At 40.5% G+C, this 257,708-nt stretch overlaps 5 protein-coding genes across 15 annotated transcripts; 2 read left to right on the top strand and 3 right to left on the bottom strand.

Annotated features, from left to right (window-relative positions):
• The first annotated feature begins 6,035 nt into the window (after positions 1-6,035).
• Positions 6,036-156,386, top strand: mprip (myosin phosphatase Rho interacting protein). 7 transcript variants are annotated; one of them, XM_062964154.1, is made up of 26 exons: positions 6,037-7,782; positions 38,124-38,201; positions 41,886-41,951; positions 74,369-74,520; positions 78,180-78,264; positions 83,094-83,289; positions 88,504-88,663; positions 101,979-102,105; positions 103,987-104,100; positions 112,134-112,190; positions 117,229-117,297; positions 117,545-117,634; positions 121,353-121,462; positions 124,761-124,799; positions 130,871-131,453; positions 133,256-133,372; positions 137,467-141,258; positions 143,491-143,638; positions 143,745-143,862; positions 146,724-146,883; positions 148,781-148,900; positions 149,048-149,134; positions 150,532-150,694; positions 150,806-150,891; positions 151,107-151,162; positions 151,971-156,386. In XM_062964154.1, the coding sequence occupies exons 1-25, from the start codon at positions 7,663-7,665 to the stop codon at positions 151,137-151,139; spliced, it is 6,870 nt and encodes a 2,289-aa protein (XP_062820224.1). In that variant the 5' UTR covers positions 6,037-7,662; the 3' UTR covers positions 151,140-151,162; positions 151,971-156,386. The 7 variants fall into 7 exon arrangements, with proteins under 7 accessions (XP_062820222.1, XP_062820224.1, XP_062820223.1 ...); XM_062964153.1 differs by lacking the exon at positions 151,107-151,162; XM_062964155.1 differs by lacking the exons at positions 6,037-7,782; positions 151,107-151,162 and adding an exon at positions 31,814-32,029.
• A 613-nt stretch (positions 156,387-156,999) lies between these two features.
• Positions 157,000-165,310, bottom strand: pld6 (phospholipase D family member 6). Its single transcript, XM_062964163.1, has 2 exons — positions 163,786-165,310; positions 157,000-157,628 (listed from the first exon to the last, which is right to left on the bottom strand). The coding sequence occupies exons 1-2, from the start codon at positions 164,192-164,194 to the stop codon at positions 157,381-157,383; spliced, it is 657 nt and encodes a 218-aa protein (XP_062820233.1). The 5' UTR covers positions 164,195-165,310; the 3' UTR covers positions 157,000-157,380.
• Positions 165,311-166,855: 1,545 nt separating this feature from the next.
• flcn (folliculin) lies at positions 166,856-183,763 on the bottom strand. Of its 3 annotated transcripts, none has more exons than XM_062964160.1 (12): positions 183,617-183,763; positions 180,424-180,683; positions 178,802-178,948; positions 177,491-177,712; positions 175,953-176,113; positions 173,680-173,771; positions 173,218-173,411; positions 172,528-172,641; positions 172,298-172,421; positions 170,900-171,031; positions 169,470-169,575; positions 166,856-167,466 (listed from the first exon to the last, which is right to left on the bottom strand). In XM_062964160.1, exons 1-12 carry the CDS (start codon positions 183,705-183,707, stop codon positions 167,265-167,267), a joined length of 1,845 nt encoding a protein of 614 aa, XP_062820230.1. In that variant the 5' UTR covers positions 183,708-183,763; the 3' UTR covers positions 166,856-167,264. The 3 variants fall into 3 exon arrangements, with proteins under 3 accessions (XP_062820230.1, XP_062820229.1, XP_062820231.1); XM_062964159.1 differs by lacking the exon at positions 183,617-183,763 and adding an exon at positions 182,328-182,477; XM_062964161.1 differs by lacking the exon at positions 183,617-183,763 and adding an exon at positions 182,317-182,437.
• Positions 183,764-186,717: 2,954 nt separating this feature from the next.
• Positions 186,718-200,516, bottom strand: cops3 (COP9 signalosome subunit 3). The gene is made up of 12 exons (XM_062964162.1): positions 200,359-200,516; positions 197,027-197,156; positions 196,636-196,748; positions 196,498-196,547; positions 195,211-195,303; positions 192,897-193,076; positions 192,252-192,392; positions 190,840-191,013; positions 190,452-190,538; positions 189,736-189,849; positions 188,773-188,853; positions 186,718-187,058 (listed from the first exon to the last, which is right to left on the bottom strand). Exons 1-12 carry the CDS (start codon positions 200,411-200,413, stop codon positions 187,005-187,007), a joined length of 1,272 nt encoding a protein of 423 aa, XP_062820232.1. The 5' UTR covers positions 200,414-200,516; the 3' UTR covers positions 186,718-187,004.
• Positions 200,517-203,451: 2,935 nt separating this feature from the next.
• nt5m (5',3'-nucleotidase, mitochondrial) lies at positions 203,452-209,472 on the top strand. 3 transcript variants are annotated; one of them, XM_008120817.2, is made up of 6 exons: positions 203,465-203,681; positions 205,337-205,514; positions 205,750-205,850; positions 206,370-206,430; positions 206,727-206,841; positions 208,657-209,472. In XM_008120817.2, the coding sequence occupies exons 1-6, from the start codon at positions 203,656-203,658 to the stop codon at positions 208,797-208,799; spliced, it is 624 nt and encodes a 207-aa protein (XP_008119024.1). In that variant the 5' UTR covers positions 203,465-203,655; the 3' UTR covers positions 208,800-209,472. The 3 variants fall into 3 exon arrangements, with proteins under 3 accessions (XP_008119025.2, XP_003227631.2, XP_008119024.1); XM_003227583.3 differs by having other exon boundaries at positions 203,463-205,514; XM_008120818.2 differs by lacking the exon at positions 206,727-206,841 and having other exon boundaries at positions 203,452-205,514.
• Positions 209,473-257,708: the final 48,236 nt, after the last annotated feature.

The following is a 257,708-nucleotide window of genomic DNA, read 5'->3' on the forward strand; positions in this document are numbered from 1 at the left end:
TCTTGAATAGTTTTCAATCTAGGATCATCTATATGTGTTTAACTGCAATCTCATAGTTGTTCTATTCAAACAGATCGAGGGTCAATGTGTTGTCGAAGGCTTCCATGGCCGGAATCACTGGGTTGTTGTGAGTTTTCCAGGCTGTATGGATACGTCCCAGAAGCATTCTCTCCTGACATTTCACCCACATTTATGGCAGCCATCCGCAGAGGTTGCCTGCCATAGTTGTGGGCGAAACGTCAGGCACAATGGTTATCCAACTTTGCTAAAATCCCATCACCTTCCAAATCTGTCTTGCCAAACTGCAGATCTCACAACAGTTAAGTGGGACTGAAATGACACAACAATGCAGTCTAGACTGTTTCTCGATCACCTTCAAAACATGGCCCAGCTTGTCATGCAGGGTTTTTAGTGTCCCAAAAAATATTTTTGGGTGAAGATGACAATGAGAGAAAATGAAAATATGTCACCACCCCAAATTGCTAAGGAATCCCAGGTGCTATAGGCTCTATTTCAGAGGAATAATAATAATAACAACAACAACAGCCGGCATTTGGAAACAATAGTCATTGACAAAATCACAATCTGCCAACTGCAAAAGGCCACCCTACTGGGATCTGCGCGCATCATCCAAAAATACATCACACAGTCCTAGATACTTGGGAAGTGTTCGACTTGTGATTTTGAGATATGAAATCCAGCATGTCTATCTTGTTTGCTGTGTCATAATAAAATAATAATAATAATAATAATAATAATAATAATAATAATAATAATAATAAGTTTATTTATATACCGCCACCATCTCCTCCGGAGGGGACTCGGGGTGGCTCCCAGAAATATCAAATACAAAACAAAACAATGTACAATACATCAATAAACAATAACATGCACCAAATACTTGAATATAAGCTGACCCGAATATAAGCCGAGGCATCTAATTTTACCACAAAAAAACTGGGAAATCATTGACTCAAGCATAAGCCGAAGGTGGGAAATTTCAGAAATAAAAATAGATACCAAAAAATTACATTAAATGAGGCATCAGTAGGTTAAATGTTTTTGAATATTTACATCAAGCTCAAATTTAAGATAAGACTGTCCAACTCTGATTAAATCATTATTCTCATCTTCTTCAATGTAAATGTGCTTATGTATCCTTTTAATAGAGTAAAATAATACATGTTATTATAATAATACAGGAAAATAATACATGTAATAATAAATAGAGTAGAATAATAAATGTAACAATAATAAGATCAGAGTGAAATAATAAATGTATTAATAATAAAAATAGAATAAAATAAATGTAATACAGTAGAGTCTCACTTATCCAAGCTAAATGGGCCAGCAGAAGTTTGGATAAGCGAATATCTTGGATAATAAGGAGAGATTAAGAAATAGCCTATTAAACATCAAAATAGGTTATGATTTTACAAATTAAGCACCAAAACATCATGTTATACAACAAATTTGACAGAAAAAGTAGTTCATTACACATTAATGCTATGTAGTAATTACTGTATTTACGAATTTAGCACCAAAATATCACGATGTATTGAAAACATCGACTACAAAAATGCGTTGGATAATCGAGGATGTTGGATAAGTGAGTGTTGGATAAGTGAGATTCTACTGTACTTGTATTCTCATTCACTACATTAGTATAGTTCTTAACATAAAGGAATACACTTGGCAACACTTACAAAGGTATTACGGGAAAACTATTCCTATTTCTAGTTTAAGTGCCAGTTATGTCAAATAGAAATAAAAACCAGACAGAGTCTTATTGTCAACTTAATACCAATCAAAATTGCTGTTGCAGCATTGAATCAAGTTAAATAAACCGTTCTTAACATTCAGATGTACAATTAGGCAACCCTTCACATAAGCCTTAATGTAAAACTGTTGTAGTCTCTAGTTTGATTTCAATCTTGCCAAATTGAATAAATGAAAAACAAGCAGAATCTACTCCCCTCTTGATAGTGTTGCTGGAGCATGAAAAAAGTCAGTTCAGTAATTAACATAACATCTGTATAAGTTCTTCTTAGAGTAGCTCTAAGTATAGGTATATATGCCTGCCATAGGTGTGGGTGAAGCGTCAGGAGAGAATGCTTCTGGAACATGGCCATACAGCCCGGAAAACTCACAGCCACGAAAGCTTTCGACAACAAACCATCACATAGTCGTGGGGTGGGATCAAAGTGTGATGGAATACAGACAGATGCCAACTCAACCCTGGCCATGCAACCTTTGTGCTTTTTTGCATGGTTTTTTCCCTAAAAGTATTAACTCCAGGATGGATTTCACGAGGAGCGTTCCTATTTCGGGGTTGATAACGGCCTGGTGTGTAGGAGGAGGGAAGCCAAATGGACTCCTGGCTTCTAAACATACAACTTTGGCTCACTTTCTGGATGCAGCTGCTTTGGGTGAATCACCCGCTTGGGGTGGCCATGACTCATCTGAACTGAACCGAACTGGAGCGGGGCCATGTCTAGAGATAGACCAGGAGCCCGACTGGTACATCTCTGGATGATTTGCAACTTCCATGACTTTCGCAGGAGCTGTAACCCAAACCCTCCCTGTTCTGTGCCTTCAAGACAATGGCAAGTTATGGCAACCCTACACCAGACCTATGACTTGGCCAGATTTATTCTCCAGACTTGTCCAAGGGGATTGTACCTGGGATGGGATTTTCAAACCTGCTCCTTCTTTGCCCTTTGGAGGATTTGTCTTTTCCCCCAGCGTGTGGAGGTGATCAAAGCCGCCTTTGATGCAGCAGAGCTCCTTCTCAGCTGTAAACAAACTGCAATTCTATTCCTATTTATTTATCAGCATTATGACAGCACAGAGGCGGCTTGGCTGGCCAGCTGGCCAAAGCAGAGCTGGGCCTTACAAAGAGGGGAGGGCAAAGGCTTCTCTTTGACTTTAAGTCTAGTCGTGTCCGACTCTGCAGGTGGGTGCTCATCTTCATTTCTAAGCCGAAGAACTGGTATTGTCTGTAGACACCTCCAAGGTCATGTAGCCGGCATGATGACATGGAGCACTTTTAGCTTCCCGCCGGAGCAGTACCTATTGATCGACTCACATTTGCATGTTTTCGAACTACTAGGTTGGTAGAAGCTGGGGCTAACAATGAGAACTCACCATGCTCCCTGGATTTGAACTGCTGGTCTTTTGGTCAGCAATTTCAGCAGCTCAGTGGTTTAACCCACTGCGCCACCTGGGGCTTCTATATCCATAAATATGGGAAAACCAATAAAGGATCTGAAAACTAATGTCCATAAATATGCACACCATAGCAGTAATAATAGAGCAAAGATACAAAATAATAATAGAGCAAGGATACAAAATAATGATAATAGAGCAAAGATACAAAATAATGATAGAGCAAAGATACAATATAATGATAATAAAGCAAAGATACAAAATAATGATAGAGCAAAGATACAAAAATAATGATAGAGCAAAGATACAATATAATAATAGAGCAAAGATACAAAATAATAATAGAGGAAAGAGAAAAATAATGATAATAGAGCAAAGATACAAAATAATGATAGAGCAAGGATACAAAATATATAAGATAATAGAGCAACGATACAAAATAATGATAGAGCAAAGATACAAAATAATGATAGAGCAAAGATACAATATAATGATAATAGAGCAAAGATACAAAATAATGATAGAGTAAAGATACAATATAATGATAATAGAGCAAAGATACAAAAGTGTATGGGAAATGCAATCCGACTCTAGGGGTTGGTGCTCATCTCCATTTCTAAGCCGAAGAGCCAGCGTTGTCCATAGACACTTCCAAGGGCATGTGGCCATTGGCATGACTGCATAGAGCGCTGTTACCTTCCCGCCGAAGCGGTACCTATTGATCTACTCGCATTTGCATGTTTTCGAGCTGCTAGGTTGGCAGAAGCTGGGGCTAACAGCAGGTGCTCATTCCGCTCCCAGGATTCGAACCTGCGACCTTTTGGTCCACAACTTCAGCAGCTCAGCGCTTTAACACACTGTGCCACTGGGGCACCCATTATTATTATTATTATTATTATTATTATTATTATTATTATTATTATTATTATTGCTATAAGAAGGTCCTCCATTGTGCACAGAAGAGGTAAAGAGTATTTACAGAAATATCTAGCTATTCTAAATGTGGGAAATAAACCTTTTACCAAAGTAAAGCCCTTCAATTTCTTTACCTGAAAAATATAAAAGCTAAAATGCCTATATAAACATTCCAAATAATAACAACATAGTGATAGCAATGTCCCTGGGAGGCTGCAATGCCTCTGAATCTCTCTACCAGTATTGCAAATAACAACATAGTGACAGTAATGTACCAATATTATATATACTGTAATAACATAGTGATAGCAATGTTCCTGGGAGGCTGCAATGCCTCTGAATCTCTCTACCAGTATTGCAAATAACAACATAGTGACAGTAATGTACCAATATTATATATACTGTAATAACATAGTGATAGCAATGTTCCTGGGAGGCTGCAATGCCTTTGAATCTCTCCAAATATTGCAAATAATAATATAGTAATAGTATTGTTCCTAGGAGGCTGCAATGCCTCTGAATCTCTGTACAAATATTGCAAATAATAACATAGTAATAGTAATGTTCCTAGGAGGCTGCAATGCCTCTGAATCTCTCTATCAATATTGCAAATAATAATAATATAGTAATAGTAATGTTCCTAGGATGCTGAAATGCCTTTGAATATCTCTACCAATATTGCAAATAATAACAACATAGGGATAACAATGTACCAATATTATATATACTGTAATAACATAGTGATAGCAATGTCCCTGGGAGGCTGCAATGCCTTTGAATTTATCTACCAATATTGCAAATAATAACATAGTAATAGTAATGCCCCTGGGAGGCTGCAATGCCTCTGAATCTCTGTACAAATATTGCAAATAATAACATAGCAATAGTAATGTTCCTAGGAGGCTGCAATGCCTCTGAATCTCTGTACAAATATTGCAAATAATAATATAGTAATAGTAATGTTCCTAGGAGGCAGCAATGCTTTTGAATCTTTCTACCAATATTGCAAATAATAACATAGTAATAGTAATGTCCATAGGAGGTTGCAATGGCTTTGAACTCTCTACCAATATTGCAAATAATAACAAAATAGGGATAGCAATGTCCCTGGGAGGCTGCAATGCCTTTGAATCTCTCTACCAATATTGCAAATAATAATAATATAGTAACAGTAATGTTCCTAGGAGGCTGCAATGCCTTTGAACCTCTCTCCAAATATTGCAAATAATAACATAGTGATAGCAAAATATTACAAATAATAGCATAATAATAGTAATGTCCCTGGGAGGCTGTAATGCCTCTTAATCGCTCTACCAATATTGCAAATAATAATATAGTAACAGTAATGTCCCTGGGAGGCTGCAATGCCTCTGAATCTCTCTACCAATATTGCAAAGAATAACATAGTAATAGTAATGTTCCTAGGAGGCTGAAATGCCTCTGAATCTCTCTCCAAATATTGCAAATAATAATATAGTAATAGTAATGTTCCTAGGAGGCTGCAATGCCTTTGAATCTCTCTACCAGTATTGCAAATAATAATATAGTAATAGTAATGCTCCTAGGAGGCTGCAATGCCTTTGAATCTCTCTACCAGTATTGCAAATAATAATATAGTAATAGTAATGTTCCTAGGAGGCTGCAATGCCTTTGAATCTCTCTACCAGTATTGCAAATAATAACAACATAGGGATTGCAATGTCCCAGGGAGGCTGCAATGCCTCTGAATCTCTACCAAACCTGAACAATTGCAAAAAAAAAAAAAAATCCCTTCCAAGCCACACACATAAGAAAATCTCCTCCAATCCCTGAGTCTTTGCAGATGACGTGCAAGAGACGCCCCTTCTCCCCCCAAGACACAACCTCTTTCCTTGGCTCCTGATTGGGCAGCCTGTTCTTTTGTTAGCCATCCAAGGCGTTGACTATTGGCTCTCAGGGCTGCCAATCACTCCCAACGAGGGCTGGCTAAACCCTGGGAAGCGCGTGAGGACCCCCTCCCTCTTCCACGCCCCCCCTTTGAGCTCTTTCTGCCTCTCTCTATTTTATTTTATTTTTTGCATTTGCAAAACCTTGCAAAAAGAAGGCGCAGCTTTTGCATGCAGGCCATTGAAGGCTGTTTTTTTTTTATTTTTGCATGCAATCAAGGCAAAGGAAAGGAAGGAAGGAAAAGGGGGGGAAGTGGGCCTGGAAATCAAGGCGTTTCCCTTTCTTTTTTCCTTTTTCTGCCTGTGTTTAAAATGCAAACTCAGGCCTAAGCAGAAGAAGAAGCAGCAGCAGAAGAAAGCTTGATTCCTCCCTTTGGATTATTGTCTTTTTCTTCTCCTTTTGCAAAGGTTGGAGCGACTTCTGAAGAGGAAGGGACTTCGGAGGCTTGGATCCTGATTTATCGCGGGACTAAACCGCCATGGCTGGTGCGGACAGGCCTGGCCCCTTTGGAACTGGGAGAAGAGGACCTTTGGGACAACCTTTCCACTTTGCATTGGGATATTAAGGCTTTATTTGGCACCTATAGAGAGATATTCTTCCTCTATTCCTTAGTTTTGCATTTGGCACCTAAAATATATATATTTTCTTCCTCCATTTCTTTGCAAAACAGCACTGGGATATTAAGACTGTTTTGCATTTGGCACCAATATATATATATATATATAGTCTTCATCCCTTGGAAAAACTCATTAAGGATTTATTTTGGAGCTCTTCCTTAGCAAGGATCTGTTTTGCATTTGGCACCTAAATATATGTATTTTCTTTCTCCATTTCTTTGCAAAACAGCACTGGGATATTAAGGCTCTGTTTTGCATTTGGCACCTAAATATATGTATTTTCTTCCTCTATTTCTTTGCAAAACAGCACTGGGATATTAAGGCTCTGTTTTGCATTTGGCACCTAAATATATATATTTTCTTCCTGTATTTCTTTGCAAAGCAGCACTGGGATATTAAGACTGTTTTGCATTTGGCACCAATATAAATATATAGTCTTAATCCCTTGGAAAACCTCATCAAGAATTTATTTTGGAGCTCTTCCTTAGTAAGGATCTGTTTTGCATTTGGCACCTATATATATATAGTCTTCATCCCTTGGAAAAACTCATCCAGGATTTATTTTGGAGCTCTTCCTTAGTAAGGATCTGTTTTGCATTCGACACCTAAATATATATATTTTCTTTATTTCTTTGCAAAACAGCACCGGGATATTAAGACTGTTTTTCATTTGGCACCAATATATATATATATAGTCTTCATCCCTTGGAAAACCTCATTAAGGATTTATTTTGGAGCTCTTCCTTAGTAAGGCTCTGTTTTGCATTTGGCACCTAAATATATATATATTTTCTTCCTCCATTTCTTTGCAAAACAGTACTGGGATATTAAGACTTGTTTTGCATTTGGAACCAATATATATATACAGTCTTCATCCCTTGGAAAAACTCATCAAGGATTTATTTTTGGAGCTCACCATTCAAAATCCCACTTTGGATCGAGATTTTGGAACCCACCATTCAAAAATCCCAGCTTGGATCCAGATTTGGACCGGTTCGGACCCGCTTTGACAGACATCCAGACGGACAAGACAGCCATGTCTGCCAAAGAGAACCCTTGCAGGAAATTCCAGGCCAACATTTTCAACAAAAGCAAGTGCCAGAACTGCTTCAAACCCCGGGAGTCGCATCTGCTCAACGATGAAGACTTGAACCAGGTAAAAAGTTACAGTAAAAGTGTTTTGGACTACAACTCCCACCATTCCTGACAGTCTCAGGCCCCTTTCCTTTTGCCCATCAGCTGCTTAAGCTGAGAGGGAAAAGGAAGGCAAGTGTGTAAGGTATGATTTCATGGCTTCTTGGTCAGGCTATTATATACATTTGTATTTTGGACTGCAACTCCCACCATTCCTAACAGCTGGTTTTGGGTTCTCCACCAAACTACAACTCCCAAGAGTTTCATCACATTGAGCCAAGTGGTATCAAACTGTATTCATTCTACAGTATAGAAATGCCCAAAGAGTTTTGGCCTAGGTTGTATGTATTATTATCTTCGTTTGTGTGTGTGTACGAATGTGAAAATGTATGTTTGTGTAAATATATATATAAACACACACACATTTATACCCCGCTTATACTCAAAGCAGCTAACAATGTTAAACAATAAAATTATATAAACACACACACACAAATGCTTATACCCAAAGCAGCTAACAATGTTAGAAAATAAATAAATACATACACACACACACACACATATATACAGTTTAGAACGGAAGACCCATAAACATTAAATTAGAATTTAAACCTAGAAGCACTAAAAGTCTCATTGTGGAGAGAAAAAGGAGGGTAGAAATAAATCTAATAATTATAAAATAATTAGAAACATTAAAATAGTTGAAAATCTATCAAAATGCATATACGCAGTGTGTGGGTCTCTTTTAGGAAAGGAAAAGCAGGATATAAACCATAAGCTATATATATATATATATATATATATATATATATATATGCACAGTATATATACACTACATTTATGTAAATGTGGAGATATATATATATAGCATGTATAGTATATGTATACACACACAGATAGTATATATACATGTATGTGTAAATATATACATACACATATACTGTGCGTGTGTGCGTGTATATGCATACACACAAACATACTGTATGTGTATCTGACCTAGGTCAAAACTTTTTTTCTGGGGATATAAATAAGATATATATATATATATATATATATATATATATATTCACACACACATACATATATAGAGTATATAGAGAGAGCAGGTATAGTATATGTATACACACACAGTATATATACATGTATAAATACATACACATATTCTGATTCTGTGTGTGTGTATATATACAGTATGTGTATGTATACTATATATGCATACACACAAACATATACAGTATATGCATGTGACCTAGGTCAAAACTTTTTTTTGTGGATATAAATAATAAGTAACACACACACACACACATATATATACACACACACATACAGAGTATATATACATGTATGTAAATATACACATTCTGATTCTGTGTATGCGTATATAAACGGTATGTGTGTATGTATGTATACTGTATATACATACACACAAACATATACAGTACGTGCATGTGATCTAGGTCAAAACATTTTTTCTGTGGATATAAATAATAAGTAACATATATATATATATATACACACACACACAGAGAGAGAGAGAGAGAGTATATATACGTATATGAAAATATACATATACATATTCTGATTCTCTCTGTGTGTGTATATTATATATATATATATATATATAGTACAGTAGAGTCTCACTTATCCAACACTCACTTATCCTATGTTCTGTAAGCCCGTTTAGCTTGGATAAGTGAGACTCTACTGTATATGCATGTGACCTAGGTCAAAACTTTTTCTGTGAATATAAATAATAAGTAACATACATCTATATATACACAGAGAGAGAAAGTTATACATGTATGAAACTATACATACACATATTCTGATTCTGTGTTTGTGTGTGTGTGTGTATATATATGTGGTACATGTGTATATATGCATAGACACAAACAAACAGTATGTGTGTGTCACCTAGGTCAAAACTTTTTCTTGTCGGGATCCCGCTGGTGCATCTATACAGTAGATAGTTAGTGTAGTAGATATTTAATGTGAGATATATATCTATATTTATATATATAGACTAGCTGTGCCCGGCCATACGTTGCTGTGGCAAAGTATGGTGGTATGGGAAATAAAAGTATTGAGGAATTGGTGGTAGTTAAGGTAAAGGTTTTACCCTACATTAAGTCCATTATAAATGGGTTATATAGCTGTGTTGAAGGGCCTTGAGTCTACACTGCCATATAATCCAGTTAAAATCAGATAATCTGTATTTTATAGGCAGTGTCGAAATGGCCTAAGTGAGGCCTAACTGTGCCTGTCCCCTGGGCTGAGTGGGTTGCTAGGAGACCAAGTGGGCGGAGCTTAGCCTTCTAACTGGCAGCAATTGGATAAAAGCAATTATTCCTCTCTCTCTAATTAGGACTTTATTTTTCTTTTCTTTTTGTTGTATCAACCGAGAGGCATGGATGATGGGTTGTGTTGTCAAATTTCGAGGTTGGAGGGCCTGTAGTTTTGTTGTTTTGTGGGTCGCCATGATGCCATCACTCTTTTATATATATAGATTATCAATATACAGTATATACAGTATGTGCTTGTGACCTAGGTCAAAACTTTTTCTTGTTGGGATCCCGCTGGTGCATCTACACAGTAGATATTTAGTGCAGTAGATACTTAATATGATATATATATATATATATATATATATATATATATATATACACTAGCTGTGCCCGGCCACGCGTTGCTGTGGCAAAGTGGTGGTGGTATTGGTTAAAAATTGTTGTGTAATTTTTATTTGACGTTATTTGCATTTTTAATTAATTTTATTGTAAGTTATATTTTTATTTATTATATTTTATTATTTTCTTGTATTATTTTTAGTTATTTTCTGTTATTATAGTATTTTATTGTATTAATTTTTTAGTGTTTTTTTATTATTTTTATTGGGTTGCTAGGAGACCAAGTTGGAGGAGCTTAGCCTTCTAACTGGCAGCAATTGGATAAAAGCAATTATTCCTCTCTCTCTAATTAGGACTTTATTTTTCTTTTCTTTTTGTTGTATGAAAGTAGAGGCGTGGATGATGGGTTGTGTTGTCTAATTTCGAGGTTGGAGGGCCTGCAGTTTTGTTATTTTGTGGGTCGCCATGATGCCATCACTCTTTTATATATATAGATTATCAATATACAGTATATACAGTATGTGCTTGTGACCTAGGTCAAAACTTTTTCTTGTCGGGATCCCGCTGGTGCATCTACACAGTAGATATTTAGTGCAGTAGATACTTAATATGAGATATATATCTATATTTATATATATAGATGTCTTTCGTAATCCAGACCTGGGGAAATGCAAGTGTCCTTGCGAGAAGGATTTTCGTCGCCCAAGAGAAGCTACAAAGGGAATAATTAGGGGGCATGCATTGGAAGGCCTCCCTGAGCAAATGATTTACACTTGGATTTTTTCCCCCCTTCCTTTTCTCCTTCCCCCCCCCCTCCTTTTGCACTACTTCTGACAGCCATGGTTACAATCCTATTATGGAAATGAGATCAGTCATATTGCGGAGCCAGGAGGCCGAAGGGGGTTGGAGGGCGGAGTGGGCTGGACACAGAAAGAAAGAAAAGAAGAGGGAGAGAATGCAGGGGAAAAATGCATGGGAGTGATACAGATCTTGGGGCAAAGCAAAATAAAACATGCATTGTTGTTGGAAGATAAAGTATGTAAACACTGCAGTTATTGCCATTGTTGCACCAGGACAAAATGAATGCAATGCAGGTTTGGGTTGGTGGATGCATGAGCAAAATTTGGGCATCGAGGAGTTTTGGGACTGCAACTCCCACCATTCCTAACAGCCTCAGGCCCTTTCCTTTTGCCCCTCAGCCGCTTAAGCGGCTGAGGGGCAAAAGGAAGGGGCCTGAGGCTGTTAGGAATGGTGGGAGTTGCAGTCCCAAAACTCCTCGATGCCCAAATTTTGTCCATTCCTGGGCTACAGGATGGGAAGGTTTCCTAACAACCTTTTGCAAAAGTATATGGGCATCAAACGCTTGACCTAGAAAGCTAAACAGATCCTCGTTGGGCCAAAAATATAAATTTAATTTTTTCAGTATGTGAATAAATTTGGGGGGAAAAATTAAATACACATATGCTTTGGACCTAAAGGAAAATTGGCTAAAAAGTTTTCACAGGTGTTATATGACACCGAAGAAGTTGGGAGCCATGTCCAAAAAGTTACCCGAATCATTGTTGGAAATGCAAATCCCAAGAAGGGACGTTTTTACCATCTTTGGTGGACTTGTACAAGAATACAAAAAAAATTCACGAAGAAACCCAAAAAATTTTGAATAAAAAATTTCCCATGTCCAAAAAGTACCCGAATCATTGTTGGAAATGCAAATCCCAAGAAGGGACATTTTTACCATCTTTGGTGGACTTGTCCCAGAATACAAAAAAATTCATGAAGAAACCCAAAAAATTTTGAATAAAAAATTTCCCATGTCCAAAAAGTACCCGAATCATTGTTGGAAATGCAAATCCCAAGAAGGGACGTTTTACCATCTTTGGTGGACTTGTCCAAGAATACAAAAAATTTGAAAAAAAAATTCACGAAGAAACCCAAAAAATTTTGAATAAAAAATTTCCCATGTCCAAAAAGTTACCCGAATCATTGTTGGAAATGCAAATCCCAAGAAGGGACGTTTTACCATCTTTGGTGGACTTGTCCAAGAATACAAAAAATTTGGGGGGAAAATTCACGAAGAAACCCAAAAAATTTTGAATAAAAAATTTCCCATGTCCAAAAAGTACCCGAATCATTGTTGGAAATGCAAATCCCAAGAAGGGACATTTTACCATCTTTGGTGGACTTGTCCAAGAATACAAAAAATTTGGGGGAAAAATTCACAAAAAAATTTTGAATAAAAAATTTCCCATGAAACCTGAATTTTATTTACTAGGAAGGATAGACTCATCACTAAATTGAGAAATAAATGAAGATAAATTATTTACTTATAGAACAACGGCGGCTAGGATAACCTTGGCCAAAAAAAATGGAAATTAAAACAGATTCCCGAATTAGAACTCTGGTTAGAGAAGTTGGAAGAAATAAGAGACATGGACCAATTAACTTTTTACATGAAAGAAACAAGAGGTAAACCCATTAAGAAGACTAATTGGGAAAAAGTGGATGTATATTTAAAAAAGACAAAAAAAAGGTAAAATAAAAGAAGAACCAGGACATTAACCCTCATGTAAACCCCCCCCCCCCCGTTTTTAAGTTTGTACGTCAGCATCACTTAAATAAAATAATAATAATAATAATAATAATAATAATAAGCTAAATAGATCCTCCATGGATAGGGATAGCATTCCTGTAAAGTCCTGGACTTCTGTGTTTTGCTTCTGTGTGTTTTGCAGCAAAAGTGTGGCCTTGCAATTTGAAACTAAGGCAAACCGTGGAGCTATTTATGTTGTTGTTGTTTATCATGTTGCTTTATGGCCTTCAAGAAAATCAGGGCAGTTGTTGTGCGGATGCATCCAAACTAGGAAGGCCTCTGGGTTGTTGTGTGTTTTTCTGGGCTGTCTGGCCACGTTCCAGAAGCATTCTCTCCTGACGTTTCGGCATCCTCAGAGGAAGGCCTCTCTTTATATGTTGTTGTTGTTTATCATGTTGCTTTATGGCCTTCGAGAAAATAAGTGCAGCTGTTGTGCGGATGCATCCGAACTAGGAAGGCCTCTGGGTTGTTGTGTGTTTTTCTGGGCTGTCTGACCACGTTCCAGAAGCATTCTCTCCTGACGTTTTGCCCTCATCTATGGCAGGCATCCTGACTCTAGAGTCATTTTGACTCTAGTGAGACTTTAGGACTGACTTGTTCCTTAATTTGCCTTTTGCCAAACCTTCGTACTTTAGTCATTCTGACTTTAGTGAGACTTTAGGACTGATTTGTTCATTAATTTGCCTTTTGGCAAAGCTTCGTATCTGCAGAACTCTCCACCAGAACGGCACCATCTTCCATTCTTTCTTTTTGACTGTACTCTTATTTTTCATTAATGATTGAGCCACAGAGTAGAGAATATTTAACTAGTTTGAATTGCCTGTAAAAGTCAGTATGGTACAGTAGTTTGAGGCGAGTAAGAAATAAAAATCTATTATTATTGTGTCGTCGAAGGCTTTCACGGGCGGAACCAATGGGTTGCTGTGAGTTTTCCGGGCTGTATGGCCATGTTCCAGAAATGTTCTCTCTTGACATTTGCCTGCCATAGATGTGGTGAAACATCAGGAGAGAACACATGGCCATACAGTCTGGAAACTCACATCAATCCATTATTATTATTATTATTATTATTATTATTATTATTATTATTATTATTACTACTACTACTACTACTACTACTACTACTACTATGCAAGCCTCAGTATGGTACAGTAATTTGAGGCAAGTAAGAAATAAAACTCCATTATTATTGTGTTGTCGAAGACTTTCATGGCCGGAACCAATAGGTTGCTGTGAGTTTTCCGGGCTGTATGGCCATGTTCCAGAAATGTTCTCTCCTGACATTTGCCTGCCATAGATGTGGTGAAACATCAGGATAGAACATATGGCCATACAGCCTGGAAAAATCACATCAATCCATTATTATTATTATTATTATTATTATTATTACTACTAATACTAGTAGTACGACTACTACTATGCAAGCCTCAGTATGGTACAGTAGTTTGAGGCGAGTAAGAAATAAAAATCCATTATTATTGTGTTGTCGAAGACTTTCATGGCCGGAACCAATGGGTTGCTGTGAGTTTTCCGGGCTGTATGGCCATGTTGCAGAAGTGTTCTCTCCTGACATTTGCCTGCCATAGATGTGGTGAAACATCAGGAGAGAACACATGGCCATACAGCCGGGAAAACTCACATCAATCCGTTATTATTATTATTATTACAACTAGTAGTATCAGTATCCACAATTTATTACTGTCTATGACCAGCATATATGAAAATGGGCACAGGTGCCCGAAAAGGGGAATCGCAGTTCCCGTAAAAGTCAAATAGAAGGACAAGTTAAAAACACGTTATAATAAAAACAGATTAAAAGCAGACTATTAGCAGGGTCGGCTAATAGTAAATATCGACCCACTAAGAGGCTCTGGAGGGGTATAGAGGGAGCATTTGCAGCATTTCAGTTATAACACGTAGTAATATTAATAATAATAATAATAATAATAATGGTGGTGCAACGTGTTACCTTCCTGCCAGAGCAGTACCTATTGATCTACTCACATTGGCATGTTTTCGAACAGCTAGGTTGGCAGAAGCTGGGGCTAACAGCGGGTGCTCACTCCGCTCCCCGAATTCGAACCTTCAACTTTCAGCAGCTCAGCAGTCTTAACATGCTGTGCCACCATGGGCCCTGTACAGCCACAGAAACACATCGTAAAAGTCACACTCTCTCAGCCCTGGAAGGAAGGCAATGTTGGCAATCCCTTTCTGAACAAAGCATTGCTGTACGTCAGAATTGATAGAAAGAAAGGCATAGGGATAGCAGTAACAACCAGGCCCTTTTGAACCCAGTACAGCTTTCAGGGATGAACATAACAGGACTTAATTCCAAGTTAAGAGTTGTGGGAACAATCTTGGGCCATAAATCAGAACAAAGAGGATCCTCAGACGTGAAGATGGCACAACCGAAGTGTCAGAATACTTTCCACCAGCTTGCCTCTCTTTGGGCAGGTGCCTCCCGTTTTATTGCTTTAAAGCACCCTAAACTCTCTCCGTTCCTGGCCCAGTTTGTAAACATAAGATCAGCTGTTTGCTGATGGTCTCTGGATTACTTTGAGAGTCCAATAAACATAAAACTTAAAGGCATCTCCACAGCCATTGACAAGAGTCACACCGATGCAATAAACTATTCTTATCCCATCTCCAAAGTGACCATTCTAAACTTGTTATGCCTAGTTTTCTCCTTGTTTGGTTGGGTTTTTGCTTCTTGTGCTTGTGCATTTTGTGATTTTAGCCTTGGGAGGATTGGGTTGAAAGGCGGCACACGAATGGCATGAAATAAATAAGGATAATAATAATAATAATTGGATAATAATAATAATAATAATAATAATAATAATAATTGGAACTTATGCATCAAGTACCACCTGCCAGCAGCAAAGAACTGGTGGGATCACAAACCAGCAAAGGTCGTGGAAAATGAGCACGCAAAGATCCTGTGGGACTTCCGAATCCAGACTGACAAAGTTCTGGAACACAACACACCAGGCATCACAGTTGTGGAAAAGAAAAAGGTTTGGATCATTGATGTCGCCATCCCAGTTGACAGTCGCATTGATGAAAAACAACAGGAAAAACTCAGCCGCTATCAGGACCTCAAGATTGAACTTCAAAGACTCTGGCAGAAACCAGTGCAGGTGGTCCCGGTGGTGATGGGCAAACTGGGTTCCGTGCCAAAATATCTCAGCCGGCATTTGGAAACAATAGACATTGACAAAATTACGATCTGCCAACTGCAAAAGGCCACCCTGCTGGGATCTGCACGCATCATCCGAAAATACATCGCACAGTCCTAGACACTTGGGAAGTGTTCGACTTGTGGTTTTGTGAAACGAAATCCAGCATATCTATCTTGTTTGCTGTGTCATACAACATCGTTGTGTCAATAATAATAATAAAACTTTATTTATACCCTGCCACCATCTCCCCGTGGGGACTCGGGGCGGCTTACATGGGGCAGAGGCCCAAACAACATAGAACAAAACATAGGCAACATAATACAAATCACACTATAAAAAGATAAAACAGTAATACAATATATCATTTAAAATAAAAATACAGGATAAAATATTGCATTTAAAACACATAAATGGTAAAATCGTAATAAAAACGGGATAAAAAAACTGGAGAACAGAGTGCAAATCCCTTGGTATGTTCCTGCCGGGCCAGGTGTGCCCAGGGGCAAGGTGAATAAGCAACTTTACTGGGAAACTGGGGCCAACTGGGAGAGAACAACAGGGGATGCATCAAAGAAGATGCCAGGCGACTGAAAACTCTTATCAACGGAAATAGGAGAAGTCGTCTTGCCGTTCCAGTAAATCCATCCGGAAATGCTAGCATCTGGTTGGGATCACTCTCTCCAAAGTCTCTTTCGGAGTTTCTGCTCTTGCTGTAGGATCTTTCTGGCAAACTCTGTCCCCCTTGTTTCTTTGTTTTCTATGCTGAGTGTTTTGCAAAGAGGATAAGCGTTCCTAATAGCTGTGGGTTTGGCAGGCTTTTTCTACCACCGCAGCATTTGCAAACAATTAAAAAATTAACAGCTTCAGATGCAGTTCAAAGAATTACGGAGGCAGGTCAGATTTAACCCGTAGTGAGGTATTACTGAAGCCACAGGTGATCATATAGATGTGTTGTGTCTCAGTCAACTGGAATGATGATGGCGATACGCTTTTTTTCTTTTCCTTTATTATAATAAAAAATACAGGATTTTATTTTGGAATTGCTCTAAAGCATCTGACCTAATATTCATCGTCAGCCATTCTTAGAGTTGTGTTCCCAACAAACCCAGTTAAGGAAAGGCAAAACAGAACGCTAAGTTTATGACTGCCAGAGAATATACCGTATATACTCGACTATAAGCCGACCTGAATATAAGCCGAGGCACCTAATTTTACCACAAAAAAACTGGGAAAACATTCACTCCAGTATAAGCCAAGATACAGTAGAGTCTCACTTATCCATTTTTGTAGTCAATGTTTTTAATATATCGTGATATTTTGGTGCTAAATTCGTAAATACAGTAATTACTACATAGCATTACTGCATATTGAACTACTTTTTCTGTCAAATTTGTTGTTTAACATGATGTTTTGGTGCTTAATTTGTAAAATCATAACTTAATTTGATGTTTAATAGGCTTCTCCTTAATCTCTCCTTGTTATCCAACATATTCGCTTATCCAACGTTCTGCCGGCCCGTTTATGTTGGATAAGTGAGACTCTACTGTACATGTAAAAGTAACAACAATAATAGAGTAAAATAATGAATGTAACAATACCTATAATAATAGAGAAAAATAATAAATATACCATATATATTGAGTATAAGCCGATCTGAATATAAGCCCACCAGGACCCTCATCCGAGTATAAGCCGAGGAAGGTTTTTTTTTTTTCAGTCCTAAAAAAGGGCTGAAAAACTAGGCTTATACTCAAGTATATACAGTATACATTCAGGGGAATTCCAGACAAGAAACAATCAGGGCCAGTTAACACCTTCCAACAAAGGATTCCCTCGGGAAGCAGTCAGGCTTTGAAGCTGCAAGGCTATTCAATGCTGGCCAATTGCAACATTCACACTTGCCTCAGGCAGACAAGAGTCCTTTCTACCACCCTGGATATTATTCCACAGATATGTAAACTCCACTTGCCTAGTTCCCAACAGACTTCACAATCTCTGAGGTTTTTCAACAGGGGCTGGATGCCCATCTGCTAGGAGGGTTCAGATTGTGTTTTTCTGCATGGCAAACGAGGTCCGACTGGATGACCTCTGAGGATCCTGTCCAACTTTATGATTCTCGACTGGTCTTGAATGTGATTTTATGATTGGTTTTTATTGGTTTTTTTATTGCTTTGTTTTTATTGTGGACTGGGCTTGGGCCCATGTAAGCCGCTCCGAGTCCCTTCGGGGAGATGGGGCGGGGTATAAAAATAAAATTATCATTATTATTATTATTATTATTATTATTATTATTATTATTAACTGAATTGTACAGTGTCTGTGACTGGAGATCAGGGTTCGAAACCTCGCTCAGCCATTGAAACGTACTGGGTGATTTTGGGTTAGTCACACATTCAGCCTTTGGGGATGGAGAAGGCAAGCCTCTTTGGAGCAAACCTTGCCAAGAAAACCATGTGCTGGCCTTGCCTTAGCATCGCCGGAGGTCAGAAATGAACCCAAACAACAACAGTGTTATTATTATTACTTAGATCTCTGGAATCACGAGAATTGATTCTATCATAATTGTAGAGAGACTTGCAATAAATGGTGGAATGTTGGTTTGGGGACATTTTTAAAACGTCGGATGGTGCAGATTAATTCACACTTTGCTTTTTTCTCATTTCAAAGGGCGCCTAAACAAGTTTGTTTTAATTATCTCTCAAAGGGCTTTGCTTTAAGCCAGAGTCAGGAGTATTGATGCAAGGTTATTATGAGAATCACTCCTACCCCGATGGCTTGTTTGGAAACACACAAAGGAGACGTAGTTGGAGATTATATGCACCATTTGGGTGTATTTTTTTCAACAAATGTGGGAAGCAAGTGACAACTTTGCTTGAAATGCGTCTCCGTTGGCCTCTTCTGAGAGCAAACACATCCTTTGTTTGGAAGGATAACGGAGCCATAATGAATCAGAGGCTAAATAGACTCCCATCTATTTATTGAAGAGAGGTAGGCAAATAAATGTTGACCGCGCTGTGTATGTAGGATTATTCTGCGCGTCTGTAGAGAGTCCACACAAAGATGTTGCAGCATAATAGAGAGGCAATGTGTCTCGAACAAAAGAGGATGAAATGTAGCCAGAGAAAGAGGGAGATAAGTGTGGTTTTGGGTTGGAGATTTCATTGGAGAAGTGAACCCAACTTCAGCTTCGACTTTCATTGATGCTGAAAAGGTTTTGAGAGGCTCGGCATCCTTGGAAAGGGTTTTCGGCTCAGTGGCAGGGCCCATGCTTTGCTTGTTCCAAGTCATTTTTAGACAATGAGCAGCTGTTGGTAAGTGTAGATCAGGGGTTCTCAACCTGGGGTCTCCAGATGTTTTTGGCCTCTAACTTCCAGAAATCCCAGCCAGTTTTACTAGCTGTTAGGATTTCTGGGAGTTGAAGGCCAAAAACATTTGGGGACCCCAGGTTGAGAACCACTGCTGTAGCTGGATGTGGGTTGTATTAGGATCCCAAAACTGTTTTGTGAGTTTCAATCCTTCTGGAATCCCCAGATTGCTTTTTGCTTTGTTGAGAAAATGATAAATTGTGTCTCCTAGGAGTCTTCTTTTCAAATTGGTTGCCTCCCCTTTGCATGTCTTCCAGTTAGATGTGTAAAAAGTTCTAGAAATGTTGAAGCTTAGTGGGAGATAATAATAATAATAATAATAATAATAATAATAATAATAATAATAATACAGTAGAGTCTCACTTATCCAACATAAACGGGCCGGCAGAATGTTGGATAAACGAATATGTTGGATAATAAGGAGGCATTAAGGAAAGCCTATTAAACATCAAATTAGGTTATGATTTTACAAATTAAGCACCAAAACATCATGTTATACAAAAAATTTGACAGAAAAAGTAGTTCAGTACGCAGTAATGTTGTGTTGCAATTACTGTATTTACAAATTTAGCACCAAAATATCATGATATATTGAAAACATTGACTACAAAAATGGCTTGGATAATCCAGAAGCTTGGATAAGCGAGGCTTGGATAAGTGAGACTCTACTGTATTTATATTAAAAAGTAGTTCAGTACGCAGTAATGTTGTGTTGCAATTACTGTATTTACAAATTTAGCACCAAAAAGTTTGACAGAAAAAGTAGTTCAATATGCAGTAATGCTATGTAGTAATTACTGTATTTACAAATTTAGCACCAAAATATCACGATGTATTGAAAACATCGACTACAAAAATGTGTTGGATAATCCAGAACGTTGGATAAGTGAGTGTTGGATAAGTGAGACTCTACTGTAATAATAATAATAATAATAATAATAATAATAATAATAATAACAACAACTTTATTTTTATACCCTGCCTCTATCTCCCCAAAGGGGACTCAGGGCGGCTTACATGGGGCCAAGCCCAAATAAAAACAATAGCAATATAAAACACAACAATAGACAAGAGAAATGCACAATTATAAAAATTTTAACATGGTTTCACCCCGGCACGTTTGGAAAAAATATAACACAATCCTTGTCTCGTGACTTGGTTAGATAGGTAAAATTTCCAAACGTTTTGAATCCTTGGTAAATTCAAATTTAGGTCTTCTTAGAGTTAATGAGCCTGACATCAGAATAGAGATGTATTGGTATTCTGCAATTCACATATAAATGCTTGTGGCACAGTGTGTTAAAGCGCTGAGCTGCTGAACTTGCTGACCAAATGGTTGGTGGTTCGAATCCGGGGAGGAGAGTGAGCTCCCACTGTTAGCCCCAGCTTCTGCCAAGCTAGCAGTTCAAAAACATGCAAATGTGAGCAAATAGGTACCGCTCCAGCGGGAAGGTAACGGCACATGACCTAGGAGGAGTCTACGGACAATGCCGGCTCTTCGGCTTAGAAATGGAGATGAGCACCAACTGCCAGAGTTGGACACAACTAGACTTAACGTCAATGGAAAACCTTTACCTTGTGTTATCAGGGGAAGCAGTTTCCTGTCAGGACGCTTTTGGAAACTGAGATGAAAATAGCGATAGGAGATCTTTTTAAAAGGGAAATCTTTGAACATTCAGTTCTTGCACTGTCAGGAACAGATGATGACCCTTGTTCCCTTCTTTGAATGAAGCAGAAGATGAGGGCAGAAGATGAGTCCCTCCTCTGAACGAGACTTTGCTTGTCTTCCTTAGTTCTGGGTTAAAAACATCTTGGAAGATGGCTAGAGGCGACCACATGCTAGCTTTGCTCAGTCACCTTCTCTTCCTTTAAAAACAGTTCCTGAAAAGCCATCGGTGAGCTCCAAATGACAGTCCTTGGTTGCTGTTGGCATTGCGTAGAAGTCGAAATCCAGATGTGCTTGGCTGATGTGGGGGATTGCACGGGAAATGCTTACTTTGGGGAAGGAAACCTCAGACTCCTCCAGCAATTGTTTTCCTTTCTTCTCCATTCACTTCCTGTGTCTCCTGAACTTCAACACGTGCATGACATTGATGACGTTCCTGGGCACGATTTCGTTAGCAGAGAAATGGACACACAAGGCAGAAATATCTTGGAAATATGGTTTATCTCACTGAAGTATTGGACTGAAATTTAAAGACTAGCATCTTGTTTGTGATATATATGTGGTGTGATTCCACAGAGTGATTTTTCCATCAACGCACAACTGGTAGTTTAGGTGGACTTGTGTATGTTGCACTCACAGCCTCGGAGGGCAGTATTAAACCATCCTCGGTTAAAATTCAGCCAAGAAAACCCCATGATCGGTCGCCTTAGAGTTGCCCTGAGTCAGAAACTCCGGTGTCATTAAAAAGAAGCTGGTTTCTGTCCCCAGGTCTCCCCGCACAGAACTGCACTTATGTCCAGACACACACTCAGAGTCACCAACCAGGACACGTGAACTGGGACTTTGTACTGGAGACAACAAGTTTTGGGAAGGCAGGACTGCAGAGAAGAGATGTTGGATGTTTATTTAATTATATTATTATATTATAACCACTGCCACCAGTGTAAAGATGTTTATAATGCGGCCACCAGATGTAAAGGGGATTATCCACGCTTGCCACCACTATGGGAAGATATAGCCACTAGCTACTTAGAGAGAAGACCTTTTAAATCTTGTTTTTCTTCTTTCTTCTTATTTGTTTTTGATTGTAATATATATGACAGAAGCTGAGATGTTTAAAAGAACAATAACATGTTTATTCTGGCACAAAGCTTAATGGTTACAGTAACTTTCTCTTTAGAGGCACTTTGGTTAACAGTTGCAAGGCTAGAATGAGGTGTTTCAAACTTCTTAAAATGTCACTTCTTTCTTTACTGCTCTAAACTGCAGTCACCCTATGAATTATAATCACAGATGATCTGTTCCTCATCAGGAGACAGACTACCTTAAAATAAGTCACCAAACTTATTTTAAATTGACTCAAAAATAAGCATTTGAGTCTCCCTGATCCCTTCAACTGAGGGTCAGTCTTCACTGTACCTCATCAGGGCACAGACTCACTGCTTCTTTTTTAAACCTGGACTTCTCCACCAAACCGGCAGTTGGCTCCGCCCACTTCTCCATGGCAACCAACTCATGAGTGCAGAGTAACTGAAATATTGATCCTTTTAAAATGCAATTAAACATGACATCTGTAAACCAAAAAATTCACACTTCGTTACAAGGAACAATGAGAGATCAATTTTAATTCCTGTTCACACGTCTGCTTCCCCACAATACCACACAATACCCTCAAGGTTCTCCAACAGCAAAACACAAGATCAGTGGTTCTCAATCTGTGGGTCCCCAGGTGTTTTGGTCTACAATTCCCAGCTTTTAGGATTTCCAGGAGTTGAAGACCAAAACATCTGGGGACCCACAAGTTGAGAACCACTGCATGAGATGAAGAAATTGGTAGGTTTGGATCAGGTTTCATCCATGACGTCTGGTTTACTGTGATCATTCTTGCTGTTGAGGATCAAGGAAAGAAAATCTAACCTTTCATCCATTTCAGGAAGATGATTTAGGAAGCTGAGAGTAACTGTGGACAGTAATCCACAGTTACTATCCATCCATCTATCCATATCAGGAAGATGGATTAGGGTTGGACAAGCAACCTGAAGCTATCGTTTTTCCATCCAGCCGTCCTAGTAAGATGATTTAGGAAGTTGCAACTGTCTTTCCTTCCTTCCTTCCTTCCTTCCTTCCTTCCTTCCTTCCTTCCTTCCTTCCTTGCCTCCCAGGAAGACAGTTTCAGAAGCTGACCATCAAAGAAACCCACATATATCCTTCATTCTTTCCTTCTGGCCATCCATCCATCTCAGGAAGATAGTTTAGGAAGCTGATCATCACCACAGCTATCCCTTCCTTGCTTTCTTGCGTCCTTCCTTCCTTGCTTCCTTCCTCCCTTCCATCCATCCTTCCTTCCTTCCTTGCTTCCTTCCATCCATCCTTCCTTGCTTCCTTCCTTGCTTCCTTCCATCCATCCTTCCTTGCTTCCATCCTTCCTTCCATCCATCCTTCCTTGCTTCCTTCCATCCTTCCTTCCTTGCTTCCTTCCATCCTTCTTTCTTTCTTTCCTTCCTTCCTTCCTTCCTTCCTTCCTTCCTTCCTTCCTTCCTTCCTTCCTTCCTTCCTTGCTTCCTTCCTTCCTTGCTTCCTTCCACCCTTCCTTCCTTGCTTCTTTCCATCCTTCCTTCCTTGCTTCCTTCCTTCCATCCTTCCTTCCTTGCTTCCTTCCATCCTTCCTTCCTTGCTTCCTTCCATCCTTCCTTCCTTGCTTCCTTCCTTCCATCCATCCTTCCTTCCTTCCTTCCTTCCTTCCTTCCTTCCTTCCTTCCTTCCTTCCTTCCTTCCTTCTGGAAGCTGATGGACAAAATCACCCGCAGCTGTCTTTCCATCCATCCATCTCATAGTTTAGGAAGCTGATCATCACCACAGCTATCCCTTCCTTCCTTCCTTCCTTCCTTCCTTCCTTCCTTCCTTCCTTCCTTCCTTCCTTCTGGAAGCTGATGGACAAAATCACCCGTAGCTGTCTTTCCATCCATCCATCTCATAGTTTAGGAAGCTGATCATCACCACAGCTATCCCTTCCTTCCTTCCTTCCTTGCTTCCTTCCTTCCTTCCTTCCTTCCTTCCTTCCTTCCTTCCTTCCTTCCTTCCTTCTGGAAGCTGATGGACAAAATCACCCGCAGCTGTCTTTCCATCCATCCATCTCATAGTTTAGGAAGCTGATCATCACCACAGCTATCCCTTCCTTCCTTCCTTCCTTGCTTCCTTCCTTCCTTCCTTCCTTCCTTCCTTCCTTCCTTCCTTCCTTCTGGAAGCTGATGGACAAAATCACCCGCAGCTGTCTTTCCATCCATCCATCTCATAGTTTAGGAAGCTGATCATCACCACAGCTATCCCTTCCTTCCTTCCTTCCTTCCTTCCTTCCTTCCTTCCTTCCTTCCTTCCTTCCTTCCTTCTGGAAGCTGATGGACAAAATCACCCGCAGCTGTCTTTCCATCCATCCATCTCATAGTTTAGGAAGCTGATCATCACCACAGCTATCCCTTCCTTCCTTCCTTCCTTCCTTCCTTCCTTCCTTCCTTCCTTCCTTCCTTCCTTCCTTCTGGAAGCTGATGGACAAAATCACCCGCAGCTGTCTTTCCATCCATCCATCTCATAGTTTAGGAAGCTGATCATCACCACAGCTATCCCTTCCTTCCTTCCTTCCTTCCTTCCTTCCTTCCTTCCTTCCTTCCTTCCTTCCTTCTGGAAGCTGATGGACAAAATCACCCGCAGCTGTCTTTCCATCCATCCATCTCATAGTTTAGGAAGCTGATCATCACCACAGCTATCCCTTCCTTCCTTCCTTCCTTCCTTCCTTCCTTCCTTCCTTCCTTCCTTCCTTCCTTCCTTCCTTCTGGAAGCTGATGGACAAAATCACCCGCAGCTGTCTTTCCATCCATCCATCTCATAGTTTAGGAAGCTGATCATCACCACAGCTATCCCTTCCTTCCTTCCTTCCTTCCTTCCTTCCTTCCTTCCTTCCTTCCTTCCTTCCTTCTGGAAGCTGATGGACAAAATCACCCGCAGCTGTCTTTCCATCCATCCATCTCATAGTTTAGGAAGCTGATCATCACCACAGCTATCCCTTCCTTCCTTCCTTCCTTCCTTCCTTCCTTCCTTCCTTCCTTCCTTCCTTCCTTCTGGAAGCTGATGGACAAAATCACCCGCAGCTGTCTTTCCATCCATCCATCTCATAGTTTAGGAAGCTGATCATCACCACAGCTATCCCTTCCTTCCTTCCTTCCTTCCTTCCTTCCTTCCTTCCTTCCTTCCTTCCTTCCTTCCTTCTGGAAGCTGATGGACAAAATCACCCGCAGCTGTCTTTCCATCCATCCATCTCATAGTTTAGGAAGCTGATCATCGCCACAGCTATCCCTTCCTTCCATCCATCCATCCTTCTTTCCTTCTTTCCTTCCTTCCTTCCTTCCTTCCTTTAGGAAGCTGATGGACAAAATCACCAGCAGCTGTCTTTCCATCCATCCATCCATCTCAGGAAGATGATTTAGGAAGCCGATTATCAGTGACACCCACTGCTGTTGTTGCATCCATCCATCCATCCATCCATCTCAGGAAAATGTCTTAGGAAGCTGATTGTCAAAGGAACTTGTCATTATCCCCATCTATCCTTCCTTTCCTCCATCTCAGAAGAAAGTTTCGGAAGTTTCCGAGTTGGAGGATGGAAACAAGGGCTTCTCATTCACCCAAAACACTCTCCCCTCCCCCTTTTTATTCTGCCCTCAGCCAGAAGTTTTTCCTGGTGACTAATGTGAACTTCTGGAGCATGTTTTGACAGGCCAGTCATGCAGCTCCCGGGGAATTCTTCCTCCCTTCCCAGATTTCCACACGCTTTCTCATGATACCCTTGTGTCCTCGTCCCTTTGGGCCTGAGATTAGCGTCCGCACCAGGTGTTTGGTCATTTCTGCTCTCGGCATACGGTCGAGACGGGGCTTACATTGGATCAGCGACAAGATCTAAAAGCGGGATGGGACCATGGCGATCCATCACTTTTATGTTTCGCGATGAGCTGTTTGTATAAATAAGCGTTGACGTTCTGGTTCATCTGTCGGGATGATGGCGCCGTTCCTGGAAGGCCTGACGTTACCTCTTCCAGTCCTGCTTTTTAAATGTCTGCTCTCCCGGGCTGAGTTTGATCAGACTTTTAAAAAAGGAAATGGATATGTTTGTGTGTCTTTTTCTCCCTGGTGTTAATGGTTTTGCCAGAGCAGTACCTATTGAGCTACTCACATTTGCATGTTTTATTTATTTATTTTATTTACAGTATTTATATTCCGCCCTTCTTTCTCACCCCGAAGGGGACTCAGGGAGGATTACAATGAACACATATATGGCAAACATTCAGTGCCAACAGACAAACAACATACAGTATAGTATAGACAGACACAGAGGCATTTAACATTTTTTTCCAGCTTCACAATTCCGGCCACAGGGGGAGCTGTTGCTTCACTGTCCACTAGTGGCTGTACTTCCTCATTCCATTCCTCGCGTTTTGCTGGCAGTTTTATGATGTTGTAAATTACAGTAGAGTCTCACTTATCCAAGCCTCGCTTATCCAAGTTTCTGGATTATCCAAGCCATTTTTTGCAGTCAGTGTTTTCAATATATCGTGATATTTTGGTGCTAAATTCGTAAATACAGTAATTACAACATAACATTACTGCGTATTGAACTACGTTTTCTGTCAAATTTGTTGTATAACATGATGTTTTGGTGCTTAATTTGTAAAATCATAACCTAATTTGATGTTTAATAGGCGTTTCCTTAATCTCTCCTTATTATCCAAGATATTCGCTTATCCAAGCTTCTGCCGGCCCATTTAACTTGGATAAGTGAGACTCTACTGTAGTTAAATTAGCCTCCCGCATAAAGCGTACCTAAATTTCCCTACTTGACAGATGCAACTGTCTTTCAGGGCTGCATAGGTCAACAGCAAGCTGGGCTATTTAATGGTCGGGGACCCAGGCTTTGAACTCATGACCTCTCGGTCAGTAGTGATTTATTGCAGCTGGTTACTAGCCAGCTGCGCCACAGCCCGGCCCTACTTGTTTTCGAACTACTAGGTTGGCAGGAGCTGGGGCTAACAATGGGAGCTCATCCCACTCTCCAGATCCCAACTTATTCCAAGCTCTATAGCTCAGTGGTTTAACCCGTTGTGTCACCATGTTAACCACCTACAAATACTAGGAGTTTTAAACTCTATTTTAGAGGTTGGAACTAGCCAAACCATCCCTGGCTATTTCCTTCCCAAATAAAACCCTCTAAAATTCATGTAGTTGCCATAATACAGCTGGCAAGTTGAAGAAGGTGTGCGCATGAATGCGTGCGCGCACACACAAATATTACGATTAAACCTTAAGAAGAACCTCCTGACAACGAAAGCGGTTTAGACTAGATTAGCTCAGGATTTGGAATGCCTGCCTGTCAAGAGATGTCTTAGCCCTGGATTCTTCCGTTGACAGAAGGCTGGACTAGATGGCCTTTGGGGTTCCCTTCTGTTTCTAAATCACGTGATAAAGTTTTCTGCTGGGCATTTTGTCTTATTAAGTATGTTTTTAAAATTTGAATACTCGGAGCATTGGCACAGATTGGTGCAAAGCGACTTCCTCATCCGAGCTGTTTAATAAATACAAGCTTCCCATTTCAGTGGCCAGTTCAAGCCAGGCAAGACTGGGAAATCTCCGGAACTTTTCTTCTGGCGGATGCGGCACTTTGGTTGTTGTTGTTGGCGCCTGGGATTTGTCAAGACGGCTGTCCCTAAAAACTCTTGTAAACCGTCCCAGACCTGTTTCAATAGTCTCTGCCGTTTCCAAAGGCGCCCAGATCCCCAAACAGAATTAGGAGATGATTTGGGTGACGAGGATTATTTATTTTTATTTTATTACAATACAGTAGAGTCTCACTTATCCAAGCTAAACAGGCTGGCAGAAGCTTGGATAAGCAAATATCTTGGATAATAAGGAGAGATTAAGGAAAAACCTATTAAACATCAAATTAGGTTATGATTTTACAAATTAAGCACAAAACATCATGTTATACAACAAATTTGACAGAAAAAGTAATTCAGTACGCAGTAATGTTATGTTGCAATTACTGTATTTACAAATTTAGCACCAAAATATCACGATATATTGAAAACATTGACTACAAAAATGGTTTGGATAATCCAGAAGCTTGGATAAGCGAGGCTTGGATAAGTGAGACTCTACTGTATTTATATCCCGCCCTTCTCACTCATAGGGGACTCAATATAAACCCAATATAAAAATATTACAGACAATTCAATCAGTTAAAATTAAATACATTAAACATTGATAAAATATAAATATAAATGCACAATTGACTTCCTTGCCATACTATTCTCACAGCAGATTTGGCCGAGAGATAGCAACAAGGTCAAAGTCATTGAGTGAATTTCATAGCTGAAAAAAATATTGAACCTTGGCTTCTATGGGCTTCATCCAATGTTCACTTTCTCAGTGCCAACACAGTCTTAGATAATAGTATAGGTAAAGGTTTTCCCCTAAAATTAAGTCTAGTCGTGTCCGACGCTGGAAGTTAGTGCTCATTTCCATTTCTAAACCGAAGAGCCGGATTCGTCCGTAGACATCACCTAGGTCATGTGGCCGGCTTGACTGCATGGAACGTTGTTACCTTCCTGTTGGAGCGGTACCTATTGATCTACTCACATTTGCATGTTTTCGAACTGCTAGATTGGCAGAAGCTGGGCTAACAGTGGGAGCTCACCCCGCTCCCCAGATTCAATCCACTGACGGTCCAGTCAGCAAGTTCAGCAGCTCAGCGGTTTAACCTAGATAATAATATAGTATATCAGAGTCTCACTTATCCAACCTACACTTATCCAACGTTCTGGATTATCCAACGCAGTTTGCCTCCCGCCCCTATCCACAGCTGTTTCTCTAGGCAGCAAGGATTGAACGTTTTATGGATTTAATTCTGACAATGTGGCTACTGTAAGTTCATTTTATGCAATTATATCCTTATTTGTCGTCAATTTGTTAGTAGCCAATTTTTTTTAGTCAGTGTTCTCAATATATTACAATGTTTTGGTGCTAAATTCATAAATACAATAATTACTACATAACGTTATCAGGTTTTGAACTGCTTTTTCTGGCGATTTGTTGTAAAACATGATATTTTTGGGGCTTAATTTGTAAAATCATAACTTAATTTGACATTGAATAGGCTTTTCCTTAATCCCTCCTTATTATCCAGCATTTTTGCTTATCCAACGTTCTGCCGGCCCGTTTATGTTGGATAAGTGAGACTCTACTGTAGTTCATTACACATTAATGCTATGTAGTAATTACTGTATTTACGAATTTAGCACCAAAATAGGCATTGTAGGCATTGAAAACATTGACTACAAAAATGCGTTGGACAATCCAGAACATTGGATAAGTGAGACTCTACTGTAGTAGGTATTTGTTTAACCTCATTGTAGTAGTAGTAGTTAGCACTTACTTAGGATCTATATAATCCGAAAATTTGTAATCTGTATAATCATTTTTTTTTTAAATTTGTGATCTGTATAATTCTCATGATGATGGGAATGCTGTCTTGGTTTTACTGAAGTCCCATTTGGAATATTTTTTGATTGGCACCTTTCAGTGCGGATGAGAGACTTGTTTTATTGTTTCTTGCGTTACAAGGATCCCTGCTTCATCCCTTGTCTTTCGCAGGTAGAATTACACTCTGGGAAGAAGCATCAATTAGGAAAAGTGGTTAAAATAAACCAAAAAAGAGCCCATCTCTGCCCCAGAAACGCCACCAGTCAAACACCAGTCAAAGTCCATCACAAGGCAACCTTTCTCTGCTTGGGAAGCAACGCCTATAAAATACACAGTGCAAAAAAGAAAAGAATAAACCCAACCCTAGCCTTGATTTTTTTTTTCCAGCCAGCTTTAAACACATACACGAGAGTGTATTGTGCACGATGGGTTCGAATCCATCCTCTTGCACCAAACTCACCAGGCATGCAATACCTGTCTGCAAAATGAGGATAATCCTAATAGTAGCTTTACAGAGTTGTTGCAAGGATGTCCGAGATCATCTTGCACAAAGTCCTGGAAGCACCTCATCCCTGCTATTATTGCGGTTGTTATTCATATGCCACCCGGAGTCAGCCAAGGCTTGAAAAGTATGGCTAAAATTAGATTTTCATCCGGAATATCAATGTCACTAGGCCTTTCCTCAGCTGATAACACAGAAAGAAGTATCTATAGTTACCCTACCTTTGCTGGGCATGACTAAATTTATTTCCTCACTCCTTCTCTACCTGTCTTCTGAAAAAAGGAGTGAAGCAAATGACTGATCAAAGGCCGAGAAGTTTTGTCTTCTATTACTTCTATTTAATACATTTAATAGATGCTGCTCATTTCTCTCAAATGGGACTTTGGTCTTAGTTGTTTTGGAGAGTCTGTTCGGCAAACTGATACACTAGCTACTATATGCAGTATAGTCTCACTTATCCAACACTTGCTTATCCAATGTTCTGGATTATCCAACGCATTTTTGTAGTCAATGTTTTCAATATATCATGATATTTTGGTGCTAAATTCATAAATACAGTAATTACTGCAAATAAGGCAGAAGGGAGTTGGGCTTAATGGCCCAAGGGGTCTCTTCCAACCCTTATTATTATTATTATTATTATTATTATTATTATTATTATTATTATTATTAACATTGAGGCTGGGTGGCCATCTGTCAGGGGTGCTTTGCTAGTGCTTTTGGTGCACAAAGGCAGAAGGGAGTTGGGCTTAATGGCCCAAGGGGTCTCTTCCAACCCTCATTATTATTATTATTATTATTATTATTATTATTATTAACATTGAGGCTGGGTGGCCATCTGTCAGGGGTGCCTTGCTAGTGCTTTTGGTGCACAAAGGCAAAAGGGGATTGGACTTAATGGCCCAAGGGGTCTCTTCCAACCCTCTTTATTAATAATAATAATTAATAATAATAATAAACATTGAGACTGGGTGGCCATCTGTCAGGGGTGCTTTGCTTGTGCTTTCGGTGCACAAAGGCAGAAGGGGATTGGACTCAATGGCCCAAGGGGTCTCTTCCAACACTCTTTGTTGTTGTTGTTGTTGTTGTTTATTATTATTATTGCTCGGTGGCCAACTATAGTCTGGCCCTCCAATGGTCCGAAGGATCGTGAACCGGTCCCCTGTTTAAAAGGTTTGGGGACCCCTGGTCTACGCTGTCGTCGGCATATTGAACTCGGTTAGCATTGACATGGATTGGATTCAGGCTTTTGCACAAGGTCTGATTGATGATTGGTATGTATATTTGGTGCTGCATTGTCTTACATTTTTATATATTGTATTTTACTATGTTATTTAATTATTTTAACTGTTTTATTCTTATTTTATTGTATTATAATGTACTGGTAGTGATCCTACCAGTTGTATAAGCCGCCCGGAGTCCCCTCGGGGAGACGGGCGGGGTAGAAATATTGGAAATAAATCAATATTGGAATTTAAGCAGCAGCGGGATGCCCATCTGTGGAGGGGGCTTGGCTTGTTTTCCTTCTCCCTGGTAGAAGGGGGTTGGATTGGGTGGCCCTTGGAGGTCTCTTCTAACTCTGGGCCTCTGGGTGATGTGGCCGTGAGCCGTGGAGGGAGTGGAGGCAAGCGATTGCCCAACCGAGGCTGCGTGGGTTGTGGGGCGGGTGCGAATCCGCAGGTGTGCCGACAGAAAGGAGCCGCACCGAGAGATGTAGGAGCCAAGGAGCGAGAGAAGCAGCCATGAGCCGAGGAGGAGGAAAAGGGGGTCGTGCCAGGAGCTGCTGGAGGGCGATGGAGGAGGCAGGTGCAGAGACCCAGGTGTGTCAGAGTCGGATGGAGACAGCCAGCCGTGGCCTGGAATCGAGTCACGCGCATCGTGGAAGCCGGGCATTTGGTTAGATCAGGGTCCTCAAACTTTTTAAGCCGAGGGCCGGTCCACAATCCTTTTGACTGTTGAGGGGCCAGATTATCATTTGAAAGAGAATACAAACAAATTCTGATGCACACTGCATATGTCTTATTTACAGTGCAAAAACAACAACAACAACAAGAACAATGAAATAACAATACAATATTTAAAAATAAAAACAAATTTAACCAACAGGATTTCAATGGGAAGTGTAGTCCTGCTTCTGGCCATTGAGATAGTCAAGTTAATTAGGGTTGTTGTTGTTGTTGTGTGCCTTCAAGTCATTTCAGAGTTTGGGTGAGCCTAAGTCTAAAATTTATTTATTTACAGTAGAGTCTCACTTATCCAACACTCGCTTATCCAACGTTCTGGATTATCCAACGCATTTTTGTAGTCACTGTTTTCAATATATCATGATATTTTGGTGCTAAATTCATAAATACAGTAATTACTGCATAGCATTACTGCGTATTGAACTACTTTTTCTGTCAAATTTGTTGTATAACATGATGTTTTGGGGCTTCATTTGTAAAATCATAACCTAATTTGATGTTTAATAGGCTTTTCCTTAATGCCTCCTTATTATCCAACATATTGGCTTATCCAACATTCTGCCGGCCCGTTTATGTTGGATAAGTGAGACTCTACTGTATTTATTTATTATTTACTACATTTGTATCACACCCTTCTCACCCCAAAGGGGAGTGGCTTACAAATTATATGTACATACAATATATTATATTATTAGCATAGCAGAATATCAGCATTATATATTACTATATTGAACTATACCCCTATACTGTAATATTATTAGGAATATTATGTGTAATATAGAATATATAATTAATATTATTATATGGTATTATTATTAGTGTTATATTGTATTACATTATAATATTATTTTCAATATTATATGTATATACAATATATTATATTATAAAACTGAGGGCGGGGGCCAGGTAAATGACCTCGGAGGGCCGCATAGTTTGGGGACCCCTGGGTTAGGAAATGTTTGAGGAAGTAGTTGCTTTTTTAAAAAAATCCAGCTAATTACCCAAAATCCCCATTGGCACCCTTCTCTCCTTCGAGGAACCACGAATGGGACTTCTATGGGAAAGGAAGGCAACGCCTCTCCCTTTCCCCAGAACCACGGCTCTGGGGTTTATTTCATTTTTGTGGCCTAGGGCAGGGGTCCCCAAACTTTTAAAACAGTGGGCCAGTTCACGATTCTTCAGACCGTTGGAGGGCCGGACTAGTTGGCCACTGAGAAATAATAATAATAATAATAATAATAATAATAATAATAATAACAACAACAACAACAACAACAACAACAATAATAATAAAGAGGGTTGGAAGAGACCCCTTGGGCCATTGAGTCCAATCCCCTTCTGCCTTTGTGCACCAAAAGCACAAGCAAAGCACCCCTGACAGATGGCCACCCAGCCTCAATGTCAATAATAATAATAATAATAATAATAATAATAATAATAATAATAATAGACCCTTGGGCCATTGAGTCCAATCCCCTTCTGCCTTTGTGCACCAAAAGCACAAGCAAAGCACCCCTGACAGATGGCCACCCAGCCTCAATGTCAATAATAATAATAATAATAATAATAATAATAATAATAATAATAATAATAGACCCTTGGGCCATTGAGTCCAATCCCCTTCTGCCTTTGTGCACCAAAAGCACAAGCAAAGCACCCCTGACAGATGGCCACCCAGCCTCAATATTAATAATAATAATAATAATAATAACAACAACAACAACAATAATAAAAAAGAGGGTTGGAAGAGACCCCTTGGGCCATTGAGTCCAATCCCCTTCTGCCTTTGTGCACCAAAAGCACAAGCAAAGCACCCCTGACAGATGGCCACCCAGCCTCAATATTAATAATAATAATAATAATAATAACAACAACAACAACAATAATAAAAAAGAGGGTTGGAAGAGACCCCTTGGGCCATTGAGTCCAATCCCCTTCTGCCTTTGTGCACCAAAAGCACAAGCAAAGCACCCCTGACAGATGGCCACCCAGCATCAATATTAATAATAATAATAATAATAATAACAACAACAACAACAATAATAAAAAAGAGGGTTGGAAGAGACCCCTTGGGCCATTGAGTCCAATCCCCTTCTGCCTTTGTGCACCAAAAGCACAAGCAAAGCACCCCTGACAGATGGCCACCCAGCATCAATGTTAATAATAATAATAATAATAATAATAATAATAATAATAATAATAATAATGGTTGTAAGAGAAGAAGAGACCTCTTGGGTTATTTAGGCCAACCCCCTTCTGCCCTTGTGCCGTGGGGGCCGGATAAATGGCTTCGATGGGCCGCATCCGGCCCCCGGGCCTTAGTTTGGGGACCCCTGGCCTAGGGGATAAAAGCCTCGTGACTTGAAGGTTGGGTTGCTGACCTGAAGGCTGCCAGGTTCGAATCCCACCTGGGGAGAGCGCGGATGAGCTCCCTCTGTCAGCTCCAGCTCCATGCGGGGACATGAGAGAAGCCTCTCACAAGGATGGTAAAACATCAAAAACATCCGGGCGTCCCCTGGGCAATGTCCTTGCAGACGGCCAATTCTCTCACTCCAGAAGCAACTCTGGTTGCTCTTGACACGGAAAAAAAAAATCGTTCCCACAAAAGCCGGACCAATTTGAGCTAAGGCCGTCCAAACAGATTGGTGCTAGTTAATCAACGTATTTCATTCATTAAAGGGAAATCTAAACCAGCTGCACTTATTGACGTTGGTTTTATTCCCTTGGTTTCCAATAGAAATCGGATATATAGGATAGAATCCTGTTCTCCTCTGTGTACGGGATTATATGGGTTTATTGGATTTTGTTATAGTTTCAAGGCCTGTTTGAGCAAAGGTAGTTTTATTTTTCTTCGTCTCGGGAACGATTTGAGAAACTGCAAGTTGCTTTTGGCATACGAGAGAAGCCTCCCATAAGGATGGTAAAACAGCAAAGGTGGTTCGGTTAGATCAGTGCGAGTCTTATTTTATTAAGTACATTCTGTTTCCACGGATTCTTCATCCACAGATTGAACCGTCCACAACTTGAAAATGCTTTTAAATATTTTGCAATTTTATATATTATTTTATAAATGTTTTCAAGCTGTGGACAGTTCAATCTGTGAATGCAAAATCCATGGAAATGCCGTATTTATAATCTCAGAATTTTACAGGATGCATTAATGAGGGAAGTATTAGAATTTCGTCTAAATATAAGACAGAATTGCAAAAATGAATGCAGATTTTTTTTATCGTGTTAGAAGCAACTTGAGAACATACTACAAGTCGCTTCTGGTGTGAGAGAATTGGCCTTCTACAGAGACGTTGCCCAGGAAACGCCTAGATGTGTTGCTGGGACGCTTCTCTCATGTCCTTGCAAGCTGTAGCTGACAGACGGGAGCTCACCCCATCTCACGGATTCGAACCGCCGACCTTTAAGTCAGCAGTTCAGCTGGCACAAGGGTTTAACCCATTTCAGTGCAGATTGAAGGGGGAAATTAATTTGCATCTTTGTTATTGTGCTATGTATGAACAGTGTGATAATGTCCTGATTTATAACAACATTGAATGTTTGCCGATATTTGTTGTTAAACCACCCTCAGTCCCCTTTGGGAGATAGGGCGGGACATAAATAAAGATTATTTATTTATTATTATTATTATTATTATTATTATTATTATTATTGACACACTATGACATGGCAAATGAGATGTATATGCTGGATTTCGTATCACAAAATCACAAGTCGAACACTTCTCAAGCGTTTAGGACTACATAATGTATTTTCAAATCCAAGTAAGGTGGCCTTTTGCAGTTGACAAGTCGTCACTTTGTCGATGATGATAATAATAATAATAATAATAATAATAATAATAATAATAATAATAATAATAATAATAATAATGATGGTGGTCCCGGTGATGATGGGCACATTGGGTGTCGTGCCAAAAGATCTCAGCCGGCATTTGGAAACAATAGACATTGACAAATGTCTGCCAACTGCAAAAGGCCACCCTACTGGGATCTGCACTCATCATCCGAAAATACATCACACATTTCCTAGACACTTGGGAAGTGTTCGACTTGTGATTTTGTCATACAAAATCCAGCATATCTATCTTGCTTGCTGTGTCATAATAAAATAATAATAATAATAAATTTATAAGAAAAGGCAAGATTTGAATAAAAGACACTTTTATACCATTGTTTTATTCTCCCTCCTATTAATTGCCTGTCGATTGGGGAGGAGCATTAGGTGAAAGGGTTTGGTTTTGCAACGTTACGTTTTATAATTCAGTTTAAAAGTTGACGAATGTCATAAGCTTTTTCAATCGGTTTTAATCTCTGAGGATTATGTCTTGACAAGGCTTCCTCTCTGTTACATAATTATCCAACAGATACAGGTGTCTTTTTTATTTTTCCCATTTTGTGTCGAAGGCGAAAAAGGATGACATCTGTTTAGTAAAAACCCGTCAAGCAAGTTGAACATGGATATACTATATATACTTGAGTATAAGCCTAGTTTTTCAGCCCTTTTTTTTAGGACTATAAAAGCCCCCCTCGGCTTATACTCGGGTGAGGATCCTGGTTGGCTTATATTTGGGTCAGTTTATACTCGAGAATATATGGTACATTTATTATTTTTCTCTATCATTTTTGGTATTATTACATTTATTATTTTACTCTATTATTGTTGCTACTATTACATTTATTTTACTCTATTACTATTATTATTATTATTATTTTATTAATACATTTATTATTTCACTCTGATATTATTATTATTATTGCATTTATTATTTTACTCTATTTATTATTACATGTATTATTTTCCTGTATTTATTATTATTATTATTATTAAATGTATTATTTTACTCTGTTATTATTGAAAGGCTACATAAGCACATTTACATTAATGATTTGATCAGAGTTGGACAGTCTTATCTTAAATTAGAGCTTGATGTAAATATTCAAAAACATTTAATTAATGTAATTTTGTTGATATCTATTTTTATTTCTGAAATTTACCACTCTCGGCTTATACTTGAGTCAACGATTTCCCAATGTCATAAGCTTTTTAAATCGGTTATTATTTATTTATTAAATAATAAATAAATTTATTATTTCACTCTGATCTTATTATTATTACATTTATTATTCTACTCTATTATTACATGTATTATTTTACTCTATTATTATTAAAAGGCTACATAAGCACATTTACATTGAAGAAGATGAGAATCATGATTTGATCAGAGTTGGACAGTCTTATCTTAAATTACAGCTTGATGTAAATATTCAAAAACATTTAATTAATGTAATTTTATTGATATCTATTTTTATTTCTGAAATTTCCCACCCTCAGCTTATACTGGAGTCAATGTTTTCCCAGTTTTTTTGTGGTAAAATTAGGTGCCTCGGCTTATATTCGGGTCGGCTTATACTCGAGCTTATACGGTATATGAACACTCTCGGTTCCTTGGCCCTTCTTAATTTTAATTATTTTTTTACTTATCTCTTTTTCGGGTTCTACTTACTTCTTTCACCCTTCTTTACTATAAATATATTTGTTCTCACTCTTTCACTGTTTAGACTATTTGCAAATTCTAATTAAAAAATTATTTTAAAATAAAAATTAATTTTAATTAATTCATTAAAATCCTGTGGTTTTTTTTAATTGTTTTTATAAGGTGTGAGGCGTTGACAGATGTCTCTTGATAGATCACTCTGATCCAATTTGTTGGCGCATATTTTAATACCTTGCGAAATGGTTTTGCTTGTCGCTGAGCCGGTTTGGGGAGCTGTCATTCAATGGCTTCTGAATGTTTATTGGAAAGGAACCAGATTTCATTTTGATGCTTTGGTGTTCGGTTCCCAACTCATTCCCTTAAGGAGAACAGGTGCTGCTTACAGCTCCAGTTTTGGTTTCTTTTGTGATGTTTTAACCAATTTTTTAAATCTCTCTTTTGCAGGCCAAACCGATTTACGGCGGGTGGCTTTTGCTGGCTCCGGAAGGCACCGATTTTGATAATCCTGTGCATCGTTCGCGGGTAAGAAAGAGGAGATACAAGTCGCGGGAAACAACAGAAACTTTCTGAAGTTTCACCGACTTTCTTGGTCTTGCAGAAATGGCTCTCGTCGTGGGTTTATTGGTGCCAAACGGGTGGAACAACAGTGCCGTGGCTCGTGAAATCCGGAATAAATTATGCAAAGAGGATGCAAAAATAGATGTCACTGCTGAGTTCGGCGTAAATTGAGCAGAGCTTGGAATTCGTTCAGATCTTCGTGGGGTGCATCTATACAAGGCATGGGAAAACTCAGAGGTTTCCAGGTGTTTTGGACTACAACTCCCAGCCTTCCGAACAGCCTCAGGCCCCTTCCTTTTCACCCCCAGCCGCTTAAGCGGCTGGGGGTGAAAAGGAAAGGGCCTGAGGCTGTTCGGAAGGCTGGGAGTTGTAGTCCAAAACACCTAGAGACCCCAAAGTTTGCAATGCCTGATCTAATTGACTTCGTTCCGAATCCTAACTCTGCCATAAATGGCCAAAATGAGGAGGCTAACATCGCCAAATTCATATTTGGCACATGAATCATCAGGCTACTTAGAATATAAAACGTATGTCAGAACTTTCCTGAGTCCCCATGGAAGTAAATAGGCAACCAGATACATTTCTAAAAGGTCAAAAATAAGCACGAAATCCTTGACCACTCCCAACAGCGATCATGTCAGACTACACAGAGAAGCTCTTGAAATTCACAACCCCAACAGAAAGGAGGAAACCATTAAAATGAACAAAATCTGGCAACCAGTATTAAAAAAAAAACAGTAAATAAGAAGCAACACTCCAGACATGGGAACCAGGGGCAGCTAACGACTCTGAACAAAGGATGCCCCCAGGCAGGAAGAAGCCAGGAGATGAAGCTATTCAATGCTAATCAAGGTGATTAACTACAACATTCACACTGGCCTCCAACTGACAAAGAGTTCTTCTCTCACCCTGGACTTTCCACAGGCATAAATAAACCTTCCTTGCTTAGTTTCTCCATATCTCACAACCTCTGAAGATGCCTGCCATAGATGTGGGCGAAACGTCAGGAGAGCATGCTTCTGGAACATGGCCAGACAGCCCGGAAAACATACAACAACCCCAAGCATGAAATCATCTATTTGCCAGTTTGAATGGGTAGATCCCTGGGAGAGAAATGTCTTTTTTTCTCTACTCTCAGTGACTTAGAAGTTTTGGGACAAACTGTGGATTGAGGAGCTCCGGGTGGCACTGAGCTGCTAAACCTATGGACCGAAAGGTCGGTGGTTCGAATCCGGGGAGCGGAGTGAGCGCTCGCTGTTAGCCCCAGCTTCTGCCAACCTAGCAGTTTGAAAGCATGCAAATGTGAGTAGATCAATAGGTACCTCTCCGGCGGGAAGGTACAGTGCTCCTTGCAGTCATGCCAGCCACATGACCCTGGAGACGTCTATGGACAACGCTGGCTTTACGGCTTAGAAATGGAGATGAGCACCAGTCCCCAGAATTAAACACAACTGGACTTAATGTTACCGTGGATTGAGAACGGAGAGAGATTGTTAATATTTTCTTTCAAATTAATCCATCACGTTAATTGAAGAGAGTTTTTATTTTTCCATCTGTGAGTCTGAAACCTGATCGCTCAAACACCCAGCCGCACTACTTGGCTGTTTCCTCATTGCAATCATTTGCCGAAGTTTTAGGCGATTAGCTCATTGCATTGATTAATTAACGAGGAAATTAAAAGCCTGAGCTCTGTGCGGTCAGCAAATTAGATTAGGATTCTTGCATTAGTGCGATCGCATTCCCAAGCTCTGCTCAGTCTGGTGTGCGCATCTGTTTTCTGCACCTGCTTTTCTCCAAGCGGAACAATGCAAGAGAATTGCGGGAGTTGTAGTTGAGAAAGACAAGGATAAAGACCTTGCCAGACTCCAACTCCTAGGATTCCATTGCATTAGGCCGGAGAGGTTCAGAATGGTCTGAAGAACGACCATTCTTCAGTGTAGATCAGTGTTTTCCAACCTTTTTTTGACCAGGGCCCACTCTCCAACATTAGTACCAAAAGGGTTTTGAATCAGTTTTTGGTCAACTTTAGATTCAGTTTGGTTATTTGGGGTACTGATTCAGAAAATTGCATTGGATAGACCACAACAGCTCTGTTTTCTGATACAGAACATATGCCAGTCAGTATCTAATGCAGTTTTCTGAATCAGCACCCCAAATAACCCCAGGAACAGGCCTAAAAACAAAGACACCACTTCCAGGCTCCACATGGAACGGAAGAGAGGAGGAGAAGCAGCAGTCAGGAGGCTTGTTGTCGTGCCTTTCGTTGATAGTCAGCATCTCCCCTCCCGATCTTCCTGTTGCCTCGGCATTATAAGAAGGTTCTGTGAGTCCAGTTTCTCTTGTTGCAACGGTGTAGTAACGGTGAGGCCACAGACCATATTTTAGCTCTTGTGGACCACTGGTAGTCCACGGAGCACAGGTTGGGAACCAGTGGTGTAGATGGACCCATAGACAGAGCAAATGGGAGAGAACAGAAAACATACCGTGTTTCCCCGAAAATAAGACTGTGTCTTATATTAATTTTTGCTCCCAAAGATGCACTAGGTCTTATTTTCAGGGGATGTCTTATTTTTCCATGAAGAAGAATTCACATTTATTGTTGAACAAAAAAATGAACATTTATTATATACTAGCTTTGCCCGGCCACGCGTTGCTGTGGCTTATGGGAATCCTTTGTTGGCCAGGTGGAATAGCAGTGAATAGCCTTGCAGTCTCAAAGCCTGGCCGTTTTCTGGAGTAGCTGGAGCTGTTTATTGTATGACGTAGAGGCATGGATGAGGGGTTGTGCTGCCAAGTTTAGTGTTTCTGGGATGTGTAGTTTTGTTGTTTTGTCCTAGGCTGAAATTTCATTACCCTTTTATATATATAGACTGTACAGTAGTTGTCATCACAAACCAACATAACCAAACAAACTGTGAATCTTAACAAGAATTTCTTGTTACTACCATTATTTCCATGTACAACAATCTATGGTACGTACATTTGCCGATCCTGCATGCTCTGGTGTTCTGTTCGTTGGGCATGCTTCCAAACAAAAACTTTGCTAGGCCTTACTTTCAGGGGAGGCCTTATATTTAGCAATTCAGCAAAACCTCTACTAGGTCTTATTTTCTGGGGATGTCTTATTTTAGGGGAAACAGGGTAGTTGAGGGCCCGTTCAGATATACCATGTTTCCCCGAAAATAAGACAGTGTCTTATATTAATTTTTGCTCCCAAAGATGCTTTAGGTCTTATTTTCAGGGGATGTCTTATTTTTCCATGAAGAAGAATTCACATTTATTATTGAACAAAAAATGAACATTTACTATATACTGTACAGTAGTTGTCATCACAAACCAGCATAACCAGACAAACTGTGAATCCTATCAAGAACTTCTTGTGACTGCCAATATTTCCATGTTATGTACATTTGTGTACATGTTATGTACATCTATGGTATGTACATTTACCGATCCTACATGCTCTGGTGTTCTGTTTGGCGGGCATGCTTCCAAACAAAACCTTTGCTAGGTCTTACTTTCGGGGGAGGCCTTATATTTAGCAATTTAGCAAAACCTCTACTAGGTCTTATTTTCTGGGGATGTCTTATTTTAGGGGAAACAGGGTATATATCCTCACTTTGAAATCTGCTTTTCTCTCCTTCCCAGAAATGGCAGCGTCGGTTCTTCATCCTCTACGAACACGGCCTCCTCCGCTACGCTTTGGATGAGATGGTGAGTTGAGGACACCTTTCCTCTGGATCGCAAGCTCTGTTTCAATTGTCTCTAGAAGGGAGTTGAAATGTTTTGAATCTTTGGGATTCATTCGGTTAGTTGCGGGTACGGCTAGCATGTTTGGAAGTCTTTGCGCCTGCCTCCCCATTGTAACACCTGGAGGATTGTGCCACAGAGCCAATGTCGTGTGGTGCTTTGAGTGTTGGACTACCACTTTGAGGACCTGGGTTCAAATCCCTGTTCATAAGGCAGGCATGGAGAAGAGAACATAGTAAGAGAACAGAATTTCCTCTCAAGGTGTTTTCAGGTGTTTTAACCTGGATTATTTCTCGCTGGGGAAAAAATATTAAGGCCATTTTAGGTGCTCCAGTGCTTTGAAGCATCATTTCTCCCCCAAAAGAGATGGTACAGTAGAGTCTCACTTATCCAACATAAACAGGCCGGCAGAATGTTGGATAAGCGAATATGTTGGATAATAAGGAGGGATTAAGGAAAAGCCTATTAAACATCAAATTAGGTTATGATTTTACAAATTAAGCACCAAAACATCATGTTATACAACACATTTGACAGAAAAAGTAGTTCAATACGCAGTAATGCTATGTAGTAATTACTGTACTTACGAATTTAGCACCAAAATATCATGATGTATTGAAAACATTGACTACAAAAATGCGTTGGATAATCCAGAATGTTGGATAAGCGAGTGTTGGATAAGTGAGACTCTACTGTAGTTAGTTTTGGTTCTTGGGAAAGTGGTCGTCTCTTGCTGTTCCCTGCTAAATGGGCGTTTCTGTCATAATGCCTGAAGCGTGCGACACGCAAAATTAGGTCAGTGTGGATGGGAGACCTCGCAACCCTGTGGCCTCTCTCTTCTTTCCTCATTTTGCACAACTTCACTCCATTTCTGGCAGGGAGGGATCTGTCAAATGTGTCATTTTGCCTTGGAATAAAGTTGCTTTTGTGGGGGCAGCAGACCTGTGAAAGCTGTCGCTCTGTGCGTTGGAGGGAATCCATGCACATTTTCTGGGCGGTGTGGAAAAAAGACAATTTATCCTGAAGCAGCCCCATCTGGCCTCCTATGAGCGATTGGGGCAGGACTGGGTGTTGTATTATTGTTGTTAACATCTTCTGGATTCAACGGTTGTACTGCTACGATTCTGCTTTTCCAGCCATGGCTGGATCTTGCGGATTCCTGGTATTTGCAGTTTGGGGAGATCATGCTTAGAGAGCTCTATGAACTACAAAGCCCCGGATCCCACAGTATGTTGTCGTGGCAGATAAACTGGAACCTCATTATGCTGTGTGAAAGCGCCCCAGGTGTTGATTGTTAATCAGAGTTTTACTAACACACAAAGTGCTTCATGTATATAAATCAATGTTAAAGGAGACCTAGATACATACACTCTGCACATTACATAGTGCAAACAACACTATATTCTCCAGGGAGGGATAATGCGACTTCCTATTTCTTAACCAGAGATTGTAACTGGGGTATATACAGTAGAGTCTCACTTATCCAACACTCGTTTATCCAACGTTCTGGATTATCCAACACATTTTTGTAGTCAATGTTTTCAATAAAACGTGATATTTTGGTGCTAAATTCGTAAATACAGTAATTACTACATAGCATTACTGCGTATTGAACTACTTTTTCTGCCAAATTTGTTGTCTAACATGATGTTTTGGTGCATAATTTGTAAAATCATAACCTAATTTGATGTTTAATAGGCGTTTCCTTAATCCCTCCTTATTATCCAAGCTATTCGCTTATCCAACATTCTGCCGGCCCGTTTATTTTGGATAAGTGAGACTCTACTGTACCTGCATTGAAAGGCCCCAGGTATTATTAACTGGAAAACTCCAAGTGTCCATGAGTCTAGGAATTGGTGAGATATAGTGTAACATGTCTCAAGCAGGGTTGAGTTTTTTTTTTTACATTTTTTTATTGTAAATAGTGCTACATAAAATTATACAAATGTTCAGAACATTTTCCATCGGTAACACATGTTTACACATGTGTAATATGGGGGGAAAGATGCGTGGAATAATTACAGAATTATATAAAGAAAACCAAGCGGAGGTTATAATAAATGGATCTAATTCAAGAACCATTAAAATCAAAAGCGGAACCAAACCACTACTCTTCGCCTTAGCGATAGAACCTTTAGCCAATCTAATTAGGTCAGACAAAAATATAATAGGATATAAGTTGGATAGAGAAGAAATAAAAATTAATTTATATGCGGATGACGCAGTAGTCCTTATAGGCGGAATAAAGGAATCTGTAAAGGCAGTAACAAAAATAATTTAAAAATTTGAAAAGGGTTGAGTTTTGTGATGGTTCCTGCCATTTTGAGAAATGTAGAGTAAAATGGAGATATATGGGCTTGGTTAAAAATGGTTGTGATCCTATCTACAGTGGTTTCATTTTGTGCTTTGTCAATCCATGGCTCTAGAGCAACACCAAACATTGGTTGCTTCCTGCTACCATTTTGAGAAGGACCATAGAGGAAAATGGAGCCATTTGGGCATGATGTGATAGCCTTATTGATGCGACATTGTTTTATTGTCGATCTTTGTTTTATTGTTTTATTGCTGCTATTGTATTGTTGTCGGGCATGGCCCCATGTAAGCCGCTCCGAGTCCCTCTGGGGAGATGGGGCGGGATATAAAAATAAAGTTATTATTATTATTATTGACACAACGACGTTGTATGACACAGCAAACAAGATAGACATGCTGGATTTCGTTTCGCAAAACCACAAGTCGAACACTTCCCAAGTGTCTAGGACTGTGTGATGTCTTTTCGGATGATGCGTGCAGATCCCAGCAGGGTGGCCTTTTGCAGTTGGCAGATTGTAATTTTGTCAATGTCTTTTTTTTCCAAATGCCTGCTGAGATCTTTTGGCACGGCTCCCAGTGTGCCCATCACCACCGGGACCACCTGCACTGGTTTCTGCCAGAGTCTTTGAAGTTCAATCTTGAGGTCCTGATAGCGGCTGAGTTTTTCCTGTTGTTTTTCGTCAATGCGACTGTCACCTGGGATGGCAACATCAATTATCCAAATTATCAATTATCCAAATAATAATAATAATTATTATTATTATTATTATTATTATTATTATTATTATTATATGGGCTTCGGACATGGCACAGAACCAGCAAAAGACAGTTTATATTTTCTTACTGTTTCCTTCTTCTTCCGAAAACACATTTTTATGTTGCTGCTTCATGAGAAAGCAAGCTAGTAAACGAAAACCTATTTACAAGGCTGCTGTAAATAAGAAGCAATGGCACATTGGGAGAGAATGGGAGGCTGGGAGAGAATGAGAGGCTGCCTTTTCTGCTCCTCCTGAAGACAAGCCCTTGAATTTGCAAGAGGAGACGCTTTGTGGTGCTGCTGGAACTTCATCCAAATCCTCTTAATCATCCAGGCTGGAGCGCCGTAAATTTCCCAGTCCCCGTTTCCTGGCAACCTGGCAGCTTTTTTGCCAGGATAATATTTCCCGACATGACAATAGGAAGACAGCTTGCAAAGGGTTGGGGAAGCGGGGAGTGGAGCCAGGGGCAGGAAATGGGTTGCGTCCTGAGGGAAATGGGTCGGTGGCCGAATGGTGTTGAAGCCGGATTGGGAGCCAGTGGTTCCCAAATGTGGATCCTCCAGATGTTTTGGATTTCAACTCCCAGAATTGCTGGCCATTGGAAAGGCTTGCTCCTGGGATTTGGAAGTCCGAAAGAACTGGAGAGAAGAGTTTGGGAATCACTAGTCAAGGCCAAGTTGAGTACAATGGGATCATAAGCTCTGGATTGCTGCTATTATTATTATTATTATTACTACTACTACTACTACTATTGTATGACACAGCAAACAAGATAGATATGCTGGACTTTGTATCATAAAATCACAAGTCGAACACTTCCCTATTATTATTATTATTATTATTATTATTATTATTATTATTATGTTGTATGGCACAGCAAACAAGATAGATATGCTGGATTTCGTATCACAAAATCACAAGTCAAACACTTCCCAAGTGTCTAGGACTGTGTGATGTATTTTCGTATGATGCGAGCAGATCCCAGTCGGGTGGCCTTTTGCAGTTGGCAGGTCGTAATTTTGTCAATGCCTATTGTTTCCAAATGCCGGCTGAGATCTTTTGACACAGCACCCAGTGTGCCCATCACCACGGGACCACCTGCACTGGTTTCTGCCAGAGTCTTTGAAGTTCGATCTTGAGGTCCTGATAGCGGCTGAGTTTTTCCTGTTGTTTTTCTGCAATGCGACTGTCACCTGGGATGGCAACATCAATGATCCAAACCTTTTTCTTTTCCAAAACTGTGATGTCTGGTGTGTTGTGTTCCAGAACTTTGTCAGTCTGGATTCGGAAGTCCCACAGTATCTTTGCGTGCTCATTTTCCAATACTTTTGCAGGTTTGTGATCCCACCAGTTCTTTGCTGCTGGGAGGTGGTACTTGAGGCATAAGTTCCAATGAATCATTTGGGCCACAGAATTGTGCCTCTGTTTGTAGTCTGTCTGTGCGATTTTCTTACAGCAGCTGAGGATATGATTATTATTATTATTATTATTATTATTATTATTATTATTATTATTATTATTATTATTTACGGAATAGGGACTGGGATGTGAAGACTGAGGTTCAAGTCCCTACTCAGCCATGAAATCCACCTCGGGCCCGCTTTCGGCTTGAACTACTTCACAGAGTGATTGAGGATAGGATAAAATATAAGGGAGAGGACAGGATGAAATGGAAGGGAGAGTAACAATGAGATGCAAACATTAAAGCGGAATTAAAGAAACCTCTATAGTTACATGCCATGGATTGCTGGGATATGTAGTTTTGATGACGCTCAAGAGGTGTTAGTTGAGCCTCTTTTGCAAACAGAAAATGACAAAATGGGAATCTCTTTTCCCCACCAATATTAAACAGGATGCAGGGATGTGTGCGTCAAAACGTCAAAAAACAGAAAGAAGAACGGGAACACTAAAAACCCAGCAACAGATTTTCTCAATATTTAAAAGATATATCTACACACCAAACAGGACTGCCTTTCATCCAAACAGGAGACCCTGAGAGCGCCGAGCAGGCAGCTGACATACAGCTGTGCCGTGTCTCCGAAATGGATGTGTTTGTGGGGGTTGCAATCTGCAAAAGCAGCCGGCAAAGCGAGTGGGAAGCAGGAGCCGTACATTTTCAGAAGTGGTTGTATTTATTTTACTTAAGGAGGAAAAAGAAAACCCGAGATCTGCATTGGATCTATGCTGCGAACTGTACAACTTGCTTTAACCCTTGTGCCGCTCTGTGACTAGAAAACCTTTTCTACAAGGAGCTGCTTTGGAAGGGAACTGGTTTGTCCCCAGGGCCCCATGACACCGCCCAGTTGGACCAGAGGCCAGAAACTGGCAGGATGAGAACATCTGGGAAGAGCTGGGTGGCCAATGGGTTTCATGAGCGGCGGCTGACCACGTTTGGAGCAGATGTGACCTCTGCCCCGGACCACGACCCAGAGACCTGGGCCCACCAAGAACTTCGCTGCAACCAAGGCTTTCGGACAAAGAGCAACAACCAGGCAAGCCCTCTTGCAGGCTTTTTCTTTCCCAAGACCATGGCGTAGTCCTGACACAAAGAAGAGGAAAGGTTGCATTTCCCAAAACAAAGGAAGACGTCGAAACAAAATTACCCATTTAGTAGTTAACCAGTATCAAAGTGAAAATGACTTTTAAGGCACACTGTTTCGAGTTGTATCAGAAAATACACAACCTCAAGGCAAACCCAAAAAACAAACAGATTGGGAATTACAGTAGAGTCTCACTTATCCAAGCTAAACGGGCCGGCAGAAGCTTGGATAAGCAAATATCTTGGATAATAAGGAGGGATTAAGGAAAAGCCTATTAAACATCAAATTAGGTTATGATTTTACAAATGAAGCACCAAAACATCATGTTATACAACAAATTTGGCAGAAAAAGTAGTTCAATACGCAGTAATGTTGTGTTGTAATTACTGTATTTATGAATTTAGCACCGAAATATCATGATACAGTAGAGTCTCACTTATCCAAGCTAAACGGGCCGGCAGAAGCTTGGATAAGCGAATATCTTGGATAATAAGGAGGGATTAAGGAAAAGCCTATTGAACATCAAATTACATTATGATTTTACAAATTAAGCACCAAAACATCATGTTATACAACAAATTTGACAGAAAAAGTAGTTCAATACGCAGTAATGTTATGTTGTAATTACTGTATTTACGAATTTAGCACCAAAATATCATGATACAGTAGAGTCTCACTTATCCAAGCTAAACGGGCCAGCAGAAGCTTGGATAAGCGAATATCTTGGATAATAAGGAGGGATTAAGGAAAAGCCTATTAAACATCAAATTAGGTTATGATTTTACAAATTAAGCACCAAAACATCATGTTATACCACAAATTTGGCAGAAAAAGTAGTTCAATACGCAGTAATGTTGTGTTGTAATTACTGTATGTACGAATTTAGCACCAAAATATCATGATATATTGAAAACATTGACTACAAAAATGGCTTGGATAATCAAGAAGCTTGGATAAGCGAGTCTCGGATAAGTGAGACTCTACTGTAGTTACAAACTATTTAAGAACGGAGAACAGTAAAGTGATAATATAAGGATACAATAGCCAATGATAAAAGACTACACAACTGCCCCGGAATAAACACTAAAAGAGAGAAAAATAATACAACAAACAAATAGAAGTGGAAATATAAGGGTATAGTTTATACCAAATGAATATGATACATAACAATACACATCTGATGGAAGTCAATTTTAATTATATGTGATAACTGTTAGTATCTAAGTGATGTTCTGATTTTTTGTTTTTTGCTTTCTGTTTTCTGCTTCTGTCCTCTTTTTCTTTTTCCTTTTGTTTCCTGATATAGGGTTTCGATTAATAGATTTCCCCTAACCTCTTGTATATTTTTTTTCTTACCCCCATGTTATCCCTCATGTGATCCCCTTTCACGGTGTGTAATGGTCGATGTGATTCACATAATAATAATAATAATAATAATAATAATAATAATAATATATATATATATATATATATATATATATATATATATATATATATAAAAGAAAATACGCAACCTTGTTTCATTAAACTCCACCTCTCTCTGCACAAAATCTAAAAAAAAAATTTTTGTTACAGTATGGCTTCCGAATTATGACATCCTGAAGGCAAACCTGAAATGAGCTTTCCTACTCCCGGTGGCGAAATGTGTTAAAGCGCTGAGCTGCTGAACTTGCAAGGTCCCAAAAAACGTGCAAATATAAATCAAAAAGACATAGAATAAAATCACAATCTATATATATAAAAGAGTGATGGCATCATGGCGACTCACAAAACAACAAAACTACAGGCCCCCCAACCTCGAAATTTGACAACACAACCCATCATCCATGCCTCTAGGTTCATACAACAAAAAGAAAAGAAAAAGAAAGTCCTCATTAGAGAGAGAGGAATAATTGCTTTTATCCAATTGCTGCCAGTTAGAAAGATAAGCTACTCCCACTTGGTCTCCTAGCAACCCAATAAAAAATAATAAAAAACACTAAAAATTAATACAATAAAATACTATAAAAACAGAAAATAACTAAAAATAATACAAGAAAATAATAAAATATAATAAATTTTTTTTTCGTGTCAGGAGCAACCGGAGTTGCTTCTGGAGTGAGAGAATTGGCCGTCTGCAAGGACGTTGCCCAGGGGACGCCCGGATGTTTTTGATGTTTTTACCATCCTTGTGGGAGGCTTCTCTCATGTCCCCGCATGGAGCTGGAGCTGATAGAGGGAGCTCATCCGCACTCTCCCCGGGTGGGATTCGAACCTGGCAGCTTTCAGGTCAGCAACCCAACCTTCAAGTCACGTAGTCCACTACGCCATCTGGGGGCTCCAATATAATAAATAAAAATATAACTTACAATAAAATTAATAAAAAATGCAAATAAAGTCAAATAAAAATTACACAACAATTTTTAACCAATACCACCACCACTTTGCCACAGCAACGCGTGGCCGGGCACAGCTAGTCATTAATAAAACACAGGTTAAAATACAGCAATAAAATCATAAAATGAACTGGGCAAAAGTGCACTAAATAAGGCTTGTAAATATGAAGTTAAAGTGCTATAAGATCATGGGGGAGATAAACATTCACATAAAGGGACGGAGCCATCCTTTTATCCTTGTTTTCCGCATCTTTTCTGTCTCTCTTTGGCTCACTTTGCTTTAAAAACGTAAAATCCAATCTATTCCACAAACGTTTGCCAGGAGCTTCTGGCACAAGCCTCAGGTGCGAAGAGCTTATTTGGATGGGCGCAGCTTGCTTTTTGATCTTGCTGCTGAACAAATCTGAAATCAGAAGCAAGAAGCACCAAAACTTTGTCTCTCCCTTTCCAGTTTTCTGCAGCTGTGCTTCAAGGGAAAGACGGCAGTGGCATCGCTGTATGGCTGCCCAGAATTGTGTTTTTCCCATGGTGCGAAGCCAGGGCCTCACTGGTAGCTCATGTTTTGTTGAAACAGTGTGAAAGCGGCGGATGATGTAAAGGAGGTTCTGTTGGTGAAGTTGTTTTTTCCACATGTGGATGGAGGAACAGCTGGGAATTGGCCACTTTGGATAAATTGCTGGGAGAAGAAGAGAGAAAAGATGAGCGAGCGATGATTCCTCTTTGTATAGGGAAAACTATACTTTTCTTGGCAGCAGCCTCCTGTCAAAATGTATGGCTCTGTGCTGCTTTTTCCTCCCGATTTTCCTCGCTCCACGGTACATTTTTATTTTTACCGTCTCCGTGTTCAGCTGCTGCCTCTGCCTTCACGCCCTCTTCTCGCCCGCCTCCAGGATGGTATATTTATGTCCTCCCAGGCACCTTCTGGCAACGTTTGCTTCGAAATCGTAGAACTGTGGAACCGGTGGGGACCACAAAGACCATCTAGTCCACCCCCATGTTGCAAGAATGCTGAGATGCAGCTGTTCCCTGTCCCATTGACAAAAACAACCTCATTTCCCACCTTATCAGATAACAAGAAGCATGTATGTGGTCCAGTATTAATGCACTGAATGTAGAACAGGGCCCGGGCTGTGGCACAGGCTGGAGAGCAAGCCAGTTGCAACCAGCTGCAATGAATCACTCTGACCAGGAGGTCATGAGTTCGAGGCCCGCTCGGAGCCTATGTTTGTGTTGTCTTTGTTCTATGTTAAAAGGCATTGAATGTTTGCCTTATATGTGTAATGTGATCCGCCCTGAGTCCCCTTCGGGGTGAGAAAGAAGGGCGGGATAGAAATGCTGTAAATAAATAAATAAACAGTTACAGAAATGCTGAATTTGTTCGCCAGAAGATAATCTTAGAGCCCCCATTGGCGCAGCGGGTTCAGCCGCTGAGCTGCTGAACTTGCTGACCGAAAGGTCGGCGGTTCGAATCCAGGGAGCGGAGTGAGTTCCCGCTGTTAGCCCCAACTTCTGCCAACCTAGTAGTTCGAAACCATGCAAATGTGAGTAGATCAATAGGTACCACTTCTGTGGGAAGGTAACGGCGCTCCATGCAGTCATGCCAGTGGCCACATGACTTTGGAGGTGTCTACGGACAACGCCGGCTCTTCGGCTTAGAAATGGAGATGAGCACCAACCCCCAGAGTCCCACATTATTAATACAATAGGGACAAAATTGAATTCAAGACCAGAGTCATTACACCAATTAAAGTTCTTCTTTCTTCTGAATTAACATAAATATGGAAACCTCGGTGGTGCAGCATAATAACGGGCTGAGCTGCTCAACTTATGGACCAAAAGGTCAGTGGTTCGAATCCAGGGACCGGAGTGAGCTCCTGCTGTTAGCCCCAGCTCCTGCCAACCTAGCAGTTCGAAAACATGCCAATGTGAGTAGATCAATAGGTACTGCTCTGGCGGGAAGGTAACGGTGCACCATGCAGTCATGCCAGCCACGTGACCCTGGAGACATCTATGGACAATGCCGGCTCTTTGGCTTCGAAATGGAGATGAGCACCAACTACCTAAGTCGGACACGACTAGACTTAATGTCAAAACACTTGGAGGGCCCAAGTTTTCCCATACCTGATATAGAACAATACTTCTGTTGCTGACCCTCCTATAGATCTAATAGACATTTTCCATTGTATGTCAGTTGAAGTTTGCCATCCCTTGCTGTTTGCGGGCCACAATATCTGTTTAATGATTTCCTAGGGATCCTTTACCTTCAGGTAGAGAAAAAGGACTAGTAAGTTTTTCCTTTTTAATGCCATTGATACGTAAGTCAGCTGCTTTTTCACACCTGGTTCCCTTCCTTAGACTTTCTCTCTCTGTTGACCCAGAAATGCTGCTATTTAAATCAGTGTGTTTGCCGGCTGCATTCATTGTGCTTTTTACACTCCTGACAAACTTGGCAGGATTTTCCTCGTGACCCAGAACTGGAAGGGCAGGTTGGAAGGCAGCAGACCCACGTGGAAATGGAAGCAAAGGGACTCGGTTTCCTCTCTGGCAAGAGCCGAGATAGCAAAGGCGACCTTTGGGTGGAAACGGAGGAAAACGGGGCCCAAATTGGGGACCTTCAAGGAGAAGAAAGATCTGTCGGGCCCACATCTGGATGCCAGCTGCGGTTTTGGAAAAAGACCTGGAAAGAAAGACCTGGCGATTGGGAAGTGCAAGTTGGAGCCAGCTTGTTTGCTACTGGTCCAAGGACTCAAGTTACAAGAAATGAGATTCCACTTCAAAGTTTTTGACTGTAAAAGCAATTTGAAAGTGCCTGAGATGGTGATGGATTCTCCATCTTAGGAGGTCTTTAAACAGAAGCTGGATGGACATCTTTCAGGAGTGCTTCTGTTGGGGTTTTGGGATTCCTTCTTAAGATTCAGTTTGGTTTCTATAGGTAAAGATAAAAGTTTTCCCCTGACATTAAGTCCAGATGTGTCCGACTATGTAGGTTGGTGCTCATCTCCATTTCTTTTATATATATATATATATATATATATATATGTATATGTATATGTATATGTATATGTATATATGTATATATGTATATATGTATATATGTATAATTATTTATTTTCATTCATTCAAATATACATACATTGCAAGTGTTTGTTGCATACAGTGCAATACTTTCATCTATTGCTCATCTCCATTTCTAAGCCGAAGAGCCGGCGTTGTCCATAGACGTCTCCAGGGTCATGTGGCCGGCATGACTGCATGGAGCGCCGTTACCTTCCTATTAATATATTCACATTTGCATGTTTTCAAACTACTAGGTTGGCAGAAGCTGGGGCTAACAACGGGTGCTCACTCCGTTCCTTGATTCGAACCTGCAACCTTTCAGTCCGCAAGTTCAGCAGCTCAGCACTTTAACACGCTGTGCCATCGGGCTTTCCATATTTATATTAATTCAACAGAAAGAACTTTAATTGGTATAATGACTCTGGTCTTGAATTCAATTTTGTCCCTGTTGTATTAATAACTTAATTAACTTACTTAACTCAGTCATTTTGTGATCTTACAACTGAAGATTGATAAAGAACTGTATTGACAGGAGAAAAAAAAGTGCAAGCACCCTGTCAGGCCATGGTTTGTGTTTCTTTCCCCTTTTAAAAGCCCTTCTCTCTTCTTTTTTCCCCCTTTCTCTCTATTTATTTATTGTGCGAGTGCTGCTTTTTATGTCGAAACTAGTTACTGCAGCCCAGAGCCAAAAAAGGAATTATTTGGCAGGGCTTCGATGAGCAGCGTTTTAACCCTTTTGAATCTCCTGCCTGAGTTTGGAGCTTTCATTTCTCCATCTTAACATTCCCAGATTGTTTTTTGGTTCTCTTTTATGCTCCCAAAAATGTTTCTGCAAGCAATTGAATGATTGCAAATTTGAATTCCAGATTTTTCATACTTTTGACATATGTACGTCGGTCGTACAACGTTGCCTTGTACCCACAGTTTTGAACCAAACAGATCCACTTTGGTGGACTTTCTGAACTTTTTGATTTCTTTGTGAGATCTTTCCCATGAAAATATTTTTAAAGAAACCTCACCCCACTTCTGTATTCTGGAGGAATACTATCCTTTTTCCATAGAAAGGCCGATTCTTTCACCAAGCTATGAAAAGAGCCGACTTTGCATTTCCAAAACAACTTCTTTGAAAAAGTCCACACATAACGTACCAGGCCGGATTTGGTTGAGTCCCTGCAGACGAGAGGAGAATGCAGAAAATAGTACATTGAAGTTATTCCCAAGTTACTAAGCACTTTTTGGATCACTGCTATATAGAGGTTTGGCTATCTTTATCCCCAAATAAGTCTTTATCACCCAATTAAGAATTTCTAGTATTACAATAACGTAAAGTTTCAGTGTGTTGTCGAAGGCTTTCATGGCCAGGATCACAGGATTGTTGTATGTTTTCTGGGCTGTCTGGCTATGTTGCAGAAGCATTCTCTCCTGACGTTTCGCCCACATCTATGGCTGGCATCCTCAGAGGTTGTGAGGTGTGTTGTCAAAGGCTTTCATGGCCAGGATCACAGGGTTGTTGTATGTTTTCGGGGCTGTCTGGCTATGTTCCAGAAGCATTCTCTCCTGACGTTTCGCCCACATCTATGGCTGGCATCCTCAGAGGTTGTGAGGTGTGTTGTCAAAGGCTTTCATGGCCAGGATCACAGGGTTGTTGTATGTTTTCGGGGCTGTCTGGCTATGTTGCAGAAGCATTCTCTCCTGACGTTTCGCCCACATCTATGGCTGGCATCCTCAGAGGTTGTGAGGTGTGTTGTCAAAGGCTTTCATGGCCAGGATCACAGGGTTGTTGTATGTTTTCGGGGCTGTCTGGCTATGTTCCAGAAGCATTCTCTCCTGACGTTTCGCCCATATCTATGGCAGGCATCCTCAGAGGTTGTGAGGTGTGTTGTCGAAGGCTTTCATGGCCAGGATCACAGGGTTGTTGTATGTTTTCTGGGCTGTATGGCCATGTTCCAGAAGCATTCTCTCCTGACGTTTCGCCCACATCTACGGCAGGCATCCTCAGAGGTTGTGAGGTATGGAGAAACTAAGGAAGGTTTATATATCTGCGGAAGTTCCTGGGTGGAGGGAAAAACTCTTGTCTGTTGGAGGCCAGTGTGAATGTTGTAATGTTAGCATTAAATGGCCTTCCCAGCCTTACATCGTGGCCTGGGGGAATCCTTTGTTCAGAGTCGTTAGCTGCCCCTGATTGATTCCTGTCTGGAATTCTTCTGTTTTCAGAGTGCTGCTCCTTATTTACTGTTCTGATTTTTGAGTTTTTTTTAATACTGGTAGGCAGATTTTGTTCATTTTCTTTTTTGTATATATATATTTTATTATGAGGTTTATAAGCAACTTGCACGTTTCTTGTTACAATAATAATTCTCTTTTTCTCCATATAATAAAATACATACATGAAGTCAGGGTATTGGGGCGGGGGGAGAGAGGGTAGGTAACATCGACATAAAGGGTAACATTGACATAAATGGTGAATGACAATATTGAAGCAACAGGAAAAAAAAGCCGCCCCCCCCCCAAAAAAAACACCCACAACAACAACTTGGGATATACATGTATACAGTTGTTTTAATGTCCTTGTTACTTCCAGAGCTCTGGATACGGTCCTTTTGTTTTATTTTTCCTGTCTTTTGGTTTTGTAGTTACACCTATTTAACTACCTTTACTTTATGTTGTTATCCCCTGGAATTTCCTTAATCCAACTTTATACAAAAGTTAATTTTCTCTTTTTGCAAGTATTCGATCATAGGTTGTCACTTGTACAAATGGAGGGTGAACGCATAGGTTTGTTATCGTTCCTTGCCATCAAGTTGACTTCTCTTGGCTCATGTTCACCTTGGGGTCCGCGAAGACTCCAAGGTCTGGGTTGTTGTATGTTTTCTGGGCTGTCTGGCCATGTTCTAGAAGCATTCTCTCCTGACGTTTCGCCCACATCTATGGCAGGCATCCTCAGAGGTTGAGAGGTATGGAGAAACCAAGCAAAGAAGGTTTATATATCTGTGGAAATTCCTGGGTGGGGGGAAGAACTCTTGTCTGTTGGAGGCCAGTGTGAGTGTTGTAATTAATCACCTTTGTTAGCATTAAATGGCCTTCCTAGCCTCACATCCTGGCCTGGGGGAATCCTTTGTTCAGAGTTGTTAGCTGCCCCTGATTGATTCCTGTCTGGAATTCTTCTGTTTTCAGAGTGCTGCTCCTTATTTACTGTTCTGATTGCGGAGTTTTTTTTAATACTGTTCATTTTCATGGTTTCCTCCTTTCTGTTGAAGTTGCCCACATGCTTGTGGATTTCAATGGCTTCTCTGTGTAGTCTGACATGATAGTTGTTGGAGTGGTCAAGCATTATTGTGTTCTCCTATAATATACTATGTCCAGGTTGGTTCATCAAGTGCTCTGCTATGGCTACGGAACATGGCCATATAGCCTGGAAAACATACAACAACATGATAAAGCTTCAGTTGGACACTTAGAAATAAAAGCAGAGCAACCTAATGAATGAATGCATGGATAGCATATAAAAGGCTTTGTAACACTACAATTCTCAGGATTCTGTAGTATAGAGTTATGACGGTTCAAGTGGTATCAAGATGCAGCCAGGGCCTTCTGAATGGTGGCTTCCAGGCTTCAGAATTTGACTGGCGTCTTCCTTGTTTCCTTGGATTATACAGGTGAAGACCTTTCGATTTCGGCAGGTCTTTGTGAGTTGGCAAAGGACCTTGGATGTCCCCACTGTGGACATCCCACAGATATATAAAACCTCACTGACTTAGTTTCCAGCAGACCCCTCAACCTCTGAGGATGCCTGCCAAAGATGTGGGTGAAACGTCAGGAGGGAATGCTTCTGGAACATGGCCTGACAGCCTGAAAAACTCAGAACCACCCCTGTACCACATGTGGTGGACGTGTAAAAAAGCAAAAAAAAACTATTGGGGAAAAATCAGAAGGAAACTACAGGAAATGCTAGAAATATATACGAATATAAATCGTACAGTAGAGTCTCACTTATCCAAGCTAAATGGGCCGGCAGAAGCTTGGATAAGCGAATATCTTGGATAATAAGGAGGGATTAAGGAAAAGCTTATTAAACATCAAATTAGGTTATGATTTTACAAATTAAGCACCAAAACTTCATGTTATACAACAAATTTGACAGAAAAAGTAGTTCAGTACGCAGTAATGTTGTGTTGTAATTACTGTATTTATGAATTTAGCACCAAAATATTATGATATATTGAAAATATTGACTACAAAAATGGCTTGGATTATCCAGAGGCTTGGATCAGCGAGGCTTGGATAAGTGAGACTCTACTGTACTTGCTATTGCAACTTGGAGAGAAACTTTCCAAGCATCCCAATCCCACCTTAGTTGCCTAATGATTGTTCTTTCCTTACGACAGGTGACTAAGCAAAGTTATTAAAATACTATGAAATGATCCTTTTGTTCCAAACTCGGAGCCTCATTCGGGGCCTCTGTCTTTACTGCTGCTATTTTTACTGCCGTTCCCAAAACGAATGGTCTCTTAGCAACTTCCTTTCCTGTCTCTTGCCTGTCCCGAAATTATTGTTTTTTCCAACACACGTTTTGTGCATTTTCGATCGGAAGTGGGTTGTATATGTGGGGGTTTTGTGGGATGATAGAGAGAAAACCAAGCCTCTCTTTTTGAAACGCGGGGTGCCGGAACGTGGTGAGGTTCGGTTTGGCCAAAAAGTGGGGCGAGAAGCAGAGCTTGGCTGGAAAATGCAGAAGCCGAGTCTCAATTAGGCAGCCGTCCAGCTCTTCCAAACGGTGATTCGAAACAGTCGAGGGAAGAAAATGGAAAACAGCGTCGCCCGAAGGCAGGATCCGAGGTTGTGGGCTTCCCACAGGCTTGGGAAACCTCTGAGGACCCGGAGAGGCCAAAAGGCCTCCGGGAAGAGTTTGATTCCCACATTGAACGGGAAAAGAAGTCGGCAATGGCTCTCCCAGGAGAGAGAAGAGGAAAGAAAGGGCTTCCCAAGGCCAGACCCCCCAAAAAAGGGGAAAGCGAGATGTGTTCCTCTCCCCGGAAAGGACTTTATAGTCTTCATTGTTCCACTGAAAAATCTTCAAATGTCCTCCTTGCTTTTGCTTTTTTCCCATTGCATTTTTGCAGCTGAGGTTTGCCATTCTCTCAACTTTACTGTATATACTCGAGTATAAGCCTAGTTTTTCAGCCCTTTTTTTTAAAGACTGAAAAAGCCCCCCTCGGCTTATACTCGGGTGAGGGTCCTGGTTGGCTTATATTTGGGTCAGCTTACACTCGAGAATATATGGTACATTCATTATTTTTCTCTATTATTGTTGCTACTATTACATTTATTTTACTCTATTTTTATTATTATTATTAATACATTTATTATTTCACTCTGATATTATTATATTTATTATTTTACTCTATTACTACATGTATTATTTTCCTGTATTATTTATTATTATTATTATTATTATTATTATTATTATTATTATTATTATTATTATGACAGCAAACAAGATAGATATGCTGGATTTCGTTTCACAAAATCACAAGTCGAACACTTCCCAAGTGTCTAGGACTGTGTGATGTATTTTCGGATGATGCGCGCAGATCCCAGTAGGGTGGCCTTTTGCAGTTGGCAGATCGTAATTAATAATAATAATAATTATAATAATAATAATTATTATTTGATACACAACAAGATTAGTATACAGCAAACAAGATCACTATGCTGGCTGTTGTACTGGATCTCACTTCGAACACTTCCCAAGTGTCTAGGACGATGTGGTTTTATTATTATTATTATTATTATTACCCTTTTTCTCCCTACAAAGGAGACTCAAAGCAGCTTACATTAAAAGCATTTCAATACAACAAGATTAGTATACAGCAAACAAGATCACTATGCTGGCTATTGTACTGGATCTCACTTCGAACACTTCCCAAGTATCTAGGAATATGTGGTTTTATTATTATTATTATTATTATTATTATTATTATTACCCTTTTTCTCTCCACGAAGGAGACTCAAAGCAGCTTACATTAAAAGCATTTCAATACAATTGAAAATCCACCAATATACAAACATTAAAACAGGATTAAGTATCAGTGGTGTTACAAAATCCACAGTTAAAATCCATAAGAGGCCCACATATGCAGATATAAGCAATGGATTTAGCACATATGTGCCATTTAGACTGGAAATGTCCCAGAACTGTATTGGAGCGAGAGAGGCCAGGTTGTCCATTCCTTTTAGGAAGTATGTTTAATATAATGAAATAAACCTATTTCACATAGATGGCAAGCTTGTGCGGGCAGTGGTTCATCCTCGTAATTATACTTTTTTTTCCTTTAAGGTGCTGTGCTTTCTTGAAAAAAAAGTATAATTAAAGCAATTCCTTTTCCCAGCATGATTTTATTGACTAGTGAAATAAACAAACATCTCCACGCCAGGTTGCCTGTGATATTCTCCGTACTTTCTTCCGTTGTGTGTGTTTACTACATGTTGAGTCTGGCACAAGCTTGCGCAGATGAATGGAGTGCCAATTTGCTCATCTTCATTCTTCTTGCTTGGCCCGTTGCCTTGTTTGTCCAGGGGTTTGTTTGGAATTTGGCAGCTCTAGATTTAACTGGGAGCCCCCGGTGGCGCAGCGTGTTAAAGCTCTGAGCTGCTGAACTTGCACACCAAAAGGTCGCAGGTTCCAATCCGGGAAGCAAGGTGAGCTCCTGCTGTTAGCCCCAGCTTCTGGCAACCTAGCAGTTTGAAAACATGCAAATGTGAGTAAATCAATAGGCTACTTTTAAATGTATTTGTGTGTTTTTGTATTTGATATTATTGTATGTTGGTTTTATATCTGTAAGCCGCCCCGAGTCCCTCTAGGGAGATAGTGGTGGGGTACAAAAATAAAATTATTATTATTATTATTATTATTATTATTATTATTACTGCTCCGGCGGGAAGATAACGGCACTCCATGCAGTCATGCCAGTGGCCACATGACTTTGGAGGTGTCTACGGACAACACCGGCTCTTCGGCTTAGAAATGGAGATGAGCACCAACCCCCAGAGTCCCACATTATTAATACAATGGGGACAAAATTGAATTCAAGACCAGAGTCATTATACTAATTTTTTTTCATGTCGGAAGCAACCGGAGTTGCTTCTGGAGTGAGAGAATTGGCCGTCTGCAAGGACATTGCCCAGGGGACGCCCGGATGTTTTGATGTTTTTACCATCCTTGTGGGAGGCTTCTCTCATGTCCGGACTATGGCGCAGGCGGGAGAGCAAGCCAGCTGCAACCAGCTGCAATGAATCACTCTGACCAGGAGGTCATGAGTTCGAGCCCCGCTCGGAGCCTATATTTGTTTGTCTTTGTTCTATGTTAAAAGGCATTGAATATTTGCCTATATGCATAATGTGATACGCCCTGAGTCGCCTTTTGGGTGAGAAGGGCGGAATATAAATGCTGTAAATAAATAAATAATAATAAATAAATGTCTCCGGATGGAGCTGGAGCTGATAGAGGGAGCTCATCCACGCTCTCCCTGGGTGGGATTCGAACCTGGCAGCTTTCAGGTCAGGAACCCAACCTCCAAGTCACGAGGCTTTTATCCCCAAGGCCACCGGAGGCTTCTATTATACCAATTAAAGTTCTTTTTTCTTCTGAATTAATATAAATATAGAAACCTCGTTGGTGCAGCATATTAACGTGCTGAGCTGGACTGAAAGGTCAGTGGTTCGAATCCAGGGAGCGGAGTGAGCTCCTGCTGTTAGCCCCAGATTATGCCAACCTAGCAGTTCGAAAACATGCAAATGTGAGTAGATGAATAGGAAAGGTAACGGCGCTCCATGCAGTCATGCCGGCCACATGACCCTGGAGACGTCTATGGACAACGCTGGCTCTTTGGCTTAGAAATGGAGATGAGCACCAACCCCCAGAGTGTGAGTAGATCAATAGGTACCGCTCCAGCGGGAAGGTAACGGTGCTCCATGCAGTCATGCCGGCCACATGACCCTGGAGACGTCTATGGACAATGCTGGCTCCTTGGCTTAGAAATGGAGATGAGCACCAACCACCAGAGTGTGAGTAGATCAATAGGTACCGCTCCAGCGGGAAGGTAACGGTGCTCCACGCAGTCAGGCCGGCCACGTGACCCTGGAGACGTCTATGGACAACGCTGGCTCCTTGGCTTAGAAATGGAGATGAGCACCAACGCCCAGAGTGTGAGTAGATCAATAGGTACCGCTCCAGCGGAAAGGTAACGGTGCTCCATGCAGTCATGCCGGCCACATGACCCTGGAGACGTCTATGGACAACGCTGGCCCTTGGCTTAGAAATGGAGATGAGCACCAACGCCCAGAGTGTGAGTAGATCAATAGGTACCGCTCCAGCGGGAAGGTAATGGTGCTCCATGCAGTCATGCCGGCCACATGACCCTGGAGACGTCTATGGACAACGCTGGCTCCTTGGCTTAGAAATGGAGATGAGCACCAAGGCCCAGAGTTGGACACGACTGGACTTAATATCAGGGGAAAACCTTTATCTTAGATTGAACTACTGCTCCTAAATGGCAAAAGTCAGTGCTTTTGTCTCACCCATACCTGCCTCTTTGGCACAATATCCGGTGTAAATCATACCTAAAGGCCCAGGAGACAAACTTTCCTCTTTCCAGGCCGCTAATCCCATTTACAAACACCCGCTTGGGACATCACAGAGGGGACTGCTCTTCCTTTCTAGAAGATCCAGCCTTTTAATCCTCTTTGTGTCCACTTTGGGCCACTCCCTTCTTTTCCTGGCAAGGCCTTTCTTCCCGGTCCTTTTTGGTGACCTGGCGGAGCCTCAAGAGCTTCCGAACTGGGCTGGAAATAAGGCCTGAAACCATTGGGAAGAGACCGGCCGGGCCTCGTCCTTTGTCCTCTTCCTGCCTAGAAAGACAAGGGCCCTTGTGTTGAGTCCGCAGCCCCTCCGCTCTCTCCGGTTCCAGCTGGACGGAGGTTGGGAAACATCCTGCGCACGATTGTCTGCCTGCGGATCCCAAGCCAAGCCGGAAACGCTGGATTTCTCATAAGGAGGCGGAGTGTCGGGATTAATGAGCTTTCCAGCCCGATTTTGGCAGCTTGGTCCCGCTCTTCACTTCGTGCTGCAAGCTGCTGAGGAATCATCTTGAAACCTTGGACAATCCATAAAATGCAGGCCGTCTTCTAAGTCCTGGTGCATCTTGTCTCGGTGGGGGAGGTTTGGCCTTTGGAAATTTTCCAGATATTTTCAAGCCATGGTTGCTTTGGGTTGTTTTGCGTTTTCCAGGCTGTATGGTCATGTTCCAGGATTCGATCCTGTGACCTTTTGGTCCACAGGTTCAGCAGCTCAGCGCTTTAACACGCTGCGCCACCGGGAGCTCCTCAATCCACAGTTTGTCCCAAAACTTCTAAGAAAAAAGACACTTTTCTGGGAGAAATATTCTCTCCAAGGGATCTACCCATTCAATGTGTTGTTGAAAGCTTTCATGGCCGGGATCACAGGGTGGTTTTGCGTTTTCCTGGCTGGATTGTCATATTCCAGAAGTATTCTCTCCTGATGTTTCGCCCACATCTATGGCAGGCATCCTCAGAGGTTGTGAGGTATGCTTTAATCCAGTGATGGCCAACCTATGACACACGTGTCAGCACTGACACGTCTAGCCAATTTTGCTGACACACGGTGGTCACCTCTTGGGTTGTTAAGTGTTTTGTGGCCAGTTTTGTTTACTCCGTCCTACAAATGAACAGTACATTTATATATATAGACTAGCTGTGCCTGGCCACGTGTTGCTGTGGCGAAGTCTGGTGGTATGGGAAATAAAGTATTGAGGAATTGGTGGTAGTTAAGGTAAAGGGTAAAGGTTTTATCTTACATTAGGTCCATTATAAATGGGTTATAGAGCTGTGTGGAAGGGCCTTGAGTCTACACTGCCATATAATCCAGTTAAAATCAGACAATCTGTATTTTATAGGCAGTGTGGAAGAGGCCTAAGTAAGGCCTAACTCTGCCTGTCCCCTGGGCTGAGTGGGTTTCTAGGAGACCAAATGGGAGGAGCTTAGCCTTCTAACTGGCAGCAATTGGATAAAAACGATTATTCCTCTCCCTCTAATTAGGACTTTATTTTTCTTTTCTTTTTGTTGTATGAACATAGAGGCATGGATGAGGGGTTGTGCTGCCAAGTTTAGTGTTTCTGGAATGTGTAGTTTTGTTGTTTTGTCCTAGGCCGAAATTTCATTACTCTTTTATATAGATAGATATTTTATATATATAGATATAGATATAGATTATTATTACAGTAGAGTCTCGCTTATCCAACGTTCTGGATTATCCAACGCATTTTTGTAGACAATGTTTTCAATACATCATGATGTTTTGGTACTAAATTCGTAAATACAGTAGAGTCTTGCTTATCCAACATAAACGGGCCAGCAGAATGTTGGAAAAGTGAATATGTTGGATAATAAGGAGGCATTAAGGAAAAGCCTATTGAACATCAAATTAGGTTATGTTTTTACAAATTAAGCACCAAAACATCATGTTAGACAATAAATTTGGCAGAAAAAGTAGTTCAATACGCAGTAATGCTATGTAGTAATTACTGTATTTACAAATTTAGCACCAAAATATCATGATGTATTGAAAACATTGACTACAAAAATGTGTTGGATAATCCAGAACATTGGATAAGCAAGTGTTGGATAAGTGAGACTCTACTGTAATATAATAGCAATAATATGATAATATACTACAGTAATAGAATAATAATAGAATGATTATATAATATAATATATATGTGTGTGTGTGTGTAATGTGCATAATTCCCATGGAGTAAACAACAAAACCACTTGACGAAATCACATCAAATTTGGCCACAAAAGACATAGTCATCCAATCAATCTGCATGCGGCAGTGTGCACTACCGGGGGCTCTTCAAACACTCTTAGTGTGACATTTTCCCCCTGGTTTTTAAGGTTTTCAAATAGTATCAGACTTGGATAACTTTTGTGTTAGAGTTTGTCAGGACCCAGGCTGCGGAGCACCAATAACCATGCGCAGAGACCAGAATCTATCTAATATCTTTATTAAGGAAATATATAAAGTCAATAAAAACAAGTGAAGAATATAGTTCAGAAGTAGACCTTTCAGGAAAGGTCAAATATAGTCCAGGAAAACAATGTCCAATATGAGATATTAGAGTCCAAAGTTATAATCCAATAACCGAAACACACACTTTGCCAAGCAAAGTGTGGGGAGATGACAAGGTCTTTAGTCCATGGAGGCTTGACAACAAGGCTGGAAAACAACTTGATACTTGGCTAAGCAAGACTTGATACGAGGCAACAAGAACAAGAACTAGGTCCGTGGCAAGGTCCGTGAAACAAGGCGGCTTGAAACTTGGTCCGGGAAACAGGGAACTGGAGTACGAAGTCTACACACGATCTCACTCCTCAAGCTGACGAATTGACTCCGCAAGGTTTCCTTTGCGGGAAAACACCTAAATAGGGTCTCGCTTCCCGCCAGAATAACATTTTCCCTGGAGAACTAGAAATGAAACTCAACTCTGTCCAGATGCATGACTCCTTAGAATTTCCCAAGGGAAGCAGACCTAATCAGCTAATTGTTTGGCTGCGATCCTGGCGCTTCGGCGATTCGCCTCCCTAGCGCCTCTATCTTTATTATAATTGTCTTTTCGAGAAAACGGGGGAGAATTCTGCCCAAGGCTTGTTTGACTAACTTCTTGAGGGCAAACATCCTGCAGGTGCAGGGGCTCCGTTTCTGGCTGAAACGGTGTAAAACCCATGTTTTCCTCTTCGTCTGCCACAATGGTACTAGGAACGGGACTACAAGGCCCATGAGACATCACAGAGTTGTTGCTCCTTTTCATTTTGTCTGGTACTACCAAACTGAGCTTTGTACGGGGAACTTTAGTAATACTATATGCTATTTGGACATATTTTGTTTTGTACATAGACCATCTTATGTTTGTGTAGATACTGGGATTTTGTATAGTCAATATCAAATAGATCTTGCTTCTACACTTGGGATGACTAACATTAATCTGAACTAGTCTTCCGCGATTCCCTTTTTGCTTGCAAACAGAGAGAACCTGGTTAAGTGTTGGCAACGTGAGAAGAGGAATGGAAGGCAGGAAGTTTAGGAAAACATTAGATTGAGGGTAATAGATGCTCATTGTGTGGATCCGTATTTGGCTGTTAAAGCACAGAAGTGTGAGGCAGAAGATGACAAACTGGAAAACCTTGGAGCTCAAACTCCGGAAGGTTGAAGATGAGGATAACTTTCTGAGGGCCTTTTTGCTTCTTGCAGTTAGAAGAAATTGTACAGCAAAACTTGTGCTGATCTCTTGTTGCAAAGTTGTTGTGCAGTCCTGTAAACAAAAAGCACTTTTGCCAAAATACGGTCATGAATTGAGACAGTTTGTTGTCCTTTTAAATGCTGAACCAACTCAAAGTTGCAACCATTCCTTTTTTTCCATGAGCTCTAGAAACATTTTTGAAACTGTAAATGTTCAGGAACAAAATCTTTTCATAACAAAACTTCTTCCAATACTAGTTAATAGTTATCTCTATACTTGATATATTGTTGTCGATTGGGTCGAGGAGGACTCCGGTTTGAATCCCATCCAGCCATGGAAAATTGTTATGAAAACAAAACTTCTTCCAATACTAGTTAATAGTTACAGTAGAGTCTCACTTATCCAACATAAATGGGCCGGCAGAACGTTGGATAAGCGAATATGTTGGATAATAAGGAGAGATTAAGGAGAAGCTTATTAAACACCAAATTAGGTTATGATTTTACAAATTAAGCACCAAAACATCATGTTACACAACAAATTTGAGAGAAAAAGTAGTTCAATATGCAGTAATGCTACGTAGTAATTACTGTATTTACGAATTTAGCACCAAAATATCACAATGTATTGAAAACATTGAATACAAAAATGTGTTGGATAATCCAGAACGTTGGATAAGCGAATGTTGGATAAATGAGACTCTACTGTATCTCTATTCTTGCGATATTGTTAATAGTTACATAAATGGGCCAGCAGAACGTTGGATAAGCGAATATGTTGGATAATAAGGAGAGATTAAGGAGATTAAGGTGAAGTCTTGGACTAGATCTCTTCCACTGGGTGACCTTTGGGCATGTCACACTTTCTCAGCCTCATTAATAAATCTTTCCGAGAAAACTGGAACGGAGTAGTCACATGTTGGACCGACTCAGGGAGTCAAATCAAAGAGCTACCAAAAAAAAAAAAAAAAAAACATTTCCAGGTTGAGTTGCCTTTTTCTGAAATGCTTGGGAGCAATAGTCTTTGTATTTCAGATTTTGGAATACAGTGAATATTACATCATCTTGGAGCGAGGACCCACGTTTAAACATGAAATTTAATTACGTTTCATGTATTCCTTCCACATGTAGCCTGAAGGTAATTTTATATGCAGTGGTTTTAATTGGCGACTACATTGAGGACACGAGAACGGAAAGGTGTCACCGTCTCGTACACCCACACGGACACCTTTGGAATGTTTCAGATTTCGGAATTTGAGATAAGGAACGCTCGATCTGTAACTGGCTTCCCTTTTAATGCCTTTGAAAATATACGAAAGCGGGACTAACAAACACAGAGCTGGCTTAGTGTTGCGTATTCTCCCAGCGCTGGATGCTTCTGGAGTTCTCTTTGTGCGGACGGAGTTGCCCAGCATCTAATTATACAGGGCTCTCCATGCCTGCCTGCCTTTGCCAGTGTGTGTTTGTGTGCGTTGTCGAACCCGCCTCCCCTTTATTGCTGTTTGTCATAATGAATAGTTTCATTTGGAGCTTGCTGGAATGAAATAATAGTGTCGTTTTCTCCGCTCCACTTGACTTGCAAGCCTGCCCTTGGAGGCAATATAAATTCATTTTGCCTCTGGGTTTTTGTGAAATGAAATTCCCTCCCTGTCTCGGATTTTTAGGGCGAAGGGCATGGTATATAAGGCAGTGACAAAAGTTGTACTTCAGAATCATTTTTTTAAACAGCAATAGATAGATATACACTAGTAAAGGTAAAGATTTCCCCTGACATTAAGTCCAGTTGTGTCCAACTCTGGGGGTTGGTGCTCATCTCTATTTCTAAGCCAAAGAGCCGGCGTTGTCCGTAGACACCTCCAAGGCCATGTGGACGGCATGACTGCATGGAGCGCCATTACCTTCCTGCCGGAGCAGTACCTATTGATCTACTCACATTTGCATGTCTATAGACACCTCCAAGGTCGTGTGGCCACTGGCATGACTGCATGGAGCGCCATTTACCTTCCCGCCAAGGCAGTACCTATCGATCTACTCACATTTGCATGTTTTCGAACTGCTAGGTTGGCAGAAGCTGGGGCTAACAGCAATTCCACTCACTGGATTTGAACCTGTTACCTTTTGGTCCACAAGTTCAGCAGCTCAGCGCTTTAACACACTGCACCATCGGGCATATATAGTGTATATATAGATATACAGTAGAGTCTCACTTATCCAAGCCTCGCTTATCCAACGTTCTGGATTATCCAGTGCATTTTTGTAGTCAGTGTTTTCAATATATCATGATATTTTGGTGCTAAATTTGTAAATACAGTAATTACTACATAGCATTACTGTGTATTGAACTACTTTTTCTGACAAATTTGTTGTATAACATGATGTTTTGGTGCTTCATTTGTCAAACCATAACCTAATTTAATGTTTAATAGGCTTTTCCTTAATCTCTCCTTATTATCCAAGATATTCGCTTATCCAACATTCTGCCGGACTGTTTACATTGGATAAGCGAGACTCTACTGTATAGCTCACAACCTCTGAGGATGCCTGCCATAGATGTGGGCGAAATGTCAGGAGAGAATGCTTCTGGAACATGGCCATACAGCCTGGAAAACACACAACAACCCAGTCATTTATATCGATAGATATATACACAATATGCAAGGAAACAACGACTGCATCCCAGAGGGACCATAAGAAGAATTTCCTATTAGGCCTCTTTATAAAATTGTACTACAAGGAAGATAATAATAATAATAATAATAATAATAATAATACTAATAATAATTTTATTCTTATATCCCGCCCCATCTCCCTGGAGGGACTCGGGGCGGCTTACATGGGGCCATGCCCAGACACGACAGCACAAATCAGATAAAACATTAAACCGAGCAGTAAAACTTCAACATGATTAAAAACAGTCATAAAAGTCAATATACACAATAATATTAAAATCCCAATTTGGGTCAAAAGATCCAGGCCAAGGTACAAAGCAAGATGTTATTAATGTTAGTGATTAAATAAAGGCTGCGCTATTCAGTTCCTATTAAGTTTGCTAGATAAAACTAGTTGAAAAGTTCTTCCAGAAATCCCAATTTAAATAGCGCAGATGGTAATAGAAAGTCAGCATGGCATGGTGGTTTGAATATTGGAATCTGACTCTGGAGTCCAGGATTCGAATTCTCCACTTGGCCATGGAAACCCATTGGGTGAACTTGGGTAAGATGCACTCTCTCGGCCTCCGAATAAAGCAGTGCCCGTCTCCTTGGGAACAAATCGGGCCGAGAAATCACCGCAATTGGTTATAAGTCGAAAATAGCTCGAAGATAAACAACGACAGTAGTACAGAGTCTTCGGAAAGTACTTTTGTAAGCACATTTTGGGAAGAAGAAGCCTTCCGCCTTCGCTCGCTGTGCCTGATAAAAGATGGATCAGGGGGCTTGTTGCTCCGCGCTACGAAACAGATCACAGCCGCATGTGAGAATGCCCATATAAGGTCAAAACGGCTTCTGGGAGCAAAAAGGAGCGTGTTGGATTCCATGGAGTCTCAAGACGGAGAAGGGGGAAAGAGAGGAAGAGACAGACCTTTGTGGATACGTTCCTTCCCCCCTTCCAGCAAGCCATGCGTTTCCTGGCTGATCCCACTCCCATGCCTCCTTTAGATCTTGCTCCCTTTATAAAATCGGTGTGCATCCCTGCTCACTCCAAGGTGTTAACATAAGACTATACTACCAGATTTCTCAACCAGGCTTCCTTGGAATTGTGAGGTTCTGCGAGAGGTAAATTGAGATTCCTTGGTTGTCTAAGAGGTGGAAAAACTAGTGTTTTACATCAATATGTTAGTTACTTGCTTATGCTTGACTCGGTGATGTCTTCCGGCCCGATTCTTCTTCCCAAGTCCACCTGGATGGCCAGCGGTACCTATTGATCTACTCACATTGGCATGTTTTCGAATTGCTAGGTTGGCAGAGGCTGGAGCTAACAGTGGGCGCTCACTCCACTCCCGGGATTTGAACCTGGGACCTTTCGGTCTGCAAGTTCAGCATCTCAGCGCTTTAACACACTGCGCCACCGGGACTCCAATGAGTTATACATTGCGTATACTCAAGATTTTCCCACTCATCGTTCCTCTTCAAGAGGTTGCTTGACTTGAAGCCTCATGACTTGAAGGTTGGGTTGCTGACCTGAAGGCTGCCAGGTTCGAATCCCACCCGGGGAGAGCGCGGATGAGCTCCCTCTATCAGCTCCAGCTCCATGTGGGGACATGAGAGAAGCCTTCCATAAGGATGGTAAAAACATCAAAACATCCTGGCAATGTCCCCTGGGCAACGTCCTTGCAGACGGCCAATTCTCTCACTCCAGAAGCAACTTCGATTGCTCCTGACACGAAAAAAAAATATGAGAAATTATGCATTTGGGAAGGTCTTGAATGCAAAGACTGCCGAGGGATCCTGAAAATTCAATACTTCCTCCCCTAGAAAAGAACTTTTCCAAAGCAAGATGGTTTTAGCAATGGAATTTTATCTCTTGGTGTGGAAGAGGAAAGGATTTTTATTTGGAAAATCTGGACCTGTTGAGAAGGCCAGACTCTCGGAGATGGACATTATCACCATTCTTGTTGTTTATACCCCATTTCCTCCCAATATTGGACCCAAATTAAAATGAATACATTGTGGTTACAAAACATACACATAGTCAACATTACAACAGAATAGCAAGACGATTTTGATCCTGGATACAAAGTACCGTATATACTCGAGTATAGGCCTAGTTTTTCGGCCCTCTTTTTAAGACTGAAAAAGCCCCCTCGGCTTATACTTGGATGAGGGTCCTGGTTGGCTTATATTTGGGTCAGCTTATACTCGAGAATATATGGTACATTTATTATTTTTCTCTATTATTATTGGTATTATTACATTTATTATTTTTCTCTATTATTGTTGCTACTACTACATTTATTTTACTCTATTATTATTATTATTATTAATACATGTATTATTTCACTCTGATCTTATTATTATTATTGCATTTATTATTTTACTCTATTTATTATTACAGTAGAGTCTCACTTATCCAAGCTAAACAGGCCGGCAGAAGCTTGGATAAGCGAATATCTTGAATAATAAGGAGGGATTAAGGAAAAGCCTATTAAACATCAAATGAGGTTATGATTTTACAAATTAAGCTCCAAAACATCATGTTATACAACAAATTTGACAGAAAAGTAGTTCAATACGCAGTAATGTTGTGTTGTAATTACTGTATTTACGAATTTAGCACCAAAATATCATGATATATTGAAAACATTGACTACAAAAATGGCTTGGATAATCCAGAAGCTTCGATAAGTGAGACTCTACTGTACTTGTATTATTTTCCTGTATTTTTTATTATTATTATTACATGTATTATTTTACTCTATTATTATTAAAAGGATACATAAGCACATTCACCTTGAAGAAGATGAGAATCATGATTTGATCAGAGTTGGACAATCTTATCTTAAATTTGAGCTTGATGTAAATATTCAAAAACATTTAACCTGCTGAGGCCTCGATTAATGTAATTTTATTGGTATCCATTTTTATTTCTGAAATTTACCACCCTCGGCTTATACTGGAGTCAATGTTTTCCCAGTTTTTTGTGTGGTAAAATTAGGTGCCTCGGCTTATATTTGGGTTGGCTTATACTCAAGTATGTTTGGTAGTTAAAATAGTCGAATTGGATGGTGATGGTTTCCGTGCATGGTATTGGACACTGGCTAGAGATGTGTTTTCATAACCTGACATCCTGACTACAGCGTCCATTATCCTTATGGCAAAAAATGAGAAGAATAGAGCATTGTAAACACCACCTTGGTCAGGCTGGCTGGACACTAAGGATAGCAGTATAATAACACTGGGTCTGATATACAGTAGAGTCTCACTTATCCAACACTCGCTTATCCAACGTTCTGGATTATCCAACGCATTTTTGTAGTCAATGTTTTCAATATATCGTGATATTTTGGTGCTAAATTCATAAATACAGTAATTACTACATAGCATTACTACGTATTGAACTACTTTTCCTGCCAAATTTGTTGTCTAACATGATGTTTTGGTGCTTCATTTGTAAAATCATAACCTCATTTGATGTTTAATAGGCTTTTCCTTAATGCCTCCTTATTATCCAAGATATTCGCTTATCCAACTTCTACCGGCCCGTTTATGTTGGATAAGTAAGACTCTACTGTATAAGTAAGTTGCTTTTTCTTATTGGGATCCATTGAATTTCACAGGGCAGGGAGCCATTTGGGCCCTGTTGTGCCTTGCGTCTCCGCGATTCCCTCTTGGTTGGCTGTTTAGACTTGCTGTCTGCCTTGAGTAAGCTTTAAGCCTCTTTGAAAATGTCCTCTGGCTGAACTTGCCTTTGCTGTGTTTGAAACGCAAGGGACAAGGCCCGCCGTTGTCGTCATCTCCCTTGCTCCTGTTTGGGTTGCTTTTGTAAAAAAGCAAGTCCTACTATTCCTCCAAGCCCTCCCATAGTGAGAATTCGGACAATGGCTCCATCCAGCCCCACTTTTGACCATGGCGTGGGTCTTCAGGATCTTCATCGGATCCTTTGGACCAGAAAAGGAGGGTGTCAAAGATGCGGAAAGCCAAGCAAGGATTGCGCCTTCTGCTTGTGATTATTTCTCCCTCCAAACAGTCTAGCGTGGGAGAACTTGGTCCTTCTGGGCCCCGTGGAATTGCATTTTGTATTTATGTATTTTATATTCTTTCACAGATTGTGCAGTTGGTCGGTGGGTGGCTTGGAAACGTCACATGTGCATAAGGGCTGCTCTTAAAATATACCGAGGCAGCAACTGCCTATCCTATCACATGCAGCAAGGAGAGGTTTTGTTGGCAAATGTGTAGAGACTTCTCGCACATCAGGTTAGCTTCACCTTGCTGTATACATCAAAGTGCACACAGGTTGAAGTCTTTTTTAGTTTATTAAAAAATAGAAGATACTTGCTTGCACAAGCATGGAAAACAAAGGAAGTACCTAGCATGGAGAAATGGCTCAATAAAGTAATGGACGTGATGAATATGGATTTATTAACACAAAAACTAGCCCAGGAAAGAACATCAAATAAAACGGATTGGAAACCCATGAAGGAATTTTTACAAAAAGAAAAAAATAAATTTTCATATAAGGATGGACTAAAGAAAGTCCCTCGGATAATAGTATAAAGTAAAGATAGTTAAACTTGTTTAACTTCAAAAATAAAAATAAATGACTAAAAGAAAATCAAAACGACCACCCCCGGAGCTCTGGAAGTAAAAGGAAATATATAGCAACTGTTTACATGTAAGCTTTTTTTTTTTCCCCTGTGGTTGTTTTTGCGTTGTGGTTGTTGGTTTTTGGTTTTTTTATCCCCCTTTCTTTTTTCAACTTGTGTATTGTTACCTCATTTTCTTCCTCACCCCTCTCCCTCAGTTACCCTTTTTGTCTTATATGTGTTTTATTGTATTGAGAAATGAGAATCTTTGTTGTAATAAGAAATGTATGGAGTTGCTTGGAAACCTATCAATAAAAATTATTTAAAAAAATAGAAGATAAAAAGTTCTTTAAAAACAAAAGTAAAGTTCCAGAAGTTCATTACAAAATAAAGCCTTAGAGTATAATTCAAGAAATCACCAGGAATAAACAAAGTCCAGTTAGAGCATGACAAAGTCCCAAGAACATGAACACAAGAGTTACAAGATAATCCAGGAAAACGAGAGCTTGCTTCTTGGTAGAACGAAAAGTTGCTTTGACAAAGGTTTGTCTCCAAACACATTGCTTTAATGCCCTTTGCAAAGCATGAAAGCATTTCTCTGGCCTCTAACCTCCCTCTTGTTTGCGATTCTCACACTCCTCCGAACCCTGAATTCCAAACGGTCAGCTCGATCTAGGGAACCTGTTTTGTCAAGATCAGCCTGCTCGTTAGTTTGCTGAGCCTCATTATCAGACTGAGAACTGTCCTCCTTTTCCAAGCCAATTTGCACCTGGCGAGTTTCAGTATCATCAACATCATTCCTTGCTGTGGGAAAATGAACTTGCACTCTCTGTTCCTCATCTTCTACAACAGGGACATATTGAACCTGATTTTGAACCTGAATCCCATCATCCTCATCAGAGTCAATCTAAGGTTCCAGCTGAATCACAAAAGACCAGTTGTTGGCCCTGGGACCAATCAGTATATGCAGTGCAAGGGCTCTGGAAAATGTCGACAATGCAAATATTTTCCTTTATCAGTTTACATGAGATATTATTTCTCTTTTAATCGAGGTGAATCACAGTTTTGGGGCTTGCAAAATCCATATCAAGGGCTATATATTGCTCACTTCTCCATCGTGGTCTCTGTGAAATCATACATGTGGTATTTCTTGCGCCTGCGCAGCTTGTATTCGGAATCATCTAGAGCTCTTAAGATACCCAAGATATCTAAGATAAGAAAAAAGATAAGCTTTTGTCTAACACACAGCTGGGAGGAACTCTTACCTCCCTATAATCTTACAGGAGGGAGCCTTGAGGATTGGTATACAAGTTTTAACATCATCAATACAAGTCGTATTCATTTCAGTTAAAACTACAGGTCTACTTCTTCCTCGTCTTGACTGATATCTCCTTTTTGGCAAAGGAGGATGGGGATGCTTTAGATGTGGGTTCATGAGCTGGCATGGAATGAGATTAGAGGACCTTTGAGTTTCCTTCCACTTATTTATCAATATGAAATGGTTGTCTTAGGAGAAAGGCAACAAAACATACATTTAAACAATAAAGTTGCGTCTGTGATTGTGCAGCTTCATCTTCTGGCTCTAAAGGACTAGTGAGCCACACTGGACTTCGTTGGGCAGTAGCTCCCGTTTGTCCTAGCTAGACTAGCCACTGCTGAGGGATGATGGGAGTTGCAATTGATCCATATCTGAAAGGCAACGGGATTACAACGGATTATATGCCCCCAAATGCATTGTTTTTCTTCTGTTTTCTGCTTCTCACCTCTGCTTTCCTCTCTCTCCAGCCCACCACCCTCCCGCAGGGCACCATCAACATGAACCAGTGCACGGATGTGGTTGATGGTGAAAGCCGGACCGGGCAAAAGTTCTCCCTCTGCATCTTGACGCCAGAGAAGGAGCACTTCATCCGAGCCGAGAACAAGGAGATCATCAGTGGGTGAGTGGCCGGGAGGCAGCACAAAAGGAAAGCAAAGTTTGAGATTATCAGTGGGTGAGTGGCCGGGAGGCAGCACAAAAGGAAGGCAAAGTTTGAGATTATCCGTGGGTGAGTGGCCGGGAGGCAGCACAAAAGGAAAGCAAAGTTTGAGATTATCGGTGGGTGAGTGGCCGGGAGGCAGCACAAAAGGAAAGCAAAGTTTGAGATTATCGGTGGGTGAGTGGCCGGGAGGCAGCACAAAAGGAAAGCAAAGTTTGAGATTATCAGTGGGTGAGTGGCCGGGAGGCAGCACAAAAGGAAGGCAAAGTTTGAGATTATCCGTGGGTGAGTGGCCGGGAGGCAGCACAAAAGGAAAGCAAAGTTTGAGATTATCGGTGGGTGAGTGGCCGGGAGGCAGCACAAAAGGAAAGCAAAGTTTGAGATTATCGGTGGGTGAGTGGCCGGGAGGCAGCACAAAAGGAAAGCAAAGTTTGAGATTATCAGTGGGTGAGTGGCCGGGAGGAAGCACAAAAGGAAAGCAAAGTTTGAGATTATCAGTGGGTGAGTGGCCGGGAGGCAGCACAAAAGGAAAGCAAAGTTTGAGATTATCAGTGGGTGAGTGGCCGGGAGGAAGCACAAAAGGAAAGCAAAGTTTTCTTTTTCTTTGCAAGTCACAATCACATTTACATAGTCCTTCCCCTTTGTTGCTGTCGACCTGTGAGGCGGGCACTGAGATCTGAGATCAAATCCATCCTTTGGTCCCTTTGCTTTGGATGCCTAACACGCAGTTCTCAAAGTTCAGCTACAGTGCTAGACATCAGAGAGCAGAAGTAACATTTCATAGATGTGTGTGTCAGAAATTTTATTGAGAGGGCAATATTCTAACTTTGCCTGTACCCGGATCAGAAAGTAATCAAATTGAGCCACATTCCCAGAGTCAGCAGGGTTTGGGTTTTAAGAAAAGGTAGTTAGAAGCAGATTGATCAGATTTGGATACGAAATAAAGACCTCCATACCCGTGTTGGGCTTTAACCATAGCAGGGTAACATTAACTCTCTTCCAGTTTCATTGCCCGTCCTTTGTTGCTTTTGCCTTTTTTAAGAACCTGTAGAACTTGAAATATTGAGGTGTCAAACACTGGAGAAATAAAAAGCGAACGGAGGGAGAGGTGGGGAGGCGAGCTAGAATCGGCTCCGACCTGTTCATCCGGATTCCCTTGCGCCTCCGCCTCCCTCTCACGGCTCTCCTGCCCAGTTGTGAGCATGGCCTGCAGGGAAATCCGGATTTCTACCTTTCTGGCCTCAACCTCCATTTCATTGACTTTCGTGCCATTTTCCTCCTTGCTGTGGTGGCTTTTTAGAATTTGTGTAGAGTGAAGAATCCTGAGGGCTCACTGTGTCAAAACCAATATCTGAAAATGTCTTTGCTCTAGCCCTGAAAATGTCCCATTGAGAGCTGTTCTTGCATGGAAGACTTCAGGGTGGTAGTCATAGTGGTTCAATAATTATCGTATATACTCGAGTATAAGCCGACCCGAATATAAGCCGAGGCACCTAATTTTTAACACAAAAACTTGGAAAACGTATTGACTCTTTTTTTTAAAATAAATTTTTATTTTTTAAAACACAAAAAATACATACCGTAGACATACAAAACATTTACAATTCCCACCACCAACACGAAGATTGTTTTCTTTTTACATATTCATTTCTTTATGAGACAATTTTTATATCTTTATCTTAATCCATTTCCAACCTATATACTATATAACATTTGTATCTTATTTCTTATGGCTTGATCTCCAGATTGATTCATGATATAGTTCTTTACCATTGTCCATCTTTCTTCCATTTCTCTTGTTCTATTTTCAATAGTTTTTACAACATTTAGTTTCACATTCATAATTTCAAATTCTATTTGCTCCACCATATATTGGTACCATTTATTTACTGTCCATTTTGAGAAAACGTATTGACTCGTGTATAAGATGAGGGTGGGAAACGCAGCAGCTATGAGTAAATTTCAAAAATAAAAATTAATAATAAATAAATAAAATTACATTACAGTAGAGTCTCACTTATCCAACATAAACGGGCCGGCAGAATGTTGGATAAGTGAATACCTTGGATAATAAGGAGGGATTAAGGAAAAGCCTATTAAACATCAAATTAAGTTATGATTTTACAAATTAAGCACCAAAACATCATGTTATACAACCAATTTGACAGAAAAGGTAGTTCAATACACAGTAATGCTATGTAGTAATTACTGTATTTATGAATTTAGCACCAAAATATCACGATGTATTGAAAACATTGACTACAAAAATGTGTTGGATAATCCAGAACGTTGGATAAGTGAGACTACTGTATTTGAGGCATCAGTAGGTTAAATGTTTTTGAATATTTATATAAACCTGTAATTTAAGATAATAATAAGACTTTAATAAGATGAGACTGTCCAACTCTGATTACCCATCTACTCGAGTATAAGCTGACCCAAATATAAGCTGGCCAGGGCCCTCACTCGAATATAAGCTGAGGGGAGCTTTTTCAGCCCTGAAAAAGGGCTGAAAAACTAGCTTATACTCGAGTATATACAGTATGTTATTTTAATAGTGTGGTAAAGAGGTGTCAAGGTATCTAGGATCCACCGGTGGCACAGCGGGTTAAACTGCTGAGCTGCTGACCGAAAGGTTGGTAGTTTGAATCTGGTAGTTTTGAATTCTGGAACCTAGCAGTTCAAAAACATGCAAATGTGAGTATTTATTTATTTACAGCATTTATATTCCGCCCTTCTCACCCTGAAGGGGACTCAGGGCGGATCACATTACACATATAGGCAAACATTCAATGCCTTTTAACATAGAACAAAGACAAACAAACATAGGCTCTGAGCGGGCCTCGAACTCATGACCTCCTGGTCAGAGTGATTCATTGCAGTTAATTGCAGCTGGCTTGCTCTCCCGCCTGCGCCACAGCCCGGGCCCGCTCCATAGGTACCGCTCTGGTGAGAAGGTAACAGCATTCCATGCAGTCATGCCAGCCACATGACCGTGGAGGTGTCTACGGACAACGCTGGCTCTTCGGATTAGAAATGGAGATGAGCATCAACCCACAGAGTCGAAGACGACTGGACTTAACGTCAGGAGGAAACCTTTACCTTAGGTATCTGCTAAGTGTAACACATATATAAATGGAGAGAATTAGAAGCTGGTGTTGTGATCAAAGGAAAACATGGCAAGCGAGATTCCCAACCTGAGGTGCTCTCTTCCAAAAAGCATTTTGTTTCCTACTTTAATGCCTAAGCACTGAAAACACTTTGTGACACATGGATGCGGTGTATAATTTGACAACCAAGTCTTGTCTGTCTCATTGTCACTACGTCTATGTTTCACAATGTTTCATATGTTTCACCATGGTAGAAAAGCACTAGTAAAGACACTTAAAAAAATATAATTTGACAACCAAATCTTGGTGGTGCATTTCTCAATGTTGTTTCTCAAATTCGCACCCTTCCTGTTGAAATCTGTGAATTTAGCATCCAGTCCTCCCTTGGAAAGAGCCATTCTTCCTCTGCTTAAGCTTCTGATTTTGTTTCTTGTTGCGTCCGCACTTCTTTCCATTGCCTTTCCTTGGAATACACCTGACTTTCCCCTCACTTCTCTCTCTCGCTTTCAGGTGGCTGGAGATGTTAGTTGTCTATCCCAGAACCAACAAGCAGAATCAGAAGAAGAAGAGGAAAGTGGAGCCGCCAACCCCACAGGTGAGTTATCCATTCATGGCACAATATTTCCCTTTCCTTGGCAACTTCTCTCCAAAACAAGAAGGTTTCTTTTGCTCTTAAGCTTGCAGCTGCATTGCCCACATTCTTTTGTGTCTGGCTTTAGCTGGTGCCTTGTTTGTTTGTTTGCTTAAGGAAAACAGGAAGCAAGCAAGCAAATAAAACCTCTCTTTTTCTTACCATTTTTTCATTACACGTCCTAGAACTATAGAATACAAAAGGCTACATAAAAGAGCTTTGTAATCCATATGAGTAGATTTTCTGGGCTTCATCTACAATGCAAATAAGGACATGTGTTGCACACACAAGCGCACCTTTTCCGTTGGTGGTTGTGGCTCTTTGCTCCCTTTTTTCATCGTTTCAGAAATAGGGAAAATATTCCTGTGTGTTATGATGCTTTTCCAACAGTTACCATCTTTTGGATCGTCTTTACTCAATGGCTGGAGATAACGTAAATAAGAGGCCACAGAAGCGGAACTGGTTCAGAGATCCGCTAGGATTGTTCCTCACAGATCCAATAATAACCTCTAGTTCCATTTTGTGACTATAAATGGCAAGTGTGTTTGTGTATATGTGTGAAATTGGTGTAGGTCTGTGAGTCATTCTTTCCTGTTAAAGTCGTACCAGGTGGAACATTATAGGAAAGTATTCCTTAGGTCGAAACTCAGTCCCTTCGGCTTCCCAAATCTCCTTTATGCCAGATCCTGATCTTTGGCAAATCCATCTCATTATTGTGCACAGCAGGTATAAAAATAAACCTGTACATGGCAGTGTTAGAGCCGGGAAAGGATCCTGAGGAGAGAGAGAAAAGAGCCAGGATTTCATTGGAATGCCCATGTTGTTACGGATTGTTTATGATAAATGGAAGCTCTGTCGTGTGCCGGAGTCACCCGCAGTACAATGACGTACCACTCATGTTTGCAGAACAAAGAATAAAATACAGGAACTTTACTAATTCCAAGAAATCAAAAGAACGGTGGTATTCACAATGGTCCCTCTGATTGCTTACAGAAGTCATAAACAGTCCTTTCTCAGTCCACAAATCTGCTTCCGAGAAGGATACGGTCCTGGTTCTTCGCCCTCCTTTCTCAGCAGCAAACAGGCCTCAAGAATAGCAAGGCCTCTCTGAGTACACAGCTCTTTTCTCCAGCAGTATTCAGTCAGCACTGAAATAAAATAATAATAATAATAATAATAATAATAATAATAATAATAATTTTATTTTTATACCCCGCCCCATCTCCCCAGAGGGACTTGGGACGACTTACATGGGGCCAAGCCCAGTCATTAACAATATAAAAGCAAAGCAATAAAACAGATCAAACAACAATAAAAACAAGTCATAAAAAATCACATACAAAAATATAATGATAAAATCTTGGATTAGATCCATAGGAATAAAATAAATAAAACTTGTTCAGACTGGTTCTACAGCAGCAGAACAGAAACAGTGTCAAATCAGTTCCCAGGTCTTTGCAGGCTCAGCCAATCGGCTTCATGCATTTCATTTTCCAGTTGACACACATATAGCACAGTGTCTTTGCAAACCATGACACATGTTTTGTAAATACTGAAAAAGAGGCAGCTCTTTTGGGCACTGCCCAAACAACAACAACAACAACAATGTGATGGTGCTGTCTGCAGCATCTCTGAGTTGAAAGGGAGACGGCAGGTGAAAGAACAAAAGAGTCTTGTTCTTTACTTGTTATTTTTTCCCTTGTTGTCCAGGCTTAGTTTTTCAAATACAGAGGACTTGAAGAACAGGTCAAGGACAAAGGGAAAAAATGTCTTTTTGAAATTGGTTATTCCATTTATATCCAACTTTTTTCTAAAAAAAAAAACAGGGACTCAAGGCGGCTTGGAAAACATTGGAACAGATCACAGATTAAAACCTGTCCGATGAAATATTGTTAAAAGTGAATTTGCTCAGGAAAAAGGGGTGCGGGTGGGGATAATGCTTGCAAGATAATAATCTATTTTAATTTTTTTTTAGAATAATAATTAGTTGCTGCGGCAACCTCTTGGAAACCTGACAGGATTGGAGCTCCTGAGCACCAAATAAGGCAAATAGGGTTTTTGGAGATGGAAAGGCAAGGCGAGGAGGAGCCAAAGTGGAGGGGTTAGAAAAGGCATGTCATTTGCTTAGAAATAACATTTGTGATTCAGGTATCCATGGCTCCTTGTGCTACCTTACATGGCTGCTCCCACGAGATTTTTCACGTTAAAAATAAAACTTCTCGTCCTCATGGTTCGCCGGGAAAAGTGTTAGTTTTGTTGCTGACGCAAAGAGGTTGCTACCGAAACAAGATCTTGGAAGGACACGGCATTGAAGGTGGAAGGTAGATGTACAAATTTGATGGACATGGAAGGCTGCCTCTATAAAAATAGACCCTCGTTTTTATAGAATTCATTCCTGGACACGGACCAGGTTCCTGTGTTTATACACATCCCTGGGTCAGATGTCTAAATTTGCCTTTTGTGCTCTGCTCTGACTCAAGCCTATTAAAAGCTCCTCTTTTGTAAGCTCAACTCCTTGGCTCCCTTTTCATCTCCGGGAAGTCTTTCGTTAGCCGTTCCCTGGTGGCACAGCCTTTGTATTTGGCAGCCTAACAAAATCTATAAATAAGATCTTAGTATATATATATATATATATATTCTGAAATAAAAATTCAGAAATAAAAATAGATACCAATAAAATTACATTAATTGAGGCATCAGTAGGTTAAATGTTTTTGAGTATTTACATCAAGCTCAAATTTAAGATAAGACTGTCCAGCTCTGATCAAATCATTATTCTCATCTTCTTCAATGTCAATGTGCTTATGTAGCCTTTTAATAATAATAGAGTAAAATAATACATGTAATAATAAATAGAGTAAAATAATAAATGCAATAATAGCAATAATAATAATAAGTTCAGAGTGAAATAATAAATGTATTAATAATAATAATAAAAATAGAGTAAAATAAATGTAATAGTAGCAACAATAATAGAGAAAAATAATAAATGTAATAATCTATATACAGTAGAGTCTCACTTATCCAAGCTAAACGGGCCAGCAGAAGCTTGGATAAGCGAATATCTTGGATAATGAGGAGGGATTAAAGAAAAGCCTATTAAGCATCAAATTAGGTTATGATTTTACAAATTAAGCACCAAAACATCATGTTATACAACAAATTTGGCAGAAAAAGTAGTTCAATACGCAGTAATGTTATATTATATTATATTATAATATTATATATTATTATATTGTAATTATATTGGATTATATTGGACTACCGCCGATTTCTGAGCCTGAATATATTGCATAAGATTTCCCTAGCCTAAAATGATACATTTTAATATATTGGGTTTATGGTTCCAGTCCCCTTGATCTGGTCATGTAAGTGTGATTTATTGTTATAATTGTATTATTTTACTTTGTTTAATAATGTGTATTATATTGTTATGTAATGTTTGTGTTGCTTTTATGACTGTAAACCGCCCTGAGTCCCATCCGGGAGATAGAGCGGTATATAAATAAAGTTTTATTATTGTTATTATAATGTTATGTTGTAATTACTGTATTTACGAATTTAGCACCAAAATATCAGGATATATTCAAAACATTGACTACAAAAATGCCTCGGATAATCCAGAAGCTTGGATAAGCGAGTGTTGGATAAGTGAGACTCTACTGTGCCATAATTCCATTTGTTTTACTAGAAACCATGAAAGACTAGCCAGCGTCAAATACCAGGCTGGGATATATATACTCTTTGTGGCCTTGTTATTACTGAAATTGGCATCTAGATGTTTTCTCCATTAAATTAGGCCCAACATCTGATGATTTGTATTCAGCCTATACAGTTACCTGGGGGGAAGGTGTGGATTTAACAACCGTGTTGTTGTGGAGGCCAGGTTTCTACAAAGAGCTGTTGAATGGTGTCCTCATCATCCAAGTCGTTGTTTAGGCTGTTGACTTTGTACGCCAGGTCTTTAACTCTTTTCCTCTTGTCCAGATCTTTCATAAACAGCAGGTGTATATTAGCTAGTAATCACAAATTTACTGTAGTAAAATGGTAGCAAAGGTACCATATATACTCGAGTATAAACCGACCCGAATATAAACCGAGGCACCTAATTTTACCACAAAAAAACTGGGAAAACGTTGACTCCAGTATAAGCCGAGGGTGGGAAATTTCAGAAATAAAAATAGATACCAATAAAATTACATTAATTGAGGCATCAGTAGTTTAAATGTTTTTTAATATTTACGTCAAGCTCAGATTTAAAATAAGACTGTCCAACTCTGATCCAATCATTATTCTCATCTTCTTCAATGTAAATGTGCTTATGCATCCTTTTAATAATAATAGAGTAAAATAATACATGTAATAATTAATAATAATAATAAAATAATAATAATAATAATAATAATAATACAGGTAAATAATAAATGCAATAATAATAAGAAGAAGAAGAAGATCAGAGTGAAATAATAAACGTATTAATAATAATAATAAAAATAGTAGCAATAATAATACAGAAAAATAATAAATGTACCATATATTCTCGAGTATAAGCTGACCCAAATATAAGCCAATCACCCTCACCCGAGTATAAGCTGAGGGGGGCTTTTTCAGATTTAAAAAAGGGCTCAAACACTAGGCTTATACTCGAGTATATACAGTATTTCTTCACCAAGTGAACCATGGATCTCTTTGGCTCCATGGATCCCATATTGGAGATTGGTGTCAGTCCTTTCTCTGAAGGACGTTGGTTTCTCCTCTATAATGGGATTGAAACGCTCCGTTTTGCCTTCCAGGAACCTGGCCCGGCCAAAATGGCAGTCACCAGCAGCAACATCCCTGGCGCGGAGAAGGTCCCGACCACCAAGTCCACGCTTTGGCAGGAGGAGATGCGGGGCAAGGACCAGCCGGACGGCAACGGGGGGCTCAGCCCCGTCCCCAGCCCCATCCAAGGCCAAGGCCCACCTTCCTGTTTGCTGGACGGTAAAGAAGGTGAGAGACCCAAAACATAGCCAGGAGAGAGGGAAGTGCCATCATCAGACTCTGATGTGGAGTAGGAGACTGCTTGCCTGCCTTTGTCTCAAGAGTATGGACCGGGACCATATGTGGTGCTCAGGACCATTTTTGTGGCTCATGGGACTAAACATTTTACCCCAAAATAGCTCTAGAAGATTGGGGTGGGACATTTTAGCGACACTTTTAGCTCTCAGGTGTAGAAAAAAACATTGTGAAACAGCTCCCCACAAACCGTAGAAAGTGGGATCCTTTGGGAATCATAGAATAGTAGAGTTGGAAGAGACCTCGCGGGCCATCCAGTCCAACCCCCTGCAAGAAGCAGGAAATCGCATTCAAAGCACCCCCGACAGATGGCCATCCAGCCTCTGCTTAAAAGCCTTCAAAGAAGGAGCTACAACACACTCCAGGGCAGAGAGTTCCACTGCTGAACAGCCCTTTTCACAGTGAGGAAGTTCTTCCTGATGTTCAGGTGGAATCTCCTTTCCTGTAGTTTGAAGCCATTGTTCCATTGCGTCCTAGTCTGCAGGGCAGCAGAAAACAAGCTTGCTCCCTCCTCCCTATGACTTCCCTTCACGTATTTGTACATGGCTATCATGTCTCCTCTCAGCCTTCTCTTCTGCAGGCTAAACATGCCCAGCTCTTTAAGCCGCTCCTCATAGGGCTTGTTCTCCAGACCTTTGATCATTTTAGTCGCCCTCCTCTGGACGCTTTCCAGCTTGTCAACATCTCCCTTCAGCTGCGGTGCCCAGAATTGGACACAGTATTCCAGGTGTGGTCTGACCAAGGCAGAAAAGAGGGGGAGCATGACTTCCCTGGATCTAGACGCTATTCCCCTCTTGATGCAGGACAGAATCCCGTTGGCTTTTTTCGCCGCCGCATCACATTGTAGGCTCATGTTTAACTTGTTGTCCTCAAGGCCTCCAAGGTCTTTTTCGCACACACTGCTGTCAAGCCAGGCCTCGTCCCCCATTCTGTATCTTTGATTTCCATTTTTTCTGCCGAAGTGAAATATCTTGCATTTGTCCCTGTTGAACTTCATTTTGTGAGTTTCGGCCCATCTCTCTAGTCTGTCAAGATCGTTTTGGATTCTGCTCCTGTCTTCTGGAGTGTTGGCTCTCCCTCCCAGTTTGGTGTCATCTGCAAACTTGATGATCGTGCCTTCAGATGATGGCAAAGGAGCAAAACTGAACAGCCCCATAGCCTTCCATCATTTCTCACCCCTATTTTAACTCTTCTGTTTGGATCGCGGCCCCTTTTAGGGACCTTTGGCAAGCCGAGAGGAGGAACCTTCTCCCCAAATTGTTTGGCTTCTGCAAAGGATTGGGTCCCATCCAGAGACAAGAAGGCAAAGCCGTTCCTGTTTCGGAGAAGCAGATACGTACTTCCCAGTGACCCTGTCCCAAGATGTTATGGCTGGGACTGAATCAGAGAAACAAGTGATAAAACGAGCACACGGGAAGGCCAGCGTCCTCGCAGGAGGCTAATCCGGGTCACTTCAGGTGCATCCGGAGAAGAGAACGTTCTCGGCAACTGCGCCAGATTCCACGGCGGGGAGTGTGCTCTGTAGGTTGCTGAGCATTCAGGAGGAAGGGACCTGGTTGAGCAATATTCTCCCCCTCACACACACACACATACACACACTTTCCTCTTTTCCCTTTCCTGCCTCATCCCTCTGCACAACCTGATGAGCATTCCTTTGTTGTCGCCCAAGGCTCTCGGAGACGAAAAAATCCTATTTATCTCCATCGCTGGCTTCAGCCAAACTTCCAAACTGTGGTTCTTTTTTCTGATCGATTCCAACAACTAGAATAGGTTACATTCTCGAGTTGACTCCAGCCGTCAAGCAGCAATCAGTTAATTTTTGAAATAACACAAAAAGAAGTTAGTTGTGTACATAGCAAGGAAATGCCTGCAGGAATAACATCACATTCCGATCGATCGATAGATAGATAGATAGATAGATAGATAGATAGATAGATAGATAGATAGATAGATAGATAGATAGATGTATATATTAACAAATAGATAGAGAGATAGATAGGTGTATATATTAACAGATAGAGAGAGAGATTGAGAGATAGATGTATATATTAACAGATAGATAGAGAGATAGATAGGTGTATATATTAACAGATAGAGAGAGAGATAGAGAGAGAGATGTATATATTAACAAATAGAGAGATAGATAGGTGTATATATTAACAGAGAGATAGATAGAGATAGATGTATATATTAACAAATAGAGAGATAGATAGGTGTATATATTAACAGATAGAGAGAGAGATAGAGAGATAGATGTATATATTAACAAATAGATAGAGAGATAGATAGGTGTATATATTAACAGATAGAGAGAGAGAGAGATAGATGTATATATTAACAGATAGATAGATACAGAGATAGGTGTATATATTAACAAATAGAGAGATAGATAGATAGATAGATAGATAGATAGATAGATAGATAGATAGATAGATAGTTGTATATATTAACAGATAGAGAGAGAGAGAGAGGTGTATATATTAACAGGAGCCTCCGGTGGCGCAGTGTGTTAAAGCGCTGAGCTGCTGAACTTAATAATAATAATAATAATAATTATTATTATTATTATTATTATTATTATTAAGTTCACCCAGTAGGGTGGCAAAAGGCCACCCGACTGGGATCTGCACGCATCATCCGAAAGTACATCACACAGTCCTAGACACTTGGGAAGTGTTCGACTTGTGATTTTGTGATACGAAATCCAGCATGCCTGTCTTGTTTGCTGTGTCATAATAAAATAATAATAATAGTAAAACTTTATTTATATACTGCTCTATCTCCCGGATGGGACTCAGGACGGTTTCCAATCATAAAAACAACACATACATTACATAGCAACATAATAACACATTATTAAACAAGGTAAAACAATACCATTATATAGCAATAAATAACACTTACACAACCTGATCAAGAGGACGGGACTGAACTTGCGGAATGAAAAGTCATAGGTTTGAATCCAGGGAGCGGAGTGAGCACCCGCTGTTAGCCCCAGCTTTGGTCAACCTAGCACTTCAAAAACATGCAAATGTGAGTAAATCAATAGGTGCTGCTCTGGTGGGAAGGTAATGACGCTCCATGCAGTCATGCCAATGGCCACATGACCTTGGAGGTGTCTACGGACAACGCCGGCTCTTCGGCTTAGAAATGGAGATGAGCACCAACCCCCAGAGTCAGACACGAATAGACTTAATGTCGGGAAAACTTTAACCCTTTACCTTATATTTTAACTTTTGGGCTCAAGCCAGTGTGGAGTGGGGAGACCCCACAGGAGTGAAACAGTATTATTATTATTATTATTATTATTATTATTATTATTATTATTATTTACTTCATTTCTACCCCACCTTTCTCAACCCCGGAGGAGACTCAAGGCGGCTTACAAATCCGGCAAAAATTCAATGCCGCACAGGTAAACAATAAAACACATCTCATCAAAATATAAACAATCTAAATATATAAGCAATTAAAACACATATCATTTGAACAGATAAAAACCATATAAAATGCTAAGTCATGATCTCATGTCGAAATCAATGAGATGATGAAGATGAGAATGCCAAAGTCCTACTATTTATTTATCTGAATCATCTCACTTTAGACTGAAAAGTCAAAAAGATATTGTATGATGCAGACCTTAGCAATGTTAACTGTAGACCCAGGCAGGTTGACATTAATTTTAAAAAACGAACATACTATTCAAAACCAGTAAATGACATTAAGAAATTTTAATTCCCTGAAAAACCATTTTAAATGACTCAGTACCTTTGAGTACTTGAGGGATTGCTCAATTAATTAACAAATGGTTGACGTCAAGCAGGCACTTTTGGAGGTCTGAGAACATCTCCACAGGGCTGATTTATGGCATTTGAGAAGCCTTGGTCCATTAGCCACCCTAAAGAGTCAGGTTTAATTGGTCACTTCCTTTTGTTTAAAAAGATACTCTTCTGGACCTAAAATACCCGAGGGGAACCAAAAATCCAGGGCTGTCAAAGCATCCCAAGAGTAATCAACAATAACAACAATCTACCCCCAATGGACTATTAGCTTCACCTTGCAATACACCAAACTGCACACAGGTTGAAGTCTTTTAGTTTATTAGAAAACATAAGATAAAAAGGTTCTTTCAAAGCGAAAGTAAAGTTCCAAAAGAACGTTAGAGAATAGTTCCCTAAATCACAAGGAATAAACAGGGTCCCAATAGAGCGTGACAAAGTCCCAAAAACATGAATACATGAGCTGCAAGGTAATCCAGGGAAACAAGAGCTTGCTTCTTGGTAGAACGAAAAGTTGCTTTGACAAAGGTTTGTCTCCAAACAAATTGCTTTAATACCCTTTGCGAAGCATGAAAGCATTTCTTTGGCCTCTGACCCCCTTCTTGTTCGCTATTCTCACACTCCTTCGAACCCTGAATTCCAAACGGTCAGCCCGATCTAAAGATTCCGTTTCATCAAGACCAGACTGCTCATTAGCGTCAGCCTGCTTGCTATCAGACTGAGAACTGTCCTCCTTTTCTGAGTCAATTTGCACCTGGCTAGTTTCAGTATCAGCAACATCATTCCTTGCTGTCGGAAAATGAACTTGCACTCTTTGTTCCTCATCTTCTACGGGACATTTTGAACCTGATTTTGAACCTGAATCCCATAATCCCCATCAGAGTCCGTCTGAGGTTGCAGAATCCCATAATCCCCATCAGAATCCATCTGAGGTTCCAGCACAACACAGTGCTCCAAAAATGCTCCTCACACACACACATTCTCACACTCCTTCGAACCCTGAATTCCAAATGGTCAGCTCGATCTAAAGACTCCGTTTCATCAAGGTCAGACTTAGTGTCAGCCCGTTTGCTATCAGACTGAGAACTGTCCTCCTTTTCTGAGTCCATTTGCACCTGGCTAGTTTCAGTATCAGCAACATCATTCCTTGCTGTGGGAAAATGAACTTGCACTCTTTGTTCCTCATCTTCTACAACAGGGACATTTTGGTCCTGATTTTGAACCTGAATCCCATAATCCCCATCAGAGTCCATCTGAGGTTCCAGAATCCCATAATCCCCATCAGAATCCATCTGAGGTTCCAGCTGAGTCACAACACAGTGCTCCAAAAATGCTGTTGCATAAACTCGAGTATCCCGTTGTCTTCTAGATGAGAGTGCCATGAACGGCGACCGCAACGATTGTGGGCGGAAGACGCGCGTCGAGAGCGGCTACTTCTCCCTGGAGAAGACCAAGCAGGAGGTCAAGCTGGAAGAGCAGCCGCTGCTGACCCCGCCGTCCCCGCCCAGCCCCAGCACCCCCGGCAACAGGTACGGTGACCCCAGATCGCCCTCCCAGGAGCAGAGCCGCCCCTTTCCTTCCCCAGGTAGCCGGATGGTGTGCAGCTTCTCCCTCAACGCCCTGGACGCCCGGTGCAACGACGGCGGGTTCCCCTTCATGGGCAACGGCTCCAAGGGCCGGTCCGTGGCCTTTAAAGCCAGCCGGCAGTATGCCACCCTGGCCGACGTCCCCAGAGCCGTCCGGATCAGTAACCGGGAGGCCTTCCAAATGGAGCAGAAGCGGCTTGAGCGGAGGTGCCGAGCCCGCAGCCCCGGAAGGGAGGAAGTGGCTCGCCTCTTCGGCAACGAAAGGAGGTAAGGAACAACCTGTCACTTCTCAGGCTCCCTTGTAATTGCAAGGGATTTCGGGATGCTGCTTAGCCTTAGAAAGTACTTGGAAGATTGGCCAGTGGTGACCAATGTCCGCAGTGGTAATAGGGGAGTTAATAATAATAATAATAATAATAATAATAATAATAATAATAATAATAATAATAATGGCTTGCACTTGAACACAATCGGCACTGACAAAATTACCACCTGCCAGCTGCATGGATTATTCGCCGATACATCACACAGTCCTAGACACTTGGGAAGTGTCCGATGTGTGATCCAGTACAACAGCCAGCAGAATGTCTGCTGTGGACTCATCTTGTTGTGTTTCAAATAATAATAATTATTATTATTATTATTATAATTATTATTATTATAGTTGGCACTATATGAGGATTTAAAGATCGAATTGCAAAGACTCTGGCACAAGCCAGTCAAGGTGGTCCCAGTGGTGATCGGCACACTGGGTGCAGTGTTTAAAGGCCTTGGCCTGCATTTAAACACAGTTGGCGCTGACAAAATTACCACCTGCCGACTGCAGAAAGCCACCTTGCTGGGATCTGCACACACTATTTGCCGATACATCACACAGCCCTAGACACTTGGGAAGTGTCCCGCGGGTGATTGGCACACTGGATGGAGTGCCTAAAAACCTTGGCCAGCACTTGAAAGCAATCGGTGCTGACAAAATTACCACCTGTCAGCTGCAAAAGGCCAACCTACTTGGATCTGTACGCATTATTTGCCAATACATCACACAGCCCTAGACACTTGGGAAATGATACAGTACAACAGCCAGCAGGGTGTCTGCTGTGGACTCATCTTGTTGTGTTTCAAATAATAATAAGATAGATATGCTGGATTTCGTGTCACAAAATCACAAGTCGAACACTTCCCAAGTGTCTATACATCACACAGTCCTAGACACTTGGGAAGTGTTGGACTTGTGATTTTGTGATATGAAATCCAGCATACCTATCTTGTTTGCTGTGTCTTACTTATATAATAATAATAATAATAATAATAATAATAATAATAATAATAATAATAATAATAATAATACTCAAAGCACAGCAGACAAAAATCAGTACAAGAAAACTGCACTACAAACTAGAGCTGGCAGCTGACACAACAAAATCACAAGTTAAACACTTCCCGAGTGTCTATACATCACACAGTCCTAGACACTTGGGAAGTGTTCGACTTGTGATTTTGTGATACGAAATCCAGCATATCTATCTTGTTTGCTGTGTCATACTTATATAATAATAATAATAATACTCCTCAAAGCACAGCAGACAAAAATCAGTACAAGAAAACTGCACTACAAACTAGAGCTGGCAGCTGACACAACAAAACATTGCATGGAAAGTTCCTTGACAAAATAATAATAATAAGTTTATTTTTGCATGCCGCCTCCATCTCCCCGAGGGGACTTGGAGCAGCTTTAGTCCTGGTGCAGGATCCTATAGTTTAATATCTTGGACACACCTGCTTTAAGGTTTGGATTGAAATCCAGAGGCAAGCCAAGGCCATGGTGACATGGAAGCCGCCAGCTGCTGCTTCTGTATTTTTGAGATCCAGATATATTTGCCAGTCCAATTCCGCCTATGTGAGGGCTCTGTCATATCAGCTGTAAATGGGTCTTTCTAGCTTGAGCTCCAGTTGCAGCTAACAAGCATCCAGTCCTCTGTTGGTTGTCTGCATCTTGGAATGACATTCCAGAAGCTTCACCAATGATCGTTAGAACTTGCCTTTCCGGAATCCTTCTGCTTTCCTCTCTACTGGCGTGATGAGGCCTGTATGGAGAAGGAGAGGGGCACGGGATGCAAGCGGGGGAAATGTCAACTCTCATTGCTCACCTTTGAGTCCTGAGAGACATGCTCACTCTGGCCTGCAAGAGCTGGGTGACTCTATATTATTTACTTTTCCTTGCTTCTGGGACTCCCAGAGGAACATCCTACAAATCCCTTGATGCAGTCCCTGAGTAATCCCAGGAAAAAGCCTCCGGTGCAATTGTTCTGGGTCATGGATAATGATGGGGCAAGAAATAAGAATTTCAGCTGAAGGTCATGTAGCCAGTAGGCATGTCCGATCGATGAAAAAAATGTTTCAATTCTCGTTTCTAAAGTAGGGGGCGCTGGCGCTTCGATATATAAAGTATTTCCGATTTTTTTCACCCAGAAATTTCGGATATTTCCGAAAATTCGTAATGATTCTAAATGTTTCTAAAATGGCGGACGCGCATGCGCAATCGCCAAAAAAAAAGGAACCCAAGGGGGGGGGGACTTTTACAGGGCTCTCCCGCCCTCATTTCTTGAGCTATCCTCATCAAATTTGCAATGCCCTTGCAAGTTGTGCAAAGATAGTTTGAAAACTAGAAATCCCCTTGCTATATTTGTAAGCAAGAAGGACACTGGAAATCAATGGTGTCTCTGGCTGTGTAATTCCATAAGCCTCAACCCAATGCCTTCAATTAGAAATGGACCTGTGACCACCACGCAAAGCAATGCCCTGGCAAGGAATGCAAAGATACTTTGAAAACTAGAAATTCGCTTGCTAAGAGAAAGAACCATGTTAAGCTCCCATTCAAGGTAGGTTGCAGAAACAAAATTTTTAAAATATATATATTTAAAAATATGTAAAAAAAAATGGGGGGGGATAACGAAACATTAAGAGACAATTAGAGAATGGGCCAACAATGGTTCGAATTACATTGCTTGTTACGCTGTGAGACAATGTCTCGGAATGCATATCAAAAAGCGAGAACAATCCGAAATAATTCCGATATACGATTCAAAACAATTTTTTGGGCATGTCTAGTAGCCAGACATGGTGGAGATAGTTGTGGGTGTCCTGTAGTTTCCCGGAAGCCTTTATACATCATTGGGAGGAGTAAAATAAATGGGTGGAGTTTCTAGAGCCAAGGAGCTCTTGAGCCCTCAAACCTCAGGACTCCAATGGCAGAGAAAGATGGGGTCCTTCATACCTGGGTATCAGATGATGGTCAATATCATGTCAGCAGATGTGATGCTGAGCCTTCAAATCCTGCTTAGTTGTCGAACTGCAGGTGTCTAGGTATCATGGTGCCCTGTATTTTGGGCACCATGAAATCTAGACACCTGCTTTGAAGAGGAATTAAAAATAGATTTTTCAAGATGATCAGTGTTGTGTCATGAGCCAAGTTCTTTATACAACAGGGAAGCCCACTCAGTGGAGAGACCTCTGGTATTTCTTTCCAGCTCTTTCAGGAAAGCATGGAGAAGGTGCATGTTTTAACGGAGAGGCACACAGAAAGTGAAACTTTACTTTTCCTTCTTTCCCTTGAATGAAGTCCAAGCACGAAGGACCCAATTACGTGTTACGTGTGCCATAGAGCGCGTTCAGAAATACTGCTTCCTGCTTATCTTAGCCTCCTAACAATTGAGGACGTCCACCTTGCAATGTGATGGCATCACGTTGTACCTTTTGCCTGCCCTCTTACCATCAACTTGGTATATTTATGAAAAGAAACACGCAAAGAAGGGTGGAGGCCATTCCTATGGTACAGGGATGGGTATACAGGAGCCCCTGGGTTATAGGTGTCCATTTGGTCTTTTACTATCCTCTCTCCCCAATGAGTTTGGAGAGACTCCCCCTTGAAACCTTGTTAAGTTTGCACCAGTGAATCTCCCAGCCTTCTTGTGATCCCTCCACATCTTTGCTTGGCTTTGGCTGCTTGTTTGATGCTTCTCTTTTTTCTCACTGAGCTTTGCTGGTTGCTTTATGTTAACTTTCTTTCCCCACCTGTGAGTCTCCTGTCGTTTTTTGGATCCCAATGAATGTATAACCGGCGTCTGCTGTCTGTGTCCGCACCTGGATGAGTTGCGTCCACTGTGTCACCTTGCTCTTCCTCTTGTCTCTGATCTCCAGATGTGTGTGGAAACCCAACCCTATCCTCAGTTCACACCAGGTCTCTACACTAGCCACTCAGCTATCTTAGGTGATGAAGAAGGTCTTCATTTGGCCAGCAAAATCCAACTCATCTTCTATCTGCCATGGTCCCCATGTTGCTGTTCCCTTCCCATTTAGATTCCCTACATTGAGATGAGCCATGATGCTGGACCTTCAGCGTCCATGCAGCGCCCAATAACCATCAAACCCAGAGAAGGGAGGCAACTCAGATGAGTAAGAAATAGTCGGCCTCAGTGGTGGAGAAAAATAATAATAATAATAATAATAATAATAATAATAATAATAATAATAATAATAATAATAAGCCATCAGAACAAATGCAATTAAGGCCAAGATCGAAAAATCAGCTGATGACCCAAAATGCAGACTGTGCAAGGAAACCGACGAAACCATTGATCATATCCTCAGCTGCTGTAAGAAAATTGCACAGACAGACTACAAACAGAGGCACAACTACGTGGCCCAAACGATTCATGGGAACTTATGCCTCAAGTACCACCTCCCAGCAGTAAAGAACTGGTGGGATCACAAACCTGCAAAAGTATTGGAAAATGAGCACGCAAAGATACTGTGGGACTTCCGAATCCAGACTGACAGAGTTCTGGAACACAACACACCAGACATCACAGTTGTGGAAAAGAACAAGGTTTGGATCATTGATGTCGCCATTCCAGGTGACAGTCGCATTGACGAAAAACAACAGGAAAAACTCAGCCGCTATCAGGACCTCAAGATTGAACTGCAAAGACTCTGGCAGAAACCAGTGCTGGTGGTCGCAGTGGTGATGGGCACACTGGGTGCCGTGCCAAAAGATCTCAGCCGGCATTTGGAAACAATAGACATTGACAAAATTACGATCTGCCAACTGCAAAAGGCCACCCTACCGGGATCTGCAGCATCATCCGAAAATACATCACACAGTCCTAGATACTTGGGAAGTGTTCGACTTGTGATTTTGTGATATAAAATCCAGCATATCTATCTTGTTTGCTGTGTCATAATAAAATAATAATAATAGTCTTACAAGTAAAACAAGAAGTCAAAGAAGAAGAACATGCCCTGGCAGAATATGTAAAGCAAAGTGAAGAACCTTCTCTGATTGAAGTCAAAAATCAGAAACTCCTCAAAGCACAGCAGACAAAAAAACCAGTACAAGAAAACCGCACTACAAACTAGAGCTGACAGCTGGCACAACAAAACATTGCATGGAAAGTTCCTTGACAAAATTGAAAAGCTGATAAGGAGAAGACCTGGCTATGGCGCACTGAGCTGCTGAACTTGCAGACCGAAAGGTCCCAGGTTCAAATCCGGGGAGCAGGGTGAGCGCCCACTGTTAGCCCCAGCTCCTGCCAACCTAGCAGTTCGAAAACATCTAAATGTGAGTAGATCAATAGGTACCGCTCCGGCGGGAAGGTAAGGACGCTCCATGCAGTCATGCCTGTGGCCACATGACCTTGGAGGTGTCTATGGACAACGCCGGCTCTTTGGCTTAGAAATGGAGATGAGCACCAACCCCCAGAGTTGGTCACGACTGGACTTAACGTTAGGCGAAACCTTTACCTTTATACCTTGCTTAGTGTTTGAGCTCCCTCTCCTGGTCACCAAGACAAGCTGTTGGTAGCCATTGCCGACTCCGGGAACGATGCACAATTCAGAAAGGACTTTGGTGCAAAAAGCTGGATCAAAGCAATGACAGGATCATCACAGCACAGGACGATTTGTTATGTTATACATTTGTGGCACGATTTCTCTAGCACCTCAGTATGGAAGCGTAAGTCATTTATCTGGAGAATTTGCTCTCAGTTATGAGTGTGTATATGTGTATGTACACACACATCTTTAACCTCTGCAGATGAAAGTGGGTAGCTAAAACATGTTCGAAATTCAAAAACCGGAATCCAATCCAGCCATTTGGAGTAACATTTCAGTGACCTTCATGCAGCTCCTCCTTATATTTATTATTTTTATTATTTACAGTATTTCTATTCTGCCCTTCAGGGCGGATTACAATGCACATAGACATGGCAAACATTCAATGCCATCAGACAAATAAAATACAGTATAGACAGACACAGAGGCAATTTTAACATTTCCAGCTTCATGAGGGTGTGCTCAATTCCGGCCACAGGGGGAGCTGTTGCTTCATCATCCATGAGTGACACCGAGTGCTGTACTTCCTCATTCCTTTCCACGTGATGCTGGCAGTTTTATGCTGTTGTAAATTAGTTCAATTAGCCTCCTGCATAAAGCGTACCTAACTTTCCTAGTTGACAGATGCAACTGTCTTTCGGGCTGCTATGCACATATATATGGCAAACATTCAATGCCATCAGACAAACAACATACAGTATAGACACACACTGAGGCAATTTTAACATTTCCAGCTTCATGAGGGCATGCCCAGTTCCGGCCACAGGGGGAGCTGTTGCTTCATCATCCATGAGTGACACCGAGTGGTAGTACTTCCTCATTCCTTTTCACGTGATGCTGGCAGTTTTATGGTGTTGTAAATTAGTTAAATTAGCCTGCATAAAGCGTACTTAACTTTCCTAGTTGACAGATGCAACTGTCTTTCGGGCTGCTATGCACATATATATGGCAAACATTCAATGCCATCAGACAAACAACATACAGTATAGACACACACTGAGGCAATTTTAACATTTCCAGCTTCATGAGGGCATGCTCGATTCCGGCCACAGGGGGAGCTGTTGCTTCATCATCCATGAGTGACACCGAGTGGTGTACTTCCTCATTCCTTTCAACATGATGCTGGCAGTTTTATGGTGTTGTAAATTTAAATTAGCCTCCCGCATAAAGCGTACCTAACTTTCCTAGTTGACAGATGCAACTGTCTTTCAGGCTGCTTAGGTAAACAGCAAGCTAGGCTATTTAATGTTCGGGGGCTTAACCCGACCTGGGCTTCGAACTCATGACCTCATGGTCAGTTGTGATTTATTGCAGCTGGTTACCAGATTGAGCCAGATTGGGTTTGCAGACATGATGTATGTTTGACTCAAGGTTGCAGAAAGGTTTTACATTCCCAAAGTTGGTCTTCAGAAAATGACTTATCACAGGAGAAGAATCTCATGCAACCTTGGATCATAGACCCTGAGCCCTGCGGCTGGTAAACAACAGAACTGACACGGATGATTGACCACTGCCTCTTTTTTCCCTTTTAGAGGAATGAGTCTTTCCGCATCAGAGTGAGCTTTTGAAATGCCTTTTGAGAGACTTCCGTCGTGTCTCCTCCCTACCATAATCCTCACTGTTGTCCTTCCATGTCGTCTTGTCTCCTGTTTGTGACTTTTGTGGACACCTATTCTCACTAAGCCGATGAAACTGCGTATGCTCAGAAGTCAATCGTTCATAGCAGCACCTTGTTTCCTTGCTCTTCCTCGTCAATTCTGCACAGAAATGCTCTAACACCAGAATGCATGGTCGGATACCCCAATTTAACATGCATGAAAGTCCTGCCAACTCTCTTCTGCCTCCTATCCTTTTGCCCATTAGAGAGCATGGCATTGGCACCCAAAAACCTCCTCTTCCCACCTTTTTCTGGCCATCATGTCTTTGGGAAACCATGGTTGCCTTCCTACAGGTAGAAACTTGGAGCGAAAGGATGTGAGTTTTGCAAGGAAAACGTGGCAAGCTGCTCAGCCATGGAAGTAGCCATAGGCAAACCACACTCTCAGCCTCCAATGAAGGCAAATCTCCTCTGACTAAATGCTGCCAAAGAAATAATAATAATAATAATAATAATAATAATAATAATAATAATAATAATAACTTCAAAGAGTCTGGCAGAAACCAGTGCAGGTGGTCCCGGTGGTGATGGGCACACTGGGTGCCGTGGCAAAAGATCTCATCCGGCATTTGGAAACAATAGACATTGACAAAATTACGATCTGCCAACTGAAAAAGGCCACCCGACTGGGATCTGCGCACATCATCCAAAAATACATCACACAGTCCTAGACACTTGGAACGTGTTCGACTTGTGATTCTGTGATACGAAATCCAGCATGTCTATCTTGTTTGCTGTGTCATAAAATAATAATAATAATAATAATAATAATAATAATAATTAATTAATAAATCACAGTCCTAGACACTTGGGAAGTGTTCAACTTGTGATTTTCTGATACGAAATCCAGCATGTCTATCTTGTTTGCTGTGTCATAATATAATAATAATAATAATAATAGTAATAATAATAATAATAATAATAATAATAATAATAAAAATAAATCACACAGTCCTAGACACTTGGAAAGTGTTCGACTTGTGATTTTGTGATATGAAATCCAGTATATCTATCTTGTATGCTGTCTCATAATAAAATAATATAATAATAGGTAAAGGTTTCCCCCTGACATTAAGTCCAGTCGTGTCCGACTCCAGGGGGTGCTCATTTCCATTTCTAAGCCAAAGAGCCAGTGTTGTCCTTAGACACCTCCAAAGTCATGTGGCCACTGGCATGTTCCAAAAGATCCAGCCGGCATTGTAATAATAGATAAAGGTTTTCCCGACATTATGTCCAGTTGTGACCGACTCTGAGCATTGGTGGTCATCTCCATTTCTAAACCAAAGAGCCGGAGTTGTCCATAGACACCTCCAAGATCATGTGGCCAATGGCATGACTGCATGGAGCACTGTTACCTTCCTGCCTGAGCGTTACCTATTGATCTACTCACATTTGCATGTTTTCGAACTGCTAGGTTGGTAGAAGCTGGAGCTAACAGCGGGTGCTCACTCTGCTCTCTGGATTACAACCTACGACCTTTCAGTCCGCAAGTTCAGCAGCTCAGCGCTTTAACACACTTCGCCACCGGGGTTCCTTAATAATAATAATAATAAATACAGGAAAATAATACATGTAATAATAAATAGAGTAGAATAAGTGTAATAATAATAATAAGATCAGAGTGAAATAATAAATGTAATAATAATAATAGAGTAAAATAATTAATACAGTAGAGTCTCACTTATTTATTATTTATTTATTTACAGTATTTATATTCCGCCCTTCTCACCCCGAAGGGGACTCAGGGCGGATCACATTATAACACACATAGGGCAAACATTCAATGCCCATAAACACATCAAACAGAGACAGAGAGAGACTTATCCAACATTCGCTTATCCAACGTTCTGGGTTATCCAAGCCATTTTTGTAGTCAATGTTTTCAATATATCGTGATATTTTGGTGCTAAATTCGTAAATACAGTAATTACAACATAACATTACTGTGTATTGAACTACTTTTTCTGTCAAATATGTCATATAACATGTTTTGGTGCTTAATTTGTAAAATCATAACCTAATTTGATGTTCAATAGGCTTTTCCTTAATTCCTCCTTATTGTCCAAGATATTCGCTTATCCAAGCTTCTGCCGGCCCATTTATGTTGGATAAGTGAGACTCTACTGTACTAATAATAATAAAAAGGGTAGAGTAATAAATGTAATAATAATAATAAGATCAGAGTGAAATAAATGTAATAGTAGCAACAATAATAGAGTAAAATAATAAATGTAATAATACCAATAATAATAGAGTAAAATAATAAATGTACCATATATTCTCGAGTATACACTGATCCAAATATAAGCCACCCGACTATAAGCCGAGGGGAGCTTTTTTGGTCCTAAAAAAAGGGCTGAAAAACTAGGCTTATACTCGAGTTACTTTATTTTTGTACCAACCTTCATCTCCCTGAAGGGTCTCGGAGCGGCTAACTCTATGATAGGATTACTATTATTGCCACAAATCTGAGTTGATGTGAAAGCACACAACTACAACCACTGGAAAAAATAAAACAACGGTGCTGCCACTTTTCCATTGCAAGCCACACTCTTTCTCCTTACCATTTTGAAGCTCTTTAGCTGCATTTGGGTCTCTAATGAAGATTTAATTCTGCTTCCCTCCTGGCCAACATTTCAGAGGTTCCTTGCATGCCATCCCAGCAAAGTTTTGGGTGAAATCTATCCGAATGCGCAATGATGATTAGAAGTAACCATGCAATGCGGGGATGTGATTCTGGAGTTTTTGCAATGATTACATTTTATTTTGCTGTGATGATTTTGTCTTTTTGTTTTGTTTCCTTTTATAAAATCTTGGAACGATTTGTTTTTGTTTTTTTAATTTTCGTTTATTTACGGGTCGGGACGAGGGGAAATTACGATTTTCCTGTTCATTCATATCCCAGCTTTCTTTTCTTTCAGGTCTTGTTGCTCTCCGCCTTCTCCTGCTGCGTGACGTGTCCGCCTTTATACTCCGCCTGCTTCGCTACCATCTCATCTCAAAATAAAAAGCCCCCACCAAAAAAAAAATCGAACTCAATGGTGCAATTCCCTTTCACGAGAATCTGGTTGCGCTCTCCGTTTTTATTCTGAACCCAAGTAGATGGGTTTTTCTTCGGCATTGGAAAATGTTAACTTTGTGGATTGATCTCCTTTTTTTTGTCAGAATTGAGATGAGGTGTAGGAATTGATATTATTAAAAAACCAAGTACAGAGCTGCTGCCAGTTTAATATGTGTTGCCAAGGTTCAAATCGCAGGTGCCTCGGTGTGGGTGCGCTTGGTTTGCTCTTTCTCTCTGCATGTGCCATGCTGTGGTCCTGATCCGAAACCCAATCTGGATGCAATGTTGTGTGGGAAAATACCTGCCTTGTCACTGGGATTTTGTGAGCCTGCAATCCCATCCATTCATTGCTTAGAAATTAGTATTGAAGGTGACCATTCATCCAATATGATGCAAATTGTACCGACACAGTGTTGACATCAAATTCTGATCTTCAAGAGAAAAAAAAATCCCTTCTTTTGCAATCTTAAAAAATAAACAAGGCTTATTATGCCGTCACACCCAGGCACCTTTTAAAGCTTTAAGATGTGCTTCTTCCTTTGCCCAGGTGAACTGCAGGGACCTTACTTAGAAGCTCTGGAAATCCCAGTAACCAAAGGCACTTCAAGTTGAACAATCAAACAAAATTTTTATTTTGGCACACGTAATTAAGGCTGCAAATATAAACAGTCAACTTATAAAACCTTGCAGATGTTCCTTTCTTGCTTTTCCCCTTTAGTTGCTGGGTTAACTTCCACCAAAGGCGAAGAGATCCTGAGATCCTCTTTACCCTAGCCCTGAGCTGCTATCAAAAGGGTCTATAGCTATCTAAACTCAAAGCTAGTTTTTGAGGCGAAGTTGGTAGGGCTTCTTCCAGTGGCAAAGAAATCCGTAGATGTTCTCTGCCCCAGTGCTAAGCTACTATTTTTAGAAAGAACAGGTCTTTCCCTATCTATGCTCGGCACTGGTTTTAAAGGCAGGTCAGTACTTACGATGGCTTTGTCAGAGTTGGCCTGCCTTGGCCACTCAAGCACATCTAAGTTATTTCTTCTTCAGTCTAGAAGGCAAGAGGGTTCTCAAAATGGAGCCTTCTTTCCCCAGGAAAAGGGGCGGTCTCCAGAACAAATAGATACATTTGCAGGCTCCAAGCAGCAACGCTTGGCAAACAGGCTACAAACTCTAATAATGGCTAAACTATCAGGTTGCTGCAGAATCTGCAACAGCCCTGGAAGAAATGCAAACAGGTGCTATTCCTGCAACTATGGGCAACTTGTAAAATCAAAACCCTGGGAGACAGAACACTTATTTTCATTAATCATTGTATGTATTCCGGGGCTGTATGAACATGTTCCAGAAGTATTCCCTCCTGACGTTTCGCCCACATCTGTGGCAAGCATTCTCAGAGGTTGTGAGGCATGGAGCAACAAAGCAAGGAAGGTTAATATATATCTGTGGAAATCTGTGGGCTATCTAATAGCCCTTCTTACCTTTTGTGCGTGTTGAAATAACAATAGCGGAGGCTCAAAATCAACTTGAGTCTGTGCTGAAATTTATTTGCTGAAATAGAAAAGCACAGAGAGAAGAATGTCGTCTGAATTTCCCCCCAGAAATGTCAGCATTGAATTCTGCTGGATCAGTTTTCCAAATAAATTGTGTTGTCTGAAATGGACTCAATAGGACCAGCATGCGTTCTATCTTCCCTATTCCACAAGGCAGGATTTTCCGTGCAATTTGCAGATTTTTTTCCTTCTTTGCACTCCAAATTAACCAATACCTTCCAAACTGCAGTGTGCTTCAAATGAGAGGGCAGGAGCAAACCTCAAATGCGGAGATATCCAGGGTTGTAAGTTTCAAAGTGTGAAAGTTGACGTATTAAAACTGGATAACAATAAAGGTGAATTATGTTACCAAGTACTAAAGTGACCACAGAAAAGGGGAATTATAAAGGGGAATTAGTCCTAATCTAGCAGAAAACAGAAAAAGTCATCACGAGGAATTCAAGAGAAAAGATAAATAGAAGGAAACTGTGGATGTCTGGGGGATACAATGATGTTGACAAGGGGTTCTACTTTCAGATTTGTGTTTCTTAACACATATACAGTAGAGTCTCACTTATCCAACACTCGCTTATCCAACGTTCTGGATTATCCAACACATTTTTGTAGTCAATGTTTTCAATATATCGTGATATTTTGGTGCTAAATTCGTAAATACAGTAATTACTACATAGCATTACTGCATATATTGAACTACTTTTTCTGTCAAATTTGTTGTTAAACGTGATGTTTTGGCGCTTAATTTATAAAATCATAACCTAATTTGATGTGTAATAGGCTTTTCCTTAATCCCTCCTTATTATCCAACATATTTGCTTATCCAACATTCTGCTGGCCCATTTATGTTGGATAAGTGAGACTCTACTGTAGTTGAATATGCAGTAATGTTATGTTGTAATTACTGTATTTACAAATTTAGCACCAAAATATCATGATATATTGAAAACATTGACTACAAAAATGGCTTGGATAAGCGAGGCTTGGATAAGTGAGACTCTACTGTATTTTAAATGTGTTCTCACCATAGAGGAGAGGTGGAATTGTTGACAGTTTTTTTTAAAGATGGTAGTTTCTGTTGGTTGAGAAGTCTATTTTCCCCTCTTGTCTATTTTCCAGGAGGTCCCAGGTAATTGAAAAATTTGAGGCGTTGGATATTGAGAATGCCGAACATATGGAGACCAACACTTCCACCAGCGAGACTCGACAGGGCCGGAGCGAGAAGAGAGTTTTCCCCAGGAAACGGGTGAGGCTGCAAACTTATTTCCTCCGTTTTAATGAGGTCTTTTTATCTGGTGATATGTCCAAACACCATCACTGAATACAATTGCCATATGCCCCTCCCTTCCTGTGAGCTGGTGCCTTTCTAAGGGGCTGTTCCAAAGAGAGAAGAAAGCTCAGAGTAATCATTTATGCCAAGTAGATGTGGAAGGTGAGGAAGACCCTCAGCCATTGGTCAGTTTTAGATAAGCCAAAGGTATATATTCTTTGTTTTCTACGCACATGTTGCGACAGCCATTTGCATGGTACGGATCCACTATTTGGCTTATCATCAGCTGTGATAACAATAAAAGGCTTGTTTTATTGCTCTCCTGGAATTCTCTCCTTTTACTTCCCCTCCGGGCTAGTCTCCAACACTGCCACATCTATTATTTGCAAAATGTACCAAAGCAAGCAAAATAATTGCGTCTACCAACACTCTTCTACTTGCAAATGTATGGAGCTTCCAGAATGCATCTGATGCTTAGGAAGCTTTTTCCTGCAAAATAATTGAAGTGGTGTCTTTAGACTCTGTAACGAAGTGTGAATTTTTTTAGTTTACAAATGTCATGTTTAATTGCGTTTTAAAAGGGTCAATATTTCGGTTACTCTGCACTCATGAGTTGGTTGCCATGGAGAAGTGGGCGGAGCCAAGTGCCGATTCAGTGGAGAAGTGCAGGTTTGAAAAAGAAGCAGTTAGTCTGTGCCCTGATGAGGTACAGTGAAGACTGACCCTCAGTTGAAGGGATCAGCGAGACTCAAATGCTTATTTTTGAGTCAATTTAAAACAAGTTTGGTGACTTATTTTAAAGTAGTCTGTGCCCTGATGAGGTACAGTGAAGACTGGCCCTCAGTTGAAGGGATCAGGGAGACTCAAATGCTTAATTTTGAGTCAATTTAAAATAAGTTTGGTGACTTATTTTAAGGTAGTCTGTCTCCTGATGAGGTACAGTGAAGATTGACCCTCAGTTGAAGGGATCAGGGAGACTCAAATGCTTATTTTTGAGTCAATTTAAAATAAGTTTGGTAACTTATTTTAAGATAGTCTGTGCCCTGATGAGGTACAGTGAAGACTGACCCTCAGTTGAAAGGATCAGGGAGACTCAAATGCTTATTTTTGAGTCAATTTAAAATAAGTTTGGTGACTTATTTTAAGGTTGTCTGTGCCCTGATGAGGTACAGTGAAGACTGATTCTCAGTTGAAGGGATCAGGGAGACTCAAATGCTTATTTTTGAGTCAATTTAAAATAAGTTTGGTAACTTATTTTAAGATAGTCTGTGCCCTGATGAGGTACGGTGAAGACTGATTCTCAGTTGAAGGGATCAGGGAGACTCAAATGCTTATTTTTGAGTCAATTTAAAATAAGTTTGGTGACTTATTTTAAAGTAGTCTGTCTCCTGATGAGGAACAGATAATCTGTGATTGTAATTCATAGGGTGACTGCAGTTTAGAGTAGTAAAGAAAGAAGTGACATTTTAAGAAGTTTGAAACACCTCATTCTAGCTTTGCAATTGTTAACGAAAGTGCCTCTAAAGAGAAAGTTACTGTAACCATTAAGCTTTGTGCCAGAATAAGCATGTTATTGTTCTTTTAAACACCTCAGCTTCTGTCACATATATATTACCATCAAAAACAAACAAGAAGAAAGAAGAAAAACAAAAATTAAAAGGGTCTCCTCTCTAAGTAGCTAGTGGCTATATCTTCCCATAGTGGTGGCAAGCGTGGATAAACATCTTTACAAGTGGTGGCAGCAGTTATAATATAATAATATAAATTAAATAAACATTCCGACATCTCTTCACCGCAGACTCAAATCTAAATCCAGAGCAGTTTTGGGCTTTTGAGTGACCTCTGTGCTTGTTGCAGGACTTTGTGGCCGAAACAGCAACCAGCTCCATTCTGGATATGACGGCTTCTCCTTTGTCCCCACATCGCAGAGCAAAATCACTGGACAGAAGGTCTACGGAGTCTTCCATGACCGTAAGTCTCTGTGTAAAGGATGCAAACTGGTGTAGGAGGAATGGGTAAATTGCTTCTTTAGTCTGAAAGTGCTCCACTTTGGATCAGGGTGCAAGTTAGTTGATGAGGCAGCATTTGAGAACTGATACTGTGATTGTATTCTTTTTGCTTTTTTGTGATTGTATACTCTTTGCTTTTTTGTGATTGTGTACTATTTGCTTTTGACCTTGTTGGGAATTTCAGCCTAATATTATAGTAGGCATTAAAACAGAATAGGGATCTCATGATGTGCAGTGCAGGTAGAAATGCCCTGTGTTATAAAAGTCTCTCTTGAGCCTGAAAGGCACCTTGTTACCTGGGGGTTTTTTTTCCGGTCAAGGTAGATTGAGGCCAAGATCTCTGCGTGGATGTTGTGAGTCCCACTAATACCAGAGGCTCAGCCCTGTTTAGAAAACTAGTTTATCTGGTCTTTGTGGAACAAACCTTCCCCATTTCCAGACCTAAGAACTAATAATAATAATAATAATAATAATAATAATAATAATAATAATATTGCATCATCTGAAAATACATCACACAGTCCTAGACACTTAGGAAGTGTTCGACTTGTGATTTTGTGATACGAAATCCAGCATAATAATAATAATAATAATAATAATAATAATAATAATAATAATAATAAAAAAACAACTTTATTTATACCCCGCCACCATCTCCCCGTGGGGACTCGGGGCGGCTCACAATGTTACAAAAGTAACAGCACAAATACATTAACAATATACACAATTTAAAACACAAGAAGATGACAAAACAAGTTAAAACAAAGATTTAAACAACAATAATAATATCAATAGTAATAATATCAAACAACCACCAATGCGATTCAGTCAGCATGTCTATCTTGTTTGCTGTGTCATAATAAAATAATAATAATAATAATAATAATAATAATAATAATAATAACAACAACAACCTCCCAGCAGTAAAGAACTGGTGGGATCACAAACCTGCAAAGGTTTTGGGAAATGAGCACACAAAGATACTTTGGGACTTCCGAATCCAGACTGACAAAGTTCTGGAACACAACACACCAGACATCACAGTTGTGGAAAAGAAAAAGGTTTGGATCATTGATGTCGCCATCCCAGGTGACAGTCGCATTGATGAAAAACAACAGGAAAAACTCAGCCGCTGTCAGGACCTCAAGATGGAACTTCAAAGACTCTGGCAGAAACCAGTGCACGTGGTCCCGGTGGTGATGGGCACACTGGGTGCCGTGCCAAAAGATCTCAGCCGGCATTTGGAAACAATAGACATTGACAAAATTACGATCTGCCAACCGCAAAAGGCCACCCTACTGGGATCTGTGTGCATCATCCGAAAATACATCACACAGTCCTAGACACTTGGGAAGTGTCCGACTTGTGACTTTGGGATACGAAATCCAGCATGTCTATCTTGTTTGCTGTGTCATACTTATATAATAATAATAATACTCCTCAAAGAACAGCAGACAAAAATCAGTACAAGAAAACTGCACTACAAACTAGAGCTGGCAGCTGACACAACAAAATCCAGCGTATCTATCTTGTTTGATATGCCATACAATAATAATAATAATAATAATAATAATAATAATAATAATAATACTTTATTTTTATATCCCTCTCCCATCTCCCCCGGGGGACTCATGGCCGCTCACATGGGGAACAAGCCCAATGTCACATATAATAAACAGTCATACAATAAAACCAATATAAACAATAAAACCATATAACAGCATTTCATCCCCATCCAAGCTGGTTCACGCTGCTACAATTTATTTTATTTTATTTATTTATTTTGCCAAAGCTGCAGATGAGTGCTGGTTGTGTGCCTCTTCTGAGTTGTTCTTGGTTTGAAAACAAGGCAATGCCTTGGCCTTTCCACTTCAGCAGGAAATGTTTAACCAAGACTATATAAAGGGGAAAGGGTTTCGTATTGTTTCCCAGTTGCTTCGGTGTCACGAACGTTTTTTTTTTTGGCCTTTCTGTCCATCTCTCTGCGTTTTTCTCTCCCGTCTCAAGATTGCTCTGAAGACTGGGTTGGCTTTGTCAGAGTGGGACCTTAACCAGCAGGCGAGTCTTTCCCTGCCAGTTGCACAAGTTTGCACTTTTGGCATCTCACGATGCATGTGGCCTTTTCACATGGGTGTCTGACACACAGAATGGACTGGGAAAAGTTCACAGCTTGCCTCCCACACTGTTCTCTTCCTCATCTGTCCTGCATCTGTTTTGTCCGAAAAGCACTCCACAAGTGAGTCTACGAACACGGCGGGTCATTTTAGTAACCAAATTATTTAATAGTAAAAGAAGAGGAGATTATCTAGCTCAGTTGCAGATCTCATGCTTTGCATGTGAAAGACCCGAGGTTCAATCCCCAGCATTTAGAATCAATCTGTCAAAGACAGAACGCCACAAGATAAAAGATAACAGAGTTTATTGGAGTTACAGAATTCAAAATGCCCGTAAAAGACAAGGGCTAGGCAAACACTGGCCTTAAAAGTAAAAAGAGACAAGAAAAACATTCAAAAGATAAACCGGATTAAACCGGAGTTTAATCCGGGTAAAATCAAAACAGCTTGCTTCAGCCTGGGAATAAACAAAACAGAAGCTGGTGAACAAAGAGTTCAAAGGAATGCAACTAATTGGCAGCAGATGCTTCTCTGCTGCCAAAAGCTATGTTTGAGTAACTTTAAAGGTTACTCCTCCACACAGCAGGCAGATTCCCGATACAAACACAGCAGACGAGGGCAGAAGCAGTCAGCGAAGTCCCAATCCGTTCCGAAGGTCGTAAGGTAGATGCAGACGTTTGTAGTTCACCAGTTCCAACACAGGTAGGAGAATCCGAGGCCGTAGTCAGTCAATCCGTATGTCCAGTACAAGCAGATGGCGTCCGTCAAGAAGACGACGGAAGGTCAAAGCTATTAAGATTAAGCAGAGGTTGCACAACAAAACCCCACACAATTCCTCCCGCCGTCTGAGCCCAATGTCCAGGATAACTTACGTAGTCAGCAAACGAATCACACCCATCTTCAGAAAAACTTCCCACACAGATCCCAAGCGTTCGTCCAGATTACCTTGCCCAACGCAATTTGCTATTGCTCCCAAACCCCATTTTATGCCAGTTACAAATCCTCATCACTATCAGCTGTCCTCCTTAGCCCGGGCGTTTCCTCATCACTTTCCTCATCAGAACTGGAACACCTTTGACTACGCCCCACAGCATCCCCAGCTGTGGATCCCGTCCCATCCCTCCAGCTTGCCCATGGGTCTAATCCTGAAGGTCCCCAATCGCCTTCCATACTATCATTGCCAGTGGCACCCAAATCCTCCCTTACCCGAGTCCAATCCATCTCATCCTCTTGCGAGCTAACCATCTCTTCCTCCATCCTCTCAGTAAACCCTTCAAAAGAATCCTCGTCAGATGGTTCTGCAAAGATATCTCGCAGCCGCTTTCTTTCTCGCTCCTCGAGAGTATCTGACTCTCGAGGAGTCTTACGCCCACGTCTCCCAGTAGCAGAGCCATGAGGCTCAACCATAACACAATCAGTCAATTTATTAATGCTCCGACCAATTGTCATATGCATTTACAGAAACAACATCAAACAAACATCTATACAAAATGTAAAATCCAACAGTTAAAAGTAGGATGCAAGCAGGATAAAACAGAGCATGCAGAATATACATTCTGAGGTGAAGAGCACAAGTGCAACATGTGCCAAAAACTGCAAATTACTGGTAAAATGCCAATACAGTAGAGTCTCACTTATCCAAGCTAAACGGGTCGGCAGAACCTTGGATAAGCGAATATCTTGGATAATAAGGAGGGATTAAGGAAAAGCCTATTAAACATCAAATAATAATAATAATAATAATAATAATAATAATAATAATAATAATAATAATAAACTTTATTTATATACCACCCTATCTCCCGGATGGGACTCAGGGCAGTTTCCAATCATAAAAGCAACACAAACATTACATAGCAACATAATAACACATTATTAAGCAAAGTAAAATAATACAATTATAGCAATAAATAACACTTATATGATTAAGTTATGATTTTACAAATTAAGCACCAAAACATCATGTTATACAACAAATTTGACAGAAAAAAGTAGTTCAATACACAGTAATGTTATGTTGTAATTACTGTATTTACGAATTTAGCACCAAAATATCACGATATATTGAAAACATTGACTACAAAAACGGCTTGGATAATCCAGAAGCTTGGATAAGTGAGGCTTGGATAAGTGAGACTCTACTGTATATAAGATCAGTCATTTAAAAAACATAAGTAACAATATCAACCAGTATATTACGCAGTAATGTTATGTTATGTTGTAATTACTGTATTTACGAATTTAGCACCAAAATATCACAATATATTGAAAACATTGACTACAGAAATGCCTTGGATAATCCAGAAACTTGGATAAGTGGGACTCTACTGTATATAAGATCAGTCATTTAAAAAACATAAGTAACAATATCAACCAAGCATCTATAGAAACACTGTAAAATTCCATAGTTAAAAGCAGGATGCATGGAGTATAAAACAGAGCTTGTAAAATATAACTGGTAAAAAGCCAGTATAAAATATCCGTCATGTTAAAAACTAGATAAAAGCATCCCCAGCGCAGTCGACTGCAATTTCCGCAACAAGTCTTGCCCTGATTTTATTTGCTGCCAAGGTAAAGAGAGAGACCTTATATGTGTTTGTGGAGTTGGTATCAGATAAAAGGTAGAAGATCTTTTCTGCAACCGTGTTCGATTGTAGGTACCATAGAATAGGCCCTAAGAATTTATTTCTTGGTGCAGAGTGCAGGCAAACAAATAGTGGCAGCATTTAGAATAGAATAGCCTTGTTTATCATTGTGCTATTGCACAACAAAACATGCCTTCCTCACTTAGCACTAGCATCTGGGTCTCTCTTTGCCTATTATTTATTTACTTACAGTATTGATATTCCGCCCTTTTTTCTCACTCAGGGCGGATCACAATGCACACATATACATGGCAAACATTCAATGCCATTAGACATACGACATATATAGACAGACACAGAGGCTATTCACCATTTTTCCAGCTTCCGGCTTCATGAGGGTATGCTCGATTCCGGCCACAGGGGGAGCTGCTGCTTCATCATCCACTGTGTCACCCGAGTCCTTGATGGAGTACTTCCTCATTCTTCCGCACGCTGCTGGAAGGTTTTATGGTGTTGCAAACTGGTGGCACAGTGTGTTAAAGCACTGAGCTGCTGAACTTGCGGACCAAAATGTCCCAGGTTCAAATCCCGGGAGCGGAATGAGCGCCCTCTTGTTAGCCCCACCTCCTGCCAACCTAGCAGTTCGAAAACATGCCAATGTGAGTAGATCCATAGGTACCGCTCCGGCGGGAAGGTAACGGCGCTCCATGCAGTTATGTCAGTGGCCACATGACCTTGGAGGTGTCTATGGACAACGCCGGCTCTTCGGTTTATAAATGGAGATAAGCACCAACCCCCAGAGTGTGAGTAGAGTAATAGGTACTGATCTGGGGGGGAAAGTAACGGCGCTCCACACAGTCATGCCAGTGGCCACATGACCTTGGAGGTGTCTACGGACAACGCCGGCTTTTCGGCTTAGAAATGGAGATGAGCACCAACCCCCAGAGTTGGTCATGACTGGACTTAACTTCAGGGGAAACTTTTACCTTAAATTCATTAAATTAGCTTCCCCGCATAAAGCGTTACCTAAATTTCCTACTTGACAGATGCAACTGTCTTTCGGGTTGTTTAGCTCAACAGCAAGCAAGACTATTAATGGTCGGGAGCTTATTCCGACCCAGGTTGGCTTCTAACTCGTGGCCTAGGAATGGTGGAATTGGTACTGCCAAGTAGGTTGCACACACATGGATGTCGCTTCAGTTGTCGTGACGTGGCCACCCCGGCACACAACTTGAATTCCCAACCAAACGTGTTGTGCTGAAGTGAAACGTGAATGAATGGGTGTGTGATGATGCCCAGCGGAACACATTTATTTGGCAGGAGCATCTATCTGGAGATGTATGGCTTCTTGTTATTTTCTGTGTGTGTTGTGTTTGTACTGTCTGTTCTCGACAAGGCCAACTGGCTAATCACAACATTGTTGTCGTTGTTGTTATTTTCTGTAGTCCTCTAGTGATGCCGGAACCGATTCATAGCGAAAGGAAAGCTTTGTATCTGTGTAAGGGATTTATCCTCATTGCATGGAGAGGAAAGAGCAGCTTTAACTATATTTATGAGCCATGAGATGCCAAGGTTTATACTGTTTGAGCTGCAGAGTCACTTTTTCCTTCCAAATCTTCAGGCAACTTTTCTTGCATAGTGATGGCCTCTTTGCATCCGGTGGATCTATCCCACATGATCATATTACTGGATCTCAGGGGTCGGAGGCTTTCTATTTGTGGCTGTTAGGTATCGGTAACATTTTAAGGTGAAGTTGGTGTTGAAAAGCAGAAGTAGCTCCTCCACTTGCTCCGGTATCAAGAACATCAGGGCTCCTTTGTCCCAAATCAGCCACTCGCTCTGAGATCCAGAACAAGAAATAGAAAATTTTACGGCAGCAAATTGTCACCTGTCCAATGATGGTAGGAAGGATATTGTTGATTCTCAAGAGGGACTTTTTAAAAGTCACAATAATAATAATAATAATAATAATAATAATAATAATAATAATAATATAATAATAAAACTTTATTTATACCCCGCCACCATCTCCCCAACGGGGACTCGGGGTGGCTTACATGGGGCCATGCCCAAAACCATACAATATGACAAAATATAAAACAACATATCATAACACAATTTAACAGTACAATAAATAATAACATACATTACAATCAGAACTCGCCCTGCTTCCAAAGAAACTTGACTATCCAAAGCCTGTTAGATGCCATGCTCTCTCTCACACACACACTCGCATAGCGTATTTTCGAGACTCATAAATAGCTTTTTTAATAGCTCGAATCCCACTGTCCACGTGACTTCCACCTGCCAGCTATGTCCAGCAAGCAGAGTTTATAAATAAAAGCAAGAGAATTGAGGCACAAGACTTTGAAGACTTTATGAATCAGCAGATGGACAGGGCGCTGCATGGATAAGGTAGGCCTGCATTGAGATCTTTGCAGACCAACTAAACAGAAGAGACAACATCAGATACAAAACATAGGGCTGATTCCAACACCTTCTTTGTCCTGTATGATTTTTTTCTGATGAAGAAGCCTCTGCAATTTCAAAAGCTTGGTTGATATACTTTGTGCATTTCATTTGGCTAATAAAGGGTGTTGCTGCTTTGGAAAAGTTTTCAAAAACATTGAGATACTTAATACGTAGCTTATTGCATCCTTCCCTGTCACTATTTTGTTTAGTAATGTTGCGTTTTGACTGTGAAGTTCTCATTGAGATGTTAGTGACAGATATTGTCTCACTAAGAAGGACGGCTTTAGCCACGTTTCCCCTCTTCAAAGGCTAGAACTTGATTTGGAACAAATAGCTCCTGTCAACCTAGCAGTTCGAAAACATGCAAATGTGAGTAGAGCAATAGGTACTGCTCCAGCAGAAAGGTAACAATGCTCCATGCAGTCATGCCAGTGGCCACATGACCTTGGAGGTGTCTACAGACAATGCTGGCTCTTTGGCTTAGAAATGGAGATGAGCACCAACCCCAGAGTGTGAGTAGATCAATAGGTACTGCTCCGGCAGGAAGGTAACGGTGGGCTATGTAATCATGCCAGTGGCCACATGGCCTTGGAGGTGTCTACGGACAATGCTGGCTCTTTGGCTTAGAAATGGAGATGAGCACCAACCCCCAGAGTGTGAGTAGATCAATAGGTACAGCTCCGGCAGGAAGGTAACGGTGGGCTATGTAATCATGCCATTGGAGGTGTCTACAGATGTTTCCCCTTCATTGCATGGTGCATCGTAGTCCAGTCTTGAGTTTTGAGGAGAACTTTAGATTTTTTTTTCTTCTCTTTCCTTTGCAGCCTGACTTGCTGAACTTCAAGAAAGGGTGGCTGACCAAGCAGTATGAAGATGGACAGGTGAGTCTTGCGTGAGAGCCTTCTTTCATTTGCTTTCATGGAGATAATATCCATTTGAAATAATTACAGCTTCTTGTCAGAGAGGTAGAGCAACTGCCTGCCTGTGTTTTGTTATTTTATATTTAGGCTTCATTTACCTTTGTGCCGATTACTGCTTTGTTTGACCCAGTAATTCTTGCAATTCACATGTAGTAAGTGATAATATCAGGCACTCTATATAAAAGACTGGGGCCCCTGGTGGTTCAGTGTGTTAAAGCGCTGAGCTGCTGAACTTGTGGACCAAAAGGTCCCAGGTTCAGATCCTGCTGTTAACTCCAGCTCCTGCCAACCTAGCAGTTCAAAAACATGCCAATGTGAGTAGATCAATAGGTACCGCTAGGTCACCCCGAAGGGGACTCAGGGCGGATCACAATGCTCATATACATGGCAAACATTCAGTGTCATTAGACATACGACATATATAGACAGACACAGAGGCTATTTAACATTTTTCCAGTTTCCGGCTTCATGAGGCTATGCTTGATTCCGGCCAGCTGCCACTTCGTCATCCACTGTGTCACCGAGTCCTTGATGGAGTACTTCCTCATTCTTCCACGCGCTGCTGGAAGGTTTTATGGTGTTGTTAACTGGTGGCAAAGTGTGTTAAAGCGCTGAGCTGCTGAACTTGCGGACCAAAAGGTCCCAGGCTCGAATTCCGGGAGTGGGATTTTGTTGTTATCCCCAGCTCCTGCCAACGTAGCAGTTCGAAAACATGCAAATGTGAGTAGATGAATAGGTACTGCTCCGGCGGGAAGGTAACGGCGTTCCATGCAGTCATGCCAGTGGCCACATGATCTTGGAGGTGTCTACGGACAACGCCGGCTCTGTGGCTTAGAAATGGAGATGAGCCCCAACCCCCAGAGTCGGTCACGACTGGACTTAACGTCAGGGGAAACCTTTACCTTTTATAGTAAGTGAAAGCAACTAAATGTCTCCGAGACTTTTCAACAGAGGATTATCTTGTGCCTATATTGCCTAAATGTCAAGGCCTTGGTCTGTAAACAAAAGCAGGGGCAGTTTCGACCACGATCTTCTTTGGCCACAGCATCGGGCAAAGGCGGTGCCAGGCATCGTGCCATGCAGTCAGGGGAAGCTATGGGACGAAACGGCGATGCCTTGGGGCCAGCTCTTAATGGAAGGACCGGCTGTCTGCCGTGCTCCTCCCCACTCTTCCAGGCAACGTGGTTGAATGTTCCCTTCCCAGAGCGGGCAGAGTTGCCAGGCATTATTGACGCGAGAGGGTGGCCTCGGTCCAGTTAAGCAGCCGGTTCCCCTTTTGCCCTGGCTCAATGCCCGAGTCTTTCCTGCTTAGGAAAGAACATGCAGACACGGCTGGTGTAGACCTCATCACTTTGGGACTTAAGAACTTTTTTACATACTGTATATACTTACGTATAAGCCTAATTTTTCAGCCCTTTTTTGAAGACTGAAAAAGCCCCCGGGTGAGGGTCCTGGTTGGCTTATATTTGGGTCAGCTTATACTCAAGAATATATGGTATATTTATTATTTTTCTCTATTATTATTGGTATTATGACATTTATTATTTTTCTCTATTATTGTTGCTACTACAGTAGAGTCTCACTTATCCAACACTCGCTTATCCAACGTTCTGGATTATCCAACACATTTTTGTAGTCAATGTTTTCAATATATCGTGATATTTTGGTGCTAAATTCATAAATACAGTAATTACTACATAGCATTACTGCGTATTGAACTACTTTTTCTGCCAAATTTGTTGTCTAACATGATGTTTTGGTGCTTCATTTGTAAAATCATAACCTAATTTGATGTTTAATAGACTTTTCCTTAATTCCTCCTTATTATCCAAGATATTCACTTATCCAACATTCTGCCGGCCCGTTTATGTTGGATAAGTGAGACTCTACTGTATTACATTTATTTTACTCTATTTTTATTATTATTATTAATACGTGTATTATTTCACTCTGATCTTATTATTATTATTGCATTTATCATTTTACTCTATTTATTATTACATGTATTATTTTCCACCTTGGGACTTAAGACCTTTTTTTACATACTGTATATACTTAAGTATAAGCCTAATTTTTCAGCCCTTTTTTGAAGACTGAAAAAGCCCCCCTCGGCTTATACTTGGGTGAGGGTCCTGGTTGGCTTATATTTAGGTCAGCTTATACTTGAGAATATATGGTACATTTATTATTTTTCTCTATTATTATTGGTATTATTACATTTATTATTTTTTCTCTATTATTGCTGCTACTATTACATTTATTTTACTCTATTATTATTATTATTATTATTATTATTGTTGTTGTTAATACGTGTATTATTTCACTCTGATCTTATTATTATTATTGCATTTATTATTTTACTCTATTATTGTTGCTACTATTACATTTATTTTACTCTATTTTTATTATTATTAATACATTTATTATTTTACTCTGTTTATTATTACATGTATTATTTTCCTGTATTTATTATTACAGTAGAGTCTCACTTATCCAACATAAACGGGCCGGCAGAACGTTGGATAAGCAAATATGTTGGATAATAAGGAGAGATTAAGGAGAAGCCGATTAAACATCAAATTAGGTTATGATTTTACAAATGAAGCACCAAAATATCATGTTATACAACAAATTTGACAGAAGAAGTAGTTCAATACGCAGGAATGCTAAGTAGTAATTACTGTACGAATTTAGCACCAAAATATCACGATGTATTGAAAACATTGACTACAAAAATGCGTTGGATAACCCAGAATGTTGGATAAGCGAGTGTTGGATAAGTGAGACTCTACTGTATTACATTTATTTTACTCTATTATTATTATTATTATTATTAATACAGTAGAGTCTCACTTATCCAAGCTAAACGGGCTGGCAGAAGCTTGGATAAGCGAATATCTTGGATAATAAGGAGGGATTAAGGAAAAGCCTATTAAACATCAAATTAGGTTATGATTTTACAAATTAAGCACCAAAACATCATGTTATACAACAAATTTAACAGAAAAAGTAGTTCAATATGCAGTAATGTTATGTTGTAATTACTGTATTTACGAATTTAGCACCAAAATATCACGATATATTGAAAACATTGACTACAAAAATGGCTTGGATAATCCAGAGGCTTGGATAAGCGAGGCTTGAATAAGTGAGACTCTACTGTACATTTATTATTTCATTTTGATCTCATTATTATTATTGCATTTATTATTTTACTCTATTTATTATTACATGTATTATTTTCCTGTATTTATTATTATTATTATTATTACATGTATTATTTTACTCTATTATTATTAAAAGGATACATAAGCACATTTACATTGAAGAAGATGAGAATCATGATTTGATCAGAGTTGGACCGTCTTATCTTAAATTAGAGCTTGATGTAAATATTCAAAAACATTTAACCTACTGATGCCTCGATTAATGCAATTTTATTGGTGTCTATTTTTATTTCTGAAATTTACCACCCTCACTGGAGTCAGTGTTTTCCCAGTTTTTTTGTGATAAAATTAGGTGCCTCGGCTTATATGCAGGTCGGCTTATACTCGAGTATATACGGTAATTTTATTGGTATCTCAGCTTATACTGGAGTCAATGTTTTCCCAGTTTTTTTGTGGTAAAATCAGGTGCCTCGGCTTATATGCGGGTCAGCTTATACTCGAGTATATACGGCAATTTTATTGGTATCTCAGCTTATACTGGAGTCAATGTTTTCCCAGTTTTTTTGTGATAAAATTAGGTGCCTCGGCTTATATGCGGGTCGGCTTATACTCGAGTATATACGGTAATTTTATTGGTATCTCAGCTTATACTGGAGTCAATGTTTTCCCAGTTTTTTTGTGGTAAAATCAGGTGCCTCGGCTTATATGCGGGTCAGCTTATACTCGAGTATATACGGCAATTTTATTGGTATCTCAGCTTATACTGGAGTCAATGTTTTCCCAGTTTTTTGTGGTAAAATCAGGTGCCTCGGCTTATATTTGGGTCGGCTTATACTCGAGTATATACGGCAATTTTATTGGTATCTCAGCTTATACTGGAGTCAATGTTTTCCCAGTTTTTTTGTGGTAAAATCAGGTGCCTCGGCTTATATGCGGGTCAGCTTATACTCGAGTATATACGGCAATTTTATTGGTATCTCAGCTTATACTGGAGTCAATGTTTTCCCAGTTTTTTTGTGATAAAATTAGGTGCCTCGGCTTATATGCGGGTCGGCTTATACTCGAGTATATACGGTAATTTTATTGGTATCTCAGCTTATACTGGAGTCAATGTTTTCCCAGTTTTTTTGTGGTAAAATCAGGTGCCTCGGCTTATATGCGGGTCAGCTTATACTCGAGTATATACGGCAATTTTATTGGTATCTCAGCTTATACTGGAGTCAATGTTTTCCCAGTTTTTTGTGGTAAAATCAGGTGCCTCGGCTTATATTTGGGTCGGCTTATACTCGAGTATATACGGCAATTTTATTGGTATCTCAGCTTATACTGGAGTCAATGTTTTCCCAGTTTTTTTGTGATAAAATTAGGTGCCTCGGCTTATATGCGAGTCGGCTTATACTCGAGTATATATGGTAATTTTATTGGTATTTCGGCTTATACTGGAGTCAATGTTTTCCCAGTTTTTTGTGGTAAAATCAGGTGCCTCGGCTTATATTTGGGTCGGCTTATACTCGAGTATATACAATAGTCCCTCCAGAAAGTGCAGAAGTTGAGCATGAACACATTCAACAATCCCAGTCCCTTCTTTTTTCTCCGCACTTGAGATTCTGGAAATGAGCTTTTGAGGCATTTGCAAAAACAACAGATGTCTTGAGTTGTCTCCATGTTCGGATGCATTAGTCAGCGTTGTTTTCAGAATCTTGAGAACATGAATTAATCCAGTACGAAGGGAAAGATAGCAAGGTCCCTTACATACGTATGCACAAGTACATGTATGTTTCAGACTGAAGATGATAACAGCTTATAAGCAGGTTGTCTTTTTTGTTTGATAGTGGAAGAAACATTGGTTTGTCCTGACGGATCAAAGCCTGAGATACTACCGGGATTCTGTGGCAGAGGAGGTACGTGGCTCTTGAGTCTGTGAGTTTATTTTTTACGCTTCGGCTGGGCATTTCCATTTGAATTTTAGATGGCAAGTCTTTCGGGGCTTAATCTGTTGGTTCCTGAATTGTCTCAGGCACATTAATGTTTGATAGATGAGCTAAGAAATAAGTAAATAACCATGTTTAGCTTGGTGGAGATAGGAAAGCTACCTTTCAACGTTTGCTATTGTTTGCCCATTATTAAACCTTTCTTCTTTTGTTCCAGGCTGCTGATTTGGATGGGGAAATCGACTTGTCAACTTGTTTTGATGTCACGGAATATCCTGTCCAGCGGAACTATGGCTTCCAGATTCATGTAAGAGAAGCTTGGAGAACATTTAGTGGGAAAAGTGGTAGAAATTCAGTTCTGGGTGAAATCATGCTTCTTTTATTGATTTGTTTTGCAACTTGGGAAAACAGAATCTGCTCTAGAAGCAGCTCTGCTTTTCCGGAAAACAAAACAATTGCTTCCACAACTTCGGTTGGGATACCGTCTGTATCTCATCCTTGAAACTGGTGATTTGGGTTCAGCTGCAAATGGTTTGATAACATCTACATTAGACCCCGGTGGCGCAGCGTGTTAAAGCGCTGAGCTGCTGAACTTGCGGACTGAAAGGTTGCAGGTTCGAATCCGGGGAGCGGAGTGAGCTCCCGCTGTTAGCCCCAGCTTCTGCCAACCTAGCAGTTCGAAAACATTTTATTCTAATCGGCATAAATCATGGTCTAGATTAGACATGATTTGGACATCCAAAAGCTTAGTAACTAAAATAGATGAAATAAAAATACAGTAGAGTCTCACTTATCCAACATAAACGGGCCGGCAGAATGTTGGATAAGCGAATATGTTGGATAATAAGGAGGCATTAAGGAAAAGCCTATTAAACATCAAATTAGGTTATGATTTTACAAATGAAGCACCAAAACATCGTGTTAGACAACAAATTTGGCAGAAAAAGTAGTTCAATACGCAGTAATGCTATGTTGTAATTACTGTATTTATGAATTTAGCACCAAAATATCATGATATATTGAAAACATTGACTACAAAAATGCGTTGGATAATCCAGAATGTTGGATAAGTGAGACTCTACTGTATTCTAATCGGCATAAATCAAGGTCTAGATTAGACATGATTTGGACATCCAAAAGCTTAGTAACTAAAATAGATGAAATAAAAATATAATAATAATAATATTTTTATTTCATCTATTATTATTATTATTATTATTTTATTTTTATACCCCGTCCCATCTCCCTGAAGGGACTCGGGAGTGGCTTACATGGGGCCAAGCCCAGTCCACAATAAAAACAAAGCAATAAAGACAAATAATAACAATAAAAACCAGTCATAAAATCACATTCAAGAACAAAAGGTAAAATCTTGGATAAAATCTAGAAAAGATTAGTAAGAGAATTTTCAGATCACTGCCCACTGATTATGAATATTAATTTAAAAAAAATAAGAAAACCGTAAATTGGAAACTTGATAATAATTTGATTAAAAAGGAGACCGATATAAAAAAGATTAAACTAATGACTAAGGAATACTTCCAATGGAACGATAATCAGGAAACGAGCCCACAAATAATCTGGGATGCTTATAAAGCAGTAGCCAGGGGATTCTTTATACAGCAAAAAGGCTCTGAAAAACAAATTAAAAAACCAGAAATTACCAGATCTACAAAAGGGAATTAATCTCACAGAAATGCAATTTTTTTAAAAAAGACCGGGAGATATGAAAATTTTGAAAAACTTAAAAATATTACATACCTCAAAAAAACGCCTAGAATTAGAGAAGCTAGCTAATCAATTAAAATGGGCCAAACAAAATTCATTTGAAAATGTGAATAGGAAAAACCTGTAAAAGAAACAATGGAATTTTGGAAATAAATATTGTAATTGGCTGGTCTGGGTAGAAGGGTAACAAAAGGTAAATAATATGAGTATGTAATATAGTTAGAGAGTGAACATACCATAGGAGCTATGATATACATAACTCTGTATTGCAAATATGTTTAAGAATGTATAAGTTTTAATTTAAAAAAATGAACTGGAAAATGCGAATAAGCCTGGAAAATGGCTTGCAAGAACAATAAGGGGAAAAAAATAAACAACAAATTACGAAAACATGCAAATGTGAGTAAATCAATAGGTACTGCTCTGTTAGGAAGGTAATGGAGCTCCATGTAGTCATGCCAATGGCCACATGACCTTGGAGATGTCTAAGGACAATGCCGACTCTTTGTCTTAGAAATGGAGATGAGTACCAACCTCTAGAGTTGGATGCAACTGGACTTAATGACTGCATGGAGCGCCGTTACCTTCCCTCCGGAGCAGTACCTATTCATGTACTCACATTGGCATGTTTTCGAATTTCTGGGTTGGCAGAAGCTGGGGCTAACAGTGGGGGCTCTCTCCGCTCCCCCAATTCAAACCTGCGGCCTTTCGGTCCAGAAGTTCAGCAGCTCAGCGCTTTAACACACTGTGCCATCAGGGGATATTATTTCCTAAAGGTTGTGAATATACAATATTTCTGATTGGTTGTTTTTTTTGTCTGTTGGAGGCAAGTATGAATGCTGCAATTAGGGAAAATGATTAGCATGTAATGGACTTGCAGCTTTAAAGCCTGGCTGTTTCCTCCCTGAGTGAATTTTTTGTTGAGAGGTGTTTGGTGGTCCGGATTGTTTCCTGGACGGAATTCGTGTGTTTTCAGTGCGATGCTGTTTATGTACTGTCCTGAGATGAGAGAGTGATGAGCACGGAATGGCCTTGCACCTTCAAAGCCTGGGTGCTTCCCTGTCTGAGGAGGGGGGGGAATCCTTTGGTGGGAGGTGTTAGCTGGTTCTGATTGTTTCCTGGTTGGAATTCGTGTGTTTTCAGAGGGTTGTTCTTTATTTAGTGTCCTGAGATGAGAGAGTGATGAGTACGGAAGGCTGTTGGAGGGAGGGGTGTGGATTGTTCTGTGTGCGCGCCTATTGGGCATGCGTAGATTGTGCGTTCCAGTTGTGGGGGTTTTTTTGGCCCCATGGAGGTTGGGGATGTGTAGTTTGTTTCTAAGAACGGAGAGACGTGGATGAGGGGTTGTGTTGTCAATTTTCTAGGTTGGGGGGCCTTTAGATTTGTTGTTTTGCCCGGTGGAGCGATGCCATTATCCTTTTATTTTTTTTATATATATATATTATATTATATTATATTATATTATATTATATTATATTATATTATATTATATTATATATATTACTAGCTGTGCCTGGCCACGCATTGCTGTGGCAAAGTGGTGGTGGTATTGGTTAAAAATTGTTGTGTAATTTTTATTTGACGTTATTTGCATTTTTTAAAATTAATTTTATTGTAAGTTATATTTTTATTTATTATATTTTATTATTTTATTGTATTATTTTTAGTTATTTTGTGTTATTATAGTATTTTATTGTATTAATTTTTTAGTGTTTTTTATTATTTTTTTATTGGGTTGCTAGGAGACCAAGTTGGAAGAGCTTAGCCTTCTAACTGGCAGCAATTGGATAAAAGCAATTATTCCTCTCTCTCTAATTAGGACTTTATTTTTCTTTTCTTTTTGTTGTATCAACCTAGAGTTGTGGATGATGGGTTGTGTTGTCAAATCTTGAGGTTGGGGGGCCTGTAGTTTTGTTGTTTTGTGAGTCGCCATGATGCCATCACTCTTTTATATATATAGATTGTGATTTTATTCTATGTCTTTTTGATTTATATTTGCACGTTTTTTGGGACCTTTTGGTCTGCAAGTTCAGCAGCTCAGCGCTTTAACACATTTCGCCACCGGGAGTAGGAAAGCTCATTTCAGGTTGTTGTTTTGTGGGTCGCCGTGATGCCATCACTCTTTTATATAGATAGATAGATAGATAGATAGATAGATAGATAGATAGATAGATAGATAGATAGATAGATAGTACAAAGAGGCAGCATGAAACTGACTTCCCTCCCCGCAGGGACTCCTTTGGAGAGGCTGCTCAATGTGATCCATTTCCCTCATGATGCCTTTCTCTTTTGTTTAGACTAAAGAAGGAAAGTTCACTCTCTCTGCCATGACGTCGGGCATTCGCCGCAACTGGATCCAGACCATCATGAAGCATGTGCGGCCCACCACGGCACCCGATGTGACCAGGTAAGACCAGTCAGGACAGTGGCCTCTTTCACATGTTCCACACACACACATGTTCTTTTTAAACTGACTCATTTTCAGTCTCTGTTCCTCCCCATCTATTTTGAAAATCCAAAACTAACTCAGACAAGTGTTGGATTTCCCCAGTTCTCTTAGCAGTTTGTATCTAAACCCAATTTCATGCTGTTTTCAAACACAACTACTGCCACACAATATCTGTAGGTATTATCTATCCTTAGGTTCCTGAAACAAAGTTAACTATGTCATTATTGTCACTATATCCCAACATTCCCATATCCTTCATTGAGGAAAGGCATATTTTAAAATTTACATCAGAAGCAATAATAATAATAATAATAATAATAATAATAATAATAATAATAATAATAATAATTGAACTTATTGAAGTTCAAAGCCTCTGGCAGAAACCAGTGCAGGTGATGGGCACATTGGGTGCCGTGCCAAAAGATCTCAGCCGGCATTTGGAAACAATAGACATTGACAAAATTACGATCTGCCAACTGCAAAAGGCCACCCAACTGGGATCTGCGCGCATCATCCGAAAATACATCACACAGTCCTAGACACTTGGGAAGTGTTCGACTTGTGATTTTGTGATATGAAATCCAGCATGACTATCTTGTTTGCTGTGTCATACAATAATAATAATAATAATAATAATAATAATAATAATAATCATAGTCCTAGACACTTGGGAAGTGTTCGACTTGTGATTTTGTGATACGAAATCCAGTATATCTATCTTGTTTGCTGTGTCATACAATAATAATAATAATAATAATAATAATAATCATAGTCCTAGACACTTGGGAAGTGTTCAACTTGTGGTTTTGTGATACGAAATCCAGTATATCTATCTTGTTTGCTGTGTCATACAATAATAATAATAATAATAATAATAATAATAATAATAATAATAATAATAATAATAATAATAATAATCATAGTCCTAGACATTTGGGAAGTGTTCAACTTGTGGTTTTGTGATACGAAATCCAGTATATCTATCTTGTTTGCTGTGTCATACAATAATAATAATAATAATAATCATAGTCCTAGACACTTGGGAAGTGTTCGACTTGTGATTTTGTGAAATGAAATCCAGCATATCTATCTTGTTTGCTGTGTCATACAATAATAATAATTTATTATTATTATTATTATTATCATTATTTCCATTATTTCTATCCCGCTCTTCTCACCCGAAGGGACTCAGGGCAGCTTACAAAACTGGCAGAATGCCAATACACAACAATACAAAATAATAAAACATAAGCAATTAAATACAGATTTAAAATAATACAAAATACTTGAGCCATTCATCCACAAAACATTGTACATAAACCTTAGTCAAGACTGAGTCAAAGCCAACAAAACTTATTCTTTGAATGCTTGCTCGCATAGCCAGGTCTTAACTTTCTTTCTTTATTATTATTATTATTATTAATAATAATAATAATAATAATAATAATAATAATAATAATAATTTATTTATATACCGCTCTATCTCCTGGATGGGACTCAGGGCAGTTTCCAATCATAAAAACAACACATACATCACATAGCAACATAATAACACATTATTAAGCAAGTATACAATTATATAGCAATAAATAACACTTACACAACCTGATCAAGGGGACGGGAACCATAAACCCAATATATTAAAGTGTATCATTTTAGGCTAGATAAATCTTGTGCAATATATTCAGGCCCAACAGAATTAAAATCACAGGGAATCCACTTTTATTTATTATCTCTTGAAAACCTTTTGCTTCTTTAGAATCCATAACAGATTTCATCACGGATATTGCGCTCCGGGAGATTTGCCTCTAAACAATTGTATTAAATTATACAAAGATGCTTCGGTGCTGCTTTTCTGAAAGACTGAGGCAACCACCACCATGTTCTATTATTATTATTATTATTATTATTATTATTATTATTATTATTATTTCTACCAGCAATTTTCAGAAACAATACATAGCATCAACAATTGAAGCGCCGTGCCTACTTTCAGGACAGGTTCTGTCTCTCTACCCATTTCTCAATCTTCTATCATTTTTATCTTTTCGTTCTCAACTCCATTTGCTCTTTCCTTAAGAGAATTGTGAGAATTGAGACCCTGTTCATACGTCATTTTGAGCCAGAAACCCTGACTAGATAAACAATAGTATTGGCAAGCAAATGCATGCAACCCATTTCCTCTTCTTTTTGCACGAACGGGTAAGTGGATCAAGTAGGTATCTCTGCATGACACCCAAACCTGTAATTATGACTAATTCCTGCCAGGAAAAATGGAAATCATAAGACAGCAATAAACCTTGGTGCAATGAGCTATAAACCTGGGTTTGAATGTCATGTAAATCAACACTTTCCACTTAATTTAACTATGCCAAGGGAAGAGTAAATGAGCTTGTAATGAATTAAAAACCACTGCCACCAATTTTAATGATGCAACCACCAAAAGGGAGGAGACTTTTTAAACATTTTTTTCCTTTCTTCTTCTTATTTACTTTAGGTGATAACACAACTTAGTTTATAATGCATGCGACAGAGGCTTAGATGTTGGAGGAACAATAACAAGTTTATTCAGGCACAGAGCTTAGTGGTTACAATATTGTTTCTCACTTAGAGGCACTTTTACTAACAGTTACAATGCTAGAATGAGGTAAGACAAACTCCCTAAAGTGTCATTTCTTTTAATTAAAGTAGTTAGAACTTCTTCCTTCGACTACTTTTAAACCGCAGTCACCCTGTGGTATACGATCACAGATTCTCTGTTCCTTACCACGACACAGACTACATTAAATAAGTCATCAAACTTATTTTTAAACCGACTCAAAATCGAACAATTGAGTCCCCTTGATCCCCTCAGCTTAGGATCAATCTTCCCTGTGCCTCATCAGAGCACAGACTGAATCCCTTTTTTAAACTCTGCACTTCTTCAACAAAACGGCAGTTGGCTCTGCCTACTTCTCCATGGCAACCAGCCTCTGAGTGCTGAGATGCAATAACTGTAATACTTACCCTTTTAAAACACAAACACGCAATTAAACATAACATCTGTAAACCAAAAATTATACTTCATTACAAGCTGTATGTTCAGCCAGTTTTCGGCTTACAGAGATGACCAGACAGTGCCCCAAAAAGCAGCACCCGCAACTCAAAAAGAGCCTTTTCCCATCCTTTGTGCCTCACCCACTGCTGCCCGGGGGCTTCCGTGCCCTCTTCTTTTTCTCCTCACTCCTTCATATGTTTGATTTCCATGCACTCCCAGGAAAAGCTTCTCTTTGAAACTATCGGTGCTGAAGCCCAGGTTGGAAAACTGTGTTCTCTCCTGTATTAACGTTTTGTGGTTTGTATATATCTTGTGATTCAGTGCATGCTCCCTTCTTTGCGGCAGTTTGGAATGGGTTACAAGTCTTGCTTCTCCGCTTTGAAAATGTGCCGGCGAGGGGGGAGAAAGAAGAGAGCACCCGGGGCCTGGCTTTGGCCACCAAAGTGCCTCTTTTTGGTATAGCAATGCTCTCTGAGTTGTGTCACGACGAAGCCAGTATTTGATCATATAAAGTGGGAAGGATAACTACAACCTCCGACTTTTGTGAAATATAGAAGCAATGCAAATTACATGAGATTGCCTGGAAGGTTAGTCTTTACCAATGTTACGTTTTCGCATGGTCCCTGTAAAGGTGTTATTACGTCTAAGGCTCTTTCAGGCAGGGAGGAATCTTTTTATCCCACCGCTGCCACCAAATTGTAAAGATGCTTAATTACGAGGAGCTGCCACCAATTTGTAATGGAGCTAATTATGACTGCCACCAATTTGGAAAGATGGAACCACCAATTGAGATGATCTAGCCACCAAAGACTCAGAGAGGAGACCTGTTACTTTTACTTCTTTCTTCTTCTTATTCACTTTAGATGGCAGCGTAACTTGGTTTATAATATATATATGACAGAGGCTTCGATGTTGGAAAAACAAGAACAAGTTTATTCAGGCACAAAGCTTAATGGTTACAATGATGTTTCTCACGAAGAGGTATTCTTATTAACAGTTACACTAGAATAAGATGAATCAACTCTCACAAATATTACTTCTTTTACTTAAGGAAACTCTATTCCTCAGCCACTTTTATACCAGTCACCCCTGTGATCTGCTATCACAGATTCTCTGTTCCTTACTAGGACACAGATTATATCAAATAAGTCACCAAACTTATTTTAAACTGACTCCAAATGACCAACTGAGTCTACCTGATCACCTTAACCTAGGATCAGTCTTCCCTGTGCCTCATCAGAGCACAGACTGGCTCTCTTGTTTAAACTCTGCACTTCTTCAGCACAACGGCAGTTGGCTCCGCCCACTTCTCCATGGCAGCCAGCCTCTGAGTGCTGAGAGGCAGCAACTGCAATACTTACCCTTTTAAAACACAAACACACAATTAAACACAACACCTGTAAACCAAAAATTTGTACTTCATTACAGTCCCATATGTGGTTTTCCGTACCGAAAGCACGTAAAGGTAGAAGAGACACACAATCTCATCAGCAGGAAGTCACAGATGAAAGGTACATTCAATCTACATGATAGGAGATTCCACCTGAACATTAGGAAGAACCTCCTCACTGTGAGAGCTGTTCAGCAGTGGAACTCTCTGCTGCGGAGTGTAGTGGAGGCTCCTTTTTTGGAAGCTTTTACGCAGAGGCTGGATGGCCATCTGTCAGGGGTGCTTAGAATGTGATTTGCCTACTTCTTGGCAGGGGGTTGGACTGGATGGCCCGTGAGGTCTCTTCCAACTCTGTGATTCTATGATTCATGAATCCACAACACAGTTGGGTTGGTGTTGAATCCGTAAGAGACTACGATGTCTCTTGCAGCTACTCTTTGTTCAGTAACTATTCCGTAACGAAATATCCTGCCAGCATGGTAAAGAAATAGGCCTCGACGCCTCTGAACTGCAGTATCAAGTGCTCAGGAGTGACAGGTAAGCATATAAAGAGCCAAGCATTTCGCTAAGCAGCTGAAGCCCAAATGCCATCACAGCGTACCATCTTCTCGACACAAATGGAGTCTCATCCAAGGGAATCGGGCCGGCAGAACCATGGAATACAATATTATACTACTAATCTATATATATAAAAGGGTAGTGATATTTCGGCCTAGGACAAAACAACAAAACTACACATCCCAGAAACACTAAACTTGGCAGCACAACCCCTCATCCATGCCTCTACGTTCATACAACAAACAGCTCCAGCTACTCCAGAAAACAGCCAGGCTTTGAGACTGCAAGGCTATTCACTACTATTCCACCTGGCCAACAAAGGATTCCCATAAGCCACAGCAACGCGTGGCCGGGCAAAGCTAGTAATACAATATAATAATATTAATTATATATTATATATTAAATGTAATATTACTAATAATATTACCATATAATGATATATTACAATATAGTAATTTAATTGCTTATATTGTGCTATGCTAATAATATATTGTATGTTCATTTGATTTGTAAGCTGCTCTGAGAAGAGCCGGATATAAATGTAGCAAATAAATAAATAAGTGTTAATGTACAGGGTTGCAACAAATGTTGTTGGTTGCATCTTCATTTAGTTCTGAATAGAGTCCTGAACTGGTATGGATGGTCAAATGTATTTTTTTATTATTGGGGTTTAGTTTCCTGCTACTGGACTGAATGTTTGTGGAATCATTGGAGTTAGTTCTTTGCTGTCCAATTTTTAAACCCAGTCTGCAAATGTGCATGCTGAAGGCTGGCATGTGTTATGTTTTGTGGAAAGGCCTTGTCTGACGGTTCCTTTTAGGCTCTCCTCGGATGTCTGAATCTCCTTTCCTTGCCTGTCTGCTGCCTGTGTGTTTCGCTCTTTTCTTTTCTCAGTATCGACCTCGAGAGCTGCAGCTTTCCTTGTCAGTGATAGCTTGCATTAGGCCTTGTGCTGATAAAGAAAAAAAAAACCAACGTAGCATCTTGACATTTAGGCCTGTGATGTTTTCTTCATACTTCGCAGGACGTACAAAATCTGTTACAAAATGTGCTTCAGAACATGACTGTGTCCTGCTAGTAATGCTTTGGTATATCTTTTGTTGGGAACTGTTTCCTTAAGAAGTTTTATGATTCTGAATTATGATTCTGCAAAGCTTTGAAAACATTGCACTGGTTCTGGCTGAAACAATTCACTATCCTGGATGTTAAATGCTAAACATAGATCAGGATCCACGGCGAGAAGTTTCAGAGGTGCTGGAATAGGTGAAATTTTTAACAGCTTTGAGTTCTGGGTTGTTGTGTGTTTTCCGAGCTGAAGTGTACAGCCCAGAGAACGTGGCCATACAGCCCAGAAAACACGCACAACCCTGTGATTCTGGCCACTAAAGCCGTCGACAACATGAATGATTCTGGGTCACAGCAATGCTGACATTGTTGTTGTTGTGTGCCTCCAAATTATTTCCGACTCAAGGCAAGCCTGCAATGGGTTGTTCTTGGCAAGATTTGTTCAAAAGAGGTGTCATTGCCTTCCTTGGATCCAAAGCGTGACCATGGCTAAGCAGGGATTTAAACCTTGGTCTCCCAGATTCATAGCTGGACACCCCAACTGCTACACCATGCTGGCTCAGTGTTGTCCCTGGGATAAATTTTAAGAGAATATATGTTGGACAATGTTAAATTGGAGCCTAACGCTCTTGCTTTCCTAATAATAATAGCTCTTGGACTCTTACAAGTAAAACAAACAGTCAAAGAAGAAGAACCTGCCCTGGCAGAATATGTAAAGCAAAGTGAAGAACCTGCTTTGATTGAAGTCAAAAATCAGAAACTCCTCAAAGCACAGCAGACAAAAAACCAGTACAAGAAAACCGCACTACAAACTAGAGGTGACAGCTGGCACAACAAAACATTGCATGGAAAGTTCCTTGACAAAATTGAAGGAAAAGCTGATAAGGAGAAGACCTGGCTCTGGCTCACGAATGGGACCCTGAAGAAGGAAGGAGACAGAAGGCCTGATCCTTGCAGCCCAGGAGCAAGACATCAGGACAAAGGCCATTCAGGCCAAGATCGAAAAATCAGCTGATGACCCAAAATGCAGACTGTGCAAGGAAACCGACGAAACCATTGATCACATCCTCAGCTGCTGTAAGAAAATTGCACAGACAGACTACAAACAGAGGCACAACTATGTGGCCCAAATGATTCATTGGAACTTATGCCTCAAGTACCACCTTCCAGCAGCAAAGAACTGGTGGGATCACAAAGCTGCAAAAGTATTGGGAAATGAGCACGCAAAGATACTGTGAGACTTCCGAATCTAGACTGACAAAGTTCTGGAACACAACACACCAGACATCACAGTTGTGGAAAAGAAAAAGGTTTGGATCATTGATGTTGCCATCCCAGGTGACAGTCGCATTGAGGAAAAACAACAGGAAAAACTCAGCCGCTCTCAGGACCTCAAGATTGAACTTCAAAGACTCTGGCAGAAACCAGTGCAGGTGGTCCCGGTGGTGATGGGCACATTGGGTGCCGTGCCAAAAGATCTCAGCTGGCATTTGGAAACAATAGACATTGACAAAATCAACGATCTGTCACCTGACTGGGATCTGTGCGCATCATCTGATAATACATCACACAGTCCTAGACACTTGGGAAGTGTTCGACTTGTGATTTTGTGATATGAAATCCAGCATATCTATCTTGTTTGCTGTATAATAATAATAATAATAATAATAATAATAATAATAATAATAATAATAATAATAATAATAATAATATACATCACACAGTCCTAGACACTTGGGAAGCGTTCGACTTGTGATTTTGTGATACGAAATCCAGCATATCTATCTTGTTTGCTGTATAATAATAATAATAATAATAATAATAATAATAATAATAATAATAATAATATACATCACACAGTCCTAGACACTTGGGAAGCGTTCGACTTGTGATTTTGTGATACGAAATCCAGCATATTTATCTTGTTTGCTGTATAATAATAATAATAATAATAATAATAATAATAATAATAATAATAATAATATACATCACACAGTCCTAGACACTTGGGAAGCGTTCGACTTGTGATTTTGTGATACGAAATCCAGCATATCTGTCTTGTTTGCTGTGTCAGACTACTGTGTTTCCCCGAAAATAAGACAGTGTCTTATATTATTTTTTGCTCCCAAAGATGTGCTAGGTCTTATTTTCAGGGGATGTCTTATTTTTCCATGAAGAAGAATTCACATTTATTATTGAACAAAAAAATGAACATTTATTATATACTGTACAGTAGTTGTCATCACAAACCAGCATAACCAAACAAACTGTGAATCTTATCAAGAATTTCTTGTTACTACCATTATTTACATGTACAACAATCTATGGTACGTACATTTACCGATCCTTCAAGCTCTGGTGTTCTGTTTGGTGGACATGCTTCCATACAAAAACTTTGCTAGGTCTTATTTTCAGGGGAGGCCTTATATTTAGCAATTCAGCAAAAACTCTACTAGGTCTTATTTTCTGGGGATGTCTTATTTTAGGGGAAACAGGGTATGTCGTTGTGTCAATAATAATAATAATAATAACAACTGATCCTTGCAGCCCAGGAGCAAGCCATCAGAACAAATGCAATTAAGGCCAAGATTGAAAAATCAGCTGATGACCCAAAATGCAGACTGTGCAAGGAAACCGATGAAACCATTGATCATATCCTCAGCTGCTGTAAGAAAATCGCACAGACAGACTACAAACAGAGGCACAACTATGTGGCCCAAATGATTCATTGGAACTTATGCCTCAAGTACCACCTCCCAGCAGCAAAGAACTGGTGGGATCACAAACCTGCAAAAGTATTGGAAAATGAGCATGCAAAGATACTGTGGGACTTCCGAATCCAGACTGACAAAGTTCTGGAACACAACACACCAGACATCACAGTTGTGGAAAAGAACAAGGTTTGGATCATTGATGTTGCCATCCCAGGTGACAGTCGCATAGATGAAAAACAACAGGAAAAACTCAGCCGCTATCAGGACCTCAAGATTGAACTTCAAAGACTCTGGCAGAAACCAGTACAGGTGGTCCCGGTGGTGATGGGCACACTGGGTGCTGTGCCAAAAGATCTCAGCCGGCATTTGGAAACAATAGACATTGACAAAATCACGATCTGCCAACTGCAAAAGGCCACCCTACTGGGATCTGCACACATCATCAGAAAATACATCACACAGTCCTAGACACTTGGGAAGTGTTCGACTTGTGGTTTTGCGAAACGAAATCCAGCATGTCTATCTTGTTTGCTGTGCCATACAACGTTGTTGTGTCAATAATAATAATAATAATAATATCTCCTTTGGTTCATTTTTCCTAGCTCTTTGCCAGAAGAGAGGAGCAAAACTAGCTCCTCCCTGGACTCCTGTCCCAAGCCGAGCGAGAAGCAGGATGCGGAGCAAGCAGAGCTCGACCCCGAACACAAGCGGAGCCGTGCCCGGGAACGCAGGCGGGAGGGCCGCTCCAAGACCTTCGACTGGGCCGAGTTCCGTCCCATCCAGCAAGCCCTGGCACAGGAACGGGCCAACGTGGCGGAGAATTCGAAGGACGGCGGCACCACGTTCCCCAAAGAACCCGGAGAGGCGGATTCTGGGGAACTCGAGAGAGAGCGCGCTCGGCGGAGGGAGGAGAGACGCAAGCGATTCGAAAGCCTGGATGCTCCGGATGCGGGAAGCCCCGAAGACTTCTCCAGGATGGAGGTGGACAGGCTTCCGGGGTTGCCCACGCCTTCCGAAACCAAGTCGCACGTTCACGTGGAGATAGAGCAGCGCTGGCACCAAGTCGAGACGACGCCGCTGCGCGAGGAGAAGCAAGTCCCCATCGCCCCTTTGCACCTCTCGCACGCGGAGGACGGCAACGAATCGCTCAACAAGCAGCACCTCACCACGCTCCTGGAAAAGGAGGTAAGTGGGAAGCAGGCGCAAATATAAAATCTGGGCTTTGCATGACTGGCGCATGCTATAATGGCATAATGTCTGCCGTGGATGAAACCGGAAGAGGCTGATTTGGAAGTGCAAAGAACCGTTGCTTTCTTAGTTGTTCTTCTGCTCTTCCTTCCCTGTGAATATCTTTCTCGCTGTCACTTTGTCTTAGAAACTCCTTGAGACAATTACTAATGAGAAGGATCTGAAATTAATTTAATCTTAGGGGAAGAACATAACGTATATACTCTAATATAAGCAAAGGCACCTAATTTTACCACGAAATAAACTGCGAAATCATTGACTCAAGTATAAGCCGAGGGTGGTAAATATCAGAAATAAAAATAGATACCAAAAAATTACATTAATTGAGGCATCAGTAGGTTAAATGTTTTTGAATCTTTACATAAAGCTCAAATTTAAGAAAGATGCAAAGAAAGAAAAACAAATGGTTATGCTTATGTAAGGCCCGATTTCCCCTTTTAAGATGCCGTGCGTCAAGTGGGTTTCGTGGAGAGCTTTTTGGAGTTCAACCGGGATCGAGGAGAGATCGCAGGAGGATACTAGCTTTATTATTACCATATATACTCAAGTATAAGTCGACCCGAATATAAACCGAGGCACCTAATTTTACCACAAAAAACCTGAGAAAATATTGACTCCAGTATAAGCCAAGGGTGGTAAATTTCAGAAATAAAAATAGATACCAATAAAATTACATTAATTAATGGAGGCATCAGTAGGTTAAATGTTTTTGAATATTTACATCAAGCTCAAATTTAAGATGAGACTCTCCGACTCTGATTAAATCATTATTCTCATCTTCTTCAATGTAAATGTGCGTATGTATCTATTAATAATAATAGAGTAAAATAATACATGTAATAATAATAATAAATACAGGAAAATATTTATTTGCGACATTTATATACCGCCCTTCTCACCCCGAAGGACATGGAATAATAAATAGAGTAGATTAATAAATGTAATACAGTAGAGTCTCACTTATCCAACATAAACGGGTCGGCAGAAGCTTGGATAAGCAAATATCTTGGATAATAAGGAGGGATTAAGAAGAAGCCTATTAAACATCAAATTAGGTTATGATTTTACAAATTAAGCACCAAAACATCATGTTATACAACAAATTTGGCAGAAAAAGTAGTTCAATACGCAGTAATGTTACGTAGTAATTACTGTAATTACGAATTTCGCACCAAAATATTATGATATATTGAAAACATTGACTACCAAAATGCATTGGATAATCCAGACCGTTGGATAAGCGAGTCTTGGATAAATGAGACTCTACTGTAATAATAAGATCAGATTGAAATAATAAATGTAATAATAATAATAATAATAATAATGTAAAATAAATGTAATAGTAGCAACAATAATATAGTAAAATAATAAATGTAATAATGCCAATAATTATAGAGAAAAATAAATGTACCATATATTCTTGAGTATAAGCTGACCCAAATATAAGCCAACCAGGACCCTCACCCGAGCCGAAGGGGAATTTTTTAGCCCTAAAAAAAGGGCTGAAAAACTAGGCTTATACTTGAGTATATACAGTATTTGTAAATATCAGTTCAGTGGTAGTGTTGAAACTGGAATTTTATTCCTATATGTATTTTTTATCCTCTTCCACTTTACTCATCTGGTTTCTAATTGACTCTGTTGAGTTTAACGGAAAATTTTGATTGGATGTCCCATGGAATGTGTATCTTTGGTTTTTTTTTTCCCCCATTCTCACCTGCTTTGTGTCTTGATTTCAGCTGGAGCAGAGCCAGAAAACAGCTTCGGACCTTCTGGAGCAGAATCGTGTCCTGCAGGACCAGCTGAAAGTAGCCCTGGGCCGCGAACAGAGTGCCAGGGAAGGTTATGTTCTTCAGGTAGGAGAGTGCAAGGAAGGTCCCTTCCTGTGATTGTGGTTCTTATCTGCGGGGCTTCAGTCCAAGGTGCTTGTGTGTATGTCAGGAGAGTTCGGTGCTCCGAGTCATCGGATGGAAAAGGAGGTTTCGGTGGCATTCATCCTCTTTTTACAGGTACAGGTATAGAACAAGTGCCCCTTGTGTTCAGAGTTCTAGATATCCTGCCCAAGAATATTCTTTAACCACATCAAGAAGGAACCTCAAACTGTTTCTTTTGTGGGTACCGGTTTCTGTGGTTGGATGAGGATGGAGATACACGATGAGTTAAAAAAGCAGGAGGAAAACAACTGTGAGAGGCATTGAGTTTTTAAATTTTCTTTTCCATTTACTCAAAATGAGTTATCAAGGATACTTGAAAATCAAATACATTTGGAAAGTAGGTTTTAAGAGGTTAATTAAATACGTCTTAATACAGAGGCGTTATCAATTAACCAGACAAGTGAAAACTGCAGATAAGTGCAATAGAACCATTATATCTATATATATAAAAGGGTAATGGAATCACGGCACCGGACAAAACAACTAAACTAAACGCCCCACAACCTCGAAAACTGACAGCAAAACCTGTTATCCATGCCTCTACGTTCATACAACAAAAAGAAAAGAAAAATCAAGTCCTAGCCACAGCAACCCGTGGCCGGGCACAGCTAGTCTCTATATATAAAAGGGTAATGGAATCACGGCACCAGACAAAACAACTAAACTAAACGCCCCACAACCTTGAAAATTGACAGCACAACCTCTCATCCACGCCTCTATGTTCATACAACAAAAAGAAAAGAAAAATAAAGTCCTAGCCACAGCAACGCGTGGCCGGGCACAGCTAGTCTCTATATATAAAAGGGTAATGGAATCACGGCACCAGACAAAACAACTAAACTAAACGCCCCACAACCTTGAAAATTGACAGCACAACCTCTCATCCACGCCTCTATGTTCATACAACAAAAAGAAAAGAAAAATAAAGTCCTAGCCACAGCAACGCGTGGCCAGGCACAGCTAGTCTCTATATATAAAAGGGTAATGGAATCACGGCACCAGACAAAACAACTAAACTAAACGCCCCACAACCTTGAAAATTGACAGCACAACCTCTCATCCACGCCTCTATGTTCATACAACAAAAAGAAAAGAAAAATAAAGTCCTAGCCACAGCAACGCGTGGCCGGGCACAGCTAGTCTCTATATATAAAAGGGTAATGGAATCATGGCACCAGACAAAACAACTAAACTAAATGCCCCACAACCTTGAAAATTGACAGCACAACCTCTCATCCACGCCTCTATGTTCATACAACAAAAAGAAAAGAAAAATAAAGTCCTAGCCATAGCAACGCGTGGCCAGGCACAGCTAGTGTTTTCTATATTGATTCCTATTGTGACGTCTATATATGAAAAACAAGGAAAGATGCTTTGTGCTTCACTCTTATACATATAGGCAGATTGAATCATTTTATTTAATTAGACGGCAGCCTCCACTATTTTATTTCCATCATTTCTATCCCGCCCTTCTCACCGGAAGAGACTCAGGGCGGCTCACAGTCTGGCAAAATTCAATGGCAATATACAATACAAGAAGATAAAACATAAGCACTAATAAAATTAAGTACAGTAGAGTCTCACTTATCCAAGCTAAACGGGCTGGCAGAAGCTTGGATAAGCGAATATCTTGGATAATAAGGAGGGATTGAGGAAAAGCCTATTAAACATCAAATTAGGTTATGATTTTACAAATTAAGCACCAAAACATCATGTTAGACAACAAATTTGACAGAAAACGTAGTTCAATGCACAGTAATGCTATGTAGTAATTATTGTATTTACGAATTTAGCACCAAAATATCACGATATATTGAAAACATTGACTACAAAAATGGCTTAGATCATCCAGAAGCTTGGATAAGCGAGGCTTGGATAAGTGAGACTCTACTGTACTCAAATTTCTTCATCATATTGTCTTATTATTATACAGATGTATTTTTTTCTTTCTGGTACCTTTGAAAAAGAGTTGTATGTTCAGAACACATTGAGTTACAAGATTTTTCCTGCATCACCTATTTTTTCTCTCCCCAGCTTAGCAATGAAAATGCCTTGTCTTGTGTGCCATTAAGCTGTTTTGTAGGAATAGTGGATTCTTCTATTCATAAGTTCTGTTGTAGTAGCTCCTAAAGATGCCAATCACAGCTGTGATTCTTTAAATTTGATAAAAAGATACACAGAAAAGCAGTCCTTTCCACCCACCGCCAGACTGCCATGTCTTTAGAACCGTGAAGTAAGAGATCACAAAAAAAACACAGACATGTCCATGTTGTTTACCTGTTTCTATCTTTTCTTCCTTTTTTCTCCTAATACCTGATTGGTTTTGGTTTGTTTTTGTGAGTAAACAAGCAATACTTGTGAAAAGCTGGCAGATGCAGCTTCTTACGAGCACTCAGCTCAGCAATTTATTACGGTCTATGACCAGAATATATAGAAATGGGCACAGGTGCCCGAAAAGGGGAATCGCAGTTCCCATAAAAGTCAGATAAAAGAACAAGTTAAAAACATGGTATAATAAAAACAAATTAAAAGCAGACTATTAGCAGGGTCAGCTAATAGTAAATATTGATCCACTAAGTAGCTCTGGAGGGGGATAGAGCATTTTTTCTGCCCAAAAACCGGAGGTCGTAATTATTTGCTTTTCTCCCGTTCTTAATTCACACGTCAAGCGATACAGGTTTTCCTCTCCGTCAAGGTTTTGCGTATTTTCAGGGCTTGGTCGCATGCATGTTGAACTGAAGCCCCTCGTTGATCTCTTGTAATGTCTCCTTTCCTGCGTATCTCCTGCCTTGAGCTTGGTTGCAAGTTGAGCTCCTGAAGTCCGCTGGATGCAAAAACTAAAGTTCAGCATGACTATTGTTCTTCCTTTTTCCAAGACACCGATCGTGTCTTCTGGTTCTTCTGTCGGGAGCGGGGAAAGTCACTCTACTAATCTCTCTCGAGTTTGGATAATATTGCATGGGTATTTATTTCCTTGTGGAAGCATGTTATCTGACTTAATGTACCTGAGTGTCACATCTGTGGGCTGTCCCTGCCAGAAGTCACTGTACAGCAAGGCAGGCCAAATTATTAGGCTCAATGCTGTGCTTCTTTTTCCTCTTACTGTTTGTGTATTCTCTGAACCACCTTGTTTCTTGTCCAGCTCTCGCATGATTCTTTGTAAGTTTTTCTCTGTGCATGCATCATGGCTTTGGTTCAAATCTCTCCAGCGATCCTTGTTCTGATTTTTTTTTGTTCTCATCATATCCTTTCTTTCCTTCTCGCTTATTGTTGTTTAAAGAGTAAACAAACACAGCAGACACATCCAGAGGCTCCATATTTTACACGTAACTTACAATCGTGATGGTTTTATTTACTCATCATTACAAGATGCAGAAAACATCCATTTCAAATTTGTGACATTGACCTTACCATTTGCTGTTTCTTAAGAGTGGAGAGAGCAATCATGTTGCTTCTTGATTTCATCTCTATCAGGACAAGACACTTGCACACACAATATGTTCATACTTAGATCACCCCATTCCATATATCGTGATGAACAACAGAAACAAAACAAATCTTAACAGAATAGGCTTCCTAATTTATCCCTGAGCCTGAAAATTACGTCTTCCAGGTCTTACAAAAGATCGTCTTAAATTCTTCTGGCCATATCTCTTCCCGCAGTTTTCACTCCTTTCCAAATCTTTCTTCTTCTCGTCCTTCGTCATTTACGTTTCCTGTGGTGTCCCATCATTTTTATTTTTATTTTGTTTGATTCAGTTTGTTTCTCTTAGGCTGTCTTGCATTAAAGCTGTTTTGATGTTTACCATCCATGTTGTTTGTTTACCGGGAAGAAGCTGCCCCATTTCTCAAAGCAATTTTAAAAACAAAATAAAACTGGCAACATCCAAAATTGGAACAGATGTTTTGCGTGGTCAAACCACTTGCGAGGAGTAGTTCTGTGACCAGAGGTGTGACACTCAGAACTTGGAGCCAAGAGTGTTACTAATCTCCTATTTAATCGATTTTTTTTAAAGACTGAGGTGGCCACTTCCTCATCGGGGGCCTGGCAGAGACTTCATAAAGTCAATCGAGACCTCCAGAATGAGCTGGAAGCCCAATGTCAGCGCCAGGAGCTGATCAACCAGCAGATCCAGTCCCTCAAGCGTAGCTACGGGGAGGCAAAGGATGTCATTCGGCACCACGAGGCAGAGATCCAGAGCCTGCAAGCAAGGCTGAGCAATGCGGCCGCAGAGCTCTCCATCAAGGAGCAGACCCTGGCCAAGCTCAAAAATGACCTGAAGGCCGAAAAGAAGAAAGCCCAAGAGCAGATGGAAGAGTGGCAGCACAGCGAGACGGCACTGAGCTCCCAGTTGAAAGCCAGCGAGCAGAAGCTCAAGAAGGCTGAAGCTCTCCTGTTGGAAAAGACCCAAGAGCTGAGGGACCTGGAGACCCAACAGGCCTTGCAAAGAGATTACCAAAAAGAAGTGCAGCGGCTCCAGGATCGCATTGCTGACCTGAGCCGGCAGCTGAGCGCCAGTGAGCAGTCGCGAGTGTTGATGGAAGAGAAACTCCAGAGGAATTATGAGGCTTTGTTAGAAAGCTGCGAAAAGGAAAAGCAGGTTCTGATCCAGAGCTTGAAGGAGGTGGAGGATAAAGCCAGCGAGTACGAGAACCAGCTACAGAACAGTGAACAGCAGATGGAAATTTTGCAGAAAGAGAAACTGACTGCCAAATTTGAGAGCAGTGAAATTGTCCACCAACTCGAGGAGCAGCTGGAAATGAAGGAAGCAAGCATCCAGAAGCTTGTGGATCACATAAAGAGTCTTGAGGAGGAAAGGGATCAGATTAAATTCCGGTTCCAAGAGCTGATGAACCAGGTTGCCGAGTCGGATAATGAGGTGGCCAAGCTACAAGCCAAGCTGCAGCTGGAAGAGAGCAACTACCACACACTGGAGCGCTCCTATGAGGTGGTCTCGGGGCAATTTCAGAACTTGCAGAAGGTCCTGAAAGAGAAGGAGGAAGAGCTGAGAGTAGTGAGGGAAACCCACTTGAGGGTGGTTGAGAAAAGGGATCCAGATTTCAGTGAACCTTTATTCAAAAAGGCTGCCATGAGTGGCAGCATAGAAGAAAATCCACAAGATGAGGATGAGGATTTAACAACAGATATGGCTGATCCTGGCCAAATTGTTGAGAAAGTACAACATCCACAAGTGGAAGGAAAACTTCCAGTTTCAGATGTTATGATCATTCGTGGTACCAATGACGATGGCGGCCTTAATACCAACCAGAGGCAGATAGTTGAGCATACAGTGATGAACACAGAAGAAAGCAAATTTCCATCAAAGTCTACAGACTTTAATGAAAGGGAGGTTTTTCAGAAGGACTTATCAAAACCTGACGTCGAAATGCAAGGAGCCAAAAGGCAAAGGATTCGTTTCTCCAGCATCCAGTGCCAAAAGTATGTTCATCCCGATGGATCGGAGAAGACCTGGACAAGCAGCACCTCTTCAGACACCAGTCAGGATAGGTCACTCTCGGAAGACAGCATGTCATCGGAACCGGCTCCCTGTTACCCAGCCTCAGGTGACTCTGAGACTTATCTGTCTATAATCCACTCCTTGGAAACAAAGCTTTATATCACAGAAGAAAAGCTCAAAGACGTAACCATGAAACTTGAAAGCCAGCAGGGCCATAATCAAGACACTCTCATTGCACTCCATCAGCAGTGGGCCAATGCAGAAGCACAGCTGAGAGAACAGCTCCAGGAGAGTTTGGTTCAAGTGAGCATGTTGGCTTCACAGTTGGAAAGTGAGAAGCAGTCCAAACTTAAGCTGATTGAAAACCACGTCAATGAATTGAGTGGACTCCATGGAAGAAACAACCAAGCCTTGGTTTGCTTGAACCAGTGCAGAGAACAGCTAAGAATGTTGCCTACATCTGACAAGGAAAAAGAAATAGAGGTGTATCTAGATGCACTATCCAGTATGGAAAGTACTCTGTCCAGTGCAATCCAGGTCTTAAAACTGACGTTTTCTTTGCCCGACTGCCAAGCAGCAGTGTGTCCTACAGCCCAATCTTTGCAAGTAGAAGGCAGCCTTGTTGAACAAGAGAAACCTTCTTCTCTCCAGCAGCAACTGGAATTTTCTGGACGGAACCAGTTGAGGTTGCTTTCCAGGAGGCTGGCTTTTGAATCGTCTTTGATCAACCAGATAGCAGAGTCCTTGAGAGATGCATCTTCAAAGATTTCCTTGACCCTTAGAGAGATCCATGGTACAGTGGATGCCGTTCTGTTAGAGCCTTCAAACCTTTCACATACTGCAGTTGCCTTGGCGGATACTTTATCCAAAAAACTAGTATTGGAAGATCAGTTCTGGAGTCAGGTCGAGGAGCTAAGAAAGCACCTGGGTGCTGTGGATGAAGAAGAGAAGATGATGGAGGGTCCAGGTTCAAATGTCCCAGAATGTCTCATTCAGTCGGTTGCAGACAGCACACTGATCAAAGCAGAGCTTGGGTTTGTTGCCCAGAAAATGAGAGAATCCTTTCATCAGAGGTTGAAAACCATTGAAGAAGACCTGCACAACACTAAAACGGCTCTTCGGCAACATAAGTACATGTTGGAGGAAATCATGAAAGCTTACAGGACACCTGATTTTGAGGGAGTTATGCATCAAATTTCTAAAGCACTTGAAATACAAGAAGATGTTTCAGTCCATACAACATGGGACGTAAGCCTTCATGAATCCATGGCAGGAGCCCACCGTTTGCAGGATCTGAGCAGTCAAGCTCTGGCCGCCATTCAGGATGATCTTGCTCAGCAGCTCAAAGACAGGGCACGTCTTCTCCAAGAAATATCTGCTGCTCTTCTGTCTCTGTCTCCGGATGATGCCCTGAAAGACTGCCACAAGCTCCTCAAGATTTCTTGCAGCCCTCCTTATGATACTTGCATGGGGGGCCTTGAGCGTTACTCTTCTTTACTCGTGCAGGATGCGATTGTCCAGGCCCAGGTTTGTTACGGGGCTTATCGAGCAAGGCTGGAGTACGCCAAGGAGGCCAAGCTGTACAAGGACTCTCTTCAAAACGTGGACGCCTTGTGTCAGGAACGCATTCAGGCGGTTGCTGTTCTCCGAGAAGAGTATGAGGAGCTGCTCCGAAAGCAGCAGAACGAATACGCCGAAATGATCGCTGTGCTCGAAAGAGAGAACGCAGAACTCAAGACCAAAGTCGAGCAGCTCAACAATCAACGGAAGCTCCTGGAGGAGGAAGCTTACAAGCAGAGCAAAAAAATATCAGAGCTCCAAGGTAAATACGAAGAGGAAATCCACAACGTGGTTGAGCAGCTAAACCGAACGAAGGACTTGCTAAAGACGGAACAAGCGGAGGGCCTCCTTCGACTAGATGTCCTTCGGCAAGACAAGCAGAACTTAGAAAGGCACCACTTTGAGCAGATGCAAGCTCTGGAGGATGAGTTCCAGACCAAGATGAAAGAACTGCAAGTCCTCCACAATGAGGAGCTGCAGGCCTTGCAGGAACGTTACGACCAGAATCTGCAACATTTGCAGGAGTCCCTGGACGAGTACCAGAAGCAGCACCCAGAAACGTCGCTCTCAGTAGCAAGTGGTTCAGAAGAAACGTGGGCTGCAAATCAGGCCAACGGTGGAACGCAAGTCTCAGACAGCGAACGGAACGCCATGCACGGGTTACGAGAACGCATTCAAGAACTGGAAGCCCAAATGAACGTCATGAGAGACGAGCTGGAGAATAAGCACCTAGAAGGGAATGCATCCACCCTGCGGGAGAAATACCAGAAAGATTTTGAGAATCTTAAGGTGTATTTTTAATGCATTTAATCTTAATATGTCATTTGTGTGAGTCCCCTTCATGTCATTGCTCCTCCCTCCCTCCCACCCCTTTTAATAATAATAATAATAATAATAATAATAATAATAATAATAATAATAATAATAATAATAATAACAACTTTATTTTTATACCCCGCCTCTATCTCCCCAAAGGGGACTCAGGGCGGCTTACATGGGGCCAAGCCCGAATAAAAACAATAGCAGTATAAAACACAGCAATAGACAAAAACATGCACAATTAAAAAAATTAAACATCAGCCAATAAAAAACAAGAACTAATAAAAACATGGATTAAAACGGAGAGATTGTAAAAGTAGACTGGGTAAGGTGCACCATATAAATATTGTAAACAAGAGGTGACTGATAAAGTGCTGCGAATTCTTGGAAGTGCAAATTGGGATGGGAATAGACCCTGCTGTGTCTATATCAAGTTGATAAAGGTAAAAAGTACAAACTGGTATAAGAATGGTCACAGATACAGATTGCTATGGGGATTAGCAATCTTTATCTAAAGGCCTGAGTAAAGAGCCAGGTTTTCTCTTAAGGCAAAAGAGCTGGAGAGAAAAATCTGATTTTCCATGCGTAAGGGTCAGAAGTGTGAATCACAACCACAACACTTTTGCATGCGGGAAATTTTAAATAAATATTGAACATACTTCTATCTGGCCCTTGAAACATAAACAGATATTTTACCTTGCAAACTTTTGCAGGCTTAACGTTAATTGCTTGAGATAGTTCAAAGAGAGTCCTAGATTATTTTCCAATAATAATAATAATAATAATAATAATGATAATAAAACTTTATTTATACCCCGCCACCATCTCCCCAACGGGGACTCGGGGCGGCTTACATGGGGCCATGCCCAAAGCAATACAAAATAAACAGCATATAAAAACAACAAATCACAACACAATAAGCAATACAATAAATAATAATATCCAGTTACAGTACAAATCAAGAGGACAATAAGAACAATCTACATTTCATCTGTCTTTCAAACTTGAATAATAGTGTAATAGGCACACAAGTCTTCTAGAAATGGCTCCATTTATTTCTTCTTCTTTATTGACGCTGGTAATTTTGCAAAAATATACATTTTTGGTTTTGGCATTTCCCAGCTTAAAATACTTGTGCACAACCAACTTTGTTGCTGGGTTGTTGTATGTCTTTCAGGCTGTGTGGCCATGTTCCAGAAGTATTCTCTCCTGACGTTTCGCCCACATCTATGGCAGGCATCCTCAGAGGTTGTGAGGCATCTGAGGATGCCTGCCATAGATGTGGGCGAAACGTCAGGAGAGAATACTTCTGGAACATGGCCACACAGCCTGAAAAACATACAACAACCCTGCGATCCTGGCCATGAAAGCCTTCGACAACACAACTTTGTTGCTGATTTTGCAGTTACAGCTTGACATGTTAACACTGGAAAAAGCCAGGCTGATATTACTAACTCTTTACTCAAGCAAAGATCAGATGTTTTGGAATTCCTTAACAAGGAATAACACTGAGAAAATGAAATATGTCCCAAGTTTCAGATGTGATCTAGAAGGGTTGGGTAGACTTGCAGTGAGCCAGATGATTGAAAGTGTGCCTTTTCACTTCAAGGCTGGTTTATGAATAGAAACTTACAAATTCTATCCACAGTCTTGTGTCTGTCAAAAATATTTGGTAAACATCCCGTATTTCTCAAATACAAAACCTATATGAGAAGCAGCTTATACTTGGTTCAGGTCATTTTCATCGATTTTTGTGGTTTATTTAGTTCAGTTTGCTATTGCTACACAAAAACTATACTATATCACAGTAGAGCTGGGCTGACTGAACTGCCCACTTAGTCTTAACAAAATAATCTGAGTTTAGGATTCTTGAAATTCAAAATCTCTAATTCTTCCAGAAGCTTCCGTTTCAGAGGGTTCTGAAAGAACGCTGTCCTTAACCAACCATCTCGCAGGTGATTTTTTTTCATTAAATTACAATAGAAGAATGATGACTCTCCTCTTTTAAGTGTTCCAAACAAATCAGTAGACCACGATCCTCCCTTCCATGCATGCTTATGCCATCAGTGTTGTGCCTCAAATCATATTCATCTCGTTCTGGCGATCCATACTTTCATCCAGGTACATAATCACGTGTCTGTGTTTAGGTCGGACTGACAAAATATGTAAATAAAATGTAACGGCACTCCCTTTTTTTTCCAGGCAACATGTGAACGAGGGTTTGCGGCCATGGAAGAGACGCATCAGAAAAAGATAGAAGATCTGCAAAGGCAGCATCAGCGGGAACTGGAGAAACTACGGGAGGAGAAAGACCGCTTGCTAGCCGAGGAGACGGCAGCTACTATCTCAGGTAGAGCAAGAAGAAGGGCAACGTATTTGTAAACAAAGGGATTAACATGATGTTATTGTGGCCAAACCAGAGCTACACAAGTTGCAACCTTTCTTCCCTGTCACAGCCATCGAAGCCATGAAGAATGCCCACCGGGAGGAGCTTGAGCGGGAGCTGGAGAAGACTCAGCGCTCCCAAATCAGCAGCATCAACTCGGACATCGAAGCTCTCCAGAGACAATACCTGTATGTATTTCAGCATTTTGTAGGGAAATGGGAAAATACCCTGGGAAATAGTGGCACGTGATAGAACAAGTGACCATTTTGTATGTGTGTATGTCCGAGGGCTATCCAGAAAGTAGATTCGGCAAAGAAACACCATTCTGGCATCGCCTTATTGTTCTTCTATTACACTGCCGTGCACAAATGTACAACGCAGCCTCAAAATGGAATATTGTGTACCGAGCTGCATGTCTTGGCAGGAAAAAAGATATATTAAATCTGCAGGAAAGGGCAACCGAAATGAACAAAGGTCTGATACGACTCCATGAAGTCTCCAAGGTTTGGGGCATTTCTTTCTTCATTGAAATGAAGGATTTGCAGTTCGAGAATACCTAGAAAAGGCCTCGAAGGTATAAATGAAAAGGCAGATATTGGAGTCATATGATACTCAAGTTGTCAACAGAGAAATTTTCCTTTTCCCCTTTTGCATAATATTATAACCCCGTGACATTAACAGTCATAATATTAGAATATTTACATCCAAACAATGGAAATTCACGAGGCTGCATGGCTAGTTGTTTACTCTAGATGGGAAATACCTTAGGGTAAAGGCAAAGGGTAATGTCCCTTGAAATTAAGTTTTGTCCGACTCTGGGGGTTGGTGCTCATCGCCATTTCTAAGTTGAAGAGCCGGCGTTTTCCGCAGACACTTCCAAGGTCATGTGGCCACTGGCATGACTGCATGGATAGCCATTACCTTCCCGCTGGAGCGGTACCTATTGATCTACTCACATTTGCCTATCTTTTGAATTGCTAGGTTGGCAGGAGCTGGATCTAACAGCGGGTACTCACTCCGCTCCTCGGATTCGAACCTTCGATCTTTCGGTCTGCAAGTTCAGCCGCTCAGCGCTTTAACACGCTGTGCCATCAAGGGCACATACTGTATATACTCGAGTATAGGCCTAGTTTTTCAGCCCTTTTTTGGGACTAAAAAAAAATCCTCGGCTTATACTGAGGTGAGGGTCCTGGTGGGCTTATATTCAGGTCGGCTTATATTCAAGTATACATGGTATATTTATTATTATTATTGGTATTGTTACATTTATTATTTTACTCTATTATTATTATTACATTTATTATTTTACTCTGTTATTGTTGTTACTTTTACCCTTATTTTACTCTATTTTTATTATTATTATTAATACATTTATTATTTTACTCTATTATTACATTTATTATTTTACTGCATTTATTATTATTACATTTATTATTTCACTCTATTATTATTAAAAGGATACATAAGCACATTTACATTGAAGAAGATGAAAATAATGGTTTAATGAGAGTTGAACTGTCATATCCTAAATTACAGTTTTATGTAAAGATTCAAAAACATTTAAACTACTGATGCCTCAATTAATGTAATTTTATTGGTACCTTGGCTTATACTGGAGTCAACGTTTTCCCAGTTTTTTTGTGGTAAAATTAGGTGCCTCGGCTTATACTCAAGTATATATGGTATTTTGGAATATAATTGGTTAAAAAATTACCTTGTGGTTATAAATGTTTCTAAGAGATTGTAATCCTGTCCTGTAGAGCAGGCTTTAAGCAAAGTTCTGATCACCTGAAAAGGTTCATTTCAGAACTTCTATACAAAACTTCAACTTGGGTAGCTAATTGCTTTGCGGGAATAAACTATAGGCTGTTTGCAGAATATTACACTTTTTTAAAAATAGTTTTTTATTGGTTTTGCAGTTAAAATTTACAGTGAAAGTGTGTGAACAATAAATTCCAAGAAAGAAGGTGGGAGAAATAGGATGAAAGGAGGGGAAAGGGGGGAAAAAAACCAAACATAATCTTGGAGAGGAAAGGGAAGTAATAATAATAATAATAAAAAGACAAAACACAGAAAGTTACATAACATATAAACAAAAACAGAACAAAGACAGGTATAGTAATAAAATCCAAAAGAGTGATTCCCATCTCTTCCACTGCTACTTTAAGAAGTTTGTTTTTTACTTCTTTTCTTTTCTTTTTCCTTCCTTCTCTCTATTTGGTGACAGCATCTTCATATTGCTTTCAGTTGATATACCAACCTTCTATACAAATTATATTAGCACCTTCATTTGCATTTCTACCAAGTATTTTTTAATCGGATCCCAATTTGTTTGCTTTTTTGGAATACCATAATTATTTTTTAGTAAGTACGTCAATTTATCCATATTCATTATTTCCATAACCTTAATTAACCAACAGCCTAATTCGGGAATTTCTTTCCTTTTCCAATATTTGGCATATGTAATTCTAGCCGCCGTCGTGAGATAATTGAAAAGCGTCTCTTTGTTTTTATTATTTTCAATGTTGAGCATCCCCAGGAGAAAGTGTTTTGGGTCTAAAGTCTAGTTTAATTTGCAACATCTTTTGTATTGCCTGATGGATTTCTTTCCAGTATTTCTTCGCTTTTTTGCAAGTCCACCAACAATGGAAAAACGTTCCTACTTGGTCTTCGCATTTCCAACATTTGTTTGAGGTTTTTTTTTGTAATATTTTGATACTTTTTGGGGGGTCAAATACCAGCGGTAAAACATTTTAATCCAATTCTCTTTCAGTTCTGTTGCATATGTGATTTTTAATCTGGAGTTCCAGGCCCTCTCCCATTCTTCTAAATAAACTTTTTTACCAAGATTTTTTGCCCATTTGATCATACTGTCTTTTACTGTAAAAGACAGAATATTACACTTGAACGCTCCTTCCTTCCCATCATTGGCAGACTCTGCAAATGACTAGCCACCTCCTCCTCCTGTCCTGTATTAAGGGTGGGTTTAGTTGCTTTGAGACTCAAATCGCCTCGTGATCTTGCTTTCCCCCTCTGCCTCTCTCCTTAGGGAGGAGCTGCAGTCTGTCCAGCGTGAACTTGAAGTCCTCTCCGAGCAGTACTCTCAGAAGTGTTTGGAAAACGCTCACCTGGCCCAGGCCCTGGAGGCCGAGAGGCAGGCCCTCCGCCAGTGCCAGAGGGAGAACCAGGAGCTCAATGCACACAATCAGGTGAAGTCGCACGTGTCTGATGATAAAACTCTACTGGGGAAGAAAGGCTTTCCTGTGGCTTTACCCTGGAATCCACTTTTTCCAGTGACACTCTAGCTTTGGAAAGTAACAGCAAGGACTAGAGCAGGGGTCCCCAAACTTTTTAAGTGGAGGGCCGATTTACAGTCCCTCAGACTGTTAGGGGGCCGGACTAGGATGAAATAGTCCAAAATTAAGATTGTTGTTGTTGTGTGCCTTCAAGTCATTTCAGACTTAGGTCAACCCTAAGTCTAAAGTTTAGGACAGAGGCCAGTTCAATCACCTTGGAAGCCCATGGGCCTTAGTTTGGGGACCCCTGATCTAGATGATCATAAGACCATAGGTAAGGAAAGGGTCCCCCAAAGGCCATCTAGATAATCTCATAAAACCATAGGTAAGGAATAGGACCCTCAAAGGCCATCTAGATAATCTCATAAAACCATAGGTAAGGAAAAGGACCCTCAAAGGCCATCTAGATAATCTCATAAAACCATAGGTAAGGAAAAGGACCCTCAAAGGCCATCTAGATAATCTCATAAAACCATAGGTAAGGAAAAGGACCCTCAAAGGCCATCTAGATAATCTCATAAAACCATAGGTAAGGAAAGGGACCCTCAAAGGCCATCTAGATGGTCTCATAGGACCATAGGTAAGGAAAGTGACCTCTAAAAGTCATCTAGATGGTTTCATAAGGCCATAGCTAAGCAAAGAGACCTTTAAAGACCATCTAGACGATCTCATAAGACCATAGGTAAGCGAAAAGACCTCCAAAGACCAGGTAGACTTAGGTCAACTCTAAGTCTAAGGTTTAGGGCAGGGGCCAGGTCAATGACCTTGGAGGGCCGCATCCGGCCCCCGGGCCTTAGTTTGGGGGCCCCTGGACTAGAGGAACCACAATATTGGCTTTGTATGATTACAAGCATGAATTTCCTAGCAGAAAGAGTAAGGTGGGCATACCCTATTTCCCCTAAAATAAGACATCCCAAGAAAATAAGACCTAGTAGAGGTTTTGCTGAATTGCTAAATATAAGGCCTCCCCCGAAAGTAAGACCTAGCAAAGTTTTTGTTTGGAAGCATGCCTGCCAAACAAAACACCAGAGCTTCAAGGATCGGTAAATGTATGTACAGTAGAGTCTCACTTATCCACGCCCCGCTTATCCAAGCTTCTGGATAATCCAAGCCATTTTTGTAGTCAATGTTTTCATTGACTACAAAAATGCCTTGGATAAGCCTTTCACACGGGCGATTGGGTCAAAAATATCATGATACAGTAGAGTCTCACTTATCCAAGTTTCTGGATTATTCAAGCCATTTTTGTAGTCAATGTTTTCAATATATTGTGATATTTTGGTGCTAAATTCCTAAATACAGTAATTACAACATAACATTACTGCATATTGAACTACTTTTTCTGTGTTTCGTTGTGTAACATGATGTTTTGGCACTTAATTTGTAAAATCATAGCCTAATAGGTTTTTTCTTAATCCCTCCTTATTATCCAAGATATTCACTTATCCAAGCTTCTGCCGTCCTGTTTAGCTTGGATAAGTGAGACTCTACTGTACTATAGATTGTTGTACATGGAAATAATGGTTATAACAAGAAATTCTTGATAAGATTCACAGTTTGTTTGGTTATGCTGGTTTGTGATGACAACTACTGTACAGTATATAATAAATGTTCATTTTTTTTAACAATTAATGTGAATTCTTCATGGAAAAATAAGACATCACCTGAAAATAAGACCTTGCGCATCTTTGGGAACAAAAATTAATATAAGACACTGTCTTATTTTCGGGGAAACACGGTATCAGTTTGCCAAGATTAATATATTTATCCAGAACGGTTACTAATAGAAATGTTTTGGGTATCGTCACAGGAACTAAACAACCGCCTAGCTGCAGAAATCACCCGACTACGAACACTACTGACTGGGGAGGGCGGGATGGAGACCGCTGGTTCGCCTCTCACCCAAGGCAAGGATGCCTACGAATTGGAAGTGAGTGACCTCTGCGCCAATTCCAGATGTTGAGAAAGCTCAGGGGTGTTGCAAGTGTGAGATGGACTCGCATCCTTACCCTTTCTATAAACATTTTCCATTGGCTGCATCGATTTGCCTGGCATAAAAAGTTCTCCCCACTTGCAGGTCCTGTTGCGAGTCAAGGAATCCGAAATCCAGTACTTGAAGCAGGAAATCAGCTCCTTGAAGGATGAATTGCAAACAGCATTGAGGGTAAGAGTTTTGGAGAAGACAAACTCATTTTTTGTTTGAACAACACAAGTTATTTTAAAGATAGGAGCCTCCGGTGGCCTAGGGGATAAAAGCCTTGTGACTTAAAGGTTGGGTTGCTGACCTGAAGGCTGCCAGGTTCGAATCCCACCCGGGGACAGCATGGATGAGCTCCCTCTATTAGCTCAAACACAAATGACCTCCTATATATACAATTGAAAATGAATCAGTTCAGTAAACAATATATCTGGCAAATTAGTATACTGTTTAAATTCACAGTAATATCAAACACCATCAAATGGATTGTCCAATATACATTGAAATGCAGTCGGCGTTAAATTCACAGTAATAACAAGCAGCCTCAAATGGATTGTCCAATATACATTGAAATGCAATCAGCGTTGTGTATTCTAATGACGAAAAGAGTAAGTCCGCCACGACCGGTTTCGGCCCTGCATCAGGCCTTCCTCTGGTGGTCTGAAAATAGTTACGTACACTAACATAAGTAACAAAATATATCCATAAAACATCATCCATTGCCTAATACTAACATGGTTCCAAACTTAACACTTGTTCTCTTTAGAGATACATGTCATTTACATTAATGTATATTGGACAATCCATTTGATGGTGTTTGATATTACTGTGAATTTAAACAGTATACTAATTTGCCAGATATATTGTTTACTGAACTGATTCATTTTCAATTGTATATATAGGAGGTCATTTGTGTTTGAGTTGACTCAGGAACCCATTTAGAGTGCTCCCACTATTAGCCCCAGCTCCATGCAGGGACATGAGAAAAGCCTCCCACAAGGATGGCAAAACATCAAAACATCCGGGCGTCCCCTGGGCAACGTCTTTGCAGACGGCCAATTCTCTCACTCCAGAGGCAACTCCGGTTGCTCCTAACACGAAAAAAAATTTTTTTTTTTAAGATTTATCGTTCTTGTTCATGGCAGATTATAACTCGATGGGGTAATCATTGTTGGAAAAATGTGTAACAAAAGTAGCTATGTAAGTTTCCAAACATGGCCTTTTTATGGCTAAAGGAAAGTAGGTAGAAGACTCACAAAATCCAGCTGCGTGTCCTCCAATTATGCCATCTTCTGGGAGGCATTTGGGAGGTAACTGAAGGATGTCGTGTCCAGAATTAGGGACCTTGTGTGTATGTTATGGTCTCTGGAAAAGACAGGTAAATTCCCCATACAAGGACTATTCCATACAGTTGGTTCCACATGGCTGATTCAGGATCTAGGCTAATGATTGCAGTAAGAAACCATTTGAATTGTCTTTTGAGTTCTCCAAGATAGAAACCTGTTGCACATGCTTGGGGTTTTTTTTTCCAGATTGCGCTGAATAAACTAGTTTTATTGGAATTGCCTCTCTTTTTCCCCAAGGATAAGAAATATGCCAGTGACAAGTATAAAGACATCTACACAGAACTCAGCATTGTGAAAGCCAAGGCAGACTGTGATATCAGCAGGTTGAAAGAGCAACTCAAGGCAGCCACTGAAGCTCTTGGTGAAAAGTCCCCGGAGAACAGCACCGTGTCTGGATATGGTCAGTCTTCTTTTTGGGGTATTTTTTGGGTGGTGCCTTCTTAGATCCCTGGCGTAGAAAGACACTGATGATTTTTAGCAGTAAATTGGCTTCCTCTTCTTGCTCATCTAGATATCATGAAATCCAAAAGCAACCCTGATTTCTTGAAGAAAGACAGGACCAGTGTTGGCCGGCAATTAAGAAATATCAGGTCAAAGGTGAGTTTTCATGGCCCTTATGCTTCTGTTTGTAACAATCTACTGAATTATAAATTGAGATACCACAATGCAGTCTATCTGTCAGTTTGGGCTTGGGAGGGCTTTGTCATGTTGACATATTGCTGGAATGGGAGGGGAAGGTGTTGCAATGGTTGGGCCTCTAAGGCAATTAGGATTTATGTGTTGTGTTTTTTATTTTGTCTTTGCTTCAACAGTCCGTTATTGAGCAGGTCTCATGGGATAACTGAAATGCACCAGATTCCAGTCATAGGTAATCCAACAAGTCTCTACCAAACACCTCTGCTTCTTTAAGGAGCAGCCCATTTAATGCATGTCCTGCTCACAGCTCCAAGGCTAATGAGACTCTCCTCCCCACTCCCAGTGACGTGGAGTTTGGGTGCGAGAAGTAAGACCAGACTTTTAGAACTTGTAACAATGAATGGCTGCATCTATGGCTCACCCATCTTTTTGCCTCAGCCTGCCCTCAACTGACGCACATCGCTGGAGGGTTTATGCACCTTCTCAGATGTATTCTCTTGAGGGCACGGGACAAAACATGCATGCTGGATGAATGTGCATGCCTCAGACTTAATTCTGCACAACATGCAGAGCTTACACTCAAATGGACTCGGATCAAATCTTGCTACTTAGCAGGGTAACCAGAAGGTGCTCAAGAAACTAGCTGCCGTATCTGCAAGAGCAGAGAAAAATAAAGTCATTACTAAAGCCAATAGGTATGCTGACTCAGTCTAAGAGTTTTAATTTTTTTTTTATTCTCCAAATGTGATTTCACACTGAAAAGGGGCCGTATTTCCAGAAAAGAGTATGCCTGTGATCACCACCCACTTCACCTGTAATCTTTTTCCCATCTTGGACTGATTCACCAATAACCCCATCGCATAATGGTGCATTTTCTTCAGCATGTTCTAACCTCATTGAGGATGCCATCTCTTGCCTTTTCTCTGCCTGAGCATCTCTACCAGCTCTCTCCGTCGGACTTGGTCGTTTCCTTCCAAAATGGCATTTTAACTGTTTGCTCTTTCTCCTCCCATTAACACCCCCCCCCTTCAAATGTGCAGAGTCTGAAGGAAGGCCTGACGGTGCAGGAGCGCCTCAAGCTCTTTGAATCCAAGGACTTGAAGAAAGACTAGTTCCCCTTCTGTTCATCTTGTTCACGTGCACCTCCTCGCTTGCAGCATCAGAGCACAAGCACCCTTTTGTTTTGTTTTTGTTCCTTAAGATTCTCATTGCTTTTTAACCGATTGCTTCAGCAGAAAAGACTGAAAATCTGGCAGTTTTACTGCCCCGCTATCCATTGGACTCTCTTGACTTCTTATTGATGATCTCGACAGAAGAGAGGAGGTAATAGGGATCTGTGCCCCATTGGGATCTTATGGGGGGGGAAATCCTTCCTACTGTATATCAATTACACTAAGTGTCAGTATTAAGGCTGAACAGCCTATTGATAAGCTAGCTCTGTTTTACTGAATGCTATAGCAACAGGGCCCTGGGAGGGACGAGGCTTAGTTCTGCCACGGTTGAGAGTAAACCAGCACTTACGTGCGTGCTTTGAGCCATATCGTACACTTCTTGAACAAAATATGCAGCAGGTTTTGACACCCCAAGTCCTTTCAGTGCAGTGTGCTGGTTACAGCCACAAGAACAAAAACATGGCTTGCTGTTGGTGTGGAGGATTCGGGGTAGCATCTTGCATAATTTCACTGAGCTTTATTTCTCTTAATTTAGCTTAGGTTTCTTTAACTGGCTTACTGAGCCTTGACAAATAAGTCTACTGTTAATCAGGCTCTTGAGGGAATTTACCACTACCTATAACCAGCAATTGCTAGCTACATTTCGGGGCAAGCCATATCAGTTGCTGCACCCTCTCTTCTTTTCCTGGGGTGCATTTGCCTGTGTGTACACAGCATAGATCAGATTTTGGACTTAACATTTGTGTTCTGCATAAACACTTGGAGATGGATTCCTTTCTAAAAGAATCTTAAAGAAGCAATTTGCACTTTCTAACTTTGTCCTTCAGATAAATTTTTGCCAGCTTCCGCTGTGCAACTGGCAAAAATGGTACAGAAGCGTAGGTAGGACTCTTTCTAAAGCAGAAAATAGTTCAGATAGATGCGGTATCTAGGATGGTAGTGCTGAGGTCAAGTCAGACCCCCAAGCAGAGATTTAAAGGCAAAAAAAGGGGTCTTGCCCTTGGAATTTGTTTAGCAGATCGTGAACATTTTAAGAATAGATATTGTCTGTTCATGCATGCTAACAATATCTGTGTGGGGGTAGTCAGTTGCATGATGGTGGTAGTTTGGGAGATCTAAGTTGTAGGGAAATAGCAGGTCAAAGTTAGTAGAATGTCTGATAGTATTTGGTTTCATTTCTCTGAAACAAACAGTTCTATGGGCATATCTGGGTTTCTTTTCTGCTTGTTGTGCCCAATGCTGTAAGCTTTGAATACATTCTTGAATGTATTGGGTTCCTGAGTCAGTGGTCTTTACCAACCAAGACAGTGTATATAGACACATTGAACAGTGCATGCCTTCTCTCCCCCCACCCAAAACAAGGGAGCCCTGCGCTGTTGAACAGCTTCTAGTTTTTCTGTAACAGTTAATTCTTCAAGCTTTCAGGGCTAAATCATGTTTGTATTTTAAAGTCTTTTACTTGCATTCTGTACTAATTCTGTAGATTTCAGGTTAATTGGAGTGGATTTCTGCAGTGCAATCTATTCAGATTACAAACCCTGGCCTTTATCTGTAAAATAAGGTCCTTGCAGGCAGCAAGACTGGCCCATTTATGTACTTTGTGCTGTCCTTAATGCTTAGACACATAGCAATGGCACAGCTCTAAGGAGAGACTCCTTATGGGGCAAAAATACACACAAGGCATGCTACAGAAACTGAAGCTGGGTGGTTCTTTTCATGCTCTTGGTTATCTTTTAATGTACCAAGTAATACTCTTTGTGAACCTTTGCTGCTATTAATAGCAAAAGCAAAGAGGGTCACATAAAATTCTGTTGTGTAATATTCCCTCAAAATAAGGTGTCAACTTGGAACAGTGTGGTCTTTTGGCTTAGCATCTCGTTTTGTGTCTGGCAGGTTTTATAAAAGGATACAGGTTGGCTGGGTTTTATTGGCACACTACGCAGTTTGTCCAATCTTATTCCCTGAGAAAATGGAAATAACTGTCCTTGAAAATGTATACCAGACTTGGTTTTTCTTGCTTCTACAGCAAGAAACTTATTTTTTTTCATATTTACATGAAACTTGAGATAAATGTCCTTGAAGAACAAATGTCTTGCAAAATCATTACAGGTGGGATTGAAATTAATCCGCCTACATCTCTCCTCTAATCCAATACTTTACAACATGTGTGTTTATCACTGTTAACTTCTTTTTGCTCAAGGTGGTCTTCTTCTGCTCAAGACATACCAAGATTCTCCAAAAAAAAAAACCCTAAAAACAAGCTGACAGTATAGCTATTATGTGAACATACAGGTATATTCTATTGCAAACTGTTCATTTGAACTTACACTACAAATGTATCTGGAAAGTTAAGAGAAAGTTAGAACAAATAGATGTACATCTGCTTAATTGCTTCTTAAATCTTGTTTGTCCCTTTCTAAAACAAAAACTAGTTCTCTATTAAACCAGCTTGTTTTATTTTAACCTGTTAAGAAATGAAAAGGAGGATTGCTTGTGCTGATGTGCAAAATCCATGCAGGCTGTTTTTCCTGTGGCAGAGGCTGCCTGCAAGTAGCCCAGTGCATTATTTTAAAGAAGTGTTGCTTTTTGTAATGACTTGATTAGACTCCCACTGGACTTTCTGCATTTTGGTGGTTCATATGCAGTACTTTGTTGTGAACACTTTTAAGCACATGCACGCTCAGTGTAGCTTACCTTTCCTCTGTAATTTTTTTTCCATTTTTAATGCTTTGTTATTCTCTAAAATAATTTAAAACCTGTATAGTATTCAGAGCACGCAATGTAAATATTTATTACTCAAAAACTAGTGGAGGGTTTTTTGGGGTGACTTTTTTTTAATCTTGTTCTAATACAGATGTCCTTTTGACTTGGAAAAGAAATTTAGTGTAACCCGATAAACCTGCTCTATGTTCCCTTACAGAATGTTTGTTGGTTTGTTTGAATGTTACAAATATATTTTTAAATTTCTCTAAGACCCTTTTAGTTTTGGAAATGCCTGTCCAAAGAACATGTACAGTGCTTCAGAACTTTAAATGTATTTACCGATACATTTGATTTTCATCCCTATTTACTTCCCTCCCCTTCTAGTTGGCAGTAGCATAAACAACTCTTGGGTGTGCAGATAACACTGTATTTATATAGTAATGGTGGTGGTAGCTACTCCTTTTAAGCCTACCAATATTCTTGCATGGTTAATCAACTATTGCAGAGCAAACAGGGTTTTGTATACAGGAACCAACTAGGTTTGATTCCCACAACCCTGACATCCCTTTCACAAGGCATGGTGTTGTAACAGCATGGCCAAATGCAGTCAATGTAGGATGACTACTCTGTTTACTTACACTGTATTTAACTGCAATGTAGTTTCAGCAAAGGGGCAGTGCCAAGGCCATCTTTGCTGTTTGAATCTGTTTCTGACCAAGAAGAGTTACGTGCCACATGATATGCTTTGGTTTTGCAGTGGTTTCAACAGCTTCTGGAATACTTCGAAATCTACTAGAGCAACTTGGCAGTGGGCCACAATCTAGTACACAAGAAAATGTATCAAATCTATTCAATCACTACTTGAGATTTTCATTTCATTCTGCTAAGTAAAGCACTAACTATGATCTGTTTTAAAATAGCAACAATTATGTGTTTGAACCAAATGTACTCATGGCTAAAAGAGTGTCTAGCACTACACATAGTATAACAACTTTGACTCTTTCTCACTCACACTTATCACCAGCCTACTTTAAAATATGCCCAGATGTTTGAGCTTTCACTCTAAGACAGCCTGTCTCCTACCAGACCTACATGAACTTCACATGAACTTCAAATCTAAACTGACAAACGACTCTTTTTTTGAGTGGTTCATCCAAGAATCAAGCTTTGCAAAATCCAGAGGTAGGCAAAATCCAGGCTGTGGCGACGTTTGTTGTTTGCAGGGGAGTAAGGGCTAACCACTGAAAAATTAACTCACATAGAAGAGGCAGATTTAAATAAAACTAATTCACTGATGAGCTGAAAACCTATCTGCTGAGCAATGAATCCACTCTGCCTGCTTTGTAAAGAAAATGTGTTTTAAACTCCTGATGGGGCTGAAAGTTGTCTCTGTTTTATTTTCAAGCTTTGAAAAAAGCTTGTTCCCTCTTCAGCTGTTCACTGTAATAGAAGTATCACTTTGTCACAGTATTTATTCCACATGCTAGGGTTCCCATGGATGTAGTTGATGATTATTTTGTAAATAAATTACTTAACTATACATAAAACTATATGGTAATAAACTATTTTTGCACCACCCTTGATATGCTCTGGAGGAGATTTTTGTTGAAATTAGACTCTTTATTAGGTCACAGGCTGAAGGCACCTGAGTTAGAGTCAGGAAATAACAGCAGAATTAACATTCCTCTGGCACATATATATCTTACTGCGTGAAAAAAGATGGTGGGTCAACAGCACTGATGGTTAACAAGTAAACTCTGTGCAATACAAAACTACTATGATGGTGTATACTCTACATGTACTTCAGCCTTGCTATTAAAATGATATTCTGATGCTCCAAGGAATAATTTTCTCTATGGCTGAAATCTTGTTGGTAACATATACTAGCATATGATAGGTACACAAGTATGTATACAATACCCCCCCCCCCCCCCAAACTAGGCAGCTTCACCTCATTAGATTGCACCCTATGGCTGTTTATTGACCTGGTCACAAGAGGAACCTAACAACACCTACTAGCAGTTTAGTAACCAGAAAAAAAAGCCAGCCATAAATAGAGTGGCATCAGGAGAGACTGGAAAACTGGCTTTACAAGGACTGGAAGCAGCAGCCCACAAACTGTGCAGCCCATGTGTTATGCTCCACCTCCATGTTGCAGGATCTCAGTAAATTTTTAAAACTTAAAGGCACTTGGTTAGAAAAATTCAACATTTTATGACCTTACTTTCAACATTTTTTTATCATAACAGCAACCATCATATTGAAGCTAAACACTCTGGAAGACAAAATAAAATTCTTCTTGAAATTTGAAGAAAACACATAAGTAACAAATTCATACAGCACACTACCTTATGTGCAACTTCTGGATTTGTTTGTTTTCCAGTGTAAACACTAGCATTTATATTCTGTTCACAAAAAACAACTTATTCCAGAAAACAATATCTTGGCTACTCTCTCATCACTAAACGCTATTTTAAAATAACATGTGGAATAACAGTTAAACCAAAACTTTGGTCATTTGCAAAGTTCTATTTTTGTACCTGGTACTTTTATTCTTGTTCAATACCAGCTTTCCTCAGTTGGTGAAAAATGTATAATTAGTTGGATTATAGTCCTCCCAAATCTTCTCAAATTCTGCCAGAAAAATATTCACAAATACTTTGTCATCTGTGATGACGACATTCTCTCTGTTATTTTGGATGGCTTGAGTGGTCCAGTTCAAAGAGCCAGTGATCAGCACCTTTTTGTCAATGATGACAAACTTATTGTGCATGTAGCCGGTCTCTTGATCATGACGTACCTGAATCCCTATAAAAAGCAAAACTAAAAATTAAATGTTAAAAGTTTACTTTTTGACTTTCCACCAAATTTATCTCAGTATTCTACAAAAACCTTAAATTTAAGAAAAAAGTCTGATTTTAAATCAAGTTATGCACAGTTTCTTAATATTTTTGGTGCAAATTTATCGCGAATCATATAGGGCTTGTACCTCTTTATTAGTACGATAATATATACACATAGCAAGAAAATACCTTGATATGGGAGTAAAGGTAAAGGTTTCCCCTGACATTAAGTCCAGTCGTGTCCGACTTGGAGTTGGTGCTCATCTCCATTTCTAAGCCGAAGAGCCGGCGTTGTCCGTAGACACCTACAAGGTCATGTGGCCGACATGACTGCATGGAACGCCGTTACTTTCCCGTCGGAGTGGTACCTATTGATCTACTCACGTTTGCATGTTTTCAAACTGCTAGGTTGGCAGAAGCTGGAGCTAACAGCGGGCGCTCACTCCACTCCCGGGATTTGAACCTGGGACCTTTCGGTCTGCAAGTTCAGCAGCTCAGCGCTTTAACACACTATATGGGAATACTCTAAAATAATTATGTATAGCAGGGAAAGAGACTCTCTAATCTCACACAGCTCTTCACTCTCTCCCAAAGACCACTGCCCTGAAAAAGGGGTGAAAGAACTGCAACTTCCAGGTCACAGCTCAGTAGTTGCACATTTGTTTAGTCACACAGCAAAAGGGGAGCATCTAAAACAAAGAGCAGCCTTGCATAAAGTACAACCGTATCAACTGAGGTGTGATTCTCATAGTTTGTCCTCAATTGGAGATGCCATTGTTGCGGTTGTGGGCAAGGCATGTGACGCCAGCTGTAAATCTTAGCATCCTCATCTCCATAATACTGAGGCGGCATTCTGCTTCTTTTGTTGCCAGCCAACATTCGGCTATACATATTGCGGCAAGCCAGTTTGGTAGAATTTTTAATTTCAGGTGACTGGGTAACATTAAATGAACCAGTGGGAGACACCTCAGTTTCCACCTGCAATCCAGGTCACTTCCCACGCCTTAGCCTGCCGACTGTGGGTAGACCAACTTGGTCACTTTCACTATGTCAGCAATTGCTCCTACTGCAATTAAAATTGGTAGAAAGATAGGTAATGATAACGCAAATAATAAAAATTTGGTTGACATAGCGCTTGTAGTTCTGGAGGGACTCTGATTTTTGCTTCTCATATACCTGGAAGGGGGGTTTGATTAACCAGTTAACATTCATGAGTAAACCAATTTTTTTTTACCTGAAAAAAATTGGGGGTGGTTTGAACCCCTAAACTGCCCCCTTGGCTATGGGCTTGGCCAGTAGGCTGATAGGAATTGTGGGAGTTGAAGTCCAAAACCACTGGAGGACCCAAGTTGGCCCATGCCTGCGTTGCTGTCTAATTGAGGTGATTTAGTTTAATTTAGTCCCATCTTAACTCCTGTACCATCTGTTGGGGGCCCCTCCTCCAATAACATACTATGCTAATAATATAATATGTATTTTTTATACAGTAGAGTCTCACTTATCCAAGCTAAACGGGCTGGCAGAATCTTGGATAAGCAAATATCTTGGATAATAAGGAGTTTAATAAGCCTATTAAACATCAAATTAGGTTATGATTTTACAAATTAAGCACCAAAACATCGTGTTATACAACAAATTTGACAGAAAAAGTAGTTCAATACGCAGTAATGTTATTTTGTCATTACTGAATGTACGTATTTAGCACCAAAATATCACGATATATTGAAAACATTGACTACAAAATACATTCGATAGTCCAGAACCTTGGAGAAGCGAGTCTTGGATAAGTGAGACTCTACTGTGCATATACAGTAGAGCAGGGGTCCCCAAACTTTTGAAGCAGAGGGCCGGTCCACAATCCTTCAGACTGTTGAGGGGCCGAATTATCATTTGAAAAAAAAAAATACGAACAAATTCCTATGCACACTGCATATGTCTTATTTGTAGTGCAATACAACAATAACAAAGAACAATACAATATTTAAAAATGAAAACAATTTTAACCAACATAAACCTATCAGGATTTCAATGGAAAGTGTGGGCCTGCTACTGACCAATGAGATAGTCAGGTTAATTATGATTGTTGTTGTTGTGTGCCTTCAAGTCATTTCAGACTTTGGGCGAGCCTAAGCCTAAAATTAATTATTTATTTACTACCTTTATTTACTACATTTATATCCCACCCTTCTCACCCCGAAGGGGACTCAGAGCAGCTGTATGTACATACAATATATTATATTATTAACATAGCACAATATTAGCATTATATATTACCAGATTGAACTATACCACTATACTGTAATATTATATGTAATATATAACATATAATTAATATTATTATATGGTATTATTATTAGTATTATATTGTATAACATTATAATATTATTATCAAGATTATATGTATATACAATATATTATATTATTAAAATTGATACAAAAATATTATATTATAAAACTGAGGGCGGGGGCCAGGTAAATGACTTTGGAGAGCTGCATCGGGCCCCCGGGCCTTAGTTTGGGGACCCCTGCAGTAGTCTCTCACTTATCCAAGCTTAACGGGCCGGCAGAATCTTGGATAAGCAAATATGGAGGGATTAAGGAAAAGCCTATTAAACATCAAATTAGGTTATGATTTTACAAATTAAGCACCAAAACATCATGTTATACAACAAATTTGACAGAAAAAGTAGTTCAATACGCAGTAATGTTATTTTGTCATTACTTTATGTACGTATTTAGCACCAAAATATCACGATATATTGAAAACATTGACTACAAAAATACATTGGATAGTCCAGAACCTTGGATAAGCGAGACTCTACAGTATATATGTGTGTGTGTGTGTGCGCGCGCGTGTGTGTGTATTGGATATAATATGCAATATAAAGTACAATATATAATAATGTATTGTATATACATACTAGCTGTGCCCGGCCACGCGTTGCTGTGGCAAAGTGGTGATGGTATTGGTTAAAAATTGTTGTGTAATTTTTATTTGACGTTATTTGCAATTTTTTATTTTATTGTAAGTTATATTTTTATTATATTTCATTATTTTCTTGTATTATTTTTAGTTATTTTCTGTTATTATAGTATTTTATTGTATTAATTTTTAGTGTTTTTTATTATTTTTTATTGGGCTGCTAGGAGACCAAGTTGGAGGAGCTTAGCCTTCTAACTGGCAGCAATTGGATAAAGCAATTATTCCTCTCTCTCTAATTAGGACTTTATTTTTCTTTTCTTTTTGTTGTATCAACCTAGAGGCGTGGATGATGGGTTGTGTTGTCAAATTTCGAGGTGGGGGGCCTGTAGTTTTGTTGTTTTGTGGGTCGCCGTGATGCCATCACTCTTTTATATATATAGATAATATTAATAATTATACTCTATAATAATGTTAATTACATATTATATATTACATGTATATATTATATTATATATTATATTATTATATATTACATGCATAAGGAGCCCCGGTGGCGAAGTGTGTTAAAGCACTAAGCTGGAGACCAAAAGGTCCCAGGTTCAATCCCTGCCAACCTAGCAGTTCAAAAACATGCCAATGTGAGTAGATCAATAGGTACCGCTCCGGCGGGAAGATAACGGCATTCCATGCAGTCATGCCGGCCACATGACCTTGGAGGTGTCTATGGACAACGCCGGCTCTTCGGCTTAGAAATGGAGATGAGCACCAACCCCCAGTGTCAGACATGACTGGACTTAACGTCAGGGGAAAACCTTTACCTTATATTACATGTAATGTTGCTAATATTACAGTATTGAGGTATAGTACAATACAGTACTATATAATGCTAATATTGTGCTATGCTAATAATATAATATATTGTATGTACCCTGTTTCCCCTAAAATAAGACATCCCCAGAAAATAAGACCTAGTAGAGGTTTTGCTGAATTGCTAAATATAAGGCCTCCCCCCGAAAGTTGGACCTAGCAAAGTTTTTGTTTGAAAGCATGCCCAACGAACAGAGCATGCAGGATCGGTAAATGTACGTACCATAAAGTGTTGTACATGGAAATAATGGTAGTAACAAGAAATTCTTGATAGGATTCACAGTTTGTCTGGTTATGCTGGTTTGTGATGACAACTACTGTACAGTATATAATAAATGTTCATTTTTTGTTCAACAATAAATGTGAATTCTTCTTCATGGAAAAATAAGACATCCCCTGAAAATAAGACCTAGCGCATCTTTGGGAGCAAAAATTAATATAAGATTAATATCTTATTTTCGGGGAAACACGGCAGGTACCACTCCGGTGGGAAGATAACGGCACTCCATGCAGTCATGCCAATGGCCTCATAACCTTGGAGGTGTCTATGGACAACGCCGGCTCTTCGGCTTAGAAATGGAGATGAGCACCAACCCCCAGAGTCAGACATGACTGGACTTAACGTCAGGGGAAAACCTTTACCTTATATTACATGTAATGTTGCTAATATTACAGTATTGAGGTATAGTACAATACAGTACTATATAATGCTAATATTGTGCTATGCTAATAATATAATATATTGTATGTACCCTGTTTCCCCTAAAATAAGACATCCCCAGAAAATAAGACCTAGTAGAGGTTTTGCTGAATTGCTAAATATAAGGCCTCCCCCCGAAAGTTGGACCTAGCAAAGTTTTTGTTTGAAAGCATGCCCAACGAACAGAGCATGCAGGATCGGTAAATGTACGTACCATAAAGTGTTGTACAAGGAAATAATGGTAGTAACAAGAAATTCTTGATAGGATTCACAGTTTGTCTGGTTATGCTGGTTTGTGATGACAACTACTGTACAGTATATAATAAATGTTCATTTTTTGTTCAACAATAAATGTGAATTCTTCTTCATGGAAAAATAAGACATCCCCTGAAAATAAGACCTAGCGCATCTTTGGGAGCAAAAATTAATATAAGATTAATATCTTATTTTCGGGGAAACACGGCAGGTACCACTCCGGTGGGAAGATAACGGCACTCCATGCAGTCATGCCAATGGCCTCATAACCTTGGAGGTGTCTATGGACAACGCCGGCTCTTCGGCTTAGAAATGGAGATGAGCACCAACCCCCAGAGTCAGACATGACTGGACTTAACATCAGGGGAAAACCTTTACCTTATATTACATGTAATGTTGCTAATATTACAGTATAGTGGTACAGTACAATACAGTACTATATAATGCTAATATTGTGCTATGCTAATACAGTAGAGTCTCACTTATCCAAGCCTCTGGATTATCCAAGCCATTTTTGTAGTCATGATATTTTGGTGCTAAATTTGTAAATACAGTAATTACAACATAACATTACTGCGTATTGAACTACTTTTTCTGTCAATTTTGTTGTATAACATGATGTTTTGGTGCTTAATTTGTAAAATCATAATCTAATTTGATGTTTAATTTGATGGGCTCAGGCTGTGGCGCAGGCTGGAGAGCAAGGCAGCTGTAACCAGCTGCAATGAATCACTCTGACCAGGAGGTCATGAGTCTTGTCTTTGTTCTATATTAAAAGGCATTGAATGTTTGCCTATATGTATAATGTGATCCGCCCTGAGTCCCCTTTGGGGTGAGAAGGGCGGAATATAAATGCTGTAAATAAATAATAAATAAATAAATTTAATAGGCTTTTCCTTAATCCCTCCTTATTATCCAAGATATTCGCTTATCCAAGCTTCTGCCGGCCTGTTTAGCTTGGATAAGTGAGACTCTATTGTAATATAATATATTGTATGTATATATAATTTCTAAGCCACACTGAGTCCCCTTCGGGATGAGAAGAGCGGGATATAAATGTAGTAAGTAAATAAACAATTTGGGTGACATGTCCTAACTGGTTTTATCGTTTTCATAAACGGGGAAAGCTTATCAAGCCACACATTGAAAGGAGAAAGACAACAATGTTCAGGAATGGGCCCTCTATGTGTTTTGGACTACAACTCCCAGAATTCCTCACAGCCTCAGGCCCCTTCCTTTTCCCCCTCAGCCGCTTAAGCGGCTGAGGGGGAAAAGGAAAGGGCCTGAGGCTGCGAGGAATTCTGGGAGTTGAAGTCCAATTGAACTAGGCCAATAAAGGGAGCTGGCGCCAGGCCTTTAATCCTCCCGCGGGCCTTTCTGTCCCTTCCTCACCGACTTCCCGGAGGATCCCGATCTGGGAGCCCTTGAGCGCCATGTAGTCGGCGTCGGTGACGACTCGGACGCGGACTCGGCGTTGGTGGAGGAGGACGACGGCGCGGCGGAGCTGCGGGCTGGAGAAGGCGAAGACGCAGAGGTCGAGGGAGCTGCGGGCGGAGAGCAGGCGGGCCAGCAGGCGGCTGAGCGGGCTCTCCTGGTGCGGGAGCGGGCAGGCGCAAGGCCGCGGCGGCGCCAGGCCCTCCTCGGCCAGCAAGGCCTCCACGCAGGTCGCGCGCGAGGGGAAGAAGAGGGCCTCGCGCACCGCCGAGCCCTCCCGCCGCCGCCGGAGCAGCCAGCCCGCCAGCGCCTCCGCCGCCACGCCCAGCAGCGCCGCCAGCAAGGCCCGCCACCAGCCTCCCCGCATGCCTCAGAGCCAGCCTCTGCACTGCGCACGCGCGGCCGCTTTATCACCTCCTCTCCGTCCAATCGCTGCTCGCCTTCTTACCGCCCTTTCCCCCCCCTCATCTTCCATGTCTCCACTGCGCACGCGCGGCCGCTTTATCGCCTCCTCTCCGTCCAATCGCTGCTCGCCTTCTTACCGCTCTTTCCCCCCCTCATCTTCCATGTCTGCACTGCGCACGCGCGGCCGCTTTATCGCCTCCTCTCCGTCCAATCGCTGCTCGCCTTCTTACCGCTCTTTTCCCCCCCCATCTTCCATGTCTCCACTGCGCACGCGCGGCCGCTTTATCGCCTCCTCTCCGTCCAATCGCTGCTCGCCTTCTTACCGCCCTTTTCCCCCCCTCATCTTCCATGTCTCCACTGCGCACGCGCGGCCGCTTTATCGCCTCCTCTCCGTCCAATCCCTGCTCGCCTTCTTACCGCCCTTTTCCCTCATCTTCCATGTCTGCACTGCGCACGCGCGGCTCCATTATCCTTCCCGCTCCGTCCAATCGCTGCTTGCCATTTGGCCGCCTTTTTTTTTTACCTCAGCTTCCATGCGTGCAATGCACATGCGCGACCCCTTTGTTTTTTTCCCCCCAGTCTCACTTATCCAACGTTCTGGATTATCCAAGCCATTTTTGTAGTCAATGTTTTCAATACATCGTGATATTTTGGTGCTAAATTCGTAAATAACAGTAATTGCAACATAACATTACTGGGTATTGAACTACGTTTTCTGTCAAATTTGTTGTATAACATGAAGTTTTGGTGCTTAATTTGTAAAATCATAACCTAATTTGATGTTTAATAGGCTTTTCCTTAATTCCTCCCTATTATCCAAGATATTTGCTTATCCAAGCTTCTGCTGGCCCGTTTAGCTTGGATAAGTGAGACTCTACTGTACATACATACGTTTCTTCCTTCCTTTCTTTACTTCCTTTCTTCCCTTCTTTTTTTCTTCCTTCCTTCCTTCCTTCCTTTTCTTTCTTTCTTTCTTTCCTTCCTTTCTTTACTTCCTTCCTTTCTTCCCTTCTTTTTTTCTTCCTTTCTTTCTTTCCTTCCTTCCTTCCTTCCTTCCTTCCTTCCTTCCTTCCTTTACTTCCTTTCTTCCCTTTCTTCCCTTCTTTTTTCTTCCTTCCTTCCTTCCTTTCTTTCCTTCCTTCCTTTCCTTCCTTCCTTCCTTCCTTCCTTTCTTTACTTCCTTTCTTCCCTTTCTTCCCTTCTTTTTTCTTCCTTCCTTTCTTTGCTTCCTTCCTTCCTTCCTTTCTTCCCTTCTTTTTTTCTTCCTTCCTTTTCTTCCTTCCTTCTTTTCTTCCTTCCTTCCTTTCCTTTCTTCTTTTCTTCCTTCCTTCCTTTCCTGTCCTTCCTTCTTTTCTTCCTTCTTTCTTTTCTTCCTTCTTTCCTTTTCTTCCTTCTTTTCTTCCTTCCTTCCCTGCTTTCCTTTCTTCCTTCCTTTCCTTCCTTTCCTTTCCTTCCTTCCATTTCCTTCCTTCTTTCCTTTATTTCTTTCCTTTCTTCTTTCCTCTTCATTTCTTCCTTCCCTTCCTTTCTTTCCTCTTCCTTTCTTTCTTCCTTTCCTTTCTTCCTCAGAGCGGCTTACAAATCAAATGTGCATACAATATATTATTAGCATAGCACAATATAAGCATTAAATTACTATATTGTACTATAGCATTATATGGTAATATTATTAGGAATATTATATTTAATATACAGTAGAGTCTTACTTATCCAAGCTAAACGAGCCGGCAGAAGCTTGGATAAGCGAATATGTTGGATAATAAGGAGGGATTAAGGAAAGGCCTATTAAACATCAAATTAGGTTATGATTTTACAAATTAAACACCAAAACATCATGTTTAACAACAAATTTGACAGAGAAACTAGTTCAATACACATTAATGCTGTGTAGTAATTACTGTATTTACGAATTTAGCACCAAAATATCATAATGCATTGAAAACATTGACTACAAAAATGGCTTGGATTATCCAGAAGCTTGGATAAGCGAGGCTTGGATAAGTGAGACTCTACTGTCATTAATATTATTATAGACATGAAAGGCACTGCAGAGTAACTCAACCAGAGAAGTCAGCCACAGCAGAACACTGGATGGACCAACCTGGACGCAGCATATGATTTCGGAACACAGAAATGCTGGACCAATCTCACAACCACCAGGTCAGATTACACGGAGAAGCCATTGAAATCCACAAGCATGTGGACAATTTCAATACAAAGGAAGAAAACCATGAAAATAAATAAAATCTGACTACCAGTATTTTAAAAAACTCTAAAATCAGGATAGTAAATAAGAACAACACTCAGAAAACGGTAATTCCAGACAGGAAACAATCAGGGCCAGCTAACACCTCCCAACAAAGGATTCCCGCAGCCAGGCTTTGAAGCTGCCAGGCTATTCAATGCTAATCAAGGTGGCCAATGGCAACATTCAGACATGCCTCAAACAGACAAGAGTTCTTTCCCCCACCCTGGACGTCATTCCACAGATACATAAACCCCACTTGCCTAGTTTTCCAACAAACCTCAACCTCTGAGGATGTCTGCCATAGATGTGGGCGAAACATCAGGAGAGAATGCTGGAACATGGCCAGACAGCCCAGAAAACTCACAGCAACCCAGCTACCTTTTAATTTTTATTTTCAAAAGAAAGCAGTTAAAATCTTAACTGGCTGAGGGGGAAAAAGAAGGGCCCTAAGGCAGTTAGGAATCCTGGGAGTTGAAGTCCCAAACACCCGGAGGGCCCAAGTTTGTCCATACCTGTTATAAATAATTTAAACCCGCTTTTCTGTCTTAATCTGGATTCTATGAGCAAGACGGGGGACAAGGAAAATTCCATGTTTAGCAGGACATCCAAGGGAAGAAGCCTTATCTGTCTCACGATCTGCTACAATCCGGGATTCGTAATGGAAGAGCGCCTGGTCTTTGTGCCCGCAGCAGGATGTGGAGTCCTCCCTCTGAGTCCTGGATCTGGATCGCGGCGGACTCCCGTGAGTCTCAATTGGGCCGAAAATGCACACGGTTGGACGGCTTTAGTTCCGAGACTCGGACGAGGTCGGGCTGCGCACCGTTGACATCAAGTGCGACTTGTAGGTCTTGCTGAGGCCCGTGATCCAGAACTTCAAGAGCTTCACGTTGTCCTCCTCGGCGGCACCCAAGACACCCAGCAGCTTCTGGGTGTCCTCTTTGGGCCGGCTGTCCACTTTGGTGAACTTGAAGAGGACCTTCACTTTACTGCAGAAAACAAAACAAAAAGATATGTATAGTTGAAGACCAGAATTTGGAAAAGATTGCTATAGGTCTTCCAGCACGGCCTGTGGAAGTTGGCTATAGAATTTCACTGGATAACCAAGGGATTCCTTGAGAGAACATTTTAGTCAAATTTGCAAATGTCAAAAAAACTGAAAAAAATCTGTTCCTGGTTTGAAAGTGTTATTTCCTGTTTAATTGTACGGTACTTAGTTGGAAAGTAGTTGCTATCCTCCAGAAACTAAGTTTTTGTGGCTACCACAAACTACTGTATATACTCGAGTATAAGCCTAGTTTTTCAGCCCTTTTTTTAAGACTGAAAAAGCCCCCCTCGGCTTATACTCGGGTGAGGGTCCTGGTTGGTTTATATTTGGGTCAGCTTATACTCGAGAATATAGGGTACATTTATTATTTTTCTCTATTATTATTGGTATTATTACATTTATTATTTTTCCCTATTATTGTTGCTACTATTACATTTATTTTACTCTGTTTTTATTATTAGTAATACATTTATTATTTCACTCTGATCTTATTATTACTACATTTATTATTTTACTCTATTATTATTGGTATTATTACATTTATTATTTTTCCCTATTATTGTTGCTACTATTACATTTATTTTACTCTATTTTTATGATTATTAATAATACATTTATTATTTCACTCTGATCTTATTATTATTATTGCATTTATTATTTTACTCTATTTATTATTACATATATTATTTTCCTGTATTTATTATTATTACATGTATTATTTTACTCTGTTATTATTAAAAGGATACATAAACACATTTACATTGAAGAAGATGAGAATAATGATTTGATCAGAATTGGACAGTCTTATCTTAAATTAGAGCTTTATGTAAATATTCAAAAACATTTAACCTACGGATGCCTCAATTAATGTAATTTTATTGGTATCTATTTTTATTTCTGAAATTTACCACTCTCGGCTTATACTTGAGTCAATGTTTTCCGAGTTTTTTTGTGGTAAAATTAGGTGCCTCGGCTTATATTCTGGTCGGCTTATACTTGAGTATATATGGTATGTATAATATTCAATAATTTATAAATATATAATATATTGTATATACAGTAGAGTCTCACTTATCCAACACTCGCTTATCCAACGTTCTGGATTATCCAACGCATTTTTGTAGTCGATGTTTTCAATAAATTGTGATATTTCGGTGCTAAATTCGTAAATATAGTAATTACTACATAGCATTATTTCGTATTGAACTACTTTTTCTGTCAAATTTGTTGTATTACGTGATGTTTTCATGCTTAATTTGTAAAATCATAACCTAATTTGATGTTTAATAGGCTTTTCCTTAATCCCTCCTTATTATCCAACATATTCGCTTATCCAACATTCTGCCAGCCCGTTTATGTTGGATAAGTGAGGCTCTACTGTACTTATAATATTGATAAGAATATAATGTAATACAATATTATACTAATAATATAATATAATAATATTAATTATATATTATATATTAAATAAATAATATTACTAATAATATTACCATATAATGATATAGTACAATATAGTAATTTAATGCTTATATTGTGCTATGCTAATAATATATTGTATGTTCATTTGATTTGTAAGCTGCTCTGAGTCCCCTCCGGGGTGAGAAGAGCGGGATATAAATGTAGCAAATAAATAAATAAATAAATATTGAATTGGTTGAGACTCTGAGATAGTCATTGAAAAACTAGAGCAAAATGTGTTACAGGATGTTCTACAAAAACAAAGTTTTTGCAGTTTAATAACTGTCAGCTCCAGCTTCCCATGTGGCGACATGAGAGAAGCCTCCCACAGGATGGTAAAAACATAAACACCTGGGCAACATCCTTGCAGACGGCCAATTCTCTCACACCAGAAGCGACTTGCAGTTTCTCAAGTCACTCCTGATACAAAAAAAATGGAGGGTCTGAGTCTGAGATACCCAGCAAGGCCAATGGAAGTCTTACTTCATCCACTCCTCCTTCAGGCAGATAAGGCACTGGTCCACAACGTCCACGGAAAGGTTCTGGTTCGTCAAGGCGGCTTCGATCTTGTTCAAGATGGTGGGACCCACTGCATTCAGAAAGAGGACAAACAGCTATGACTTCCTTCCCCCAACATCAGTGACCACACAGGTTTCTATCTCATTCATATAGCTTCTTCTTCAAAATAAGTGTTTTCCACAAGCCCTCGAGCAATCCCATTAATTCCTGTCTTTTCCTTGGTTTTCTTCCCCTTACCATCCTTTACGGATTCACAATCGGAGAGGATCAAATCTTTAAAGCAGACCTTTCCAAATATTTCCAAACATTTAGACAAGCATCCTTTCGCGACACAGTCATTCAGTTGTACTAGCAAGCTGGAGGTTGAACCAACCCCCTTATAAGAGATACAGACACATCCATTGCAATAACGGATTGTATGAGAACTCTGCGTATCTCATTTAAAACCTTTGTATTTTTTAAAATATTATTTATTACTTATTTCACATAGACTCAGAGGTTTGCGCGACACACCTACACCCTGGAGCTGATACACCAACTCGTCACAATACAGAGTTTGGAAAGCTTTGCATTAGAGGAGTACAACAACAACAAAACAACAACAATTTAGAGGAGTAGATAAGGTCAAACACAGTGAAAAATGGCATTGTGAACCTCACATTCTGACACTACTTGCACTTTTGGCCCAGTTCTTTTTGGAGCCAACCCAGGATTTTATCAGTATATTTATTGTATGTGACCTCATTTGTTTTATGATTTGTTTTATTGTTGATTGATTTGTTTTATTGCTATGTTTTTATATTGTCTGATGTCTGGGCTTGGCACCATGTAAGCCGCCCCAAGTCCCTTTGGGGAGATAAAAATAAAATTATTATTATTATTATTATTATTATTATTATTATTATTATTCACAGGCAGTAATATTTTCTTTGCCACGAATACTGCAAACGTGGCAAAAGTGTCTCTGATCTTCCATGATGATGCCTACGTTGACAACATTGTGATCATCTACACTAGAGCTTTTGAACTATCATTATTTCATGTTGAGGCATGCATCCTTTTGTGACACAGTCATTCAATTTTCCAAATCTTTAAAGCAGATCTTTCCAAATATTTCCAAACATTTAGACAAGCATCCTTTCGCGACACAGTCGTTCAGTTGTACTAGCAAGCTGGAGGTTGAACCAACCCCCTTATAAGAGATACAAACACATCCATTGTAACATTTTGTGACACAGTCATTCAGTTTTCCTCGCAAACCAGACCAGGCATGGGCAAACTTCTGCCCTCCAAGTAAGGAATGCACAATTAAATGGGAAATAATACTTCCAAACCAGAAACAGAACATTTATCTCATTTTGTTGCATAGTGTAATAATAAGGCACACAGCTTACCTCTGTCGGTTGCTACCGGGCTGCCACTTGTGACCACAAATTCGTATTTGCTCAGTGGCTGTTCATCATCAAACAAGACGGGATAGAGGCTGGACCGAGTGGCAGCGCGGACTTCCACGAGCACGGCGAATTCTACAACAAAAAAAAAAGACCCAGTGGTAGCATCACATCAGATATCCAGAAGCAGTCATTCATGACCAGAGACAACATCCCCCTAAGTATCTATATAGGCCATCCCTGAGGTACAAAGATCTGGCTTACAAACAACTCCTGACAACAGGAAGTGGGAGAAATCTCATCAGAAGGAAGAGAAATCTACTCCTGGAAAAGTTGTTATCGTGGGGAAAATGTGTCTCCACTGAAGCTTTATCCCCAATCTTTTTAAAAAATCGTTTTTATTATGTTATAAGTAATATTTACAGTGCAGGTGGGGGAAAACATTGTGAAGAAAAAGAGGAAAGGAAACAGCAAAAGGCGGAAATGGAGGAAGGGAAAAGAAAGAAAAAGGGAAAAAAATACGAAGAAAAAGAAAGAAAGAAGGATAAATAGTAATAATGATAAATATTTTTAAAAAGAGGGGGGAGTGGGAAAAAAGGGGTTATAAGGGTAGACTTCCCATTGTCCTCTTGAGGAAAAAAACACCTTCCATTAAAAAAAGGAATAGAATTTTTTTTCTTCTATTGTTCTTTCTAGTTAGCCTTCTGCGTTGCTTTTCAAACATCGGATAGGTTTATTGTTAATGTTGTTCCTCTATTTTGCATGAAATCTTGGAAACCAGTCCAATCTGTTTTCTGTTTATCATCTCTTAATTTTTGTGACAGACAGTCCATCTGTATTAGATCTAGCAGTTTTAGAATCCAGTCGTCAGGAGTTGGATTTTTTTTTTGTTTCCAAACTTTAGCCAAGACTAATCTTGCAGCTGTGCCCATAAGAAAAAACATTTTATATTGATTTGTGTTTAGTTTTGCATTTGTCATGCCCAATAAATACATTTCTGGCACCAGAGGGAATTTGATTTTTAGTATTTTCTGTATTATTAAATGAATACTATTCCAGTATCTTATAATTTCTTTACAAGCCTACCATTGATGGAAAAAAGTTCCTATTGCTTTCTCACACTTCCAGCATTTGTTAGATAATCGCTTGTTAAATTTAGCTAATTTAGCAGGGGTGTAGTACCATCCGAATAGCATCTTATACCAGTTCTCGCAAATATCTATAGCTGTGGAAAATTTTAGTTTTTTATTCCAAATTTCTTCCCACTGATTTACATTTACAAATCAGGAGAAAATCCACTCCTGGAAGAGTTGTTATCATGGGGAAAAGGTGTCTCCACTGAAGCTTTATCCCCAATCTTTGTTTACACAACAAACTCATATAGCAGATCAGACTGCTTACCAGAAGACAATATGTGGGGAGGGATTGGCACATGGGGACTGAGGCCAAGGAAGTTGCACCGGTAAGCCTCCTCGTATTTCTCGCTGTAGGGGATGATTCGGACACAGCCGACAGGAAGCATGGTCTGAGACAGGAAGCAACAGGTGAGAAGCCAGGTACAAGTACAGGGCCCGGCTCTTGTGACATCAACGCAGCTCAGCCCATCTGAGAGCCCAAAAGGTTGCTCCTACCCGCAGGACATCGAAGGCAGACTGGACCAGGTCCGGATCCCGAGCCTTCCAGATGACCTGGTTGCCCATCAGCACATGCCATGCCAACATGCGGAAAGGCGAGGCTCCCAAGACCTGAAACACAACAAGACAGCATAAAGATTATGCAGAATCCATGCATTTTCCTCCCAAGTTTCATTCCATGGGTTTGGGCATATGTGCATTCCCGGACAACTCTGCATAAAAGTGTTCCGTGTGTCTGTACTAATATCCAAAACAAGCCCTCCTTTGAAAAACTCAAGAAAGCAGACCATCACTCCCAATGGTATTTAACTGGTGTTAAATCAACCAATTGTAATTTTAACCTGTGTGTTGTAAGGAGCCCTGGTGGCGAAGTGTGTTAAAGCGCTGAGCTGCTGAACTTGCAGACCGAAAGGTCCCAGGTTCAAATCCTTGGAGCGGCAAAAGTGCCTGCTGTTAGCTCCAGCTCCTGCCAACCTAGCAGTTCGAAAACATGCACGGGAAGGTAACGGCGCTCCATGCAGTCATGCTGACCACATGACCTTGGAGGTGTCTATGGACAACGCCGGCCCTTCGGCTTAGAAATGGAGATGAGCACCAACCCCCAGAGTCAGTCACGTCAGGGGAAAATCTTTACCTTTTACTACGTCACTGTTTTAACCACGTTTTACCCCACCTTGAGCCCCTGACCTGTCTCAAGTGCCGGAGGGATCGGAAGACCGGCTGACCCTTGGGCGCCAAGTGCCACCCGCTGCCGTCCACCAAAAGAGCGGGGTCCGTGGGGCTCTTGACCAGCTCCCGGCCCTCCTGGACCTCTGCCTGGCTGGGAGGCTTCCCTTCTTCCTCCTCAGAGTTGTCCCAGCCTTCCGATTCTTCCTCGAGATCTGAAGAGAGGGAAGAAAAGAGAGACTGAGATTCCTCTAGGAATCAAAACAGACCTTTCTCAAAACCGTAAGGGTGAGTGAGAAGACAACAGCGGGAGCATTTGTTAAATAACTGGTCCGGACTGTGGCCTGCAAGTGCCATTGAATTTACGAGCCCCCATAAGAGGGAAAGTTAATGAGAAAATTATGCAATTTCCGGACCACCTTCCACCTACATCATAATTGTTCCATCAAGTCCCTTATGTTAGATACGGCTTCCCTGACGTACCAGCCAGCTTCTCCATCTGAACCAGAGTGTCTTCTGTGGGAGCCCCTTCCAATAGTTTCTCTGTCAGTCTGCTGCCGCAAGCTTTTAGGAGCCTGAAGACATTAAAGGATAGATCTGAGTCAGGACTAGATAGATCTGAGATGGATCTGAGTCTGGACTAGATAGATCTGAGATAGATCCGAGTCTGGACTAGATAGATCTGAGTCAGGACTAGATAGATCTGAGATAGATCCGAGTCTGGACTAGATAGATCTGAGATGGATCTGAGTCTGGACTAGATAGATCTGAGTCAGGACTAGATAGATCTGAGATGGATCCGAGTCAGGACTAGATAGATCTGAGATAGATCCGAGTCTGGACTAGATAGATCTGAGATAGATCTGAGTCTGGACTAGATAGATCTGAGATAGATCTGAGTCTGGACTAGATAGATCTGAGTCAGGACTAGATAGATCTGAGATGGATCTGAGTCTGGACTAGATAGATCTGAGTCAGGACTAGATAGATCTGAGATAGATCCGAGTCTGGACTAGATAGATCTGAGATAGATCTGAGTCAGGACTAGATAGATCTGAGATAGATCTGAGTCTGGACTAGATAGATCTGAGTCAGGACTAGATAGATCTGAGATTGATCTGAGTCTGGACTAGATAGATCTGAGTCAGGACTAGATAGATCTGAGATAGATCCGAGTCTGGACTAGATAGATCTGAGATAGATCTGAGTCTGGACTAGATAGATCTGAGTCAGGACTAGATAGATCTGAGATAGATCCGAGTCTGGACTAGATAGATCTGAGATAGATCTGAGTCTGGACTAGATAGATCTGAGATAGATCTGAGTCTGGACTAGATAGATCTGAGTCAGGACTAGATAGATCTGAGATAGATCCGAGTCTGGACTAGATAGATCTGAGATGGATCTGAGTCTGGACTAGATAGATCTGAGTCAGGACTAGATAGATCTGAGATAGATCCGAGTCTGGACTAGATAGATCTGAGATAGATCTGAGTCTGGACTAGATAGATCTGAGATAGATCTGAGTCTGGACTAGATAGATCTGAGTCAGGACTAGATAGATCTGAGATGGATCTGAGTCTGGACTAGATAGATCTGAGTCAGGACTAGATAGATCTGAGATAGATCCGAGTCTGGACTAGATAGATCTGAGATGGATCTGAGTCTGGACTAGATAGATCTGAGTCAGGACTAGATAGATCTGAGATAGATCTGAGTCTGGACTAGATAGATCTGAGATAGATCTGAGTCTGGACTAGATAGATCTGAGATAGATCTGAGTCTGGACTAGATAGATCTGAGTCAGGACTAGATAGATCTGAGATAGATCCGAGTCTGGACTAGATAGATCTGAGATGGATCTGAGTCTGGACTAGATAGATCTGAGTCAGGACTAGATAGATCTGAGATAGATCCGAGTCTGGACTAGATAGATCTGAGATAGATCTGAGTCTGGACTAGATAGATCTGAGATAGATCTGAGTCTGGACTAGATAGATCTGAGTCAGGACTAGATAGATCTGAGATGGATCTGAGTCTGGACTAGATAGATCTGAGTCAGGACTAGATAGATCTGAGATAGATCCGAGTCTGGACTAGATAGATCTGAGATAGATCTGAGTCAGGACTAGATAGATCTGAGATAGATCTGAGTCTGGACTAGATAGATCTGAGTCAGGACTAGATATATCTGAGATAGATCTGAGTCTGGACTAGATGGATCTGAGTCAGGAATACCGTAGATAGATCTGAGATAGATCTGAGTCTGGACTAGATAGATCTGAGTCTGGACTAGATAGATCTGAGTCTGGACTAGATAGATCTGAGTCAAGACTAGATAGATCTGAGATAGATCTGAGTCAGGACTAGATAGATCTGAGATAGATCTGAGTCTGGACTAGATAGATCTGAGATAGATCTGAGTCTGGACTATCCCCTTGGAGTAGAGGAAGGCGGGATATAAATATGGTAAATAAATAAAATAATTAAATCTAAGTCAAACTCATTTTCATCGAGGGCCATATCAGCCTTGTTGGGTGTCTTCAAAGACCTGCTGAACCCACGGATGGAGAATCCATGGATAAAGAGGGCCAACTATAACACTATGCAACAAAATTTGAACATTTTTCTGTTCCTGGTTTGAAAGTGTTATTTCCTGTTTAATTGTACAGTCCTTACTTTGAAAGCAGTGGTTATCCTCCAGAAACGGAGTCCTAGTTGGGGAGGGAATGAATTAGAGTGCTATTGATAATCACCAAGCGAAGGACGTATGGAGACATGCCCACAGGTTCTCGTCATTGGTCAGGGAGGTGAGCGAGCGAGCCGCGTTCCCATTCCGTTGGTGGAGAAACGGGGTGAAGGCCGTGTTCATGCGCTGTGCACGCTGCGGGCAGCCATACTGTTCTGCCTCAAAGACCTATAGAATGACAAACAACAATGCAAAGGAGGCTGTACATACTGCCACTGCCTTGGCCTCAGAAGGACTGCAATATAGGTGGACCCAGCTCTTATCATGCCTATGCCCAGCATTGTCCTCCTCCCAACACTAGACATCTTCAGCATCATAATAATGTATATATTATATATCTATAATAAAACCGACAATATGTTCATATCCATGTATGTATGTACCTATGTTTTTATGCAATTGCCAAAATTGCCAGAAAATAATTGAGAGGTAGGGATTGACACCATCAGCATCACAATAATGTATATATTATATATCTATAATAAAACCGACAATATGTTCGTATCCATGTATGTATGTACCTATGTTTTTATGCGATTGCCAAGATTGCCAGAAAATAATGGAGAGGTAGGGATTATTATTATTATTATTATTATTATTATTATTATTATTATTATTATTATATTTTATTATGACACAGCAAACAAGATAGATATGCTGGATTTCGTATCACAAAATCACAAGTCGAACACTTCCCAAGTGTCTAGGACTGTGTGATGTATTATTATTATTATTATTATTATTATTATTATTATTATTATTATTAAAGGGAGTTGTAGTTCCCCCACAATTACAGAGCACTCTGAATCCAACCGATGATGGATCTGGACCAAACCTGACCCACTGACCCAACATGATCAATTTTGAATAATGGTGGGGTTTGGGGGGAATCGGCCCACAATGTTGAGGGTTGTAGTTCACCCACATCTTTATGCATTATTTGCCAACAACTAGATTATTCATAAAATCCAACAACAACATTATTACAGTCCACAGACCCATCAGAAAACGAACAGTCATTTTGAATTCTCCCATCTCAATGGGAGAATTCAATGACTACTATAATACTTATCATTACAAAAGAGCTAACCTGGGCATCGCCAAGTATCTAAGCTAGCAAAATAATAACACTACCTAACAAAATTTGATTTTTTTTTCCTGTTCCTGGTTTGAAAGTGTTATTTCCTGTTTAATTGTGCGGTCCTTACTTTGAAAACAGTTGTTCTATTCCAGAAAATTTGTTTTTGTGGTTGCCACAAACTCTGTGGAATTGGTTGAGACTTGATGAGATAGTCATTGAAAAACTAGAGCAAAAAGTGGTGCAGGACGCCCCACAAAGACAAGGTTTTTGCAGTTTAATAAACTTTTTGCATGTTTTTATGACAGAACCAATTAGGAAATAACATTTATAGCCCAGGAACAAAAACCGTGTTACATACTGTTACCATCTCTCAGGTGGGATACAACACAGAGAAAACATATCGACATCAAATACATACAGCGACTTCCACTGCTTGAAGATACATACACCAAAAGGCCCGGTACCTTCAGCGCTTTGCCCTGCAGCTCGTCGATAATGCCCCGGATCTTGCCCAGCAAGAAGGGCCAGGAGTTGATGAGGTAGATGCGGTCCATCATGATGGTGATGATGCTGTACCAGCGCTGGAAGCCCCGGGCCAAGCTGTCCTTGATGAAGAAAGTGTGGCTGAACACAAAGCCATGCTGTTCGTCGCCAAAGAAGATGGGGCCTTCCCGTCCTGGGCAAACCTTGTATGTGGGGAAAAAGAGAGGGTCAGACTGGGGCTCCATTTCAACACTTTATTCCTATGGATGCTGCCTACAATCGGATTGGCCTTTTTCGCTGCCGCATCACACTCTTGGCTCACATTCCACTTGTGGTCTACTAAAATTCCTAGGTCCTTTTAGCATATATTGTTATCAAGCCACATCCTGTATAGCTTCCCTCAATCTTGACACTGTCATCCTCTTGATGCAGCCGATTATTATTATTATTATTTTATTATGACACAGCAAACAAGATAGACATGCTGGATTTCGTATCACAAAATCACAAGTCGAGCACTTCCCAAGTGTCTAGGACTGTGTGATGTATTTTCGGATGATGCGTGCAGATCCCAGCAGGGTGGCCTTTTGCAGTTGGCAGATTGTAATTTTGTCAATGTCTATTGTTTCCAAATGCTGGCTGAGATCTTTTGGCACGGCACCCAGTGTGCCCATCACCACTGGGACCACCTGCACTGGTTTCTGCCAGAGTCTTTGAAGTTCAATCTTGAGGCCCTGATAGCAGCTGAGTTTTTCCTGTTGTTTTTCGTCAATGCGACTGTCAGCTGGGATGGTGACATAAATGATCCAAACCTTTTTCTTTTCCACAACTGTGATGTCTGGTGTGTTATGTTCCAGAACTTGTTGTTATTATTATTATTATTATTATTATTATTATTATTATTATTATTATTATTATTATTATTATTATTTAGGGCTGCTGCACTTCCCACCCTCGGTTTATACTTGAGTCAATAAGTTTTCCCAGTTTTTTCTGATAAAATTAAGTACCTCGGCTTATATTCGGGTCAGCTTATACTCGAGTATATACGGTAGATTGTTGTACATGAACAAATGAAAACGTGCCCTGAAAATAAGCCAAAATGAACAAGAGACCTGGTCTTATGTTATCCCTCCCAATTTGTTGTCATCTGCAATTTGTCCCATCTGATTCCCCGAGATGGCGGAATGATTTTTAATATTTTTTGGCAACCAAAGAAAATGTGCCTCCCCTTCTCAGCCCAGGCTTTGAGTCTGTTTTCCTTTCCATCCCGTAAGGAAACACTGGCTCACCTCGCAGCTGAGGCTGCGGACGCAGGCCTGTCGCACGATGCTAAAGAGCTGGGGGTGGTTGGGGTGCTGATGGCTGACGTACTTGATGGACGTCTCCTTGTCGTGGCTGACGTATCCCGGGTGTCCCGCCGGAAGAGAACGGCACCCCTAATCGTGGAAACAACATCAAGTCAGTATAGTCCATTCCTTCTAGAAAGGACAAGTCCCATCATTGTGTTTCCTTGCCCCGAACCCTGCCAGTAGTTTAAAGCTGGTCATGATGGGTCTGTGGTCTAGATATTTGGTCCAGATCCATCATCGGTGAGACTCACAGCACTATTTGCATATGAGAGAACTATAACACCCTGTGTAATTTATTTATTTATTTATTTAATACATTTATATCCCGCCCTTCTCACCCCGAAGGGGACTCAGAGCAGCTTACAAATTAAATTTACATACAATATTATATTATTAGAATAGCACAATACTGGCCTTACATTGCTATATTGTACTATATCAATATATTGTAATATTATTAGTAATATTACGTGTAATATATAATTAATACTATTATATTGTATTATTAGTATTATATTGTATTACAATGTAATATTATCTATATTATAATATTACTAGCTGTGCCCGGCCACGCGTTGCTGTGGCGAAGTCTGGTGGTATGGGAAATAAAGTATTGAGGAATTGGTGGTAGTTAAGGTAAAGGGTAAAGGTTTTCTCCTGACATTAAGTCCAGTTGTGTCCGACTGCACACTGAAGTGGATTATATGGCAGTGTGGAGTCAAGATAATCCAGTTCAAAGCAGATAATATAAGATTATAAATGGGTTATATAGCTGTGTGGAAGGGCCTTGACTCTACACTGCCATATAATCTAGTTCAAATCTGATAATCTGTATTTTATAGGCCTAAGTGAGGTCTAACTCTGCCTGTCCCTGGGCTGAGTGGGTTGCTAGGAGACAAAGTGGGTGGAGTTTAGCCTTTTAACTGGCAGCAATTGGATAAAAATAATTATTCCTCTCCCTCTAATTAAGATTTTATTTTTATTTTATTTTTGTTGTATGAACGTAGAGGCATGGATGAGGGGTTGTGCTGCCAAGTTTAGTGTTTCTGGTATGTGTAGTTTTGTTGTTTTGTCCTAGGCCGAAATTTCATTACCCTTTTATATATATAGATAAGGGCCCCTGGTGGTGGCTCAGTATGTTAAAGCGCTGAGCTGCTGAACTTGCAGACCGAAAGGTCCCAGGTTCAAATCCCAGGAGCAGAATGAGCGCCCGCTGTTAGCCCCAGCTCCTGCCAACCTAGCAGTTCGAAAACATGCAAATGTGAGTAGATCAATAGGTACTGCTCCGGCGGGAAGGTAATGGTGCTCCATGCAGTCATGCCAGTGGCCACATGACCTTGGAGGTGTCTACGGACAACGCCGGCTCTTTGGCTTAGAAATGGAGATGAGCACCAACCCCCAGACTCGGACACAACTGGACTTAATGTCAGGGGAAAACCTTTACCTTTACCTATATTGTATTATATTATCATTGCCCCCCTCCAAACCCTGCCAGTCCTTAAAGTTGGTCATGGGGGGACGGGCGGATGCCAAAAGGGAGCTACGGGGAGAGGCCCACTTGCCTCGCACATGTCGGACTTCTTGGGCCCGGGGCTGCTGGAGTCGGCGCTGGCCCCCTCGGCAGGGCTGTGGGAGCGGATCCTGCTGCTCATCTGGATGCCACCTTCCTCCTCTTCCGCCTGTTCGCTTTGCCCAGGGCTGTCTCCACTCCCGGCGCCTTGAGGGAGAGGCGCGTGCAAGACCTCCGTGCAAAAGAGCGTGCGAGGGCCGTGGAGCTCGCAGAAGTGGCAAAGGACCACAATGGCATTCATCATGCAGCTCCCTGCAGGGGAAAAAGACAAAAAGAGAGAAGAGTTTGTGTTATATTTTAATGTGCGCTTGCCAATGGATTTTGTTGCCTTTTAGAAGTTAGCCTCCATCGGATGAACACAGAGGGTGTGTGCCAGGCATGGGCCAACTTCAGCCTTCCCTCCAAGTGTTTTGGACTTCAACTCCCAGAATTCCTAACAGCCGGTGTAAAGATGCTACAAATGTCTAAAGCTCTTTCAAGCAGGGGGGAATCCTTTAAATCCCACCGCTGCCACCAATTGTAAAGTCTTTATAATGCTGCCACCAAATGTAAAGGGGATTATTAACGCTTGACACCACTTTGGAAAGGTATAGCCACCAAATGACTCAGAGAGGAGATCTTTTAAATTTTGTTTTTCTTTCTTATTATTATTTACTTTTGATGGTAACACAACTCAGTTCATAATATATGTGACAGAGGCTTAGGCGTTTGAGGAACAATAACAAGTTTATTCAGGCACAGAGCTTAGTGGTTACAAAATTGTTTCTCCTTAGAGGCACTTTACAATATTAGAATGAGGTGATTCAAACTTCCTAAAATGTCACTTCTTTCTCTACTGCTTTTAAACCGCAGTCGCCCTATGATATACAATCACAGATTCTCTGTTCCTTATCAGGACACAGACTACTTTAAATAAGTCACCAAACTTATTTTAAACTGACTCAAAATTAAGCAATTGAGCCTCCCTGATCCCTTCAACCTAGGATCAGTCTTCCCTGTGCCTCGTTAGAGCACAGACTGCTTTTTTTTAAACCTGCACTTCTCCAACAAAACGGCAGTTGGCTCCGCCTACTTCTCCATGGCAACCAACTCCTGAGTGCAAAGATGCAATAACTGAAATATTGACCTTTTTAAAACTCAAACACACAATTAAACATAACATCTATAAACTAAAAATTTGCACTTCATAACAGCCGGTAAGCTGTTAGGAATTCTGGGAGTTGAAGTCCAAAACACCTGGAGGGAAGGCTGAAGTTTGCCTATGTCTGGTGTATACCATCAGATGGATGGCAAGCTCTTTAACCTTCAGGCTGGAAGCCAAGAGTAAGGTCACAACACCTTCTGTGATAGAACTCCAATATGTTGACGATATCACAATCTGTGCTCATTCAGAGCAAGGCCTTCGAACAATAACAGCAGCATTAATTATTACTAAGTGTGTTGGAACTCAATGACAGACCCAGTTTTTTAGACTCTGAATGCACCAATCTGCATATTTATAAGTGTATTTTTATGAATGTCCAATGTAATTAATTTTAATTGAATTGCAATGTATTGTATTATTTTTATATATGTGCTTCTATTGTAAGCCGCCCTGAGTCCCCTCTTGGGTGAGAAGGGCAAGATACAAATGCTGTAATAATAATAATAATAATAATAATAATAATAATAGGTAAATACTGTGAACCGCTTTCGAGTCCCCCCCCCCCCCCCGGGTGAAAAAAGTGGTATATAAGTGCAATAAATAAATAAATAAATAAATAATATATAAGTGCAATAAATAAATAAATTGTTGCTAGTTCCCAAGGTTTAATGAAGGCGTCAATGCACACCAGGGAAGTATCTCAATAAGCAGCATGAGTATATATATTTTTAATTAACTTACTGTATTCTTACCCTGCTCTATCTCAATCTCGAAAAGGGACTCAGAGTGGCTTCCAAATTGGCAAGAATTCAATGCCGCATGACAACATAAAAAGACATTAATAAAAATATATGATGCATTCAAAGCATAAATGCAATACATATAATCCACTTAAATAAACTGTAACTATAATAATTATAATATAATAAATATAATATGATATAATATAGTATAATATAATATTAATATAATAAAATTAATATACGATGATATAGTATAATATAGTACTAATATAATTAATATAATATGAAGCAGGCACAAGCTTCAGGCATATAATAATCATATAACATAATAATAATATAATATATAAATATACTATTATTGTAATATAACATGATAATATAATCTAATACAATTAATATATGATATAATATAATATAGTACTAATATAATTAATATAATATGAAGCAGGCACAAGCTTCAGGCATATAATAATCATATCATATAATATAATAATAATATATAACAATATACTATTATTGTAATATAACATGATAATCTAATCTAATACAATTAATATATGATATAATATAATATAGTACTAATATAATTAATATAATATGAAGCAGGCACAAGCTTCAGGCATATAATAATCATATCATATAATATAATAATAATATATAACAATATACTATTATTGTAATATAACATGATAATCTAATCTAATACAATTAATATATGATATAATATAATATAGTACTAATATAATTAATATAATATGAAGCAGGCACAAGCTTCAGGCATATAATAATTATATAATATAATAATAATATATAACAATATACTATTATTGTAATATAACATGATAATCTAATCTAATCTAATACAATTAATATATGATATAATATAATATAGTACTAATATAATTAATATAATATGAAGCAGGCACAAGCTTCAGGCATATAACAATAATATTATTTAACAGAAAAATAATATAATATATAACCTAACATAATAATCTAATATAATACACTTCATATACTACATGATATGACATAATAATGTATATTTTAATAAATATAGTGTAATATAATACTATATTTATATATATAAATAAAATAAACAGCACCCCATTCCAAAGAGTGAGGAGAAAAGAGTTCCCAACAGATGGGAAATTTGACTGACACATCTGCCACACCCACCATTCCAATATATACCATTCCCCCCCAAATATTCTCTCTTTTGTGCCCTATCCAACCCCAAGTTGCTAGTCCTCAATGAGGTCGGGCCTTTATGCTTTACTTGCAGGACTACCCCTTACCCGTCGCCTTATTTCCCACGCATGCGCAGACGTCGAAGCTTTTGGTCCTGCCCAAAGAGCGCCTGATACTGACTGGTCTGGAATAAACCATTATCGAAAAGTGGGGGGGGGAGAGGAATTAGCGGCGCAATGTAGATCCTCGAGAAATTCAATAATTAAAAATAGACATAAAGACTCAGCAAATATGACCACATTTATATAACATTTCATTTGATCGCTCTCAGCTCAATCTTTCACTGTCCGACCCCCCCCTTCAAGGGCAAATGGTTTAGTCCAATACCATCCCGGGAAACGTAGACTGGCCTGGTCCATTTGTCAAAGCAGGGGGGTGGACCTTCAAACGGTCGGTTGCAGTATATTATATTACAAAGCCGGTGTATATTCTCATATAAATAAAAAGGGAAGAAAAGATAATATATTTGGCTGAACTGAAGCCCAAAAATGATGGCTTTCAAATTTTTCTCCCCCCCTTCATTCGAAGAATGGTACAACCCTAGAAGTCTTATGACAGTCATGTGATGGAAACAAAACAGACTCCAGTGTTGGTATGGGCTGAGATTTAAAGGGCCAGGCGACTGTATTTATAATATAATATGAAATCTGAATGACACAACTTGGGGATCACAACCAGATACAGTGAAGACATTTGTCCTTGCGCTTTGCTACTTTGCTGCTGAATATGCATGCCCAGGGTGGAACACATTTCACCACGTTAAAACAGTGGATGTGGCTCTTAATGAGACATACTGCATTATCACGGTGAAATAACAGCCAATAACAAAAGGACTAAGGCATTGACTTCTCTGGTCTATCCTCCGTTCAGATACCAGCCAACATCAAGAAACAGCTTTAAATCAAGAAACAGCTTTCTAAGATCTACAGAGATACTTGCAGGAACACGTCAGCAAACAAGAGTCCAAAAGTGGCAGGCTAAAACCCAGAACCTCAATCCATGGCTGATACCAAATGAGAAACTCCCTCCTGGGCATACAGAAGTTTTAACTTTGTTTTTTTTATAAATACAGTAGAGTCTCACTTATCCAACATAAACGGGCCGGCAGAACATTGGATAAGCGAATATGTTGGATAATAAGGAGGGATTAAGGAAAAGCTATTAACATGCTATGCTAGTTTTATATATATGTATATATGTGTGTGTGTATGTATGTGTGTATATATATATATATACACACACACATATATATTTACAATATATAATTTACAATAATATATAATAATTATAACATTGTATATACATATATTCATAATATTATTTTGTAATACGATTATGTATATGTGTATATATATATACATATTTACAATATATAATTTACAATAATATATAATAATTATAACATATTGTATATACATATATTCATAATATTATTTTGTAATACGATTATGTATATGTATATATATATACATATTTACAACATATAATTTACAATAATATATAATAATTATAACATATTGTATATACATATAATATTCATAATATTATTTTGTAATACGATTACAGAACGTTGGATAAGCGAATATGTTGGATAATGAGGAGGGATTAAGGAAAAGCTATTAACATGCTATGCTAGTTTTATATATGTGTGTGTATGTGTGTGTGTGTGTATATATATGTGTGTATATATATATATATATACAAAATATAATTTACAATAATATATAATAATGATAACATTGTATATACATATAATATTCATAATATTATTTTGTAATACAATATAATACTAATAATACAATATAATAATATTAATTATATATTAAATTTTACATGTAATATTATTAATAATATTACAATATATTGATACAGTACAATATAGTAATTTATTACCAGTATTGTACTATGCTAATAATATAATATTGTATGTAAATTTAATTTGTAAGCCGCTCTGGCATATAAATGTAGCAAATAAATAAATAAATAAAAGCCTATTAAACATCAAATTAGGTTATGATTTTACAAATTAAGCACCAAAATATCATGTTAAACAACAAATTTGACAGAAAAAGTAGTTCAATATGCAGTAATGTCTCCTATATCAATTTAATGATATAATAATATATAATAATATTATACTATACTGATATTATAATATATTGGGTTGGCCATGAAAGCCTTCGACAACACATTATAATATATTTTATATACATGTAATATTAATATTATGATGTAATACAATGTAATATTATAATTCATTATTATAATTGTATATTTGTATTACATGCAATATTACTAATAATATTGCTATATAGTCGTATAATATAATATATTGTATGTATATATACTTGTAAACTGCCCTGAGTCCCCTTCGGGGTGAGAAGGGCGGGATATAAATGTCGTTAATAAATAAATAAATAAGTAATGCTATGTAGTAATTACTGTATTTACAAATTTAGCACCAAAATATCCCGATGTATTGAAAACATTGACTACAAAAATGCGTTGGATAATCCAGAACGTTGGATAAGCAAATGTTGGATAAGTGAGACTCTACTGTACATTATAACTGTACCCTCAATTCGCTTCTGACACGATCAATAAATATAATTACAGTAGAGTCTCACTTATCCAACATAAACGGGCCGGCAGAATGTTGGATAAGCAAATATGTTGGATAATAAGGAGGGATTAAGGAAAAGCCTATTAGACATCAAATTAGGTTATGATTTTACAAATTAAACCCAAAACATCATGTTAAACAACAAATTTGACAGAAAAAGTAGTTCAATACGCAGTAATGCTATGTAGTAATTACTGTATTTACGAATTTAGCACCAAAATATCACGATGTATTGAAAACATTGACTACAAAAATGCGTTGGATAATCCAGAATGTTGGATAAGTGAGACTCTACTGTTCATCTGAGAGATTCTGGGGACATAACAAAAAGAGATAAAGCCCAAATCAAAAGCTATGGGGCCTTATTTTATCTGAAAATGGTGAAGAGCAAGGATCTTGGTTGAGAAGACTCGATTTTATAAAGCAGAAATGCTTTTACATCAACTAGCTTTTCATCAAGCCAACAGCCTAAAACATGTTGAATTTGACAGGCGGCATTACAGAAGCAGCCCCGTTCCAGCCACATAAAACAAAAAGTAAATTATTTAATGCATAAACAATGTTAATCCACAACAGAATGAGATTTTTTTCCATTTCTTTGAAGAGCATTTCTTTGTTTAATCCATACAGTACTGAAAAGACATCATTTATATATATTTATATATATATATATTTCCTCCATGTCCAGGTGAAACAGTCAGTCCTCTTGCTTGGTTGGGAGGGACGTTTGTTTTTAAACACTCAGATCCTAAAGGTGGTTCTCCTTCGCTTGTTCGTGGCTCTAGAACAGAGTAGCAAGCGGAACGGGGTTTTCAAGAATAACTGGAGGGTTTGCTGCCTGATTCGTCTTCTTGGGAGCCCATACTCTGCAAAAGGAAAAGAAGAGGGGTTCAGTGAACTTCCAAAAAAAGACACATTTCTGAATAAGTCAAATGGTGTTAAAGTCCGAGTATTAAAATGAGACTCTGGGAGATCCAAGTTCAAATTCATACACACATGCATATATACATATATACAAAATAATTTACAATAATATATAATATTATAATATACTAGCTGTGCCCGGCCACGCGTTGCTGTGGCAAAGTGGTGGTGGTATTGGTTAAAAATTGTTGTGTAATTTTTATTTGACGTTATTTGCAATTTTTTTATTAATTTTATTGTAAGTTATATTTTATTTATTATATTTTATTATTTTATTGTATTATTTTTAGTTATTTTCTGTTATTATAGTATTTTATTGTATTAGTTTTTGGTGTTTTTTATTATTTTTTATTGGGTTGCTAGGAGACCAAGTTGGAGGAGCTTAGCCTTCTAACTGGCATAAAAGCAATTATTCCTCTCTCTCTAATTAGGACTTTATTTTTCTTTTCTTTTTGTTGTATCAACCTATAGGCGTGGATGATGGGTTGTGCTATCAAATTTCAAGGTTGGGGGGCCTGTAGTTTTGTTGTTTTGTGGGTCGCCGTGATGCCTTCACTCTTTTATATATATAGATTGTATATCCATATAATATTAATAATATTATTTTGCAATACAACGTAATACTAATAATGCAATATAATAATATTAATTATATATTATATACAATAGAGTCTTACTTATCCAACATAAACGGGCCGGCAGAACGTTGGATAAGCGAATATGTTGGATAATAAGGAGAGAATAAGGAGAAGCCTATTAAACATCAAATTAGGTTATGATTTTACAAATTAAGCACCAAAACATCATGTTATACAACAAATTTGACAGAAAAAGTAGTTCAATACGCAGTAATGCTACATAATAATTGCTGTATTTACGAATTTAGCACCAAAATATCATGATGTATTGAAAACATTGACTACAAAAATGCGTTGGATAATCCAGAATGTTGGATAAGCAAATGTTGATCTGGTCATGTAAGTGTGATTTATTGTTATAATTGTATTGTTTTACTTTGTTTAATAATGTGTATTATGTTGTTATGTAATGTTTGTGTTTGCTTTTATGACTGTAAACCTCCCTGAGTCCCATCCGGGAGATAGGGCGGTATATAAATAAAGTATTATTATTATTATTATTATTATTATTATTATTATTATTATTATTATTATGTTGGATAAGTGAGACTCTACTGTACAATATGTAATATTATTAATAATATTACAATATATAGATATAGTACAATATGGTAATGTATTGCCAGTATTGTGCTATGTTAATAATATAATATTGTATGTAAATTTAATTTGTAAGCTGCTCTGAGTCCCCATTGGGGTGAGAACGGTGGGATATAAATGTATTAAATAATAAATAAATAAATTCCCACTAACCCCTTAAAGCCTTTTAGAAAGTATGCAGGTAAACAGAAAAAGCTAAGTTCCGGGAAAATAATAATAATAATAATTCTTTATATCCCGCTTTTTTCCCTCATGGGACCCAAAGCGGCTTACAACATATTACAATCATGTAAACAACAATCCAAATACAGCAACAAGTATAAAATATCATAAAATAAAGTGTTTAAAACAACAATAATATACATTCACATTCTTGTTGCATTATTAATATTAGTAATAATAATAATAATACACTTACTTTCTGCACAAACTGAGGGTTCACAGTGATCTCCTGATCCATGGCTTTCAGTCTTTCATCAAGTTCTATACATTTCAGCATCTAGGGAGACCCACATTTATTAGGATTGACAGACATGATGGTTTTTGGGCTCAAGACACCCTGCCAATGTTTGAAAGCTCCCGCTTCCCTTGATTCATTTAAAACCCCTTTGTTTGGCAAGTCAGTCATTGGCTTCAACCCGTTTTACATCACAGTCCCATCCTGTGGTTCAAAACGTTGCACAAGCTCCTGTTTTGCACTTTATTCCAGCCGGGACAGGCTTTTTTCTTCCAGCTTTAATGATAAAAAGTGGCCCCATAAGACTGCCTACCTTCTTGCTATGACACCACTGCTCTGCCACCATTTGTCACACGCCTAATGCACAGAATGGCACAAATAGCATCCTATGGAGATTATTTGGGAGTGTGGGCACCTTACAAGCCTCCTTTTTATTCAGAAGATGGACTAAGGATTGGAGCCTCCTGCTTTTGCCAGCCTGCTCCCTTCCTTGGGTGCCATTCCTTATCACCGATGGTTGCAATCTTATGCAACTAAATTTATTATTTATTTATTTGCGACATTTATATCCCGCCCTTCTCACCCCAAAGGGGACTCAGGGCAGTTTACAAATATATATACATACAATATATTACATTATATGACTATATTGCAATATTATTAGTAATATTGCATGTAATATAAATATACAATTATAATAGTGAATTATAATTAATTAAATCTCAGCGTAAGAACCATTAAATCTAGGGGACTTGCCTTTCTTACTAACTACACACAACACTGAGCTGTTATGTGTTTCTGTGATTTCAACCCAATATATTACTGCTTTCATGCAGCCTTGTAGCAATAAAATCCCTGCCTGGCACTGCACTCTTTAGTAGTTCATGGAAAATAAAGCAGAGAAAACATAAAACATCATTTTACCTCCTGATCAATGTTGTGAAGCATTGCTGGGTTGTTATATTTCTCAGGATTATCATGGAAACAGACCATGCCATCTTTCTGGTTAATACTTGCAAAAATTTCACCATCTTCTATCTGTGAAGGGAAATAGATTTAATATTTAATAGCATCTGACACTAAAACCTTCTCCTGGACAGCAAAAGTCCCATTTCAAGCGCACTCCTGCAACCAAAGTCCCTTTATAATAATGATAATGATAATGATAATAATAATAATAATAATAATAAACTTTATTTATACCCCGCCACCATTTCCCCGTGGGGACTCGGGGCGGCTCACAATGTTACAAAAGTAACAGCACAAATACATTAACATTAACAATATACACAGTTTAAAACACAAGATGATAAAACAGAAGTTAAAACAAAGGTTTATATAACAATAATAATATCAAATATCTTTCCATTTACTCATCCTAATTGACAGCTTTTAAAAGGAAACCAACTCTTCTCTGAGCCAAAAATGTCTATAGACTAACAGTAAACCTTTACTAGAATATACTATAAGCACAATGAGCCAGGATCCATTGTGTCTGGACTGAGGCATTGCTTTTAATATAAAATACTTTAAGTGCAGTATTTATCAGAGGAGTATTCAAGAAAGCCAAGAGCGGTTTGACTTTCCATTTCATTTTGACATTTTAAAAAAGGAGTTCTACAAAAAACAACTGCACTTACCATATGAAGGACGTATTTTTCTGCTTCCTGGGGCCCTGACAACTGCACTCGACTTGCCATGTCTTGCAAAGACAATGTTAAGAAAGTCTGAAACCAAGCAGCAGGGCAAAACCATGAGAATTCGAAAATGCAATTTTAAAATATTTTTTTTGCAAATCCTTCCCTCGAGCCCGAGATGAGCACACCGAACGGAGCTTGCAGGAGAATGGATGGCACATAGGAAAAGGCACATTGTGGGGCAGACAAGGAATTATTTGCATCTGTTTCTCAACAAGGGCCATTTTCATGCCGCAGCTCCGCAATATTCCCAGGGAAATAAAGGAACACCTGGGAATAGCTGCACAACTCAGACCAATATCCAAAGGTGCCAAAACACAAAGAGCCTCACCTTAGTTAGCCTTTGAATGTTCTTCTTGTAGAGAGACGACAAGCACTGCTTGACCAAGCCCATGTTGTTATCCCTGGTGAAGGTCTCACTGTGCTTGTTCACCAAATTCCGCAGCTCCGAGGGCTTATTGGTCGCATACACCTGTGCTAATTCGTGGTAAGCGTTGCTAAGGGGCTGCAATGGGAAGGCAAAGCTGGTGTAATAAACAGCACTACAAGCTAATCTAAGACTGCATGAGGGAACAAATGCTCTCAAGATGCAGATAACATTGTTCGAACCTCACTGAGCCACATGAACCCACTGGGTACGTAATTGGAAAGTCATTATATATTATAAGTCATTATATATTATCATTGGTAAGTAATTATATATTATATATTAAATGTAATACAGTAGAGTCTCACTTATCCAACACTCGCGTATCCAACATTCTGGATTATCCAACGCAACTCTGTAGTCAGTGATTTCAAAATATAATGATATTTTGGTGCTAAATTCATAAATACAGTAATTGCTACATAGCATTACTGCGTATTGAACTACCTTTTCTGTCAAATTTGTTGTATAACATGATGTTTTGGTGCTTAATTTGTAAAGTCATAACCTAATTTGATGTTTAATAGGCTTTTCCTTAATCCTTCCTTATTATCCAACATATTCGCTTATCCAACGTTCTGCCGGCCCGTTTATGTTGGATAAGTGAGACTCTACTGTATTACTAATAATATTACCATATACAGTAGGGCCTCACTTATCCAAGCTAAACGGGCCGGCAGAAGCTTGGATAAGCGAATATCTTGGATAATAAGGCGGGATTAAGGAAAAGCCTATTAAACATCAAATTAGGTTATGATTTTACAAATGTAGTAATTACTGTATTTACGAATTTAGCACCAAAATATCACGATATATTGAAAACATAGACTACAAAAATGGCTTGGATTATCCAGATGCTTGGAAAAGCGAGGATTGGATAAGTGAGACTCTACTGTACTTATAATATTGATAACAATATTATAGTGTAATACAATATTATACTAATAATAATTTATATATAATAATATTAATTATATATTATATATTAAATTTAATATTACTAATAATATTACCATATAATGATATAGTACAATATAGTAATTTAATGCTTACATTGTGCTATGCTAATAAGATATTGTATGTATATTTGATTTGTAAGCCGCTCTCGAGTCCCCTTCGGGGTGAGAAGAGCGGGATATAAATGTAGTAAGTAAATAAATAAATAAAGGGAAAACAGGGTTTGACTTCCACTTCCTTAGAGGAAGGCAATGGCAAACTATCTCTAAAGAAACATGTCAATAAAACTTGTAAAAAAGAGTTGTCATGAGCCCATCTGAAAACATGGGACACCACCGACAAACCACACAGAGTCCTACCTTCACAAACCGACCCACTATCTGGGAAGTGTACTTCGGCAGCTGCTGCACTTTGCCAAGTAGTATCAACGAAACTAGGATATATTTTTTGTAAGATTCCAGCATAATATGGCTGACCGCCATGGCAGGAGTAGTAATAGCCTAAAGCAGAAAAAGAAAAGGGAGGCAGAAGGAGATAAGCGCTACTAGGAGCCACACAAAAGACATGAGCTCCCTGTAGGTCTTTCTTCAAAGTATATAGTTAAGGATGATTTATAGTCTTTCTTTAGTTATTCTGGAGTGACAACAGGGAGTCAATAAAATAGAATGTATAAAAGGATAAGGTAAAGTAACAATTGTACATTTATGCTTTATACATGTTTATGGCTATGTGATGCATCGTTATGTATATGTGTACCACATGAAATGAATTGTAAATAATATAATTAAAAGCTTAAATAAAAATTACTGGAAAATAAGATAGAAAGGGTCTGAATAGCTAAAGTTCTGCAAATATTTTTAAATGACTATTATTATTATTATATAAACATATTATTATACATTAATATATATAATAATCATAATATATTGTTTTTAGACTCATCCTACAGCATTAAAAGAAAAAAGAAGGAACTCTCTTTCAACCCAGGGAGAAGGAAATCCTACCTGTTCATAGAAGTAGAGCGCTCGTTCAAAGTTCTTGAGCCCAGTGTATATCATTCCGCCATAGTAGTAGTAACATAGAAAGTGCTTTGCATCATATGCCCCGTTCTCTTTACAAATATCCATCATGTCCACATCTAGATACGGGAGGGCAGGCTTAAAACATTTGGCTAACAAACAGAGCTAAAAACAAAACAGCCAGGGTTAGGCTTCAAGAGAGCCACCACTATCGCAACCAAAGGGGAAAAAAAGCTTCAATTGCGTATCAGACCAAAACACAACTTGTGATAATTATAACGGCAAAAAGAAAAAGACAGGAACTGTCTACTTTTTGTCCTCCTAATGTGAAATAATTCTAAGATTTCCCTGAAATAGAGTAGCAATTACAGAGTCAGATAGCAGTTGAAAGGCAGATGTCATAATAACAGACTTTGGTATTTATTTATTTATTGATTATTTGCTACATTTATATGCCGCCCTTCTCACCCCGAAGGGGACTCAGAGTGGCTTACAAATTAAATTTACATACAATATTATATTATTAGCATAGTACAATGCTGGTAATAAATTACTATATTGCACTGTATCAATATATTGTAATACTAGCTGTGCCCGGCCACGCGTTGCTGTGGCAAAGTGATGGTGGTATTGGTTAAAAATTGTTGTGTAATTTTTATTTGACGTTATTTACAATTTTTTATTAATTTTATTGTAAGTTATATTTTTATTTATTATATTTTATTATTTTCTTGTATTATTTTTAGTTATTTTCTGTTATTATAGTATTTTATTGTATTAATTTTTAGAGTATTTTATTATTTTTTATTGGGTTGCTAGGAGACCAAGTTGGAGGAGCTTAGCCTTCTAACTGGCAGCAATTGGATAAAAGGAATTATTCCTCTCTCTCTAATTAGGACTTTATTTTTCTTTTCTTTTTGTTGTATCAACCTAGAGGCGTGGATGATGGGTTGTGTTGTCAAATTTCGAGGTTGGGGGGCCTGTAGTTTTGTTGTTTTGTGGGTCGCCGTGATGCCATCACTCTTTTATATATATAGATTATTAGTAATATTACATGTAAAATATAATTTTAAAATATTCTAACTATTGTTCTAAATATTCTTTTACAACTGATTGTTTTGGAAACTTAAATTAATCATGATTTCTGAATCGGCTTAGTCTGACCCTGTCTTCCCGCTGCCTGTTTCCATGTCCAATTACAAATTTGCAAACTGTTAGCTTTTCAGTACAGTTTGTTTCTTTACTGGCACAGGAACACTCTCAACCTTCTAATTACCAGTTATAGCTCTTATCAGATTAAAAAAGTGGCAGATTGATCTTCCTCAAGGCAATGAAGTAATATAATGCCGATTCGCAAAGCTACTGAAAGCCGAGAGTGAGGCAGCTTAGATTACCAGCTAAATGCCACATGCAATGTTTTCCCACTGCATTCTGTGTCAAAGATATGACGCAAAAGCTAGACGGAGGGGACCTAAGACACTGCTTCCAACTGCCAGGATGATTCAGGGAACATCTAATTTTAGAAAACAACACTACAAGTTAAGGGGGAAACTGAGCACCTTCCTAGAGCTGAAAGATCTCGAAAAAGTAGTAAACTCAAGGCTAGACTTCTGCAACGCAGTGTACACCTGGCTATCTCTGGGCCCAGTTCATAAATTGCAATTAATTCAAAACATGGTAATAATAATAATAATAATAATAATAATAATAATAATAATAATAATAATAATAAATAACTTTATAACCCACCATCTCCCAAAGGGACTTGGAACGGCTCACAAAGCACTCAAGGTGCAAATACACAAAATACAAAAAGTGCAAAAACAGTAACATAAAAACAGTAACAACCAGCATAAATGTTACAAACCCCCCCCCCCCTTGATAAGATCATTCAAATACAGCAATAGCTGCAGGTATAAAACAACTATAATCAATAGTAGTCATATTGATTATTGCTACATTTAGAAATCACTACTTTACCTCAATATTTAAATTGTTCCATCGACTGCCAGCTATTCTCCTGGCACAGGACAAAGTGCCGCTAATAATAATAATAATAATAATATTTTTATTTTTATACCCTGACCCATCTCCTCGAAGGGACTCGGGGCGGCTTACATGGGGCCAAGCCCAGACATCAGACAATATAAAAACAGCAATAAAACAAGTCAATTGACAATAAAACAAATCATAAAACAAATAAGGTCACATAAGTAAATATAATGATAAAATCTTGGGTTGGCTCCAAAACCTTTAAAGCTCAACCTGGAACCCAGGGGCCAGCATACAAATTCCTTACCTGGCATAGATCTGCATGTATTGAGGTCAGCTGGTTGGTATTCATCTGCATTTTGTCTATGGCTTGCCTGAGAATGCCAATTCCTCGCAAGGGCTGTGAGAAACGAACAAGGGCCCACTTGGTTAAATTTCTTTTAGGGGGCACACTTAGAAATTTAAAAAGACATCTACTGATCCATCATGCTACACATTAAAGACAAGGCCTAGGACCCCAAGATACCTAGGTGATATCCAAGACCAATGTTGTACACTAACGTTCCCAGCATTCCCCAGACATTGGGGGAATTCTGTAATTATAATCCCACCCAAAGGAACTTCTACGGACTTTGATTATAATGTAACTCTTCTTTGCCCAGAAGGTAAAAAGTTAAGAAGTCCTATAGAACAAGATTTGGGCACAGTATTCCAGGTGAGGTCTGACCAAAGCCAAAGAGAGGGGCACCATGACTTCTATTTATTTATTTATTTATTTATTTATTTATTTATACATTTATATCCCGCCCTTCTCATCCCAAAGGGGACTCAGAGCGCCTTACAAATTAAATTTACATACAATATTATATCATTAGCATAGCACAATGCTGGCAATAAATTACTATATTGTACTATATCTATATACAGTAGAGTCTCACTTATCCAAGCTAAACAGGCCGGCAGAAGCTTGGATATGCGAATAACTTGGATAATAAGGAGAGATTAAGGAAAAGCCTATTAAACATCAAATTAGGTTATGATTTTACAAATTAAGCACCAAAACATCATGTTATACAACACATTTGACAGAAAAAGTAGTTCAATACGCAGTAATGTTATGTTGCAATTACTGTATTTACAAATTTAGCACCAAAATATCACAATATATTGAAAACATTGACTACAAAAATGGCATGGATTATCCAGAGGCTTGGATAAGTGAGGCTTGGATAAGTGAGACTCTACTGTAATGTAATATTAATTATTAATATTATATTATATTATAAGTTAATTATTAATATTATATTATATTATTCTAGACACTAGACTCCTTTTTGATGGAAGCCCAAAATCCCATTGGCTTTTTTAGCGGCTGCATCACATTGTTGTACTCCTGTTCAATGACTACTACAATACCCAGATAGGCTGAATCTACACTACCATAGAATCCAGTTTCTGAATCCATATTATCTGATTTGAACTGAATTATACGAATCTATACAGCCATATAATCCAGAATTCAGAAACTGGATTATATAGCAATGAAGATGGGGTCATAATCTTGTGGAAAGGGCCCAATCTTGCACTTACTGACCTGCTTCCGTTCCACAAGAGCATTTGTCAACTGGTGACACAAGCCAGCAACTAGAGAGAAGGAGAAAAGACATGAGAACCTCCGCAGAAGAAAACTCATTAAAAGTTGAGAACATGCAAGAGGGCAGAATGAACTCACAAGTGTCTGTGGCGTATCGGATGTGCTCCCCGTTACAAGTGCTGATAAAAAGCTGGACCTGCGAGAATAATGTTTCAAAGTCCGGGACGCTGGGCATAGAAAACTTCACAAACCTAAAAACAAGGACAGAAACACAGGCTTGATGTGTAAGGCCTCAATCGGGCATTGAGGCATGTGTCAAGCCACAGAGCAAAGGAGGAAATCTTTCGCTTTGGAAAGCAAGCGTGATTTACAGCTTTGAAAAGGCAAGGGGATACAAGAAGAGTTAACAATTCAAAGAGAAAAGTGAGCATTTAAAAAGAGACAGTGAAAAGGATGCAAGGCATCCCCCTAAAGTGTAGCATAATCCAGAGACATTTAGGATGAAAACTTTTGAGAAAACATGACTTACAAAACGGCAAGGACGCCAAGGGAGTGTTCTTGCACATCGAGAGCACCAAGCACGGTATCCAAGTGAGACAGATTCTTCGCTAGCAGTTCTCCACTTTTGTTGATTAGTTCGCAAAGCTGAGTCATTTGCCCTAAAACAGGGGAAATATGCCATTACATTCTGGTTCAGACAGTAATAAAGTAAAGGCAGGGTCAGCTCTAGTTCATACTTGGAAAGGAAACAGACAAGGAATAGCAGTTGCAGTCATCTGTAGATTTCAGAGAAAGGAACCAGCAAAACTTCCTTGCCTAAGCATTCCTTGTCTAAGAGAAAACTTAAATTCATTGAGACATAATAAGTTGACAGGCAACTTAAAGGCATCTCCTGGAATCCCTCCTGACTGAAAATAACATTTCTTCTGTTGTCGAAGGCTTTAATGGAAGGAATCACTGGGTTGCTGTGAATCTTCCCATCTGTATGGCCATGTTCCAGAAGCATTCTCTCCTGACATTTTGCCCACATCTGTGGCAGGCATCGTCAGAGGTTGTGAGGTATATCAGAAACTAGGCTAGTAAGGTTTATTTATCTGTGGAAGGTTTAGGGTGGGAGAAAGAACTCTAGTCTACTGAAGGAAGTGTAAATGTTGCAGTTAATCAGCTGCAAGGCCATTAAATTCTAATTTAATTACAATAGAGTCTCACTTATCCAACATTCACTTATCAAAAGTTCTGGATTATCCAATGCAGTCTGCCTTTTAGTAGTCAATGTTTTTGTAGTAAATGTTTTCAATACACTGTGATGTTTTGGTTCTAAATTTGTAAATATAGTAATTACTGCGTATTGAACTACTTTTTCTGTCAAATTTGTTGTAAAACATGGTATTTTGGTGCTTAATTTGTAAAATCATAATCTAATTTGATGTTTAATAGGTTTTTCCTTAATTCCTTCTTATTATCCAACATATTCCCTTATCCAATGTTCTTCCGATCCGTTTATGTTAGATAACTGAGACTCTACTGTAATTGCAACATTCACTTTTCCTCCAGCAGACTAGAGTTCTTTCTCCCACCCTGGACCTTCCACAGATATGTAGACCTCACTAGCCTAGTTTCTAACAGACCTCACAACCTCCAAGGCTGCCTGCCACAGATGTGGGCGAAACGTCAGGAGAGAATGCTTCTGGAACATGGCCAGACAGTCCAGAAGAATCACAGCAACCCTGTAATGTTTCTGATTGTGAGCCACTTTCGAGTCTCTGTATGGAAAGATAAAGCAGGGTGGGCATAAACATACAATAGAGTCTCACTTATCCAAGACTCGCCTATCCAAGGTTCTGGATTATCCAAGGCATTTTTGTAATCAATGTTTTCAATATATCATGATATTTTGGTGCTAAATTCGTAAATAGAGTAATTACTACATAACATTACTGCGTATTGAGCTACCTTTTCTGTCAAATTTGTTGTATAACATGTTTTTGGTGCTTAATTTGTAAAATCATAACCTAATTTGATGTTTAATAGGCTTTTCCTTAATTCCTCCTTATTATCCAAGATATTCGCTTATCCAAGGTTCTGCCGGCCCGTTTATGTTGGATAAGTGAGACTCTACTGCAGGGGTCACCTAACTAAGGCCCGGGGATCGGATGCGGCCCATCAAAGACATTTATCCGGCCCCCACAGCACAAGGGCAGAAGGGGGTTGGGCTAAATGACCCAAGAGGTCTCTTCTTCTCTTACAACATTATTATTATTATTATTATTATTATTATTATTATTATTATTATTACTATTATTATTATTAACATTGAGGCTGGGTAGCCATCTGTCAGGGGTGCTTTGCTTGTGCTTTTGGTGCACAGAGGCAGAAGGGGATTGGACTAAATAGCCCAAGGGGTCTCTTCCAACCCTCTATTATTATTATTATTATTATTATTATTATTATTATTATTATTAACATTGAAGCTGGGTGGCCATCTGTCAGGGGTGCTTTGCTTGTGCTTTCGGTGCACAAACGCAGAAGGGGATTGGACTAAATGGCCCAAGGGATCTCTTCCAACCCTCTATTATTATTATTATTGTTACTATTAAGGGTCTCTTCCAACCATCTATTATTATTATTATTATTATTATTATTATTAACAATGAGGCTGGGTGGCCATCTGTGAGGGGTGCTTTGCTTGTGCTTTTGTTGCACAAAGGCAGAAGGGGATTGGACTAAATGGCCCAAGGGGTCTCTTCCAACCCTTTATTATCTATATATATAAAAGAGTGATGCCATCACGGCAACCCACAAAACAACAAAACTACAGGCCCCCCAACCTCGAAATTTGACAACACAACCCATCATCCACGCCTCTAGGTTGATACAACAAAAAGAAAAGAAAAATAAAGTCCTAATTAGAGAGAGAGGAATAACTGCTTTTATCCAATTGCTGCCAGTTAGAAGGCTAAGCTCCTCCAACTTGGTCTCCTAGCAACCCAATAAAAAATAATTAAAAACACTAAAAAATTAATACAATAAAATACTATAATAACAGAAAATAACTAAAAATAATACAAGAAAATAATAAAATATAATAAATAAAAATATAACTTACAATAAAATTAATAAAAATGCAAATAAAGTCAAATAAAAATTACACAACAATTTTTAACCAATACCACCACCACTTTGCCACAGCAACGCGTGGCCGGGCACAGCTAGTTATTATTATTATTAAGGGTCTCTTCCAACCCTCTATTATTATTATTATTATTATTATTATTATTGAGTCTGGGTGGCCATCTGTCAGGGGTGCTTTGCTTGTGCTTTCGGTGCACAAAGGCAGAAGGGGATTGGACTCCATTGATTCCATTGCCCAAAGGGGCTCTTCCAACCCTCTTTTTTGTTGTTGTATGACTGCTTTTCATGTTTGATTTTACAATGTGTAATTTGTCACTGTTTTTATTATTGTTGTGAGCCGCCCCGAGTCCCCCCGGGGAGATGGGCCGGGATATAAGAATAAATTTATTGTTATTATTGTTGTTGTTATTATTATTACTATTATTACTATTAAGGCCCTCCAACGGTCCGAAGGATCGTGAACTGGCCCCCTGTTTAAAAAGTTTGGGGACCCCTGCTCTACTGTATAAATAAAAATTCCATTTATTTATTGAACCTATTTATTACAATTGTTAATTAAATTCATTTATTACAATTATTTATCAAAGAGGCTCCCTCTCTGCGATTCTTATCCGGGGCGTGAGGCTCCCCATCTCGCTGTCAAGCCTGGCGCCAGGGATGCGGCCTAGTTCTCCCGCCTGAAGCCCCGGCCTTTCCCAGCCCCGGAGGAGGCGCGGAGGCGGCACTGACCTTGGGCCGAGAGCTGCCGGACGCTGTTGACGAACTGCTCCAGGGCCGACGCCATCTTGGAGGCCGAAGCGGCGGCCGAGCAGCAGGCCGCACAAGCAGCCGCCTCGCTCTCGGGCGGAGGACGCAGCCCCGATGACGCCACAGCCAATCAGGGCCCGCGCTCTCGCGTGGCGACGTCACTTCCCAGGGCCGACGCCTTTTGACAGCGCCGTCGCCGTGGCAACGGCCTCCCTCAAGGCCTTACAGCAGGCCTGGGCCCAGTTGGGCCTTCCCTCCCGGTGTTTTGGACTCCAACTCCCACCATTCCTCACACACAGACTCAGGCCTCTTCCTCTCCCCCGACAGTCAAGATGGAAGAAAATAGTATTTTATTTATTTACTTGCAGTATTTCTATTCCGCCCTTCTTTCTCACAATGAAGGGGACTCAGGGTGGATCAGAATGCACATATGCATGGCAAACATTCAATGCCATTAAGGCAGGGGTCCCCAAACTAAGGCCCGGGGGCCAGATGCGGCCCATTGAAGCTATTTATCCGGCCCCCACGGCACAAGGGCAGAAGGGGGTTGGGCTAAATGATCCAAGGGGTCTCTTTTTCTCTTACAACCCTTATTATTATTATTATTATTATTATTATTATTATTATTATTATTATTATTAAGGCTGGGTGGACATCTGTCAGGGATGCTTTGGTTGTGGTTTTGGTGCACAGAGGCAGAAGGGGGTTGGACTCAATGGCCCAAGGGGTCTCTTCCAACCCTCCTTATTATTATTATCATTATTATTATTATTATTAATAGTAACATTGAGGCTGGATGGACATCTGTCAGGGGTTCTTTGCTTGTGCTTTTGGTGCGCAGAGGCAGAAGGGGGTTGGACTAAATGGCCCAAGGGGTCTCTTCCAACCCTTATTATTATTATTATTATTATTATTATTATTATTAATAGTAACATTGAGGCTGGGTGGCCATCTGTCAGGGGTGCTTTGCTTGTGCTTTTGGTGCACAGAGGCAGAAGGGGGTTGGACTAAATGGCCCAAGGGGTCTCTTCCAACCCTCTTTATTATAATTGTTATTATTATTATTATTAATTATTATTGCTCGGTGGCCAACTATAGTCCGGCCCTCCAATGGTCCGAAGGATTGTGAACTGGCCCCCTGTTTTAAAAGTTTGGGGACCCCTGCATTAAGGTAAAGGTAAAGGTTTCCCCTGACGTTAAGTCCAGTCATGTCTGACTCTGGGGTTGCTGCTCATCTCCATTTCCAAGCCGAAGAGCCGGTGTTGTCCGTAGACTCCTCCAAGGTCATGTGGCCATCGGCATGACTGCATGGAGCGCCCTTACCTTCCCGCCGGAGCAGTACCTATTGATCTACTCACGTTTGCATGTTTTCGAACTGCTAGGTTGGCAGGAGATGGAGCTAACAGCGGGCGCTCATTCCGCTCCCGGGATTTGAACCTGGGACCTTTCGGTTTGGAAGTTCAGCAGCCCAGCGCTTTAACACACTGCGCCACCACCAGACATGCGACATATATAGAGAGACACAGAGGCCATTTAACATTTTTCGGCTTCATGAGAGTAAACTTGATTCCGGCCACGGGGAGCTGCCGCTTCATCGTCCACATTATTATTATTATTATTATCCTTGTGGGATGGTAAAATAAATAAATGGCAGGGTTGTTGTATGTCTTTCGGGCTGTGTGGCCATGTTCCAGAAGGGCCCGGGCTGTGGCGCAGGCTGTTGAGCAACCAGCTGCAGCCAGCTGCAACAAATCACTCTTACCAAGAGGTCATGACTTCAAGGCCAGCTCGGAGCCCCAAGTTTGTCTTTGTCTTTGTTCTATGTTAAGGCATTGAATGTTTGCCTTTTATGTGTAATGTGATCCGCCCTGAGTCCCCTTCGGGGTGAGAAGGGCAGAATATAAATACTATAAATAAATAAATAAATAAAGTATTCTCTCCTGACGTTTCGCCCACATCTATGGCAGGCATTCTCAGAGGTTGTGAGGTATGGAAAAACTAAGCAAGGAATGTGTTGTCGAAGGCTTTCATGGCATGGATCACAGGGTTGTTGTATGTCTTTCGGGCTGTGTGGCCATGTTCCAGAAGTATTCTCTCCTGACGTTTCGCCCATATCTATGGCAGGCATCCTCACAACCTCTGAGGATGCCTGCCATAGATGTGGGCGAAACGTCAGGAGAGAATACTTCTGGAACATGGCCACACAGCCCGAAAGACATACAACAACCCTAAGCAAGGAATGTTTATACATATCTGTGGGAAGTCCAGGGTGAGGAGTTAATCACCCTAATTTGCATTGAATGGCTACATTTACTAGCTACTTTCTGCCTGGGGACATTGGGGGGGGGGGGGGGTAGTTAGTAAATAATAATAATAATAATAATAATAATAATAATAATAACTTTATTTTTATACCCCGCCCCATCTCCCCGAAGGGACTCGGGGCGGATTACATGGGGCCTTGCCCAGCACAACAATCAAATAACAATAACAAAGCAATAACACAATTATCCGAATAAAAACGTCAGCATCAATAAAAACAATCATTAAAATCAACATGCAACATACAGTGTTAAAAACAAGAGACTAATTCATAGATCCCAGGCAAAGTGCAAAATGTTCCGAAATGGGGAAAGGTAATTTCACAGTTGAAATGGACAAAAAAGTGCGGTATAATAGTGGCAACACCTCAACAATGGGGCTATTATAGAATGGGCAGACAGAACAGTCCATCAACAATTAATCATCAAAATGTAGCCACACAGTCCGAAAGACATACAACAACCCTGTGATCCTGGCTATGAAAGCCTTCGACAACACAAAACAAATGGCAGCCATCATAGAAATAATACAATGCCATTAAAAGCATTTAAAATACATCATAGTGGCTATGACTTCAAGGAGGGACTTTAAAAAAACCTTGGGCCCATGGCTTCTGCAGCAAAATATGTTTTCTGCATTGCAGTGTATGGAGAGAGCCCTTGGATTCCCCTTTGGAGCTGGGATGGGGCTTCGTGTGCCCTCTAGCGCCTGTGCCCTGAACGACACCCTCGAGATCCTAGAACGCCACTGCCATTGACCTTGGGGGTGGGAGTGCCAAGCCCCGCCCCGGACTACAAATCCCAGGCTCCTCCAGGAGAGAGAGAGAAAGAGGAAGGGGTCTAGAGTATTTAAGCCGGTCTGCAAGGGGTCTAGCGGTATGGTGCGGATGCCTCCCTCCTGCGGGAAGTCCTTGGAAAAGGAGGAAGGCGGAAGAGTAGTGCCCTGCGGATCTGTCTCATGAAAAGGAAAGCAGGAATGGAGCAGTAAGGCGGGAGAAGGCAGGCCCTTGGGGGTCTTGGCAAAGACCAGGAACTCAGTTCCTTTTGGGGTGCAGTTTGGGGGGGGGGGGATCAGTTCCTTTTGGGGTGTGATCTTAGCAAAACCCAGGAGGTCACTCCCTTTTGGGGTGTAGTTTTTGGAAAGTGAGTCCTTTTTGGGGTGCAGTTATTGCAAACCCCTGGAAGGTCAGTCCCTTTTGGGGTGCAATTACTGGAGTCCCTTTTGGGATGCATTTATTGCAAACCCCCGGAAATCAGTTCCTTTTGGGGCACAATTATTGCAAACATCAGAAAATCAGTCCCCTTCGAGGTGCAATTATTGCAAACCTCAGAAAATCAGTCCTTTTTAAGGTGCAATTATTGCAAACCCCTGGAAATCAGTCTCTTTGGGGGTGCAATTTTTGCAAAGTGAGTCCCTTTAGGAGTGCAATTATTGCAAACCCCTTGAAATCAGTCCCTTTAGGGGTGCAATTTTTGCAAAGTGAGTCCCTTTAGGAGTGCAATTATTGCAAACCCCAGGCAATTGGTCCCTTTGGGGGTGCAATTTTTGCAAAGTGAGTCGCTTTTGGAGTGCAGTTATTGCAAACCCTAGGAAATCAGTCCCTTTAGGGGTGCAATTTTTGCAAACCCTGAGAAGTCAGTCCTTTTAGGAGTGCAATTTTTGCAACGTCAGTCCCTTTTGGAGTGCAATTTTTGCAAACCCCTGGAAATCTCTCTCTTTTAGGGTGCAATTTTTGCAAAGTCAGTCCCTTTTGGAGTGCAATTATTGCAAACCCCTGGAAGTCTCTCTTTTGGGGTGCAATTATTGCAAACCCCAGGAAATCGGTCTCCTTTGAGGTGCAATGTCATATTATCGAATTCCTGCAAACCACGCTCTTTTGGAGTGCAATCTAGGAAGTTAATCCCTTTTTAGGGGGAACAGTTATTACAAACCATGGAAGTGAGTCACTTATGGGGTGCATTGTTTTCAAACCGTAGGAAACCTGGCGTGCAGTACAGGAAGTCCATCCCTTTTGGGGTGCAAACTCCTGGAATTCAGTTCCTTTTGGAGTGCAATTAGTGCACAAACTCTTGGAAGTCAAGTCTCTTTTTGGGGTGCATTTTGAGACATCTCCTTTTTGGGATGCAATAATTGCGCACTCTTGGAAACCAGTCCCTTTTGGGGTGCAATTTGGGAGGAAACATTAGCAACACCCTGGAGGTGAGTCCCTTTTCAGTCCTCTTTGCAAACCACAGCCCTTCTGGGGTCGAGTTTGGTGGGGAAATCTGTCCTTTTAAGGGGTCAATTTGGGTCAACCCCATTGATCCCTGGCTAAGAGCAGGAGGCGTCTTCAGTGTCTGCATGGGGCATTGCAGAGAAGAGACTTCAATGCTGCAAAGGACCAAAAATATTTATTTATTCATTCAGCCCCCCACTGTGGAGGCTGCAATGCAAAGGAAGGACTTAACATGGCCTTCTTATTCCTATGGCATCCTTAGGGCCTGACGGTGCTCTCTCTCTGCCCATTTTTCTTGCTTGTACCCCAAAAAAAACAAGCCATGCTTTTCCTAGGCAGCTCCTTCTTGCACCTGCAGCGGGGCTGCTACGGCCCTTTCTTCACTTTCGGGGGCTTCTTTCGGGGGGCTTCCTCTTCTTCCAGCCCAGGCCTCAGGCGGCTCCGGGTCTTGATTGACATGGACGGCGTCTTAGCTGACTTTGAAGGCGGCTTCTTGAAGAAATTCCAAGCCAGATTCCCGGAGATGCCTTGCATCCCTTTGGAGGACCGGCGTGGGTTCTGGGTCTCCGAACAATATGGGCAAATCGAGCCTGAGCTCAGTGTGAGTCTGAATCTCCCTCCTGCATGAGTGTTAGCTGCAAAAGGAGTTTGCAATAGGGGCATCTCCCTACATTGGAGATGTACCCACAGAGTTGGAACAAGGGACCTCATGGGTCATCTAGTCCAACCCGCTGCTCGATGCAGGATCCATTTATTTGCTCACCCTTGGCTGGTTGATTTTCCTCTTTGCTTTCAATGGATATTTGGTTATGCAAAGTTGCTTTATTGCCTTGCAGGACAAGGCGATTAGCATTTGGGAGTCCAAGGACTTCTTCCTCGAATTGGACCCAATCCCAGGCGCCGTGGAAGCCGTGAAGCAAATGGCAAAGCTGGAAGAGTGAGTGCCGTGCCATTTTCTAAGAAAATCCAATATGAAGTTTGGCTGAACATGGGGGGGGGGGTGCATCCACACTATAGAATTAATACAGTTTGACTTCATTGTTATGTTGTGATTAATATTATTATAATAATTTTTGAGAACATACTACAAGTCACTTCTAGTGTGAGAGAACTGGCTGTCTTCAGAGACGTTGCCCAGGGGACACCCGGATGTGTTACCATTCTGCTGGGAGGCTTCTCTCATGCCCCCACAAGCTAGAGCTAACAGACGGGAGCTCACCCATCTCGCAGATTCGAACTGCCAACCTTCAGGTCATCAGTCCAGCTGGCACAACGGTTTAACCCAATGTGCCACTACAGCTCCTACGATTGTTGTGAAACATCAACAGTTATGATGGTGTCAAACCGCAATCATTTTACAGTGTAGATGCGTTCAAAGTGAAGCCAGCGGTATCTACCATTGCCCATATTTTAATAACACAATATTTGATGATTTTTTTTCTTTCTGTCCACATAGGACTGATGTCTTTATATGCACAAGCCCCATCAAGAAATACCGCTATTGCCCCTATGAAAAGGTAAGCAATATGTGCACAGGAAAGGTTTGTTCCCTTCTGAACACAGAGAAAATAAATGTTTCACGCGGTACAGATTTTCAGGCTAAAACCCCAAACCTGTATCAGAAAAGTCTTCCATTTCTCACCTTGGCTCAGCACTGAAGCATTAATTACCTCTTCCTCTGCTGTTGTCTGTTTTTATGAGTCACTGTGGTTTGGCATTTGTGACTTCATTGGGAAAGAGGAGCCGTCCTTTCCCAATCTTGGCCCATCAGTAGTTACCGTCCCTCTTTCTTCTTCCTCTTTCTGCTTTCCAGTATGCCTGGGTGGAGAAGCATTTGGGCCCAGAGTTTCTGGAGCAGATTGTCCTCACTCGGGACAAGACGGTGGTCTCTGGAGACCTTTTGATCGACGACAGGCCCGATGTTCTAGGTGGGCAGAGCTTTCCAAACTTTTCTTATTGCCAACACACTTTTTATATATGCAGCCTTTGTAATTATTTGATACACTACGAGATGAGTGCACAGTAAACAAGATCACTATGCTGGATGTTGTATTGGATCACTTGTCATTATTATTATCATCATCATCATCGAGTTGGGAGTGGCCACAGGGGCCATCCAGTCTGACCCCACTCTGCCATGTAGGAAGGCATAACCAAAGCACCCCTGACAGAAGGCCATCCAGTCTCTGCTTCAAAAACTCCAGAGAAAGAGACTCCAAGGAAACATATTCCATGGTCAAACAGCTCTTACCATTAGGAAGTCCTTCCTAATGTTTAGGTGGGATCTCTTTTCTTGCAGTTTGAATCTTTTGCTCCATTGTGTCTGGAGCACCCCAAATAAACTGAAGTTGACCAAAAATTGATTTGCAATTTAGAGCCTCTGCTGGAGAACCATCCTCATTTAGAGAATAAGGAGAAACTGCACATCCTTCTACAGGGTTCAGATAAAAACTATTTTGAAACTGACTCTTTTTACGCAAAAAGCGCTTGCCATCCATGAGAAGATGGAAGCGGAGAGCTGTGATATTAATGCCAATAACAAAACCCAAATTTAAAATTTACTATGGACAAGCCACTAGTTTTTCTTACCCTTGCCCCCACTTAAACCTTACTTTAAGGGAATAATTAATTTTAATTTTAATCTTTTTATTCTGTATTTGCACAAATACCTAGGAGTGGGTTGGTAGGCTAGTAGGCCGGGATGCTTTGTATCTATACATGGTTTTACTGTGTGTATGGGTAAGTGTGTACGTTTTGTATGTTTCACATGTTTTGATATGGTCAAAATTGACTAATCAATAAAGAGTTGTTGTTGATTTGTAACCCTTTTGGTACTAATGTTGGAGAGTGGTCCCTGGTCTAGATAGTGGGAAGTCATAGTCGCAGAGGAAAGAGTTCCCAACCTTTTTTTGACCAGGGACCACTCCAACATTAGTACCAAAAGGGTTACAAATCAATTTTTGGTCAACTTCAGTTTTCTGATTCAGAAAATTGCATTGGATAGACCACATTGGCTCTACCCTGTTTCCCCTAAAATAAGACATCCCCAGAAAATAAGACCTAGTAGAGGTTTTGCTGAATTGCTAAATATAAGGCCTCCCCCAAAAGTAAGACCTAGCAAAGTTTTTGTTTGGAAGCATGCCCACCGAACAGGACACCAGAGCATATAGGATCGGTAAATGTACGTATCATAGAGTGTTGTACATGGAAATATTGGTAGTAACAAGAAATTCTTGATAGGATTCACAGTTTGTCTGGTTATGCTGGTTTGTGATGACAACTACTGTACAGTATATAATACATGTTCATTTAATGTTCAACATGAAATGTGAATTCTTCTTCATGGAAAAATAAGACATCCCCTGAAAATAAGACCTAGAGCATCTTTGGGAGCAAAAATTAATATAAGACACTGTCTTATTTTCGGGGAAACATGGTAGTTTCTGATACAGAACATATGCCATTCAGTAGTCGCCGTATGCTCACAAAAAATCATATTCAATAATCTAGAGCTGATTTTCCCCACATGTCTCACAGACTTTAAGTCTCACGGCCCACAGGTTGGGAACCACTGATCTTGATGGAATAAATGTGTTGATACAACCCAGAATCGCATTATCTTGTTGAGCTCCCACATCACAATGTTGTCTCAGGACTCCTCTAAGACTCCTAGACCCCTTTCGCACATATGGTTCTCAGGCTAGGTTGATTTCCTGAGTGTCTTTGCTGCTTCTGCCTTCCAGGAGCCGAGAAGCAGCCGACTTGGGAGCACATCCTCTTCACGGCGTGCCACAACAAGCACTTGGAGCTGCCTTCATCCCGCCGCAGGCTTCACTCCTGGGCCGACGACTGGAAGGCCATCCTGGACAGCAAGCGGCCTTTGTAGTCAAGCCAAGGACCCGAGAGGAGGAGTGGCTCCCAAATGACATCTATGGCACTCGGAGACAGGAACAGAAATGGTCCGAAACAAGCCACGGAGACCCCCAGACATGATCTTGTACCTCCGCCCTGCTGCCAGGGTCACAGAGCTGACCATTGTAGTTGGGAATGGAAACTACAGAGACTGGGGGCCAACTCAGGGCAGATCATGTTTGCCAAATGCTCTTCTTGTGCCCAGATCTGTTCATGTTATCCCATTGGTTGGATTGTTTGGGTGTTGGGTCTTCCAAGCACTGTTGAGATTATCTGTGGCTTCCCGAAAGAGGGCAGCATTGTTACGCTTTCTGCTCCCAACGAACATGCCTCCGTTTATGGAGCTGAATTACTATTTGCCTCAAAATGGGTTTTGAGGAGCCCAGACAGAAATCATCTATTCAGACCTCGTATTCTCAGTTGGAAACCCCAAATGTGTGATTTGTTTGCAAAGGGGAATTTTTTTCTGTGTTGTTCTGTCACTTTTGTTTAAAATGGCACCAAAGGAAGGCCGGAGAGCTCAGGACTGGTCCCAAGTGAAACTGTTGACTGTTTCAAAAGAAAGACCGAAATACCATAGATTTGTTTTGTTTGTGTTGTTGAGAAATAAATGGGAATGAAAAATCCCAATGTTTGGATTGAAAGAATTGGTTGGACAACTGGAAACTTTTTATTGCATTCTCCAAGAATAAGCCCCACCGAGAGCCATGGGAATAATTTCTTGGAATATTTGTGATATGGATGGAAGTTGGGTTGTGCTTCAAAGCAAGCAATTTAAGGGCTATAAACTTGGAATTTGGCATAGGAACAGAATAGGAAAGCTTCAAATTGTGTTCGGAAAGAGTGAGTCAAGTGCTGTCTTGAGTTGGCCACTAGATAGCAGTACAAACAAAGGCATAAATTCCTTTTTTTTAGTTGAAAAGATAGAAAATACAAGTTCTAGAATAAGCCATATTTCTATGGAAGTTCTTGAACTTCCACAGAATACTTGGCCAATACACCAGGTTACTTTTGAGCTTCCATAGAAAATTGAGATGTCAAAGGTGTGGAAACCCACAGGTCACAGAATGTTGGATATGTACTTTGTTGAATATGTTGTCGAAGGTTTTCATGGCCGGGATCACAGGGTTGTTGTATGTTTTCTGAGCTGTATTAACATGTTCCAGAAGTATTCTCTCCTGTTGTTTCACTCCACATCTATGGCACACATCCTCAGAAGTTGTGAGATACAGTAGAGTCTCACTTATCCAACACTCGCTTATCCAACGTTCTGGATTATCCAACACATTTTTGTAGTCAATGTTTTAATACATCATGATATTTTGGTGCTAAATTCGGAAATACAGTAATTACTACATAGCATTACTGTGTATTGAACTACTTTTTCTGTCAAATGTGTTGTATAACATGATGTTTTGGTGCTTAATTTGTAAAATCATAACCTAATTTAATGTTTAATAGGCTTTTCCTTAATCCCTCCTTATTATCCAACATATTCGTTTATAATAAATAATAATAAACTTTATTTATACCCCGCCACCATCTCCCCAACGGGGACTCGGGGCGGCTTACATGGGGCCATGCCCAGAACAATACAATATAACAAAATATAATAGAACAACAAATCATAGCACATTAAACAACACAATAAAAGAAAATATGCACTACATTAAACAAGATCAAAAGAACAATAAAACCAAGGGCGGGCCACATGAACACTAGGTTAAAACTCGGGGTGAGAAAGGAAGTAGGAATAAAAACCACAGAGGACAGGGTCATAAAGTGGCGGTGCTTATCCAACATTTTGCCGGCCCGTTTACGTTGGATAAGTGAGACTCTACTGTACTTTGTTGACTTTGACTCCAGGCAACCCAAAGAATGAGAGGCTTCCAATTTGTTGCCAACTCAAGTCTTGCAACTCAAGACAGTCCTGTTGCAATGTGGTCCTCTGTCTTCCAACCTTTTTCGTATTTTCTAGTCTGAAAGTAGTCAGCCTGGCAACCCTAGTTCCCTTTTTTACACGGCCATTAAAAGCATGGGCAACCTCTTCCAATAGGTCACCATAAAGGATTGCATTGATGGCTGACAAGTGCCTCAATGGCTACACCCAACTGCTTTCCTTTTCGTGTTTACAGCCAATTGAATCTCAAGCAGGGAAACTTTTGGCCCCTTTGACGTCATTGGTCAGCCCTGTTCCTTTTGCTCAGAGAATGAGAGCCAAAAAACTTGGAATTTTGGGGGCTGTTGAATGAACCTGGCAAGGAACTCGGGCCATTTGAAAGGATGAGTTGTTTGTGACCTTCGCTCGGAGCCAAAGAGCTGGGCAGGTATTTAATTGAGTTTGGTTACGTCTCAGTGGAATTCAGTTCCCGCAAAGAGCCGGGCCGTCATCAATACGGGTGCAGGAAATAACATGAAGGGGCAGCGAAGGAGTTCAGGTGTATTGGTTCGCGGCAGATTCCCAAACTCCTTGACCTTTGGTAGATTGCTGTGTGTTTTCTGGGCTGTATGGCCATGTTCCAGAAGCATTCTGTCCTGACACAACGTATTATTTGAGAACACAGAAATGCTGGACCACTCTTAACAACTACCATGTCAATTGGCCAGCTTGATTAGCTTTGAATAGCCTTGCAGCTTCAAAGCCTAGCTGCTTCCTGCCTGGGGGAATATTTTGTTAGCCATAGCAGAGCACTTGGATAAACCAACCTGGACACCGGATATTATTTTGAGTACACAGAAATGCTGGACTACTCGTAACAACCACCATGTCAGTTGGCCAGCTTGATTAGCATTGAATAGCCTTGCAGCTTCAAAGCCCAGCTGCTTCCTGCCTGGGGGAATCTTTTGTTGCTAGCCATAGCAGAGCACTTGATGGACCAACCTGGACACCACATATTATGCTGGACTTCTCGTAACAACCACCATGTCAACTGGCCAGCTTGATTAGCATTGAATAGCCTTGCAGCTTCAAAGCCCAGCTGCTTCCTGCCTGGGGGAATCCTTTGTTGCTAGCCATAGCAGAGCACTTGATGGACCACCTGGACACCACATATTATGCTGGACTTCTCGTAACAACCACCATGTCAATTGGCCAGCTTGATTAGCATTGAATAGCCTTGCAGCTTCAAAGCCCAGCTGCTTCCTGCCTGGGGGAATCCTTTGTTGCTAGCCATAGCAGAGCACTTGATGGACCAACCTGGACACCACATATTATGCTGGACTTCTCGTAACAACCACCATGTCAATTGGCCAGCTTGATTAGCATTGAATAGCCTTGCAGCTTCAAAGCCTGGTCGCTTCCTGCCTGGGGGAATCCTTGGTTGTTAGCCATAGCAGAGCACTTGATGGACCAACCTGGACACCACATATTATGCTGGACTTCTCGTAACAACCACCATGTCAATTGGCCAGCTTGATTAGCATTGAATAGCCTTGCAGCTTCAAAGCCTGGTTGCTTCCTGCCAGGTTGTTCCGCTCAAACAACCACCATGTCAGACTACACAGAGAAGCCATTGAAATCCACAAGCATGTGGGCAATTTCAACAGAAAGGAGGAAACCATGAAAATGAACAAAATCTGGCTACCAGTATTTTAAAAAACTCTAAAATAGGGACAGTAAATATTAACACAAAACAGGAATTTCAGACAGGAAACAATCGGGGCCAGGTAACACCTCCCAACAAAGGATTTCCCCCAGGCAGTAAGCAATTGATATAAGAGCACTAATATTTTCTTTGTAACTGGACAAGATGAACACTTATTAGTATGGTTTATAGCTTTTTATTGTTATTTACGAACCTCCGGTGGCTCAGTGTGTTAAAGCGCTGAGCTGCTGAACTTGCAGACTGAAAGGTCCCAGGTCCAAATACGGGGAGCGGAATGAGCGCCTGCTATTAGCTCCAGCTTCTGCCAACCTAGCAGTTCGAAAACATGCCAATGTGAGTAGATCAATAGGTACCGCTCCGGCGGGAAGGTAACGGCATTCCATGCAGTCATGCCGGCCACATGACCTTGGAGGTGTCTACGGACAACACCGGCTCTTCGGCTTAGAAATGGAGACGAGCACCAACCCCCAGAGTCGGACACGACTGGACTTAACGTCAGGGAAAACCTTTATCTTTTAAATATATATTTTAAAATATATTTTATAATATATTTAAAATCTTTTAAATATAATTTACAATAATATATAATAATTACAACATTGTATATACATATACAGTAGAGTCTCACTTATCCAACATAAATGGGCCAGCAGAACGTTGGATAAGCGAATATGTTGGATAATAAGGAGGGATTAAGGAAAAGCCTATTAAACATCAAATTAGGTTATGGTTTTATACATTAAGCACCAAAACATCATGTTATACAACAAATTTGACAGAAAAAAGTAGTTCAATACACAGTAATACTATGTAGTAATTACCGTATTTACGAATTTAGCACCAAAATATCACGATATATTGAAAACATTGACCAAAAAAATGCGTTGGATAATCCAGAACGTTGGATAAGCGAGTGTTGGATAAGTGAGACTCTACTGTAATATTCATAATATTATATTGTAATATGATGTAATACTAATAATACAATATAAGAATATTATATATTATATTTTACTTGTAATATTACTAATAATATTACATTATATTGATATAGTACAATATAGTAATTTATTGCCAGTATAGTACTATGCTAATAATATAATTTTGTATGTAAATTTAATTTGTAAGCCGCTCATATAAATGTAGCAAATAAATAAAATATTTACCTATTATTATTTACATAATCTAAACCCATTCAAAGAGCCTAAAGCAAGCCTCTTGAACCTGTGGCCTCCCAGGTGCCGCAGCCAACTTGTCCATTGGTTAAGAATTCTGGGAGCTGAAGTCCAAAACAACTTGAAGCAGCTTGGAAAGAATAACACATTATGAAATATCCTGAGATTCCGAGACTTAAGAGTGCATTAAATGGCATATCGATGCTAACTGTACCTGTTTGGATCCTATCTTTGGTTTTCCCTGAGCTCCAAACTCACCCTCATTGCGCAGGGGAAATTACCTGTCGGTTTTCTTGCGTATGGGGTTGTGTAACGTTGTGATGCCCCAATGAGGCCAACGTTGTGCAATTGCCGCATAATGCTGGGAACATCAAATTATAGTCCCTCCCCTTGAACCCGTTTATCAGCCAAGATATCTCCCAAAAGGAAAAAACATGGGCAAACTCAGATACAGGGGTCGAAAATGAAAGAACAACAACAACAGGAACTAGCTGTAGTTAATTGTAACTGTGGGAGTGGATTAGATAGGGGCTCAATTATAATTTAGAGTTTGTCGAGGTGTGTAAATGCGGGTGGAAGGAAATCGTGTCATTGCACCGACGTACTGATAAGAACATGCTTGGAAAAAGCAATTGGGCTTATCATGGCATCCTTGAAGTCCTCAAGGAATGGAGAATTCTCCAGTTACGCCTTGGAATTTCCAACAGCAAACACAAAGAAAGTGCCATATACTAGGAATGAAGCTTCTTTCACTTTGCTACCTACTGTCGGGATTTCAGAGCCATTGGGTTTGAGTTGCGAAGATCCAAGGCACGGTGCCAGGCTGACCTCCTTGGCCCGTAAATTAATATTGTGCCCCTATTGATTAAAAATAAGCCTTATCTCGCCATATCCTCGTCAGAGTATATTTATTTCAGCGTTAAGTTTACTCCCAAGCAATGCAGGCAATTGAGATCAAGCGTGAGATAACCTTTGCAAGAGCTGAGCTGTGAAATCGTCGGCGAGCTCACCGACGTCACTAAGAGTCCGGCTGGCCCAAGCTTGGCTCCGTCGGGTAACCTTTGGCCACCTTTTTTTGTGTGAAAGTAGTCCTCTAGTTAAGGAAAATATTCTGAGTTTATAAGAGTTGAGATGTAGCCTTTCTCCAGAAGGATGAAATAGAGTGGTTCTCAACCTTCCTAATGCCGTGACTCCTTAAGACAGTTCCTCATGTTGTGGTGACTCCCAACCATAAAATTATTTTCATTGCTGCTTCATTATTTATAATAATTTATAAATATATAACATATTGTATACACATATAATATCGATAATAATATTATAATGGAATACAATAATATACCAATAATACAATAGGTAAAGGTAAAGGTTTTCCCCTGACGTTAAGTCCAGTTGTGTCCAACTCAGGCGGTTGATGCTCATCTCCATTTCTAAGCCAAAGAGACGGCGTTGTCCGTAGACACCTCCAAGGTCATGTGGCTGGCATGACTGCATTACAATATAATGATATACAGTAGAGTCTCACTTATCCAAGCTAAACGGGATGGTAGAAGCTTGGATAAGCGAATATGTTGGATAATAAGGAGGGATTAAGGAAAAACCTATTAAACATCAAATTAGGCTATGATTTTACAAATTAAGCACCAAAACATCATGTTTTACAAGAAATTTGACAGAAAAAGCAGTTCAATACGCAGTAATGTTATGTTGTAATTACTGTATTTACGAATTTAGCACCAAAATATCACGATATATTGAAAACATTGACAACAAAAATGGCTTGGATGATCCAGAAACTTAGATAAGGGAGGCTTGGATAAGTGAAACCCTACTATAGTACAATATAGTAATTTAATGTTTGTATTGTGCTATGCTAATAATATATTGTATGTTTATTTGATTTGTAAGCCGCTCTGAGTCCCTTTCGGGGTGAGAAGAGCGGGATATAAATGTAGTAAATAATAAATAAATAAATAACTGTCATTTTGCTACTGTTAGGAATTGTAATGTAAATATCGGATACCAATTATACCAAAATCTGAATACTGGTGGGTTTGAGGGGGGACTGATTTTGACATTTGGGCATTGTAGTTACTGGGATTTATAGTTCATCTACAATCAAAGAGCATTCAGAACTCCACCGGTGATGGAATTGAATTAAACTTGGCATGCAAAACTACTATGACTAACAGGAAATACTGGAAGGGTTTGGTGGGCACTGACCTTGAGTCTGGGAGTTATAGTTCACCTATAGTTTACCCTCCAGTAACATGCTATGCTAGTTATATATGTGTATATATACATATATGTGTGTGTGTGTATGTATAATTGGCATAGCATGTTATATACAGTAGAGTCTCACTTATCCAACATAAACGGGCCGGCAGAATGTTGGATAAGCGAATATGTTGGATAATAAGGAGAGATTAAGAAAAAGCCTATCAAACATCAAAATAGGTTATGATTTTACAAATTAAGCACCAAAACATCATGTTATACAACAAATTTGACAGAAAAAGTAGTTCATTACACATTAATGTTATGTAGTAATTACTGTATTTACGAATTTAGCACCAAAATATCATGATGTATTGAAAACATTGACAACAAAAATGTGTTGGATAATCCAGAACATTGGATAAGTGAGTGTTGGATAAGTGAGACTCTACTGTATATATATAGTATATAATATACAACTTAATTTAGAATAATATATGATAATATAATACATTGTATATGCATATAATATTGATAATTTTATAATGTATTACGATATAATACTGATAATAATACAATTTAATAATATTAATTATATATTATAAATTAAATGTAATATTACTAATAATATTACAATGTAATGATATTGTACAATATAGTAATTAAATGCTAGTATTGTACTATGCTAATAATATAATGTATTGTATGTGAATGTAATTTGTAAGCCGCTCTGAGTCCCCTTTGGGGTGAGAAGGGTGGCATATAAATGTAGTAAGTAAATGAATAAATAAATAATATATCCAGAGAGCCAAGGGTCAGAGATTCTGGGAGATGAAATCTAAACCACCTGTAAGACTATAGTTTGGGAATCGCTGGACTAAGGGAAATGACAGCCTCCCCATCGTAACCATTGTCAACCTGGCACAGAGTTAGTTAGAGAAGTTTGGGAAATTGTTATATCATTTCCAGGGTGGATTCTGGGCTTTACAGTCCAACACATGTAAAGGGCAGCAGGTCTTTGTGTTCCTTTCCAGTTCAATGATTCAATATCTGGACCTGGATATTGGAAACGGATCCACCTTTGTGCCACAAAGGACCAGAGGCTAGAGCCGGACACCTTAGCAACTACACACAAAAGCTGGATTTAATGGACCAGAACCATAAATTCCTCTTTTCCGTCCCGGTTGCTGGTTGAGTGGAATATTTACACTGCAGCCTCCAGGTTTGCGCTCACCTTTCCCCCAACAATGCCTCAGGTCTCAGGGAAATGTGGGTTGTTTTGGTGTGGGTTTTCTTTTTTTAGAGTCAACAACTTCCCGGTCTCACCCATCAGGGTTGAAAATTTGTGAATGTTTTACCCCCATTACGTTATTTTCCTTTTTCAGAAGGCATGCAGGTAAATTGAAAGGAATGATTCCTCTTCTCTCGGCAATGCAAACAATGGGAAGTATCAATTCCTAGCTATTCAAGGACAGGTACAGAGTTTCTATGGCCAATACTCCACATTATATATCTATATATATAAAAGGGTAATGAAATTTCGGCGCAGGACAAAACAACAAAACCACACATCCCAGAAACACTAAACTTGGCAGCACAACCCCTCATCCATGCCTCTACGTTCATACAACAAAAAGAAAAGAAAAATGAAGTCCTAATTAGAGGGAAAGGAATAATTGTTTTTATCCAATTGCTGCCAGTTAGAAGGCTAAGCTCCACCCACTTGGTCTCCTAGCAACCCACTCAGCCCAGGGGACAGGCAGAGTTAGGCCTCACTTAGGCCTCTTCCACACTGCCTATAAAATACAGATTATCAGATTTGAACTGTATTATATGGCAGTGTAGACTCAAGGCCCTTCCACACAGCTATATAACCCATTTATAATCTTAGATCTGCTTTGAACTGGATTATCTTGACTCCACACTGCCATATAATCCACTTCAGTGTGCAGTCAGACACAACTGGACTTAATGTCAGGAGAAAACCTTTACCCTTGGCCTTAACTACCACCAATTCCTCAATACTTTATTTCCCATACCACCAGACTTCGCCACAGCAACGCGTGGCTGGGCACAGCTAGTATCTTTATATGATGCCAAAAGATCCTTAAAATTACGAATAGCAAACCCACAAACAGTGAATGTCCCTACGAAGTTCACCTTGGTCACCATTTCTCCTTCTGATGAATATTTGGAAAAATAAAGTGGTTAAGAGCAAGTCCGGAGGGTGCCGTATAGTATTTCAAGTGTTCAAAGTGGTTATTCGTACATCAAACCTTTCATATTTGTATGCTGGAGATTGTTTTTTTGAATTCTTGTGAACCACTTTCCATTTCAACCACAGAGATAAGAGTAGGGTGGAAATAAATATCGTCATCATCATTGGTCAAATTTGCAGGAATTTTGGGGCTGTAGAGAAAATCGGTTTCTGCTGCAACAATGACCCAGTTTTACAGTCCTTAAGGAAAACAAATTGCAACCTGTCAACGGTCAGCAAGAGGCTTTTTTTCGGTCACCGGGTTCATAGATCGACTCCTCCTCTGACTCAGCACAACATCCCAAGCCGAGCGTGCAAAGCATACATTGGAGGCTGGCAGCAGAAAGGGAGATAAGAACTCACCTGGAGACAATGATAAGGCCCGGCGTTTGCTCTCTGCACAGACACAAACTCCCAGGACAGGTATTTTTACAGTCCAAAGGGGGAAGCTGCTGTGTTGAAAAAGGAGGAAAGGTGAAAGTCATCCATTGCTCCGGCTCCCGGGGAGAAAAAAAAACAACATTGTGGAAAGTTACAACAGGTGGGAACTCACCTGCCAGAGATGGACTATTTCCTAGGCTTAAGGGGGGCGGAGAGGAAATCCCACTTAACTCATCTACACTGTAAAGTTAATTCAGTTTAACATGACTCGAACTGCGATGGTTCAGTGTGATGGAAACCTGAGAGTTGTGGTTTGGTGAGACCAGCGGGACTCTTTATAGTGAAGTCTCAAGATCTTGTAAAACTACATTTTCCAGTGTCGGACTGTTATGGAACCAGTCTTCCTACGGTCACCTCAGGAGCCCCGGTGACGAAGTGTGTTAAAGCGCTGAGCTGCTGAACTTGCAGACCGAAAGGTCACAGGTTCAAATCCCCGGGGGCGGAGTGAGCACCCGCTGTTAGCTCCAGCTTCTGCCAACCTAGCAGTTCAAAAACATGCCAATATGAGTAGATCAATAGGTACTGCTCCGGCAGGAAGGTAACGGCGTTCCATGCAGTCATGCCTATGGCCACATGACCTTGGAGGTGTCTACGGACAACACCGGCTCTTCGGCTTAGAAATGGAGATGAGCACCAACCCTCAGAGTCAGACATGGGAAACCTTTACCTTTATCTTTTACGGTCACCTTAAAATCCAGTATTGATCCAGGGAGCCGGGTTCGCATCCCTGTTCGGCCCGTTCGGCCACCTTGGGAACTTGGGAACTGTGATTGTGCATTACTGTGCAGACAAGGGGAAACTACAAATCCCAGGATGCTATTGAGCCATGGAAGTTAAAGTGGTGGCAAACTGCATTAACTGAATCTCGAACTTCGTTTAGGAAGGAGCGAGGAAAGCTCAAACTTAGTCCAGTAGAGTCTCACTTATCCAACATAAACAGGCCGGCAGAATGTTGGATAAGCGAAAACGTTGGGTAATAAGGAGGGATTAAGGAAAAGCCTATTAAATGTCAAATCACATTATGATTTTACAAATTAAGCACCAAATCATCATGTTTTACAACGAATTGACAGAAAAAAACAGTTCAATACATGGTAACGTTATTTAATAATTACTGTATTTATGAATTTAGCACCAAAACATCTCAATATACAGTAGAGTCTCACTTATCCAAGCTAAACGGGCTGGCAGAAGCTTGGATAAGCGAATATCTTGGATAATAAGGAGGAATTAAGGAAAAGCCTATTAAACATCAAATTAGGTTATGATTTTACAAATTAAGCACCAAAACATCATGTTTAACAACAAATTTGACAGAAAAAGCAGTTCAATACACAGTAATGTTATGTTGTAATTACTGTATTTACAAATTTAGCACCAAAATATCACGATATATTGAAAACATTGACTACAAAAATGGCTTGGATAATCCAGAAACTTGGATAAGTGAGGCTTGGATAAGTGAGACTCTACTGTATTGAAAACATTGACTAAAAAAACATTGGCTACTAACAAATTGACTACAAATAAAGATAGAATTGCATAAAATGAACTTGCAGCAGCAACACTGTCGGAAATTAAATCCATAAAAAGTTCAATCCTTGCTGCCCAGAGAAACAGCTGTGGATCGGGGTGGGAGGCAAAATGTGTTGGATAATCCAGAATGTTGGATAAGCGGATGTTGGGTAAGTCTACTGTACATCTACATGGAGAATGTTGGGGTCACTCAATATGAGCAAAGCGTCATCTACGAAAAAGTTTATTGGGGGATTTCAAGTCCTGTTGCTTTGGCGTCAAAGAACTCTTTCTTGGGCAAATGAGGTTTCACAACTTGTAGAAAGACAACACAATAATCCCAAAGCAAAGCTCAGGGCCGAAGGGAAGCCCTCGAGCACGGACTTCAACCTTTGTAGACCTGGCTGTCGTCACCTGAGATTGAGAGCCCGTTTTCCCGGCTCTTGGGAAAACCCAAAGTGGAGAACTTTGTCTTGACCTTTATAGACCAAGGGACATCTTTGGCTTATCGTCCCTCCCAAAAAGTAGGCTATTTTCCTCATTTTGGAGCATAGATTTAACATTAGTTTTTATCCAACGTTCACCAATGAGGAAATGACAGGAATGTGCAAATTACGGGACGGAGACTAGAATGACAGAAAAGAGATTCCTCCAACACATTAGGAATAATGTTTTGACTATAAGAATGGTCTGACCATCTTAGGAGGGTTGCTGTGAGTCTTTTGGGATGTATGGCCATGTTCCGGAATCTTTCTCTCCTGGCGTTTTGCCCACATCTGTGGCAGGTACATCACAACCTCTGAGGATGCCTGCCACAGATGTGGGCGAAACATCAGGAGAGAATACTTCTGGAACATGGCCATATAGTCCCAAAGACTCACAGCAACCCAGTGTTTCGCTATGAAAGCCTTTGACAACCTCTGAGGATGCCTGCCATAGATGTGGGTGAAACGTCAGGAGAGAATACTTCTGGGACATGGCCATATAGTCCCAAAGACTCACAGCAACCCAGTGTTTCGCCATGAAAGCCTTTGACAACCTCTGAGGATGCCTGCCACAGATGTGGGTGAATTGTCAGGAGAGAAAGCTTCTGGAACATGGCCATACAGTCCCAAAGACTCACAGCAACCCAGTGTTTTGCCATGAAAGCCTTTGACAACCTTTGAGGATGCCTGACACAGATGTGGGCAAAACGTCAGGAGAAAATACTTCCGGAACATGGCCATATAGTCCCAAAGACTCACAGCAACCCAGTGTTTCGCCATGAAAGCCTTTGACAACCTCTGAGGATGCCTGACACAGATGTGGGCAAAACGTCAGGAGAGAATGCTTCTGGAACATGGCCATATAGTCCCAAAGACTCACAGCAACCCAGTGTTTCGCCATGAAAGCCTTTGACAACCTCTGAGGATGCCTGCCATAGATGTGGGTGAAACGTCAGGAGAGAATACTTCTGGAACATGGCCATATAGTCCCAAAGACTCACAGCAACCCAGTGTTTCGCCATGAAAGCCTTTGACAACCTCTGAGGATGCCTGCCATAGATGTGGGCGAAACGTCAGGAGAAAATACTTCTGGAACATGGCCATATAGTCCCAAAGACTCACAGCAACCCAGTGTTTCGCCATGAAAGCCTTTGACAACCTCTGAGGATGCCTGCCATAGATGTGGGTGAAACGTCAGGAGAGAATACTTCTGGGACATGGCCATATAGTCCCAAAGACTCACAGCAACCCAGTGTTTCGCCATGAAAGCCTTTGACAACCTCTGAGGATGCCTGACACAGATGTGGGCAAAACGTCAGGAGAGAATGCTTCTGGAACATGGCCAGACAGCCCGGAAAACATACAACAACCCTGTGATCTCGGCCATGAAAGCCTTCGACAACACCTTTGACAATACATCTTAGGTGTCACAGTTTGAGAATTGGCTTACAACTCCGGAGACCAGGATTCGAATCCCTTCTCAGCTATGGAAACTTAAGGATATCCCAGAGCAAGCCACACTCTCTCAGCCTGAAGAGGAATAAAATACAACCACATTGAACAAATCTTGCCAAGAAAACCCTAACATGGGTCAGAAATGACTCGAATGAACACAACAACACAACAAAGATCCAATAGTCATCTCTTTGCATTAACCGGTACAGTAGAGTCTCACTTATCCAAGCTAGACGGGCCGGCAGAAGCTTGGATAAGCGAATATCTTGGATAATAAGGAGGGATTAAGGAAAAGCCTATTAAACATCAAATTACTATATATACTCGAGTATAAGCCTAGTTTTTCAGCCCCTTTTTTAAGACTGAAAAAGCCCCCCTCGGCTTATACTCGGGTGAGGGTCCCGGTTGGCTTATATTTGGGTCAGCTTACACTCGAGAATATATGGTACATTTATTATTTTTCTCTATTATTATTGGTATTATTACATTTATTATTTTTCTCTATTATTGTTGCTACTATTACATTTATTTTACTCTATTATTATTATTATTATTATTGTTGTTGTTAATACATTTATTATTTCACTCTGATCTTAATAATAATAATAATAATAATAATAATAATAATAATAATAATAATAATAATAAGTTTATTTGTATCCCGCCACCATCTCCCCGGAGGGGATTCGGGGCGGCTCACAGAAATATCAGATACAAAACAATAACAATGTATAATCCATCAATAAATAAAAACATGCACTAGTTATAATATTTAAACAGAAAAATGAAACACACTTACTAAATACATAGAATTAAAAACATTGAGGTTGTAATGATAGATTAGCAAAGAGCACATTATAAGTTGTGAATTATTATTATTATTATTATTATTATTATTATTATTATTATTATGGCATTTATTATTTTACTCTATTTATTATTACTTGTATTATTTTCCTTATTTAGTATTATTATTATTACATGTATTATTTTACTCTGTTATTATTAAAAGGATACATAAGCACATTTACATTGAAGAAGATGAGAATAATGATTTGATCAGAGTTGGACCGTCTTATCTTAAATTAGAGCTTGATGTAAATATTCAAAAACATTTAACCCACTGATGCCTCAATTAATGTCATTTTATTGGTATCTATTTTTATTTCTGAAATTTCCCACGCTTGGCTTATACTTGAGTCAATGTTTTCCCAGTTTTTTTGTGGTAAAATTAAGTGCCTCGGCTTATATTCGGGTCGGCTTATACTCGAGTATATACGGTAGGTTATGATTTTGCAAATTAAGCACCAAAACATCATGTTATACAACAAATTTGACAGACAAAGCAGTTCAATACGCAGTAATGTTATGTTGTAATTACTGTGTTTACAAATTTAGCACCAAAATATCACGATATATTGTAAACATTACTGCACAAGCAGTAATAGTATTAGGGTGGAAAGATAAATCAAAATGGACAGTAAAAAAATGGTACCAATATATGGTGGAGCAAATAGAATTTGAAATTATGAATGTGAAACTAAATGTTGTAAAAACTAATGAAAATAGAACAAGAGAAATGGAAGAAAGATGGACAATGGTAAAGAAGTATATCATGAATCATTCTGGAGATCAAGCCATAAGAAATAAGATACAAATCTATATATATAAAAGAGTGATGGCATCACGGCAGTGGACAAAACAACAAAAGTAAACACCCCACAACCTCGAAAATTGACAGCACAACCCCTCATCCATGCCTCTAGGTTGATACAACAAAAAGAAAAGAAAAATAAAGTCCTAATTAGAGGGAGAGGAATAATTGTTTTTATCCGATTGCTGCCAGTGAGAAGGCTAAGCTCCGCTCACTTGGTCTCCTAGCAACCCACTCAGCCCAGGGGACCCTTTACCTTAACTACCACCAATTCCTCAATACAGTAGAGTCTCACTTATCCAACATAAATGGGCCAGCAGTAGTCATGCTAGGTTTTCTGGCGAATTTTGACACACCAAGCGCAAAAGCTTGCCCATCATTGCCCTAGGTAGCAAGCAGCCAGGCTTTGAAGCAGCAAAGATATTCATTGCAAAACAGCCAGGCTTTGAGGCTGCAAGGCTATTCACTGCTATTCCACCTGGCCAATAAATGATTCCCATAAGCCACAGCAATGCGTGGCCGGGCACAGCTAGTGTTATATAGTATATAGGTTGGAAATGGATTAAGATAAAGATATAAAAATTGTCTCATAAAGAAACGAATATGTAAAAAGAAAACAATCCTCGTGTTGGTGGTGGGAATTGTAAATGTTTTGTATGTCTACGGTATGTATTTTTTGTGTTTTAAAAAATAAAAATTTATTAAAAAAAAAAAGATATATTGTAAACATTGACTACAAAAATGCCTTGGATAAGCCTTTCACCTGGACTATTGGTTCTCCCTCACCAGGATAATCCCGAAAGCCCCATGGCTTCTTGTGAATTGCATACCGGATCCGATAAAGAGGGAATGTTCACACTATGTCCCCGGCCACTCGATTGGGGTTATCAGTCAGGACGCTTGGGAACAGCAAACCCATTAAGCCAATATATTCATCAGCGCTATCGACCGAGAGATTCTGAGAGAGAGAAAACTCCTGTCGGGATTAAAGTCCACACAAAGATTGTCCCAGCCAATGCATTTATTATGCTTTATGTGCAAGTCATTACAAGGTGCAGCTGGGACACCAAATATGCTGTTCAGAGGCCATTGGGAACATTCAGTTACACAATCCTTTGGGGGAATCCTTTGTCGAGAGGTGTTAGCTGGCCCTGATTGTTTCATGTCTGGAGTTCCCCAGTTTTCTGAGTGTTGCTCTTTATTTACTGTCCTGATTTTAGAGTTTTTTAAAATACTGGTAGCCAGATTTTATTCATTTTCATGGTTCCCTCCTTTCTGTTGAAATGGTCCACATGCTTGTAGGCAAATTCACAAACCTGTGGACAAGGCAGGAAGCAGCCAGGCTTTGACTCTGATAGGCCATTCAATGCAATTGCAATATCCACATTGCCTCAAACAGACAAGAGTTCTTTTTTCCCACCCTGGACATTATTCCACACATACCGTATATACTCGAGTATAAGCCGACCCGAATATAAGCCGAGGCACCTAATTTTATGACCAAAAAACTGGGAAAATATTGACTCAAGTATAAGCCAAGAGTGGTAAATTTCAGAAATAAAAATATCGACTCAAGTATAAGCCGAGAGTGGTAAATTTCAGAAATAAAAATATCGACTCAAGTATAAGCCGAGAGTGGTAAATTTCAGAAATAAAAATATCGACTCAAGTATAAGCCGAGAGTGGTAAATTTCAGAAATAAAAATATCGACTCAAGTATAAGCCGAGAGTGGTAAATTTCAGAAATAAAAATATCGACTCAAGTATAAGCCGAGAGTGGTAAATTTCAGAAATAAAAATATCGACTCAAGTATAAGCCAAGAGTGGTAAATTTCAGAAATAAAAATATCGACTCAAGTATAAGCCGAGAGTGGTAAATTTCAGAAATAAAAATATCGACTCAAGTATAAGCCAAGAGTGGTAAATTTCAGAAATAAAAATATCGACTCAAGTATAAGCCGAGAGTGGTAAATTTCAGAAATAAAAATATCGACTCAAGTATAAGCCAAGAGTGGTAAATTTCAGAAATAAAAATATCGACTCAAGTATAAGCCGAGAGTGGTAAATTTCAGAAATAAAAATATCGACTCAAGTATAAGCCAAGAGTGGTAAATTTCAGAAATAAAAATATCGACTCAAGTATAAGCCGAGAGTGGTAAATAGATACCAGTAAAATGACATTACTTGAGGCATCAGTAGGTTAAATGCTTTTGAATATTTACATCAAGCTCAAATTTAAGATAAGACTGTCCAACTCTGATCAAATCATTCTTCTCATCTTCTTCAATGTAAATGTGCTATGTATCCTTTTAATAATAATATAGTAAAATAATACATGTAATAATAAATAGAGTAAAATAATAAATGCAATAATAATAATAATATCAGAGTGAAATAATAAATGTATTATTATTATTGTTATTATTATTAATAATAATAATAGAGTAAAATAAATGTAAAAGTAGCAACAATAATAGAGAAAAATAATAAATGCAATAATAATAATAATATCAGAGTGAAATAATAAATGTATTATTATTATTGTTATTATTATTAATAATAATAATAGAGTAAAATAAATGTAAAAGTAGCAACAATAATAGAGAAAAATAATAAATGTAATAATACCAATAATAATAGAGAAAAATAATACATGTACCATATATTCTCGAGTATAAGCTGACTCAAATATAAGCCAACCAGGACCCTCACCCGAGTATAAGCCGAGGGGGGCTTTTTCAGTCTTAAAAAAGGGGCTGAAAAACTAGGCTTATACTCAAGTATATACAGTATATATAAACCCCACTTGCCTAGTTTCCAACAGACCTCACAACCTCTGAGGATACTTGCCAGAGATGTGGGTGAAACGTCAGAAGAGAATGCTTCTGGAACAGGTCCAGCTCCTTCAACCTTCTCCATAATTTGCACCCTCTTGTCCTTCTCTGAACCCAATCCATCAGATAAACTATAGAGAAGTGAATGGGTTTGGAATGGGCACCAGCCCAACAGGGCCAGGGATCAATATTGGGTCAGTTCTTGTTTCTGACAAGAGGCTGTAAAAGGGCCATAAAAAAAGATGAGAGACTGTCATAACCGGCACAGAACAATCCTTTAAAAAATATATAGAGGAAACATCCTGTACAGCCCTTCTGTCGGCATAATATACAACCGTAATCACTGCCTCCCATTCGTTTTGTGCCCATTCATCCAACCTCTTCGCTGTCGGATCAAAACATTGAGGCATCTCTATATTGAGTTAATGCAGATTGACAAGACTTTAACGGCCATGGCTTAATGTCATGGGATCCTGGGAGTTACAGTGTGGTGAGGCAACAGCACTTTGGAAGTGCAAGCTAAAAACCTCATCAAACTACAACTCCCAGGATCTCATCGTATTTTTTTATTGTATCAGACGTGACTTGGGAACACACTGAGAGAATTGGCTGTCTACAGAGATGTTGCTCAGGGGATACCCGGATGTGTTACCATCCTGCTGGGAGGCTTCTTGCATGTCCCCGCAAGCTAGAGCTGACAGACAGGAGCTCACTCCGTCTTGCATATTCAAACTGCCAACCTTCAGGTCAGCAGTTCAGCCGGTGCAAGGGTTTAAGCATCCTGCTGGGGGGCTTTTCTCATGTCCCCGCAAGCTAGAGCTGACAGACGGGAGCTCACTCCGTCTCGCACATTCAAATCGCCAACCTTCAGGTCAGCAGTTCAGCCGGCACAAGGGTTTAACCATCCTGCTGAGAGGCTTTTCTCATGTCCCTGCAAGCTAGAGCTGACAGACAGGAGCTCACTCCGTCTCGCGGATTCAAATCGCCAACCTTCAGGTCAGCAGTTCTGCCAGCACAAGGGTTTAATCATTCCGCTGGGAGGCTTCTCTCATGTCCCTGCAAGCTAGGGCTGACAGACGGGAGCTCACCCCGTCTTGCAGATTCAAACCAGCAACATTCAGGTCAGCAATCCAACCTTCAGGTCAGCAGTTCAGCCGCACAAGGGTTTAATCATTCTGCTGGGAGGCTTCTCTCATGTCCCTGCAAGCTAGGGCTAACAGACGGAAGCTCACTCCGTCCCGCGGATTCAAATCACCAACCTTCAGGACAGCAGTTCAGCCGGCACAAGGTTTTAACCATCCTGCTGGGAGGCTTTGCTCATGTCCCCACAAGCTGGAGCTGATAGACAGGAGCTCACCCCATCTCGCAGATTCAAACCACCAATCTTCAGGTCAGCAACCCAACCTTCAGGTCAGCAGTTCAGCCCGCACAAGTTTTAATCATTCCGCTGGGAGGCTTGTCTCATGTCCCCGCAAGCTAGAGCTGACAGACGGGTGCTCACCCTATCTCACGGATTCAAACCGCCAATCTTTAGGTCAGCAACCCAACCTTTAGGTCAGCAGTTCAGCCATTGCAAGGGTTTAACCATCCTGCTGGGAGGCTTTTCTCATGTCCCCGCAAGCTAGAGCTGACAGACGGGAGCTCACCCCATCTTGCAGATTCAAACCCGCAACATTCAGGTCAGCAATCCAACCTTCAGGTCAGCAGTTCAGCCAGTGCAAGGGTTTAAACATCCTGCTGGGAGGCTTTTCTTATGTCGCCGCAAGCTAGGGCTGACAGACGGGAGCTCACCCTATCTTGTGGATTCGAACCACCACCCTGTGATTCCTGCTGTGAAAGCCTTCGACAAAATATTCTTATATTAATCCCTTTCATTTTGGACGGAAATGGGAAGCAGTGCAACGGAGAGAGGAAGACAAAAGCACCGCTCCAATCGATTAAAAGATGGAAAGTCCTGGTCGGTGGTAGTTCTTCTCAGCCTGAAAGCACCAGAATTGTAGAGTTTGATGGAGCGATGTGTCATTGCTAGCCTTTTCGAAGATCTGGGTCATGAGATGAAAGTGAGAAATAATGCCTGATGCATCACTGCCCTTTCCAGCAAAATAAAAATTTGGCCTTAATTGGACTTTTTGGAGAGCGGGCTATAGTTCACTAGGTGAACACCTTCTCCATCCAACCATCCACCAGGCATGGGCAAACTTCGGCCCTACAGGTGTTTTGGACATCAACTCCCACTATTCCTAACAGCCGGTAAGAAAATCCGATAGGCATGACAACTTGCAAAATGTCAACAGCGTCATGCCAATTGAGGATTCCAGTCCAAACGAGAACTTTCCCACTCTGCGGGTTTCTCCCTTCCAGCTGGTTTAGTCTTGATCTGTCTTTAATTCGCTAAAAATATTAGACGCAGCCATGGAAAAAACAGCCCAAAGAGCCCCCCGAGGGTGGAAGACACTTAGTTGAGGAAGAAGCCACAAATCCATTTTGTACAACAGTTTGAAGGCAAGGATTGGAGGAAGATATTTAATACCAATCTGGGCAAAACCAGGGAGAACCAGGATGGATCAATGCTACCATTTGAAACGGCATTATGTCATAGACTCCTATGGCATTAAAAGAGGGCCATTCAGTCCAACCCTTGACCCATAGAATGCAGTTCCGTCCTGTGTTCTATGGGTCTCTACACTGACCATATAATGCAGTTACAATTGACAGTGCAGAAATAATTGACCCCATATTAACACGACGATTCCAATTGAGTCACGGCAATTAAAGCAAGTGCCACACCATATTCATTGTACAGTATGTTGTATCTGTTAACACATTTATGTTTTTATCTATGTGTTTCAATTATATTTGTAAAAAATAAATATTATTTTACGGATTTTACTAAAATATCATCATCATCATCATCATCATCAACAACAACATCCCTATTATTACATCCGTGTTCCTCTGTGCAAACTGGAAGGTATGTCCTCGTCAGAATAGATACTAAACATTTAGTGGCATCATATCTTGGTGACATAAGCTGCATCTACACTGGAGAACGAATGCAGTTTGATACGGCCAGGGCTCAATGTTATGGAGTGATGGGACTTATAGATTATTTAATGCTTAAAGCAGGGGTCCTCAAACTTTTGAAGTGGTGGGCCAGTTCATGGTCCCTCAGACTCTTGAAGGGCCGAATTATCATTTGAAAAACAATACAAACAAATTCCTATGCACACTGCACGTCTTATTTGTAGTGCAAAAAAACCCCCAACAACAATTATTTATTTCTTTATTTACTACATTTATATCCTACCCTCTCACACCCCAAAGGGGACTCAGAGCGGCTTACAAGTTGTATGTACATACAATATATTATATTATTAGCATAGCACAATATTAACATTATATATTACTATATTGTACTATACCACTATACGGTAATATTATTAGTAATATTAAATTTAATATATATAATATATATAATATATAGATTTTTTGAACTCAATCCATGATTTTAACACTTTATCTTGTATGTGGTTTTTTATGACTTGCTTTTATTGTCTGATTGATTGGTTTTATTGTTTTGTTTTTATATTGTTCTGTTCGGGCTTGGCCCCATGTAAGCCGCCCCGAGTCCCTTCGGGGAGATGGGGTGGGGTATAAGAATAAAATTATTATAATATTATTATTATAATGTATAATTAATATTATATTGTATTATTATTAATATTATTATATTGTATGACATTATAATATTATTAATAATATAATATGTACACACAATATATTATATTACTAGCTGTGCCCGGCCACGTGTTGCTGTGTCTGAGTCTGGTGGTGTTGGTCAGTCTACATTAGGTTGTATTTATGCTGTGACCTCCACCTTCTTTATACTCACATTAGTAGTAGTATTTGAAGTCTGTTACCTTCTTCAATTTTTGTGTTGATTGATAATTGCTTGAGATCCCTGTTGTCTTTGGTTTGTTGTTAGTTGTAATGTCTGATTCTGCTGAGTGCGGTTTATATTTTTATTGTGGTACAATAGTCCTTTTTTAGTTTTGCCTGTGTAGGTGTTTATTATTATTGTTGTTGTTGTGGTCATGAAGGTTGGATAAGTTAGATGCTACTGTATTGTTTTTTGGAGGCCCAGTGTAGCACTGACTGGCCTCTCAGCCTCAGTGCCTGGCTGTTTCTTGCCTGTGATGGTGTTGATTCTTATTGTTGTTGTTGTTGTCATTGTTATTATTGTAATTTTTTTTTGGAGGCCAAGTGTGAATGTAGGGATTGGGGAGGTGGATGAGTTGTGTTGTCAAATTTTGTATTTGTTATAGTCACAATGCGTTGTTGTGAGTTTTGTGGGTCCGGATTGTGCTTTTGTGGTGTGGTTGTGTTGCTACAATCGGGAGGGAATGCTTTTATGTTGTGTTGCCAAGTTTCATATTTCTGGGGCATTTAGTTGTGTTGTTATAGTCATGATGCGTTGTTGTGAGTTTTGTGGGTCCGGATTGTGGTTTTGTGGTGTGGTTGTGTTCTTACAACTGGGAGGCAAGGCTTTTGCGTTGTGTTGTCAAATTTTGTATATCTGGGGCGTTTAGTTGTGTTATAGTCACGATGCACTGTTGTGAGTTTTGTGGGTCCGGATTGTGGTTTTGTGGTGTAGTTGTGTTGTTACAACCGGGAGGCAAGGCTTTTGTGTTGTGTTGTCAAGTTTCGTATTTCTGGGGCGTTTAGTTGTGTTGTTATAGTCACGACGCATTGTTGTGAGTTTTATGGGTCCAGATTGTGGTTTTGTGGTGTGGTTGTGTTGTTACAACCTGGAGGGAAGGCTTTTGCGTGGTGTTGCCAAGTTTCGTATTTCTGGGGCATTTAGTTGTGTTGTTATAGTCACAATGCGTTGTTGTGAGTTTTGTGGGTCCTGTGTGGTTTTGTGGTGTGGTTGTGTTGTCACAACTGGGAGGCAAGGCTTTTGCATTGTGTTGCCAAGTTTTGTATTTCTGGGGCGTTTAGTTGTGTTGTTATCGCATGATGCGTTGTTGTGAGTTTTGTGGGTCCGGATTGTGGTTTTGTGGTGTGGTTGTGTTGTTGTAACCTGGAGGCAAGCCTTTTGCATTGTGTTGCCAAATTTCGTATTTCTGGGATGTTTAGTTTTGTTGTTATAGTCACTGCGCAAACAACTTTATCATTTTATATATATAGATTACTATAGCACAATATTGGTAAATGAAAGAACAATACAATATTTAAAAATAAAAACAATTTTAACCAACATAAACCTATCAGGATTTCAATGGGAAGTGTGGGCCTGCTTCTGGCCAATGAGACAGTCAAGTTAAGTAGGATTGTTGGTATTGTATACCTTCAAGTCATTTCAGACTTTGGGTGAGCCTAAGTCTAAAACTGAGGGTGGGGGGCAGGTCAATGACATCTGGCCCCCGGGCCTTAGTTTGGGGACCCCTGGCTTAGAGCTTTATAGGTCTTTCACGTACAGTTTCGTGAGACACTCGCTCTCTTTTGACAGAGCAGTCCTTCTAGAACTGCAACTCCCATCAATCCATAGCATTGAGCCGTGGCAATTAAAGTGGCATCGATCTGCATTCGTTACACAGTGTAGAGCAGTGGTTCCCAACCTTTTTTTTGACCAGAGATCACTTTCCAACATTAGTACCGAACGGGTTACGAATCAGTTTTTGGTCAACTTTAGATTCAGCTTGATTATTTGGGCTGCTGATTCAGAAAAATGCATCGGATAGACCACATCAGCTCTAGTTTCTGATACAGAACATATACCATCCATTAGTTGCCATCTGCTCGCCTACACAAAATCATCTATATATATAAACTAGCTGTGCCCAGCCACGCGTTGCTGTGGCGTTGTCTGGTGGTGAGAAATTGTTGAGGTAGTGGTGGTATTGAGTGTCTGTTGTATGGTTGTCTTTATGTTTAGTATGCATTTGGTTGTTTGTGTACTGTGAAAGTGGTGAGGGTTGAGTGGGTCTATGTCCCTGAGTAGTATTGTATAGTATTTATACGTTGTCCATGTGTTGTGAATGCTTGGATTGTGTCCTGCTGCATAGTAGAAAGGGTTGGGCTGGATGGCCCTTAGGGGTCTCTCCAAACTCTTGTGCCTGTCCCCTGGGCTGAGTAGGTTGCTAGGAGACCAAGTGGGTGGAACTTACCCTTGTAACTGGCAGCAATTGGATAAAAACAATTATTCCTCTCCCTCTAATTAGGACTTTATTTTTCTTTTCTTTTTGTTGTATCAACCTAGAGGCGTGGATGATGGGTTGTGTTGTGAAATTTCGAGGTTGGGGGGCCTGTAGTTTTGTTGTTTTGTCCACTGCCCTGATGCCATCACTCTTTTATATATATAGAAGAGTGATGGAATCCTGGCACCGAGCAAAACAACAAAACTAAACACTCCCCAACCTCGAAATTTCACAACACAATCCATCATCCACGCCTCGAGGTTGAAACCACAAAATATCACGTCACGAACCTCCACAGGGCCTAAAAAACCCCAAAAACCGGAGCTATTCAGTGCAATTCCAATGGGCCACAGCAACGCGTGGCAGGGCACAGCTAGTATTTAATAAACCTCAGCACTATAAGAGGGTTCGAGAGACCAATCGCTCTCGTTGCAACGGTGTAGTAACTGTGAGGTTGCGGACCATATTTTAATTCTTGCAGACCACTGGTGATCCACGGACCACGGGTTGGGAACCACTGGTGTAGAGGCACCCATGGTTTGATTCCCAGCTTGGAGCAATTCAGAGCCAGCTTAAACTGGATTTCTCGTTTTTCAGGTATGTAATGTTATCCGTCTTGTTCTAGAAATAGTTTGTTTTGGGACTTAGTGCTTTGTGCAAGGCCTCGGGGCAGCATTGAATCCTAGCAGCAGAAACTTTTTCTCTCTGGTCAAACTGTTCGGGACATGAATCTGCACCAAGAGTTACACCTGAACAATGCAAGCCCGGCTCCCGAATGTTCAGCAAATTTGAACACCGGCGTTATCTGTCCAAATATTTAGCCTCCTTTTTTTCTCTCTAAAAACTGGGCCAAACTTCACGTTCTGTACTTCGTCTTCTATTATGTCTTCGGCAATCTTCCCACAAGGCTGGGTCGTCGATGTTTGGTCTCCTTTCAGGGTTGCAAAAGGCAGCATTGATTAAAAAAATAAAGGAAAGCAAGCACTGCTTTCCATGCTCAGCAGGTGGAAGGCGGTGTTTTGTATCAGCTTTGATAGGGAGGGCATAATGTGCGACCCAAATGGAGAATAAACAAAAGTACAAAACGAAAACGCAATAATGGAGATGCAGTGGCACAGTGGGTTAAACCAGGGGTCCCCAAACTTTTAAAACAGGGGGCCAGTTCACAATCCTTCGGACCATTGGAGGGCCGGACTATAGTTGGCCACCGAGCAATAATAATAATTAATAATAATAATAATAATAATAATAATAATAACAATTATAATAAAGAGGGTTGGAAGAGACCCCTTGGGCCATTTAGTCCAACCCGCTTCTGCCTCTGTGCACCAAAAGCACAAGCAAAGCACCCCTGACAGATGGCCATCCAGCCTCAATGTTACTATTAATAATAATAATAATAATAATAATAATAATAATAATAATAATAAGGGTTGGAAGAGACCCCTTGGGCCATTTAGTCCAACCCCCTTCTGCCTCTGTGCACCAAAAGCACAAGCAAAGCACCCCTGACAGATGGCCATCCAGCCTCAATGTTACTAATAATAATAATAATAATAATAATAATAATAATAATAAGGGTTGGAAGAGACCCCTTGGGCCATTGAGTCCAACCCCCTTCTGCCTCTGCGCACCAAAAGCACAAGCAAAGAACCCCTGACAGATGTCCATCCAGCCTCAATGTTACTATTAATAATAATAATAATAATAATAATAATAATAATGATGATGATGATAATAAGGAGGGTTGGAAGAGACCCCTTGGGCCATTGAGTCCAACCCCCTTCTGCCTCTGTGCACCAAAACCACAACCAAAGCATCCCTGACAGATGTCCACCCAGCCTTAATAATAATAATAATAATAATAATAAGGGTTGTAAGAGAAGAAGAGACCCCTTGGATCATTTAGCCCAAACCCCTTCTGCCCTTGTGCCGTGGGGGCCGGATAAATAGCTTCAATGGGCCGCATCTGGCCCCCGGGCCTTAGTTTGGGGACCCCTGGGTTAAACCCTTGAAGGTTGCCAGTTCAAATCTAAAAGATGGGGTGAGCTCCCATCTGTCAGCTCCAGCTTGCGGGGACATGAGAGAAGCCTCCCAGTAGAATGGTAACACATCTGGGCATCCCTTGGGCAATGCCTCTGTAGACAGCCAATTCTCTCACACCAAATTCTCAGGTCGCTTCCGACACGATATAAAAAGTGCTATGAAATGCTGGGATTTGTAGTTTGCCCTTTTTGGTGGAGGCATTGCAAGGCCTTGGGAAACTACAACTCCCAGGATTATATGGCACTGAGCTCTGGTCTCTCAACTCCATTCTTTCTACTGTGTAGATGCAACCATAAGAACTTCCTCCGTCTGTATAACGGTGATGCCCTTTCCGTATGGATTTGGTGCTGGAAATTTACTGCATCTCACACATTTCCTTTGTTTCTTCAGGGACTTCCTGGATCACGCGATAAAACTAGACCCGGAGACCTTATTCGTGGCCTTGCAAAGGCGAAAATGTGAGTTAAGCGTTAATTATTATGTGATTAATCAATTGCATCATATACGAACCGATAAAGAGTTCACAAATATTTGGGTAACTGAAAGCTGAGCAAGAGGAAGTGTTACATAACCCTAACTGGAAACAATCTATTATTATTATTATTATTATTATTATTATTATTATTATTATTATTATTATTATTATTTTATGACACAGCAAACAAGATAGACATGCTGGATTTCATATCACAAAATCACTATTATTATTATTATTATTATTATTATTATTATTATTTTATGACACAGCAAACAAGATAGACATGCTGGATTTCGTATCACAAAATCACTATTATTATTATTATTATTATTATTATTATTATTATTATTATTATTTTATGACACAGCAAACAAGATAGACATGCTGGATTTCGTATCACAAAATCACTATTATTATTATTATTATTATTATTATTATTATTATTATTATTTTATTATGACACAGCAAACAAGATAGACATGCTGGATTTCATATCACAAAACCACAAGTCGAACACTTCCCAAGTGTGATGTATTTTCGGATGATGCGCGCAGATCCCAGCAGGGTGGCCTTTTGCAGTTGGCAGATCGTGATTTTGTCAATGTCTATTGTTTCCAAATGCCGGCTGAGATCTTTTGGCACGGCACCCAATGTGCCCATCACCACCGGGACCACCTGCACTGGTTTCTGCCAGAGTCTTTGAAGTTCAATCTTGAGGTCCTGATAGCGGCTGAGTTTTTCCTGTTGTTTTTCGTTAATGCGACTGTCACCTGGGATGGCAACATCAATGATCCAAACCTTTTTCTTTTCCACAACTGTGATGTCTGGTGTGTTGTGTTCCAGAACTTTGTCAGTCTGGATTCGGAAGTCCCACAGTATCTTTGCATGCTCATTTTCCAATACTTTTGCAGGTTTGTGATCCCACCAGTTCTTTACTGCTGGAAGGTGGTACTTGAGGCATAAGTTCCAATGAATCATTTGGGCCACATAGTTGTGCCTCTGTTTGTAGTTTGTCTGTGCGATTTTCTTACAGCAGCTGAGGATATGATTGATGGTTTCATCGGTTTTCTTGCACAGTCTGCATTTTGGGTCATCAGCTGATTTTTCGATCTTGGCCCTGATTGCCTTTGTCCTGATGTCTTGCTCCTGGGCTGCAAGGATCAGGCCTTCTGTCTCCTTCTTCAGGGTCCCATTCGTGAGCCACAGCCAGGTCTTCTATTATTATTATTATTATTATTATTATTATTATTATTATTATTATTATTAATTGCCTTTGTTCTGATGTCTTGCTCCTGGGCTGCAAGGATCAGGCCTTCTGTCTCCTTCTTCAGGGTCCCATTCGTGAGCCAGAGCCAGGTCTTCTCCTTATCAGCTTTTCCTTCAATTTTGTCAAGGAACTTTCCATGCAATGTTTTGTTGTGCCAGCTGTCAGCTCTAGTTTGTAGTGCGGTTATCTTGTACTGATTTTTTGTCTGCTGTGCTTTGAGGAGTTTCTGATTTTGATTATTATTATTATTATTATTATTATTATTAGGTGGTGATTAAGCTCAATGTAAACATATCTGGATAAGAATAAATCCCATTTATTTTGTTATTCTAGCAACGCCAAGAGAGATACATTTTTGTAAGATCTAGGGTAAGCTTTTGTTTAGTTTTGTGCTTTGTTTTATTATGACTCGCTTGTTACTGTATATCACTGTGTTCCCATTAAAATGTTTTCCAATGGCTAACTGTAATTAAATCCAGAATAGAAAGTAGCTACAGAACATATTCATTTAATCCGCAAATACAGTAGAGTCTCACTTATCCAACATAAATGGGCCGGCAGAACGTTGGATAAGTGAATATGTTGGATAATAAGGAGAGATTAAGGAGAAGCCTATCAAACATCAAATTAGGTTATGATTTTACAAATTAAGCACCAAAACATCATGTTATACAACAAATTTGACAGAAAAGGTAGTTCAATATGCAGTAATGCTATGTAGCACTTACTGTATTTACGAATTTAGCACCAAAATATCACGATGTATTGAAAACATTGACTACAAAAATGCATTGGATAATCCAGAATGTTGGATAAGTGAATGTTGGATAAGTGAGTACTGTAATTACATCTTCAAAAGTAAAAGCTGGAAATGTGGAAGGTAGATTGGGCTTCCAGGCCCCATCTGCACTGCCATATAATGTGGTGTAGTTAAACTGCATTATATGAGTCTACACTGACCAAACTGTATTACATAGCAGTGTTGATAGGACCCCAAGAAGCCATTTCGACATCTGTTCAATTTTCCTAATCAGAATTGTTTGTTCCCAGCCCAGCCTTTCCATGTTTGGCACCCAGACTAGTCTCATTTCTCGCCTTGTATCATTTTTCTAGAGCATCACAACCTCCAATTCCTGATATGAGTTGTGAAGGCCAATTTGGGGAAGGCTGAAGTGTGTTGTGGGATTGAGCTTGATGGAATAGATCCAGTCTTTGTGGCCCAGCGAGGGATTGTTTGGTCGGAGCTTATCTGTCCGACGGACTCCATGTTCTTCTCCTTTCATCGGAAGCTGATACGGAGAGGGAGAAGAACGGCTGTTTGCAGGTTAAAGTGACTTCTTGGGGAGATTAAGGACTGTTGCGAAACCCGACGTGGTCAGATGTGTTTTTGTGATGCAAAGAAAGCACATGCGAAATGAAAACAGAGGAGTGGATAAACAAGACTAGAAGAGAGCAAAGGATTTCGGCTCTGCAAAGAGCCAAAGCAATGGGTATTGGAGACCAAGGATATGTCTACACTGTAGAATTAACACAGTTTGACTCCATTTTAACTGCCACGGCTCAATGCTATGAGATCCTGGGAGTTCTAGTTTGGTGAGGTTGCAGAACTCTTTGTCTTTGACTATAGTAACTATTAGTTGTTAAAAGGTGTACCAATGCTACCATTTTTGCCATCGTAAGTCACCAACAGGATGTTAGTAATTGTTAGAATATTTTAAGAGGGGAAATAAGCTCCAAAGCAACTAATTCCACAGTCTCCCATAATGTTTGTCCTATCTGGAGATGCCCATTGTCACCAAAATATGTGAGTCAGAAGTCTGATCTAGACAGTTGTAAGTCACCAACAGGATGCTAATAATAAATAATAATAAACTTTATTTTTATATCCCGCCCCATCTCCCTGAAGGGACTCGGGGCGGCTCACAACAGGGACAAGCCCGAAACAACAACAACATATTTGACATAAACTTAAAACATTCCAACAATACACAAAATAAAATAATGGACAAATACATTAAAATCCAAGCAGATAAAATCAGAGTAATTAAAAGCAAACCAGTGGGGACAGGTTTCATAAAGTGCTGTATCATGGAAATAAGTAACAGTGATAAAGTGCCATATGCTTTTAAAACAGAAAGAAGTATTCTAATGATAGCTCTATTGCTAGTCATTGTTGGGATACTTTGGGGGGAAAGCAGACAATACACAATTTCCTAACACTTTTGTCTTATTTGGAGATGCTCATTGTCACCAAATAATGTGAGCCAGAAGTCTTTACAAGTCACCAAAAGGATGTTGGGCTATTTTAAGAGGGAAAATAACCCTCAAAATATCCAATGCCACATTTTCACAACATACGTATTTCTTCTATCTGGAGATGCCCATTGAGATAAAAAAAAGTGAGCTGGAAGCCTGACATACATCATTGTAACTCACCAACAGGATGCTAGTTATTGTTGGGATAGTTTAAAGGAGGAAATAATATCCAAAGCAGCCAATACCACAACCTCCCAATATGTTTGTCCCAGATGAAGATGTCCATTGTCACAAAAAAAACCTGAATCAAAAGTCCGACTTACATTGTTGCCAGTCACCAACAGGATGCTAGTCATTGTTGTGATATTTTAAGAGGGGGAAATAACTCCTAAAGTAACCAATGTCACATATTTCCAACACATCTGTCCCATCTGGAGATGCCCATTGTCACCAAAACATGAGCTGGAAGTCTGTATGCCATCATAAGTTACCAACAGGGTTCTAGTCATTGTTGGGATATTTCAAGGGGGAAAATAATCCACAAAACAATCAATACCACACTTTCCAAACACATTCGTCCCATCTGGAGATGTAAGTTGTCACCAAAAATGTGAATCAGAAGTCTGATCCTAAACTATTGGAAGTCACCAACAGGATGCTAGTCATCATTGCGATGTTTTAAGAGGGAAAATAACCCTCAAAGTATCCAATGCCACATTTTCACAACATATTTCTTCTATCTGGAGATGCCCATTGAGATAAAAAAAGTGAGCTGGAAGCCTGACATACATCATTGTAACTCACTGTGATGACCCATGGGCCTTGTAGTCCTGCTCAGGACATTGTAATTCCTGATGAAGATGAAAACTTGGGTTTTTTACCTTCCCAGTCTGAACTGGATTCCTCTCAGCCAGATCTTTCCCAGGCAGATCTGGGAACCTTGCACCTGCAAGAAAGTTGTCTCCCAGAAGTATGTCAAACAAGCCCAGAGCCTACTTCTCCCGTATTCTTGCGCCGGGAGTTTTGTAAACAACAGAGAAGTTTGGATTCAGCTTCGCGCAGGAGTGCGAGGATTGCAGCTAAGAATGTGGCCAATTAAGACTGCTTCTCGTGAGAATCTTTGGGGAGTCTCACATCTGGTCTCAGAGTTAGCTTTCGGTTCTGATTCCCAGAGAACTGCTTCGGCGGGAAAGCTAGACTCTATTTAGGTGTTTTACCCGCGTAGTAACTTCGCGGAGTCAATTCGTCAGCCTACGGAGCGAGTTGTGTCTGGACAGCGCGCTCCGAATCAAGCCTCGCTCCTGCTCAAGCCTTGCCTTGCCATCCAGCCTTCGCCTTGCTTCCCAGCCTTTGTTTATCTACGGACTTTGCCTTGTTTCCCAGGATCAATCCTTGCCTTGTTCCACGGATTTATCAAGTTATTCCACGGACCTTGTTCTTGTTCTTAGTTACCTTGTTCCACGTTCAAGCCTTGTTTCAAGTATCAAGTTATTTCCTAGCCTCGCTCAAGTTTCATGGACTAAAGGACCTTGTCATCTCCCCTCACTTTGCCTGGCAAAGTGAGTGTTTCGGTTATTGGATTACAACTTTGGACCTTAATATTTCTTATTGGACATTGCTTTTTTGGACTAATTCTGACCTTTCCTGAAAGGTCTAATTCTGAACTATTTTCTACACTTGTTTTTATTAACTTTATATATTCCTTCAATAAAGATATTAGATAGATTCTGGCCTCTGTGTATGGTTATTGGTGCTCTGCAGCCTGGGTCGTGACAGTTTGACTCCGCCACCCTAAGCACCAATTAACCTCGGCCAGAATGTCTACCGGAGTCGTACCTGGGCCGAGCGGCCAGCCGATTACCTACACCATCGACAAGGAAGAGGTGGACCGAATCCGTGATAAGCTCAATGCACAGGATGGAGAAATAAGGGGTTTGAAGGAACGCGGAGTTCGTCTTCCGGCCATGGCGTTGCCAACCAAGTTTACTGGAGAAGCTTCTAAGGTTCATGTCTTCCGTCGCCAATGTCAAGCTTATCTGGAGGCCCGTGCTGCCGAGTTTCCCCAAGAAGACATCAAAGTGGCATGGGTTTACAGTCTTCTAGACGGGCCAGCGGCCAGCTGGGCGACGGCACTGTTCGACCAAGCCTCTCCACACCTAAGATCAGCGCAACACTTCTTGGACCACCTCAAGGAGACTTGGGGAATCGAGGACAATTTGGAGGCAGCCGGTCACAAACTCCGTCGCCTTTTCCAAGGAGACAGACCTATGTCTCAGTATATAGCCGAGTTCCGAGTGCTGGCCCACAACACCGGCTGGAACGATGTAGCCCTCAGGGGACAATTCCGGGAGGGTCTCAACATTGAAATGCTGGAAGAAATCTCCAAGGTGGATCCTCCCCAGACCCTCGAGGCACTCATTGATCAATGTTTACGGGCTGAAGTCATGATTGCCAACAGGAAACAGTGGGTTCGAGGCCAGGGCAGTAGAGCCGGGGCAAAACCCCCCGCTCCCGCCAGCGTTCAGCCACGTCCGGTGTGGAGACCCCCACCGCCAACCCCATACCCCAGAGGAGGCGAGGAGGTGCCGATGCAGTTGGGCAATGTGCGTCCCAGACTAGATGCCGCCGAGAAGGCCCGTCGTCAACGCTTAAACCTCTGCTGGTACTGCGGGAACGGGGGCCACTTCGCCAGAGAGTGCCCAGCCAAAGGGAAGCCTGCCGCCCGTCTTGCGGCGGCGTCCTCCACGGAGACGAAGGCGTCTGAGCCGACTGGCACACAGCCGGCGGGGGAAGCCAACGACCGGGTGTAGAGAGGCTCGCCAACCCGGTCAAAAAATCCATCCAAGAGCCGCCAACCGGGGTCCTGTTCCTTCTCGTGGTCACATTATGGTCAGCAAAAAGGGGACCCGTCATGATCCACGCCATGATAGACTCTGGAGCTACCAACAATTTCATCGATAGAGAGTATGCCGACTCTCTGGGATTACAATATCATGATTTCAAGAATGCCCGTGTGGTGCAAGCCATAGACGGCCGTCCCCTCAAGACGGGCCCCGTAAGTCAGTGGTCGGAACCCACCAGGATGTGGATAAGGGAACATATGGAAGAGATTTCCTTCTTTGTTACCGAGGTCCCCCATTTCCCTGTGATTTTGGGAATTCCATGGCTGACTCTCCACGACCCTAACATCTCCTGGTCCAACAGAGAACTGCAGTTTGCTTCACCGTATTGCCAAAACCATTGCCTCGTAGCCAAGGTATGCCATGCCACAGACACCGAGCCCATCATCACCTTGCCAAAGAAGTACTCCGAGTATTGGGATGTATTCAATGAGAAAGAAGCCGAAAAATTACCCCCACATAGACCTTATGACTGTGCCATTGACTTGGTGGAGGGGGCCCCGATCCCGCGAGGGCATCTCTACTCCCTGACTGAACCAGAGCAAGAAGCTCTCAGGGAATTCCTAGAGACAAACCTTCGCAAGGGATTCATCAGACCCTCTCAATCCCCAGCCGCCTCCCCAGTGATGTTTGTGAAGAAGAAGTCAGGGGAACTACGCTTGGTGGTGGACTACAGAGCATTGAACAATATCACCAAGCGGAACAGCTATCCCCTGCCCTTAATCTCGGATCTACTGGATCGGCTTCGAGGAGCCAAGGTTTACACCAAGCTGGATCTTCGGGGGGCTTACAACTTAGTTCGCATCAGGGAAGGGGACGAGTGGAAGACCGCCTTCCAGACCAAATTCGGATTATTTGAGTCCCGAGTTATGAATTTCGGTTTATGCGGAGCCCCCGCAACGTTCCAGCATTTTGTCAATGACATTTTTCAGGACTATCTAGACAGGTTCTTGATAATCTACCTGGACGATTTTTTGGTGTTTTCCAGATCACAATCAGAACATGAGAACCACGTCAAAATGGTGTTACAACGATTGCGGGATCATGGACTTTATGCCAAGCTGGAAAAATGCGCTTTTGATCTACAAGAGGTAGATTTCCTTGGTTACCGCATCTCGCCTCTAGGGCTTTCCATGGATCCAGCCAAAGTTTCAGCAGTATTGGAATGGCGGGCGCCAACTAACAAGAAAGAGGTGCAGCGTTTCTTGGGGTTCGCGAACTACTACCGCAAGTTCATTCCAGATTTTGCCCGCTGGTCCGACCCCATCACTAGCTGCATCCGTGGAAAGCAGCCTTTCCGCTGGACTGATCAAGCAGAGAAAGGGTTCCAGCAACTAAAGAAACTATTCACCTCCCAGCCAATTCTACAGCACCCAAATCCTGGAACCCCTTTTGTGGTGCAAGCGGACGCCTCTGATGTGGCAATTGGGGCTGTACTCTTACAACCGGTGGGAGATCACCTCCACCCCTGTGCCTTTTATTCTCGTCAACTAACCACACCAGAGAGGAATTACACCATTTGGGAAAAAGAACTACTGGCCATAAAGGCAGCCTTTGAAACTTGGAGACATTGGCTAGAAGGGGCCAAATTTCCCATTGAAGTCCACACTGATCATCGTAATCTAGAACATCTAAGAACTGCCCGCAAACTAAATCAGAGGCAGCAACGTTGGGCTTTATTCTTTGAACGTTTCAACTTCCAGATCCATTATGTGACCCCAGCCCAAACCAAGCAAGCAGACGCCCTGTCACGTAAACCGGAATACGCTGCAGGACGCAAGGAGACCTTTGAATCCCAACTGCTACAACCTGAGAACTTTGCCACGCTCACGGTGGGGAACACCAAATCCATTCCCATTGGTTCAACTTCCCCTACTCCAGGACCCATCTGTGCTCAAGAAATCAGGGCTAGTCAGCAAGCAGATGCCTGGGCGCAGGACCAACTTCGCCAAGGTCTGCATTTCCCCTTTTCGCTTAAAGATGGGCTGCTCTGCTATAGAAATCATGTTTATATCCCACCCGGACCGGGCAGGGAAAAAGCGCTTCGTCTGTGTCATGACTGCAAACCAGCAGGACACTTCGGACTATTTAAAACTATGCATTTGATCCTAAGGGATTTTTGGTGGCCCAAGATCCGCAAGGATGTGGAAAAATATGTCAACACCTGCCCAGTATGCCAGCGCTCCAAGATACGAAGGGAGAAGCCCTCAGGGCTTTTACACCCCCTTCCTACCCCATCTCGCCCATGGGAAATAATTTCCGCGGATTTCATCACTGACCTACCACCTTCCTGTGGATTCACCACGATCTTAGTGGTGGTGGACCTATTCACCAAGTTAGCCCATTTCATTCCCTGCGAAGGCCTCCCCACGGCCAAGGAAACTGCGGATCTATTTCTTCAACATGTTTTCAGACTACATGGATTGCCCAAGAGTTTAGTCACAGACCGTGGATCTCAATTCACCTCTCGTTTTTGGAAGGCACTACAAAAACTATTGGGCATAGACTCTCGCTTATCTTCAGCTCATCATCCCCAAACAGATGGGCAAACGGAGCGCACCAATGCCACTTTGGAGCAGTATCTTCGCTGTTATGTAAACTATCAACAGGACAATTGGGCTTCTCTGTTACCACTGTCTGAGTTTGCCTACAACAATGGAGTTCAAGCTTCTACAAAAGAAACGCCGTTCTTTGCAAACTACGGCTTCCATCCACGTTTCTTCCCCCCTGTCATTGAAACTTCAGAGGTTCCCGCAGCAGAGGATTGGCTGCAGGAACTCACAGCGGTGCAACAACTTTTGCTCCAGCAACTGGATCAAGCCAAGGAGGACTATAAACGCCACGCTGACAAACATCGCCAGCCGGGCCCCGAAATCAAGGTAGGAGATCGGGTTTTCCTGTCCACTCGCTTTCTGCCCTCCCACCGCCCTTGCCGGAAGTTAGATGCCCGTTTCATTGGTCCCTATCCAGTGGTGGCGCAATTAAACCCCGTGACTTTCAAACTCCAACTTCCGCGTTCAATGCGCATTCACCCAGTGTTTCACCGTTCCCTGCTCCTTCCGGCGGATGGTGTGCGACCTGATACAGACCAACCGGCCCCCCCTCCTGTTTTGATGAATGGGGAGGAGGAGTTCGAGGTTGAGGACATTTTGGATTCTCGCTTTCACCGCCGCCGCCTACAATATCTCATTGACTGGGTGGGTTTTGGCCCTGAGGAACGCTCTTGGGAAGACGCCTCCACAGTCCATGCTCCTGATCTAACCCGTCGCTTTCATCAGACCTATCCCACCAAACCACGACCTCGCGCCTCGGGGAGAGGGCCCCAGTTTGGGAGGGGCCTTGAGGAGGGGGATAGTGTGATGACCCATGGGCCTTGTAGTCCTGCTCAGGACATTGTAATTCCTGATGAAGATGAAAACTTGGGTTTTTTACCTTCCCAGTCTGAACTGGATTCCTCTCAGCCAGATCTTTCCCAGGCAGATCTGGGAACCTTGCACCTGCAAGAAAGTTGTCTCCCAGAAGTATGTCAAACAAGCCCAGAGCCTACTTCTCCCGTATTCTTGCGCCGGGAGTTTTGTAAACAACAGAGAAGTTTGGATTCAGCTTCGCGCAGGAGTGCGAGGATTGCAGCTAAGAATGTGGCCAATTAAGACTGCTTCTCGTGAGAATCTTTGGGGAGTCTCACATCTGGTCTCAGAGTTAGCTTTCGGTTCTGATTCCCAGAGAACTGCTTCGGCGGGAAAGCTAGACTCTATTTAGGTGTTTTACCCGCGTAGTAACTTCGCGGAGTCAATTCGTCAGCCTACGGAGCGAGTTGTGTCTGGACAGCGCGCTCCGGTTCAAGCCTCGCTCCTGCTCAAGCCTTGCCTTGCTATCCAGCCTTCGCCTTGCTTCCCAGCCTTGTTTATCTACGGACTTTGCCTTGTTTCCCAGGATCAATCCTTGCCTTGTTCCACGGATTTATCAAGTTATTCCACGGACCTTGTTCTTGTTCTTAGTTACCTTGTTCCACGTTCAAGCCTTGTTTCAAGTATCAAGTTATTTCCTAGCCTCGCTCAAGTTTCATGGACTAAAGGACCTTGTCATCTCCCCTCACTTTGCCTGGCAAAGTGAGTGTTTCGGTTATTGGATTACAACTTTGGACCTTAATATTTCTTATTGGACATTGCTTTTTTGGACTAATTCTGACCTTTCCTGAAAGGTCTAATTCTGAACTATTTTCTACACTTGTTTTTATTAACTTTATATATTCCTTCAATAAAGATATTAGATAGATTCTGGCCTCTGTGTATGGTTATTGGTGCTCTGCAGCCTGGGTCGTGACACTCACCAACAGGATGCTAGTTATTGTTGGTATATTTTAAAGGAGGAAATAATATCCAAAGCAGCCAATACCACAATCTCCCAATATGTTTGTCCCAGCTGAAGATGTCCATTGCCACAAACAAAAAAATCGAGTCAGAAGTCCGAGCTACATTGTTGTAAGTCACCAACAGGATGCTAGTTATTGTTATGATATTTTAAGGAAGAAAATAATTCCTAAAGTAACCAGTACCACATTTTTCCAACCCATTTGTCCCATCTGGAGATGCCCATTGTCACTAAAACATGTATGTATGCCATCTTAAGTTACCAACAGGATTCTAGTCATTGTTGGGATATTTCAAGGGGGAAAATAATCCACAAAACAATCAATACCACACTTTCCAAACGAATTCATCCCATCTGGAGATGTAAGTTGTCACCAAAAATGTGAATCAGAAGTCTGATCCTAAACTATTGGAAGTCACCAACAGGATGCTAGTCATCGTTGAGATGTTTTAAGGGGGGAAATAACCCCCAAAGTATCCAATACTGCAACTTTCCAACATGTTTGTTTCATCTGGAGATGCCCATTGTCACCCTCGACCAGTTGTGTGTTCAGTTTCTACACATGACAGAGTCACACACGTGTTAAGCAACTTCCCTGCGAATCAGTAGCGCAAAATCAATTTCCAAAATAGCTCAAGGAGTCTCTCTGCACAATACGTCTTACATTTCTATGATTTTCACGTTCCCCGCTTGGGTTCTAATTTCATTTCATTTTTTCCCCTCTCCATCCCACACTAATAAGCCTTTCCCGGGCCTGTGAATAGCTCCAGGTGGGTCACAGCAAGGGACCTGCACATTGCTTGCTATATTTTATTTCAGAAAAGAAATCAAATCAATACAATCTCTCGTTCTTTTTGTCGAAGGCTCGCCTCTTCTCGCTCCTTGCGGAGGCTTTTCACGTGGCAACTCTTTTCTGCCCCCGGCTAATTCTTTCTTATCAATTTGGACTGTTTGGTAAATATGGAGAATATCTCGATTATTCCCGTATTAGAGATTATGAAATGCAAGGATGATGGGAAATTACAGTGGCAGCAAAAAAGGAAGTCAACATCTAAGTAAATGTTTTTTTCCTGGACGTTTGCAGGTAAATATTCACATCCGAGGGTGAACTGATAATAGATGTGGCTTTGTTCATTTTTGGGAAATCCCTTTTGGGTTTGTTGGTCATTTTCTGGCATGAGGTAGGCAGAGTTTTATCTGGAGCAAAAGCTTTTCAACAACAACAACAACAATAACAACAACAACAGGACCAGAGGTGTCCTCTGTATTATATAGGAAGATAACGTGGATTATACTACAGCATTGACATAAGAGATTGCAGTACCTGTAGAATATTATGGAAATGCAACTTAATTTTAATACAGTAGAGTCTCACTTATCCAACATTCTGGATTATCCAATGCATTTTGTAGTCAATGTTTTCAAAACATCGTGATATTTTGGTGCTAGATTTGTAAATACAGTAATTACTATGCAGCATTACTGCCTATTGAACTACTTTTTCTGCCAAATTTGTTGTATAACATGATGCTTTGGTGCTTAATTTGTAAAATCATAACCTAAGGCTTCTCCTTAATCTCTCCTTATTATCCAACATATTTGCTTATCCAACGTTCTGCCGGCCCGTTTATGTTGGATAAGCGAGACTCTACTGTACAAGGAAAAAAACCTACTTGATAGTAATTATGTGACCCTCTGGATGGCAACTCCCAGCATTTCTCATTGATGGCTATGCTGATAGAGGATGATGAGAGTTGTAGTACAACTGGAAAACTGCCTGAAAAGTAAAAGTAAAAAGTGTCTTAGCGCACATCCAAACTAATTGAAAAGTCCCAGATTTTGTTCCCGTTCTTTCCTTCTGGTGTGTATCTATACTATAGAATTAACCTAGTTTGACACCACCATGGTGTAATGTTATTGAATCTTGGGAGTTGTAGTTTTGCAAGGTCTTGAGCCTTCCTTGCCAATGATCGCTGGTGTCTTGCCAAATTACAGATCCCAGGACTCCATGGCTTGAGTGATGGAAGTTCAAGTGGTGTCAAGCTGTATTAATTCTACAGTGTAGATGAACCTTTGCACACTCAGCAACACTTGTGTTCCTGGGTTCATTGAGTTGAGCCAAAAGTGAAAGCCAAGAATCACTGAGATCTAGCTGTATGGTGATCTACGCCTCCCGTTGCCCTTTGTGCCGCCTTTTGTGGTCCATTGCACTGTGTTATGGGCCCATGCGCCGAACCCGTTCACCCCATCTACAGTAAACAGCCATTGAAGCATGTGAATAATGAATGTTTAAGCACAACAAAGTCCATGTTATGGGGAAACCGTAGCAGAAGCACCGGGCAGAAACGTTCCGATATTTCACAAATAAGAACTGTGACAAATGAAGCCATGATGTGTGGACATCTTGGTGTAGGAATACACAACTATAGAAAGATGTCTATCCAATCACTGTTCAAAGACCACCAAAGATGGAGAGTTGATCATCCTCCAAAACCATTTATTTCACTCCGAAGCAGTTCTTTGTTTAGGTGGTCTCGTATAAATTCCCTTTAAGACCCGGAGAGTTCCCAACTGCAGGAATTATTCCCTTTTTGACTCAGTAGGTTAAATCCCTCCTTGGTCGGAACGGCCCAACGTCTTAATGCCAGGCAGCTTTCATATCATGGGGTTGCAAAAGCCAAATTTGGAAGCGACCCCCAGGATTGATCAATACTATTTTGAGAACTAAAGGGATAATCTGTGCTCTTTTGGGCACTTATGTAACCCCCCTTTCCAAAAAGAGTAGGAATAAGTCTCATTAAGAAATCCGCCCCAACGTCCAACTGACTCTCCTGTCGGAAGCGGTTTGCTAATGGCGCCGATGATGCCCCTTTCGCCCAGCAAATCTCTCCTTTGAAGGGTGCCAGATCTATTTCTTTGGCTGCCAGGTTGGAAAATAGCATGAGGGTCAGGCATTAAGGCTTAGTGTTGAACTTAACCTGGCTTGGAGGTATTCTGTTTCCCTTTGGAGACTTACGGAAAGTTATATCATCAGATTTTCCCACACGTTCAGACCTAGTCTGGTAAACTTCCACGGACCATGTTTTGCTCGATTATCCTCCCAATTTCTCCAGCCAGACCTTGAGGCCACCTTGTTTAGAGAGGGCCACTCTCCAATTTTTAAGAGATGGGTGTTTGGCATTGAAATGCCCTCAATGTATTACTACGAATGCCCCAGTTCTCAAACACTCTGATTCGTTCGAAAAAATGCTGCACTCAGAGCTCAGACAGTGATGTATTTTGGTGTCGATGTTGGCTTTTGTGGAGAGTTAATATATAATACTCCTGCCAACCAATAATAATAATAATAATAATAATAATAATAATAATAATAATAATAACAACAACAACAACTTTATTTTTATACCCCGTCTCTATCTCCCCAAAGGGAACTCAGGGCGGCTTACATGGGGCCAAGCCCAAATAAAAACAATAGCAATATAAAACACAACAATAGACACAAAACATGCACAATTATAAAATTTAAACATTAGCCAATAAAAACAATGACAAGAACTAATAAAAACATGGATTAAAATGGAGAGGTTGTAAAAGTAGACTGGGTAAGGTGCATCATATAAATATTGTAAACACGAGGTGACTGATAAAGTGCTGCAAATTCTTGAAAGTGCAAATTGGGATGGGAATAGACCCTGTGTCTATATTAAGTTGACAAAGGTAGAAAGTACAAACCGGTACAAGAATGGTCACCTAGCAGTTCGAAAACATGCAAATGTGACTAGATCAATAGGTACCGCTCCGGCGGGAAGGTAATGGCGCTCGATGCAGTCATGCCAGCCACATGACCTGGAGATGTCTTTGGACAACGCCGGCTCTTTGGCTTAGAAATGAAGATGAGCACCAACCCCCAGAGTCGGACACGACTGGACTTAATGTCAGGGGAAACTTTTACCTTTACCTTTTTAATATATAATAATAACTAAACACAGCTGTCTATTCTAAACAATATCTGAAAAATATGCACCACGATAAAGGTTCAAAGCATAGAACACAATATGTATATTAGAGCATCATATACATAATAATGTTAACAATAATAATACAAATAATAATACAACTGATGACCAAATTCAGTCAGCTGTAGAGGCACACAGTCGTAACTTACAGAGTATAAAGATTTATAGACTCCAATCATCCAGATTTAAATGCTACACAGAGCAGTTTTCAGTATAGAACATATATCAAACATATATCAACAAGACTCCAACTAAAATTTGTTAGTGACACAGTATGTGTACATTCAGTCTCTCCAAAATGGTATGTGATAATATGCTGAGAAACTAAATATATCAGTATACAAATCAATTGACTCAAACCTGGCTTGGAGTCAAAACAAATCAAAGTCTCTGTAGTCTTGGAGCAGTTCTATAGGACTCCTCAGGTTGTAAATAAATTCAATTAGCCGTAGCTTCAGTTTGTTGACAATAAATTTTTTCAGAGATAAGCTTCCAAATAGGGGGACAGATGTTGCAGTCGTGTATTTCGGTGTCGATGTTGGCTTTTGTGGAGAGGTGGCTGCCCAGAAGATGGAAATGTTCAACATTTTCTAGTGTTGCACCATTAAGCTGTATTTCTGACATTGCAGAGGGATTGGTTGGTGCCTTTTGCTGGTAGAGGAGCACTTTTGTTTTCTCGATATTCAGTGAGAGGGCAAGCTTTTCATATTCTTCTCCAAAAGGGTTCTTGGTGTTGATTCCATGTTTTTAGGTTAACTTTAAGCCCCTTTTGCTGTCCACTGACATTCTGTTTTCCATTTTTGAAAACTTGTAACTTTTCTTCTGAATGAGCACAGGCAACGCTATCGTCAGCATATTGTGTGGCTCCTGATGGTGCAGCGGATTATACCACTGAGCTGCTGAAATTGCTGTCCGAAAGGTCAGCGGTTCGAATCCTGGGAACGGGGTGAGCTCCCGCCATTAACCCCAGCTTCTGCCAACCTAGCAGTTCGAAAACATGCAAATGTGAATAGAGCAATAGGTACCGCTCCGGCGTGAAGGTAATGGCACTCCATGCAGTCATGCCAGTGGCCACATGATATTGGAGGTTTCTATGGACAACGCAGGCTCTTCAGCTTAGAAATGGAGATGATAATGATAATAGTAATAAGATAATAATAATGATTTCAGCGTTCAAAAGAACAGGTACAAAATGGGTCCAGTCAGCTCAAATTATGGCCTGATGAACTTCTTCATCGACGTCTGAGAGTTTTAATTTTAACGGTAACAAAAAGAGATGGACCATGAAAACAGGATTATCTGCCACTCTTATGTGATTGCTTTTGCCTAGAAAAAAGTAAGGCAAAAGTGGACAAAGGTGGTACGGTATGTTACAGGATCACTGTGGAATAAGGCCGGTTGTGTTCGATGTCCATCCAGGAAGATATTTTGGATTGAGCCCTTTCACCCCAGGGTAGCTGAATTCATAGCGAGTAAGTATCAGCATCTCCTTCAGCATTTCAGAAATGGAGACCAAGAGATGTGCTTTGACCAAGTAGCAGCAGAATGTGGTCAGGATGGCAACGCTGCTATTGATTCCACCTAGAATCGCATTGGCTTTTTTTGCTGCAGCATCACACTCTTGACTCATGTTGTTAGCAATTTAATAAGCTCCCTTTCACGTGTTTCCAAGTCAAGTGTGCCCCATCCTAGGCAATTAGTTTGTATTGTCTATATGTAGTACCTTACGTTTCTCCCTGTTGAAATCCATTTTGTGAGTTTGTTAGTGCAAACGTAAACAGCCTCGCCATGACCTCCTTCCCAAGATTGAAAAAGGAACTGGCTTTATTGTACAGGAGCCCTGCCTTCCTCCCATCTCATTTGGGCAGATAAACAATCCTATTTATGAACAGACGTGTTCACAAAGGAAAGAGCAACATGGCTCTCCGGTCTCCGTATCAGCCAAGCCATGGCCCGTTTCCTCTCCGCTGAACCACATTCGAAGCAATTAGCAGCCTTATTTCCTCCCCTCTGCTATTTCACAGTGGTTACGCTTCAATTAAAAGCCAAGGAGTGGAAACAAAGTGAAAGGAAAGGAAAATTGATGTGCTACAAACGCTTCGGTAAAACAAGACCAAATAGGCTGCAAACTCATTCCGTCTCCAGCAAGAACACACAGCGTCAACAAAGGATGGGGACAAGGTGTTTCAGCGCCAAGCCACACAGCCTTGAAAGCTTTATTTCCATTTTATGTCTCATATTATTTTCATGGCTTGCATGCCCTTCACCTGTCCAGGATTGAATTCTCCCATTCTGCTTTTCCGGCTGCATTTAAATTGCCTCGGTTTCTCTCTCTGCCTCCCGCTTTGCCTTCAGCTAAGTTCAGTCGCTGCAAAAGAAGTCAATGCTTTAGGCAAAAGCAAACTGCTGCAAAGTCTCCGAGCTTGGCTTTTGTTTCCTATCAATAACCCTGACCATGTTTTGACATTGCTTGGCTATAAGCATCCTGGCTTGCTGTGAGTTTTTCAGGATGTATGGCCATATTCTAAGAGCATTCTCTTCTGACGTTTTGCCTGCATCTATGGCAGGCATCCTCAGAGGTTGTGAGGAATAAGCATCTTGTTTACTCATCTGTGAAATGATGGGAGAGTATGGGTATCTGTTCTATGTGCTGTTGAAGGCTTTCATGGCCGGGATCACAGGGTTGTTGTATGTCTTTCGGGCTGTGTGGCCATGTTCCAGATGTATTCTCTCCTGACGTTTCGCCCACATCTATGGCAGGCATCCTCAGAGGTTGTGAGGAATAAGCATCCTGTTTACTCATCTGTGAAATGATGGGAGAGTATGGATATCTGTTCTATGTGCTGTTGAAGGCTTTCATGGCCGGGAACACAGGGTTGTTGTATGTCTTTCGGGCTGTGTGGCCATGTTCCCCACTTGAACATCAGGAAGAACTTCCTCACTGTGAGAAGGGCTGTTCGACAGTGGAACTCTCTCCCCGGGGCCGTGGTGGAGGCTCCTTCTTTGGAGGCTTTTAAGCAGAGGCTGGATGGCCATCTGTCGGGGGTGCTTTGAATGCGATTTCCTGCTTCTTAGCAGGGGGTTGGACTAGATGGCCCATGTGGTCTCTTCCAACTCTACTATTCTATGATTCTATGATTCTATGTTCCAGAAGTATTCTCTCCTGACGTTTCGCCCACATCTATGGCAGGCATCCTCAGAGGTTGTGAGGCATGGTATCTGTTCTTCCCACCTACCCATGGTTCATTTAGGGACATCTTTACAGAAGATGATGCCCAACTTTTTTAGGCTACAGATGGAGACGGGATGACAATCCTCCTTAGGGCACGCTTGCATTTCCATTCTTGGCACTCGGATTCGAATTCAGCCTTTCCGGAGGGGAGACTGCAGGTTGGCAACGTCCCCAGCATCTGGGATGCAAATTGGGAGGATGAGTTCAACCAAGAAGATGGAGAGATACCGTATATACTCGAGTATAAGCCGACCCGAATATAAACCGAAGCACCTAATTTTACCACAAAGAAACTGGGAAAATATTGACTCCAGTATAAGCCAAGCGTGGGAAATTTCAGAAATAAAAATACATTAATTGAGGCATCAGTAGGTTAAATGTTTTTGAATATTTACATCAAGCTCAAATTTAAGAGAAGACTGTCCAACTCTGATCAAATCATTATTCTCATCTTCTTCAATGTAAATGTGCTTATGTATCCTTTTAATAATAATGTAAAATAATACATGTAATAATAATAATAATAATAATAATACAGTAGAGTCTCACTTATCCAATATAAACGTTGGATAAGCGAATATGTTGGATAATAAGGAGGGATTAAGGAAAAGCCTATTGAACATCAAATTAGGTTATGATTTTACAAATTAAACACCAAAACATCATGTTGTACAACAAATTTGACAGAAAAAGTAGTTCAATACGCAGTAATGTTATGTTGCAGTAATGCTATGTAGTAATTACTGTATTTACGAATTTAGCACCAAAATATCACGATGTATTGAAAACACTGACTGCAAAAATGCGTTGGATAATCCAGAACATTGGATAAGCGAGTGTTGGATAAGTGAGACTCGACTATACCGTCCTTTGGAGTTTTGCAGGTAAAAAGGTAAAGGTTTTCCCCTGACGTTAAGCCCAGTTGTGACCAACTCTGGGGGTTGGTGCTCATCTCCATTTCTAAGCCAAAGAGCCGGCGTTGTCCGTAGACACCTCCAAGGTCATGTGGCCACTGGCATGACTGCATGGAGCGCTCTTACCTTCCTGCCGGAGCAGTACCTATTGATCTACTCACATTGGCATGTTTTCGAACTGCTAGTTTGGCAGGAGCTGGGGCTAACAGTGGGCGCTCAAGCCGCTCCCGGGATTTGAACCTGGGACCTTTTGGTCTGCAAGTTCAGCAGCTCAGTGCTTTAACACACTGTGAGTTTTGCAGACTCACAGAGGGGAAAAAGCTGTGTTTGCATATAATGTATATACATTGCAAACCGATTCCTCGGGGAACATGGAGCTGGTTTCCAACACAGAACGTCCCTTGTTTTGCTAAAGGTCAAACGCTCATGTCAGCCGTTGTGCCTTTAACGTGATTCGGTGGGAAGAGAGAAAAACCTTCTCCGCAAGGACTTGGGTGGGGGACATGGGATTCCAGGCAGGCAAAATAAACCAAGGGGCTATATGTTCCTGGGCTGGAGAGAAAACCCACGTACGCACATTGGAAAGGTACACAGAGTACATGGGAACCAGAGAAGGGCAGAGTGCGGCGGAACTAAATCCACTTGATGGTGATATGGGGAGACAGAGGGGGCGAGGAAGACCTTGGAGGGGAAATGGAAATGCATCTACACTGTACAATTAATGCACTTTGTTATCACTTGAACTGCCATGGCTCAAGGCTATGGGATCCTGGGAGTTTGCACTCTTGGACCAAGAAGGCTCAAGATCTGTAAAACAGCAGCTCCCGTGATTCCACAGCATTCAGCCATGGCAATGTTCAAGTGGCACCAAACTGCATTAATTCTTCAGTATAGATGCACCCGCAGAGAAGAACATAAACGGGGTCTTTTTATATACTCATTAATCTAAATTTTTGCAGCCTTTTGGGGTCGGTAATATTAAAGATGAACCCGCTCCACTAAAAACCAAAAGTGCATTTAATAATAATAATAATAATAATAATAATTATTATTATTATTATTATTATTATTATTATTATTATTATTATTATTATTATTATGCCTCAAGTACCACCTGCCAGCAGCAAAGAACTGGTGGGATCACAAACCTGCAAAAGTATTGGAAAATGAGCACGCAAAGATACTGTGGGACTTCCGAATCCAGACTGTCAAAGTTCTGGAACACAACACACCAGACATCACAGTTGTGGAAAAGAAAAAGGTTTGGATCATTGATGTTGCCATCCCAGGTGACAGTCGCATTGAGGAAAAACAACAGGAAAAACTCAGCCGCTATCGGGACCTCAAGATTGAACTTCAAAGACTCTGGCAGAAACCAGTGCAGGTGGTCCCGGTGGTGATGGGCACATTGGGTGCCGTGCCAAAAGATCTCAGCCGGCATTTGGAAACAATAGACATTGACAAAATCACGATCTGCCAACTGCAAAAGGCCACCCTACTGGGATCTGCACGGATCATCCGAAAATACATCACACAGTCCTAGACACTTGGGAAGTGTTCGACTTGTGATTTTGTGAAACGAAATCCAGCATGTCTATCTTGTTTGCTGTGTAATAATAATAATAATAATAATAATAATAATAATAATAATAATAATAATAATAATCATCTTTATTTTTATATCCCGCCCCATTTCCCCGAAGGGACTTGGGGCGGCTCACAACAGGGACAAGCCCGAACGACACAACATTTTTGACAAAACTTAAAACATTTCAACGATACACAAAATAATATAATGGACAATACATTAAAATCCAAGCAGATAAAATCAGAGTAATTAAAAGCAAACCAGCAGGGACAGGTTTCATAAAGGGCTAGATCATGGAAATGAGTAACAGTGATAAAGTGCCGTACGGTTTTATAAACATAAAGAAGTATTCTGATGACAACTCTATTTGGTTGCAACTCCCATCAGCCTTAGCCAGCCCTAACAATGGTGCTGGGAGTTATCGTCCAGCAGTTTCAGAATATAGTTTCATGCCCTTTCAAATATCCCAATTTGGCAAAGAGTCCCAATTAATCCTCTGCCAGCCCACTGTTTCAGGCTGCTTTTAAAATGTCCTGGCTTCTCTCTCCTCTCCCTTTGTGCTCTGCTTAATCCCACTGCTGCAAACCGAGTTCAAAGTGCAAACATTGTCCATTAATTCAGTGGAAGAATAGACAAAAAGGTGCCTTCCCAGTCACTTCAAGCAAAAGCAAAGTTGCATTCTCTCCAAGCTTTTGCTCATATATAACTTTGGCCACAGTCTCCAGTCGCTCGGCTATATTTGCCCTGATTTTCCTCCACAAAAGGCCAGTGTAAATGGGATCGAATCGAGCTCTCTAATAGGGAAATATCGCTTATTTCCAGGCTCTCTTCCTGCAATGCCATCTCCATGGCAGCGGTCCCAAATCTGTGCTTTTCTTCTGTACAGACTCATTACCGAACCTCTCTTTTTGAGGGTACATCAAGAACTCCAATTACGGAGTAATCGAGCCAAACCGAATCCCAAGCGGTTGCAAAGGGGATTCACCATCTGTCCCCAAAGTGTTCCCAATCCGAGTCCCGGAGAGGAAGAATCCCTTCTTGCAAATGCCAAGTGATTTGATATTAATGGCCAAGAAATACATGCAAATGCCCCCGAGGGTTTTAATCGCGGTTGCCAAGAGAACATTGGCTAATGGCACTTTAATTGGGCTGTAAACGGTTGTATCTGGAGGCACACATGCTGGCGGCGCATCAAGGAGCCCTCGGTGGGATTCATAGTGTTCTCTGTGTATCTCTGCCTTCTATTCCAGACTGCATCTACACTTGTTGAATTCATCTAGCTTGACACCACTTTGAAACCGCCGCGACTCAATGCGATGGGATCCTGGGAGTTAATAATAATAATAATAATAATTTTAAAAATCAGCTGATGACCCAAAATGCAGACTGTGCAAGGAAACCGACGAAACCATTGATCATATCCTCAGCTGCTGTAAGAAAATCGCACAGACAAACTACAAACAGGGGCACAACTATGTGGCCCAAATGATTCATTGGAACTTATGCCTCAAGTACCACCTCCCAGCAGCAAAGAACTGGAGGGATCACAAACCTGCAAAAGTATTGGAAAATGAGCACGCAAAGATACTGTGGGACTTCCGAATCCAGACTGACAAAGTTCCAGAACACAACACACCAGACATCACAGTTGTGGAAAAGAACAAGGTTTGGATCATTGATGTCGCCATCCCAGGTGACAGTCGCATTGACGAAAAACAACAGGAAAAACTCAGCCGCTATCAGGACCTCAAGATTGAACTTCAAAGACTCTGGCAGAAACCAGTGCAGGTGGTCCCGGTGGTGATGGGCACATTGGGTGCCGTGCCAAAAGATCTCAGCCGGCATTTGGAAACAATAGACATTGACAAAATTATGATCTGCCAGCTGCAAAAAGCCACCCGACTGGGATCTGCGCGCATCATCCGAAAATACATCACACAGTCCTAGACACTTGGGAAGTGTTCGACTTGTGATTTT

The sequence above is a fragment of the Anolis carolinensis genome, unplaced genomic scaffold (assembly GCF_035594765.1).
Source record: "Anolis carolinensis isolate JA03-04 unplaced genomic scaffold, rAnoCar3.1.pri scaffold_13, whole genome shotgun sequence".
NCBI lineage: Eukaryota > Metazoa > Chordata > Lepidosauria > Squamata > Dactyloidae > Anolis > Anolis carolinensis.

Excerpts from the sequence above, each read along its gene's own strand:
- flcn (XM_062964159.1), bottom strand. The coding sequence starts at position 182,457 with ATGTATTGCATTTATGCTTTGAATGCATCATATATTTTTATTAATGTC. Across the intron at positions 176,114-177,490 it reads TGCAGGGCAAAGCGCTGAAG|GTCTTTGAGGCAGAACAGTA; the intron begins GTACCGGGCCTT and ends GTCATTCTATAG. Across the intron at positions 169,576-170,899 it reads CCCGGTAGCAACCGACAGAG|TGGGTCCCACCATCTTGAAC; the intron begins GTAAGCTGTGTG and ends TTCTGAATGCAG.
- nt5m (XM_003227583.3), top strand. The coding sequence starts at position 205,236 with ATGCTTTTCCTAGGCAGCTCCTTCTTGCACCTGCAGCGGGGCTGCTAC. Across the intron at positions 206,431-206,726 it reads GCTATTGCCCCTATGAAAAG|TATGCCTGGGTGGAGAAGCA; the intron begins GTAAGCAATATG and ends TCTGCTTTCCAG. Across the intron at positions 206,842-208,656 it reads CGACAGGCCCGATGTTCTAG|GAGCCGAGAAGCAGCCGACT; the intron begins GTGGGCAGAGCT and ends TCTGCCTTCCAG.
- cops3 (XM_062964162.1), bottom strand. The coding sequence starts at position 200,413 with ATGGCGTCGGCCCTGGAGCAGTTCGTCAACAGCGTCCGGCAGCTCTCG. Across the intron at positions 195,304-196,497 it reads CTCTTGTGGAACGGAAGCAG|CCCTTGCGAGGAATTGGCAT; the intron begins GTCAGTAAGTGC and ends CGTTTCTCACAG. Across the intron at positions 192,393-192,896 it reads CGCTCTACTTCTATGAACAG|GCTATTACTACTCCTGCCAT; the intron begins GTAGGATTTCCT and ends TTTCTGCTTTAG.
- mprip (XM_062964152.1), top strand. The coding sequence starts at position 7,663 with ATGTCTGCCAAAGAGAACCCTTGCAGGAAATTCCAGGCCAACATTTTC. Across the intron at positions 117,298-117,544 it reads GGGATTCTGTGGCAGAGGAG|GCTGCTGATTTGGATGGGGA; the intron begins GTACGTGGCTCT and ends CTTTTGTTCCAG. Across the intron at positions 143,863-146,723 it reads GCTCTCCAGAGACAATACCT|GGAGGAGCTGCAGTCTGTCC; the intron begins GTATGTATTTCA and ends CTCTCTCCTTAG.
- pld6 (XM_062964163.1), bottom strand. The coding sequence starts at position 164,194 with ATGCGGGGAGGCTGGTGGCGGGCCTTGCTGGCGGCGCTGCTGGGCGTG. Across the intron at positions 157,629-163,785 it reads CGGGATCCTCCGGGAAGTCG|TTTTGCTTTTTATAGGGATT; the intron begins GTGAGGAAGGGA and ends TTTAATTTTTAG.